This window comes from Delphinus delphis, chromosome 13 (genome assembly GCF_949987515.2).
Source record: "Delphinus delphis chromosome 13, mDelDel1.2, whole genome shotgun sequence".
NCBI lineage: Eukaryota > Metazoa > Chordata > Mammalia > Artiodactyla > Delphinidae > Delphinus > Delphinus delphis.
Genome location: NC_082695.1, coordinates 75,780,166 through 76,040,124, shown reverse-complemented (window position 1 = coordinate 76,040,124; position 259,959 = coordinate 75,780,166). Strand labels below are relative to the sequence as shown.

Here is a 259,959-nt window from a genome sequence, read left to right as displayed (position 1 = left end):
GTTCCAGAAGCATCAACCTGTCTTAGCTTTTAGCCCAGCAAGTGGTGTATCTTAGTGAATATTCCATGTGCACTTGGAAAAACTGTATTTCACTGTGGCTGGTGAAGTGTTTTATAAATGTCAATTAGGTTAAATTGGTTGAAATACCCATATTGATTTTCTGTCTACTTGTGAGAAAACTGGAAATTTCCAACAAAAACTGTGGATTTGTCTATTTTTCTTGATCTGTCAGTTTTCTTATTTCATGTTTTTGAAGCTCTGATTAGAGGCATAAACATTCGGGATTACTATGTCTTTTTGATGAATTGATCCTCTTATCATTATTACATGTTCTCCTTGATCGGTGGTTAAATTTTGGTTTCTGAAACCTTTGATACTGTATAGCCCTTCACCTTTCTTATGAATAGCATTTACATGGTATATCTAATTCTGTCATTTTACTTATCTATGTCTATTTAAAGTGACAGCATGTAATTGGGTCTTGCTTTTTCAATTTATCCAGTTTGACAATCTCTGTCTCTTGATTGGAGTGTTTAATGTGATTATAGATATGGTGAAGTTTAAGTCTTGCTATTTGTTTTGTTTGTTCCATCTTTGCTCCTTTTTTTCCTCTTTTCTTACCTTCTTTTGGATGATTTGAGTATTTTTAGGATTCTTTTTTCTCCATTGTTAGCTTATTTTATATACCTCTTGTTTTGTTCTTTTTAGTTCTAGGTTTACAATATGTATCTATGACATCACAGTCTACCTTCAGATAAAATTCTGCCACTTCAGGTATATTGTAAAAACCTTGTAATGACATACTTCCATTTCCCCCTCCCACCTTTGTGCTATTGTAATCATGCTAGTTACTTTACTTTGTAACTCCCTGCTGTGCAGCTTGATTGGTACACTGCCCAGTTACTTTTGTGCTTTTTGGAAAGCAGTCTGGTAGTGTTGATTAAAAAATAAAATAAAAGTGCAAATATCCTTTGACAAAGCAATTCCATACAATAGTAAAGGAAACAAGTTACAGAGTAATACCATCCCATGTTGTAAACAATAATCAGAAACATTTATTTACCTAAGCAGAGGAAGTTTCTGGAGAGACAATAATAGTAGCAAACACTAACAGCATCCTTACACTTACAAATTCATTGAATCCTCACAACAGCTTTGTAAAAAAATACTGTCATTAGTCCCATTCTACAGATGAGGAAACTGAGGCATAGAGGTTAATAACTTGCCCTAGGGTCACTTGCCGAAAAGTGAGAGAGCTGGGATTCAAGCCCCTGGCTATCTGGCTCTGGAGTGTGAGTTCTGCCTTACTAAGCACCAATTTATTTTTCAGGTTTTTAAAAATTGAACTGTAGTTGATTTACAATATTTTGTTAGTTTCAGGTGTACAACAAAGAGATTCAGTTATATATATATTCTTTTTCAGATTCTTTTCCATTATAGGTTATTATAAGATGTTGAATATAGTTCTCTGTGCTATACAGTAAATCCTTGTGGTTTATTTTATATACAGTGGTGTGTATCTGTCAATCTCATCCTCAAAATTTATCCCTCCTCCCCCTTTCCCCTTTGGTAACCATAAGTTTGTTTTCTATGTAAGTCTGTTTCTGTTTTGTAAATAAGTTCATTTGTATCATTTTTTTAGATTCCACATATAAGCAATATCATATTTGTCTTTGTCTGATTAACTTCAATTAGTATGATAATCTCTAGTTCCATCCATGTTGCTGCAAATGGCATTATTTCATTCTTTTTTATGGCTGGGTACTATTCCATTGTGTGTGTGTGTGTGTATATGTATCTATATACATACAATATATATATCACATCTTCTTTATCCATTCATCTGTTGATGGACACTTAGGTTAAAGCACCTAATTTTTAACATTAGGTGAGTTCCAAAAGGAAAAGGAGAAACTGATAATTTTAACTTTTGATGTTCCTAAGCTATTTACACTGAGGAAAAAGTACTTTTACATTTTAACTGACAGGTCTGTAAATTTGGTAAACAGATGTTAAAACTCCAGATGAAGTAAGTACAGGAATGGTAAAAAATACAGATTAAAAAATATTTATCTGGCCTACTGTTGTCTTGAATGTGGAGACAGGCTTTCTGGAAACAGTAGTGTGTGAGATTATGATTTTGATAAAAGGAACTGACTTGTGGGAGAGGGTACTTTCACTGTGGCACTTTATGAGAAATACCAAAGGTTACTCCTGGCACATTTCCAACATCAACCCTTTTTTTTTTCAGAGAAGTTTAGGGGACTTAAAACTTCTGCTTGGAAAGCCCCAGAGGTGAGTGTGCTGGTTTTGGAAGCACTCTGAACAACAGAATGCCCATGTTAACATATTAAATCTACTAAAACAAGTTTAATTGAAAAAAAATGAAAGTACTTTTAAACACTCTCTATATTTACAGAGCTATCACTCAGATAATTCAAATATTTTATAAAGATTAATGTAGAATACATTTGTCATCAACAAGATCCATTAAAATGAGCTTGAGGACATTATCTTTCCTATATGAATAGCATTATTATGAGAAACATGGAAGTAAGTTAAATCAAATACTATCTTCCTCTATTAAGTGAAGGATACATATACTATAGCTAAAGAGATTGCTCATCATTTACAGAAACTAAGTGTTATTTATGATTTTTATAAGCAGGCACATTTTTATAGGCACACGTACAATTAAATTTTGGTTATATGTAATAAATGTAAAATTCATTTTAAATAATAGATGTTTTAACATTTATTAAAGGTAAACATTTCCAATTTTTAAAAAGTAATCAGGTGACAGTGAATTGTTTTATTTGTACTGGGGAAAAATAAAACATTATACAAATACAGGCATCGTAGGTTTATTTGAAAATTATTTTACATGGATAATGCACACCTCACCCTGGAAATCCCCACTACTCCCCACTTCTGTAGGAGCTGTTTAGTTTTCAGAATCAAAAAGGTAAAATAAAAATATGGCTATCATTTTTGCTTCTAGTGGATGGTTTGTAAGTATTATAGCATTACATTTTAATGATCCTTATTTAGGCACACGAAAATAGACACTATCTTGTTAATGAAATGCTTATGAATGTCCGCAAGAATGAGAATTAATCAGCTTATGTAATTTTTTTCACGTGGTGATACAAAATAGTTACTGGGCAGAGCTAAAGCAAACACTTAAAAAGCAAAGTTATTAAGTAAACATAAGACTTCATGAATCTTTCAGTAAAAGCTTACTAGTAAATACAAATGTTTTTATTACCTACCCTGTTATGGTTTGCTCTTCCACTCATCTTGCCTATAAAACTTTTTAAACAAAAGTAAACCATTGATAAATCAGTGTTCACTCACAGATAAATCAAGGTGCAATACTGTCCCATAATGACACCTAAATATAATAGGAAATTTCATATCTATGTTCGTGAGAGAGATTGGCCTGTCATTCCCTTTCTGAATTGGATCTTGTCAAGTTTTGGTGTCAGGGTTTTGCTGGATAAGATTGAGGTATATGGAAGAACTTTGAAAGGGTGTATAAATGTTGTTATTTTTTTCCTTAAGTATTTGGTAGAATTCACCGATGAAGCCATTTGGGCATTGGGGTTTCTTTGTGGCATGGTTTTAAATTACAATTTCACTGTATTTAGTACATATAGAACACAGAGATTTTCTACTTCTTTTTGTGTTGATTTTGGTAAGTAGTTCGTGTGTGTGTTTGTCTTTAAATAGGAATATGTTCATTCCATCTAATCTTTTAACTTTGCTGGTATACAGTCATTCATAAAATCTCCTATTTTAGATGTAGTGTTTGTAGGGGTTTCTTCTTTTTAGTTTCTAATACTGGTAATTTATGCCTTCTCTTTTTCTTGGTTAGTCTTGCTGGGGTTTAATCAGAGTTCAATTAATTAGAATCAAATTTTTAGCTTTGTTCATCCTCCGTATTGTATTTTGAGTTTTCTATTGCAATAATTTCTTGTCTTTATTGATTCTTCCACTTTGCAGTTCTTTTCAAACTTCTTGAAATTGAGATAATTGACCTTAAGGCTTTCTTCTTTTCTAATCTATGTATCTAAAGCTTATGTACAGCTCCCTCTAAGCATGGCTTTAGTTTTGTCTCACAAGCTTGATATTTTTGAATTTTCATCATTTAATAAAAATGTTTTCTAACTTTCTTCCTTAACCTATGGTTTCTTTTGAAAGCACATTGCTTACATTTTCAACATTTGGCATTTTCTAGTTACCTTTTTGTTATTAATTTATAACTTAATTCCGCTGTGGTCAGAGAACATATTCTGTAGGATTTCAGTCCTTTGAAACTTGTTGAGAAGATTTGCTCTGTGACACAGCGTATCGTCATTTGTTAAATGCTCCATGTACACTTGAAAATAAATGTGTATTTTGCAACTACAAGTCTTTTGCAACAGACTTCTTCATAAGATGATCAGGTCAAACTTATAATTGTGTTGTTCAAATCTTTCATGTCCTTCCTGATTTTTAAACTGCTTGTTCTCTGTCAGCTTCTGAGAGGAGTGGGTTAAGAACATACAAAACTTCCACTATGATTATATGATGATTTTTCCTTTAGTTCTGTAATTGTTTACTTAATATATTTTGAAACCATTACATGCAAAAAAAAAAAAGATTTAAAAAAATCATTCTATTCTTCCTGTCTACAAGCTTGACATTCTTTTAATGGTTACTTAAACTAGAGATTATAACATGCATCCTTAACTTGTTAAAGTCTAATGCAAAATAGTACTTTTATTATTTCCTGGGCGATGCAGGAAACTTAGACTGCTTTAACATCAATCCCATCCCATCCCCACCTTGTGCTCTTTTTGTTGGGTGTGTATATTTTAAATCCTATAAGACATTTTAAAATTTGCCCACATATTTATCTTTTTTATTGCTCCATATTCCTTTTTGCATCTCTAAGATGCCACCTAGGACCACTTTCCTTTGGCCTGAATAACGTTTTCTGGTTTTTCTTTGGTGTGAGTCTGCTGATAAGAAATTTTGTTTTGGGGGCGTTTTTCTAGGGGGACAGTGTCTAAAAATATCTTAAATTGCCTTCATTTGAAGTTCTAGGGTGGCAGTTATTTTCTTTCAGCATTTGAAACATATAATTGCTTTGTTTTCTGTCGATAAGCCAACTATCAGTCTTGGAGTTGCTGCTTTTAAGACTTTCTCCTTGTATTTGCTTTCCAGCACGTTTACTATAACATATGTAGGCTTAGTTTTCTTTGAATCTATCCTGTTTGTAGTTCCTTGTCCTTCTTGATGTTTTTTGTTAGTTTGAGAAAATTTTTGGCCACTCCCTCTTCAAATAACATTTCTGCCCAATCTCTCTCATCTCCCCTTCTGCCCCATATGACGTTTACCCTCTTTTCTGTGTTTTGCATTAAAAAAAAAAATCTGGGCTGCTTCCTGTTTCCGGTTCCACATGTAGAGAGCTTGGAAGTTGCCACTCTGTCCCAATGAGTAAAAAGCTGAACAAACTGAAAAATCAATGAAGCTTCCTAAATCCATTTAAGAGAAGGGAGGTCACAGGGCACACCACTGCCCCCCACATTGGAGAGACTGACAGGCAAATACAGAGAATCACAAGTTACCAGAGCAGAAACTCACAAGCTGTAACCTCTGTGGGAACCAGGGTAGGGGTAGAAAAACCACAACTGTAATTGATCAATTGCTGGAGGCCCAGAGTGGACAAGCCTGAGAGTTAAAAACTCCAGGGGGACCCAGTCATAGAGGGGTCCCTACTCGTTTTTGAGTTTTACCTCCAGGAGCTTGACCAGGTTCTCACAGCAGATGTCAGAGAAAAATCTCCTGGGCTTCTGGCAGGGGGAGGGGAGAGGAAACAATTTTGAAATACACCAGAGTGCTCTGTTCTTCCTAACAAGGCCTGCCCTTAGAAAAACTAGTTAACCTCAGAGCCTAGGCTGCTGGGTATTATCAGAGCCTAACCCGGGGAAGGGAAATACCCAACTCCAGCCCACTATTGCCATTCTGTCCCATGTAAGAGGGGAGGAAAAAGCTGAGAAACACTTGCGAAGTTCGAAGTCCAGAGGCACAGGCTCACAAAGACCAAGACCTAATCACAGGACTCATTAGAATGTTTCTCTTCCCCTGTCACCTACCACTCCATTACTAAAGGCCTATTTACAACAGTTGCTCTTACCTAGTACCTCACGTCTGGTTATCAGGAAAAAAACACAAGGCATACTAAAGACAAAAAACACAGTTTGAAGAGTCAGAGCAAGCATCAGAACCAGACATGGCAGGTATGCTGCGATAATCAGACTAGGAATTAAAAAACAACTATGATAAATATGCTAAGGGCTCTAATGGATAAAGTAGACAGCATGCAAGAACAGATGGGCAATGTAAGCAGAGAGACAGAAATCCCAGGAAAGAATGAAAAAGAAATGCTAGAGATAAAAACCACTGTACAGAAATTAAGAATGCCTTTGATGAGCTTATTAATAGGCTGAACATGGCTGAGGAAAGAATCTCTGAACTTGAGGATATAGCAGTAGAAACCTCAAAATTGAAGAGCAAACAGAAAAAGACTGAAAAAAAAACCCAACTACAAAAGTTGTAACATATGTATAATGGAAATATCAGGAGAGAAGAAAGAGAGAAAGAAACAGAAGAAAAAATTGAACCAATAATGATGGAGGATTTTACCAAATTAATGTCAGATGCCCAACCACAGATCCAAGAAGCTCAGAGAACACCCATCAGGATAAATGCCAGAAAAACTACATACAGGCTTATCATTTTCAAACTATAGAAAATCAAAGATAAAGAAAAATATCCTGAAAGAAGCCAGAGGAAAAAAAAATCTTTGCTCTTTAGAGAAGCAGAGATAAGAACTATATCTGACTTCTCCTAAGAAATGGAGAGACATTTTTAAAAGGTTGAGAAATAACTCACTAACCTAGGATTGTGTAACCAGTGAAATTATCCTTCAAAAGTGAAGGAGAATTAAAGACTTTCTCAGGCAAACAAAAAGTGACGGTATTGTTGCCCGTAGGCCTGCCTTGCAAGAAGTGTTAAAAGAAGTTATTTAGAGAGAAGGAAAGTAACATAGGTCAGAAACTCAGATTGATATAAAGTAAGGCATTGAAGAAATAATAAGTGAAGGTAAAATAAAAACTTTTTTCTTATAATCTAACAGATAAAGATTTTTCAAAATAATATCGACGATGTTTGCTTATGTATACATCATATACATATGTGTGCTTATGTATATATTATAATATATTGCTTATGTATGCTTATATATAAGTGAAATGAATGACAGCAATGATGCAAGGGATGGGAGGAATTAGGATTATTTTGTTAACATAAGGGACCCACACTACCCGTGAAGCATTCTAGTGTTATGTGAAAGTGGACTTGGATTAGCTGTAAACATATACTGGAAACTCAGAAAACCACTAAAATAAGTTAAAAAAAAAAGAGGTAAAATTGATACGCTAAGAAAGGGAAGAAAATGAAATCATACAAAATGCTTAATCAAAACCACAAAAGGAAGAAAAAGAGTGGAAGACAAAAATATGAACAAAGCACAAGGACAACAAATAGAAAACAGTAACAAGTATGGCAGATATTAATCCAATTATATCAATAATCATTTTGTTTTTTTAAACATTTATTTATTTATTTATTTATTTTGGCTGCACCGGGTCTTAGCTGCAGCGTGCAGGATCTTTGTTGCGGTATGCAGGATCTTTAGTTGCAGCATGTGCGATCTTTTAGTTGCCGCCCGCAGACTCTTAGTTGTGGCACACGAACTCTTAGTTGTGGCATGCATACTCTTAGTTGCGGCATATGAACTATTACTTGCAGCATGCATGAGGGATCTAGTTCCCCGACCAGGGATCAAACCCAGGCCCCCTGCATTGGGAGCACGGAATCTTACTCACTGGACCACCATGGAAGTCCCTCAATAATCACTTTAAACATCAATGGTTTAAAGGTACCAATCAAAAGAGATTGTTGGAGTGGATCAAAAAACAAGACCTAACTATATGTTGTCTACAAGAAATCCATTTTAAATATAAAGACACATATGATTAAAAGTAAATGGATGGAGAAAGATATGCCATGTTAACACTAATAAAAAGAAAGTGAGAGTAGCTATATTAATTTCAGGCAGAGCAGATTTCAGACAAAGGAAACTTTGTCTGGGATAAAGAGGGGCATTACATAATGATAAAGAGTCAGTTCTCCAAGAAGATATAACAGTCCTTAAAGTGTATGTGCCTAATAACAAAGCATCAAAATACATGAGGCAAAAACTGATAGAACTGCTAGGAGAAATAGATTAATCCACTATTATAGTTGCACACTTCAACACACCTCCCTCAAAATGGACAGATTTAGGAGGCAGAAGAATCAATAAGAGCATGGTTGAACTCAACAACACCATCAATTAACTGGGTATAACTGACATCTGTAGGCTACTTCATTCAACAACAGCAGAAAACACATTTTTCTCAAGCTCACATGGAACATTCACCAATACAAACCATATTCTGGGACATAAAACATATCTTAACAAATTTTAAAGAAGTTAGATGTATCTCTTCTCAGACCACAATGGAATTAAACTAGAAATCAGTAAAAGAAAGATAACTGGAAAATCCCAAAATACGTGGAGACTAAACAACTTCTAAATAACATATGAGCCAAAGAAGAAACCTCAAGAGAAATTTTAAAATATTTTGAACTAAATGAAAATGAAAATAAAATTTATCAAAATTTGTGGGATGCAGCATTAAGCAGTGCTAAGTGGGAAACTTACAACCTTGAATCCATATATTAGAAAAGAAGATATAAAATCAGTCATCTAAGCTTCCACCTCAGGAAACTAGAAAAAGAAGTGCAGGGCTTCCCTGGTGGCGCAGTAGTTGAGAGTCCGCTTGCCATTGCAGGGGACACGGGTTCGTGCCCCGGTCCGGGAAGATCCCACATGCCACGGAGCGGCTGGGCACGTGAGCCATGGCCGGTGAGCCTGCGCATCCAGAGCCTGCGCTCTGCAACGGGAGAGGCCACAACAGTGAGAGGCCCACGTACCAAAAAAAAAAAAAAAAAGAAAAAAAGTGCAAATTCAATCCAAAGAAGTAGAAAAAAAGAAATTATAGGAGTTAGAGCTGAAATCATTGAAATTGAAAATAGGAAATCAATAGAGAAAAATCAACAAAACCAAAAGCTGATTCTTTGAAAAGATCAATGAAACCAATAATCCTCAAACCAGGAAAGAGAGAGAGAAAGAAAGAGAGAAGACACAAATTACTATTATCAGAAATGAAAGAGGGGACATCACTACAGATCCCATGGACATTAAAAAGATAATAAAGGAATACTGTGAACAACTCTATGCCCACAAATTTGATAACCTAGATGAAATAGATCAGTTCCTTGAAAGACACAATTTGCCAGAACTCATCCAAGATACAATCTGAATAGGCCTATATCCATTAAAGAAACTGAATCAATAGTTAATAACCTTTCAAAACAGAAAGTACTAGTCCCACATGGGTTCACTGGTGAATTCTTACCAAACATTTAGAGAAGATATTGTATCAATTCTCTGCCACCTCTTTCAGAAGATAGAAACAGAGAGAATACTTCCTAACTCATTCTATGAGGCCAATGTTACCCTAATACCAAAACTAAACAAACACATTACAAGAAAAGAAAACTACAGACCAATAACTCTCATGAACACAGACATAAAAATCCTCAACAAAATATTAGCAAATGGAATCCAACAATGTATAAAAAGAATTATGCACCACAACCAAGTGGGATTCATCTTAGGTATGAGAGGCTGACTCAACATTTGAAAATCAATTGTGTAAATCCATCACATTCACAGGCTAAAGAAGAAAAACCACACGATCATATCAATAAATGCAGAAGAACACACTTGACAAGATCCAACACCTACTTATGATAAAAACTCCGTAAACTAGGAATAGAAGAGGAACATCCTCAGCTTTATAAAGAATATCTACGAAAACCCTAGCTAGCATACTTCATGGTGAGTAACTTGAAGTTTTGCCACTATCAGGAACATTTTGACTTTCAGAGAGTACAGGTGCCCAATGGACCCATTTTCTCAGAGACTGTCAGTCTACTGCATTTCACAAACCCACTTACCTCACTCATCAGAAGCCCAAGCTTTTTCTGACCTGAGCTCTTACCCCTGAGCTACTCTGAACATTCCTTAAAGTTACTTAATCTCTAACCCTTCCCCACCACCCACTGGGCACATGGGAACTCATGGTGCCTTCAACTTTCTTATCTACCTCCTCAACCTCTTCTCTTGAAGAGTCTCTCGTTCATCTTATACTAACTGAAAGCTGACTACCCCTAAGACATCACCTTCCCTGCTATTCTTTAAAGTGGAGGCTTTTCAATTTTGTTCCCACAAACCTCTGTACTTTAAAGGCTGGAGGTAGAACAGGTATATTATTTGCTTTCCATTTCTACTCTCAAAGGAAGTATCTTTTCAGTTTACTTACATATTTACTTTACTGAGACCCATCCCTCAGATTATTTATTTCCCCCCTCATTCCAGTATCTCATTTTCCCCCTTTCCCAGTTTAGTCTATGGTCCATTACTGTAATCATTTCTTTGCAAGAGCTTTAATGTCCTTGCCTTTTCTCCTCCTCTTATGCATCTAGAAAAACCCAGACCTGGTTATACTTTATTTTGTGTATCTTCACATCTGCTCCTGAACAGTTAATATTGTCTGGAAGAAACAAAAAAACAAAAAACCCCACAATTGTGTTAACTGTCTTTCTTTAAATTCATAATTACTATTCTAAAATGGGCTTTCAAAATTGCTTGGCAATCCTACAATTCCCTCAATTCACTCTGCCATTCTTGGAGACAACCATTTCTACCTTCTTTCTCCTCAAACCTCCAATACTTTCCACATGACAGCCAAGCTAACATCTTTGCTTCATACTTCACTGAGAAGAAATTGAATGGAAACCCCCAAACCTTCCCACCACTAAATCTACCAAATTACCTCCAAGTGTATCTATTCTCTGCTTTCTCTCCAATTACAAAAGAGGCCAGGCTGCATTTGTGCTCTGAATCTCACCCCCTCTTGCCTTCTCAAGGATTTCACTCTTGTAGTTGTTGCCTGTTGTTGCTGTTGCATCATCACTATCTCTCAATTTACTGGCTTATTCTCACCAGCATATGAACAGGATCTAATTTCTTATGTTAAAAAACTTACCTACATGACCTCATGTTCCTTTCTAGCTACCAGTACTTCTGCTCCCCTTTATGGCAACATTTCTTGAAAGAGCTGTCATCTCTAGTCACTGTCTCTCTTTAGCCCACTCCAATCAGGCTTCTATTTCCACCAATCCACTGAAACTACTATTGAAGTCATCAGTGACTTTAATCTTCCACCAGATTTCAGATCCATCGTCATCCTGACTGCTGAGCAGGAATTGACCCTCCTTGGAACACTCTTCTCTTGGCTTCCAAGATGCCACACTTTCTTGGTTTCCCTCCTACCTCACTCCTCTTGAACCTCTTAGTAGTTCCTCTTGCTCTGCTGAATTTCCAAATATGGCAGTGTCCCAGACTTGGATACTCTTCTCCACGGTTACTCTCTCCCCAGGGCCATCTCATTTACTTCCATGGATTTAGTCAAATATTGTTGACTCCATAATCTATATTTTCAATCCTGACCTCTGTTGAGATCCAGACCTGTATAACTAACTTCTTGATATTTAGACAGGTAACTCTCAGACATCTCGAATTTGACACATCTAAAACAAAATTGTAGATTCGCTCCTAAAACTTGTTCTTTACCTTACTTCCTTACTATTGTTATCACTCATTATTTATTCAAATTATTCCAGACAGAAATCTCAGTGACATCTTGGTTTTTCTCTTTCCCTCACTCTTCATACCCAACCTGTCATGCCAATTCTACTTTCAAAATATATCTCAGGGACTTCGCTGGTGGCGCAGAGGTTAAGAATCCGCCTGCCAATGCAGGGAACATGGGCTCGAGCCCTGGTCCGGGAAGATCCCACATGCCGTGGAGCAACTAAGCCCTCAAGCCACAACTACTGAGCCTGTGCTCTAGAGCCCATGCTCCGCAACAAGAGAAACCACTGCAATGAGAAGCCCGCGCACCGCAATGAAGAGTAGCCCCCGCTCGCCGCAACTAAAGAAAGCCCGCGCGCAGCAACTAAGAACCAACACAGCCAAAAAAAAGAAAAAAAAAAAAGTATATATATATCTATCTATCTCAGATCTGCCTTTTTCCCTCCATTTCTGTCCAAGCTGCCATCATCTCTTGCTTAGATTGCTGCATTAGCTTGTCTGCAGCCTAGACTCATACCCTTTTCCAAAGCATTCTTACAACGCATATCTAATCGAAATGTAAATTGGATCAAGTCATTCTACTACTTCAAATATGCAAAGGCTTCCCTTTCTAACTTCTAACCATAGTGTTCAAGGCCTTCTGTGATCTGGCTATACCCCTCTCCAATTTCATCTTTTGATACTCCATCTCATTTCAAAATGCTCCAGCCACACTGGCCTTCTTTTTCCAGTTCCTTAAATACACCAAGGCTTATGCATATACTGCTCTTTCTTCTCTTCCTATTTCCAAATAGTTAAAGCCCATTCTTCCTAGTTTTCAGGTACAATGTCACCTTAGAGAGGCCTTCCAAAGTAATCACCCTAATTAAGGTAAGTCCTCCTCAGCCCTTCCCTCTCAACCTGTTTGTTTCCTTGCCTGGCTGCAAGCTCTGTTCTCTGTTGGTCTCGTTCATGGCATCCCATGCCTAGCACAACATAGGTACTCCATAAATAATACACAGGTTGAATGGTGAATGACTTTATAATCCTTAGAAAGGGGTCGTTTCCCTACATTTACAAATGGCTTAGGAAACATGGTAAGGTTTGTTGTTAAAGGCGCTGCCCAGGGAGCCAGAGATATGAATACAAGCTCTGAGAGCTTTTTAGGCCATATGCACATGGCACAGCTCTTAATCTGCACTTTTATTTACCCATATTTTCTACCTTGGAAATAAAGAAGGATATTAAGAGAAACAGTCACATACTTTGCTGAGCTCATGATGCACAAGACTACACAATTCTCCTGATCAAAATATAATGGCTCTATGAAAAGGACATTAGGTTAGTTCAGAATGTGGTCTCAGTAAACTCATACTGTTTTGGGGACTTCTGATTATCCTCATAATCACTCTTTTAATCTAATTAGAAAACTTGCATAGAATTGATATCAAGCTCAACAATTCATTAATTCATTCAATCAATATTTGTTGAGTACCTACCATATACCATTCTTCAAGTACTGGAGAGACACTGGTTGAAAAGGATAAGACAACATTTTCTCTTATGGAGCTGAGTCTAGTGAGAGAGATGGACAGTAAAAAATAAGAAAATGAGTGCTGGTAAGAATCATGAAAAAGATAAACCAGGCTGATTAGGGAATTACAACGGTTACTTTGTATTGGGTGGTCAGAAAGGGCCAACTTGAAGAGGCTTTATATAAATTGAGAACTAGATGGGAATCCACATTTATAAAATCTACTGGCTTCTCATTTTTAAAATCAGGACATTTGTTCATCTCTAGTCTTCTGTCACTTCTTCATAATTTCTTGAGGATGATTACAATATTAAGTGTTTCTGTAGTATGACAAAGAAAGCAAAATGGTCTCTAAATTTGATATGTAGCATTTACCTCCTTATGAAGACTTTTGTAGCTTCAGGAAGAAACCTGAATTGTTTTTTTTATTGGTCCATGGTTAACTGAAGGATTTCCTTCTCTTAGATAACAGTAGATTTATTTACAGCCAATTATTTTCAAGAAATGCCGGTTCTTATTTTGCTTTCCTCAGTATGAAAACTTTAGTTGCAAACAGCCTGGAATTTCAAACTACACGTCAAAGCTAGTTACTATAAGAATCAAATGTATACTAACAGACAACAGTGGGGATGCAGAGGGTAAAACTTTTTCAAAACCTAAACAACTTATGTAATGGAAAATGAATCTATCAAACTAATTTATTTGGGTCTTTGAAAAAATTTTAATTTAATCACAAGTTTTAGTAAATACAGAGCAAAAATAAATTTTTTTTGGCTTCACTGCACGGCACGTGGGAGCTTAATTCCTTGACCAGAGATTGAACTCGTGCCCCCTACAGTGGAAGCACAGAGTCTTAACCACTGGACTGCCAGGGAAGTCCCTAAAGAGCAAATTTACCTTACTAGTCTTCACTAGGTTGGAGACTCTGGGAGAGGTCAAAGTAGGCCAAAGTAACCATCAAAAGTAGTTTCTGCCTCTTCTACTGCAGTATTAGATAAATCATGCCTGGCATGGTAACCTGTGCACTTGCTAAAAAACAAAAGCATGAGGGAGGGGGTTATCCACACTTTAGTGATTCAGTAATTTAAAATTTAAAATTTCACTTTGACCTTTCATAAAACTTTAGAAGTGCTAAAACACTTTCAGGTTTACTATTATGTAATTTTCATAAAGTCTTCTGAGGAATAGAAAGCATATTGTTATTTTCATTCTCTTTGATGGTAAGACAAAAGAATTTGTTAGAAAGGTGACTATATTTATAAAATCCATATAAAAATAAATTAGGAAATGATTTACATTATTAAAGCATTCATTATAAGTTCGTTATTTGATACATGACGGACAGCTTACAAACAGAGAAAGCTAAAAATTTAAAGAACTGTCAAGTAATTGTCAGAAATAAAGATAAAGCATCTATGAAATCATGAAGTCAATGAGAAATTATTAGTACTATTCAACAATGCATATTTCATATAGAGATATTTATAATATTTCCAGCTTTTTTGAAAATCCGTATCTAAAAATATCCAAGGTTGCAAATGCCAACAGTTCAAGAGAGGGTTGCTTTTCCACCAAGATAGTAGTTTAAAATTTTAAAAAGCAGACTGCTATCAACAAATGACAACCCTAAATAACATTACTGACAAAGAATTTAATACCTATAATGACACAAAATGGTAGTTTACAGACAACATAAATATTGCTACATTAAAGTCCCTCAAGAAATCTATTCACGAAATGATCTAATTGAAATAAATATAATGGAGTAATCTTTAACGAAATAAAAGGAATTAAAATAGTAAAACAGGACTTCCCCGGTGGTGCAGTGGTTAAGAATCCACCTGCCAATTCAGGGGACACGGGTTCGAACCCGTGGTCCAGGAAAATCCCACGTGCCGCAGAGCAACTAAGCCCGTGTGCCACAACTACTGATGTCCGTACGCTCTAGAGCCTGCGAGCCACAACTACTGAAGCCTGCGCGCCTAGAGCCCGTGCTCTGCAACAAGAGAAGCCACTGCAATGAGAAGCCAGAGCACCTCAACGAAGAGTAGCCCCCACTCGCCGCAACTAGGAAAAGCCCGCGCGCAAACAGTCCTCTAATATAGACATGCTTTGAACAGAACTTTCCAGATATTACTGAAGACTCTTTGGAGAAAAGCAAATAATTTACATTCCTCACCACACTGAACTGAAGGAATTATTTATATGCTATCAAAAACACATAATAAACTTTTAAAATACTGTGGTAAGTTTATATTAACTATTGTGTACTTTATGATTGGTATGCTCTTACAGTGAATGGAAATTTTTATTTTAAGATTTTTTAAAATACACAAACAAAGTAAAACATAAAGAAAGCAATCAACACAAAGTTTCCTGTAGTTAGTCCTGAAGGAAAAATAGGAATGATGAGATGTGGCACTCTCAGTTTGTGATTAGAACACAGACTCCACAGATGAATGCATGCAGAGCATCCTTATGTAGTATAAAAATAGTCTAAAATCCAATTATTTTACCAATATGCAGATACATTTACTATTTTTGATTAGTAGCATATAGCTTTAACCTATTATTTTTAAATGTACAGAAATAAAATAGTAACAAACCAAGAACACTGCAACGTTACATTACAACTTTCAAACAAGTCTATTCATATGAAAGGCTAAATTTACTTCACAGTTTGCTTGTAAGAGAGTTAACAACCAAAATAAAGTTGGAATATTGTTACCTGGACAATCTGGAGAATTTTAGGAATTAGAGTAGCCAATTACAAAGCTCTTTAAATATACATTATTTACACAAAAAGTAGTTACGAAATTGGTAATCAGCACAAAATGTTAGCGGCAGTTGGCTATCACTGTTCAAAGATCAACAAGGGAGGTCTAGACAAAGTTATGTCCTTAAAGGTCAAATAATGGTCTAAAATAGTTTATGTTAAAAATCAGGGTCATGAAAAGACAATTCAGCCCACACTGATTTCACCTCCCTAAATTTTAGTTCAGAGACTATTTGAACCAATTTTTTTTTTTCTGTAAGAAAAGGAAGTTTGATAGCACCTTGAATTGATATCCCATTAAAATTGCTTAAATTACTCACAATTTCATTCAGGTTGTAAGTCAGTCTGATGTTTAGCAAAGTAATCTTTCAAAAGGTGCACTGATGGAAACAAATGAAGGTCAAGGATACCATGTATAGAGAGGTAGACAGTGCTACTACTCAAGCATCGCTCTTGGAATAATTCAGCAAAATTGTTAACTATGGCACTTCTGGATTTCTGAAAAATTTTAGTCTCTGGCTTGCTTTGGAGCATAATTTCAAATTAACTTTTCATTACTTTGCAAACTTAACTTTAATTTGTATCATTTTTACTTCTGTTTAAAAAGAGCGAGGATGGGAGTTTTACAGCTTGTTTTGGAAGAACACACGCAGTTTCAGTGATTAGTGACTGTCTTGTGTTTAAAGAATCCATATTTTACCACAAAAATCAATGTGAAAATAAATGGGAAGTCTTACTGACATTAATATATTTAACAGCATAATAAGGGGGACTCACTTGAGATATACTGTGTATCTTGCTAGCTGGTGCCTTTCCAAAAAAACCATTAGCATTTAGATAAATGGAGTCACAAATTAATAAAAATTATCACATTAAAAATATATTATTTATTCACCAGGTAATAAACATACTAATTCTACTACAGTTCAAAGCAAATAAGAATTTAAACATTTTTTCTTTAAATCACCTCGGAAATGTATTAATTTTATACAACAATCTTTTTTTAGTAAAAGTAAACTAAAATAGGTAATTTATATAGCTTATATTCTTAAAATAAAATATATTTTAATGAACATACACTTTCTCATTTCATTTTGCTTGGATGTAGGATATAGTGTTTCAAAATGAAAATAAACACACATAGTAAAAACCAAAACCAAAACAAGTATGCAAAAACATTTTATTTATAATAGATCAACATTTTTGACATGAAAGGTAGCCACTTTCAATTTCTCAGGAATGCCTAGAATCCAACAGTTTCCGTAAAGACTAGTTACTTAACAATTATTTCACTGTAGGTAAAAGAAATAATTTCAGAATAAATTTTTAAATGGCTTTGCCTATGGCAACTTATTTTATAAGCTTTAATATGTGGTAAGCTAGCTTTCCCAGGAAGTGAATATAAACCACCTATGTTCCAAGTGTATTAAACCAGTTTATACAACAAACATGACAATCACCCATTTGTATCAGCTGTGCTCAAAAGAGAATTCTCTTTACCAAAATATGCATTTTTCAAAAAGGCCTCACATTAACCCCTTAAACCAACCACCTCCCTTCTATGTCCAGGACCACTCTTTTCTACTTCAAGTTGCGTTACTTTAAAGACAACTGTCAAATTCCAGCGGAACAGTACACTGACTTAAGACTCTATGTAATATATATCAAACACAAGAATAGTCACTGACTTTAAGGGACAAGGTGATAACTAACCAGTAATAATTTAGCCAATGTCATTTTTAGTTTAGAGGGAAAAAAGCAGCCCCCAAATGTCCTGAACTTTTCTGTACTTCTCTGTAACACACAGAATGAAAAGATAATCTCTGAAATTAAAATCATTAGAAAACATCTTAATAAAATGTTTTATGTAAATAGGTGTTAAATATTAGATTCAAACCATTATTTTCTTCTGTATTTCGGTTTGGGAAAAAATGTCACAATTATTAGGTCTTCTTACTTAAATTTAGTTTTGAGAATTTAAATCTACTACACACCAGTATGTAAAATTCACCTTGGTTAACCACTCCCCATGCTTCTGTGCTGGGTTTCCTCAGGTAAGTCCGTTCATTATATGCATGTAAGTGATGGGGAGGTTTAAATAGCACTTAAAGAATATTCATGAGAGTGCTGAAATATTGAAAGTTTCATTATTATCTACTTACTGTAGGATTTGCAATTCAAATTCATTGCAGTATTATAAACACTGTGTGAATGGAATGCACACAATTCCTACAGACACACAAACTGAAGTCCAAAAGGCACAGAGTAATGCTGGTGGCTCTTTCTAGTCAGTTAAGAAACAATAAAAAGTCTGCATTATTCTTTCATAATTTAAATACTTAAGTAATCTCCACTTTTATTACTTTATAACAATGACTGCAAATTTACATTATTTTAAGTACCACTGTAATAGCTTAGTGTATCATACAGATATTTGCTAATATCCCATCCAAAAATTAAAAAAAAAACCATATATATATATATATATATGTATATATATATATATATAAAATTATTCTGAAAGACAAGAACATAGAGGAGGAACTTGGTACAGACTATCAACTCAATTTTTTATCACCACAGTTGTAACTCCAAAATTAACAGATATACAGCAATAATCAAAAGCAGTGCAAATATCTTTGGAGGTTAAGATAAAATTATAATGCAAGAACATAAAAAAGAAATAAAAAAAGGCAAGTACTTCAAGTACAAGGAACCAGTCTGCTTGAGGTCCATTTAGTGTTTACTGGGGGCTTCCTTCCTGCTTTTACTTCTTTCTCTGAAACACATTGGCCAACATGGCACCTGATGTTGTCAACTGGCCCATTTTGTTCAAAAACTTGGTCTTTGTATCTTCACTCACTAAGCTTGCAGCAATTGACATTGAGCTAGGAAAGAAATTTTGAAATTCGTGTAAAGCAATTAAAAAACTAAAATATCTATTTTTTCATTTCTTTAGTAGTATAACATTAATAAATGCATTCTGAACTGGTATCACAAAAGGGAAACTAGTATTTATGGAGTAGAGTTTTTTGGTACCATAATAGGTTAGCAGCTTTCATGTTCATTGTTTTTTTAAAGGAAGCAGTGTGGTATAGTGATTAGGAGAAAGTGTGGAATGAGACTGAATCTCGGTTCTGTCATTTACCAGCTGTGTGACTTTGGGCAAGTTATTTAGTCTCTGTTTCCTCATCTATAAAATGGAGATAATTCTAGTACCTACCTCACAGGGCTATTTAGAATTATACGAGTGTAAAGTGCTTATTAGCAGTGCCAGGCACGTAATACCATGCTCTAACTGTTAGTTATTCTTCTTATTATCAGCATTACTTCATTTAATTCTTACAGCAACCCTGGGAGATAGATATTACCCCTATTTTCACAGATGAGTAAAGGAAATCTCAGTGAGGTCTTTAAACAATCCTAGGACATATTACTTTTTTAGGGGGGCAGGGTTGGGGAGAAGAAACATGTCCTCAATTGCCAATTGCACTAGTTTTGATGGACAGTGTCAAATCTTTTCCTTTCTTTTTGACCAACCTTCTGTGTAGGAAGTAAGCACAATTTAAATGACTACTAAACACAGCTGGTTTATCATATTACTGAACAGAGTATTGATAAAGGACAATTTTTCAGTGATCCAACAATTGTGCTATAATGGATTCAGTAATCCAGCTTATTGGCCTTGTGGCTTTGGCCAAGATGCTTTAAATCACTGTGATTCAGTTTCCTCCTCTGTAAAATTTTGCAACTGTTACTGCAAAATATCTTGAGGACTAAGTAAGAGAATATGTTTGAACATGTCAAAGACAATGAGTGGCGAGCGAGGTAGAGGAGCTCAACAGACGTCTGTTAAATCTACACATGAAGTATGTGCTGCTACCTAAGACCTCTGGTTCTATGTGGTCTTTAAAGGTGTGTGCTGAGTTACTCAGTTAAATACCCGACCACGATGCCCATCCTGAAAGTCTCTTCTTCCCATTGCTCTCCTGCCAGTACATCAACCTGGTCTGACCCTACGTGCTCTGAATACCCCTCTCTTGCTGCTTTTCCTCTTCCCACAAAGTAATCCTCCATGAGGCTCAGCATTTGGCTCTAGTTCTTCAATTACAAAACTTACTCATTCTATAAGTTTTAAGTAACATCTCCATAGGATGACTCAAAAATATTTATTGAATCACAACATTTTTCCTGAGGGCCAGTCCCACATTACCACTGTTTGCTACATAAAGCCAATGTCTCAAGTTTTTCTTCATACCCTAACTTTAGAAATAACTCCCCACTTTTATTTCTGAGTACAAGTCTTTCACCTCCTTAGGCATTTATTCCTAGGTATGTCATGCTTTTTGTTGCGATGGTAAACGGGAGTGTTTCCTTAATTTCTTTCTGATTTTTCATTGTTGGTGTATAGGAATGCCAGAGATTTCTGTGCATTAATTTTGTATCCTGCAAATTTACCAAATTCATTGATTAGTTCTAGTAGTTTTCTGGTGGCATCTTTAGGATTTTCTATGTATAGTATCATGTCATCTGCAAACAATGACAGTTTTACTTCTTTTCCAATCTGTATTCCTTTTATTTCTTTTCCTTCCCTGATTGCTGTGGCTAGAGTGAACATCCTTGTCTTGTTCCTGATCTTAGTGGAAATGCTTTCAGTTTTTCACCGTTGAGTATGAGGCTTGCTGTGGGTTTGTCACATATGGCCCTTATTATGTTGAGGTAGGTTCCCTCTATGCACATTTTCTGGAGAGTTTTTATCACTCACTTTTATTTCTTTACTTGCCAGTGGTTGTATCCTTTTCCTCTATTCCCAACAGTGAATATAATGGCTCTCCATTTCAAACTATCATCAAATCTTGTGACTCTATTCTACAACATCTTCTCTATTGTTTACTTTTATTTCTAATGCCAATACTTTACAACTGAATTATTCCAAAAGTTTTAGATCTGGCATCCTTGCATTAGTCAGATTCACCTCTTAAATAATCACTTCTTTATATCACACCCCTTCTCAAAATCTTCAGTGGTCACTTACTACCTACAAGATAAAATATGCATGGCATTCAAGAAACATAGCAATCTAATTCTTATGTGTGTGTGTGTGTTTAACCAACCATCACTACTTAACTTCTAGACGCCCTTGAGTCAGGTCTGCCTAGTCTAATTGTTCAAACCATTCTCAACTTAAATATTTCTTCTTTTATCTCGTGTCTAGCCATCTTTTAATTCCCAGCTCAAGCCCTATCTTTTCCATGATGCCTTTCCTTAACATTCTAGGTTTATAGTACTGTTTTTTTTCTGTAGGAAACAGTGTTAAGTAAAAGATAAGTATGATTTTAGTTTGTATCTACAAAAACAGGATACATGGCTCAGATAATACTTGAGATACCATGAAGTCTTTTTTAAAAAAATATTTATTTATTTGGTTGCACTGGGTCTCAGTTGCGGCAGGTGGGCTCCTTAGTTGCGGCTCGCCAGCTCTTTAGCTGTGGCATGCAAACTCTTAGTTGTGGCATGCGTGTGGGATCCAGTTCCCTGACCAGGAATCGAACTCGGGCCCCCTGCATTGGGAGAATGCTTCCCTGGGAGTGTGCGCCACCAGGGAAGTCCCCCATCAAGTGTTAATGATATTCTAAGAAGAGTGCAACAATGATGCTAAGGAGTCTGGAAACCATAAGAGGTAAAAGTGAAAGGAATGAAGAATGTTTGGTTTGGAGAAGAGAAGATTTAGGAGACTTAAGATACCTCTCTGTGTTACTCATGAAAAATGAGATATATAATATATATCTGCACAGCTGTATATATCCATAGAGCTCTACTGATGCACATCACAATTACCTGGGGGAACTTTTTGAAATGTGGACACCTAGACGTAACCCCAGTGAGTCGGATTTTTTCCATCTGGGGTAGAGGACCCACGTATGTATTTTACAAAGCTTTCTAGTGAAGAACAATTACATTATGGCTTTTTTTTTTTTTTTTCTGAAGAAAGAGTTTACATTTTTATCAGTTAGACAAAAGGGTCTGACTCTGACCCCTCCGCCAAATGATGAAAACTTGGTATAGAGAGTAGATGTTATAGGAAGGGAGACTTTAACTCAGGATGAGAAAGGAATATTTTAAAAACAGAGTTGTTAAAAATGAAATGGGCTGCCTTGTAATGTCTTCTTACTGCAGGCTTTCAAGGGATTCTCAGATCTTTCCTTTGCAACTCATAGCCAACCAGCTGTCATTTCTTATTGATTCTGAATCTATAGAATCTCTTACTTCTGGCCTATCTTTAAAATTATTTATGTCCTAGAATAGTTCTCTCTCTCTCCACATCACTATATCTTGCAAATCAAAGATCACTATTCCTTCTCTTTGAAACCCCTATTTGATTTTTTGACACCACTCTGATTTGCCTCCTATTTCTCAGTTAAGCTTCTTGTAAATGCTGCACTTTCAAAAAAAAATTATTTATTTTATTTATTTATTTTTGGCTGCATTGGGTCTTCGTTGCTGCGTGTGGGCTTTCTCTAGTTGTGGCAAGCAGGGGCTACTCTTCGTTGCGGTGCGCGGGCTTCTCCTTACAGTGGCTTCTGTTGTTGTGGAGCATGGGCTCATGGGCTCTAGGTGTGCGGGCTTCAGTAGTTGTGGCTCTTGGGATCTAGAGCACAGGCTCAGTAGTTGTGGCGCACAGGCTTAGTTGCTCCCGGCATGTGGGATCTTCCCGGACCAGGGCTCGAACCCGTGTCCCCTGTATCGGCAGGTGGATTCTTAACCACTGCACCACCAGGGAAGTCCCTTAAACGCTGCATTTTAAATGTTGGTCTAATTCCAGGTCTGAGCTCCCTTTCCAAGTGATATCATCTATCCACCTCTAGTCCTTACCTAAGCCTTTAATTACCACCTATATCCTAATGGTTCCTAAATCTCAAAAACTGCTTATAGTGTTTTTCTTCCTGTACCTCAAATTTTAAATATTCCTCTTCAGAACAGTTCCATTTGGTTGTACGGTGCCATCATTCAATCTGGGAATTCTTATTAGATTCTAGTTCTCTCTTACTCTAACCTGTTGCCATGTTAAACTGAGTTCACATTTGAATATATCTTGAGTCCATCTTATTCTCATACTCACTGTTACATATAGGCAGTAAAACATGGTGGTTAAGACCATGGTCTCAAGAACCACAATGCCTGGGTTTGAATTCTGGTTCCTCCACTTAGTAGCTAGGTGGCCTTTGAGCAAGTTACCTAACCTCTGTGTCATCTGTAAAATGGGAATAGTAATAGTATCTACTTCATAGGGTTATTATGATAAATTATTAGCAAATATATGAAAAATGCTGAGAATGGTGTCTGGTTCATGAGTGTATCTTATTATTACCTGCCCATCCATGCCCACACCTGCCTTCATCATGGGTTACTACAGTAGCTTTCTGTTCCACCTGCTTCTCCGTTGCTTGTATTCACTAGAGCATGGCTTCCAAAGCAGTGGTTCTCAAAGTGTGGCTCCTGGACCCAGAGTATTAACATCACCTGGGAATTTGTTGCAATTCAAATTCTCAGGCTCCATCCCAGATCTTCTGAATCAAAAACTCTGGAGATGGCACCCAAAAATTTCCAGGTGATTCTGATGGACCCTAAGGCCTGAGAAGCAAAGTTACTAAGGGTTGGTAAACTAAGGGTCACAGGCCAAATCCAGTCTGCTGCCTGTTTTTGTAAATAAAGTTTTATTGGAATGCAGCCATAGCCATACATTTCCATATTGTCAATGGCTGCTTACTGCTACAATAGCAGAGTTCAATTGTGTACTTGTAACAGAGACCATATGAATCGCAAAGCTTAAAATATTTACTGTCTTTACAGAGAAAGTTTGTTGACTCCTGGCCACAGGATAAGTCCAAACCTCTCATGTAGCATACAAAGTTCTTTATTAATGGTGCCCGTCTACCTTTATAGACTTATCTCTATTGTTCTCCCGTACATACTCTGTGCTGTAGCTTTAATTACAGTTCCCAAATATGCTTTTCTGAAACTTTTGTCCTTTGCACAGTGCTGATATTTCTGCATGTAATCCCTTTTCTCTTTTCTTTTGCCTCCGGTTGGAGGGTGGATCAGTTCATTACTTTGGAAACTGGTACATAAAGAGAAAGAATTGAACATTTATCTTGTCTTTACTATATAAACGGTATAACTTGGTAAAAATAGTACATATGGGGGACGGTTTTCTTTCTGAAGAATTCTAGCTGACAAATGAAGAAGGAATGATAGAGTAATACATTTTGTAATTGCTAATGAATTAACGGATCTGGCATTCATCATTAATAGATGTTAACATCACCAAAAAAAGAGAGAAGCAGACATTACCTGCCTCACAATGAAAACACACCTCCTCCTATGTAGAAGTCTTGGCAAATAAAAAACATGCCCCAAACCTGATTACATCTCTAGATCTAGATCCAACTAGTAAATTTATGGGAAATACAGAGGAACATTTTGAACCACACAAGGGAAATGCAATTAGCAAGATTTGGACTGTGGGAACCTCTATAGGACAAATGACTCAGTTCCTTCAACAAGTAAATTGTATGGAGAAAAAAAGAGATACAAGGGGGAACCTCTGAATTAAAAGAGATTCAAGAAACATATTAACCACTTATAATATATGGAATGTTGGATCCTGACTCAAGGAAACAAACTGTAGGGAAAAAACGAACAACAAATCAATAATGACATTTATGAAACATTAGAAATTTGAACAAAGGCCAGATAATAAATGATATTAAGGAGTTGTTATGGTGTGATGATACTGTGTTTATGTTTAAAAAAATAGCACTTATCTTTTAGAGATGTATATCAGAATATGGGAGGGGAGAAGAGTTGGGTATAGATGAAATAAAATTGACTATGAGTTGATAATTGTTGAAGCTGAGTGATGAGTACATGGGAAATCATTATACCATGTTTATTTTTGTGTTAATTTGAAATTCTCTACAGTAAGAGTTTAAAAAAAAATGTTAATATAGAGGATTTGAATAACATTTACAATAGCCAGGACATGGAAGCAACCTAAGTGTCCATCGACAGATGAATGGATAAAGAAGATGTGGTACATATATACAATGGAGTATTATTCAGCCATAAAAAGGAATGAAATTGGGTCATTTGTAGAGATGTGGATGGATCTAGAGACTGTCCTACAGAGTGAAATAAGTCAGAAAGAAAAAAACAAATACCGTATATTAACACATATATGTGGAATCTAGAAAAATGGTACAGATGAACCGGTTTGCAGGGCAGAAATTGAGACACAGAGTAGAGAACAAATATATGGACACCAAGGGGGGAAAGCAGAGGCACGTGTGGGTGGTGGTGTGATGAATTGGGATATTGGGATTGACATGTATACACTGATATGTATAAAATGGATGACTAATAAGGACCTGCTGTATAAAAAAATAAATTTTAAAAGAAGTTAAAAAATAAATGATAATATAGAGGATTTGAATAACATGGGAAAATATGATTATAAATGTGAACTTTTTTTTTTCTTAAAAAGGAAGGTCATGTAACCAAAGCAATCTTAGAAAGTTACAAAGAGATTTCTTTCTTGTAAAATTCCTGCATGATAATTCATGAAATTTCATTTAGAATGTATTTCACATATAATTTTTCTCAGTTTTGGTCTAAAACCTTTTACATCTTAAACTAATAAGGCACCAAATAATTTTAATATTTAATGTACAACAAATGAACAGAATTATTTGCTTTAATGTTAACTTTATGGATTTTGTGTTCAGAATAGAAACCTATCAAAGTATGTCTATTGTTTTATAACTTTCCATGGCTAAAATGATAGAAGAGCTCCCACCATTCTAGGAGACTAAAGCAAGAGTTCTGACTCATAGTAAAAGGCAAAAGACTGTGTGTGTGTGTGTGTGTGTGTGTGTGTGTGTGTGTGTTGGGGTTGTGGGTGTGGAGGAGTGTGTTTCTGTGTACCTAGCCTGACAAGATGAAACACTTATTCCTGGTAGTCAGTTTTATAAAGGAAACACCGTTGAGCTTTTCATGCCTAACAGAGTCCATTTAAGATCAACTGGTCAAGGTTACTTCAGAAAGAGTTAGAGTACACACAGACTACTTGTAAATTACTTCCTGTCCTGAAATGCCCAACTTTATTCTTTCACATCTATGTTCATATTTTAATTTCACTGAATCTTTGAATTCTAATTAGTTTGGTTAGAAGCATGGGACTAGAACATTCACAAGTTGACAATCCTTTATGCAGTCAATCAAGTTAAATCTTACAACTCCTCTCATAAATTTCTACAAACTACGTTCACCAGTGATTCCCAAACCAGCTACCTATCAGAATCTGTTTGGAAGCTTGTATTTATTTTATTTTTATATTTTACTGAAGTATAACTGATATACAATCTTATATAAGTTACAGGTTTATAATATAATGATTCATAATTTTTAAAGGTTATACTCCATTTATAGTTATTATAAAATATTGGCTATATTCCCTGTGTTGTACAATATATCCTTGTAGTTTATTTTATACATAATACTTTGTACCTCTTAATCCTCTACTCCTATATTGCCCCTCCCTCCTTCCCTCTCCCCACTGGTAACCACTAGTTTGTTCTCTATGTCTATGAGTCTATTTCTTTTTTGTTATATTCACTAGTTTGTTGTATTTTTTAGATTCTTCATATAAGTGATATCATACAGCATTTGTCTTTCTCTGACTTATTTTGTTTAGCATAATACCCTCCAAGTCCATCCATGTTGTTGCATATCGCAAAATTTCATTCTTTTTTATGGCTGAGTAGTATTCTACTGTATGCATGTATGTGTGTGTGTGTGCGCATGTATATATATATACATATATATGTATATATATACATATATACATATATATGTGTATATATATATATATATATACACACATGCGCGCGCGCACGCACACACACACACACACACACCACGTCTTCTTTATCCATTCATCTGCTGATGGACACTTAGGTTGCTTCCATACCTTGGCAATTATAAATAATGCTGGCTGCTATGAACATTGGGGTGCATACATCTTTTCAAATTAGTGTTTTTGTTGGAAGCTTTTAAATATACAGATCCCTAGGCTGACTCAGAATGCTGAGGTCACAGAGAATGAGATAGAGATCTGAATTTTATATTTCCCAGATGGTTTATGGATTAGCATTAGAGAACTGCTGTTTTAAAGGATTTTCTTATCTTCCAAATTAATGACTACAAAATAACACAATATAAAACACTACACCCACCTAAAGAAAATTTATATAGAGAAATTAAGGTTAACTAAAGCCTTAAAAAAAGAATTAATGTCTTACCCTTGAGGCTCTTGGACGGTCTTGTTCTCTACTTTTTGTTCACATTCTTTTATCATGGAAGTTAAAATAACCTGATTTAAAAAAAAATGACTTTAGAGAAATACTGTTAACATAGTAAAATGCTACGGTTTAAAGTTTTTAATTGAATTTTTAATATTCCCATAAGCTAATATGTTAACTAAAAATTGAAAATTTTGGCAGTTACTTAGTTAAAGGAATTCACATTGGATTGCTAGACTAGGTACCGAAATAGCTTTAAAAGATCTCAATCGTATAACTTAATAATTCACTTTGATTTTCACTAACCTTCCTTCTGAGTCTGATTCCATTCTCCCTTAGCTTTCCCCACTATCTAATGTTAAAAGTAAAATTTACATACATTTAAAAAATACACATACCATGGTCAGACATATTTTCCCAGTAAAAGCTGTTCTGTCCCTTGTCCCTTGCTTTTTCCAGGTTGCTAAAAGCAAGATGCTCTATTTTAAAGTCTAGGGCAGAGACCAGATATAGGTCTGTGGTCACTAAAACTGGGGAGACAATGGGTGTCTAAGAGTTGCTATCACTCTTGCGGGGAGACTGAGTGAATAATGGAAAGGGTGGAGGGATGGAAGCTACTGCCCCAAGTGCTGGCACCCACACCAGAAACCAAATGGCCCTCCTGAATTTTCTTGGCCCATATTTGTGCATGGAGGTCACTAGACAACAAACTTATTGTCACCCTCTATGTGCTAGGTATGTTTTTAGACACAGAGGATGCAGCAAATAGACAACATTCCCTCCTTGTGGAGAGCTTATGTTCCTTTGTTATAGACAACAAACACAAAAAATAAGTAAATCATATAGTATATTACAAAGTGATAAGGGCTTTGGAAAGAACACTGAGTGAGATAAGGGGTATAGAAGGCCAAAGTGAAGAATATTACCATTTACATGGAGGTGTTCTAAGCAGGTTTCATGGAGAGGATGATATTTAAGCAAGAACCTGAGGGACATGAGGAGTAAGTGTGTGAGACTCTGGTTAGAGGCTGAGCAAAGACTCCAGGTGGGAGTATGTCTATTGTATTCTAAGCCTGGAAGCCAGAGTGGTGGGTGCAGAGTGAGCAAGGGGGAAGGCAGAAGGTGAGGCCCGGGAGGTCAGGAGGGAGGAGCTGGGTCCTCTAGTGCCTTGCAGATTATGGTAAAGACTTTTGATTTTGTAATGTTTTCCCGCTCTCTCATCTGTCACATTACAGATTTCGTTTGTTTGGCTCTTTTCTTTTGCATCAGTGTTTTTTTGGGAGAGTTTTTGTACTTTCTCTTCTGCTCCCTGTATTGTCCGTTCCCTCCAGCATCCTTTTTCTTGTGTGTATATTTTCATCTCTGTCTTTGATGTCAGAGGCTTTTTTCAAATGGTTGGTGATCTTGGGATATCCACTAAAGACTGAGGTACTAAAACGTTGATTAGAATCTCTTCATGCATGAGTAAATTCACTTTAAGGTGACTCTGGCACAAACTTTCTGCCAATCTTTTTTTCCCTGCAAATATAATTCTGGCTGCCACCCCATTCCTGGAGCTAAGAAGGAGAAAGGTAATGAGGTTTCTAGTGACTAACTATACCTTTGACTTAATTTCCCTCCTTTCATTATAGCACCTATTCCTGCTCTCAGCTAGGCCTGATATCTCAAGTCTAGGAAGGAAAGCTCCAGTCTTCCACCAAGGTTCAAAAGGGAATCTGGGAGTCTGATACTTTCAAAAACTTTTAACCCTCCCCCTATTTTCAGTCCCACCCTACACTAATGGAAGGTAGTGAAAATAAGGCTTCTTATTTGTTCTATTCTACAAGTAGTCTTCATTTTCGATGCAAAAATCCTGAACAGAATACTAGTAAACTGAATCTACCTTCATATAAAAGGAATTATATACCATAACCAAGTGGGATTTATTGCAGTAGTGCAAAGGTTGCTTTAACATGTAAAAATCCATTAATATAAAACATTGTAAGAGAATAAAAAACACAACCATGTAATCATCTCAACTGACACAGAAAAAAACATTTGACAATATTCAACACCCTTTCATGATAAAAATACTCAAGCAACTAGCAAAAAAAGTGAACTTCCTCAGGCTGATAAAGGGAATCTATAAAATATACAAAGCAAAAATTGAGAAAACTGAAAGGAGAAAGACGCAACTCACAATCATAATTTTAACATGTCTTTCAATAGCTGATAGAACAAGCAGAATACAAAAAACTAATACAAATATAAGAGAGCTGACTCATAAAATTAACTACCTTTACCTTATGAAAAAAAATCCATGGATCAATAAAAATATAATGGAAATGAGAATCTACTTTGAACTAAATGATAACAAAGCTACAATGCAGTAAAAGGGATGTGGCTAAAGGAGCGCTTAGAGCCTTAAATTTATGTATCGGAAAAGAAGAAAAGTTAACAAGTAAATAATCTAAGTCTCCTCCTTAAGGAGTTAGAAAAACAGAAAAAAAAATCAAATCTAAAGAAAGCAGAAGGAAATAAAGATGAAAATAGAAATCAATGAAACTAACACATAGAGAAAAGTCAACACAGCCAAAAGTTCAATATTTGAAAAGGTTAATAAAATTGATAAACCCCTATCAAAAGTATTTTAAAAAGAAAGCAAGAAACAAATTGATATCAGAAGTAAAAGAGGGGTAGCAATATAATAGATCCTACAGTAAGGAAAAGGGAAAAAAATAAAAGTATTACACAAGAATCTATTATTTACAGGTGACTTTTCTACACTTGAAACTTATAAAAAATCCAGTGACATTTTGTTATTAGAACTAATAATAAAGTTTCTCAGGTTGGTCAGACATAAGTTCAACATACAAAAGTTATATTATTTCTATACATCAGCAAGAAAGGGTTAAAAACCATATAATCCTAAAAAAGGTAGCATTGTAACATTATAGATATAAAGTGACAGTTTTTTCAAACAAAGTTATAAAACTTTATTAAAAGACATTAAAGGAGATCTAAATAAACATAAGATATAGTATATTCTGGATAGGAAGACTCAAAATCATGAAGTTGATGTCTCTCCCAATTAATTTATAGAATCAACTCAATTTCAATCAGAATCTCAATGAGATCTTTCTTGGAGTCTCATAAAATAATCCTAAAATTTACATAAAAATGCTAAGGGTCATGAACAGTTCTAAAAAAGGACAGGGTGCTGGACTTGCCCTATTAGATTTTAGGACTTTTTAACAAGGCAACCGTAATGAAGACAGGGTATCAATGTTACAATAATTGAGAAAGAGACCAGTGGAAAAGAATGTTCCCTAATAACAGACACATGCATACAAGGAAACATCATCTATGATAGAGGTGGCACTGCCAATCAGTATAGACATGATGTACTGTTCAATAAACAATAATGGGACAACTGGTTATCCATATAGAAAAAAATGTAACTTAAGCACTACCTCACATCATACGTAAAAACTAATTTTAGATGGATTAAGAATTTTATTGTGAAAATACAACTTTAAACATTTTAAGAAGAAAGTATAGGAGATCATGTCATGGAACTGATCAATCAATCTATTAAAAAATTAAAAATCAGTGTTCAAATGGGCCAAAAATTGGAAACAGATATTCATAAAACACAAAACTGACTGAATACTGATATTCCAATTATATAACAAACTTCAAGGAAATAATAGGAAAAAAGACAACCCAAAGTGGGAAAAATGGGCAAAAAACCTAAAAAGGCTTTGATGTTAGTGAACATACAAATAATTCTCAAGTTTGACAATAATCAGGGAAATGCAAATGAAAACCATAATGATATACCACTTTATATCTACTGAATTTAAAAAGTCTAAGAATACCAAGTGTTGACAAAGATATGGATGAAAAGGCTACATACTCCTGCATGCTCCTATCAGGTCTGAAAAGTGTCCTTTCGGTGCAGCACTTTGATCAGTAGTGATCGTAGAGACAGAAGATTTGTTGGATTACTGTGATGGTAATGAATACGACGTACCAACAGACAGTGTGAAAGTTGAGAGAGGGGGTGTAAACTGCTGGGAGGAAAAAGAGATATGAGGGAGGGATGAAGGGAAGATTTTGTTTTTGTTTTGATTTGTTTAGGAGAGAAGAGTCAAACACAATAATAGTTTAAAGAAAAGCTGCTAGAAAAACAGGCTGAAGATATAGAATAGGAAATAAATGACAAACAGGGTTTTGGAGAATACAGGAAGACAAATAGAATGAAAAGAGTTATGAGGAAATGGAGAGAGAAAATAGAAACTTTGCTTCTAAGAAAGTTAATGGTCAGAGATAATACTGTACAGCATTTTACAGATAAAAAGCATTTCACATACACTCTTACTAAATTCTAACTATATTCAGTGAAGGACAGTACGTTATTCCTACTTTAGAGAATTAAACAGAATCTCAAAGATGTTGAAGGAGTGTCTTAAGATCTCATAGCTAGTAAATAAATACATAAAATGATGCTGAACTAGACTTTAAAAAATTAGGCACAGCATATCATAATCACACCTCATATGGAGAAGAATCAAAGTCTATATAGGAGATATTAAAACACATGAACATGGCACTGATAATCACAGTGGCTTAATCATGATAGTAGCTTACCTCATGCTCTGGAGAAAGATGTTCCATGTCAATTCGTAAACATCTGAGACCAGGTAAGAAGTGATTAACCATTAAATCCTCTGAAATGACTTGAGATGAGGTAGTTAAGGAGATTAAAAAAAAACAAACTGGTATGTCCAACAGAACAACAGAAGAATATAGAAGAAGCAGATCTCTTAAATGCTGCCTATGGCATGCTGATCACTTAGAGCAAACAGGCTTCTGTCAAGCACGATCTGTATTTGTTGAGTTAGTCACTTGTCAAGAGGCAACTGTGTTTATTCCCACAAATCTCCTTATGTCAGTGGCATTGATTATTGTAACAGCGCGTAATTTAATTACATGGTATGTAAACGTTATGAAATAATAAGGGTGAAAATTAAATCATGAAATTTAATTGGATGTTTAAATGAGTATGAAAAGTAAAAAAATTAATGTTTCCATGACAACTAAGTTGAAAGTTTCAGAAAAAATTGATAAAGGCCAGTTGCTTAAAACACTGCTGCTTGGATACATATAGCTGATTCACTTTGTTAAACAGCAGAAACTAACACAACATTGTAAAGCAATTATACTCCAATAAAGATATTTTAAAAATTGCTGCTTAATTATATATATGACAACTGTAAATATATACATATTTAAATATAAAGAAAAATATAAAAATCTAGAAAAATTCAGTACCCAGTATCAGAAATGTTTCTGGATTCTCTTTAAAGAAACTTAAGCTAAAATTCATAGACAATTATATTACGAATGTGGTTCACCTAAGAAAGCTGATGTTTAATTCTAATCAGCAGACACACAAAAGAAATGCCTCAGTCCTACATCAAAAGCTTGGTAAAAGAAATGACATTTATGTGTTTAAGTTAAAAGAAGTTCTTTTAGGTATATACCATTTTCCTGATTTCTTATTCTAACCATTCTGTTAAACTGACCCACACTGGTCCTCACTGAATTGGGCAAGAGAGCTTTTGCTGTAATAAGTTTAGTACTACTTATATTTCCTAGCCATATGAGTTTTAGTTGATTATATGACATTGAAAGGAGTCAGGAAAGCAGATGCATTTCTCAAACAATTCACCTTGTTTATTCACATTGCTTCTGACACATTCTCACCTATTATAGTTGTGAGCCATCTAAAAATATTTCTTATTTAATATTATACCATATTAAAGTAAAAAATGCCAGTAAATGAGTTCCTTTATGAAGATGAGTTAGTCTTTCTGAAAAAAATAATAAATTATATTAAGTAAAAAAAAATCCATATAACTACTGCCTTAAAAATATAGTTATAAATAAACACTAGTTGTAAATAAAACTCCTATAATTGAGTGACTTATAAATAGGTAGTTATAAAAATATAGACATCATTTGGTTGAACCAAATCCCTATAGATATACAAAATTCTACAACCTAATGGCTATGTAGTTTTATTTTCTGGGTATAGGAAAAGTATCACCTAGATATATCTGTGAGTGAACTTTGGATTAGAGAAAGGTCTCTGATCTAGAGAAATCTGGGCATGGATTGAGAAACTGAAAATGGCCTTACTTGGTGGTAAGAGGGAAGACACTTTCCTTCTCCTCTCTCTCTACCCACTGTTTGGTCCTTTTCCCCCATGGAACCCCACAATCTTTCTTAGGGGATGGAAACTTAGAGATCATTTAGTCCTATCTGACGTTAGGAATCACCTCTACCTCATCTGTGAATGGTGGTCATAAAGCCTCTGACTGCTAACAATGACAGGACATTCAGTTTTGTAAGACAGATCTCTGCATTTTTAGAGAGCTCAATTTGAAAGTTTTTCTTATAAACACAATAGGCCTCTCCATGACCTCTGCTTGTTAGTGTTTGCTCTGCATTTTAGTTACACAAGCGTGCCTAACCTTTTTTCTATATAACAACCTTTAAAATAATTCTCAAATTATCTTTTCATCCCTAAACCATTTCTTTTCCAGGTTAAACATTTCTAAATTCCTTCAAATTTTTCTTAAACATGATTTCTTGACTTAATACCATGCCAAATGTTAAATTATATAGATTTCCTATGTCCCTATTGAAACACGATGTCGTGCTGAAAGGAATACTCTTGTGTTCTATCAGCTCGTAATTCAATAGAACAGCAGAACAGATATGGACAATGTGATTTTATTAGTGGCCATAACCACCCTGTTGACACAAGTACAAGTTCTGACTCACGGAGAACTAACGCTTTTAGTACTTGAACAGGGTCTATTGTTAAGATGGTTCTTCCCCTTACTGTGCTGTTATAAAGACTTTCTACTGTATTTTCTCTAGTAATATTCTGTACATACCTAAATACACAATAATATTCCTTCTATACAGACTTCTATGCTCTTCAGAAACCACTGCTTAGTCCATTTGAAAATTAGGTTAACAGAGCTAAAATTTTTAATCTTTTGACTTTCTCATTTTCCTTGAGGCATATTTCTTTAGAAACTCTGCTATATAAGATTACACACAACTCTTCACTTAAGTTTGTAAACATTTACTTTCGCAAAGTTTAGGGAATAGGTATAAGCGTATCAATGTTTTCTTTCTTTGACATGCCAAACTCTGACATGCCATTATTACTTTCTTGTAAGGGTTCTGTCACTTCTCCATTACTAAAGAGTCCTTTCTTGCTAATTCAGAATTATCACTTCCTCTTTTTGCTTCCTCTATCTTCTCTAAGTTGAAAATGCCAACAAGATAAATCAGGAATGATAGTAAGTTCTGCTTTTAGTGGAATTAAACTTATAGAAGGTATATGGTTAGTAGAGGCAAAATTATCAAAATATGGTATCTCTGCCCACTTTATGATCTATAGTATAAGAAAGTGGCTTATATCAGCCACATGAATAGGCAATTTGTAGCAGAGTCCCAAAATGAAATGCTCTCAACCACACATCGAACTTCAAGTTTTAACATTTCTAAAAGGACCAGTAGCTCCTTAACAGACAGCTCTGCATTTCTTTCTCTACCATCATTTTTTTTTCTGTCAAAATCATAATTCTCTGATTATGTTGTCTAGCACATATTTTTACGGTTATATTCAAGTGTTCAGTCGTTCACTCATTTTTCAATCTCTTATTTCCTCCTTTCTTGAAATATTCTGGCTTTTAATGGGAGAGCCTAAAAGCTAGAGTTTATTCTGCCCATATTTATCTTTACTTCCTTCTTACTTTTATTTTACTAGGCCAAGGATATTAAAGAGAACATTTAACAGGATAGCTAAAGTTCACCGTTCTAGTCACAGTTTTGCTTTTAATTATAAAAAACAGAAGTCACTAATGCCTTTAAGTTTTAGTTTAGTCATTTATAAAATGTAGTGGTTGACATGGGTTAGATGATCTCTGAGCTTTCCTCCAGTTCCACCATCACTGCAAATGATTAACCATGGTGTCCCTGTATTTTTTTCAATGAGTGATATCTCTCCAAGAGATATTCACAGGATCATAAAGACTGTTAAACATTCATTTAAAATGAATGCCAGGACACATACAAGGATTCCTTTTGATTAACAGAAGCCTCAGTTATAACTCATTGCTTGCTTAGTTATATAGCTGATTAACATACATACAATTTTAGTCAATGTTTTCAAAACTATGGAACATATAAACACAGAAGACTTAAAGTTATCTTTTAAAATTATGAGATGGCTAGAATAAGGAGCCATCTTATGGGGCAAGTCAACTCAAATTTTTAATCTTCTACTTAATTACTTCTTAGTTAAGTTGAAGAAAAAAATTCTACTTCTCAATCTTTAACAACTGAGGTTCACTGTAAGACTGATTATTAAATATAGAAATACATTAATAAAGCAAGGATACAACAACAGGAAAGTGCACTGTAGGCTTCAAAAAGATGGGTAGCAATATCCAGTCTTTTAGAATCCACGATTTGTAAGTTGTTCACCAAGGCTAACTTATGCAAATGTGGTATAACAACTGAAAAAAGAAAAAGAAATTATTAATTTTAATCTAAAACATGTTTATACATTAAAAAAATTTTTTTCATTTTATTTTATAAAATTTTATTTTAATTCTGGATGATTTCGAAAGATTACCCACATCCCATACTTGCTTTTTCGTCCTAGGGAAGAAAGCATGTTTTTCAGAATAATAGTGATCTAGAATTTGGGAGAAATAGATTATAGCATGCCATTATAACCTAATTATGATGATGTATACAGGTCATTTGGCTTCACTGCAATTCAGTTTCCCAATTTGAAAAATGAAAGCCAAATAAACAAATGTAAACAACCTACCTCTTGTGTTATTATCAGCTTTATAAATAAGTTTATATAAATCTTGTATTACTGTTGCTATTAAAAAGATAAATACAGTATACTGATTCATTTTCAATATCAAATTATTTCACTACTTCATGAAACTATTATTAGCTTTAGTTTCTCAAGTTCTTAGCAAAGACCAGTGTCAAATAGCACTGGTGGTTGAGTTTTCAAGTCACCTAATGGGCTCAATATCTTATATCTCAATGAATAGTGTAAAATTTCAAAAATACAGACAACACATTGCTAAAATTAAAGTGGTGGTCCAAGAAACAGTAACCATTTCAGTAGCACTGAGCACTCCTACTGCCTAAGATTGTGTTCTTTAAATACCATTTCCCACTAAAACCAGGGTCCCTTGCAGAAATGGCTTCAGGGTAAGTGATTATCAAATTGTTGATCACATGGTCCCATTCTAGTCCCTGCTTGGTTGGGGGACCCAAAGCATGGTTCATAAGCACATACTTCTGACCAACTGTAGTGACTTCATTCATGTCTACCTTAAGCTTGTATATGTTAAAGCCACAATCTCCTTCTAGAAAAATCTCCTGCTTCCTCAATAAACCACTACTATAATTACAACTTTTATGCACCTTAGTAAACGGTAAAAAACCCCACACAAACTTAGGATAACAATGGCCATCTTTAGGGGACTTTTTGACTTATCAAAATTAATAACAACATACTTCAGAGGTGCTCTAGAAAAAATAAGAAGACAAAAAACTCCAAATATTCATTGAATTCTCAATGAATTCACTGAAACTCCGATTCATTAACTGGCATGCTGAGGCCTCAACAAAATGGTGGCTCTGAGACAAAGATTCTCTATTTCATTTCTGCCCAAACATTTTGAAACTGACCTTCCTTGCACTACTTTATCTATAAACACGTGGCTTCTATTCATTCCGCTCATTCCCTGATTTCCTACACAAGCAATCCTTTCCTCAGTGTTTTTCTCAGAAACTCAACAACCACACTATACAAGATCCCTTAAAACTGCTTAACTAGAAAACAAACCTATACAAGTTACTTTAAACTGTAGTCTACAGACAGTTAAAGGCTACAATTAAGGATATTCCTAAATCTCAGAAGATAGAAGTTTACTAAAGAATTCAACATTTCATTATATATGTATTGTCCTGGGCTACCACATCTGTACCAATTAATTCATTTAATTGTTAACCCCTCAGATGGAGATAAATGGTTAAAAGATTTAATAACCTAGATGTGAGTAATTCTACAACTGACCTTCGGTGGGCAAGGAAAACAGGAAATACACAACATAAGGCCACTTCTGAAGCCTTTCACTTAAGGGCAGATTGGACAAAGATTCAAAAGTGCGAACAAAATAAAGATAAATCAATAGGAAACTTTATAAAAATAGATTTTTGTAAACTTTTAAAAAATATTCTGGGGTAGATCCAATAGCAAAAGTGAAGGGAATCTTGTCCTCTCTTTTTGTAAATGGGCTTAGATCTAAAATAAGGAACTTTGAAAAAAACTGATCTGAAATGTAAAGCTGCCATGTTAGAAAATCTCCAAGGTATGACTGAACATTTTCAGAGAGACTTATAAAGTTAAAAAAGTAGAAAACAAACAAACAAAACTGTATCATGTTCTGAATAAAACAAATGGCCCCTGAGATAAAATCAGGACCAAAAGGTCCTATAATAACTAAGAGTTGGGAGAGAAAAAGGGCCACTGGAAGAACCAGTGTCTTCTATTCTCTAGGAAAAAGAGGGAAAAATATCCAAAAATGCCACTCCAAGGAAGACATTACCACCCAGCAATTCTTTGTTCTTTCTCTAAATTCCTAACAGGAACTGTCTATAAATACAGATGGATAACAATATAGCATCCTTGTCAATATGGGTTCTACTTCATCTACCATTAATCTTATTAATATAGGACACTAAATTCCACAGGGTAAAGTTTTAAAGCAAAAGAGAAGCCAACTGACTGAGTAGTAAATACAGAAGAAAAAAAATTTTTTTGTCTTAAAAAAATATATGTCTTGTTGTGTCAGAATGTGAAGGAAGATTGTATAAGACAAACTTGTGGGTATACAGTAAGTTGTAGAAGGCTTCAGGAATAATGGTTTACTACACCTATTCAAGCAGTGGAAACTGCTATTCTCAATTTTTTCTCAAGCCAATCTTTAATTGCTATTTTGGGACCATTATGAAAAGAATATTTCTCTTTTCTATGTGATACATAAATCTTTCTTTTGAGTGTACACAAAAAGGTTAGATCATATTCTAGACAGTTATTAACTCAACAACACGGCACCCACCAAAGACGCATTGCCTATTCAGCCTATTCCTTGATCCAACAGCCAAGACTTATTCTCCTTGCTTCAGAGCAATTACAGACAGCCTCAAAAAAGTTAGTCAAAGCACCTGTAGAGGGTCACCTGTAAATCTGACGTTACTATGATGAGGAACTATCCCTAATGCTAACTAAAATACTAAACGTTTTTCTGTTAACTGATTGTGAAATACTGTTATTTTCTCCTCATGCTACCAACACTATTACCCATTGAAAAATAACCTTGTGGTTGTTTCTGTAGTTCAATATGTGTTCATGCCCTCAACAGACCTTTTGGACACTGCAGTCCAAATCCTGACAATATTTTTGTTGTTTATCTTAAAAATACCAGGTTAGATATGCAATAACTAGTCTATGGGAGAATCCAATTTTGTATGGAAACCAAACTGATATAAGAAGCCAAACTTGCGGACTTTCCAAGAGCATGTCAAATTGCTAAAAATAAAAGGACTAAGGTATAACAGTGATAACTGTCATGCTTTTGGAGTAATAATTACTGGATGCTTTGATGACACCCAAAGAAATTGTTGTCATAAAGTAAAAAGTGATACTATAGAAACCGGAGAAAATGCTTTAGCAGATCATCATGCAGGTTATTTAGCAGATCAACAAGCCATGATTTAAAACAAAATAGTGGAATGGCATGCTAAGTGGAAGAAATGTATCTTTCATAAGAACATGTCTAGAAACACATAAAAATTTCCTTAGAAATAAGAATTAAATAATAAGTTCTAAATATAATGAGCACAGTATTTTGAAATTAACAGTTAGGAAGAATTATTTTAAAAATAACTTGAAATTATTTATGAGTTACTTTTCATATGTCTACAGCAATCACTATATAGTATAAGAAGCCATTTAATAGCAGTTAATAGTAATACCAATCAATCCACAATAACAAACTTGTTTCACTTTCAGCTTTCAGTATGTGAAAGATAAGGTGTAGAAAGGTGTCATGTAACACATGACAAATCCTCAGTGAGGCTTATGGTCTCGCTCTTACATTACAATTCAGGAAAAATGGTAAAAAAAAATGCAACTTACACTCATCTCGGAACCTTGGTTCTGCATTAGGCCCAACTCTACCAAATGTTTTTATGATTTCTGTATGCAAAGAATACTGGTCTTGATATTGAGGATCTTCCAGGAAAGAAGCCAACTGCATTTTCACTCTTTCCAGCAACTTAAAATTGAATATTGTACAGTCAAATTGAGAGAAGGATACACACTAAACATGGCTTGCATCACTGGATTCAAATGACTTATATCAACATAATAGTAAAAATTTGGAATTAAATAAGTACTTATTTAGTCTTTTGCCTCAGAAAAGATCTTAAATTTTTGTTTATGCTTGTTAATTCATTTTTTGTTTTTTAAAAACACAAATATTCCCTGAAAAACTGTAGAAAAGACCCCACAATATTTAGGGATAAAGATAGAGTTTTGATGATTTTGTATCTAAACTATAATTCTTAAAACAAATCAGAGTGTAAGTTACCCACTTATTCACCTTCTGAAAGCAATGAGTCATTAATGACTTACATCTTACTCATATTTCCCTAAAAGACATTTTTATTTTGGGATTTAAGAACATGTTGAAATTCTGCCAAGACTGCAAGCTTTGCAGAACAATGTGTTTTTTTATTTTGCTCCACCGGTGAAATATGTAAGTGAAAAAACGGAAAACATTTTTTCCCACAACTAACACGGTTGTTTAATTTTTGTTATAAAAAAAATCTATATGACAAAAAAATTTTACGGAACAGTTTAATATATATATATATATATATATATATATAATTTTTTTGGTAAAATGTCTATGAGATGGAAAACCTTGTTTTCCATTTAAGTGGCTAAGTGATATGCCCACAAATAATTTACTTTCTAATGTATAGGGTTTTTCATTGTGTAAGGACATGTCCAATTTGATAATAAAGAATAAAATTCTGATAACTAATTTTGAGAAGTGTCTTAGAGTTAATGTTGCAGATAGAACCTAACAAACTGAAAATTAAATCACAAGTTTCTGAATCAAAATACATATTTAGGGAGGAAGACTTTGGTAATCTGCTGAAGCAGGCGTGACAGAGGGTTGTCACAGTGATGTGTGCTACAAAAAGATGATACCAGTCTACGACATGACTTGCAGCTTGATTATCAATGACAGTTACAAGAACATAGGTACCCTCTAGCCTCCGTTCGTGAAACTGAGAAAACCTGTCTTCAAATCTGTACAAACTGGCAATTGGGAATTTATGTAGACTATCCAGAAGTCTACTGGATAATAGAAGCCTTTGGAGCTAAATCTGCTTTGAAGGATTATTCAAAACTGCAATATCTAGATAGACTTAAAATAGAACATCTGAGAGTTGGCTTATACTTAATTTTTCTAGTTGAGAAGAAAGACTAGCGATTGCCTTCGCATATGAAAATATACTTTTGGTAGGCTATCATATTTTCAAATTCTGAGATCCTCTTCTGGCCCATAAGTAACTAAGAAATAAAATGAAGGGTATGATGCTACTGGGTACATGTATAGTAATGTGTTATCATTACCTCAACAGTACATAAATAAATTCCAGTCATTTCCTACCTCTCTTTGAATAACTGTTTCCATAATAGTGCCAAAGGCTGGAATTGTGGCAATCCTGACAGAGCTGTTAAAATTAAAAAAGAAAGAAACTGAAACTTTCTTTGAGATGAAAAACTGATTATTATTAAAATATATATCAAAGTAAGTACAAGGTAAATATACTGTATTAGTCTCTAGCAATGACAAATTAAATTTAAAAAAAAGCAGACCAAGAAGAATGCTCAAAAAGACAGACAGGATAACTTAAGGTCGCAGTCTGTGAAACTCACAATTCAGGATCACTGGACAAGGTAACAAGGGCCGGAGCAACCCGCTTGTCAACTAACGCTTCACTCATGCCTCGAAGAGTCAGCTGTAAACCAGTCAACATGCAATAAAAAATGGTTTGGTAAACTGGAATGAGAACTGGGTTAGCTGTGACTGAGGATGGGCAGGCAGACTCATTGGCCTTTCTTGGTTTAGTCACCCACACGAGACATTAAAATGTTAAGCCTCTGGTTCATGCCACTATACTTACTGGTAACAACATGTTAGTGAGATTAGAGAGCATCCCTTCTTGGCTTGGAAGAAATAGTCCATCAGCATGTTTTAAGTTTTGGAAACGTTTATTGAGGACTAATAAATACTACTAATATATTCTTTTCAATATATGGCCTTGTCATTAGGCTTACTGTGAAGGTTGACTTAAAAAAAATACATGAATAGTAGTATAAGTTTAGTATAAGTAAAGTTTAAAATCAAGTAAGCATAATCTAATATTATTATTTTAAAGAGCTAAATCTAGTCTTCAGTGAATTTAAAAGCTGATGGTTATTTCTTGACAGGCGCATTTTGAAAGGGATGCTGAATGTAAAAGGTAGGAACGACACTTACATTTCAGGGTCACTGGAGAGAGTTATGAGAGCAGGAACAACCCTCTGAGCTACCAGAGTTTCATTCACCCCCTTCACCAACAGCTGATTGATCAGCACAGGGGGTATTCACAGGTGATGCATGGAAAGAGCAAACACAATGCCACAGGAAGAAGAAAGGAACAACCAAGAGAAAGAGAGAAACACAAAAGCAAAACCAAAATTAGAAGCTAAGCAAATATTGCTACTAGAGTGCTTTATAAAGGCAGAGAATGCTTAGGAGAAAAATAAAGCTTACACAGCCTAGCAGTCCCTGAAAACTGTTTGTTACCAATTCAATGACAGTTTGTACTTTTGGTCAAATAGTCTATGCAATTTCCATGTTCAATTTAAAAGAAAGCGTTACCTTTTTTTTTTTTTCTTTTAAAGAAACTAAAAAGACATACTGGGTTCTATGGTTAAATTCTTTAAATAAATCTGATATAATTTTGTTATGACCAACAGGGTACAAACTGGACTGTTTTTAAACCAAACTCAAATGGCTAGCAGCCACCACTAAATTGCTTCTGATTGTTCTGATGCAAGTAAATTTAAAAATCACATACAAAAATTCCCAACCTTTTACATCATGTAGCTTTATTCCTTGAGGTACAGAGATATAATGTAGCCTAGTGGAAAGTACTTATTTCATGTGGGAATCAGACCTGGGTTCAGATTCTAGCTCTCCACTTATTGGTCATGTGGTCTTAGATATATTACATAATCCCTTGAAACTCAGTTTTCTCATCTGAAAATGGTGACACTACCATCTACCTTAAAGGATCACTGTGCTACTAACTACACATAATATACTTAAATATTGTGTCTGACAAAGACTAGGCATTCAAGAAATGCAAGCTGAATTACTGTGACTACTCCAAGGACATAAGATTTGTGATATATTTGGAAAAAAATTATTAACTAAAAAATGTTTTTGTCTCGTCCAAGTAGTTAATGTTTACAAATAGTCCTTTGTTTTGCATTTCTCTAAAAGTTCAAATAAAAAAAAAATACAATGAGCACAATTAGACCTATTGCTATAATCTCATCATAAAAACAATTCATTTAGCAACCAACCCTAAATCGCAGAACTAGAGGACAATATTGAGCTGTACGCATTGTTTTTATAAAAATTACGGAATTTTATGAGTTCAACAGAAAAGGGTAACATCCTAATCCTACGTTCTCTATTTCAGAATGTAAACACAAATGCTAATCAATCTCTTCACCTTGTAATGGAACTAGTCCTCATGGAAGATGGAAGATGCTGTGGAATTTTTAGTAACAAAAACGCAACACTGTGTTGGGTTAACTATTCCTCCTACACAGCACATCAGAGAGCAGAGCTCCCTTTATCAGAGGTTTTTAATTTTACACTAATCTGTTACCATTTAACAACTGATACACTTTATTTTATTTTATTTTTTGCTGTACGCAGGCCTCTCACTGTTGTGGCCTCTCCCGTTGCGGAGCACAGGCTCCGGACACACAGGCTCAGTGGCTATGGCTCACAGGCCTAGCCGCTCCGCGGCATGTGGGATCTTCCCAGACCGGGGCACGAACCCGTGGTCCCCTGCATCGGCAGGCAGACTCTCAACCACTGCGCCACCAGGGAAGCCCAACTGATACACTTTAGAATCTACTTCAGTATTCTGAAATAATTTTTATTTCAACAGAACCATGGATAATTTAGGCAGGAATAAAATGACAAAAGAACTTCTGTTACTACCTTAAACATTACAGATGTCAGGTAGAAAGAAATAGGGGGAAGAAGTTCAAATACATTATATACAACTTTCTTCTCTGTATCATTTTATAAATAAGGTAGCTTAGATTCGAATTAGTAAAGTGTATCTTGAAGTGTCTAACTTGTGCCAGCCAAAAGGCATTAAAAAAAAAAAAAGGGATAATCCGGGGGCAAGTTAATTTTTCATTGCACTGGAGTTTTTAGGTTTAATTTAATAAGCTGGAAAATCGGAAAGCAAAATTTAAGAGCTATTAATTATTACACATTTAGACACAGTTTATCATTTGATTTTTAAACATGATGAGGTAAGTACAATTATTATTAATGTTTTAACAGATGAAGAAACTGAGCCTGAGAGAAGTTAAATAACTTGCCCAGGGTTTTAGAGCCCAAAAGAGGTAGAGCTAGAAAATGGACTCAGTCACATTTGTCTTAAAAGCCCATGCCTTCTTTGAGTTGTGGTCTTAATGTTACCTGATTTATCTCCTTATGATTGATGTAAGAAATCATTATATGAAGTTCTTTTCTGCATCGTTTGGGAAATCCATTATGTCACACTGGAAGTCACATAATAAAGTCTCTTTTATAAATCAATTTCAATAATAATTTGTTACATCAAGAATATATTGTCTCTTATTTAACAATGAGAATAATATGACTGATTGGATTTCCCCTTTTTGCCCTGCTGTCTGAAAACTCAGAGCTAAATTTAGTGTTCAATTTCACTAAGTATCTCATATTATGTTCCTGGTATATCCATTTATTGCTTTCTTCTCAGTAGTTTCTGGTCTCACATTAAAAAAATTAAAAATTTTAAGTGACCTGTTTTTTATGTTTTTATTTTGAATTAACTCATCTTGGGGGTGGGGGAAGCAGGCATAACTGTAAATTATAAAGTATTAGTATCAAAAGAAATCTTATGAAATAATTATTCTTTTAATACAATATTATTCAAAATAAGCCTCACTGACAAAAAAGTAACTTTAATTTTTCCTACTAATGACTTTTATTGGCATGCTCAGTAAAAATTTTTTTATCATAAATGAACTTGAAAAATCATTAAAATAAGTCTCTCAGATTAGACTCAGAAACTCATCATCAACTGAGAGAACACTGAAAACTGCTTAAGCATAGGTATAGTTTCCAACCAGCACTGACAGCAGACATAGAAACCAAAACCAGACAAAAACCACATGTAAGAAATAAGGCAGAAAAAACCCCACAGAAACAAGTAAAAAGGGAGGACGCTTCATTTTCTTTATTTTCATTTATATTGTATGCTTCACCAGTATATACATACATTTTAGAAATAAATGGTTTAAGAGAAAGAAATAGCTGTTATGGTCTTAGAATAAAATCCTATTAAGTGAGTACATTAAAGAAATAGGATACTTTTTTCTTTTGGGGGGGAGAGGAGGCTAAAGAAAAACCTTTTTCTTTCATGGTAATAATTATTTTCAGCATATTGAATAATCAAAAATTATTTATACCCAGAAGGCACTTATGCTAGACATCTAACTGAATTTTTAATTTGGAATTTATCTTGACAAAGAACATGTGATTAGTTATTTTTTATCAAATATGTATAATTGTGGGAATAACATGTTCAGAGGATTTTCAACCTCCTCATAAGGATGGAATTTTCTTTAGATTCCACAAATCTATTTTAAATATTTAAGAGTTTTAGAAGGTATATATTTCAAATCTGTCAGTGCTCTATCCTTTAGATTGCAATTTATCTTAAATTATGTAAAAATTCTGAAATTCAGGAAAAATTGAATTGTCTAATTCTTATGAAAATAAGTGCTTTAAGATATTTTAAGAATCACATGTGTGTATTAAGGACAATTTTAGTTTGGATAAGTATACTTTTCCTAAACTATTATATTATTTTGTGAAGTAACAGCATAAAAAAACAGTAATCATAATGATAGTTAACATTTATTAAGCTCTTATTATTATGTGACAGACACTGTTTTAAGACCTTAGAAGTATTAATTCATTTAATATTAATAAAAATCCTTTGAGATGGATACTTATTATTATCATCTTCACTTACATTATAGATGAGAAAACTAAGGCACAGAGAAGTTTGAAACTGGCATTAAGTGGCAGAGACAGACACTGAACCCAGCCAGTATGGCTCTAAGAGAAGACTCAAGAACAGTAAATAACACTCTAAACCACTTTTAGTGCTCAAATTCAAGTTCTAGAAACATATATATATGTACACTAGGCTAACATATTTCCTCTATGATGGATAAAAAGATAGGTATTCCAATTTTCGTACTAAACTTGGGTAGGTGGCAATTTAAGAAAATCTAGTTAAATTATATGAAGTCTCTTCTGTCTTATAAGTCTACAGGCAGTTAATGTATAGAGATGTTCTTATTCCAGATATGAAAGGTGAGGGAATAATGAAGTAGGAATAATCAGTAAAATAAATATTTCCATAACTGCAAGTATGAATCCAACTATATTTTACTCATGAATCCAACTATATTTTACAACCTTAAAGATATCTTATATTGTTTTACTTTATTTTAATAGCTGTGTGCCTCAGTAAATAGAAAGTATAGCCAGGAAGATTTACATAGGATGGAAATTAAAATAAGATTTAAAAGAAATTCTGAGAAATGGAAATGATAATACAATAACATTCAAGGAACCAATAAGGCTAGAAAATAATCTGAAAAGTACCAAAGCTAAATTTCTGCCCCATCACACAGTACACAACTAGATACTCTTCAATGCCATAAAATATACATCAACATACCATAGTATGAAAAGCCTCTCTGCCTTTTTAAGAAATATTCCCTCTCCCTCTTCCAAAGAAAATCATTATGATCTGAACCAATAGAAGCGTTTGTTTACATACCTCAAACATTCTAGCAGCAGTACATCTCACAAGTGCTGAAGTATGGACAACACCATACCACAAAACAGTTAACAATAACTCATGGTAGGCTGGATTTGCACTGAAAGAAAAAAAATCAATGCTAAAAGTGAGAGCCACATAGTTCTGGTTTAAAACATAAAAAGGTATATTCTTTCATTAAAGTCTATTTTGCCTTACTGGTGTATTGAAAAATACTACATTTATGAGGAATATTAATGATAAAAATATTGGCAAAACATATAGAATTAGTTTGTATGGTTTAATAGGTTACATCTAAGATTCTTTAAAAAAGGAAGTCACCTTATAAAACTACAAACTTTTAGCATATTCAGGAGTTATACTTTTAGTTTCTCTAAGTACTTGCAATTATGACAGATATTTCAACTCTTTAATAGCATAAAAGTTAAAATTATAAAAAAATAAAGTAAAATAAAATTTTTACTTATGAGAAAGAAACACTGGCCTAAGAGCCAGATGGGTAAGTTATAACCTCTGTGGGTTTTAATTTCTGCATCTATAAAAATCTGGGACAATACTGCCCTATTTACATCATATGGTTGTGTAATCAATAAGGATCAATAAGGATAACTCAAATCACCTATATGGAAGGGTAAGTTGGCTGTGAAGACTATCCAAATGTGGGACAGTATTATTAATAAACACATAAGTAAAGAATGAGATAAAACTACTTAAGCAGCTAGATGATGTGCTTATGAGGGACTAGGCAAATCAAATGGAATGGAAAAAGGAGCCTAATGAGCTGGCTTTCACTTGGGGCTCCTTTTCCAGTTTTGGGATACTGAATTTTCTTCAAATCTGTACTTGACTTTATTTCTCCAGCTGCTTCAAAGAAGATATGTCTGTATCCTTTCCCTCATTCTTTTATTATAATGCATTGATTACAAAATATTAAGAATGTACAAATAAGAAAAACCAAAAACAAACAAAAAAATCTTAAGTCTCAAAACCAAGAGATTTGGTGTGTATGCCAATCTTTTTAGACTAAAAGTATGTACTCTATAAATCCAACTTTAAAACTTTATATAGCTTTTAAAAAACTATAAGCTATTATTTTTACCCCAGTTCCACAAAAGAAGCTTTCAGGCTATCAAGAGGAGCATGAGATAATGAAAGCAAGGTCATTACATCTTCTAAGAATCCAATTAACAGCTTTCGGTCTTCTTCCTACAGAGGAAAAAGACTGATAATGAATTTCCACCCAGTCAAGTAGAACTAAAACCATAATTTCCTAACTATAATTACAAAATTTTACCAAATAAGGGGCAAATATCCTAATTTGGGAGCATTTTAATTAAAGATATTTATTAAGCATATCTATGATCACAATGGTGTGAGGACAAAGACTATCTTGATTCACAGATTTAGACCCGTGGTGTCCAATATGGTAGCCACTCACCACATGTGGTTACTTATATTTAAACTAAAAATGAAGTAAAATAAAAGATTCAGTTCCTGAGTTGCACTAGTTACAATTTAAGTTGTTTAACAGCCACGTGTGGTTAGTGGTTACCTTACTGGACAGCTCAGATACAGATTACTTACATCATTGCACTGTTGATTAGATAGTTCTGGTTTAAAACATAACAAGGTATATTCTTTTATTAAAATCTATTTTACCAATTTTACTTCCCATTAACTTTGGCTCTAAATACTTAAATACAAACCACTAAAATATTTATCCTCCTAATAGTAGAAAATTGATATCTGAGAAATTATTAGTGGTGAGAAGCTTCACACTTGCTGAAATATAGACCACTGTGTTCTTAAAACAGTCACACCCTTGACTAAAAAATAATCTTTACTTTTAATCTTTCTTTTACAAACCATTATTTTAGTAATCTGAAAAAATATTTCTTTCTTTTTTCTTACACAGTACTGTATTAAGAAATATGTTAGAAAAAGCAGGTCTACTAAATAGGAAAGTTAAAAAAATAACTGTATGTTAAATTAACCTGAATCTGTAAGGGAGGGAATCTGACATTCTATCAGAAAGTAAATATATACAGAGTCAGGTATTTTGTCTTTAGGTCTTTATTAGCTCAACAATAAATGGCTTCTGTATATATCAATAGATCCATGAGGAAGACTAGATAACCACCTACCTTTTTTCTACATGGTCAGGTTAATTTAGAATGAGGTACAGATAAGTGATTGACAAAAGTAATGATCAGCATGAATAAAGGATGGACACAGCAGTTTTATAATACGCCAGTCTATTTAGGGAAGAACTTAGATACTGACAAACCAGCATCAGAGCTATGTTGGAATATAGATCTCACTCATTTATAGTCGCTTACTATATTAAACAGAGTATCCATAAATTTGGAAGATAAACTGTAAATCTGAAAAAACAAGTGTGAAATGAGACCTATGAAATATACTTCTAAATGAGCACGAATTCCTTTGATTTGAAAATTTACTATAATACTGTTTCTCAGCTTTGAAATTTAATACTGCTCATGTATTTGATTCAAAATAGGTTTTGTTTACCAAAGCAATCAGGGTGTGATTAACTCTAACAGAAAATTTGGTTTAGTAAGAAAAATATTAACAGCTGGTGTGGGCAATCTAGGACAGCCACCTCAATTCACATTTTGTAACCAGCAGGAAAGTTCTTATCTCTTTAGATATTTGGATTTCATATAGTGGCTCAAAAAGCATGTCTTTATTCATTTATTCAACAAACCTATACTGAGGGACTACCATGAGGCAAACCTTGTACTTCATTATGCCTTAAAATACCATTTATGGTGAAAATCAACATACTAACCAACTGCCAGAGCTTAAAAATGAGAGAGAAAAATATTGACATCACACTTGTTATTATGCGGAAGAGCTTCTAAAATTACAGAGGAAAATGGTATTCACGTTATTGTGCCTCGTAATATGTGCTAGGACTTAATCTCCATGAATTTAAGAATAACAATAAATACAATCTGTTAAGGTTACATGACTTAAAATATTCTAAACACAGGGATTCTCTGTGTATACATATTATGGAGTAGTCTTAGAAACTAGTGAAGAAAAGTTTAAAAAAATACTGTACTACTTTAACAGAGTTGGAGCTTCTGTTTCAAGGTATCATATGATGCTGTAGAACTATATTTTAATATTATAGGATGGTTCAAATCTATTTTGGAAGAAGAGTGCAATAAATATGAACTGCTTTACTCTGAATACAAAAGGCAAAAGAAATTAGGTATTAATCGGGTAAATTTGGGAAAAAAGATCTTCCTGTTTGCTTCTCACATTCTAATTCCTAAAAATGCTTTATCTTGAGTCCGTATCTTCGCCTCACAGGTGGAACTGCCTCACACTTAAAAATGACTGATGTGCCTTAATAAACATAATATGTTTACTTAAAACAATGTTAAGTAGAGTGAGGTGGTCTGTTACATTGGAGACCACCAATGAACCACATCTCCTGGTTCATGCTCTCATTTATTTCCCTCTTTTTGAATCTGGGCTGGGCCTGTGACTTGCTTTAAGCAACAGAATGCAGTAGTAGTGATGTGCTCATTCCAAGCCTAGGCTTTAGCCTAGCAGATTCTGATTTTGCAATTTTGGGAGCCCTGAGCCACCATGTAATGAGTCTGGCTCTGCTGTTCCACAGGCCCTGAGGACAGAGAGAGGCCCTAAGACTACATGGAGACTGAAGCTCAGCCATCCTTGCTGAACCCCCTACCAACCAACCAAGTGAATGCAGCAACACAAGCGACTACAAGAGAGAAGAGACGCAAGCAAGAAGAGACGCTTAGCTGAGCAAAGATCGTGAGCAAATAAAAGAGTTATAATAAGCCTTTACGTTTTGGGGTAATTTATTATGCAGTAACAATTAAGAAAAATAAAGTATTACTAAAACATACCTTACTAAAAATGATGATATAGTATGCTACAGCATTTTGTAGTTTGCTTCACCTAACACATGTGCTTTGTTGTTTATTAATGAAAAAATTATCAGGAAACACAAAGAAATTACTAAATAAGTGCAATCTAACACCTCTAACAAAATATCAAGAAGCACAGAATCTCTAAATTTATTTGTCCAACAGAGATTTTCCTCAGAGACTATTACTGAAATATGCTCACCACTGTAAATTATTTATTGAATGAAATGAATAAATAAATTTTGTTTTCACTTATGGGTAACATTTTCAATTATAAGCACATTAAAATACATAATATTAGCTATCTTTCTAAATAGAAAGTGCTTTACATTTTCCAGCAAAAGAATTTTTCCCTTACCTGAATATAACACGTAAGGACTCCTGTTGCATAAATGGGGACAGTAGCTTTAGTGAGGACCCCATTTCCTGCTGAGGAATCTAAAATCACAAAAACAATTTTAAAAATCTGAGTATGCTTTAAATGTAAAGCAAAAAGTCATAAGACAAATTATATTTAAAATTACAACTGGTTACAAAGCTTACAAATAAATATTATTACTTTAAAAAATATTTTGATTAAAACACATATCCACTGGTGGTTGTGAAAATATTATACAACTTAATACTTTTCAGAGCCATTAGCATAGACAGTTTTGATAGATGGGAAAAACTTTAATAACCAAAATGAGATGCTCTACTGTTATTTGCACAGTCAGAAATCAGAGCTTTCTTTAACACTCTCCCAAGTGCCCGTATAAGCAGGTCTTCATAAATTGTCAGGTTTTCAATTTGCAGTATTCAGTAAAATGTAAAGGCACTCAGCTGAAAGGAGGCAGCCAGATATACATTTTACCTGCTTCCAGATACGAGATACTATTTAGTTTCCAGTGCTAGCCTAGTTCCAGAGCTCCTCCTGCATCCTGTATAGGGATTTTCAGCCAGACAGAACCCTGATTGTTTTCATGGAGTAGGGAGGCTAAGTAAAGCATGGGGAGAGGGGAAAGCATCCAATCACAGGTGAGTGTCCTGTGACTACTGTAACATAAGAGATTTTCTTATGCAGCAAACGTAGATGATTTAAAAATAAAAATGTTCCAGAGGTGATATGACAGTTGCTATTTATAGTACCACAGCTCTTCACTTACTGATTTTTAGGCACTGTTTTAAGTGCTTTACATTTACTTTTATGTACTCAAACTTTTAAAAATTACTTTTTATCTATTTTTAATATGGTTTTAAATTCTTTTCAGAAAGTAGTACATAAAGAAATTGATTTGAAAAAATGTATTTAACTGTCCTGAAAGAAGTTTCAGCAAAAAAGAAAGTTCCATTTTCATATCAATTCGTATTTGAGGTTTGTTTATTCTCTTGGTAAGGGTAACTTTTTCTTTTGGGGAGTACTGATGTTGGTTGACTGTGACTATGGTAGCTGAGAGGTAAATCTGAGGCTAGGAACATAAGCTTAAGTTGAATTCACAGATACAGACTGTATATACAGTGATTATATACAATAATCACTTCCTATATGAACAGTTAAATATTCACAGCTAACTAATAATTCTAAAACCTACCAGTTTCCAAAAATATATAAATATTCTTCACCAATTTATCATCAGAATTAATAATTTACTAAAGAGATAATACCAACTATTAGGTATTCCAAGCATTAACCCTTTAGAAAGCTATTAAATATAAACTTTGGGAAGCATTTGTCAAAAAAAAAATCTCATCGACATTTTCAAACTTAAAGGGAATCATTTATTCATTCTCTAACTATCTCTGAGGACAGCCCCAAATGGAGTTTTTCAGATGACTCAATTCAAATCATTAAGGTAGGACTGAGATAAGAATTACCTATACATTCAAAATCAACCAAGTTTAAAAACAAAACAGGGGGGCTATACATTTTTGTTCCTAACATTTTTCACAATTCGTTCCTAAGAAATTAGAAAAATACACATGGACATAAGATCCACACATAAAGGAGTTCTTAGGCCAGTGGTGCTACAACTACACTTCTTATGATAGATAAGTGAAAACTATGAACAGAGGGGCTGGAGCTGCCCATTAAAGCCTATAGTTTCTTTAAAATCTCATGTTTCATTTAAAAAACATATATGTGTATCTTGTATTCTCTTCAATTACAATTTGTTTTAAGTTTGAAAAGTTTTAAGCAACTAATTATGAATTAGATGCTCTTTATTTTTTCCTTTTCAGTATCTTGAATATACTACTTCAACTCTCCAAGGGTACAAGTACTCAGCTTGAGAAGCTCAGCCTTAGGTCAGTTTGATTACGGTGAAGGTAGATATTTACAGTCAAATTGACAAAGATTAATCTTACTGCCACCCCATGGGAAGAATATTAGACATGGCAGAGTTGTAAAACCAAGAATTCCGTAGTATAAATCTTCCTTTTCAATTGTACTTGCTAGTTTATTTATACACTTCACATACAATGAATAAAGTATTTTGCTGGAGTAAAGAGATTCAATTGTTTTTAAAAGTAATAATGAACAAACTTACCAATATTTTCTTCAGACAGTCTTAAAATCTCCTGGAACTGAGGTTTTACCTAAGCAACCCAAAGAAAAGATCCAGAAAGTCTCAAGTTCAACGGACCAATCAATGGTTAAATAAATAAAATGTTTACTACCACTACTTATTTATTTATTTTGTTTTATAGACCGTTGATTCAAGTAGTCAAAAACATAACAATTCTTAAGAGCCATAGGAAAAAAGAAGAGTTAAGTTACTGAAAACAACACCTTTTAGAGATAAAATATTTAAAAGAATCAATTCAGGTCAGCAAGTTTTCTGAAGGGTCTTTAGTTTCCTTCACTGAATTAAAATAATTTCCAAGGTGATTTTAAGTGCTTGAAATTACTACCTCCTAAAACTGACCTTGATGTTAGAAAGGGTATTTAGGCAGATATTATATGATTAGAATTATTGAAAAAATTTGCTGTATATAAAAGGAATGAAAATGAAATTCCATTCATTTAGGGTATTCAATAAGTAACATATTCATCATGTGATATCCATTGGCTTAGGTTAGTCTTTAACTTCTTTAAAATTTAACTTTAAACATCAAGTACAGAATTTAACATTAAAATTTTAAGTTAAAGCAAATGCTTGTTTCAATTTTTTAACATTATTGGATTTCAGATTTCAGGCCACTGAAGTCAACCACTTACTGTTAAGTGCTAAAATGAACTCCTAATTGTTTTTGTAAAAAAAGTAAAATAAATAACAGCTACTTCTTTTGGAGATGTCAAACAAATTGTGCCAAGCGTGATTACCAGTAAAATCAAATCATATTTGTTTAATAATTACATGTTAGTGAAAAATGTAAAATGATTTTGTTTCTTCTACAATAACATCAAGCTCTGGTTTTTGTCCTCCTATTGACAGGTCAGGCATATTAATTTACAAATTCAATTTAAACTGAGATGTAGACCACTGTGAAAAGATTAATCTACAGAATCAGACTTAAATTAAATAGAATTAAATGACACTGAAGGAACTTCTTCATTTCGCACATGGAAAGATTAAGCACAGATACATTAAATGATTTATCACAGGATACAAACATAACAGGGTCATAACCCATTTTCCGAATTCCGTCCAGTCCACTATACCAAACTGTCATGCTCTAAATGTTTCAGTAACTACAGGTTTAATAGTAAAGAGCTACACAAAATTTTTACCTTTTAAATGTCTTGATTAACATTTGATTGTAGCAATGACATCTTTTTATGTTTTTATTAGAGCTCTAAAGAACTGACTTAACAATATGCTATGAAGACAAATGGATTAACAGGATTGAAGAAGAAAGTGGGACCTAAGGACATTCCAATTTAATATCTAAAACTACAGAATAGCCTAGATAGGCAAATGTGACAGTGACTGAAATATGTAGCATTTATCTCAAGTGTCCATTCTATTCCAAGAGCTTGTATCTTGTAGCAAGTATTCTATACAAGCTGCTTTGATTCTATAATCACCTAAAGTTTTGACCAAAGCATGCTGGGCAAATGGCTGCTTCCTGAATCTGTGGTAGATGGTGAAGTACCAGAAGTACATTCAAAGAATCACAGCTGAGTCCCCTAGCTGATACTTCCTATGCTAGAAAGCTTTGAGATATCCACATGAGTAGATCTTATAACCAAATCTGGATACAAACTAAGTTTTGGCTAAATCATCTTCTGAAAATCAATAAAGAGAAGAATATTACTGACTAGAATTTTCTTTTACTATCACAGTTTTCTAAGGTATTAAAAGATAATTTGAATAAAGGAAGGGCTCACGCTTTTATTTACTCTGCTATAGCATTAATTAACACATTACATTTCTATGTCTCTTGCATATAAGAAAACATGGAATACAAGTTTTTACCTTAGTGTTTGTAAAAATTTTGCCAAATGTCCGGCAAAGGCGCCAGAAAAATCTGGAGAATTCATGGACACAGGTAGTTGAAGTAACATTAATTTTGCCAACTATTTCTATAAGCTGTGGCAACCTGAATATGAAAGGAAAGAAAAATAGGCAGGGGTACAAATAAATTATTGTTTCCTTGCCAATTTCTGAAACAATGCAAATCTAACAATATCTTCTGTTCTGCTTTTCATAGCTGGTAAAATTGGAATGCAAAGGAGTTGTTTGGAACCCTTTGCAAAGTCTTCAGTTTATATTCTATAAATTTCTTAAAATAAATTTTAACTGATTGCCATAAAATATATGGAATCTTAATGGTAGGGTTCTAAGTATGGAGTTAATGAGACTCAAATCAATGGAGCTGATATTTCATACAAGAGCTTGGCTAACATGGCATCATCCACTTTAGCCTCAAAAATGAAAAGTCTGAATGTAGTTTAAAATCCATCACCACTTGTAGACAATAAGGCAGCAGATAGGTCTTCTGACATAATACAGCAGCACCATCTTCATAGATAAATAACTACGTATCCAGTAGTATAAATCTCCTCTCCTAAAGAAATTTACCATAGATGATGCCAAGTTATGTTTTGCTATTTTTTTTTAATATTTTGTTATATTTTGTCCCTCAGTGCCCAGGCTAAATATAGTGAGCTACCTTTCATTCAACTGATTGAGATGTACCAAATGAATATGGAGATGGTAACTTACAATTGATTGACAACCCATAGTAAACTTTCCCAGCCTGTTGTACCCTCGTGTTCCAGCTGGTAATCATAAAGTTGTAGCAGTACTGCCAATTGCTCACGACTTCCAATAATAGTAGACACATCTTGAAGAGGCGACATAGGCCGAGGGAACCTAGTCACTATAAAAATTAGAAGCAAAATAAATCACATAGAAAATGACAGTTTGGAAAGTTAGCTATTCTGTCAAAAGAAAAGTAAGGTTCTGCCTCCTAATATTTATTTAGCTTATTATAGACTTTAAATATAAAACTAAAATATATTAATTAAACCATTTTTAGAAAAAAATGAAATACAGTTGATCCCTGTACAATCAGGGGTTAATCTGCCTACAACTTACAGTCGGCCCTCTGTATCAGAGGTTCTTCCACATCCACAAATTCAACCGACCACAGACCATGTAGTACTATAGCATTAACCATTGAAAAGTATTCACATATAAGTGGACGTGTACAGTTCAAACTCCTGTTGTTTAAGGATCAACTGTAAATTTTTGTCATATGTGAACAAATTTAGCAAATCTCAAAAATTAGGATTTTATGAGACTAAATAACTAGTAAATGAATATTGTAATGAAAGAGCTTGCCAGTGAAGAGTAAAATTTCACTTAAATTAAAATTGGCCACAAAATAAGATCTCAGCTAAAATATGGATTTGAATCTGGTTTTAAAAAAATAGAAATACTTGTAATTCCACCAGACTGTTTATGTCAAAAACTAATAACTATGATAAAATATTTCCTTCAGGCAGCAAGAAACTAATAGGTTGACAGCAGGGAAAAACTGTTTAATACCAGAGAATAATGACCTAAAATACATTAAAACTTGAGCTGAACAGGCTTCTTAAGTATTTAATCTCCAATATTAAATGATTTATTTAAAAAATGTTCCATAGTTTGATAAACATTAAGTTACTATAAAGTGTTAAAACCAGTGACCAGTAAGATAAAGCAAAATTATCATTAAAAAATGTATTATAAATATTATAACCAGAGTCTCATGTATATACTTTAAAAGTTTTGGGGGAAAAACTGAAAAAATTACTTTTAAAATTATGTAAATAAAACATGAATATACACTAGTATAGTGTAAAATTTGAACACATCAATAAAATCTATGATTCTACAGATCATAATTAGATTCCAGGTTATTAAAGAACAGGTCTTAGATGGCTGTTAAGTGAGTAATGCTACCAACAGCTCATTAACTGTTGAACAGAAATTCCTAATGGCCTAGCAACTCCTGCATAGAGGTTAACACCCTAAAAAGACACAATTAAGGATGCAGCATTTTCTCAAAACATATTAATGGTGTAATGATAATTATTAAACTTAAGAAAACATGAAATAACTTTAAAAGTGCTCAAAGACAAAATTAAGATGGTATTGTCCTCCTATGCTGCCCAAGGCTTTTAACAATATCTTAAGTACAGATAAAGGTTATCCCTTGCTAGCTGAAGTCACCTATTTGATATCATAATACACACACAAACAAACAAATAAATGAATTTAGGTAACATGGTATCCCATACTATCTGAGGTTTCTGCTTGAGTTGTCATTATCTCAACCTAGGAATCAAATAGATTTGGATGGTGAGGGATATCTGTACTTCATACTTCTATATTGTTGAAGCATATCTGATAATTTCAAAAAGGATTATATCATATTGGTCACAATCTGCGTATATATTGATGGAATGTATCAATATATTATTCCTTCAAAAATACTGACAAATTATTGAAAAATAGTGGAACAGTTAAAAGTAAATCAGATAATGTCAAGATTTATTACAGGCAAAGTGAGGTCCAAAGATTTAAAGCTAGGTCCAACAGAAGCAAAACAATGTCAAGAAATAAGCAATTACTTGGATAACTCAGTTCTAACAGATAAGCAATCAGAATGGTTCAGGGATCTCAAAACATTATTCTATTTAAAAAGATTTTAAAAAATTTAAGCATCTAACTTGTAACCATACAGAAGAGTCCCCAGAATGCCATTTTAATAGGTATTTTATTGTCAAAAAATTACCACAATTATTCAAATCCAGCAAAATAACAACTGTTATGACTCTTCAATGTATTTCCCTCTCACTAGAATGTAAGCTCTTCATGGCAGAGATATTTGTCTGTTTTGTTTATGAGTGTATCCCAAGTGTTTAAAATAGTGCCTGACATAAATATTAGCTAGTGCTCTGGAATTTTCATAATGTAAAAGAAAACTATTAAATCTTCACTTGTAATTAACTGTATCCCAAATTATACAGATGTACATACAGATAGACACAGAGACATAGATATATAGATAGATCTATATATATATATATAGATATATAAGGATATAATATTTCCTCATTTATAATAAATGTATTATAACCTACATGTGAGAATAATAACATTAACATTTACAGTTACTATTAAAAGTCAGAGGGTCAAATTAAGTCAATAAGAACTTAAAAGATTATTTTTGGCATGATAAAGACATAATCACAAGGAAAGGTCACATAAACATCAGAAGGAATATGTTCAGGATGGTAAAGTAGTTTTGAAAATTTTCTATCTAATCTCTAACATGTGCTTGGCACGCAATAGGTGACATTTAAGAATTATTTGCTAAATGAATGAATGATAGCAAGTGCTGTGGGTTGAACTGTGTCTCCCTTAAAAATTTATATGTTGAAGTCCGAACCCCTAGAACCTCAGAATGTGACCTTATTTGGAAATATTGTTGTTGCAGATATAATTAGATAAGATGAAGTCATACTGGAATAGCGTGGACTTCTAATGCAATATAACTGATCTTATAAAAGGGAAATCTGGACCGAGACAAGTGCATGTGTGTGCACACACACACACGGAGAACGGAATGTGAAGGTGAAGGCAGAGACTGGGGTGATGTATCTACAAGCCAAAGAACACCAGAGATTGCCAGCAAACCACCAGAAGCGAGGAGAGAGGCATGAAACAGCTTTTCCCTCACAGCCTTCAGAAGGAACCAACCCTACTGACACCTTGATCTCAGACTTCGAGAGAGTTCACTTCAGAACTGTTAAACAATAAATATCTGCTGTTAAAGTACTAAGTTTATGGTACTTCGTTATGCTGGCCCCAGCAGAACAATACAGCAAGATAGAAAGAAAAAGAGAGGGAATTAGAAAGACAGGAAAGTCCCTAGGCAGATGAAGTGTCTTAATGAGTGAAGGGGTAGAACCTAAAGTAGCCAGCTGTGAGCGCTTTATGAAGATTTATCTTAAAAGTTTGAATTTTCATTCTCCTCAATATCATTAAAAAATATTAAACTAACTCTACCCCATCCATTCTCAATTTTCGAAGTAAAACTGGCATTCTAACAGTATACACCATTTTTATGCTGTGCTTTGTGTATTCTTGGACACACTGCTTCATATCCCAAAGATTATAGGTAGCCCTGTTTACTTTACATGAAAACTATAATTCTAAAAACACTGTGTGTAGATTTTCTCAATGTTATAATTCTTTTGTCTATCAGAAGCCCGTAAGAGACACGGCTAATTCACAAATCTGAAAAAGCTGCAAAGGAATCTCATACATAGTAATAACTTGTCTGTAGCCGTTTATCCTGGGGGTTAGGTGCAGGGGGGCTACCACGTACCATGGACCAAAGGTCACTTACTAGTTAGCTAGACTTTGAGCTAAGAAAATACTGGCTCTTGCTATCAATTTCATGTATTTCTGAAAATAAATCATATTCTTTTTTTGGAAAAAAAAGAAACTGTGCTGCATATGCTTATATTCCTATCAAGGACATAGCAGGAAAGAGTAATTACATTTACCTTCCCCTACTGAAAATAAGATGAAATAGCTGGGGAAGAAAAAATATAAAGAAAGTGGAAATGAAAAGCTTCATAAACTGGTCCTGGTAACTATTAATTCAGCTCTATTAATGAAAGAAAACGCTTATTTCTGTCTTATAACACTGAAAAAAAGGCTATAATAAAAGGCTCTAGATTAAGAATGGAAAGAAAGTACAAATATTATAAAATACTACCACGAGGCTTATCCATAAAAGATGAAGCCATATAGTTCACCCCAGATATCATACAATCTACGACCATGCAGTTCCACATGTATAATACATTTTAGTAATTATGCTGTCATATAAAGTGACTTTTACATTTTTAATCAGAAACGATTCTTTGGAAAGCTAAGCTGTTAATATTCTACATCTTCCTCCCATAATTTAAGTTCAGTACCTTCTATCTGTGGCACTTCACCATGAAGCTTGGCTTTGCTGGAGAAAGGTGCGTTCTGTAGCACTAATGCAAAGAGAGATGGGATCAAGGACTGCAAGGCAGACAGATACATGTGGAGCTTATGTTCATCCAGCCCGTGCTCTCCTTCCTGAAATATAAGGAGGTGAAAGCTAACTTTAGACTTCTGAGATTATGTATTTATGATGTTCTTCCTTTCTGTGGCAAACAATAAGACATTTAAGGACATGTATGTTAGACTCAAAGCATCACACCTAATGGAGATGACCATGAATCTTTTCTGAATTTCTCTGAGTATGAGAAAATGTGAAGTACTAAGGCATTGTGGAAGTAATAGAACCTTTTGTATGGAAAACTTTAGGGTGAACATCAGTCATTTCATTTGTATGGAACTTCTTTTAAAGGTCTTTTTCTTTTAAGAGGGTCTTATCTTTTGACATTTTATAAGTCAGGTTAAAGAAATTAAAGTGAGCCACAGGAATCATTTTAAACGCTCAACTGCTAAACGAGCAGGAGTACTTGCTATTCCTAACTTCTTTTATAGATTTGGTGACAACTGTATTTGCCAGCATTGGAAGCACTTTAAAATAATTCAATGTATAGATAAAATGTAGGAGAAGAAATGTCAAAAGAAAACAAAAGAAAGAGATAACAGAAAAAAAAAGAGTAAAAGGATCACTATGGTACACAGAAACCAAATATTAAAGTGAAAAACAGAATCATTAGAGAGGAAAGCATTTATTGCTGTTCAAATCCACTTGAGATGTCATTACTATATTATAAATAACAACTGTGTCAGAAATATCAGATATGTTAGTTTTTTACTATCAAGTTCTAAATTAGTTAATTTCTTCATGTAAGAATTACCTTGTGTGCTGAATACTGCAGCTATGTTTAGCAACAATGTGGAATTAGCTGTGTTATGAAATCGAACTAAAAAAAAAAAAACAGGTACAGGGCTTCCCTGGTGGTGCAGTGGTTAAGAATCTGCCTGCCAGTGCAGGAGAAGCGGGTTCGAGCCCTGGTTCGGGAAGATTCCCACATGCCGCGGAGCAACTAAGCCTGTGTGCCACAACTACAGAGCCTGTGCTCTAAAGCCCGCAAGGCACAACTACTGAGCCGGCGTGCTGCAACTACTAAAGCCCGCACGCCTAGAGCCTGTGCCCCGTAACGAGAGAAGCCACCACAATGAGAAGCCTGCGCACTGCACGAAGAGTAGCCCTGGCTCGCTGCAACTAGAGAAAAGCTCGCGCGCAGCAAGAAAGACCCAATGCAGCCAAAAATAAATAAATAAAATTTTATAAAACCCCAAAAAACAAAAAAACCAGGTACGGATAATTCTCAGATAGAAAGAATGCAAATATTAAAAAAAAAAATACTTAAAAAAATTCCCTAGGTTTCATAAAAAGGAGTACTTCAGTATAGTCTATTTATAGTTTTCTTAACACCCATTTTGAAATTTATAGAAAAAATAGCCCAATTTTTAAATTAAATGAATACACGTGTATACATATAAGACTATCTACAGAGTAGTTAAAATACATTATGTTAAGAGCCTTTAAAATCTGGGGGTAAAAAGGGCAAGAGTTTGGTTTTAGAGACTGATATCAGATCCTGGTTCTGTCATTTGACAGCTTTGGGACCCTGAGCAAATTACTTTAACACTCAGTTTCCACACAAAAAACAAAATATAATTCAAATGGTTATAAGAATGAAATAACATACTTTATAAAGTATCTACCTTAATGGTACATAATCAATACGCATTAAAGAAATGTTTTTCTTCTAGACTTTAAAAGAGACTTTTAATACAAAAATTAGAACAAGAAGTTTCTATTGTTTCTTCAACTTTTCTTCAATTCTTTTACTTGGGAAGAATGGAAAGTTCCCTTTAAAAAGTCAGGACGTGAACTACTGCAGTGAAAAAAAGGTAACGCATTTTGACACTGTATAAATAAGAAAACTTTAGAGACTCATATTTTAGTTATCTCTGCATTCTGGGAACTGATGCTGACACTTTATCTAAAATATTTAAGTCTTCAGAAGAGGCTAGGAAGAGGTAGCACTGTGAATAGTATACGAGTTAGTGCCACAAAGGTGCTATTTTAGCTAAAAAAAGGCAGACCATGCTCTTTCTCCTCTAGCTTCAGTCAAGCAAAACTTCCTCAAATCTCCCTTGGCTCCAGACCAACAGAGTCTTTAACAGGTAGTTAATTAGAATGTTCGCTAAGTGGTACTTTCTGTCTTTGTTCCCCCAACATTCTCTCAAGATGCCTTAGAACACACCTTTTAAATTTCTATTAACTATATAAATAAAGGAAGTATTTACCCTGAGAAGTTTTTCAATCTTGTTCAGCAATGTAGGTATAAGATGAGACTGTAAATTTCCAAGTTCTGTAGTCCAGGCAGCATAAGCTGGTAAAAATACTTGATGTGTTGCACTAACTACTCTTTCTGAGGGGTCACCCAAGGCTGACAGCAACAGTTCAAAACCCTGCCAAAAGGAAATAGGCAAAATGTAGATTAAAAAAAAAAAAACCTAAAAAACATAATAATATGTAATAAATATACACTGCAGTACATGTAGCAGACATTTTAAGCAAGAAAGAAAACCATTCATAATCCTATCCTTCCCAATTTCTTTAAAGAAAAATGTCATTTATCCGTTGATGGGAAAACCAAAGAGAAAGGGTGGTAACATGGCATGCTTGTTGCCAATTTACCGCCAGAAAGCTGTGTCAGATACTATAAATGAATCAAAGCATCTCCTCCTTGAAATAGCAGAACTGAAACCAGGCAGCCAACTTCAACTGGTTAAAGTTGACACGTCTGCCATCCCTACTATAGATTATAGGATATCTGAATCAGAGATCTGGAATATTATACTATTTGGAATTTTATAATGAAATAAATGGGATTCGTTCTGAAAAACATACCTGTTGATATTTGTCTGGATCATCAATGTATCCCATAATGATACCGAGGCTTTTGATCACAGCTTCTCTTACCAAATCTGCCTTATCTTCCATTAACATCTGTTGCAACATTGAAAGAACCAAGGAGCTACGGATTTCTTTCTGAAAATAAACAGGAACATGTTTTACTATTTATTTACACTAGCAGCAGAAAAGGATAGAAAATAATGAGATATCCATGTATTCAAAATCTAGATTAAATATATATTAACATGTTGCTATGTTTGCTTCAAGTCCTCATTTTTGAAAGACATAAGACATTAGAGATACAGCTGAAATATCACTCTTCTCCACCCTCTCCCCCTTCCTCCAACTCCCTCTCTAAAGATAACATCTACCCTGAACTTGGTATTAATCATCTCCCAGCATATTTTTGTATTTTTACTAAATATGTGTCAATCTCTCAAACCTTTACAGTGCCCTTTTGGCCAATCAACAGTCAACACTCTGCTATAAACAGACAATGACTCTTCTACCACTACCTGTACAACTCAGATAAGAGCACTGACAGTCATAACAATAGGAGGGATTACAAAAATCACTCTGGTAAGCAAAACATTTGCCTGGGGTAGGAGTGTGGAAACATAAAATCCTGGTGTTCTGTTTTCTGAAGAACTGAGAAAAAATATTAAAACAGGATGATGAGAGTAAACTTTAAAAGTGCTTAAAAAACTGTGTTGATATTTTCAGATGCTATTTAATATAATGTCAACCACTGTTGTGTCTTAATTTCACACAATTTTTTCCCCATGGTTTTAGCCTAATTAATGTCTGAGGTTAGAATAAAGTGTTATTGTTATACAAATTCTTGCCCTTCCTTCTCTTTTTTTGTACCATTATTGTAAGTTGACAAATTTATAAAATTCTTTAAACTTGTTTAAGTTACTTTTACATATAATAGTTAAAATAAAAGGATATGATCATTTTCATAAATTTACAGTGTGATCTGGTATGCAAAGCAAAGTCTTAAAAGACATTTTTAAATGATCTAGCTTTTGTTTTGACTTTTAGAGACAAAAATATATGTAAGTTTAGCAAATTTTGGTTACATTTAGGTTGGTGAATATGCCTTTTGGTACAGCCTTGTTTATTTATCCTTTAGGCTAAAATTGCTCCCCCCAATTTTTTTTAAAGTGTATTAAAAGGGCTTTTTGGTTAATATCAGCACAGGCAAAAGGACAGAGGTGAGTAAACTTCAGCTGGGTATTTGCTTTGCAATGATCTAGCCTGAGGTCAACTGTGGCAGTTAGTTTCAGTATGCTAAGGGAACCCACAGGACAAGTCAGGATGCTTTACTCCATTTAAGCCATGACCACACTGAGGTTTTACTGTTACCAGTTACAGTGGGGAACAAGAAAGTGGAGGTCCATGTAGGAAACATTAAGTCCATTATTAATACTGCTTAGCATTCTAGTACTAGGAGCAGTGTGGAACAGTTTCCTTCTTCTTTGATAGCATGTGATGTTCATCTCTGTCTTGGAACAATAAATAATAGGATGCTCAAACTCACTCATGTATCACAACAATAAGATAATTTTCTCTTAAAAGATAGGCAAACATTAAAAATAAAGTGATTATGCCCAGTTGAAGTATGGTAAGATAAGAACTCCAACGCACTGTTGACAGGAGTACAATCTGTGCTATCTTGGTTGGGGGCAATTTAACACTGTCAAAATTAAAAATGCAAATGTTAAAAGCAGCAAGAAACACAGGTATTAATGGTTTGTGAAATTTAAAAATGAAGATTCCCTTGTGTACATTTTTAAATTTCACATACTGTTAATATCTCTGTATTTTGCTTCTTTTAACACACAGAGTAATTAATTCTGGGTAAGAAAAATTTAAAGGATGTAAAAATGCAAGCTGGTAATATGCATAAATTTTTATTCTCTGTAAGTATTAATTAAAAATCATTACCCAAAGATGTAATCTTTGGGGATAATGACTAGGGTCAGGGAAGTCTTTGACTTTCATTTTATTCTTTTCTATACTGCATGAAAATTTATTTTTAACAAAATAAAAAAAATGTTACTGGGAGTGAGACTATGAATTATTCTTTATATTCTTCTGAATAAAAAACCAAAATTTTTATTTATTTATTTTTAAAATTTATTTTATTTATTATTTTTGGCTGTGTTGGGTCTTCGTTATGGTGCGTGGGCTTCTCATTGTGGTGGCTTCTCCTGTTGTGGGCCACAGGCTCTAGACATGTGGGCTTCAGTAGTTGCAGCACATGGGCTCAGTAGTTGTGGCTCGCGGGCTCCAGAGCACAGGCTCGGTAGTTGTGGCACATGGGCTTTGTTGCTCCGCGGCATGTGGGATCTTCCTGGACCAGGGATCGAACCCGTGTCCCCTGCATTGGCAGGTGGATTCTCAACCACTGGGCCACCAGGGAAGCCCCAAAATTTTACTTTTTAAAAAGACAATTGACTATTGGTTTCTCACTCTTCACCAAAGATTATGAGGTAACAGTAAATGCAACATAAACAGCTCCTGTATTATACAATTCCAATTTTTGTACCCCTTTAAAAGAACAATCTTACAGAAAGGACCCTTTAAGGCAGGGGTCAGCAAACTTTCTGTAATGGGCCAGATGGTATATACTCTTGGCTTTGGGGCCAAAAAGTCTCTGTTGCAGCTATTCAGCTCTGCTGTTGCAGTGTGATAGCGAACACAGACAATACACAACAAATGGGTGTGCTTGTGTACCAATAAAAGTTTATTTATAAAAACAGGCTGTGGACTAGATTTGGTTCCAGGCTGTATTTTGTCAAGCTCTGCTTTAAACTATCGTTGTTTAAATTAAAATAATTTTTGATGTCACCTCATTTCTCTACCCCTTCTAAGCCCTTGACCTATGGGAAGATACCTAAAAGGGGCACAACAGTGCAGTGGTCCTCAATCTTTTGGTGGCAGGATTCCTTTAGTCATTTAAAAATTAATGAGCACCTCAAACAGCTTTTGTTTGGGTGGGTAATATCTATTGACATTTATCATATCAGAAATAAAATAAGAGAAATTAAAAATGATTAATCATTAAAAACAATAAACTCATTAAAGGTTAACATGAATAATGAAATTATAATTTTAATGAAAATAATCAAAAAATTAGTGAGAAGAATGGTGTTGTTTTATATTTTGTGCAAATCTCATTGATGTCTGACTTAAAAGAAGATAGATCCTCTTAACTGCTCAGCATTCAACTGTGTTGTACTGTTTTGGTTGAAGTATTTGAGAAAATCTGGCCTCACACAGACATATAATTGAAAAAGGGAGAGGTATTTTCATAGCCTCTTCTGATGAGAATAGAAGCTGTCAAGCTCACAGTGGTGAATACAAGTTTTCCAAAATTCTTGTTCTCACTTATAAGTTCCAGTTTTATCACTGGCAATGAATGCTGTCTACTGGTTTTCCTTGAAATGACAGGTTCCATTTCATTCATTTTCATGAAAATGTCTGTCAAAATCCCAAGTTTGAATAACCACAGCTTTTTTTAGTGGTCTGTCAACTAAAACTGGTTTAGCTTACAACTCAAGTGCTTTTCCTGAAAAGCCATCATAGTTCAGAATGCAGCAAAAGGGCTTGATATGAGTATCTTCCATTTTATTACACAGAATATTAAAATGATGCATACTTAGGGTCAAAATTTAGTAGAATTAATAATTTTACTGATTCACTAAGCTTATTTTTAAGTGAAACTGACTTTTTCTGCGAGTGCATGGCAGTGAAGAATACAATCATTATCTGTCTATTTGGGTGTCACTGCCTTGATCAGTGCTAATGCACTGGCATTGTTGCCCATTACAGCTTTTGCACTAACAGTGTAAATGTCAACACAGAGAAAAAGTCAAAAAATGTTTCAATATTCTCATGAAAATAATTTTCATCTCATGGGACCCCCAGGGTCCTCAGACCACACTTTGAGAATTGCTGATGAGGTTTAATATATTTATACTCATGCAAAATCAATGGTTAATGTACCTATCTGTCTGCAGTGCCATATGGTGTCAATGTGAGCCTTCTCTTTTTGGCTCATCTTTTTCCTTTGTTAGGACAGAATTTGGATTCAACTGTATAATTAGACACCTGAAAAAAAGGTTTCTCTATTGTTACAAAAGGAAGAAAAAGGTTTTTAAGAAAAAATTACAATTCTTACAGGAAGGTAAGGTGCCAGTGCTCCACAAGATTCCGCCACAAGCAATCTTCTTTCTGGGTATTTGTGATTAATCTAGAGTAAAAAATAAATAAATCAAGCATAAACAACATACCCTCCCTTTCTCCAATAGAGAATTATTTTTCACCATAAATCCTGTTAGGAATGCAATAAAGCTTCTTTCTTTTCCACTTCGGGGATCCCTATACCTGGATCAGGATTAAGGGAATCAGGGAGAGCCTAAAAAATGAGGTCAGAGGGGTTACCTGTTAAAGAGAAAGAAGATAAAGCAAAGATGAAAATATGGCAAGGTGTCTAGAGATTGTGGGCTTGCCCAAGACTAAGCTTTCCTTAGGATGTCAGGAGCAACCTTCTCCTTCCCTAGCAGCATTAGTATATTTTTAAATTTGGAAAACCCAGCTTCTAGATATTTACTGATACAGTCTACAATATGTGCCAGGAATGATTCCTCAGTCCTCTTTTTTTACCTCAGGGATTAGGACGTAAATTAATCGATGATTTAACCAGAGCCCTTGACCGGTGTTATGATTTTGTTTTTAAAGTAAGCAGATGTCAATTCATTCCTGTTTGCATATGCAAGATGATGGGGTTTTGCTATATTGTAATGACTACACTGAACCATAACAAAAAATAACAAAAACAAAAAAATGACACATACTGGGTTTTGTTCCCATATGTCTTCTTCATAGAATATAAATCTTTCTTTGACTGGAAAAGAAGTGTATCTGTTCTCATATTCCCATATGAAAAGGTGACATAATTCATTAATGTATTGGATGCCTAAAATTAAGAAAAGAAATTATGTAGCAATCTATTGGGCAACAAACTGGAGGTAGGCGGCTAGATAGATCACCAATATCCATGTTTATTCAGGTTACAGAAGAGGTGGTGGTAGAGACGTTGGTAACTGACATCTCTGAATAAAATTTAATCCAGAAATAGTAACCTCAAAACAAAATGGTTTCAATGTCATAGTATGCAATATGTAAACTTCGATTTTACTTTCCTTTAGTCTAGCAAAATGAGTCTCAAAATTAAATGTACACACAACAATCAACTGTATTCCTATATATTGGCGATAAACAAAGAGAAAATTTAAAAAATTCTATTTACAATAGTATTAAAAAGAATAAAATACTCAGGAATAAATTTTAAAAGTGCATAAGTGATATTCTGAAAACTATAAAACATTACTGAAAGAAATTTTAAAAGACCTAAATAAACGGAAAGACATCCTAAAATTCATGGATTGAGAGGCTATTAGGATGGCAACATTCTCCAAATTGATCTACAGATTCAACACAATCCCTATAAAATTTCAGCTGGCTTCTTTGCAGAAACTGACAGGTTGATCTTAAAATTCATACAGAAATTCAAGGGACCCAGAATACCTAAAACAATCTTGAAGTACAAGAACCAATTCAAGGGGTTGGGGTTTCTTTGGGGGGTGATAAAATTCTTCTAAAATTGACTGTGGTGATGGTTGTGTAGCTCTGTGACTACAAAAACCACTGAATTGTACAGTTTAAATAGATGAATTGTATGCTCTCTGAATTACATCTCAATAAAAGTTAAAAGAAGAAAATGGAAAAAACTATTTTAAAATTGCATATACATATGTATAACTGTACGGAATTGTAAATTCAAAGTTGTATATGTTGTTTCCAAGTTAATTTGACTTTTCAGTGGTTACAGCCTAACCCTAAATTAGTATGCACTATAATCTCTAGATGACATATGGATTGTCAGAGATAATATGGATATATATAATGTTCCCTTTTAAATAATGAATCTAGATATGACTCCACTAAATTCTAAAGAAAAAAATGAATACTCAAAGAAAATGGGAACAGAATTCTAAAAGACCATAAACTTTAGCGATATTCCAGAGGCTAATAATTTTTCTTAAGAATAAGTGACAAAGCTAGTATAAATAAGGCCATGCAATTTGTCTTCATAAGTAAGAAATCCATCTTTTTAAGATGGAAGAATAAGTTACTTAATGACCTAAATATGGAATCTAGAAAGTCAAAGATTCTGAGTTCTAGCGAGGACTGGAATATTACAATTCAACATAAAACCAGAAGTATTGTTAGTAAATAGTGAGTTGAAATATAAATATATATAAACCTCCTACATCAAAGGTTTACACTTTATATTCTGTATATACTTGTAATATATACAAGTATACAATATATACAGATACGATTTCTATTATCTACCTACCTACCTACATATACACACAGCCTCTTGCTTTCCCTTGAACTCATTAGTTTGTATATTTTTCATATTTTGTATCTCACTTGATTCAGATCCTTGAACTCAGGAATTTTTGTATTTTGTCTCATTGGATTCAGATTCTTGTCTAAACATCCCTTTCTCAGAGATCCCTTCTCTGACCACCCTTTCTAAAACAGTACTCCCTATCACTCTCTAACCCTTAGCCTACCTTTTTTTTTCTTCATAGTTTATAAATTACAAGACATCATTTCATTTATTTGTTTACTCTTACCTCTCCACTAGGATGTCATTGTCTTTTATTCACCACTGTATCCCTAGTGACTACAACAGTACCTGGCAGTGGAAATAGTGTTAAGTATTTGTTGGAAGAACGAATAAAGCAAAGCATCCCAGAGCTTTCTTAAGGACTATTAAATCACTGTGCTGGGTTATAGAAACAGTAGCATAATTTATATCCCTCATATTTCCTAATAGCATTTTTAAAAGATAATATGAACATTTATAATAAATTAGAATACAATAGCTAGGGAAAACCCAGTACAGTTATTTACCTGTTCCCAACACTGTGGTAAAAGTTCAGCTTCTACACGTGTTGGGCCAACATGACGTGCAAATGCCACACAACCTGTCAGTATCATTTGCCTGAAAGATAATACAGATGAATAAAGATTCGTATTTGCATAGAAAGCACAACTAGGACAAAGGGTTAAAAAGAGTCAGCTCTAATTAACATGAAGTACAATATTTTTGTACAATTTGTACAATATTTTTGTACAAATTCAACTTTTCACAATGGACGGGCTGCCACCATCCAGCAGTGGCAAAACCATTTGTGAGAGATGTTGTGAAGGGATTCTCTACTGGTGTGAAGCTGAATCTCATAACCTCCTAAATTAACTTCCCACATATACATTCTGAGATTATAATATGTTTAAAGCTTCAGTTTCTAATGAATTTCAGTTTCTAGCTACTAAAACACAGTGATTATTTCCCCAGTATTTCTATAATTAAAAACTACGATGTCATATTAGTAAAATGATATTTCTTTTTTTATTTAAAAAAATTTAAAATTTTTATTGAAGTATAGCTGATTTAAACTTATTTATTTATTTATTTTTAGTTGCATTGGGTCTTTGTTGCTGCGCGTGGGCTTTCTCTAGTTGCGGCGAGTGGGGGCTGCTCTTCGTTGTGGCGCGCAGGCTTCTCACTGCGGTGGCTTCTCTTATTGCGGAGCACGGGCTCTAGGTGCAGGGCTTCAGTAGTCATGGCTCCTGCACTCTAGAGCACAGGCTCAGTACTTGCGGCGCACGGGTTTAGTTGCTCCGTGGCATGTGGGATCTTCCCGGACCAGGGCTCCGACCCGTGTCCCCTGCATTGGCAGGTGGGTTCTTAACCACTGAGCCACCAGGGAAGCCCAAAATTATATTTCTTAAATGAGAATTTTTGGTATTGCACCCAAGATAACTGTGGTAGGCAGCTTCTGACATGGCTCCTAATGAGGTCCATCTCCTGATATTCATGCCCTTGAGTAATCCCATCTCCTTGAGTGTAGACTGGACCCAATGATTTGCTTCTAATGAAAAGAATAATGGCCAAAGTGATGGTATGTCACTTAGGATATCAGATTACAAAAGCCTGTGATATCCATCTTGTTAGACACTCTCTTCTGCCTTCTCAGCTGGCAGGCTTTGATGAAGACACTGCCATGTTGGACAGTTTCATGTGGCTAGAAACTAAAGGCAACTTCTGGCCAAAAGCCAGTGAGGAACCGAGGCCCCCAGTCCAAAGATCCATAAGAAACTGAATCCTGTCAACGACAAAGCTTAGAAGCAAATCCTTCCCCCATGGACCTTGAAGTGGCTGTAGCCGCAGCCAACACCTTGACTACAGCTTTATAAGAGACCCTGAAGAAGAAGACCCAGATAAATTGACCCACATAAACTGTGTTATTTTAAACCACTTTCTTTTGGGGTAATTTGTTATGAAATAATATATAAATAACTAATGTGATAATTTCATTTGAATTGATAGATTTATAATTTAAATTTTTAAATAAGATTTTTCACTCTTCAGAATGAAGTTCCATTTAAAATGACTCTGAAAGGCAGAATTGCAAGTTTTTTTACTTTTGATTGACTATGACTTCAAAACAGTAAAACCTGATTAAAAAAAAAAAGTATGTTTTCCATAGATGTTTCAAAGTAGCCAACTTTAAGGAAAACCAAAATAGAATGTTTAATTCATACTAATTATAAAAGCCCAGGCATTACTCATTGCTATTTCTCAAAATACATCAATTTAACTTAAACTGAATAATGACCTTACATTTCTATTAGTTCAGCCAAGTTAGCTACAACTGTTCTCTCAGGCTGAGGAGAATAATAACAGACAAAAAGCATCTGGACAATGAGAAGAGAAATGTTGAGCCAATAGGTCTTCATTGTATATTGCAGCTTCTCCTCACCATAACCTTGTAATTTTTATCTATCTGATTTCCCTTTATATCATTGTCTTCTATGCCTGTTTCTCAACTTTTCTTTTGTTTTTCTATTTTCTCCTACTTTAGGAAGGCAAATAAAGTGAATAAAAGAAAAATAGAAAAAGAAATTCCTAAGCTTTAAGACAACATGTTAGCTGCCTGTTCCCACTGAAAATTTCCAAATGTCTGATCATTTTTACCCCCATAGTATATTAAAATAATGAGAAGTCATATACGTAGGTTCTAGAAAAATCTGATAATTATAGTAAATGAACTTTGGTGAAATTTAAGCATTTCAAACACACATAAGAAGTATATACTTATATAAGAGCTTCATGTAAAATGACTTTAAATAATGAGTCACCATCACTATACTAAAGATGTACAAACTTGTTCAAAAAATGTTAGTCCCCTCAAAACAAACTTCTTAGTCAGCAGAGTTAAGATTCAAAATTCTAAAAAACAGGACAGTTTTGAAATACATTTGAAAACAGAAAAGATCAGACGGTCTACAGATTATTAACAGCACTGGAAACAGGCTCCTGTGATAGTAAAAATAAACACTGTTCTTACTTGTAGAAAATCATAGGATAGGAATTATTTGACACAGGTAGAAATATGGTGTTAGTTATGGCTGTTAGCATAGAACTGCCAAAATGCACTACTATCACTCATAAAATTAAGTTTCTCTTAGGATGCAAGGAAGCTTGAGATTCATTAAGTAAAGTAACAACTGATTATATGTCAAACATATCATGCTAACTTAAAATTTTTGCTTTGTTAGTTATTCATATATATAGTTAGTAAATTGATTAGTTTATTTTAATAAATAACTTTGTTTCTGTAAGGTGAAAGATTTAAGTGTGGAAATGAGTGTTTAAATCCTGACATATCTTGACCTGAAGTAAGGCTATAGGTACTTTTGGCCACCAGGCGGCAGCTGTTAGCTCTACATGCAGAGTCTATGAAAACAGGCTATGTAGAACTAGAGGTTGCCTTGCAAATCTAAAAATGACAATGTAATAAGTGGTATTTAATTGTTAACTAAGTTACCAAGATAGGGAATAGTATTTTTCAAGGAGAAAATAAAATATTAATTTTCCTATATAGCACCATCGAATTGTCCTTAGAAAATTTTCAGTTTGCAATGAATGGAACTTGATTGAATTTCCCTTATTTCCATTTGACTAGCATGTAGATTAATCTTGACTGGATCCTGGAAAAACATGTTTCTCTGCTTGCTCAGGTATATTTTGGTAAGGGTAGGAAAGAGATATATGCTTATAGAGTTTTAAAGTCTACATGACTTTTTATTCTCATAGTGGAGAGATTCCTTGTGTTTAAAATTTTGAGCTTCATTTGTCTTATGGTTCACTTTTATGATTTTCCAACATTCTCAGAGAGGTAAAAACTGTAACAGTCAGTAAAACAAGTACTGAAATTATATAAAGTTACCTAATCATAATGTATAATTCTATTTTTTGCAAAAGTATAAGCAAAAATTATTTCTTTATTAAGATAGAAAATTACTATGTAGAAAAACATTTCAATAGCTCAATCTTATCCAACTGGTGCTTAGTCTACCTACCCATCCACCGAGATGTTTCGTTCACAGTCACACTTGCACAGCTTCACCTAGTATTTAAAGGTCTTACCTTCTGAGGCAGACCTCTATCACTGTTGCTTGATCAAAACCCATTCCCCTTTCTTCCAGAGAGTCTCTCGATGTGTGGCCCATCCCCCCACCACCATCAGGTATAACTCATTTCCCCATTTAGGCATCCTTGATTGTGGGTATTTGACTCAGGACTAACCAAAACACTGTATCCCTTTAGCCACACAGAAACTGCTTTACAGATAGCTCAGTGATGCAGACATTCATATATTAAATATTTTATTTCTTGTAAAGCATAACCATGAAGAGGCCATGCTGTATCTAGTTCATCTGCTGGGAAAAGCAGAAATATTTAGTTCCTGGAAATCAAATGTGAAATATAAAAGCAAAGAAATATCGGAATTAGAAATCCAAAGGCAACTAACACAAAAGTGTACAAATTCAACATGAGTAGTTGGAATGACAAGAATGAAAACACTGCAGGGCACTGTGAACAAGGTCAGTGTTTCCTCTGTTTATTAAAATAGATATTAGAAAGAAAAGATGGCATTTATATTAAAATGCTAATCATGATGCCAAATTAATAAGTCAACATTATATTTATTTACCAAAGAAGTGGTCATACCCACCTTTGCTCATCATCTGGTCTCTTGATCAAATTGAAAAGTATGTGGAGAAGCTGATCTCTCTCTTTAGGCTCGGGATGTAGGCAAGCTGTACACAATATGAGGGGGATCAACTCCTAAAGAAATATGAAGGTGGAAAAAGTCAAAGTAAAAATGCATTGCAGAATATTCTTTTTTTCCCCAATGTATTCTTAAATGGACATTTAAAATGAAATAAACCTCAGTGTATATAAGAGCAAATTTTAACTTTGTAAGGCTGATAATTCAAGAGAAAACACTGAAACATATATTTTTATGTTGGTTGTGCAGAAGATGCAGATCACAACGTAATAAAGTAACTTAAAATTCAAATAATCTTGTTTTCTTATCCAATACTTCCCAAGGGTCTATTAGTTTTTAAACTAAATAACATTCTATCTTACTATAAGCTGATATAGTAGTTTTAATTTTGTGGGGTTTTTTGGTTTTGTTTTTTTGTTTTTTTGCGGTACGCGGGCCTCTCACTGTTGTGGCCTCCCCCGTTGCGGAGCACAGGCTCCGGACACGCAGGCCCAGCGGCCATGGCTCACGGGCCCAGCTGCTCTGCGGCATGTGGGATCTTCCTGGACCGGAGCACGAACCCATGTCCCCTGCATCGGCAGGCGGACTCTCAACCACTGCACCACCAGGGAAGTCCAGTAGTTTTAATTTTGAAAGTGTTTTTAAACAAACACTTGCAGAAGTTAACTATACTTTAAAACTTAAAATGATAACAGAAAATAAAGACAACTCGTCCCACTTCCATAAGCACAATATAATCTTTCTTAAGATTAGATATAATTAATAATTTTGTAACCTTAGCACCTAACCTAGTGGCTAATTTTAAAGACCATTTCCACAGGTGTTGAATGCTCTCAGTACAACTACAAAATGTTAGTAGAAATGCTTTATGCTGAAATGAAAAATTTTAACAATATTTTGTTTGTTGCACTTTCAACATGCAGAGGTAAATTCAATATTTTCAAGGAAAGTAATAGACAAAAGTTTATTTCTCTCTTCCAAAGAAGTATTTGAAAATTAAAGTTGTCTCCCATTTTAATTAAATTAAGACTAAATTCTAAAATATATTCAAAGGATATTAATGTTTTTCATTTTTGGAATAGATTTTCAAATCTAATGAAATAAAAGTCCAAAAGTGATAAAATATTTTTGGAGAGAAATCCTCTAACTTACTTTGCAGATATTTTAAAGAAATCACTATGATGTAATAAAAAGGGTAGAATGATTACTCCCATTTCTTTTTCCCATCTGCCTCCCTACCCACCAAAAAGTACTAGCAGATTTAAAATAGGAATTGATCACTGCATACTAATACATGGTACCTTGAAGAAAAGTCTACACTGTAGGAGAAGTATCTTCCTATTTTGAAGATCCTCCCTTAGAAACAGATGATACGCTTTTTAGAGGAGTTGAGACTGAAACTTAAAGGCGTGAGTAGAAGTCCTTTCCATTATTTCTAACATCTTTATATATTACGCTAAAATTATAATTACTCGGTATAATTCTAAATTGAAAGTACAAAGATGTAGATAAGAAGAGCTAAGAATAAATCTGAGAAGCAAAAAGAAATTTAAAACATTTATTCTGCCATCTTTCTATTTAGGCACCTCTGTACTTTTTAGATTAGTGAATAACTGAAAAGCAAAAGAAATAAAAAATAATTAGGGAAAATAATTTTGCACTGGGAATGGAACAGTATGCGTATGGATCCTATATTGTTATATAATGTTTCCACAGATGCTTAATATGTTGCTTGATGGGTAAGTCTTGACTTTGGAGGAGAAAATAAACAACCTTTTATAAAATATTAGGGTAGAAGACCATTAATATCAAGGATCCTTAAGGATTCCATTGAGGCTGCTAAGAGCCAATGGTACTAATAAGAGGACTAAGACTGCACATCAGCATATCACACTGAGAGTAAAACTTTAAGGATGAAAAAGTAGTTATTCTAGAAGGCACTAACAAAAAGAGAAAATATTTTAATGCCTGAAAATCAAAAAGACCCTAAATATTTTATTTGTACTTTCCCCTCATGTCAGACCTTTCTCTCCCATGGGTTTTCTTGCTTCCTCATAACCCTTCTTCCTGCTTTCCAATCATCTCCAAATATACGCTCTTACATTATATTATTCCATTCTCTTCCTATTGTATTACTCTTTTAAAAAATAAAGTTATGAAATATAGGTAAGATATTTGCTATAATTGCAAATACATGCATATACACTCTGTTTAAAATATAGAATAGCTTCTTTATCTCCATAACAAGTATACCAAAATAGCTGTTGTTGTTTACTTTTTGTGCCTCACATTTTCTTTTCCTTTTCTCTTTATTTTAAAATCATGAGGCTTAGTGATTCTTAATCGAAGAGGAAGTTTATGTCATACATTAATATAAAGAATCTTTTAACTGGAATATGTCTATAGATGTGCTAAACCAAGAACCCTGAACTTGGAGGAGCTAGAAGAGCTCCTGCCTCAATACTTCTTAGTACCAAAGAACCTAATGAAAAACCACGAATTTCTCTGATTTTTAGTTTCCTCAAGTGAAATATATAGGAATTAATTAAGATTAGTGCAGAAATCAAAAATTCTTTATATATATCTTTACATATATTTCTGTATTTTTCTTATCTATGGCTAATGGGATTGTTAATTTTTCCTTCTGAGATCAAAGTTGGCCTCAAAAAGCCTTCTCAACACAGCAGCCATTACCAACCAATCCAAACTGACACATGGGAGCAAAACGATTTGTCAGTCCTTGTCTCCTTGAACTCTAAAATTATGCTCAGTCACAGTTAGTAATAATTTATATTGCCATCTGTTTTTATTTATTGCTGGCTAAATCAACAAATATGGGAAGTCATTGCGAATAAGTTTTGGTTGATAGCCTAGGGCAAGGAGAACTGGGTACAGCCCGGCACATTAATGGCTATGGCAGTTATAACCCAGTGTATAAAGTATGCCAGATGGTCTCTTCTTACAGCAACACTGAGCTGAGAAGAGGCCCAGAAAGTGATGGTAGAAAAAAGTGGAAAGTGTAGTCTGTTTGTGATAGAGCCATCAAGGATTTTAATTGCTAAGTTCTGACTAGCTCCAAATATCCTAATTTCCTCTTCCTCTATCATTCATTTACTTATTCACAACTTCTATTTGTACCATTCCTGAAATAGTGAATTCTGTGTTAAGTGTGTGTCTGCTGTGCTGTATATCACTTATTTATTGTGAATTCACCTTTTTCAAGCCTCTGAAGTACTAATTCATCCATTTAAGACCCTATTTACCATTTTCACACTACAAATGACCCTTGAACAACACGGTTTTGTACTGTGTGGGTCCACTTATGTGCAGACTTTTTCCCTTAAGTATGTATTACAGTAGTACACAATCTGTGGTTGGCTGAATGAAAAGTTATACTGGGATTTTGAACTGTGTGTGGGTCAGCACCCATAACCTCTGCATTGTTCAAGGAAGGGTCAACTGTATTTATAAATTTATAGATTTGAATCAATATTCTCCCTTTGGTATCATCTCTCCAACTGATGAAGCCTAGTGTTTAAAAAACTTTCCTTATAATTATAAATAAAACATTTAAAAAATGGTGGTTAAATTTTCTTCAGAAAACAATGTGATAGTGGTTTTGAAAATGTCTTTGAATAATAACCATGGTAAAATAATACTTATAGCTTTGGTAACATTATATCCAAAAAGAATCCCTTGCCCCGCCCATAAAAATGTTATTGTCTCCATATTTCAAGGCAACAGAAATTTTAAATATTTTCAAACATACTTTAGCACCTGATGGTACTCAATTAATGTGTATTGAAGTGAAATACAAAACTGATCCACTGACCATTAGAGAGGAAATCAGTGTAGTAATCCTATTGCAGAAGGTATTCCAGTACTTTATTACCACAATACTAGAAAACATATTTCCAAGGCCTATAGAATTCATTAACCTAAAGACTTAGTAATTTGCACTTTACTCAAGTAAATGACTTTTGCTTTAACTATTTTGATTTTTGCAATTTTAACAACAATGCTAGTTCTCTCTATATGAAAGCTCTCCCACTCTTCCTATGAAATTTTGTACAGAATTAAACAGGAAACGCTTCCAGGATTTTCCTTTCAGTTTTCTTTTTTTAAATATTTATTTATTTTATTTATTTATTTTCTTTTGGCTATGTTGGGTCTTAGTTAGAGCACGCGGGGTCTTCGTTGAAGCGTGCAGGATCTTTCGTTGCAGTTCAGGCTCTTCGTTGTGGTGTGCAGGTTCTTCTCTCTCTAGTTGTGGCGAACAGGCTCCAGAGCGTGTGGGCTCTGCAGTTTGCAGCACGTGGGCTCTCTGGTTGAGGCGCGCGAGCTCGGTAGTTGTGGCGCTTGGGCTTAGTTGCCCCGAGGCATGTGGGATCTTAGTTCCCCAACCAGGGATCGAACCCACGTCCCCTGCATTGGAAGGCGGATTCTTTACCACTGGACCACCAGGGAAGTCCCTTGTTTTCAGTTTTACAAGTAAAACAAAATAACTTCTAATAATAATAAAGAAATCACTTTCAAGTAAGATTAGTGTGTGTTCAGACTATAAAAACAGAAGGAAAAAGAAGTACCTAAACAGGATCTAAAACAATTGTGAGGGATCAGATGTTAAAGGGGAAAGAAATGAAGTAGGAAATGAGATCAGGCAAATTTTAAAAGTAAAAAAAAAAAAAAAGCATGGATATGTTGATAAGATAATGGCTCCAAAATCTGAAAGGAATCTAAACCATAAAAAGAAGTATTGCATTTAGATCAGATGCCAAGGAGGAAATGTTTGAGTACTTCAGGTCAAGAAGCAAAATCCTATAGTTCTAGAAAGGTGACGTTAGTCCAATTAATTATAGTTCACTGCTTGTCCTCACTGTTCCACTAAAATTATTTCCTATAACCCAAGCTTCGTTAAAAATTTTAGATAGGGGACGTCCCTGGTGGTGCAGTGGTTAAAAATCCACCTGCCAATTCAGGGGACACAGGTTGGAGCCCTGGTCCAGGAAGATCCCACACGCCGCAGCGCAACTAAGCCCGTGCGTCACAACTACTGAGCCTGCACTCTAGAGCCCGCGAAACACAACTACTGAAGCCCGTGTGCCACAACTACTGAAGCCCATGCACCTAGAGCCCATGCTCCATAACAACAGGAACCACCGCAATGTGAAGCCCGTGCACCACAACAAAGAGTAGCCCCTGCTTGCCGCAACTAGAGAAAGCCTGCGTGCAGCAACGAAGACCCAACATAGTCAAAAAATTAATTAATTAATTAAAAAAATTTAGATAACTGTTATTAAATTTTTTTACATCTAGTCTTTTGCCTAGGGATTAAGCAATAATGAATTACAATTTAAATTCAAGTACTGACGAGTGTACATCCTCTGACTTAGATTTTCAGTTGAAATTTGTCAGGATGTTGACAATAACATGTAAAGAAAAAACATAAAGAACAAACATTGCAAAGACTCACATAAGGAAAAGAAAAGATTACTCACCTCTGGAAAAGTTTTACACTTCAAGGGCTGCTAAAATATCTATTTGTAGAATTATTAATATCTATAATTCCTGGGGCTCAGCCTTTAGGAAGCCTAACTGAAATACTTAAGTGACTTTCAAACTCTGATACTGCTAAAGAGCATGTGATTTACTCCAAAACTTACAAGATACACACACACACACACACACACACACACACACACACACACACACACACACACACACACAGTCTACATGGGTAAAGAAGATGGACCAAGCTTATGTACTTTACTGTACTATCTACTTTACTTGTACTACTATATTACTCTCATACAGTTGTAATTATCTGGGGCTATTATTACATGTAAGCTAAAAATTTACCATGGAGTAACCACGAATGGCAATGTAAAAGAGCAAAGTTTAGTTTCTCAGAAGATGAGCAAGTCTTTAGAGGAACTAGCTACTTTTAAGTCTTTTAGGGAATTGGTGTTCTCCTTTATCTTTTTTCTTTTTATAGCTGTAATGATATATATTTTATTTATCATGAAACTCATCCATTTCAGGTGTATATTCAGTGGTTTTTTCCAGTATATTCAGAGTTGTGCAACCATCCCCAATCTAATTTTGGAACATCCTACAAAGAAAGCTTGGACTCATTTTCCATTTCACCTTGCTGCACCCCCATTCCAGGCCCAGGCTTCTCCTTTGCTTTTCTAATTTAGCTAGCTGATGACATATATTTCCTTGCCATAGAATAAAAATGAACATTAAATTTAGATGTATTATTTTTAAATGCTTTTAGAAGTAATTCTTTAAGAAATCTTATTTTAAATTACAGAATTTCCCTTTCAAATGCATTTAAAGCAGAAATTGTGAAAAATCAACTTCTTTAGCCTATTTTACTATATACATATATCAAATGACAAATATATTTACTTTGTAATTTGGTTTGAAAGATACAAGTTCCTCAACCAATCCATTAATGTGAACTACTATATAGAAAATCAGTTCATTATTTTATTTTTTTCTCCCAAAATGAACAGGCAAAAAAGTCTTTTAAAATACAAGCTGGTAAAAAGAGATTATCACGGGCTTTCCTAGTGGCGCAGTGGTTGAGAGTCCACCTGCCGATGCAGGGGACATGGGTTCGGGCCCGTGTCCGGGAGGATCCCACATGCCGCAGAGCGGCTGGGCCCGTGAGCCATGGCCGCTGAGCCTGCGCGTCTGGAGCCTGTGCTCCGCAACAGGAGAGGCCACAACAGTGAGAGGCCCACGTACCGCAAAAAAAAAAAAAAAAAAAAAAAAAAGAGCGATTATCACTACTTCGCAGAACATAGGAGAAAAATTTTTTTTCACTTTTTATCATCTCTGAAATTGGGATGCACCTTACAATGGACAGCTTCTCATAAATTAATTGGAATTCTTATTTCTTAAAGGTACATAATTGTTACACTCAGTGGTATCTTAAATTTGAAAATACGGTATGTTGAATTTGGAAAATGCTATAATTGTGCCCTGAAGGTTAAGTGAGGTTGCGATTTTTCTTTTAAAAAACAAAAAACACTAATATCTATAGTCACTGTACTTTCCACTCTTATACAACATAAAGTTTAATTTATTAGACAGTTTTAATTAACCTTTATGTCACTCCATTTAAAATAGTGGGTTATAAAGTCAACTGAGTGGGTCACAAAGAGCTTTTTTTTCTTTATTGTTTACTTAGGTATATTCTTTAGTGCTTTAAAATATTTATAAAATCCTGTTTGATACTATCTTCTAACTTTTTGTAATAAAGGCAAGACTTGATTTGTAACACTTTTCTTTTAATTACATGTGTAATTATATACTGGCACATGATGTAAAATATCTTCCTTACTGACAGTGTAGTCAATAAAGCTTGAAATACCTAATTTAAAACGTATTTAAAAGACTATAGAAGACTAGATATTATGCAGTCTTGAGAATGAGAAAGCTCTTTATCTACTGACATAGAAAGATACAAAAATATGTTACATGGAAAAAAACAAAGTGCAAAATAGTGCATAGAGTATGGTAGCATTTGCATAATTCATGGAGAGATCATATATTTGAGTTTGCTTATACATGCAGAAAATACCTCTGAAAGAATACAATACAGCTCCAATAATAGTTGGAGACTTCCATACCCCAGTTTCGATAATGGACAGAATATCTAGACGAAAGATCAGTAAGGAAATAGAGGACTTCAACAATGTAAAACAATTAGACCTAATAGACATATATAGACCACTATAGATGACAACAGCAGAATATATATTATTTTCAGGTGCACATGGAACATTCTCAAGGAGAGAACATATGTTAGGCTACAGACAATTCTCAGTAAGTTTTTAAAGATTAAAATCACACAAAGAACCTTCTCCAGCCACACTGGAAATTAAAAATCAATAAGTGAAGGGAAACTGGAATATTCAGTAATATGTTGATGTTAAACAACACATTCGTAAACAACAAATGGGTCAAAGAAATCACTAAGGAAATTAAAATACTTTGAGACAAATGAAAAAGAGAAACAACATACCAAAATGTATGAAATGTAGCATAAGCAGGACACAGGGAAATTTATAGTTGTAATTGCCTACATTAAAAAAGCAAGATCCCAAGTCAACAACCTTGCAACAAAGAGCAAACTAAACTATGGGCCGGCTGAAAGAAGAAAATAATAAAGATTCGAGCAGAGATAAATGAAATATACACAAGGAAAACAAGAGAATCAGAAGTTGGTTCTTTGAAAAGATCAACACAATTGACAATCCTTTAGCTAGACTGACTAAGAGAAAAAGAGAGAAGATGCAAATAACTAGAATCAGAAATAAAGGAGAGGACATTAGTAGCAACCTTACAAAAATTAAAAGGATTATAAGTGAATACCATAAATGATGCTTCACCAACAAACTAGATAATCAAGAAATGAACTAATTCCTAGAATCACATAAATTACCAAAACTGAGTCAAGAGAGATAGAAAATCACAATAGATCAATAACAAGCTAATAGATTGAACAAGTAATAAAAAACCCTCCCCCAAAGAACATTCTAGGATCAGAACTGATGAATTCTAAAACACATTTAAAGAATTATTAGGGGGACCGGGCCTGAGGAGCAGGGGTGGGAGCTTCGAGACTGGGGTGGCACGAGAGGACTCTGGGAGGGCTCACGCCAAGGAGTACTTCCCAGAACTTCTGCTGCCAGGGTCCTTGTCCCCACGGTGAGCCACAGCCACCCCCCATCTCTGCAGGAGACCCTCCAACACTAGCAGCTGTGTGGATGAAAGGCTCTTGGTGCTCCAGCCAGGTGTCAGGGTGTGCCTCTGAGGTGGGACAGCCAAGTTCAGGATACTGGTCCACAAGAGACGTCCCAGCTCCACCTAATAACAAATGGCGAAAATCTCCAAGAGATCGCCATCTCAATGCCAAGACCCGGCTTCACTCAACGACCAGCAAGCAACAGTGCTGGACATCCTATGCCAAACAACTAGCAAGACAGGAACACAACCACACCCATTAGCAGAGAGGCTGCCTAAAATCATAATAAGTCCACAGACACCCCAAAACACACCACCAGACGTGGACCTTCCCACCAGAAAGACAAGATCCAGCCTCATCCACCAGAACACAGGCACTACTCCCCTGCACCATGAAGCCTACACAACCCACTGAACCAACCTTAGCCACTAGGGGCAGACATCAAAAACAATGGGAACTACGAATCTGCAGCCTGCGAAAAGGAGACCCCAAACAGAGTAAGTTAAGCAAAATGAGAAGACAGAGAAACACACAGCAGATGCAAGAGCAAGGCAAAAACCCACCAGACCTAACAAATGAAGAGGAAACAGGCAGTCAACCTGAAAGAGAATTCAGAATAATGATAGTAAAGATGATCCAAAATCTTGGAAATAGAATGGAAAAATTCGAGGAACATTTAACAAGGACCTAGAAGAACTAAAGAGCAAACAAACAGTGAGGAACAACACAATAAATGAAATTAAAAATTCTTTAGAAGGGATCAATAGCAGAATAACTGAGGCAGAAGAATGGATAAGTGACATGGAAGATAAAGTAGTGGAAATAACTACTGCAGAGCAGAATAAAGAAAAAAGAATGAAAAGAATTGAGGACAGTGTCAGAGACCTCTGGGACAACATTAAACACACCAACATTCAAATCATAGGGGTCCCAGAAGAAGAAGAGAAAAAGAAAGGGACTGAGAAAATATTTGAAGAGATTATAGTTGAAAACTTCCCTAATATGGGAAAGGAAATAGTTAATCAAGTCCAGGAAACACAGAGAGTCCCATACAGGATAAATCCAAGGAGAAACCCACCAAGACACATATTAATCATACTACCAAAAATTAAATACAAAGAAAAAATATTAAAAGCAGCAAATATTAAAAACAACAAATAACACACAAGGGAATCCCCATAAGGTTAACTGCTGATCTTTAAGCAGAAACTCTGCAAGCCAGAAGGGACTGGCAGGACATATTTAAAGTGATGAAGGAGAAAAACCTACAACCAACATTACGCTACCCAGCAAGGATCTCATTCAGATTTGACAGAGAAATTAAAACCTTTACAGACAAGCATAAGCTAAGAGAATTCAGCACCACCAAACCAGCTTTACAACAAATGCTAAAGGAACTTCTCTGGGCAGGAAAAACAAGAGAAGGAAAAGACCTACAATAACAAACCCAAAACAATTAAGCAAATAGTATTAGGAACATACATATCAATAATTACCTTATATGTAAATGGATTAAATGCTTCAACCAAAATCCATAGACTGGCTGAAAGGATACAAAAACAAGACCCGTATATATGTTGTCTACAAGAGACCCACTTCAGACCTAGGGACACATTCAGACTGAAAGTGAGGGGATGGAAAAAGATATTCCATGCTAATGGAAATCAAAAGAAGCTTGAGTAACAATTCTCATATCAGACAAAATAGACTTTTAAAATAAAGACTATTACAAGAGACAAAGAAGGACAGTACATAATGATCAAGGGATCGACCCAAGAAGAAGACATAACAATTGTAAATATTTATGCACCCAACATAGGAGCACCTCAATACATAAGGCAAATACTAACAGCCATAAAAGGGGAAATTGACAGTAACACAATCATAGTAGGGGACTTTAACACCCCACTTTCACCAATGGACAGATCATCCAAAATGAAAATAAGGAAACATAAGCTTTAAATGATACATTAAACAAGATGGACTTAATTGATACATATAGGACATTCCACCCAAAAACAGAAGAATACACATTCTTCTCAAGTGCTCATGGAACATTCTCCAAGATAGATCATATCTTGGGTCACAAATCAATCCTTGGTAAATTTAAGAAAATTGAAATTGTATCAAGTATCTTTTGCGAGCACAACGCTATGAGACTAGATATCAATTACAGGAAAATAACTGTTAAAAAATACAAACACATGGAGGCTAAACAATACACTACTTAATAATCAACAGATCACTGAAGAAATCAAAGAGGAAATCAAAAAATACCTAGAAACAAATGACAATGAAAACACAGCGACCCAAAACCTATGGAATGCAGCAAAAGCAGTTCTAAGAGGGAAGTTTATAGCAATACAATCCTTCCTTAAAAACAAAAAACATCTCAAGTAAACAACCTAACCTTACACCTAAAGCAATTAGAGAAAGAAGAACGAAAAAACCACAAAGTTAGCAGAAGGAAAGAAATCATAAAGATCAGATCAGAAATAAATGAAAAAATAATGAAAGAAACCATAGCAAAGATCAATAAAACTAAAAGCTGGTTCTTTGGGAAGATAAACAAAATTCATAAACCATTAGTCAGACTCATCAAGAAAAAAAGGGAGACTACTCAAATCAATAGAATTAGAAATGAAAAAGGAGAAGGAACAACTGACACTGCAGAAATACAAAGGATCATGAGAGATAACTACAAGCAACTATATGCCAATAAAATGGACAACCTGGAAGAAAAGAACAAATTCTTAGAAATGTACAACCTTCCAAAACCGAACCAGGAAGACATAGAAAATATGAACAGACCAATCAGAAGCACTGAAATTGAAACTGTGATTAAAAATCTTCCAACAAACAAAAGCCCAGGACCAGATGGCTTCACAGGCGAATTCTATCAAACATTTAGAGAAGAGCTAACACCTATCCTTCTCAAACTCTTCCAAAATATAGCAGAGGGAGGAACACTCCCAAATTCATTCTACTAGGCCACCATCACCCTGATACCAACACCAGACAAAGATGTCCCAAAGAAAGAAAACTACAGGCCAATATTACTGATGAACACAGATGCAAAAATTCTCAACAAAATACTAGCAAACAGAATCCAACAGCACATTAAAAGGATCATACACCATGATCAAGTGGGGTTTATCCCAGCAATGCAAGGATTCTTCAATATATGCAAATCAATCAATGTGATACACCATATTAACAAATTGAAGGAGAAAAACCATATGATCATCTCAATAGATGCAGAAAAAGCTTTTGACAAAATTCAACACCGATTTATGATAAAAACTCTCCAGAAAGTAGGCACAGAGAGAACTTACCTGAACATAATAAAGGCCATATATGACAAACCCACAGCCAACATCATCCTCAATGGTGAAAAACTGAAACCCTTTCCACTAAGATCAGGAACAAGACAAGGTTGCCCACTCTCACCACTCTTATTCAACATAGTTTTGGAACTTTTAGCCACAGCAATCAGAGAAGAAAAGGAAATAAAAGGAATCCAAGTTGGAAGAAGTAAAGCTGTCACTGTTTGCAGATGACATGATACTATACATAGAGAATCCTAAAGATGCTACCAGAAAACTACTAGAACTAATCAATGAATTTGGTAAAGTAGCAGGATACAAAATTAATGCACAGAAATCTCTGGCATTCCCATACACTAATGACGAAAAATGTGAAAGTGAAATTAAGAAAACACTCCCATTTACCACTGCAGTAAAAAGAATAAAGTGTCTAGGAATAAACCTACCTAAGGAGACAAAAGACCGTATGCAGAAAATTATAAGACACTGATGAAAGAAATTAAAGATGATACAAATAGATGGAGACATATACCATGTTCTTGGATTGGAAGAATCAACATTGTGAAAATGACTCTAATACCCAAAGCAATCTACAGATTCAATGCAATCCCTATCAGACTACCAGTGGCATTTTTCACAGAACTAGAACAAAAAATTTCACAATTTGTACGGAAACACAAAGACCCCGAATAGCCAAAGCAACCTTGAGAAAGAAAAACGGAGCTGGAGGAATCAGGCTCCCTGACTTCAGACTATACTACAAAGCTACAGTAATCAAGAAAGTATGGTACTGGCACAAAAACAGAAATATAGATCAATGGAACAGGATAGAAAGCCCAGAGATAAACCCATGTACCTATGGTCACCTCATTTTTGATAAAGGAGGCAAGAATATATAGTGGAGAAAAGACAGCCTCTTCAATAAGTGGTGCTGGGAAAACTGGACAGGTACATGTAAAAGTATGAAATTAGAACACTCCCTAACACCATACACATAAATAAACTCAAAATGGATTAAAGACCTAAACATAATGCCAGACACTGTCAAACTCTTAGAGGAAAACATAGGCAGAACACTCAATGACATCAATCACAGAAAGATCCTTTTTGACTCACCTCCTAGAGAAATGGAAATAAAAACAAAAATAAACAAATGGGACCTAATGAAACTTAAAAGCTTTTGCACAGCAAAGGAAACCATAAACAAGATGAAAAGATAACCCTCAGAATGGGAGAAAATACCTGCAAATGAAGCAACTGACAAAGGATTAATCTCCAAAATTTACAAACAGCTCATGCAGCTCAACAGCAAAAAAACAAACAACCTAATCCAAAAATGGGCAGAAGATCTAAATAGACATTTCTGCAAAGAAGATATACAGATTGCCAACAAACACATGAAAGAATGCTCAACATCATTAATCATTAGACAAATGCAAATCAAAACTACAATGAGATATCATCTCACACCAGTCAGAATGGCCATCATCAAAAAATCTACAAACAATAAATGCTGGAGAGGGTGTGGAGAAAAGGGAACCCTCTTGCACTGTTGGTGGGAATGTAAATTGATACAGCCACTATGGAGAACAGTATGGAGGTTCCTTAAAAAACTAAAAATAGAACTACCATACAACCCAGCAATCCCACTACTGGGCATATACCCTGAGAGTACCATAATTCATAAAGAGTCATGTACCAAAATATTCATTGCAGCTCTATTTACAATAGCCCGGTGATGGAAACAACCTAAGTGTCCATCATTGGATGAATGGATAAAGAAGATGTGGCACATATATACAATGGAATATTACTCAGCCATAAAAAGAAACGAAACTGAGTTATTTGTAGTGAGGTGGATGGACCTAGAGTCTGTCATACAAAGTGAAGTAAGTCAGAAAGAGAAAAGCAAATACGGTATGCTAACACATATATATGGAATCTATGGAAAAAAAAAAAAAAGGTCATGAAGAACCTAGGGGCAAGGCAGGAATAAAGACACAGACCTACTAGAGAATGGACTTGAGGATATGGGGAGGGGGAAGGGTAAGCTGTGACAAAGTGAGAGAGTGGCATGGACATATATACACTACCAAACGTAAAATAGATAGCTAGTGGGAAGCAGCCACATAGCACAGGGAGATCAGCTCGGTACTTTGTGATCACCTAGAGGGGTGTGATAGGGAGGGTGGGAGGGAGGGAGGGAGAAGCAAGAAGGAAGAGATATGGGGACATATGTATATGTATAACTGGTTCACTTTGTTATAAAGCAGAAAGTGACACACCATTGTAAAGCAATTATACTCCAATAAAGATGTTAAAAAAAAAACTGTATTGGCAGTCCTAACCAAAGTAATTAAGTAAGAGGAAGAAATAAAAGCTATCCAAATTGGAACAAAAGAAGCAAAATATCTCTGTTTGCAGATAACATGATTCTATATAAATCTCATAGAATCCACAAAAAACTACTAGAGCTAATAAACAAATTCAGCAAAGTTTCAAGTTACAAGGTCAACATACAAATGTCAGTTCTGTTTCTATATATCAGCAATGAACAACCTGAAAGGAAATTAAGGAAACAATTTCATTTACAACAGCATCCATGAGAATAAAATACTGAGAAATAAATTTTAACATGGAAGTGAAAAACTACAAAACATTGCTGAAAGACATAAATAACTGTAAAGAATCTCAAGTTCATAAATGGCAAGACTTAATGTTGTTTGAATGTCAATATTCCCCAAAGTGATCTACAGATTCAGTGCAATCCCTTTCAAAATTCAAATGACCTTTATGGTAGAAATCAAAACTGAGCATCAAATTCATATGGAACTGAAAGGGGCCCTAAATGGCTAAACGATACTGAAAAAGAAAACAAAGCTGGAGGACTCATTCTTCCCAATTTCAAAACTTACTATAAAGCTACAGTAATCAAAATAGAGTGGAACGGGCATAAAGATAACACAAAGACCAATGGTACAGAACTGAAAGTATAGAAATGAATGCAAACATCGACATTGAACTGATATGGCAAAGGTGCCATGACCATTCATTAGGGAAACAACTTTCTGTTCAACAAATGGTGCTGGGATATCTGGATAACTAAATGAAAAGAATAAAGTTTTAGACTCCTGTCTCACTCCATATATTTAAAAAAAAAAAAACTCCAAATGGATCAATGACCTAAATATAAGAGTTAAAGGTATAACACTATTAGAAGAAAACACAGGAATAAATCTTTCTGACTTCAGATTTGGTAATGGATTCTTAGATTGATACCAAAAACTCAAGTAACAAAAGAAAAAAATAGATCAATTTCATAAAAATGAAAAATATTTGTTCATCTAAGGACATTATCAACAATGTGAAAAGAAAACCTATAGGATGGGAGAAAATATTTACAAATCATGTATGAGGTAAGGGTTTAATATCCAGAATTGTAAGAACTCTTACAATTTAAAGGCAAACAATCCACTTAAAAAATGGGCAAAGAACTTGAAAGAATACACTAGAAGCTAATAAAATTTATTGCATGTAGGATGGTGGCTCAGGGACAAGGGAAGACAAGTTTACATCTTTTTATATTTAAAAGATGTTAAACCATGTGAATGTATTATTTATTCAAACCTTAAAACCTGTTTTTAATGTTTTATTTTTTTAATTACCTAGGATATTGCTATGATCAATCAGTTTACTAAGGGACATTTAAATTGTATTTACATATCAATAAAAAGGTTTATACTGATAAGAGAACACATAAAATGAGAAATAAGAAAAAATAAAAATATTAATCCTTCAATCATGAGACCTTTTTAAAAATATAGATATAAGGAACTAGGGTAAAATATTAAATACATGTAATCCAATATCAAAGGATAAAATGAAATAAAAGTTTTGACCTTTTATGCCCTGGGATTAGTTTCAAAGAAAGGCAAGGTATACTTCATTATTTACCAATTTAGTTTTGAGGGAATACAACTTTGGTATATAATAAATGGTAAATCTTCTGGTAAAACAGAATAAAGTACAAATAATTAAGTAAACAAAGATAAATGATCAATTCTTCATGAAATTATAAGTATATAAATATTTTTAAATATAAAAACCTTAAAATCAGACAAAAAGTAAACATCATACCACAAATAAAATATATGTGTATATATAAATATGTTTACATATATATTTATATATATATAACTGATTACTGATGATGCAAATTTATAAATACTTCATGCAGTACAATCAGATTTTAGTGGTAGTTTTTTATGATTAAAAAAGGGAAAATTCAAATAAAAAAGCTTAAACTACATCTCATAACAATTAGGTTTCTGTGATATTTTAAAGATTATATTAAGGAAACATAGTAAAAGGGATGCAAACATTAATGCACTGCAATGGATTATGTTACAAGCTGAAAAAGGAAAAGAAGCTCAAACACCATTCTGCCAGGCAGAACTGCAAAACAATCTGAAATTGGACACTGATCCTTCAAGACATAGAAAAATTTCCATACTTACTAATGTCTCAGAGCTATTTTTAAATATTAGGTAAAATAAAACCGTCATGTTTATCTTTTTTAAATTAAAAATACCTATAGGTATAAAAAATTTTTAAGCTCTACACATACATTTTCTTGAGGATCAGTACAAATTTCTTGCGCTAAACAGATAATTAAGGATAAGCTCTACATGGGTTTTGCCAATGCATTGTGTACCTATCATACTGTAGGTCCCGTGAATTATGATTAAAACCGGTGGTAAATATTAAGAGGATAACGAAAGAAACTTTTATGACACATTCTAAAATATTCTTAACCCATTAAAAGAAAATTTCTGAACTGAAAATTGATTTCATAAATTGAATAATTCAAATAATTAAGCTTGTTGGCAAATAAATCATTCACTGTCATTTAAATGAGATTACAGATAACTTTTTATTAATCTTTTATTGGCTAAATATAACTCTAAAAATAACTTTCTACAGTATTTATGGCTTATAACATAGGCAATGTGTACTAAAATAAATTTGCTACTCTATTTTGGACATTTAAAGCATCTGTCAATAACAGGTGAGCTACAAGAAAAACAAAAAAGGTACTTTCAAAAGTTATTGTAGACAATATTATAACTATCCTATCATCCTAAGACAAGTGTAATTACTGCCAAACAAATACAATAAAACTAACATTAATAATAAGTAACTACGTTTAAGAAAAGTTACATTATTAGTCCCTGTGAATGTTCAATACAAAGCATGTCTATTTCTGAAGACAAATCACGCATATCATATCAAGAGCAGAGATAAAATAAATTAATTAACTGGTAATGTAAAAAACAGACAGTGTTCATGGCACATAAATGGACCTACAGTAATAGTTAGTGCTGCAAAAGCTAATGATGCTTTAAGCAAAATTGGAAAACATGAATACCATGCAGTTTTACTGAACTCACCTGACAGAGGTGTAAAACCATTCTCTAGGAGCAGAGATGCATGCACAAAAGTAAGAATATGATTGCAAGTAATAGACTTTAACAAAATAAAAATATAACACTAAACTTCAAAATGACAAAAAATGGACACATGATGAGATCTGGGGAATGAAAATACTTTTATGTGTCTCACCTCTCTCTTTGCCAACAGCACATTAGGAACAATGTGTGGCAGGCAGCGCCCCAGCATTAACATAACACTTTTCTCACTGTCTGCAATCCGAGACACCTAAAAAACCAAAGAATTAATAAATGATGACACTGGAGAACTTCTGTGCATGATGGTATTGTACTTAAAGTTTATGTTTTGGACCCTGTCACCTCTGTTCCAAACACACATCCAAAATTACAATTTATGATGATGATGATAAAAACAACAATAAGAACAACTGTAATCCCTAACGGGATAAACATTTTTATAGACCAGAAATGGATTTAAAACACTGTTAAGAAGCAAGGGTGAAGACAGGGAGGCTTACAAGGCTTCAGTTCTGGGAACAAACAGGGATAACACAGGACTGGGGCAGCTTCAATGGTTTTTAATTTTGTTCTTGGGGAAAAGGTGCCCACAAAGCTACAGGCTTTGCCTAAGGTGAGAGTAGTTTGTATAATGAAGCTGCATGCAAGGGAAGTCCAAGGGGGCTGACCCAGTCTTACAATGGGGATTGCCAGATTGCATCCAAACCATCCTCTAGCTCTTTCATATTCTTAATGACATTGTGGGACAGAAGCCCAAAAGAGGTGAAGTGGAATCAACCATAAAACAGCTAGAAAGGGAGGAGTGAGTATAAAGATAGGAGAAAAAAAGAAAAAAACCCTCTGAAGATAAGCCTGCAACAACAATTACAAAGGACTTGAGGAAAACAAATCTGAGAGCTAATAAACTCTGAAATCAAAGACAATCAATCCGAACCTAGGGGTAGGACAGAAATAAAGACACAGACGTAGAGAATGGACTTGAGGACACAGGGAGGGGGAAGGGTAAGCTGGGACGAAGTGGGAGAGTGGCACGGACATATATACACTATCAAATGTAAAATAGATAGCTAGTGGGAAGCAGCTGCATAGCACAGGGAGATCAGCTCCGTGCTTTGTGAACACCTAGAGGGGTGGGATAGGGAGGGTGGGAGGGAGACGCAAGGGGGAGGAGATATGGGGATATATATGTATAGCTGATTCACTTTGTTATAAAGCAGAAACTAACACACCATTGTAAAGCAATTATACTCCGATAAAGATGTTAAAAAAAAAAAGAAAATTACAGACAACCAAAAAAAAAAAAAAAAAATCCAGATGCCCAGCTTCTCTTGAAAAAGACTGTTATCAGCTATGCCTTGCACAGAGAATAAGCCTAAATGGTAAGTGGGGCTGACATCCAACAGGCACTCATCTGCCACGCCAGGTATTTATCCACCAAAAGTAAGGAGTATCATTTTAATTTGCACAAAGGTGATATATAGTCTAGCAATGGCACTATCCTTGGGCCCTCACACACACACAGAAGCAATCACCTGGAAGATTTAGGCAAAGGATGTAAGTTCGAATTTACTACAGTACCCACCACTCCTTATTATTACCCTCTTGCTTCATCATATTATGAGACCTGCCTGGTTTCTTTGTAGACATTTGAGTTTACAGCTTTTGGTCAGCATCAAAAGGAAATAATACTTTTGATTTATTCAACTAAATAACCTAAGTTTAGATTCACTTTGCAGAGGTAGGTTGTTCAGCTCCTGATACCAATGCAAATACTTAGCAATTAGGCTTTACAATCATATAGACCTGGGTAGCTGTCTAACACTGGGAAAGTTATGGGACTTGTCTAAAATTTCCTTATCTGGAAAATTAGACTAATATTACCTACTTTGTAAGTTTGCAAATTAAAATGCAGATTAAATGAGATGACATGTAACATAATGCTTAGTGTGTGTTAGGTATTTTTTAATGTAATTTCATGTTAACTGCTGAAATAATACCCTCACCCTGACCCTGAAGCAGGACCTTATCAGTTATTTCTGGAATCACAAATATTTGTTCAAACTTATTAGACTATAAAGCATAAAGCATGAAGATGGGGGGGGAAAAAGACAATCCAAATGAAATTAAAAGTAGAGTAATCTAAAAATAACTGAAATTATAAACAATATGTACACTTGATTTGGTTTTCTGAATTATACCACAGAGAGGCATATAACCATATGTCGGTAGACATAACAAATTAAAACTAGACTGTAAAAGGCCACTTTAATACTAAACAAAGCTTTAACCTAAAGACAAAAATAATCAACTACTTTCCTTAAAAGTTAAAATTTTAGGAACTATTTCTTAGAGCATTATTTTAAATACTAGATTTGTACTTGAAATAGAGTCTCATCACAATTATTTTTGGGTAAGATGCTAAAAAGAAAAACTGAATGTTTTAAGAAAGTTTGAAAGAATCTGGTATAATTTACCTCTGATCCTAAACGACTATCTGCTGACATTCGACAGAAAGAGAGTAGTGCTTGATGGAAAGCAGGAGACAACTTCCTAGAAGAAAATATTGAATGAAAATGGGACAATACCAAATAGTTACCACTGGCATTTAAGGAGAAAGTAAGTTGCAGGTTATAATTCCCATCCTTGCATGAACCCTAACCCACAAATGTTAACTGAATATCTCAGCCACAAAAGACTTAAAGGTCACTTCAGTGGAAAATTATACTGGGGAAAAGAAATCAGCAATAGATGCTGATCTTAAAAGAGCTTGATGTTATGGGAATGAATGACTTATAAATGTTAGTGGATTAAACCTGAAGTGGTATGGCAGGTCAATGACCACAGAAAGTGTTTGTAAAACCTGAAATGAGGATTTTTTTTTCTTCCCTAATTCTCTATGATCCCAGAAAGGTAAACAGTGGAGACAAAGGTTGACCTGGTATGTTGCTGAGAAGTTTTACAGATCTATATAATGATAATGATAATCCTTAATGTTAGAAACCCACGTAAAAGAATTAAAAATTAAAGATAAATGAAGGAGAGGCTTGTTCAACATTCATGATATATCTCAAAGGAAGTATTTTTGTAATTGAAAATATTAGCCTATTTATGTTTAATAAAAAAGGTTAAAACATTTATATTTTTAAAACAACACTGGTCTCTACATAATAGTATTCATAATATTGTAACTATGAGTTGTACTTTATGTGCTCTATCTACAAAGAAAAGGGCTAACACCAAAATTACATAATAGAGGTTATTTAGTATACACCACAAAGTGGCCCCCAGTAACATCTCATTGTGGAGTTACTGTGTCAAAGCTCAAGCCTATTTGCTTGTTATGTTTCCCCTCCCATATTCTTTCAGTGGAGAGAGCTAAAATGCATCCAATTGCCTATGCCAGAAAGCCTTTATCCTTCCCTTTCTTTTAATCTCCTAATCCAATCAATCTTTTACTTTCTAACTATCTTGTAAATCTATCCACTTCTTTCTAATACAGGAAATTCAATCATTTCTTACTTGGATTCTTCCAATAGATATCCTACTAGTCTCCTTTCTTCCAGTCTTGCTACCCTCCAATTACCTCTACCCTAGAGGACTCTTTCTAAAACTTAGATGCCATCACGTCCCAACTCTCTAAAATGAGTTAACATGACTTATATGACTTAGTCTTTGCTTAATTCTCCAACTTCATCCGTCATTCTTCTCACTTGCATTCTTTGCTTCAACCTTAATAAATTCTTCTTAGCTCGCAAAGTGCACAGTGTTCTCCCTGTACATGCTGTTCTCTCTTAGTGGGAAGACTTCGTCTTATTTCTTTGTCTTGTTAACTACTACTTGGTCATCAGGTCTAAAGTTAGATAATACTTCTTCCCTGAAATCTTTCCTGCTCTGATGCCTAGGTTAGGTGCCCTGATTGTGTGTTCCCAAAGCAAGGTGAACTTCTCTTATATTACTACTCTTCGTACTTATAATAATTATCTGTCGGCCTCTCTCATACTGTAAGGTTTGTAACTGAAGGGATGACCATATGTTTGGTTACCATTATACTCCTCGTTAAGACTGCCTGACATATAGTTAAGAGCTAAAAAAATTAGTTGAAGAAATTTAACAGTCATCTTTCTCCAGAGAGTGGCTTTGGTGTATCAAAGGAGATATATGGAAGTACTCCTAAACAGTAAGAACTATTACGAATGCCACTGTTATTGAATATCATTTTTATAACTGTATCTTAACCATATTTAATTAAATGCACTTTGAGGATTGGGCTGTGTCTATTTCAACCCCCATAATACCTAAAAATACACACATACACACACACACACTTAAGCAGGTACACAGAAAGTTGTGGCACATGAGTGGAAAGATTTGCTTGGGAAAAAAAAAAAATCAAATACTTCTCACTAATAATGAGTACCTTTAAGTCTAAAACAAATTAGTCATGCTTTCCTATTACATCCCAACACTTGGTATAATATTCCTCCACTTAATAGGAGGAGGAGGAAGCATGGCTTTGTGGCTCAGAACGCACCATAGGGTAATTTGTGAGGATTAACTAAGTTAGTATACGTAAAGCGTGTAGAACTGTGCCTGACATATAAAAAAGAACTCAGTAAATGTTCCTTTCTTAACATTTTCCACATTAAAATGTAAAATAATTTTAAACACATTTTGTCTCCTCTACTAGAAAACATAATCATGACGGGCAAGGGACCATGCTTTTGTCATCTGAGTTCAATCACTGCAATCCAATAAAAACTAAATGAATTAAGAGAATATTAATGATACAATATTAGTAATGGAAGCAGACACAGGAAAAAGGCCTAAGATTAATAGCTAATCCCCTCTTTAGTACAGGCAACTATTCAGTACCAAAACCTTCTCCTGAGTCTGATAATGACTGTAGAATACAGAAAAGGTAAAAAGCACTGGGTAAAATACAGCACATAAAACATACATATTACTTATGGGTTTAAGTACTCGGCTAAGATAGGACCTATCTCCTTTATGGTCTATTCCTTGTTAATACAATTTAACTTAGTAGTTACTTGTGATTTTATTTATTTATTTTTTGTGACATGGACTTTGCTATGTGTTAAGTTCATGCCAAACATAAAAATTCATACATCTGATCTGCAAAATAAGAACTGAAACTCTTCTATTTTGACAATGTTCTAAATAGCTGAAAGATGCATTTCAAAACACAGGATGCATACTAACCTATTGGGTTTATCAAAATGGACTGTGCTTTTATTTGATGGAGAAGATGGCATTCCTTCTCTTCCTCTCCTGGGGAAAGAACGTGGGAAATTCTCTTTAGGAATAGTGGAATCAATTTCATCTGATTTTGAAAGATGGATATCCTTGTTTTCTCCCATGTCTGAACTATTTATAACTGAATTTTGTCCACTGTCTTCAGAGTCCTTGTGGGGAGACTGATCCAAAGAAGGCTGAACAGAGTCACAAACTACAGGGCTGGCAAAGTGTTCATTTTTGAGGAAGTCCATTTCACTGTAGAAAGGAAGAGAAATTATCAGAGAATAACTGTATTTTTTAAAACTTTGGCAATAGCATAAACCTCATAATGGGTTTAATGGTTTAAAAGTGTAACATATTAATAGAAAGTGGTTTGGCAACTGATTAATCTCTTCTGCACCATATACACTGATGCTTCATATACCTAGAAGTGCAGCTACAAACACTTACAAAGCATAAAAATGGTTTTATAAACTATGCTTTGGATTAGCACTTAACATTCTTCATTTGCAAAATGGGGAAAATTCTACAGAATTAAGAATTAAATGAAATAATGAATGGGAAATATGTACAACACTAATGTGAAAAGCTATTTTATTACTACTGATACAACTTGGAGAAAATAAAAAATATCTTATTTCTTGGTTCCAAGACATATGCAATTACATGATTATTACCGGGACAACTTTTTTGGGTAAAAAGGACACTTTAAGTATATAAGCAACTATAAGACTTTTTTCCAGAAGTATTAGGATATGAAAAATTATGTTTTACAACTGAAATGTTATTTTATATATTTATATAATCTGTCAATTTCTTTAAAAACTTTAAGAGATTTTTTGGAAATAATGAGTAAGTACTAACCTTTCAAGTCTTCTGATTTGTTCCATCAAAGACCATTTCTCACTATTTAATAAACTAATTTTATCTTCTAATTTCTTTACTAGCAAGGAGTTCTAAAATCAAAATGGGAGAAAAACAGAAATTCAATATCTCACAGTATGCTTTTACACAGTTTAAACACTTGTTGTGGACTGGATTACTTAGTTAATACCTCTCACCTCTACAGCAGCAGGAGTTTCAAGGGTTGGAGGAAGGTTGCCTAAAATTGGTGTCAGGGCCTCTAATTCATCTTCTTCTACACCACTGGCCACATCCACAAGATCTTTCCCAGTCACTTGATGATTTCCAAAATCTCGGTAGAGTTGCAATAAGTCTGGAGGTTTTGGAATGTTTAATCCTACATCATCCCATAGTTCAAAATCCTAAAAGATAAAAAAATAATAATATAAAAAAATCTATGTGGCAGTTTTATCTTGCATTTTTGAAATTTATCTTTTTTTTAACAACTTTATTGGAGTATAATTGCTTTAAAATGGTGTGTCAGTTTCTGCTTTATAACAAAATGAATCAGTTATACCTATACATATGTCCCCATATCTCTTCCCTCTTGTGTCTCCCTCCCTCCCACCCTCCCTACCCCACCCCTCTAGGTGGTCACAAAGCACCGAGCTGATCTCCCTGTGCTATGCAGCTGCTTCCCACAAGCAATCTATTTTACATTTGGTAGTGTATATATGTCCATGCCACTCTCTTTGTCCCAGCTTACCCGACCCCCTCCGCGGATCCTCAAGTCCATGCTCTAGTAGGTCTGCGTCTTTATTCCTGCCTTGTCCCCGGATTCTTCATGACAATTTTTTTTTTTTTTTTTTTAGATTCCATATATATGTGTTAGCATACGGTATTTGTTTTTCTCTTTCTGACTTACCTCACTCTGTATGACAGACTCTAGGTCCATCCACCTCACTACAACTAACTCAATTTTGTTTCTTCTTATGGCTGAATAATATTCCACTGTATATATGTGCCACATTTTCTTTATCAATTCATCTGTTGATGGACACTTAGGTTGCCTCCCCTGGCTATTGTAAATAGAGCTGCAATGAACACTGTGGTACATGACTCTTTTTGAATTATGGTTTTCTCAGGGTATATGCCCAGTAGTGGGATTGCTGGGTTATATGGTAGTTCTATTTTTAGTTTCTTAAGGAACCTCCATACGGTTCTCCATAGTGGCTGTAGCAATTTACATTCCCACCAACAGTGCAAGAGGGTGCCCTTTTCTCCACACCCTCTCCAGCATTTATTGTTTGTAGATATTTTGATGATGGCCATTCTGACTGGTGTGAGATGATATCTCATTGTAGTTTTGATTTGCATTTCTCTAATGATTAATAATGTTGAGCATTCTTTCATGTTTTTGTTGGCAATCTGTATATCTCCTTTGGAGAAATGTCTATTTAGGTCTTCTGCACATTTTTGGATTGGGTTGTTTTTTTAATATTGAGCTCCATGAGCTGTTTATATTATTTGGAAATTAATCCTTTGTCCATTGATTCATTTGCAAATATTTTCTCCCATTCTAAGAGTTGTCTTTTCGTCTTGTTTGTAGTTTCCTTTGCTGTGCAAAAGCTTTGAAGTTTCATTAGGTCCCATTTGTTTATTTTTGTTTTTATTTCCATTACTCTAGGAGGTGGATCAAAAAAGATCTTACTGTGATTTATGTCAAAGACTGTTCTTCCTATGTTTTCCTCTAAGAGTTTTGTAGTGTCCGGTCTTACGTTAAGGTCTCTAATCCATTTTGAATTTATTTTTGTGTATGGTGTTAGGGAATGTTCTAATTTCATTCTTTTACATGTAGCTGTCCAGGTTTCCCAGCAGCACTAATTGAAGAGACTATCTTTTCTCCATTGTATACCCTTGCCTCCTTTGTCATAGATTAGTTGACCATAGATATGTGAGTTTATCTCTGGGCTTTCTATCCTGTTCCATTGATCTATATTTCTGTTTTTGTGGCAGTACCATATTGTCTTGATTACTGTAGCTTTGTAGTACAGTGTGAAGTCAGAGAGCCTGATTCCTCCCACTCCGTATTCTTCCCTAAAGACCGCTTTGGCTATTCGGGGTCTTTTGTGTCTCCAAACAAATTTTAAGATTTTTTGTTCTAGTTCCGTAAAAAATGCCATTGGTAATTTGATAGGGATTCCATTGAATTTGTAGATTGCTTTGGGTAGTATAGTCATTTTCACAATATTGATTCTTCCAATCCAAGAAGATGGTATATCTCTCCATCTGGGTGTATCACCTTTCATTTCTTTCATCAGTGTCTTATAATTTTCTGCATACAGATCTTCTGTCTCCTTAGGTAGGTTTATTCCTAGATATTTTATTCTTTTTGTTGCAATGGTAAAATGGGAGTGTTTTCTTAATTTCACTTTCACATTTTTCATCATTAGTGTATAGGAATGCAAGAGATTTCTGGGCATTAATTTTGTATCCTGCTACTTTACCAAATTCATTGATTAGCTCTAGTAGTTTTCTGGTAGCATCTTTAGGATTCTCTATGTATAGTATCATGTCATCTGCAAACAGTGACAGCTTTACTTCTTCTTTTCCAATTTGGATTCCATTTATTTCTTTTTCTTCTCTGATTGCTGTGGCTAAAAGTTCCAAAACTATGTTGAATAAGAGTGGTGAGAGTGAGCAACCTTGTCTTGTTCCTGATCTTAATGGAAAGGGTTTCAATTTTTCACCATTGAGGATGATGTTGGCTGTGTATTTGTCATATATGGCCTTTATTATGTTGAAGTAAGTTCTCTCTATGCCTACTTTCTGGAGGGTTTTTATCATACATGGTGTTGAATTTTGTCGAAAGCTTTTTCTGCATCTATTGAGATGATCATATGGTTTTTCTCCTTCAATTTGTTAATATGGCATATCACACTGATTAATTTGCGTATACTGAAGAATCCTTGCATATCTGGGATGAACCCCACTTGATCATGGTGTATGATCCTTTTAATGTGCTGCTGGATTCTGTTTGCTAGTATTTTGTTGAGAATTTTTGCATCTATGTTCATCAGTGATATTGGCCTGTAGTTTTCTTTCTTTGAGACACCTTTGTGTGGTTTTGGTATCACGGTGATGGTGACCTCGTAGAATGAGTTTGGGAGTGTACCTCCCTCTGCTCTATTTTGGAACAGTTTGAGAAGGATAGGTGTTAGCTCTTCTCTAAATGTTTGATAGATTCGCCTGTGAAGCCATCTGGTTCCGGGCTTTTGTTTGTTGGAAGATTTTTAATCACAGTTTCAATTTCAGTGCTTCTGATTGGTCTGTTCATATTTTCTATTTCTCCTGGTTCAGTCTCAGCACATTGTGCATTTCTAAGAATTTGTTCTTTTCTTCCAGGCTGTTCATTTGATTGACATATAGTTGCTTGTAGTAATCTCTCATGATTCTTTGTGTTTCTGCAGTCAGTTGTTCCTTCTCCTTTTTCATTTCTAATTCTATTGATTTGAGCCTTCTCCCTTTTTTTCTTGATGAGTCTGGCTAATGGCTTATGAATTTTGTTTATCTTCTCAAAGAACCAGCTTTTAGTTTTATTGATCTTTGCTATGGTTTCCTTCATTTCTTTTTCATTTATTTCTGATCTGATCTTTATGATTTCTTTCCTTCTGCTAACTTTGTGGGTTTTTTGTTCTTCTTTCTCTAATTGCTTTAGGTGTAAGGTAAGGTTGTTTACTTGAGTTGTTTCTTGTTTCTTGAGGTACAATTGTATTGGTATAAACTTCCCTCTTAAAACTGCTTTTGCTGCATCCCAAAGGTTTTGGGTTGCTGTGTTTTCACTGTCATTTGTTTCTAGGTATTTTTTGATTTCCTCCTTAATTTCTTCAGTGATCTCTTAGCTATTAAGTAGTGTATTGTTTAGCCTCCATGTGTTTGTATTTTTACAGATTTTTTCCTGTAATTGATACCTAGTCTCATAGCATTGTGGTCAGAAAAGATACTTGATACGATTTCAATTTCCTTACATTTACCAAGGCTTGATTTGTGACCCAAGATATGATCTATCCTGGAGAACGTTCCATGAGCACATAAAAAGAATGTGTATTCTGTTGCTTTTGGATGGAAAGTTCTATAAATATCAATTAAGTCCATCTTGTTTAATGTATCATTTAAAGCTTGTGTTTCCTTATTTATTTTCATTTTGGATGATCTGTCCATTGGTGGAAGTGGGGTGTTAAAGTCCCCTACTATGATTGTGTTACAGTCGATTTGCCCTTTTATGGCTGTTAGTATTTGCCTTATGAATTGCGCTGCTCCTGTGCTGGGTGCATAAATATTTACAGTTGTTATATCTTCTTCTTGGATTGATCCCTTGATCATTATGTACTGTCCTTCTTTGTCTCTTGTAATAGTCTTTGTTTTAAAGTTTATTTTGTCTGGTATGAGAATTGCTTCTCCAGCTTTCTTTTGATTTCCATTAGCATGGAATATCTTTTTCCATCCCCTCACTTTCAGTCTGTATGTGTCCCTAGGTCTGAAGTGGGTCTCTTGTAGACAGCATATATATGGATCTTGTTTTTTATGCATTCAGCCAGTCCATGTCTTTTGGCTGGAGCATTTAAACCATTCATATTTAAGGTAATCATTGGTATGTATGTTCCTATTACCATTTTCGTAATTGTTTTGGGTTTGTTATTGTAGGTCTTTTCCTTTTCTTGTGTTTCCTGCCTAGAGAAGTTCCTTTAGTATTTGTTGTAAATCTGGTTTGGTGGTGCTGAATTCTCTTAGCGTATGCTTGTCTGTAAAGCTTTTAATTTCTCCGTCAAATCTGAATGAGATCCTTGCTGGGTAGAGTAATGTTGGTTGTAGGTTTTTCTCCTTCATCACTTTAAATATGTCCTGCCACTCCCTTCTGGCTTGCAGAGTTTCTGCTTAAAGATCAGCAGTTAACCTTATGGGGATTCCCTTGTGTGTTATTTGTTGTTTTTGCCTTGCTGCTTTTACTATTTTACCTTTGTATTTAATTTTAATTTTTTTTTTTTTTTTTTTTTTTTTTTTTTTTTTGCGGCTTGCGGGCCTCTCACTGCTGTGACCTCTCCCGTTGCAGAGCACAGGCTCCAGACACACAGGCTCAGTGGCCATGGCTCATGGGCCCAGCCCCTCCGCGGCATGAGGGATCCTCCCAGACCGGGGCACGAACCCGTGTCCCCTGCATCGGCAGGCGGACTCTCAACCACTGCGCCACCAGAGAAGCCCTGATAGTTTGATTAATATGTGTCTTGGCATGGTTCTCCTTGGGTTATCCTGTATGGGACTCTCTGTGCTTCCTGGACTTGACTATTTCCTTTCCCATATTAGGGAAGTTTTCAACCATAATCTCTTCAAATATTTTCTCAGTCCCTTTCTTTCTCTCTTCTTCTCCTGGGACCCCTAAAATTTGAATGTTGGTGTGTTTAATGTTGTCCCAGAGGTCTCTGACACTGTCCTCAATTCTTTTCATTCTTTTTTCTTTATTCTGCTCTGCAGTACTTATTTCCACTATTTCATCTTCCAGGGTCACTTATCTGTTCTTCTGCTTCATTTATTTTGCTATTGATCCCTTCTAGAGAACTTTTAATTTCATTTATTGTGTTGTTCATCACTGTTTGTTTGCTCTTTAGTTCTTCTAGGTCCTTGTTAAACGTTTCTTGTATTTTCTCCATTCTATTTCCGAGACTTTGGATCATCTTTACTATCATTATTCTGAATTCTTTTTCAGGTAGACTGCCTATTTCCTCTTCATTTGTTATGTCTGGTGGGTTTTGCCTTGCTCCTTCATCTGCTGTTTGTTTCTCTGTCTTCTCATTTGGCTTCACTTACTGTGTTTGGGGTCTCCTTTTCACAGGCTGCAGGTTCGTAGTTCCCGTTGTTTCTGGTGCCTGTCCCCCGTGGCTAAGGTTGGTTCAGTGGGTTGTGTAGGCTTCCTGGTGGAGGGGACTAGTGCCTGTGTTCTGGTGGGTCAGCCTGGATCTTGTCTTTCTGGTGGGCAGGTCCACGTCTGGTGGTGTGTTTTGGGGTGTCTGTGGCCTTATTATAATTTTAGGCAGTGTCTCTGCTAATGGATGGGTTTGTGTTCCTGTGTTGCTAGTTGTTTGGCACAGGGTGTACAGCACTGTAGCTTGCTGGTCGTTGAGTGAAGCTGGGTCTTGGCATTAAGATGGAGATCTCTGTGAGATCTCTGAGCTGGGAGGTCTCTTGTAGACCAGTGTCCTGACTTTGGCTGTCCCACCTCCGACGCACAGCCCTGACGCCTGGCTGGAGCACCAAGAGCCTGTCATCCACACAGCTCAGAATAAACGGGAGAAAAAAAAGAAAGAAAGAAAGAAGATAAAATAAAATAAAGTAAAGTGAAATAAAATAATTATAATAAAAAATAATTATTAAGGAAAAATTTTTGAAATGTAATAAAAAAACAACAAAAAAACGGACAAACAGAACCCTAGGACAAATGGTAAAAGCAAAGCTATACAGACAAAATCACACAGAAGCATCCACATACACATTCACAAAAAGAGAAAAAGGGAAAAAAAAATGTATCATTGCCCCCAAAGTCCACCTCCTTAATTTGGGATGATTCATTGTCTATTCAGGCATTCCACAGATGCAGGTACATCAAGTTGATTGTGGAGATTTAATCTGCTGCTCCTGAGGCTGCTGGGAGAAATTTTCCTTTCTCTTCTTTTTTCGCACAGCTCCCGGGGTTCAGATTTGGATTTGGACCCGCCTCTGTGTGTAGGTTGCCTGAGGGCGTCTGTTCTTTGCTCAGACAGGATGGCGTTAAAGGAGCAGCTGATTCGGGGGCTCTGGCTCACTCAGGCCGGGGGGAGGGAGGGGTACGAATGTGGGGTGAGCCTGCAGTGACAGCGGACGATGTGACATTGCAGCAGTCTGAGGCGCGCCATGCGTTCTCCCGGGAAGTTGTCCCTGGATCACGGGACCCTGGCAGTGGCGGGCTGCACAGGCTCCCGGGAGGGGAGGTGTGGATAGTGACGCGTGGTTGCACACAGGCTTCTTGGTGGCGGCAGCAGCAGCCTTAGCGTCTCATGCCTGTCTCTGGGGTCTGCGCTGATAGCCGCGTCTCACGCCCGTCTCTGGAGCTCCTTTAAGTGGTGCTCTTAATCCCCTCTCCTCGTGCACCAGGAAACAAGAGGCAAGAAAATGTCTCTTGCCTCTTCGGCAGGTCCAGACTTTTTCCCGGACTCCCTCCTGGCTAGCTGTGTCGCACAATCCCCCTCAGGCTGTGTTCACGCAGCCAACCCCAGTCCTCTCCCTGCGCTCCGACCGAAGCCCGAGCCTCAGCTCCCAGCCCCGCCCGCCCCGGCGGGTGAGCAGACAAGCCTCTCGGGCTGGTGAGTGCCGGTCGGCACTGATCCTCTGTGCGGGAATCTTTCTGCTTTGCCCTCCGCACCCCAGTTGCTGTGCTCTCCTCCGTGGCTCCTGAAGCTTCCCCCCCTCTGCCACCCACAGTCTCTGCCTGTGAAGGGCCTTCCTAGTGTGTGGAAACCTTTCCTCCTTCACAGCTCCCTCCCACTGGTGCAGGTGCCTTCCCTATTCTTTTGTCTCTTTTTTCTTTTGCCCTACCCTGGTACGTGGGGAGTTTCTTGCCTTTTGGGAAGTCTGAGGTCTTGTGCCAGCATTCAGTAGGTGTTCTGTAGGGGTTGTTCCACATGTAGATATATTTCTGATGTATTTGTGGGGAGGAAGGTGGCCTCTGTGTCTTACTCTTCCGCCATCTTGAAGCTCCTCCCCTGAAATTTATCTTTTCCTTATTGCTAATATCCTTCTTTTTTTTTTTGGCTGCGTCAGGCCTTAGTGCGGCATGTGGGATCTTCCATTGTGGTACACGGGCTCTTCGTTTTGGTGCTTGGGCTTCTCTCTAGTTGTGGTGTGCAGTTTTTTTCTCTCTCTAGTTGTGGCGTGCGGTCTCCAGAGTGCATGGGCTCTGTAGTTTGTGGCATGCGGGCTCAGTAGTTGTGGTACGTGGGCTTAGTTGCCCCGCGGCATGTGGGATCTTAGTTCCCTGAGCAGGGATCAAACCCACGTCCCCTGCACTGGAAGGAGGATTCTTTACCACTAGACCACTGGGGAAGTCCCCTTATTGCTAATATCTTGAAAATTCAACATAATCATAATTTTATTGTAATGTCAAAGTGTATGTTCCAATTGAGAAAACATCCTGGGAGAAAACATCCTGGGAGAAAACATCCTGGTTCTAGAGTGTGAGAGGCACCACCATCTCGTACTTGGAAAATAGGGGTAACAGCGTCCTCAGTTAAGAGACAAGTGTTATTTAAAGCAAAAAGGATATTCTGAGAGAAGTTGAAAATACACAGAACGCTTATTTACCAAAAAAAAAAAATTTCACATAGCACAACAGAAAGAAAGGATAGAAAGTAAAAAATCATAAAAGAAAGAACTGGTAGGAGGGAAGCAAAGAACAGTAAGACAATGATTGCATGCAGATAAAAATATGAGAAACCTATCAATAAATATTTACGGAGTTTTACTATATTTGCAGATACAGAGATGAACAAGAGATTCTTTTAGCCTCAAGAAACTTATAGTCTAGTCAGGGAGACAAGAGATAATTGCAGGTAATGACAAGTGCCACTAAGAGGGTAAAATCGGGGTATATGATCAAAAATAAAACAGGGCAAAAAGTTTTACACTTTGTCTAGAGACTAAACATGAGAAGAGTGAGGGCTCTATATAGCTCTGCTTTTAGGTCATTTGAAATTAGCACTAAATGTTGTCTAATGGTTAAAGAACAGGTTATTGATGAGCATTTCCACTGCCTTTTATAAAAAACAGCTTTACTGAGGTATATAATTAATACACAATAAACTGCATGATTTAAATCCACGAGCTAATTTAAAATGTACAATTTGATAAGTTTTGACATCTGTGTGTACCCCTGAATAGATCACCACAATCAACAAGATGAACTTGTTCACTCCCAAAAGTTTTCTTGGCCCCTTTGTAATCCTTCCCTCTTATTCCTCACAGGTGCCCTGTTCCTAGGAAAATACTGACCTGTTTTCTGTCACTGTATAATAGTTTACATTTCTTAGAATTTTTTATAAATTCATACAGCAAGTACTATATTTGTCTGTTTTTTTTCACCCAAATTAATGATTAAGGATTTTCAGACTGATCTGTGTTGTTGTATCTGTCAGCAGTTCATTCCTTTTTGTTGCTGTGTAGTATTCTACTATAAGGATATATTAAAATGTTTTATTCAACCGCCTGCTCTTGTATATTTGGGTTGTTACCCTGATTTTAGCTACCATAAATAAAGCTGCTGTGAACATTGTGAAGGAGTCTTTGTATGAACATATGCTTTCATTTCTCTTGGATTTTAATATCCATGAATGGAATGACCAGGTCATATAGTTGGTGAAGGTTTTAACTTTTTAAAGAAACTGCCAAAAAGTGTTCCAAAGTGACTGTACCAGTTTGCATTCTCACTAGCAAAGATGAGATTTCTAGTTACTCCACATCTTTGCCAAGACTTGGTACAGTCTCAGACATTCTATTAAGTGTTATAGTATTCTCACTGTGACTTAATTTGCATTTCCCTAATGACTAAAGATGCTGAGCACCTTTTTCATGTGCTTATTTGCTATCCATATATGTTCTCTGTTGAAGTATCTGTTTAAATTTTTTTGTCCATGCTTTTAAAAATTGGGCTGTTTTCTTATTATTCAGTTTAGAGAGTTCTTTAAATATTCTGGATAAAGTCCTTTATCATATATGTTACTTGCAAATATTTCACCCAATCTATGGCTTACCTTTTCATTTGCTTAGAGTGGCTCTCAAAGAGAAGTTATTGATTTTGATGAGAACAATTTTGCTGAAGAACACCATACTTTTGGTGTCATATATAAGAAATCTTGGCCCACCTTCCAAGGTTGCAATGAATTTTTTCCATGTTTTCTTCTAGGAGCCTTATGGTTTTAGAAGTTAAAGCTATGATCCATTTGAATTAATTTTTGTAGATGGTGTAAGGTATGGTTTGAAATTCATTTTTGGAGGTCTACAGATGTCAAAATGTTCCAGTACCAATTATAAAAAAGACTGTCCTTTCTGAATGAAATTTACTTTGCATTCTGTCAGACATCAAAAGATCATCTATGCATAAATTAATCTCTTGACTCTCTATTATGTTCTATTGATCTATTTGTCTACCTTTATGCCAATAAGATACTGTCTAAACTACAATATCTTGAAGTCAGGTAGCTGAAGTCCCCCAATTTTGTTCTTCTTTATTAAAGTTGTTTTGGCTATACTATGTTATTTCCATATGAATTTTAGAATAAACTAACTCTACAAAAAACGCTGGTGAGATTTTGATTGGGATTGCACTGAAAATACAAATCAATTTGCTGAAACTGACACTCTGACAATATTGAATCTTCTGATTTATGAGCACAATGTATCTCTTCATTTATGTCTTCTTTACTTTCTCTCAGCACGTATAATAGTTTTTAGTGTATAATCCTTTATCAGATTTATCCCTAAGTATTTCCTATTTTTTGATACTTTTGTAAATGGTATCTTTAAAAGTTCAATGTTTATTTGTTGCTAGTATACAGAAATATGATTCACTTTTGTTTACTGATCTTGTATCTTACAACTTTGCTAACATCATGTATTAGCTATAGTATCTTTTTTTTTTGGCCCTGCCACATGGCATGCAGCATCTTAGTTCCCCGAGCAGGGATTGAACCCACACCCCCTGCAGTGGAAGCGTGGAGTCTTAACCACTGGACCGCCAGGAAGTCCCTATAGTATTTTTTTTTATGTCGTCCACAGGATTTTCTACATATACAATCATGTTACCAGTGAATTTAGAGTTTTATTTCTTCTTTTCCAAAATGTGTGCCTTTTATTTCTTTTTCTTGCCTTGTGTTGGCTAGAATCTTCAGTATGATGTTCAGTAGAAGTAGTGAGAACAGATATCCTTGTTTTATTCCTTATCTTTTATCATTAAGCATGATGTTAGTGATAGTTTTTCTGTAAATATCTTTTATGAGATTGAGGAAATTCTTCATAATTCCTAATTTCTTTAAAGTTTTTATGGGAAATGCATGTTATGTCAAATGCTTTCTTCTGAGATATGATTTTTTTCTCTTTTAAAAAGTTTCTTAAAATGGTGAATTACAGTGACTGATTTTTGGATTAAATCAACCTTGCATTCCTTGGATAAACCATTTGGTCATGATGTATTAGCATTTTTACATATTATTGGATTTGATATAGTAAAATATAGAATTATATAGAATTTCTGCATCCAATTCACAAGGAAAATGACCCTGTATTTTCTTTGTTTGCAATGTTTTTTATCTGACTTTGATATCAGAATTATTCTGGTCTCATAGAATGAGTTTGGAAGTATTCCCTTCTCTTCAGTTTCTAGAAGAGTTTGTGGAGAAGCGGTATTACTTCTTCCTTAAATGCCTGGTAGATTTTACAAGTGAAGTTATCTAGACCTAGAGTTTTCTTTGTCGGAAGGTTTTTAAGTACAAATTCAATTTCTTTAATAAATACAAAGTTCCTCAAATCTATTTCTTCTTGAATGAGCTTTGGCAATTATCTTCTTTCAAGAAAAGTTGCTCATAACATTCCCATTTTATCCTTTTAATATGAGTAAAATTTAGGGACTTCCCTGGTGGTCCAGTGGTTAAGTCTCTGCGCTCCCAATGCAGGGGTCCTGGGTTTGTTCCCTGGTTAGGGAACTAGATCCCGCATGCCGCAACTAAGAGCCTGCACACGACAATGAAGGTTCCGCCTGCTGCAACTAAAGACCCAGCGCAGACAAATAAGTAAATAAATACTTTAAAAAAGAAAAGAAATCCAGTGGTATATATTTAAAAAATATATAATAAGTAAAATTTATAGTGATATAACCTTGCTCATTCCAGATTTTGATAATTTGCTTCTTCTCTCTTTTTCCTAATGAGTCAGGCTAGAGGTTTTCCAATTTCATTAACCTCAAAAACTCAGTTTTTTATTTTATTAGCTTTTCTCTATTGTTTTCTGTTGCCTATATCATTGATTTACACTCTCATTTTTAATATTTCCTTTCTTCTGCTTACTTTGGGCTTTGTTTAGTTTTCTTTTTCTAGTTTCTTAAAGTAGAAGCTGATTTTCATCAATTTGAAATCTTCCTTCTTTCATATTATAAACATTTTGGTGTCATAAACTTTCCTGTAGCTTTAGCTACATCCTGCAGATTTTGATGGTTTTGTTTTCATCTTCATTCAGCTCAAAATACTTCATAATTTCCCTTTTGATTTCTTCTTTAACTTATGTGTTATTTGGAAATATTTAAAATCCTCTTAAATACTGACTTGCTTTATCACCTACATCTATTTAATAGATATAATATGATCTATTTTGATAAGTGACCCATACGTATTTGAAAACATGTATTCAGCTATTGAAAGATGAAGTTTTATAAATTCTACTTATGTAAAGTTAGTTGACAGCATAGCACAAGTGTTCTATATCCTAAATGATTCTCTATTACCTTATTCTATCAATTATTGAGAGAGCCAGCTTGAAATCTCCAGTAATTTCTGCCTTTTAATTGGAAGGATAGATCATTTATATTTAAAGTGAGTATTGATATGGCTGGGTTTTAAATCTGCCATCTTGCTATTGTTTTCTGTGTGTGCCATCTATTCTTTGTTCCCTTTTTCTTCTTTTTCTGCCTTCTTTTTGGCCTCTCAATGTTTCTCATATATTCAACATATTTCTTATTCATTGTTTAGTTGATCATTAACCTAAGTTTGTGATAAAACATGATTAACCTGAAATATAATCACAGTATATTATAACATTATTTATATTAGGTAAATATTAGTTTAATGTCTTTTATATAGTTGAGTAAAACTACCATTTAATAAAGAATAACTATATATTTTATTAAATTTAGTTTTTGCCAAATACATTACAATAACTGAGGGAGTAACTGTACTGCTATCTTCCTTAGAGAACTATTTTTGCTACTTTTATTTTTGCTAAATGATCCATAGGATAGTTTATGGACCAATGGGATATATCTGATTTAAAATGATAGCCTCCTGATTTCTATACAATACACTCCTTGGTATTTACTTTACTAAGGTACAAGATTCAAACTGACCTATTCGCACTAAGAAGTCAAAATATTCCAGAGTTACGAGATAACACTAAACAAAGCATCATTTCTTTTCCTATAAGATTTTATCAGTAAAATAATGAGGTTCTAAGATTGGCTCCTATTCAGAGACACAACTTATATTCTCTTATTCAAAATATTCTCTCTTAAATGCTGTTATCTATCATCTTAATTATTATAGTGTTACTGAAGAGGTTTTACTTAAACTGAATTTATAAGTACACATTAATCTGTACTACTAAGTAAATGTTTTAAAGTTTAAAAAAAGCACATTTTATAAATACATGGAAATATGAGTAGATTACATAGTTATAAGGGGAGTTGTAAAAAGCTCCCTGGAAAGAATGAGAAGTCTTTATGTAGAAAGAGGAAATCTATAAGCCAACAGAATACTAGACTGGGAAGCCTTATGGAATTTTACAATATGTATAACTTTTTGAAAAACTAAAGAAACTAGATAAAAGAGAAAATAAGTATATTATAAATTAAAAAGGAAGCAAATCGTCACTTATTAAAAAAAAAGAAAACCGAAAAGAAATTGTACCTGATCATCATTTTCATCTGAAAAGGTTATTGATGTCAGCTTGTAGTTATTCTTCAATAAAAATTCATTGACTAAGAAGTTTAGAGCTCTCTTTTCAAGAGGTTTGATTGGCTCCTAGAGATAAATAAAAGACAGATACAATACTGTAAGTCTTCTTCCTTCAATACTTGTGCTACCATTTCATATGGAAGATACTTTTAGATCTGTCATTCACCCACCTGAATTTCAGGACTTGATTTGTAATTTTTTCGTTCCTGTAAAGGAACTTCGTGTTCTGGTGGAAGAAAATATGAATAATATTTTACTATTTTACATTAGAAAATATCTCAGCTACTTCTACATTGTCAAAGTAGAAAAAGTCTCAAAAAAGTTTATGTACACCACCTGCAGCCTTTGTCAGGTTGGCTCGGAGGGCCTGAATGGTCTCCTTGGCTTTCCGTAGTTCAAACTCCAGGACTGGACAGGGATTTGGAATAAACACACACAGGCATCCAACCAAGAAAAGGGAAACAAAAATAAAAAAATAAAAAGCAAGGATGGGTATGAAAAAAAAATACAATTTGTATTGAAAACAGAAAGCATGCAATCTTTATGAAACTTGTGAACGCATGCAGCAGAGTTGATTTGCAAGCAAACTGGTGAATGTTTTCCATAGTTTTAGAATACAGGGGACTACTGATCAAATGTTCCAGCTGTCTGACAAGGAATAGCTCTATTTAAAAGTAAAATCTATGGCATACTCTCCTTTAGGTAAATAAAAATCTTAGTAATTTAGGTGGTTGTGTTTCACTCAGTCTAGGTAAGAAATGTAATGGAATGTTTTCAGGTGACATAATTTTAGGGGAAAAGACAAAAATTAGATGAAGTCCTAGCAAATACACTTAAAGAAAATCTTAGGATTAAAAAAAACGTATTTTAAAATGCATTATCTAGAATAATGTTATAAATCAACATACAGAAACATTAGTGAATATAGTCCTTCATTAAGATGTTGAAAGAACAGGGTTTAAATATTTAACAAATGTGGGACGCCTATCAATTTTTCTACAAACAAGTATGTCTTCTATAAACAAGCACAGATATGTTAAACACATATCTAAAGAAAAGTTCTGAGGGGGTTATTTTAGGTTTCATTTAAAGCCAAAGGATAGAAATAGTTTGTCTTTTAATTTACAATTAAGATCATTCTAAAGCAAATGATTGAGTACAATTCTACAAGTGTGGTAATCTAAGGATACTGAGTAAATTTAAGTAGAATTTCAATGTTTCTGACAACTCTTCAAATAGATATTTGTTCATAGTAAGAGGTACTAATGAAACTTAAAGATTTCTCCTATTACCACAGAGTCTGATTATAAGATAAACATGAATACTGAGGAGACATTTTAATGAGCTCTTTAAAATGTTTCATCATGAGCAAGATTTAACTATATGTGTCTTTGCTGGGAATTTTCTTTAAAATATATAAATACTGCTCTGAAGAAAAAGCAAGCTTAGATGTGGGGAAAAAAAGCCATTTGTGTGAAGTAAAGCTCTGAGAAAATTAAGTGATCTTTGTCACAATTGGATATTTAAAAAAATTATAATTTAAATAGTTCTGCATAAAAATTAGCAAATTTAACACTTTAAAGATGCATTTTTTCCTCATTGACTAATAAACAGAATAAAGAAGATGGCAAATGAAATGCTATCAGAGACAACAAGGCTATAAAAATATATGGAAAAAATAGAATTCACTCAGTTTGCATATTTTCATTAAAAACTTAAGATGTAACTGAATCACATCTGGTACATTAAAGCCAATTATTTTGATGCACAGAATTTCCCTGCAGCAACACGGAAGCACAACTAAAAATCAGATGACATGTATGTGACTATTTCTTTTTTGTTAGTCAGCAATGCTGATCTGCAAATATTTCTGTGCAACAAAGTTAAAACATTTCCTAAAACTTAACACTTCTGGAAACTCTTAGAGTTTGTGTTTAAAGTCAGACTACACACATTCAATGTGTTAGGTAAGTACAGAATAGGTTTACTTTTCTTTTTATTTCAAAACTTTAGGTAATTTATTTTGATTTAAAAGCACTTAACTATACCACAAGCAAAATGAGTATACATATTATGCTTCCAGAATCACTTACAATTTACTAACATATTACAGAACAATTGCAGATCAGAAATGCCCTGCACCAGAATGAAAGAAATATGAAAAAAATAAATTAAAAAAAAACTGGTTAAAACACAAACTGTGAAAAAAACTCAGATTCAACTGGTGAAAGTTTAGGTGACCAAGAGCAAAACACTAAATGATCAAGGCACAGAAAGCCAGAAAAACCCATGTCAGACGGCAAGAATTTATATTTTTATGCACATCTACACATACATTGCCAAATGTCATTAAAAGGTACCAATGCTCTGGAAAGATAGTGCTTATCAAAATGAATTCACTCTGCTGCATGTTTCTTAATATACAATATAGACTTTAAAAGACAAAGGCATATCTTTGAAGCCATAGCACGTCTCTATAAAGGCACAGTATGATCAAGTATTTGCAGTTATGTGAGAAAGTTTCACAAGAAAGGTCTGAACACCTATATTTACACATATATAAATTTGTCACTTCTTCATTAAAAAAATATTGGATTAAATCTCAAAATTTATTATCCTGTAAAGAGATACATTGTACCAAGCAACCTCCAAGTATTTTTCAAATATTATAATTCTTCATAAAAATGTTTGAAGAAGTACATGTTTTTAAAAAACACTGTAGGAACCAACTACCAGCCTGCTCACTCCACTATTCCAACCCTCCACTAGCCCAACCCTGCTGAATGCAATTTTATTGGAACTAAAGTAATCGCAGACATAGGTATATTCTAATACTGCATATTACAATCTTACCAAAATATTTAATGACTAAGTCAGTATAAGCAATTCTAGATTAGTTGAGATAGTTATTTCCTAAATAGGGTTGGATAATACTGGCATTATATCAGGGGTAGTTGAGAGCGTCAATATCAGGTGCTTGTGACTTGGGATATATACAATTGACCATGTCGAGACACCAAAGATGCAGTGTTAAATTTCAAAGCAGAAAGAAATATTGATTCTTTGTTGCCCCAACTAAATATATTACTAATATTATCTTGAAATATTTGTTAGTCTTAGTTCTTTTGGCACAAAACTCAAAATAATACATATTTTAGATCTTTCCTATAATACTGATCAGAATATTATAGTGGTAATAAAATACCACTTCCCCATCCTTAATACTTATTTTATTATCCCAGGAAAGGTTCTAGGAAAAGAGGAAAATTCTCATAAGAATATGAATTAGAATAAAAATATATTCCTAAAATAATACAAAAATCCCCAGGCAGTACCATCACCACTCCTTCTGGGTTTAGAGAATGCTCCCTGCCTATTACAGACCTAAGAAAGGTAGAGGACTGTTACGCATGACCTAGCAAATAGTGAGAAATAAATGAACGGAAGCAAGATGCAATCTCCGTAGTTTGTAGACATTTAGTTCTATATTCTTCTGAGGGGGAAAAAATTCCTCCTCCTTAAACTTTAAAAGAAGAAAATTCTTCCCATTATTCTTCCTCCTGCTCAGGTTCTGTTACAAATTCCTCTATCATTCATCTCAAAGTTGGTGTTTCCCAGAGTGTCCTCCCTGGTCCTTTTCTTACTCTACATACTGGGATGATAAACATTTCACTCTTACAGTTTTACTCTCACCAGTACTCTTAAGATTCAGAAATCTTTAAAATTTTTCCCCCAAGATAAACAGGGCTACCTGTTTATCAACTGGACATGCCCACTTGAATGTCTCATAAACTTTGAATTTGATCCTATCTAAATGAACTTCATCATCTTCCTCTCAAATCTGTCTTCCCTCCTCCTGCAGTATCTCTTCATTAAGGGCACCACTATCTACCCAGATGCCCAAATAAGAAACCTGGAGATTACTCTTCACTTACCTCTTGCCCTTACTCCCACATTAATTCAATGTCAAGCCATAATGATTCCAGCCCTTGAATCCTAAATAACCATTCATCTCAATTGTCTCTGCAATTGTCCTAGTTCAGACCTTTATGACTTATATAAATTTTAACAATTTACAACTCACATCAAAGGCTTGTTGCCCTTAAAAGCCTTGTTGGAGCATCTATCCTATTTTAAATCATACAAAACCATAAATAAGATTTAAGTAAAGTTGAAAATAAGAAAAACAAAAAGTACTGCAAACAGGAGGTAAAGATATTTGTACTAAGGAAAAATATATTATAATAAGACAGATAGGCTTGTTTAATCCTGATAAAGCTGGATATGTATGCTGCAGCCCAACAGCTAAGGAATGAGAGGGCTACTGATGATGCTTCTTACCCAGGGGGTAAGGCCAGGCTAACCCACAGGCAAAAATTTGAATTTCATTTTAGAATGTTTACTAGATTACGTAAGCTTAAAAAGGCTTCATATGTCTACTTTGTTGTTTATTGTTCCCAGAACAGTATAATACCTTGAATATAGAGGACTCAGCAAATGTTAGTTGTATGAATGGGCATTCCAGTACTTGATGCCATATCTAATAAATCTAAACATCAGTGATCTTACCAGCATTCAGTAGTGTCTTTCCCTGCAAATTGGAAAGAACAGTTTCTGCAGTTCTCTAGATCCCAATACAAAAATTAAGGTATGAACTAGAGAAGTAATACAGTAACAGGTAGAGGTATGAGAACAAATAAAATCAGAGACTCTGATGCTAAAAGATGGATCAGGTGAACCTGAGACAGGGATACAGATGGTTCTAAAATCAACAAGTTCCTTATCACTAGTTCCAAAGTACTGAACATTTATTTGTATTACAGATATAGACAGGTTTTAGTACAAATTCCTTGACGGCAGAAACTCTGTCTATTTCATGCGTCTGTATCTAGCGCCTAACATAATACCTAATACGTAGCAGATGCTCAAAATGTCTAATTAAAGAATGGCAATCCCAATATTTAGAACATAGATGTCCCTTGCTATCTTGAAGAAAACTTGAAAATTTAACAGCTACACTGTATGTACACTGTACAGCTTTGTTTAATAACATATAGAAAGGCTTTTACTAAAAAGTCAGTTAAATTAAGCTCATTTTGGTTTGGTGTCTACTAAATTCAGAAGTGGAAAATATTTGAAGTGAAATGCTTTTGAAATTTTACTTTTTTGGAAAGAAAATGACTATGTTGAAACAGTCTTGTATGGGAAAGATAAGATTCTGCTATCCACATGAATGTACCGATGAGTCAAAGCTCCAGCCTGATACTTAAAGATACATCGTGAGCCCTGGAATAAAAACCTATATGGTTCACATCCTGATTTTGCCCTTTAGTCATATGGAGGCTACTGCGAAAATTTTTCAATCTTGGTAAGCTTTTCAGTTTTCTGATTTATAAAATAAGGATATCATGACCTATCTTGAAGGATTGTTAACAAGGTTAAATAAGTATTTTATATAAAGCAACCGGAACAGTGCCTGGCAGAGCAGGTGCTCAATAAACATTTGCCCATTTAGAGATCTTTTCCTCTTTAAAGGAACACCTGTACAGACTTGAAAAAATAACCAGATATTTAAATTTAGGGAAAAGATGATAAGAATGATGCTGAACCCACATGTAGTAGTATATATATGTCTCATAGACAGCAACAGTTTATTAAAGGCTGGAGCAGACCCTACATTTGCATCGTGAGGCAGCGGACTCAATACCTGTATTATCTATAATCTCCTTCTGCCCAAGACTGGTATACGAAAATAAAAGAGATTTTTATTCTTTCTCAGTGAGGTTTACACGTGATCCAATGATAGATGGCAGGATAATTATCTTTTCTGGATTGTTCATTTTTCGATTAGGTTCTAAGTTACTAGCAATGGTTAGCAAAGAGCCAAAAATTTTTTTGTAAATGGGAATTGTGATTAATTGAAATTTTCATCCACGTATCACACATTTGGTTCAATAATAGGCGATGTCACAAGAGCATTAAAAGTCTAAATGCCATTCTCTTGGAATAACATACATTTCCTTCCCTTTTCCAGTGAAGATGGAAGACAGCATTCAGTCACTCATTTACACTGAAGTATAGTTGATTTACAATATTGTCTTGAGCTTCAGGGGTACAGCATAGTCATTCGATTTTTTTGTATATTATATTTCGTTACAGGTTATTACAAGGTATTAGGTATAATGCCCTGTGCTACAGAGGGCATTGTTTATCTATTGTTTGTGTATCTATTGTTGTTTATCTATTTTATGTAGAGTACTTTGTATCTGTTAATCCCATGCTCCTAATTTGTCCCATCCTCTCCTCCCTCTCCCCTTTGGGGAACCATAAGATTGTTTTCTAGTCTATAACTGTTTCTGTTTTACATTGATATATAGATTCATTGGTATTATTTTTTAGACTCCACATATAAGTGACACCACATAGTATTTCTTTCTCAAGATAGCATATATTTATACATTAGCATTATATAGTAAGCAAAAATTACTTTATCTCCCCAAACTTAGAGATAAGAGTATAATCTTTAGATTAAAAATATAAGGTCAAAACTACCAAATATTTAAAATATTCACTCTTATTTATGCTTAGTTATAACATATTGCTTAATTATAACATCTTGCTTCTATATCATTGTTCCCCCTAATTAGAAATACTAAAATACCTAAATACTGAGAATAATGATGAACCTCTTAAATTTTACTAAGTCTAAAATTTAGGTTTTCAAACAAAAATTAAAGGGAAGAAAATAATTATGTGGTCTATTTCTGGGTAGAAGTTATTTTCTGATACATAACCATCTGAACAACAATACAATATACAAAACTAAATATATTTGGTTAGTCTCTAATAAACCAAAATACCATGCATTTAATACTTAACATATAACAGAAAACACAGAATAGCTAACATTTACTATATAATTAAATATAACAATGCCACTTAACAAATGATATAATTAGTAGGATAAGTCTGTCCTAAAATTATTCAAATAATTCCCATTTGATTTGCTAATTTTCAGACAGTACTGATGTGATTTCTTTTTTGATACAGCTTTCAATTAATAATGCTTATGACTAAATCATGACTTGATATATGGAGCTGCATTAAACTCTTCCAATGACTTCTCCATTCAATTGATAATGCTATTGTTCTCACTGCTGAATCCTCTCTTAGCCTCTGTTGAACTAAAAACAATTACGTCATTTTTTTCCCCTAACTCAGGGAAGAGATTAGGGAAAGAGAGATTTTTTAAACATTCAATAGCTCTATTCTTGAGTTATAAATGAAAACCACATATTGGAATGTCATTTTAACCAGGTCAAACCTCATCCTTCATGCTAAGAGGTAGCATACAGTGCAGTCAGTTGTGGGCTCTGCTGCTGGGTTATCTGCGTTCAAGTCTTAGCTCTGCCACTAAAGTCTTAATAATCTCTGAGTGCCTCAGTTTCTTGGGGAGGGGAGGATGATGATAATTCTATAACTCAAAGAGTTAATATACATTTACAACAGTGTCCAGAATGGAGCAAGTGCTATATAAAAATTAGCACTCACTTTTATTCATAATGACTATGACAGGCAAACATTTGGTAGGTTTTAACAAACTTGTCCCAGTAAATGGAAGAAAAATATTTCCTTCACAGGCTCTCATCTGTCCCACGTGGCATCCTTCCTGTGCCAGGTGTGCCCACCATTCTGGTGGATTAAAATACCTAACTGATGTCTGTCTGCTTCCCATCTATCTCAGAGTCAACGTCCTAAGAAAACTACAATTCCAATAAGACATTCAAAAATTACTTCAATAACAGACAGCCACAGCCTTGAAGCACCAGAAAAGTACCAGTCACTTGACACCTGAGAAGCCAGAGCTGCTACACTGGTAAATCCCAGGGTGGACCCCCAGAAGAATCCAACTGGCCTCATTTGATGTGGGCAGAACACAGAGGGTACAAATTGGTTTTCTGAAGTCCCTACAGATCCAGTGGTGATGCCTAAAAGGCAGAAATGGTGGGAGGATGGAGAGGGGAAGGAGATTGGAATGAGAAACCAAGCAACTAATAAGGATGTTGGCCTTCTTTTTGGAATGGGCAAGGTCCTGGAGGCTCCTGATGGACCAAGCATTAACCCTTTATTTTCTGGATCACAGGCAAGTCAAGAGAAGTTTCTGGAGAGATGCAGTGATGGCCAGGGAGCATCCAGGGACCCAAGCAAAGTTTTATTCACCAACCAGCATAGAAGTATTTAAACCAATTTTAACAATCAGTAGAGCTGTATTGGTATATAACACATGAATATTACTCAGCCCTGGTTTGGAGGATAAAAGGAATGAGGAGGCCAATGACCAACTAACTTTGTACTAAACCATGGCTAACTTAAACCTCTTTTACACCAGTTGTATAACTACATGGTTGTAAACTACTGGCTACAAGCAGAACTCAGCAAACTGTAGGTGTGCATAACCAAAAATTCAGAGCACCACTGGAAAGAGCAGTTGGGGGTTGGCATGTTCCCTTCAGCCAATAAATTAGTAACATAACTTTGTATAATAACTATATCAATATATTCACATATCAAATTATAGAAAGAAGAGAATTCTTCAAGTCATTTTATTATTTCTGGAATGTCAAAAAATCCAAATCTGTCTTTACAATCTTACTCACCTGCCACTCTCTCATCCGTTTCCCTGTTACCATCATCTGAATATCTTGCAAAGTCTAAAGAATCAAGGGTACTGATGCTCCCAGCTCGATCTGTAATAAACCAAAAAAAAAATAGAATTAAACAGATTTTTATTTAACTGCCAAAATAAGGGACTGGAAATCAATTAGCTAAGATTTTTTTTCCAGTGAATAAACTGTGACTCTAAGATATAGGAATTCTATTAAAACAATAAGGTAAAAATGCTCATACCAATTAAGCTACTTTGAAGTAACTCATGTTTCCCTGCCCAGATCTCTAACTAACTCCTGAATAATGGACACACAGGATAAAATGCAAGCCCAGCTAAGGACAACAAAACTGTAAACAGTTTGAATTTTATTCCAAGTACAATGGAAAACAACAAAAACACATACATTTTTGGAAAATCATTTTGGCTGCTGTAAGGAAAGTGATTTGTAGAGAGACCAGTTAAGAGGCTACTATGTAAATCAATTACACTTTAATATAAAATAACAATTAAAAAAAAAGAGGCTATTAGAGTCATGTAGGTGAGAGATGATCACATTTGGCCTAGAATAGAGGCAGTAGAAATGTGAGAAGTGTTCAGGGTTATTTTTTGATGTAGAACCAACATGTCCTGGTAGTGAAATGGATGTGGGTTTAAGTAAAAGAAAGTAAACAAGATAATTCCTAAAGACTTCATTTATTGAATTTGTAATATGGGATGCAAAAGGCAAATGAAGGGGTTTCAAGAGTTCTGTGTTTTAAGTGCATGGTGGTAGTGGGGAGTGTCCCTAGCTTTTGCCAGATTTTTAAGTGTCCCTAAACAGAAAAACACGATGTAAACATTCTCACTAAAAGGAAGAAATCAATGCTGATACTCACTAAAGGAGATCTAGTTAGCTAATGCAAAGAAGGGACAAATGAGAGGCTAGGTCAACTCATTCTATTAAATCATGCTACTTACATAATGTCTACTGTTTATATATTGCTCTAAGGAATAGATTATCTGTGTTTAGAAAGCACAGTCTGGACAAATGAACGCAAGTTACAGAAATAAAGATTTGAACTCCACGTAGGGCTCCCTCACCTCCTTTTAAAACAATTAGTACATGCCAATAATTGAAATGGTTGACTCTTCAAATACAGCTATGTCATTATCAATGTACCACTTATCTTTAAATTCCTATTAAGTGAAATTCTATATATAGTACTCTTCTGAGAACACTGTTTCTATTCACAGAAGCATTTAATACCCCTGCAATTTAATTATATCTGATAAATAACAACTTGCTATTAAGTTTTAAGACAGCATAAATAACAGAAAATCAAGTATTACAGTACCATTCATTAGAGCATAATTTATTTTAAGCATAAACCAAGAAACACCAAATAACAATAGTAACTACAGAAATCTAGAAAGTTCATATTAAATATAGGCTGAACTCAGGAACATTACTCAGCAATTAAAAAAAAACTATTGAGATATATGCCACAACATGACTGAATCTCAATGCTTTATGCTGAATGATAGAAGCCTTACGCAGAGTATATAATGTATAATTTCATTTACATGAACTCTTAGAATAGGCAGTAGTAATTTATGGTAGAAAAAAATCATTATAGTGGTTCTTGGAGTGGGGGGCTGAAAGGGGTGGGGACTGACTGACCGGAAAGGAGCATGAGGGAACTTTCTGGGGTGACAGTAATGTTCTATATATTGACAGGAGTTTGGGTTATCATGAACTGTTAAGTATGATGTTGGTTGTTGATTCTGGATAAATATTTTTCTATTATGTTAAGTATCTATCTAATGTTAGTTTTCTAAGTGTTTTCTAGTATTTTCAATCACACATACAAGCCTAGGTTAGAGTATTTTCAATCACACATACAGGCCTAGGTTAGAGCCTATTTGATCACCATATATTATTCCTCCATTATACTGTTACTATTTCTCTAAAAGTTTCAAAGAAATCACCTATGCAATAGGAAGAGTTCTTGGGGAAAGCAAACACTGCTTAATTTTTGACTTGGTATTATTATGGCCATTGAAAAATATATTCTAATTATTTTTTTTAGTTCCAAGCCAACAATTTTATATTCTCCAAGAAAAAAAGTTCTAATGTCTTTTTAACTAACAATAACTATAGTATCATAAAAGTAAAAAAGAAATCTCCTAATTTATTAAAATTTATTCCATGTCAGAAAAAAATTATAGAAGGAAGTAATTTTAACTTTGATGGGGCTAACGTATAACAGATTTTGTACATAAAATGTACTTTGGAATTTAAGACTAATAGGTAAAGAGCATTGGTTAATTCAGTGAACATTTAGTGAACAACTATAATGTACCAGGTTACTGACAGGAAGCTACAATAAAATATTGAATAATAATTTTTAAAGGTTATAGATATAACTGACTCCAAGAAGTAGAGTTAAAATTTTTCAATACATACTCCTCTCTATACTGCTTGAATTTTTTTATTTGTGCTTTGGTATTTTTTCCCCAAACACAGTTAATACCTTTTATGATATGGGCATTTTATAATTAAAAAGTCACAAAAGTACCCAGTTCACAGTTAAAGAATAGGAAGAAAAATAATGTCAAGCAATTAGCTTTAAATTCCAATTTGTTTAGTAAAGATCGTTTACTGAACCATGCCTGTGTCATGATAAGTAACAAAGAAAGAAGTATATAGTATATAAATTTAATAAACAGAAAGATAACAAATTTACCTTAAAAGTAATTATATCTAAATCTGAGGTCATGCATAAACACTTTAATATGTATCCACTTAAATTAAAAATGGATCTTAGGAATCTGTCAATGGCAAAACATTTATATTTTCTGATCCTCAGTTCTTCTCTAACACTGGGACTCACTTCACTGACCCCTATGTTCAAAATATTTGAGAGCTAGAGGGAATCTTAGAGATAGTCCAACCCCTCCATCAACCCCAGTTTGATGAGAAAACTGAACCGTGTATTCATTCAATGCATATTTACTAACCCATGGTAGGGAGTAGAAAGATAAAATTCAATAAGACTTGGTTCTTGCCTTAATAAGTTTATAAACCACTGTAGTTTCGTGCTGTAAACAGATAACGATAATAAAGTTAGACTACTTTATGTTAAAGGTTAAGCAAATTAATCTGTGAGCAAGCTAGGGGTACAATGTAAGTCTCCCAGTTTGCAGTCCACTGTCTTTTCTGTCACAAGATCACACTGAGTTAAATGTCAAATCAAAAGACTTAAACTTAGGAAGAGGCTTGAACACTGAAATTTTATTGACAAACTATTCACTGAAATTAAAATTTCTATAATGCTGGATGATTTTACCATATGAACAGCTATCAGGTTAAAAGGAATATTATTATTAATAACAGCATTAGTTATTATATTGAAGATTTTCTGACCACTTATTCTGTGCCAGATATTTTTCATAGATAACCTTATTTAACCTTTGTGACAGTCCCCTGCAAGAGGAGTCATTACCTTCCATATTTTACAGTAAAGGAAACAGAGACTGTCCCAGAGATACGCAGCTAGGAAGTAGCAGAGTAAAAATATGAACTCAAGCTCTCTGATGCCAAAGCCTGAGCTCTAAACCATTAGTTCCCTTGAACAATATGTAAAAGCATGCAGGTTCAGATCTCCTAGATTCCAGCTAAGTTGGGCTTGATACCGTGAAAGGCCTCAGAAAGATCAGCCTGGACTCAACTTTCCTCAGGCTATACAGGGAAAAGCTAATTTCACACGGAATATTCCAAACTTACATATTTATAGGATCCCATTACCTAAAGATCATTTCTTTAACATAACATCAACATTTTTTCAAAGCCTTATTTGCCAGGCACAATATTACGCACTGGTGACAGAAAGATAAATAAAATATGGTCTCTTTTCTATACGCATGCTAAATAAACATTTATATATTGCCTACTTTAGGCATTTGTGCCAGGTGTGAAAGAAGTCAAAGATATATGAGACAGGAACTCCAACAAACATCTTAAAAAAAAATCCAGTCAGCTAAAACATTAACATATACAAAAATTTCAGTAACACTAACACAGTCACAAGTTTCCATATAATTAATCTCCATAAGTGAGACAGACAAAAAATACCACAAGTTCAGGGGATTTAGAGATCACTATGTGCTGGAGAAGCTTCAGGGAGAGGAAGGAACATAAACGGGACCTTCCCTTAAGGATATACAGAATCTGGAAAAAACAAAAGGAGGATGGAGGAAAAGAATTCCAAGAGAAGGAAAAATAATATGGCCAAAGGCACTGAGATAGGAATATATAAAACATGTTCAAGGGACATTGAGTAAACAATGTGAGTACACCAATGGTTGGTATATGACAACAGGGTTGAAAAGGTAGGAAGAAGCAAAATTACAGGGAGAACTTTATGATGCACACTTATAATAACATATTTCAAAGTCATTTTTATCATATACTATGCAAAAATGGGAAAAAATAAAATTCCTAAGAAGAATTAAATTCTTGTTTCTGCAATATATAATTTTGCTAATAAAAAAAGAGTTCAAAAAAGTTGCCTTGGACAGCAGAAAGCAATGTTAAAAGGTTTTAGCCGCAGCGACAGGAATGAATAGCTTTTAAAATCAATTAAGAATAAGGATGGAGGAAAAGTTTAAAGGCACAGGAACCAGTTATAAGGCTAAAACTGAGGGTCCAGATAGATGTAAGCTAAAGGCCTGAACTAAGGCAGCACACAAGCACAGGGCTGATGGATGGTTAGAAAGACCATAGACAATACGATGACACTACCTTGAGCGATCTAAGCCACCTAACCAGGACCAGCTGGTTTCAAAAACAAATGAACACCATTTCTTACTGCTGGGGAGTTTTGAAATAATAGGTGGGAATATCTGGAAGAAGGTTACACCCATGATGGCAACTGGGGTCTCCTCCTTGAGGCTTAGCCATGTTCCATGTCTAGACCAGAAACTTAGATGTAACCATGCAGCAAAGCTTCAAGACTGAAAAAGAGAGTACATGCTAATCCAACCTTGGCAGATTTCCTTAGAATTTCATTCAGCAGATTATTCACCTCTGTCTTGATGTGGTGCTATAGTTTATCGCTTTATTTTTTAAATGATCAATATTACACTACCTGACTTGCCTTCTGCATTAAAACGACTGGCTACTCTGAGTTAATAAGATATACTCTGAATGAGTTATTAAGATACTTTGCCTGACCATACACTAAAATGATTTAAGAATATTTGCTTAACTGTGCTTTAAAATTGACAAAACAGTAGTTGTGGTGTAATGGAAAGAATGCAGACTTGGAAGTTAGTGATCTGGTTTGGAATCCCAGCCTTGCCACTTAAGACATGATATGTGGTAAAATATAAAAGGGCATACAAAGAAAAGGTAAGCCCATCTCCCAACCACCAATCACCCTCTGTGACGACAATCATTGTTTAGCCTCTTCTGTATATATCCTTTTAGAAATATCCTAGGCATAGGCCAATTTCTCCCTTTTTGTATGTAAATGGAAAAACACAAATACCTGAATAAATTAGCCTGCATCCTAATTTATTCAATTTATCATATATCTTGGTGATCATTCCACATCGGCACATATAGATCGTTTTTTTTAATTAGCCAATCCCCTACTGTTGGACAGTCAGGTTGTTTTCAATCTTTGATACCTTTACTTGTAGAATATATGAAAAAAACCTAGGTTCAGTAGTAATGCAAACAAGCTTGTCTATAATAAATTATAGAAATGGAATTGGATATTAAGGAATATGTATTTTATTTTATTTTTTAGGAATATGTATTTTAAAAATATGATTGATATCACCAAATTATTCTCAAAAGAGTATCCAACCAACAGTACATAAGTATACATTTTACTTTCCGACCTTTGTGTCACACATATTTGATCAAAACTGCATTCAGAAGACAATACTGTTTATAGAAAAAAAATCTGTTAGGAAGACTTCAGTAAGACTGTAGATTCAAAAATCACCCATCAGTACAGGCTACCTATTTGATATGGACATCTTATTAGAAGGTTTAGGAGACAAAAATTCTTACTGCTGTAACTTATTAAAGGGTACAAAATGCAAATATTAAACATTAAGAACAATAATAAAATGTGACTAGAGATTTTGGTGATACATTCATAACTCTCATCATCCCACCTTATATTCTTTGGTCAATGCTCCTTACTCACATATCCATCCCTGAAGAAAAAAAGAAGGTTCCCATGATTGTAAAGAATGCCTACAATCAAGAGCTACTCTTACCTAGAAAAATTAGAAACTTTAAGGCTGTTGCTAGGTACTTTTCTAACAGTAATTCTATTTCCGTACAGATATACATCAACAGAATAGTTACAAAACTCCTCATACGATGCAATAAAAAGCTATTGGTACAGTTTTGTTCACTTGAAACATGTCAAATGTATCTTAAAAGAGATTTGTGTCAACATTATACTAAGAATTATTAACTGATTCTGAAGATTTCCCTTCCAGATAAAACTAATCCTCAAGGTTACAAATGGCAACAGGAGACTGAGAATAGAGAAACTGGTACATATGTACCACTAGTTTGTGAGCAAAGAATGATATTTTTTTGCTGTTATTTTGTGCAAATTTAATTAATAGATGACACAAGACAGATATTCAATATAAGGTAACAAAAAAGGTAGACATATACCAAATACATATGCAGAAATAACTTACTATGCAAAATTCATTCTCTGGGTTCATATACCAGAAAGAAGATGGTATTTCATGTCACTAAAAACACCAAACTCAATTTACACTGCACAGTTATAGGATTAGGTGCCAATTAAGGGTGGAATAGTGGAGTTATAACTCCCACTACAAATTTTTCTTGTTTTACCGGAATTTACTACATGCAAATTTTGACAAAAATACTTTAAAATGCTTTACTTTAAATTGCTTTAAAGAAAAGTACAACACCATATAACCACCACCTGATATGAACAACTGCTAACAGTTTGCAATTTAAAAAGAAATAATACCTTAAAGTTCATGTCCCTAATGTTTCCCTCCTCAAGGGCAATCACAGTAATGGATTTGGTGTGACTCTAGTTGATGCTTTTATATCTATAATACATATACAAGTACCCACAAATAATATACAGTATTGTTTTATGTGTTTGAAAATTTAAATAATGGTATAGAACTGTAATGCTCCACAACAGATCTGAGATCTGATTAAAGGCTGCTAAGATTCCCATTTCATGAATATACCATAACTAATGTTTCCATTATGTATGGCCAAGAGGACTGTTTCCAACCTTGTACACACCTCGTTACACACCCTCATAAGTTCCAAATACTTACACGTGGAAAAGCTGGGTTGAAGGGTGTGCACATCTTCAACTTTTCTAGATTTTATCAAAATATTCTTCAAAGTAGTTGTATCGACACTTCTACTGGTAGCACAAGAGTGCCTGCTTCCTCCATATCAGGAATACTAAGAGTTGTCAGACATCTTCATTTTTGCCAAAAGGCTGGGTATTGTGAAATGCATTTCCCTGATTACTAGTGAATTTGAGCAACTTTTTATTGGTTTGCTTCTTTTTGAATTACCTATTTTTATCCTTTGCCTATTTTTCATTAGGTTATTTTTCCTTCTCTTAATTTATAGGCATTCTATACAGATTCTAAATTTGAAATAATTTTTGACTGTTATATGTATATGGCAAATATGTACTCCTAGTCTGTGGCTTGTCTTTTACTTTATGTTAGCTTTTTACATACAGGAATTTTAATTTTGATACAAATATATCAATCTCTTACTTTAAAGTGTACAATTTTTATGTCTAAGAAATCCTCACCTCAAGGTCATAAATATGTTTTAATATTTTCTTCCAAAAGTTTTCAAGTTCCATTTCCCACATTTAGTATTTTAATTCATTTGGAGACTTTGTTTTCGTGTGTGTGTATGTGTATGGTAGGAGGTAAAGAAATAATTTCCCTCTAGAAGGAGAAAAATTTATTGAATAGCCTACCCTTCCCGCACTGATTTGACTCTTTCTCCTATACAAAAGACTCCTTGAGCTTGTTTCTGGTCTGTAATCTCTTTCTTACTTCACTCTGTCTACCTCTGCTCTTCTTTGCTTTTAAAGTACTTGTTCTGTAGATGGCAACATATATTGATTTTTTAAAACTATTATTAAGTTCCAAAACAAAAATAAATAAAGGGAAAAAAAACCTTTTCTGGCCATCCATTAGTTATAAAATTGAGTAAGTAATCACTGTCTAAGAAGAACACAAAAAGAAATTATACTTAAAAATAACTTACATGAATGTGATTAAACACATCTGTAAAAATGTAGGTACAATGCCTTTACAGACATAAAATACAATGCATTAACTGTACGGTAGTAGGTTTTAATGAACCATTACAAAATCCTAAATCCAATGTTTGCCTTTTCATAATTTATTTTACACTTATACAAACTTACTGCAAATGATAATAAATATTAATTCAGCTGACTCTCACAACAGCTCTATGAGGTAGGTACCATTATTCTCATTTTTAGATGAAGAGACTGAGGCATTGAGAGATTAAGTTATTTATTCAAAGTCACAAGGATAAAAAAGTAGCAGAAACAGGATCCAAGCCAGGTAGTCTGACTCCAAACTGTGCTCTTAACTCACTATGCTATACAGCTTTTTCCCTTAAAATGAGCAGACTTCTTTGATCTAATTTATGGTGGCTACTCAAAAAGAAATGCTATCGAACTTTCCTGTGAAATTCAAGTACAAATGTTCCCAGTATGTTTTTTAAACGATTATTTTAATTAGGATGCCATATACCCATTAGTCCCATTTAATCCTACAAATTAGTACTAGCAGATATCACCTATCTTTCTCAGTCTTTTATCATCAGCAAATCTGATCTGGTTTTCCCTCATCGCTTCATATATTTTTTCTTATAAAAGAAAGAACTATAAAATGAGTTTTTGAAGTCCTCTCACATATATACCCTCATGTAAACTTCATTAAAACCCTATAACTAGCAGTGGACAGAAATGATTACTATGCTTTACACAGAATAAGAAGGCTGTAGGGCTTCCCTGGTGGCGCAGTGGTTGAGAGTCCGCCTGCCGATGCAGGGGACACGGGTTCGTGCCCCGGTCTGGGAGGATCCCACATGCAGCGGAGCGGCTGGGCCCGTGAGCCATGGCCGCTGAGCCTGCGCGTCCGGAGCCTGTGCTCCGCAACGGGAGAGGCCGCAACAGTGAGAGGCCAGCATAAGAAGGCTCTAAAAGTAACGACCTGTAAGTGGCAGAGCAGAACTGAGGATCAGATATCAATACTACAAGTTGAGTGGTCTTCAAAAAATAGGCCAATGGCTTCCCTGGTGGCGCAGTGGTTGAGAGTCCGCCTGCCGATGCAGGGGACACGGGTTCGAGCCCTGGTCTGGGAAGATCCCACATGCTGCGGAGCAACTGGGCCCGTGAACCACAATTACTGAGCCTGCGCGTCTGGAGCGTGTGCTCCGCAACAAGAGAGGCTGCGATAGTGAGAGGCCCGCGCACCGCGATGAAGAGTGGCCCCCGCTTGTCACAACTAGAGAAAGCCCTCACACAGAAACGAAGATCCAACACAGCCATAAATAAATAAATAAAATTTTTTTTAAAAAATGGGCCAAGTTCAAAAGTATAGATGATATAGACTGGCACAGACCTACTGTTGTTTTTATTAGTTACGCATCTTTCCACGGCTACTCTTTTACCAAGCCCATATTTCTCTATTTTATTCATACCAGTGTGAGAGATCTGTCATGTAGCTTGCTATAATCCAAATATATCAGCTCTAGGACAGTCTTCTTGATCTTGTTATAGTTAAGTGTTATCGTTTGCTGAATCTTAGTAAATACCATTGCTGTATTCAATTATATCAGGTATTCATTTCTCAGAAATCTGAAGAATCTATTTTTAAAGTGAATTAGACAATTTACATTCAACTTGTTCAGATTTCCTGGGCAGATGTCCTTAGTTTGTAGAAAACATATGCATATGTGGAATTAGAGAGTTATCATGCTCCAGCGAAATGGGGGTCAGCAACCAGTTTAAAAATTAATTGGAGGGAGGGAGCCGCAAGAGGGAAGAGATATGGGGATATATGTATAACTGATTCACTTTGTTATAAAGCAGAAACTAACACACCATTGTAAAGCAATTATACTCCAATAAAGATGTTAAAAAAAATTAATTGCAGGTATACACAATGTTCACTGCAGCACTATTTATAATAGCCAGGACATGGAAGCAACCTAAGTGTCCATCAACAGATGAATGCATAAAGAAGATGTGGCACATATATACAATGGAATATTACTCGGCCATAAAAAGAAATGAAATTGAGCTATTTGTAGTGAGGTAGATAGACCTAGCGTCTGTCATACAGAGTGAAGTAAGTCAGAAAGAGAAAAACAAATACCCTATGCTAACACAAAGATATGGAATCTAAAAAAAAAAAAAAATTGGTTCTAATGAACCTAGGGGCAGGACAGGAATAAAGATGCAGACGTAGAGAATGGACTTGAGGACATGGGGAGGGGGAAGGGTAAGCTGTGATGAAGTGATAGAGTAGCATTGACATATATACACTACCAAATGTAAAACAGATAGCTAGTGGGAAGCAGCTGTATAGCACAGGGAGATTAGCTCGGTGCTTTGTGACCACCTAGAGGGGTGGGATAGGGAGGGTGGAAGGGAGGCACAAGAGAGAGGGGATATGGGGATATATGTATATGTATAGCTGATTCACTTTGTTATAGAGCAGAAACTAACACAACACTGTAAAGCAATTACACTCCAATAAAGATGTTAAAAAAAATTAATTGCAGGTACAAATTTCCAATTTTAAGATAAACAAGTCTTGGGGATGGAATGTACAGCATAGTGACCATAGTTAACAAGACTGTTTTGTGTATTTGAAAGTTGCTCAGAGAGTAGATCTTAGAAGTTCTCATACAGGAAAAAAAATTGTAACTTTGTGTGGTGATGGTTGCTAACTAAACTTACTGTGGTAATCATTTTACAATATAGACATATATCAAATCATTATGTTGGACACCTAAAACTAATAAAATGTCATATGACAATTAGATCTCAAAAAAACGTCAATTGTAATATTGAAACAAACACTCATACGATAAGCGAGTTGAAGTAGATCAATCCTAAACTAATGCAAAACCCCCAAAAATCAACCAAAGAGGAGCTGTGTTCAAATTATGGCCAAACAGCAAAACATAATTCACTTAAGCATCAACAAGTATGTTTTTAGTATAAATAATTTAGAAACCATATTTTATCATCAACTCTCACAGTACTTATAGGTAGAGGCCAATAAAAACAACTACCTGAAAGAAAAAAATAGGCTATTAATATTTAAGACCCATCTCAATCGATATTTGTAATTTAGATATAAGTAGACTGTATTTTTAGATCAAGGTAAGTGTTCTTTTTCAGTTAATCATCCTAAAACCATGGGAGTTAAGGGGGTGGGCACAATTAAAAGCCATCATATAAAAACAAATGAACCAAATTTAGTTTTTGACCTAAATATACTAAACAAAATGAAAATTACACTAATCCTGGAACGTTTTTTCCAACAAATGTTTTTAAAAAAACAAGCAAAGAAACAGATAAGCATACATTCTGAAGATCACCCCTAAAGTAGAAAGTGTAAGTTTAATTTTTGACAGAAATAAGGCCTGTTTCCCCTGATTAATGCCCCTATCTTGCTTCCTTTTAAACTATGTACCACAATGGCTTGAAACATCATACTGCATTTTAAAATCTCTTTATTAATTGGTGAGCCAGATAATGGTAAGCATGTTCCCAGACGATGTTTTAAACAAGGCAAAACATAAAATAAACATTATCTTCTCTTTACCCTCACTTTCTTGCCTCTCCATCAAGAACATAAACTCAACGACATACACTAAACTTCTCTTGGATTCCTACAATCCTTAGTTGATCACAGTTTAATAAATGTATTGATCAATGTAAAATATTGAATACCAACAATACTCTTCACTGTTCTAGGCAACGAAAATATCTGACTAATTTTCCACAAGAATTAATAAGTTTGAAGCTACTGAAATGCATAGGCAAAAAAATGACAGTCATGTAAGCGATAAATTTAGGAATCTATATGGTCCAGACAATAGTAGGAAGTCTCATTCAGCTAAAAGCAGTGAACCTAATAAATTTTAGAAATATACTCTTGATACTCTCCTGTTAGAAGCCAGAGGAAGCACTAAACCCAATTCCAACCTAACAGGGAGGAACTACTGTACTTTATAAAGCAGAAGAGATGGGAACTCTGGAAGACGGTAATCATACAGCACAGGTGACACTAAGAAAGGAACAGAGCACAGTGAGATATGTACTCTTTCAGAGTTTTGAGAAAAGATAGGCAAGGAAATGAAACAGAAAATTTTAAAAAGGAGAAAGATGACTCAAGAAGTCTGTAGGCTCACAAGTTAAATTATTAAATTCAATCATAAATGCCTCCTGATAAGCAGCCTTACAAAAATTTGAAAGGATGATAAATACAGAATAAAAGAAATCCATCATTGAAAGGCATAAGTTATTTGACCACCTACTGTCTCTACAAAGAACTGGCTCATCCTAAGCAATTACAGTCTAATTTTGATTAGAACTCTAAGGCTTAGAGTGGAACCAGCATTCCTCCGGATAAGATACTACAATCTGTTCAGTGCTAATCAATGGCATTGGCACAACTTTTATCTTGCAATCTAATTGGAAAGCAAAACAATTACCAAATTGGCTCAACTGGCAAAAATACAGGGGAAAATATATAATTAATGTGTGTGTATATTCAACCAAGTAAAACGAAATACAAAAGATCTAATTAGTTTAACAAATGGATCTAGTAGGAACATCACAATGATGCTGCAACAATTTATCAAACACTGAGACTTCATTAGAGCTCATTTTAAATTCTTCTACTGAAAACATCAAAATTATAAAGCTATAATTCTTTTAATTTTTGAATGTTTTATAAATACAGACTACTCTTCTAATCAAGAAAAAAGATTAAATATAGTATGAAGACTTCTTACAGTATTTTAAAACCACCACTATACTAGTATTAACCGAGGTCAACAGACTTTTGGGTAAATGATTTAGTAAATCTTACAAAATTACAAAATATACTAAAGTTTGTGCTATAAATATCTGCACATTTATAGGAGGAATATTTAAGAAATATTTCTTCTTTTTATGATGCCATTATAGGCCTAAATTTAAAAGCTAAAACTATAAAACTTCTAGAAGAAAATACACAAGAAAATTGTTGCAACCTTAGGATAGGCAAATATTTCTTATTTAGGACACAAAGAGCACAAATCATTAAGGAATAAACCCAATTAACTGGACTTGATAAAATTAAAAACCTTTGTTCATAAGACCCATTATTAAAAAATGAAAAGGCAACCATACTGGGAGAAAAAATTTGCAAAACACATACTTGATAAAGGACGTGGGTCCAGAATATATAAAGAACTATAACTCAATAACAAGCTGGGAAGAGACATTTCACAAAAGATACATTAATGGCAATACACACACACACACACACACACACACACACACCCCCAATGGCAAAAAGCTCAGAAGAAATAGCTCAGCATCACTAGCCCTCAATGAAATACCACAGCACTCTCACTAGAATGAGTTAAATAAAAAGCCTGAAAATACCAAGTGTTTGGGGGATGTATAGAAATTGAAACTCTCACACACTGGTGATGGAAATATTAAATGATACAACCATTTTGTAAAAACAGTTTGCCCGTTTCTTACAAATTTAAATATATACTAAGTATATGACCCAGGAATTCTATTCCTAGGTATTACCCAAAAGAAATGAAAACATATGTCCAGGCAAAACTTATACAAGAATGTTCATGGCAGCTTTATTCATACAGGCCAAAAATGGAAAAAACACAAATGGCTAACAGATGAATGGATAAACCAAAAAAGGAATGAACTATTAATACACATAAAAACATTATTTGGATAAATTTCAAAAACATTTTACTGAGCAAAGGAAGCCAGACAGAAAAGACTATATGCTCCGGAACTGCATTTATATGAAATTTTAAAATAGACAAAACTTAACTAAGGAAGTGGTTCTCAATTGGGGAAATTTTGCCCTCCCCTTCCTTGGACAGTGCTGGTGACATTTTTTGATTGTCACAACTTAGGGAATGGGGTCAGGGTGGTTGCTACTGGTATCTAGCAGACAGAGAGGCCAGCAATGCTGTTAAACATTCTAGAATGCAGAGGACACTAACACAACAAAGAATTATCAGGCCCAAAGTTTCGATAGTGCCTAGGCCAAGACTGGAAAATTGCGTTCTACAGTGGTCAGTGATGGTCTTCGGATATTGAATGCAAAGGAAAATGAAGGAGTTCTGGTGACAATAAAAATGTTTTGTATTTTATTTGTAGTAGTAATTTTTTTTCCAAAACTCATCACACTATACACTTGAAATGGGCACATTTTATTGTATGGAATTTTACCTCAAAGTTGATGGTAAAAATTACAGTGTCTGTCAACTAATATAAAGCTATATAAAACAGTTTAAAACAATTTTTGCTTTCTAAATTATATGGATAGAAAAGACAGAAAAGGCAAGTACCACTGGTTGGATTATGGATAATTTTGATATTTTTTTCCCTGTTGCTCATTTGTTTTGTACTAACTTGAAAATACATTATCTAAAATATTTAATTATATATTTTTGAGTTATACCCAAAACAGGTCCAATTAAATGAGGATAATAGAAAAGCACAACTGCAGATGAATATTTGATTGTAGTTAAATTTTGATTTTTGATCACAGGACTTAAGTTATTTCAAGAAACTATAAAAATGTATAATGCAAAGGCATTTAGAGTCAATTTTTACTCTAAAACACCTCTATAATATTTAGTCTAAATTATAAATATATTTGTATACGAAAGGTTTTTAAGAGACATTTTCACTATAAACAGTGATATCACGCCATAATAAGGTAGGGTGAACAGGATAATAAATTCTTTAAAATTAAATAGAATAAAGTTATGAAGTAAGTAATAACCCATTTCATTATATTTATATAGTAGAAAAACACAGCAGATGCAATTTAATTATGTTCAACAACAGGCCAGGAACTGCACAAACTGTGAGGAATATAAAGATGACCCTCAAGAATTGACTATCTAATGGAGAAAAATGATACTGTTAACAAATCAAATACAAAAAGTTAAAAGCAACGGTTGAGGTTTGAAAATAGTACAATGAAAGAACCAAACAACCAAGCCTGGAGAGTGTGGGAAACATTTACAAAGATGACATTTGAGCTGGGTCTTGAGGAAGTAGTAAGAGCTTATCAGGTGAAAATCATTATTAGATAGTTCAAAAATCTGAAACCAAACAAAGAAAGCCAACTACCTAACAATTTTGTTACACTGCTCTTTGTTACATTTTATGGTCTTAAAGGTCAGCAATGAGAAAATCGTTTCCAGAAACGGAATATTATCCTATAATATTGAGCAAGGAAGTTACACCTGCTGAGAAAGTTCCATATTCAAGAGAGAAATATGCTCAGTATTTACCCTGATGGAAAGTGCACTCTTTGCACTTTCACTACATCTAAGTTAGGAAATATAAGTCTCTGGCACCATTTAAAAGTATAGACAGGGCTTCCCTGGTGGCGCAGTGGTTGAGAGTCCGCCTGCCGATGCAGGGGACACGGGTTTTTGCCCCGGTCCGGGAAGATCCCACATGCCGCGGAGCGGCTGGGCCCGTGAGCCATGGCTGCTGAGCCTGCGCGTCCGGAGCCTGTGCTCCGCAACGGGAGAGGCCACAGCAGTGAGAAGCCCGCGTACCGCAAAAAAAAAAAAAAAGTATAGACAAAAAATAATCAATTGGGTTACACTTTTAAAACTGTATATTTAACATTTGTTAGTAAATTCCAGTTGGCCTCACATAACGCACAAAAACACCTCATACCATTAATAAGGGAAAAAATCTAAGATGCCTCTCAAAAGGGGTGGGTCCTAGGAATACAGTACACATCCTTGACAGCACGTTTTAAAGTCATAAGAAATGCTTATAAATATATGATGAATGAAGTAAACGACTACTCTATACTGCTAACAATGATTATAACAAGGTAAAAAAGTTAATTCCTAACTTAGGCAGAGAAAAAAGCCTGTGAGGTGGTGAGACCAGCAGATACACTGCAGGCAGAACTTGCCTAGCCAGCTCCTTAGACTTCCTGTAATTTTGGAAACCTACTGAAATTAAGGAACAGAAATGGAATTAAACTGAATTTAAACAGAACAAATTTTATGCAACAGAAAACCTAATTTTTGAGTGAGCAAGTCATCCCAAAGACAAAGGGTCTTCAAGTGGATCTGATTTCGTGGAGAGAAATTTCCTATTCTTTTCTCTCTTGACTTTGAGTCAAATAATTACTGCGAACAATTTAAGGAACACTGTTTCCAGGCAGTGGTGATTCAGGGGATTGGAGAAAACGGAAAAAGGATTAAAGCGATAAACCAAGGTTGCAAGGGAGTCTTCTGGGGTCACGTAATAGCCAGTGAACTAGAAACGCTGGCTATTTAGTAGATCCCGACACCAAGAGTGGAGCCAGGAGCAGGTGCAAGTCCAGCCAAGAGCTGGAGGCAGGCAGGCAGAGAACAGTCACTGCCAGATCCTTTTGCTTCCACCGCAGAAGATCACCCCCCGCCCCAACTCTCTAACTAAAATGTTCCTCATACTCAGTATCCGCCCGGAAGTACCCCTCCCCACAACTACCCCTTGCAATCCCAACAGTCCAGCCGGAGTGACAGGGCTGTTGTTCACTTACTGAGCTGTCCCCCACCCGACGTAGTACTCGGCTCCCGACCTCCTGCGCCTCCAACGCCGGCTGCTCCAGGGATCCCCGGCGCCCCTAACCCCGGCGGGGTCCCGCTCTGCCTCTCGAAGTTGCCGGGATTGGAGAAGTAGTCGCGCAGCCGAGGGAGCTCGCGGCCACTCTCTAACAGCTCGGTGTGCAGCTCCAGGGCGGTCAGCAAGTATTGATCGCGCAACAATTGAGCCGCGATCGCATCAATTGACAATCGGGCCGGGGTCTCGCCGGTGCCCCCCAGGGCCACCGCAGCCGCCGACGCCTCCCCAGGGAGCCCTGGTCGTGCACTGCTCCCTAAGGCCACGGGATCCTGAGGCGATAGCGAGTCCGCAGAGCCAGGATCTAGGCCGACCCCGGAACTTAGCCGAAGTCCTGCCCGCCGCTCGTCGGTCCCTGAAACCTCGTCGTCGTCCTCGTCCGAATCGCTGAGGAATGGATTCACGCCGCCGCCACCACCTCCAGGCGCCATCGCCGCCATCTTATACTGTCAGGAGCGTGGGCGCCTCCCTGTCTGGCTCTGACAGGCCGCAGCCTGAATCCCCACTAAGCCTCAGCGGGCACTGGGCACCTTCAGGGCCCCGGATTGGCCACGTCCCGCCTCCTCACTTGGAGACCAGGCCCAGGCTCGGAGGCAAACGGTCTGGAAGCAGCACCACCCTCTGCCTCAGCCGCAGCTGCAGCAGCAGCCTGGCTCTGCAGGCGTCTTCCTGGTCCCCAGTCTCGCGAGAAATGGCGCGTGCCGTGCCCCCTCTCCCCGCCCCAGCCCCGCCCCCGCCCCGCCCGTTCTCCCCACTAGTGAGCAAAGATAGAGGGCCCCGCTCCACGCTCAAAGACAAAATCCCGCCCCCACTCCGTTTTGATTGGCCAAATGAGGTAGGGGGCGGGGACTGGAGTTACGGAGGGCTGACCCAAGAACTATCGCGAGAGCAGCTTCTGGACAGGTAAGTGTCAGGGGTGTTCCGTGGTTGAGGAGCGGTTATGACGGTGGCTTAGGAACATTCATTCTCTTGGATGTCCTTTCGGGAACAGAGGGGAACTCTGACCTCGAGCTGTGTCCAGCCTTCGCGGTGAGGAGGCCCCATTCCTGAGATCAGGCCTGACATGTATAAGCCCAGGTAAAGTCCGGGACTAGTGGAGGAGAGGTGCGATGGCCCCGAAAGTGGCCTCACGCCCGCCGCCGAGCTGCTTCACTTTTCCTTAGCACGTTTCACTTTTTCTGCTGTGTGCCGCCAATTGATGGCATTTTCTCCGCATGTGTGGCAAGTGCCCAGGGCAGGGGCTGTAGTCAGAATGCGGCTTCCTTTCTCTTCCTTGCCTTCCCAGCCGTGTATCCGTTTGCCCTGGAGGCCTAGGAGAGCGCCTTCTCGCCACCGAGTTAGTAGTGATAGGGCAGGATGCCATAGGGTGGGGTGTGGGAGGTGGAGAGAGTAAATGGAAAATGGAACTCAGAGGTTTGGATTTGCGTGGATCAGAGAATACCCTGATAGCCTCGACTTCAGCAGCAAACTGTTAGAATCTCAGGATTTAATACACAGGGATGCTTCAAAATATCAAATGCAGTCCCTCAGTGGAGGGAAAAGTAAACGTCCTAGAGACGTTCAATGACCCGGATAAGTCAACTCCATCAATAAGTATTCAAAGAACTAAAGTCAGTTCTCTTATGTCCATAGCCATTCTTTCTCCGCTATGCCTTGCAACATTTCTGACTTGTACATTTAGGCTGGAGTCAAGGTACTGACTGTGGAACTGAGAAATTGTTTTCAAACTTGGCTGCTTTTGACAGTTTTGATATCCTTTATCAAATGTTAGCACAGTATACTAAGTTTGGACAGTATACAAAGTATACTTTGGACAGTATATATATATATTGGACAGTATACAAATATGTTAGCACAGTATACAAAGTTTGCCACTTATGCACTTTTAGATTTCCCTGTCTTTCTGCATAGGTTCTTCCTTTAAGCACCAAAATAGAGGTGGCAATAATTATGTTATCAGGTAAGTTATGTTACATTGAAGCAGTGAAGTATATCCTTTAGGTCTGTGGAAAAATAAAAATATAGCGTTCTTATATAGCCTTAGGTCAGGTTATTGGTTTACATGTAAGTGTATACCAACAGTTAAATGTCGGCTTTAATTTCAGTTTACCCAGGCTCAGTAAACTAAACTTTTCATTTGAATGAGGCTTTGGGTTTTTCGTTTTATTTTTGGTAGAAGTTGTTTTTGATGTTATTAATACTAAGAATTCAAAGTATTTTTTATAGAACATTAGCTCCTAATGTTTGAATTCTAAATTTTTTTGTGTGTGAGCCATAATATATTGAAGAAAAGCATGGAAAAAAAAGATCGTGGATCTTAGAAAACTAGTACCAAACTAGTCAATGCTGTTACATATTTCTTAGCTAAAAGGATTGCTGCTCCTTATTGAGTTTGCCAGAGAGACTGAAAATGGAACCAATTTCTGGAATGGAGGAATGGAAGGGATTAGGGACTGGCATGGAAAGGGCATGATTAGAAATGGGTTGTTTGTATAGTACAATATTTCCATCTCTGTAATGGGGAATTTTAGAAATCTTTTGTATTTAGGGTCCCTGCACTTAGGGTCTTCCCTTAGAGGATTGTGCTTATTAGGTTGAAGAGCCTAAAGTTCATATCCCAGTTCTGCCAACTATTTACTGTGAGACTTTTATGGGTTTTTTTGTTTTGTTTTTTTGCGGTACGTGGGCCTCTCACTGCGTGGCCTCTCCCGCCGTGGAGCACAGGCTCCAGACGCGCAGGCTCAGCGGCCATGGCCCACGGGCCCAGCCGCCCCGCGGCACGGGGGATCCTCCCAGACTGGGACACGAGCCCGCGCCCCCCGCATCGGCAGGCGGACTCCCAACCACTGCGCCACCAGGGAAGCCCACTGTGAGAATTTTAAATAGTTACTTGACTTCTCTCAGCCCTCATCTGTCGAGGGGATGCTGAAAGTATATAGAATTAGGAATGTGCTTGTCACCGTACCTGGTACCTAGTACACAATAAATGTTATAGTCAGTTCTCAATTAATGTTATACTAGTATATGGAGAACATTTGACAGACTTTTAAAAATAAAACAAAACAAACCCCTTGTCAATTGTTTAGTAGCTACAGCCAGAAAAAGCAATTAAGGTAGTAGGTCCCAAAGGGAATATCTTTAATTTAAGGTCTGATTTCTAAAATGAAAGTTGAAAATATCAATAGATTTAAAATATGTTTCCTCAGAGAGTTGTAAGGAGTTGGATGTAGAAGTCCTTCCATGATTGGCTTCCTATAACACGTCTGTAGTTTCCTGATTCTACTTCGTATCCTATAATCATGGACTTGTTTATGTGACCTTCCAAGCCTGTAACAAATCAACTGGCCAGTCTCCTCAGTAAGTACTTTTCTCTTCCGCAATACATAGAGGTTTACTTACCAATTTAAAATGTTTAAGAAATAGCACATACTAGAATATTAATAATTGCTGATCTCTGCTTTTAATAATTTGCTGTTAATATTGTTGAGAAATTTTCTTTCTACTTAGCAAGATCTGCATTAATTTGGTCTCTACAGCTAATGTTTCACTGAATAATATGGATAGTCATTGAAGTTTGTATCTTAGTGATGAAAATATAAAAGATCACCTTTTTCCAAGCACTTAAATCATTTTCATGTTTAAAAAATTATTTTTTGCTTTAGTAGTCTTAAAATAACCACAAGTAATATTTCAAATGCAAGTTTTTCATTGACTTAAAGTTTTATAAGTATCTAATTTTTTATACATTTTTATACATTCTAATTTTTTAACATTGTTTTTTAGCATGTGGTAAACATCCCACAGATATAAGCTAAATAACTTTTATTGATATATGGTTATGTGTATTTTAAAATTTTTAGTAATTACTCATTTATTTTGGTGGTTTCCAAATGATTCATCCATGACAAAGTTTTCTTTTTCACTAAATCTGAATAAAAAATGATTTTTTAAAAACAGAAATATTAAGTAATAATATTGCTTAATTACATGTGCTTAGCAATAATAAAATAAGTAGTGTGTGAAGAATGATATTTTGGAATCACCGAAATTTTATGTATAGTAAATGACTTAAACATAAAAGTTGTTGTGGTTGTTTTTAAGTATCCTGAATCTTCACAGTTCATGCGTATGTTCTGGAGGAGGAATAAATAGAGAAACAAGGCAGCCTCTAGTGGCTATCCTGCATATTACATTTACCTTTGAAATGATAATTGTAAGTCATTTATTAGTCCTTAGTAAGTGCCCAGGACTGTGAAGAGTGCTGGAGAAAGCCTGTCTTGCTGTCCTGGAATCAGCTTTAAATGATAGAGACAGACATTACTACAAATAGTCAGAGTCATAGCCATATAATTGTAAACTGAAGTAAAGGTTTTGGCTTCTGATTTGGACTGCATAGTCCCTGAGGAAGTGATGCTTGAGAGTGCAAGGTAGGGACTTGACTAGGATCCCACTGTCACTATATAACAGAGCTAGATTTTTATGTTGGCTGTTACAGCTTCAGGGTCAAAGTTCTCAAATACAATTTTTGTTTCACTACTTCAGTAAGGTTTTGGGTAGTGGAAAATTTGTATTATCCTTTGACACATAAACTTTGATACTTTATATAGAAGAGTTGTGTAATAACAATGGAGAAAAGAAAGAACATAAGTCCAGGGAGTTATTTGTAAATACAAATGAAAGTGAGAAGTGATATACATATTTCCTTATATATAAGCATGGAAAGGAGAGTACTCAGGTTTCCATGGTAAAGAGGAGTATTTAAATCAGTATGAGCCTCTGTACATCTAGATATATACAGTATGTACTTTAGTTGTAAATAGAGTTTAAGATCTAACTGAAATGAATTAAGTACTTGAAAAATGACTTACTTTGCATAACTAAATATGATACCTGATAGATGGGGTCCTGAGCTAGACGACAGAAAAAAGGATAAGTGAATAGAATATTATGGATAATTTTGGAATAATAAATTTGACAATTTGGGTGAAATGGACAAATGGACAAATTAAAAGATAAAACTACCAAAACTCACTCAACAAGTAGTAAATAATCATAACATCTCTCTGTATATGAAGAATTTATAGTTAAAAACCTTCCAACAAAGAAAACTCTGAGCCATTGGTTTCATTGGTGAATTCTGTTACACAAGAAAGGAAGAAATAATATAAATTCTACACAGCCTCTTCCAAAAAATAAAAGAGGTAACAGCACTTCCCAATGCATTGTCTGATACCAAAACCAGAGAAAAAAGAAAATTATAGTCTAATATCTCTAATAAATATTACTTTAAAATGCTAAATAGTATTTCAGGAAATAAAATCCAATAGTATATAGAAAGGATAATACTTAATGATCAAGTGGGGTTTATTCTGAGAGTGCAAGCTTGGTTTAACGTTTGAAATTCAATCAGCGTAATTCACCACATTGGGAGACTAAAAGAGAAAAACCGAATGATCATGATCATCTCAATAGATGCAACAAAAGCATTTGACAAAATCCAGCATTCATTCACAGTTTAAAACTCTTTGCATATTGAGAGTAAAAGGGAACTTCTTTAACTTAAGAAAGGGAATCTACAAAACCTGGAAAACTGACAACTTTCACCCTAAGACTGGAAACAAGGCAAGGATTTCTGTTGTTATTACACCTATTCAACATTATACTAGAGGTCCTAGAGAGTACAACAAGCGTGAGACATAAATAAAAAAGTATAGATTGCTAAGAAGTCCTTTTTTCACAGGTGACATAGTTCTCTCTTTAGAAAATCAAAAGGTACCTACATAAAAGTTACTGTAACTAATAATTTTTCAGTGTTGCAGGATACAAAGTGAATGTATAAAAATCAGTGGTAATTTAAGAACTAACAAGGGGAAATTGAAATAAAAAATATCATTTACAATAATATCAAAAAATGAAATATGTAGGGATGAATCCCAAAGGCATGAGGAAACTTTTGAGGGTTATGGGTATGTCCACTATCTTGACTGTGATTATTATACACTTTAAATATATACAGCTTATTATAGGCCAATTATGCCTCAATAAAGCTATAAAAATGCTATAAAGAATATTATTGGGACACTTCAAAAATTTGGAGTATAGATGGTAGATTAGATAAAAATACTGATGTTGAGTGTACTGAAGTTGATAACACTACTGTAGGTATATATGGGAGTATCATTATTCTCAGGAAATAAACACTGACGTATTTAGGGATAAAGGGCCATAGTGTATGTAACTTATCTTCACGTGATTCAGAAACAATATTATGCGACACACACACCCCCAAACCTCCCACCCGCACACATGGGAGGGGTAAGTTAAAGAGGTGAGGCAGGGACCAGAGAGGCAAGAGGGAGAAAATGATAAAGCAAGTGGGAAAAATGTTAACGTTAGATGTATATGGCTAAGGGGTGTATGGATGTTCATACCACTACTGCAATTTTTCTCTGAATTTGGAATTGTTTGAAAATAAAAATGTTAAAAATCTATACTAAAGTGTTGTCATTTACAAAAATTCCTTAGGTGGGACACAAAATACAATCACCAAAAGAAAATTAATTGAACTTAATCAGAATTTAAAAGTACTGCTATTTGAAAAACGCTGTTTAAAAAGTGAAAAGGGCAAAAAAAGAGGATTAAAAAAAGTTCATTAAATGCATGAGAAGTTGCTCAACGTTATTGGTCATCAGGGAAAGGTAAATTAAAACCACAATAGGTTACCACTACACTCCCACTAACTAACTGTAATTGAATATACTCAAGAGTGGGGGGAACATTATAACAATATATAAGAAATTATAAAGCACATTATACTTACTATAAAAGTAAATTCTAAAATGACATTTATAGCCAAATTATAGATTGTCAATAAAATAAAGTTTTAAAACACTTAAAGACATTGCTTGTAGGTGTGTTAAACAGTTTGGAAAAAGTTTGGTAGTTCTTTTTATACGTTTAAACATCTGCTTACCATTTAACCCAGCAATTCTAATTCTGCATATTTATTCAAGAGAAATGAAAGCATATATTCACAAAGTCATTTACTGTTCATAGAAGCTTTATTTATAATAGCCCAAAACTGGAAACAATTCACATATCCATCAAGAGGTAAATAGATAAACAATTTGTAGTATATCCATACAATGGATCCTTCTCGGTATTAAAAAGGAACAAACAACAGAATCACAGCCATGCATGAATCTCAAAAATGTAATACTGAATGAAAGCAGATACAGTTAAGTACATACTGCATGATTCCATCTCAATGACACTTCAGAATGCTAAAAATTAATCTTGCATCACAGAAGGCAGTGATTGCTTATGGTCAGAGCTGTGGGGACAGGGTTTGACTGCAGAGGAACATGGGGGAACTTCTTGGAATGATAAAAATATTCTATATCTTGATTCTGGTGGTTGGTTATATGAGTGTATATATTGGTCAAAACTTATAAAATGTAAAATGTCCATTTTTGTATATAAATTATACTTTAATAAAGTTGATTGAAGAATTAAAAAATAGATGCCATTCATTAGAGTGCGTCAGAAAAAATTTAGTAAGACTATTGACCTTAGAATAATTAACTCTAAATAAGTGGAATGTATTATAACAAGAACCCTTATACTCAAAAGAAAAACAATTGTATGAACTAGTGGTAATTTTTACTTAATAGGCATATATTTAAAAAATGGTTAAAAACATACATTAGTAGGTAACTTTTTGGATCTGAAAGAATTATCACAGGGCTCCTTGTTAGCATTGAAAAGTGGGCTACTAGATATTGTATTTTTGCATACATCTTTTGATTGCCTAATATCCCATATATCTTCAAAGACTTTCCTTGCTTTGGCTGGGTTCTTTGCCCCGTTCTTTGTGGTCCTACTAAAACATGTGGTCATGCGTATTCAACACGGACATGTGGTCCATGTCTATTCACTTTTCAAATTCTGTTGCTGAGCATAATACTTGCAAAATAGTAGGTTTTGAATAAATGTTGTTGAAGTAGGATTCATTTTACCCAAAATTACTTTGCCATTCATTTTAATAAGTTCCTGAAAAAACATTGATTGAGCACCTACTTTCTCAGTAGGTAGGACATAACAGTGGTGAACAAGATATCAAGCCTTATGGGGCTTATATCCTAGCGGAAGAGAATCACTAAGTAAATTTCAACAATAAATACAGAGTGTGTCATTGTTTAAATCAGGTAAAATGAAAGGGTCTTCTTTAGGGTGGTGTAGAAACCTTGAGGAGGCGACATTTGAGAAGATGGTGTGAAAAATAAGAAGGAGCCCGACATGGGAAGAGCCAGCTGAAGAGCCCAGAGATAGTTCACTTGGAACTGAGCTGTTTCCCTGGATGCAAGACTTCCAGTGCCCAAAGCCGGGGGGCGGTGTGTCCCAGACACAGCAGGGTGGTCCAGCTGCTCCACTGTGCTGTAGGCTCCAGCTCTTCTTGCTTTCACAAGGATTTTTAACTCCTGCAGTTACTCCACCTTTCTGTTGCAGCATTAATTTCTTTCTACATTTGAAATCATTCCTCAGCACACAGATCTAGTGTCTCCTAGCTGAGGAAAACCCTCTATTGGCCATACATCAATTTTCATTTAAGAAAAGAACTTTTCTTGAGACTTATCATTCTCCCAAAGAGCTGTACTCATCCCACTGTCTTTCCCTCCCTGACCTCCCATTTACTTTCGAGCAAGCACGTTCATGGGGCTTACCTCTCACTACTCTGCTGAAATTCCTCAGTAAGGTTAACAAGGACTTCAGTTTGCTGCCCTGCTCTTACTCCAGTCTTTAAGTGTATCTGATAAAGTTGATCACACCCTCCTCTCTTGAAACACTGATATTAATAATAATTTCCATATTTGAAATCTTGTCCTTTAGAATATTCTGCTTAATGTCTCCTTTTTAATTCATCAAATTTAGTTTGTTGTACTGTGTGTATTTGAAGGAGGGCTTGTGAGATAAGCAAGAGAAATATATATTGCAAGTGTTTAATTAACTTATCATTAGGAGAATCAGTATTCTGCTGAAACAATTATTTCCATATATAGCATATCAAAGGCCTTAAAGATGTTCATAGCCTTTGACTGAGTGACTGTACTTATAGGCAGTATCTTAAGCACATAATGTGAAATGTCTGAAAAATTAACATAAAAATTATATATAAATTTAGATTACTCACATCGATACTTTTAATAGTAAAAATCTGCTTAACAATATGGGGGTGATCAGGAAAATTAAAATGCACCCATAGAATAGAGTTATGGTAATGGTAAATGATGTGTAGGAAAAGGTGGGTTTTTTTTTTTTAAATAACAGAAATGTTAATGTATAATAAAGGAAAAAATCTATATAAAATTGTGAACCTCTATAAAAATGTAGATAGGATAAAAATTGTAAGAAACTGTGAACAGATTTTTCTTTAGGTAGTAGAACTGTAGGTAATTTTTCTATATTTCCAAACTTACCACAGTGATTTTATTTTTATAATCAGATTGCTATTATTAAGATGGGGGTTGCTATGTGGTCAAAGCTCATAAGGAAAATACATATTTATTCTGAGAGTGTTGCCTTAGATTGCAGAATAGCATCTACTCAGTAAGGGACTTTCATAATTTGTGGAGTATCTTTGATATTTAGTTGACTCTTGATTCTCCCAAGAAAAAAGTGGCCCATAATTTGACCATTTTCTCTATTTTATTTTATTATTTTATTATATGCTTGACTTCGATAAGGTTTTTTTCCCCAATGTTTCAGTTTTTTTGCAGGATATTTTGCCATCCTTTCCTTTCATAATGTACTTCTTCAGGCCAGGAAGAATAAGATGTATCTGTAATTAATTAACTCATGTTTAGTGTTTTTCAGCCAAGCGTCACTATGTGTAACTAATGCAGTTACATTACAAGGACAAGTTAGAGTACTTTGCTGTTATTTATAATCTGGGTAGAGATTCATCAACAAAAGCAAATTGTAGACTGGCTTGAAAAGCACTCCCCTGGACTCCCATTGATTTAGGCAGTTAATGGTATACTTTAAATGTGTTATTTAAATGTTACACATTGCTTAGTTTTCCTTCCCTAAGTATTTGTAAGCTCATCAGATTTGTGACTGTGTCACTTTGGTGGTCTCTGTAGTTCCCCAGCACACAATTATGCACTTAATACGTGCACAGAACATTTTTACTGAATGAATGAATGTAACCCTCTGCTTTTTTGTATTGGTTCAGGGAACTAAAATAAAGTGTTCCCTTAATGAGTGTAAATCTTCTGAAGCAAAGATGAAATTTAACTACTTTTTCCTTCCCCTACTAAATGGACAAAATGCATGTTGTCTGCTCAACTTGGTGATAGTCAAGAGAAGCTAAAACTGTCCTGAGCTGATAATCAAAAGTCAAAAAAAAAAAAAAAAAAGAAGCACAAATAGTTAAATAATGTTAAATTCTGAGAATATCAATGGTTGTCACATGGGTAACCAAGACCACCATGAGTTATATTTTCTATCTTATACAGGATTTGACTTGACTGAACCCTAACTCATTTTAGGACTCATTTAATTCTTTCTTTGTTTTTTGATCCTATGTTAGTTTTTATGACCTTAGTGTGCATTTAAGTTTATTATAAATAGTTTATTGGTGCTAATTACTTATGATACTTGAACTTTTTGCTTGAGTGTACTTTATCATATTTTATTTCTGTATTATCTCATTATTAAATAATGCTTGTTACCATCATAAATAAAGGTGAAGCTGTGTTATGTAATATTTTAAAATATACAATCTATATGTAGTCATCAAAATAAGTGCAAATATATGTAATTGCACTAAGGCTTACCCAAATTTAATTTTGTTCCCTCTTTTCAGTTTTTCTTGAAGATTAGTTACACAGGATATGCTGCTGTACACTATTTTGGGATTGCTTATACATTTGGTGTTCTTCGCCTCTATCTTTGACATTTATTTTACATCTCCTTTGGTTCATGGAATGACTCCTCAGTTTACACCATTGCCTCCCCCAGCGAAAAGATTAGTGCTGTTTGTTGCTGATGGCCTGCGAGCAGATAAACTTTATGAATTAGATGAAAATGGAAATACTAGGGCACCATTTATTAGGTAAGCGTGTCAACTGGTACAAAGACATCTCTGGAAAATGTCATGCTAATACTGTTTATCTCATGTTGGGTAGAGGAGTGATGATGAGAAAGAGAATAGGGCACATATACATTGGCCTTTGCCATAGAGATTAGCAAGTTTATTTCCTTCTAGGAGTTATTTCTCTTATTGTGGAAGTTGATATCAGGTGAATCGAAATGAATGACCTTAGCTGCTTGGCCTAACTTGTCCTAATTTCTGAAACCTGGCTTACAACTCACTATATTGTCCTTTTCTTATTAATGACAAGCATAATTATTAGTGAATTGCCAATTACAAACTAGAAAATATAGACTTCAACTCAAAATACATCTTCTATAAAATATATAAAGCCCTTCCAAGTCTATATCACTACATAATGTAATTTTTGGATTCTATTAAGTAGCTTTGAAAAGAAATGTTTAATTTTGGGGACTTAGGGGACTCCTGCAATCAACTGTTCTTTTTCTGATTCTATGGCAAGCCCCTCAAAAGCCCTTCCTAATGCTGTTGTAGAGAGATTAAAACTCAAATTCAAGTGGAAATTTATCTAAAATCGTCTATCTTTCTCCTGCCCCTGTCATGATTTCTTTCTATCTCTTTACCCTATTTCAATTTTCCTTATAGTACTACTTAGCATGTGCAACTTCCACTAAGGCTGGGACTTTGTTTTATATACCACTTTATCTCTAGTTCCTAGAACATACAGGCAATTAATAAATATTTGTTGACTGCTAGAAGAATGAATGAACCTGAATTCTATGTTGAATTTCCAGGAATAAATTTATGGTCCCTCAAAGAAATGCATAATATACTAAAGTATGCAAATAAATGAGCAACTCCGGGCAATAGGAAAATATGAGTAGGAAAATAAGATCAAGCCTGGGTTAAGTTCAGTACACAAAAATGTGTAACATAAATTTCTATGAATAGTTTAAAAATTGGGGTGATATATTTGGTTGAATTTCTTAGTTGTCGAAGAAAGGAGAGAAATATAGTTCATTGCAAAATTAATAAGATATAAAATATACTGGTTGTTAAGGCAAAGGCAAGGCTTTCTGGTACCACTTGCTTCTCCTTGGGGTGTTACATAGAGGGCAAAGGGCTCACAGTTGATGTTCCTTGTGTTGTATGCCATTCTAGCTTCTCCTAAACCTTTTTTTTTTGAAAGGTTTTACTTGTTCCTCACTGTTTTTTAAAAAATATGATCTGATCAAAATGTTTTCAACGGAAGTATCCACATTTCTTTATACCTTCCTCTCTCTGAGTTCAGTTTCCATTACATAACTGAAGAAGTTAAAAAATATTTCTCCCTCAGCAGGTGGTTCAATGGTTTTTTAAGCCTTTTACTTTTTATGTATATATTTGACTAAAGTTGGTTTTATTATGAGATGTCAATATTAAATGTATCTAAACTAGCACTTTTAGATACTTTTCTACAGAACATTTTGAGAGTTGAAAGTTTATCTTGAAAGTTGTTACCAATGAATTAGTGTTTTATAACTTGTTGCTCTGCTGGCCTTTTACCTGCAACAGCATTACTGATAGTTTTGAATTTTCCCCCAAATTCTGCAAATCACTGTTAGACAACTTAAAGAATGTTGATACATTTTAGCAAAAGAAATTTTGGCCTGTTTTAATCTCAAATTTAGGTAGATAATTTAACCACCATCACACCTAATAAAATTTAACATTGACAAAATAATATTGTGTATATCAGTGATTTCTTATGTAACATACCATTTCAATACTTTGTGGCTTTAAACAATAATGGTGTATTTTGTCTTGTGATCCTGTACAGTGGTTGAGTGGTTCTTTGTCTCACCTGGGCTTTCTTGTGCTACTGAATCCAGCTGGTGGGAGGGATAGGACTGGGTTCAAATGGGATCAGAAAGATTCCTTCTTAAATTTTGACTCACTCTTTTGACTGGATTCCTTCAGTAATAATCTTATTTTTCTAAAGCCTTAAAAGAGCATTTGATCATAGTCTGTGTTAACTATTCACCTGTAACATCTTTTAGGAATATCATAATGCATGAAGGCAGCTGGGGGATATCTCACACACGTGTGCCAACTGAATCTCGGCCAGGCCATGTAGCCCTGATAGCAGGGTTTTATGAAGACGTCAGTGCAGTTGCCAAAGGTATTGTCTATTTAGATAATTTTTATCACATGAAAAATTTATTGCAAAAATATTGCTTCTTTAACACTGAATCACGACACAAAGTGAAGTATGTTTTGAGATACTTTTTTTTTGGCCATGCTGCGTGGCATGTGGGATCTTAGTTCCCTGACCAGGGACCGAACCGATGTCCCCTGCAGTGGAAGCATGGAGTCTTAACCACTGGACCACCAGGGAAGTCCCTGTTTTGAGATACTTTTGACAAGTATTTTAGCATGCCTAACTCACATAAACACAAACTGGGATTGACTCAAGAATTAAGCTTTAGCTTTTTATCATCCTGTGCTATTGATAGAATATGATTGGATGGATTCATGGATTTCCTAGATCTTAACACTCGAAAGGTCAAAAGTGATTCTATATTTTAGTAAGAAGTAAATTATCTATTGTAAGCTTTTTTAAAAAAATTGTAATATAATACATGTAACAAAATCCGTTATTAGTTTTGCATTTGTTCTGCAATTAATCCTCATTGTCATTATTTGAAAAATACTTCTTTAGGGGATATACTGATATTTCATCATGTATATATTACTTTTGTCATTGTTTGCTTTTTTTTCTCAATTACCTGAAGGATGGAAGGAAAATCCTGTAGAATTTGATTCTCTTATTAATGAAACCAGGCACACATGGTGCTGGGGGAGCCCAGACATCTTGGCTATGTTTGCCAAAGGTAAAAGTCATTGATTATATTTCCTCAGCTACTAAATAGGCAATAAATCAATATGGTAATTTAAAATATATACTATATTTTATTGATTTTGAAATACATGGTTTTACATGTTTAACATCTCTGAAATCAGGGTGTATATTACAATAGATAGACATGTCAGTTTGATTTTTTTCCTTCTTAGTTGTACTTGAAATGTTGAATTATACAGTTTTTAATACCTTGGATTCGATGAAATGGTATATGTATGACTCTTAACATCTAACAGCTTTTTAATCTTGGGCAAGTTAGATAACTTCTTTGAAGTTCAGTTTTCTTTTCTGTAAAATGTGATGATGATAATAATTTCTATCTTCTAGGTTTGTTTTGGGGATTAAATAAGATAATTCATGTGAAGCATTTAGCAAAATGCTTATTATGACGATGGTAACTCCTCATTATGATGATGATGTAGATGTCTGGTTCATTTTACTTTGATAGATTATTACTAAGAAGTTAGTAGATAGTCACATAAAGATTTCAATGTTAATATTTATAACTTCTATTTGCATATATTCAGGATCATGCCATTTGGATTTGTTGTATGTGTTGTATTTCTGCATGAATCTGCAAGTATTTGAACATCTCTTGATTAGAGAATTCATTTACATTATTTTCTAAAATCAGTTGGATTCCATTTGAATTTTATGTCATTAAATGCTTTTTAGTGAGAGCATTATGATCATTTCACCTAATGAAAAGGTTTACACTTAGTCAAGAATATAATATAATAATTGTAATTACTAAAGATTATTATATGTCTCAAAAGCAAAACAGATATTCAGAATTTTCTGTATCATAGTCACAGAACATTATTATGTAGCGCAGGTCAAAAAACTCATACTGCTTGCCATTTATATACTCCCTTCTTTGGAAAGCAGTTAAGCTTTTTGGGGGACTGGTGGTAGTGAGAATGGATTAAGTTGCTATGGCTACCAAATTTACCTCCCTACTTCTGACTACAGTTGATAGGACAGGACGCCTGAATTGGAGATAATCGAATAAGAATGTTCCAATTCTTATGGCAACCCACAGACCAACTCAGATCTTTACTTAGAATGTGGGAAGTAGAATGGCTGAACAGTAGAATAGTATCATTAGAGCTAAGCTGATATTATAAGAGATTTGTCATTATTTTGTTATATCTCTTACTTATGAGCTGTAAGAGCCTAACTCAGAAATTCACTAAGTTGATTAGATTCTTAATAAAATCCTACAAATATGTAAGATTAATATATTTGTTGACCCTTTCAAACTATTTGGCAATAAGCAATATTTATTCCCTTATACTGAGAAAAATGCACATATTTTATGAATAAAAGAATTGAAATATTTGAATTTTCTTCTTGGTTAGGGAATTTTGTAAAACAAATGATTTCATCTGTTTTAGATTGTACCATCCTTAGATGCACAAATTCTTTGAATAGTTTAATCCTTACAGGGAGACAAACCTTGGTGTTTACTTTTGTGCTGTCGTGTTTCATTAGCACTGTGACTTTGGCAAGTTAATTAACTCATTTGTAGTGTATCTGTAAAATTGGAATATATTACTGTGAGAACTAAAACAACAGCATATGTTATAGTATAAACTATGGTCCATGGCAGATCATTAAAAATTTTTTTCTCCAAATTTCCTTTTCAGGTGCTAGTGGAAACCATGTTTTTGCACATAATTATGACGCTTACAGTGAGGATTTTGGTGCCCAGGATGCAACAAAACTGGATACCTGGGTTTTTGATAATGTGAAGGTACGTGCTATTGAGTGGCTAATCTACAGCACACGTATTTGTACCTAATGTACTAGAAACTGACTTGTTAGTAAATGCATCTTAGTTTTTTTTACTTGTATGAACTTGAAAGTTCTTTATTGTAGCATACTACTTTAAAAAGACTGGATTCTAGGAAATTACACATTCTACAATAACCAATTAATAGAAGTTTAAAAAAAATAATTTAAAAAAGTTAACTCTGGGCTTCCCTGGTGGCGCAGTGGTTGAGAATCCGCCTGCCAATGCAGGGGACACGGGTTCAATCCCTGGTCTGGGAGGATCCCACATGCTGCGGAGCAGCTAGGCCCGTGTGCCACAACTACTGAGCCTGTGCTCCGGAGCTTGCGAGCCACAACTGCTGAGCCTGCATGCCACAACTACTGAAGCCCACGCACCTAGAGCCCGTGCTCTGCAATGAGAGAGGCCACTGCAATGGGAAGCCCGTGCACCGCAACGAAGAGTAGCTCCCACAACTGGAGGAAGCCCGTGCGCAGCAACAAAGACCCAATGCAGTCAAAAATAAATAAATTAAATAAATAGATTTATTAAAAAAAAAGTTAACTCTTAAATTCCGTGTTTCTGACAGTAAAATGAGCCCTTGGTTGGATTTAGGAAACCTGCATTTCTTTCCTAGTTTACTGAATCATCCTAGGTAAACCTTCTTGATCTTTCTTTGACCACAGAACCAGTCTCTTACAAGTAGTGAGACCATGTGATTTGTTTGAAAGTCTTCTGAAAAATGCTGTTCAAATCTAATGCATTTATTGTAACATAAAGTAGATGTTTAAAAAAAAATTGTACTTTAAAGAAAAATTAGATAAGCAAAAACAAATTCACAAGTTAATCATAATAAAATATTTGAATTTCATTAAGATATCGAGTTTTTTGGACTATTTGTTAGTGACAGTCATCAGCTTCACCAGGAATCCAATAGAATTTATATTTTCAAAAACTGTGTAAAAATCTCAGCTGTGGATATTGGCTCACTCCTTTCTGTCAATCTATTCTTTCTCATCTCCAAATTATAACTCATAATTCATCTGTTATAAGAAGCATTCATTGATTGACCCTTAATGATTCTTCCTTTACCAGTAGTGTCTTTGGACTGACATTGCAGACTTCTCCATAATGTAGTCATTTTTATTGTTTGTTTGTAAACAGTCAGTATGTGTCTGCATTTTTCTTTGTATTTACTTATCAGGAATTAAGTGCTCAATGTGTTCTTTGATAAACCCTATTTCTTTTATCAGAATATTTTTCCTTGAAGCTTTCTTTTTTCATTTCACATATGCTTTTGTCAAAAGGGAAGACCTTCAAGTTAAATAAAATCTCTTCAAAAAAATAATTAGCAATTTATTTTGCTATCACTTCTTAATATAATTGACTTATATTAGTATCTGCTTAAAGGCCTTTGGCTTCTAATTTCATAAACATGCCAAAAATGTTCCAAAATCATGGATTTGATTCCTTGTGGATAGGCAGATATTGCTAATGACTGGCCTGATTTTATGCCTTTTTTACTTTACTTCAACACTGCTAGTTGGTGATATGATAGTGACCAGAAAAAAAATTTGCCTACAACTTCATAAGATATGATAGAGACATGTACATTAATCAATAACAAAAATATGAAATCATCAACAGTGATTAGTAGTGTGAAGGAAAAATGCAGGGACTAAGAATATATCTTTAGAAAATTCTGATCTAAACTAAACAGTTAGAGGAAGACTTTCCTGAGAGTTTTGAGATAGTCTCTGGAGAAGTATACGAGACAAAGAAATGGATGGATCTGGATTGCATATAGAGAAGAGTATTTCAGGCCAACAGCGTTATGTAAACTTGGGCCCTGAAAGGAGAGCCAGCATAATGGATTTGGGGAACTGAGAAAAGGGGAGGTTAGCATGGCAGGAACACTTACTAGAGCACAGTCTGAGATCAGGCTAGAGAGGGAGTCAGGGGTCCAACCTGGACTTTGTGCCCTGGCCAGAGACTCATGCTTAATTCTAGTCAAACGGTTTACAAATATATGCCAATTTCTACTCACTTTTTAAAAAACTGTGGTAAAATATCCATAACTATCTCCTCTATTAGGTCTTCCATGACTTCCCTTTGCTTTACCCCACTTCCAGTTTGACTTAGAGAACCCTCTTCTATATTCCCTTAATACCTCTGTCTTAGTACCTTATTATGCTATGCTGTAATTTTTGATACATTGGCAACAATTTCAATCCTATGGGAAAAGAATCTAAAAAAGAATGGAAAAAAAAAAAAGATGTGTGAGGACTAACTGTTCCAATACATCCCAGAGGATTAAAAGGAACTCTGCTTTTATTTAAGCTTACAACTGCCTATATTATAAGCCATTGGATCTAACAAGCATTTCTGTACTGTTTATGCAAAAAGGAGGGGATTTAAAAACAAAACAAAACAAACAAAAAAACCCAAACAATTTCAATGCTATATACATCTTATGGCAGAGATACTGTCTTTTTCACATTGTTAAATCTAAATTCCTATCATGTATTCTGGTACATAGATACATGATTAATTTAGATTAAATTCAACTCTGTAATAGAAAAAAAAATATTGCTTAGAAGTTCTATCTCAATAAGAGATAATGCCAGAAGTATGCAGCCCAAGATTGATGCAGTCCAAGATTGTCATAGTGGTTCCACAATGTCATTAAGACCCAGTCTCCTAAGTTTCTCTTCTATCCTCAGAGCATGGTTTTAGCTTCAGAGTTGTCTAACGACCCAAGAGATGCTGGAGTTCCAGCCATTATTTTAAATGTTTTAGGCCAACAGTACGAGGAATCGAAAAGGACCTTCTGTCCTACTAAATTAAATTTATTTCAAAAAACCTTAGGTCCACATAGTCCTTTGACCAAAATGTTTGACTTATATCTCATTGGCCATAACCAAAAAGGCACATGTAGCTGTGAGAGAGAATAGGAAATATGTAGGTTTTAAGTTTGGAGCACTGACATGTCCCATAAAATCAGAGGTTTTACTTGGAGAGAAAGGGAGACTGCATGCTGGGGTAGTCATCTAGCAGTCTCCCATGAGGTATAATAAATATTTGTTAAGTACAAAAATGAATGAGTGTCTTTGAGCTAAGAAAAGTGGGATTGGTGGGCATAATTATACTAAATATTGGGGGGAAAGAAGCTAGGAGTGTATTCTATCTCTTAGGTACAAAAGACCAACTTTTTAAAAGGCAGTGGGAATCTAATAGGCTGAGCTCTGTAAGATTAGTGTTTGATGGCTTCCCAGATCTTGTGTCCACATATGAATGAATAGCACTTTTTACAAAGCTGAATATTATCAGTCATGAAACAAATTGTAAATTTGACTCAAGTTCAATTGCTAAGTTTTTTTGTTTCTTGTCAGCTTTCAATTATATCTTCAGAATGTAATTCCGTTCTCTTGAAAAACTTGCCATTTCCATCTAGATTTAAAATTTCTTAGGGGCTAATTAGAATGTATTTGAAAGGGGCTAGGTAGAATATACATTTCATACATATATGAAAGTTAGGGGGCCATTTTATGTTTTTAAGGAGGATTGGTAGCATTATGTTTATGTTTTTAAAAAAAATTATTTCTATTCTTGACTAGATGGTTTCTCTAATGGTACCATTTATATTTTTAATGTTTGTAATAATGAAGAATTATCTGAAAAAATATTTCAGACTTTTGTTGGAAAGTTAAATACCTCTTATTCTTAAAATTAACATCTTCTATAGTTCATTTATGTGAACAATAATTATATATCTTGGCAGTCTGTTGACTTATTTAAAATAATTTAAAGATACTCTCCATAGGTACTTGCTTACATGTTCATGTGTATGTAAGCACAGGATGAATCCTTTTCTTAGAGGGCTTTATGAATCCAGTTTATCTTTATGAAATGAATCATTTTTGAACCGTATTTCCTTTCATTAAGTGGACATTTTTCTATCATACAATGTGAAGAACAGATTCTAGTCTTGGGACAAAGGAAATAGGAGGCTATTTGCAATGTTGCAAATGAGAGACTATGGTTGAACTAGGGTGGTAACATAGGACAACAGAAGTATGAAAACATTTTAAACTCATAAAGCGTTCCTAAACCGTTGCCACTAGTACCGTTTTACTTTTGACTCTTGTCAAAATAGTTCTTCAGTCTGCTATGTTTTATTCAATGTTATGAGAACTTCATGAAAACGAGATCCCCGTTCTATAAACTTTTTTTCAGCCTAATTATAACACAGAAAATAGCTCACTCGTTATTTGAACATAGATGTCTGAACTGACAAGTACTTTGTGTTGGTAGGTCCTGAGACAAATTTAAACAAAATAGGATAATTTAATTTTATAGTTATGTATAAATTTAATTAAATGTTTTCATTGGAATTACTTTTTAAATAAAATAAATGAACTAAAATTTTTTAACTGATTTGTTACATATAGGAATTCTTTCATGCTGCCAGAAACAACCAATCTTTGTTTTCTAAACTAAATGAAGACAAAATAGTTTTTTTCTTACATTTATTAGGAATAGATACAAATGGACATGCTCACCGACCATCGTCAAGGTAATTTTAATGCTGTGTTTAATTTCATGGTTTTGAGGGAAACGCCTGTTTGAACTTTTAAAATATTATTATAATGTTTTCTTTGTAATGATCACAACAGAACTTATATTTTAAATAACTCTAAAGTAGAATAAGTTCTCATTTATATGAGATGTAGTATGATATAGTGGCTAAAGTCACATGTGCTGTGACCACACTGCACATTAATATAAGTAAAATATATCCTGTATGTGTATTCCATATTCTTCATTTATCAGGTCAGAGAGAAAAAACTCATATTTTAGAAGTATTTTAGTAAATTTTGAAATAAAAAACATTTTTATGGTGTTAATATTTATATCACAAAAAGACGTAATTAGCTGTTCCTAATGTTCCATTTAATCAGTGCTGTATCTAGCAGATAATAGTATAAAGTTTTGTATGTGATGTTTCAGTAGTACTCCTTATATAAAACAGCAACTATTTTTCTCACTTCTGAAGACCGTAAGAAAGGAAGAATTCATGTTATACTTTTATTCTTCATTTTGAATTTGATTTAGATTAGTCTAACTAACTGCAAAGCCTATTGGCTAGCTGCCAGTAATGAATACCTCATGCTTCCCTTCTTTAACACAATGCATTGTCTTAAGTGATAGAACTTATACCAAACCATCCTTGTTCAACTGTATGGAAAGCTTAAATATAGTTTGTTCAAAATATATTATAGTGGTTTATATCACAAACACTCTAAGGGATGGAAATATTGTATAGTTGAAACAGTGATGCTTACCTGTTACTAATGTGGAAAGAGCAATATAGTTTACATTATGAGAGGCATGAACTTAAAAGTCATCATTGTTGCAATTGAGACTTAAAAAGCATTCCTTAAAATCTATTTGCTAATCAATATCTTTTTAAAAATCATTTTTGAAAATGATTCCAGATTTTTTTACTTCTTTAAGAGGAGAAGAAAATTACTTTTAACAATCTAAAGAGCTCTGATTTAAAAAAATATTGAAGATGAGATCTAAAAGTACTTCAAGTTATTGATTTTATAAGTTCATGTTGAATAAATTTGATTTTTCCAAATTAATGTAATTAATATAATTTAATTTTCTCTTCTCTTTCTTTTTAAACAGGGAATACTTGAACAATATTAAAATAGTTGATGAGGGATTGAAAGAAATTGTGTCTACTCTTAAAGATTTTTACGGAAATGATGGGAAAACAGCATTTATCTTTACTGCTGACCATGGAATGACAGACTGGGGTTAGTCTGTTTCTAAGTGATATATACTTTACGATTAAAGCAGTGGTAAATGTAGCTTGCAAATATCTTGTAATGTTGAAGAAGATTAGATATCTTAGTATATGCAAACTGTCTAGCACATAATAGCATGCATAAAATGTTAGTGTATAAAAGACTGATCTTATATAATCTTTCTTCTAACTATGAAGGGAATATACTCTCATTTAACATGAGAAATTAGAGAAAAGTGTGGTGAAGAAAACAAAACATACTGATTATTTATCCACCTAGAATTAACTGTATGTGATGGCAGAGGGGGTGAGTTTAAGGTGGTATTACTGAGGGTACTACTAGATGAGCCTATCCCCCCTGTGAGATTCCCAAGGCAAACACAGTGTGTGCACAGAGAAGAAAATAAGGCAAAGCTGAGGTTTGGGTCACCAAATCACAATGTAGAATTCTTGTGAGCCAGTTCCACTTTATAAAGGGCTTTTGGCTATACCAGCCAGAGTGGCCTGGAAGAAAAGCATATAGAGACTTTGCTATCCTCTTCAGAGCAGACCTGGCCTCAAACTTGGGTGGTTACTCCCCAAAGGAGCTTTCCCTGTTCTTTCTGCCTTTGGTGCTACTCTGGTGGCATCTCCTCCAAGTCTTATTGTTATTATTCTTATTCTTCTTTCAACCAGTCACTCAACGGATGTTCTGCTTTTTGTTTTTGCCTGTTTGTTGTTGATGCTCTGACTTTCTTTGGGAATATTTAAAAACTAATTGTTAAATAGAGATGCAAACATTTGGGAGTATGGTGGCTAGAATTAGCTATATAGAGATCAACTCTTTAAAACTAAGTATTAAAAAATATTTAGGTATAAGTTAATTCTTATATATTGATACTTGTCTTATTACTCTTTGTGTCTTATTTGTAGGTTCCCATGGAGCTGGTCATCCTTTAGAGACTTGTACTCCTTTTGTCACTTGGGGAGCTGGAATCAAGTATCCTCAAAAAGTGTTAGCTCAGAAATTTGATGATACATATTTGCAAGGTATGAACATTTATCTTTATTGTTTTTATAAATATGACATTTTAAAATAAAACCAAAGTTTAACTTAAAAAAATTACTTTTCAAGTTATAGCTTTCATTTTGATATTTGTGTCATTACTATTTCTATGTATTACTTTTGTATAGTTCATATTATTTGGTTTATAATATTCAGCTTGAAATATAATTGTTAGTTATTTGCCTTGTGAAAGTTCAAGTATAAGTTTTAATATTTTTTTTCACAAACCTTATTATTCCAGGACTTAGATTAAACCCTTGGCTTAGATCTTACCTGCAAAGACTATCAATTAGATAAATCACACATATGTCACAATTGATATTTCAAAACCGGACAGATTTTGCCCTGTCTCTAGTACTTTTGAAGGCTCTCTCTGTTGCCTAAGCCTCTGTTCCTTCTCAATCCATGGCGAAAAGGAATTCCTTTTTCTTGGAGCTCTGGTTATTTTGTAAGGTAAGGGTATTTTAGCGTTTCAAAGCTTTTACTAATTGGACAAAATAAATGCCTCTCAAATGCCTTTCTCTGGATTAGTTGTGTCAGACTCATTCAAAGCACTTGTTAAGAATACAGATTAAAAAAAAAAAGTTACAGGGCTTCCCTGGTGGTGCAGTGGTTGGGAGTCTGCCTGCCGATGCAGGGGACATGGGTTTGTGCCCCAGTCCGGGAGGATCCCACATGCCGTGGGGCAGCTGGGCCCGTGAGCCATGGCCACTGGGCCTGTGCGTCCGGAGCCTGTGCTCCGCAATGGGAGAGGCCACAGCAGTGGGAAACCTGCGTACCGCAAAAAAAAAAAAAAAGTTACAGATTTCCAGACCTTGTCTGTAGGTATTATGATTCCATGAGTCTGGGTAAGCCCTAGAAATGTTCCTTTTAAAACCTTCTCCAGGGATGTGGACTCCCAGCTGTATTAGGTATTTCTACCATAGAAGACTTTTTGGTTTGTATAATAAAATTTTCCTACACACTTACTTTCTTTTTTTTTTGTTTATTTTTTATTGAGATGTAATTCTCATACCATCAAATTCATGTTTTGAAAGTGTATGATTAAATTTTTTTAGTATATTCACAAGATTATGCCATCGCCTCTACTATCTAATTACAAAACATTTCATTGCCACCACCCGCCCCAAATCCCTTCCCATTAGCAGTCACTCCTTACTTCTCTCTCCATTGTATGTCTATGCCATATTTCATTGTCATCTTATGGACATTTAGGTCGTTTCCACATTTGGACTGTTATGACAATGACTCAATGAACATTTGTGTGAAAGGTTTTGAGTGCATATGTGTTTTCATTTCTCTTGGGCAGGTACCTAGGAGTAGAATTAACGGGTCATGTGTTCCTCTACGTTTTATTTTTTGCAAACTGCCAAACTGTTTTTCAAAGTAGCTGCACCATTTTATATTCTTATGCTCTGTGTTAAATGGATTAGATTGAATCTAAATAGAAGCTAGGTTAAATAGTATGTTTGTATTGAGTACTTAGGAGACAGAACCTTCTTTTGGCAGTTGATTTCTCAGTGACTTAACGTTTTAGAATCATATGACTTCAAGAATCATTACTGAAAGAATGTATTTTTTCTTATATGGGTATTTGGTATCATAAGTTACAGAGAAAGGGAATGTACGTGTTTTTCCTCATCAGGTGATTAGTCTGAATTTTTAGTAGCTGACTGGTAGAATTAGGATCATATTTTTAAACTTTTTTAGCTTATTAAAGGAAATTTCATCATAAAAATGCCTTAGAACCCTTTGGGTAATATATCTTAAAGTCAAAAACAAAGTCTTAAAATCAAGACATGGCCTCATAATCATTTGTTTTGATTACTGTTTATTGAAATTTCTGAATTTATATGTAGAAAGATAGGGGCATGAGGCAGTTTTAATAGTAACTCACTATACTACTTTCACATTTGGGATTAGTGACGGTAGGAGCATCAGAGCTAAAAAATTTCAAATATTTTACAAGCAACTCTCATTACAGAAAAAAGAAAAGCTTAGATTGACTAACGGGCTATTGGTTGCCTTAATAATTCCCTGGAACATGACTGTCATTAGTTGTAGTCATGCTGACAGTTGTTATCATTGTGCCTTTTACTACCATTTTTCCTTCCTTAGCCTTTGGATGTTTTGAAACAATTATCTCCAAATTACTTCCAAATTAATATACTATCATAGAAAATATCAAATATTTACTTTTCAGTTATTCTTTTAAAATTCTAGTTTAAAAAATTTATAGCTCTTCCTTCTTAAGCACGCTTTTTGTTCATACTTGGCTTAAAATGAAGTTTACCAATACTTTTGTTTCCACTGACCACTTATAATAATAAAATGATTTATCTTTTAAAAAAATTCTTAACAGCAGCTCTGGTGTTTATTTGTATATTTCAGAATGGAAATTGGAGAACTGGAAGAGACAAGATGTCAATCAGGTATTCATTAAATTTAATCATGTTCAGATTTAATTTCGTCTATAAGAAGTTTAGACCAAAAAAGTCTGGAAAAAAAGTATATTAATAATGATAAAAGATTTTTCTAAAACATTTCAGTTACCAAGGGAAATCCTGTTAAATGAGAATATCTTAACCCCAAGTAATCTTCCTTTTGGCAAAATAAAAAAAGCAGCTGCAAATAAAAGTGAAAAGAGAAGATGCCCTCCCTCCAAATAACACTGGCTAATTAAAGAATTATTATGCAAATTAAAATTTGCATGCCTGTTACATTTCTGTGATTTCTTGTCATGGTTGCCTTGCTTAGTTGCTTTAAGCACAGATCTAATAAAACCCCATTATGGGTTTCTCTCCTGTTAGTGTGTCAGTTACCACTTCTTTTTTATTAACACCCATTTTATCTTTAATTCTACCCAGAGTTTTTACAAATGCAATGGAGAAAAAGTGACAAGAGTATATAGATTACTCAGCTAGAAACCTTACATTATAGGAAAATGCGTGGCCAACCTAATCAAGTTAGACCAGTAATATTATCTGTAAATATGAAGCACAGATTTTTCTTGTTGAAGATATGCTGTGTAGACAGCCATCTTTACTATTTGTGGAAGGCATGGCATCGTTGGTATGTGGCCTCCAAAATGGTGGGAGTACCTTACTTCTCCAGGTCACCTCACAAGCTGACATTCCTTACTGTGGTGGATAAACCAAGGTCTAGGGTCTCATTTTCAGGCTTACGGTTATAGAAGCCTGTTCTTTCTCAGCATATTAAGAATGGTCTCTTCGCTCAGGATGGATGCTTATTATCCAAGTGACAATGTATACAATCAGATAGCAGTCTATTACTTTGCAATAAAAATCACTGTCAAAGGGATAGGAATAAGTTGAAGTCCATAAAACAAGAACGTGTTTTTTATATAGACTGGATCATAATCAAAAACTAAATATAGATTCAGCTATTGCTCTCTGAATACTGCTTCAGATCTACATTAGATGAGAATTCTTTATTCACTCCTTCTGCCAACACTGTTGTGTGTCTGCAGTATGTTTAAACATCGTGCAAACATTAACATTAACTTTAAAATATTGAAACATTAACACATTAACATTAAACTTTGTATAAGGGATATAATGGTGAATAAAAGCTGACACACTCCCTACCCTAGGAAGCTTATAGTTTAGGAATAAGATAAATTTTACTTTTATTTGTATTTATCATACAAACAAATGTAAAATTATAGTCGTGATAAGTACAACAAAAGAGGCCTGTGAAGCCATCAGAGTATAAAGCAGATATATCTCATAGGCTGTGTGGTCAGCAAAGGCTTCCCCAGAAATTGCGACTTGAGCTGCGATTGAAGAATGAGTAGCAGTTGCCAGGCCAAGGCAGGAGGAAGGGAGCTTTTCAGGCAAAGGAGCAGCATGTGCCCAGAGCTCTGGTAGAGGGTACGTGGCATTTTAAAGGATCTTGAAGAAATGGGTGTACAGAGTAACAGGCCGTGCTTTGATGTGAGGCAGAATAAGGTAGACACTGGACCACACAGGGCCTCATGGGCCCTATGGAGTTAATCCTAAAGCTTGAGGAAGGCTTTGAAATGTTCAAAGCCTGGGGAGTGACATGATCTGATTTTCTGTGAAAGGATTCCTCTGGCTGCAGCATGGAGACTAGATCAGAGGAGGCCAACGGTGGATTCTGGGGGAAGGAGAGGAAGCGATTAGGTGGCCAATGGGGTTTTCAGTGTTCTATGAGATGGTAAAGAGAGTCTAGATGGTAAAAAGTAAGACTGAGAGCCTGGGACCAAACTCCAGTTTTAAATAGGGGCTAGAGAAGGTATCTGGAAAGAAGCCACAGTGAGACTGGAGGCACTCAGTGGAGGGATGTTAAGGCCCAGGAGGGGGTGGTCCGCACAGCACTGCCAAGAGGTCACGTAATTATAATCATCACAACAGCATTTGTAGCCACCGGTTAGTGCAGGACTATTATGCGCCAGGTACTTTATAAATTTAGTCTCATTTGATCCTGCCATAACTCTGTAAGGGAGAAACTTTTATTTCTTTTTTAACTGATAAGGAAACTGAAGCATTGGAGAGGTTAAATAACCTGCCCAAGGTCTCAGAGATCACAAGCAAGTGTTTGAAACTGAGCATTCTGACAGCCAAGTATTTTACTCCCTGAAAAATTGTATGGACTAATATAAAAGCAATCGATTAGTTGTAGAAAAATGGAGATTATTAGCTCTTTAGGAAGAGCGGTCTACAGAATGATAAAGAGTCAAAACAAGTTAGAGTGGCCTGGGGAGTGATGGGGAGGTGAGGCCATGGAGACAGAAAGCATGAACAACTCTTCTGGGAAACTGGACTTGAAGGGAGCTCTCCAAAATGATATTTGAGGTCTTTTGTCCAAAGAGCCTCTTATCTGGTTCGTATCTTTTCTGGACTTCACTGGCTGGCAAACAAACCTTCTGATACATACTGTCTTTAATTTATATATATATATTTATATTTCTTTAGTTAAAATCTATTTTTGCTATTTATTTTCTAGTTAAAGCATCCTTCTCATAATACTCAAACACTGTTGCATAAAGTGGTCAAGTTTTTGGCATCTAGAATAAGTAACTTTTTATGTGTTTTACATTTGGGGCTTCTAGTGGTTTCTTGTCAAATTTAAGTTTTCATAAGTTCACATACCTCTAGCAAATGACATTTTTTAGAGATCAGTAGCTACTATGTATTAAATAAATGTTTGAGGGTAATGGATTATAATGAATATCAAGGTTATTTTTCAAACTACAGTGATATTAATTAGATTATTTACTTTCCTTGTTGATCTCTGTCAGCTTCTTAGATTTGAACTTCTTCTGTTTGTAGGCTGATGTTGCACCACTGATGGCTGCTCTTATTGGAGTTCCCTTCCCTCTTAATTCAGTGGTAAAGAATACAATTTTCTTATCAACTTTCAGAATTAAAAAAAATTATTGTACAGTAAAATTAACTTTTTGTGTGTTTCTGAATTATCTTTGATTACATTTAAAACTTTTTTCCTTTATATTTCTAAAGATGTAACACCTCATAATTATGTATGAAATACAACATGGAGCACAAGCCTAATAGCTTTTCTTAAAAATTTTTTATTTTCTAAAATGTAAATAGATTTATATCTTTGTATTTTAGTTACATGATGAAAATATATAAGTAATTTTTTATTGTAAGAAGCAGAAACTGAATCCATTTAAAGGAAATTTATTAAAAAGATATTGCTGGTTTGCTAAATCAAAGGGGTCCTCAAGGGCCAGACTGGGAAATGAACAGGAACCAAGAGTGCTCCAGAGACTCGGGAGAAAGAAGCTCACCGTGGTCCCATGGCAGGGCCAGTCTGCAAGGTCACTGACACTAGGGGAGAGTAGCATTACACCTGTTGTACTCTCTGTTCCTTGACTCTCAAGTGTCAAATTCCAGTGCTTACCATTTGAGTGGTCTGGCCTCAGTTATTTGTCTACCCTTCAGTGAGGGAAGGCTGGGGGGGCCTCATTGGAGACCTACTATGCTCTACCTGATATCTCAACATAGAATGGTAATGCTGTTAAAAATGGGAACTGGATGCTGAAAAGCTAAAAAACAAACAAAATCCATTCCCATCAGCCATTCTTTCTAGCCCTTCAAATCAAACTTAAAAAACATAATGTCATCTACCTCAGAACTCTGATATGACCCCTATAGTCATAAGTGTGTGTGTATGTCTGTCACTGAAACCAGCGTTTCACAAAACAATCCTTACCGTTACTATACATAGTAATATAGTCCTATTTTTCTTATTATTTCTTTTTTTTCTTTTTAAGTGAGCTGGCTGTGGCCCACCATAGTAATTTTGTGTGTGTGCAGAGCACCTTTAGTTCACTGCCTGCCACATAGTAATCTTTAAATAAATGTTAGGTTTTGTTGAACTTAATTCATCTCTTTTGCTTTATTTACTTTATTATATCTACTTTGTAAGAAAAAATAATAGAACATTTTTTAGTTATGGTTTTTAAAAAGATTTTTTGTTTAATTATTCCAAGAATTTGTCCATATGTCATCTCTATTGCTTCCTTTGTAAGTCTGTTTTGTTTTATAAGAATATTTTGAGCTTTGTTAGTACTAATATTAAATCAGTGTCTATTATTTACAGGGAACCCTTCCTGTGGATATACTTAACAGCACTGATCTCTTCAAAGCAGAGAGCATGTTTACAAATGCAGTACAGATTCTTGAACAGTTCAAGGTAAAACAAGACCACACACAAAAATGGACGCTACTACAATTTTAAAATTGCATATATTAAGTGAAAATATTTGATTTTGCATTTCAAGAAATGATTTTCTATAATTTATTATCTTTAAATCTTGTGTGTTTAACTAATGTCCTAAAGTTTCACATATCTGAGGTGCAGGTTCCATGAATCAGTTTAAGGGTGTAGAATTACCTTTGAGGAGTGTTCCTAATTGTTAGAGTACCACATATGCTCATAAAGACTACAAACCAAGTCTTTATCAATGAAATTTGCCTTGTAGAAGTAGGATTAGAGATTGCAACATTTCTTGTCATTCCATGTATATTATTATATGCATTAAGAGCTTAAAGAGGTGACCATTTAACTGAAACTTCCTGTTATTCTTTTTTGTTTTTGGCTGCGTTGGGTCTCCATTGCTGTGTGCGGGCTTTCTCCAGTTGCGGCGAGCAGGGGCTTTAGTAGTTGCAGCACATGGGCTCAGTAGTTGTGGCATGCTGGCCCTAGAACACGCGGGCTTCAGTAGTTGCGGTGCGTGGGCTCAGCAGTTGCGGCGTGTGGGCTCTAGGGTACACGGGCTTCAGTAGTTGTGGCTCGCGGGCTCCGGAGCGCAGGCTCACTAGTTGTGGTGCACGAGCTTAGTTGCTCCGCAGCATGTGGGATCCTCCTGGACCAGGAGTCGAACCCGTGTCCCCTGTACTGGCAGGTAGACTCTCAACTACTGCGCCACCAGGGAAGTCCCTTTCTGTTATTCTTAATAACAGAATATGTTAATGCAGCTTGGCTTATTTTGTTTCCTAAGAATTAAAGAAGTATAGTTTAATTACATTACAATATGTTATTTTGCAGGCTTGATATGCTTAATTCTCAGCTTATTGTAATGGTACAATAATATTAACATTTTCTTTAGATATTTATGAAATAATATAGCAACACAAAATTCCATTTATTTCTGTCCCTGAAGAACTATTTCAATGGATGTTTATATTTCAAAATGAAATTAATTTTTTTTCTCATTTATAATATAAAGTATTTTCATACTTGGTTCCCAGGTGAAAATGGCTCTGAAAAAAGAAGCTACTTTACCATTTTTGTTCACACCATTTAAGTAAGTCTCTTATATTTTTTTATTAACTTGTAGGAAATAATTTTTCACTGAGTTTGAAAGCTTGACAGGATAGATTAGGTACTTAGAAACATTGTCTTTTTTGGGTACGTTAGTGCAGTCTTCTAAATGAAAGCCTCTTCTCTTGTTTTATAAATAATGAACCAGACGCTATATACCTTTGAATGGCTGGTAGAGGAGATATAGGGGTGCAGAGAGATATAGGAAACATAAAGGAGATAAATTCAACAGGGCTTGACTGGGAAGGTGTGGGGCTCTTGGTTTGGTTGATTGGGAAGATGCTTGTGCCATTATGGCTTATAGAAAGAAAGAAGAGCTAGTATGAAAGGTAAGGATGAATTTACTGAGTTCAACTTACATTTGAAGATACCAGTTAATTAGTTAAAAATAAGGACTTGAATTTCAAGATAGAGATGAGAATTGGTTATTAAGATTTTGGAGCCAACAGCATAAAGATGGTGGTGGAAAGTGTTAAACATGTAGGAGGCTCTGGGGAGAATATAAAAAGTGACAAGAAAAGGCCAATGAGACAATTCTGGGAAACACTGACAACTACTTGGGAAAAGAGGAGAGTTGATTTTGGTGGGCAGCAGATTTTGTCCCACATCCAGAAAGACGTACTTTCCTTGAATTGAGAATGGGCAGATTTGAGTCATAAATGTGGCTCTGCACCACCGACTCGGGCGGGTTTTCTCAGCCTCCTTGGACTTTGTTTGCAGTTAGTAGGGATTCACATTTAATTAGGAAGGATTTTGTTCTTGACCAAAATAAATAAAAACTGTTTGAAATATGGGTGGTAAGGATCTGATTGAATGACTTCATTGGAGTTATTTTTACTTATATAGCACTAGTGTAGTATTCATAAACTAGAACCTATTGTCCTCTGAATCATGTAATCACATCATTCTCTATGGCAGCCTGCCTTTGTGTGTGTGTGTGTGTGTGTGTGTGTGTGTATAGGAGGGCAAAAACAAAGCAAAATTAAGATTTTGCAAGTTATGACATTAACAAGTTATGTTAATTAATTATGACATTAACAAGGTAGTTATGAATTTGCAAGTTATGAAATTAATTATATTACATATGTCAAAGGTAGAATTATTTTTGAGGAGTGTCCCTAATTGTAGCATTATCACATATACTTATAAAGACTATAAGCCAAGTCTTTATCAATTAGAATTTGCCCTATATTATATCATTTAGCTATCATATGCATCTGTTTATTTGTAATGTAGTGGTATAGTCAGACAGTAACAAAATAAACAAATAAATGAACAAGAAATATATTATCAATTTTTGATATGAAGAAAATACACAGGACATTGAAAGTAACTGAGAGTTACTTTAGATCAGCTACTTGAGAAAGACTGATCAGGGAAATGCTCTTCTGGAAGGGGTTCAGGTGCACATTGCCCACCTTCCTCCACTTGGCCCGGGAGCTGACCATGAACTTCCCCTGCTTTCATGCTCAACACCTGCCTGCGGAGCCACTGCTAGCTTTGTGTCACCAGGGGGCCCAACAGGATGGTTGATTCTCACCCACTGGCTCACCCACCCTGCCTGCAAACTTGTCTGGCTGAAAATCATCATTCGTTGAAAGCCTGCAGTATGACGAGAAAAGCCTTGGATAAAACAAAGAATTGACTCGTGAGGAAATAGATAACTGAAGGAATAGAAAAGAGCTTTAAAATATTAAAATCCTCAGAAATATCTGAGAAACTGTTGTATCCATAAATAAAAAAGCAGCACAAACTTTACAAAATGAGAAAAAGTATAGGATGCATTTTTTTAAAAATGCAAAATGCAACTAAAAACCTACAGAATGATAAATTGTACAAAAATGGTCCAAATGGGAGGCAAATCCTCCAAATTAGAACAGCAAGTAGAACTCAAAAGAAGTGAAATGAATTTTAAGTAATATATGCACGGAATGAGAAGCTGGAGGAAACACTGGAAGGTGTCGTTTCTTCACCCCCCATACACTGGAAACTTAGGGGAAAAGGAAACATTTTAAATTGTACAATAAAAGCAGGCTTCAAATCTGAAGAACCTAAGATGTGACATGATTTTGAGCAATTGTTGGGACTGTAAGAAAGATTTGAAGATTGGCATGTGGATCAAGACTTCAAAGAAATAGATGAGAAAATTTAATTATAGTATAAAACTTTGCTACTGAGTGAACAGCATTTAAGTAATCATAAATAATGTAAATATTGATTTTCAGCTTTTAGAGTCAAACCTTAGACAGAGCAAGGAAGACTTAATAATGATTACAGAATAGAATGCAAATGTTACCAACTTCGGCAATGTACAAGGCTACAGGTTGGAAGGCAGAAATATAAATGGAATAATAGTGGTGCTATTGTCCTCATAAAAAAGAATGTGGAGATGATTCCAGCTATAGTTGAGAGAATAAGGTAGAGGTTTGGGTATTAGATTATTAAAGTGACCAACGTAGCCACCAGGAGGTAAAAATAGTAATATAACCATATTGAGGTGGGAGGAGACAGCAGGAACAGAGTCAGCGGGGAGTCAACAGCAAGGGTCTCAGGTTATCAAGTCAAGAAATAGTAATGGGGCTTCCCTAGTGGTGCAGTAGTTAAGAATCCGCCCGCCAATGCCGGGGACACGGGTTCGAGCCCTGACCCAGGAAGATCCCACATGCCGCAGAGCAACTAAGCCCATGTGCCACAACTACTGAGCCAGCACTCTAGAGCCCGCGAGCCACATCTACTGAAGCCCTCGTGCCTAGAGCCCGTGCTCTGCAACAAGAGAAGCCACTGCAATGAGAAGCCCACGCACTGCAACGAAGAGTTGCTCCCACTCACCACAACTAGAGAAAGTCTGTGCACAGCAACGAAGACCCAATACAGCCAAAAATAAAAACAAATAAGTAAATAATTTTTTTAAAAAAGATATAGTAATAAAAGCATATTATTAAGAAAAATGAGGGTAACTACCAGAATAACAGACACGTGAAAGTTTTTATTTCTGGGTTGGGGAACTGAGAGCTGAGAAGGGTGGGGCAGGGACACATTGGTTGTCATTTTGCCCCTCTGTACTGTTTTTGATTTAAAAAAATTATATGTATATATTGCTTTGATAAAACATAATTTAAAAAGAAACAAAAAATAGGTAGTTCCCTGGTGGTCCAGTGGTTAGGACTTGGCACTTTCACTGACGTGGGCCTGGGCTCAATCTAAGATCCTGTAAGCTACACAGTGCGGCAAAAAAACCCCAAAAAACAAAAAAAAAACGGTATTCTAATCATTGGCATGAATCGAAATCATAAAAGTTATGGGCACAGATAAAAAAGAAATGTATTCTTCCATGTAAATTTGAGAATCATCAACTTGAATTACATAAAAAATTCTTTGGTTATTACACTGTATTTAGGAAGCAATTTGGAGAGAATTGATGTTTTTACACTATTGAACTTTATTTATTTATAGCTTCTGTTATGTCCCTAAGTAAAATTTTATCTTTTCCCATCCAATATACATTTCTCATTATTTTATTCCTGGATATTTTATTTCTATTATGAGTAGTATCCTGTTTTCCCTGTTACATATGTTCAGTATACCAGGAAAAACAGTTATCATCATTTATCATCTGAGTACAATGGGCTCTTTATTTTTCTCTAATCCAATGAGTTTTTTTCATTTCTACACCATCTCTTTCCTTCCAGTCACCTTTATATATACACCTAATATTAGCATTGTCCACTTAGAAACTATATCAAGTAATTATTGGAACATAAACATCATAAAAGATGAAAGAATGCTGTGGTCACACATCCTTTTTGTAAAACAGCTCAGGTTCTTATTACAAATAATTGTTCAATGAAGTCCTTCCTTCTTGAATAAGTACCATATTTCCTTTTTCTTGTTAGAAATATATTGTTCACTCATCAGTTCTTAAATGTAAGAAAACTTATCTAGGATATTGACAGCTATCTAGGATATTCAGTCTTGAGATTTTACTTGTGTGATTAATTTCACCAGCATCGCTAGATTTAGGTTTAATAATATCTCTCTACCATTCTTCCATTGTCTTATTTAGTCTTTCCTAGCATGAATAATTGGTGAATAATGTAATAGTTCCTAGGGTGATGAAATAGCAAATGTGTCAAGATAGAGGAAGAACAAGATTGCTAAGATCCTGTAACATATCTTAGACTTGTAAAAGGGTCCAATGGATCCCTATGGTAATCGCATATCCTATTTTATCCTATTATTTAAAAAATAAGTAAATTTTACCTTTGATATTTTAAAGACCTCTAAGAAAGAATAAAAATCATGACATATTCATTATGACAAATAGAACTGCTTAAAAAACCCTCAAAACTAAAATTGGGTCTAATGGACCCTGAGTCTATGCCAAGGAATGACCAGCAGGTGGAGCTACATGACTAGAAAAAGTATAGTTTGGCTACATTGAAAGTACCTTAAAAAGGAGGAAAAAACACTTTCTATTTGAAAAGTGTGTATAGAGACTAAAGTAAGATAAGAAAAACATTAAAAGAAAAAAATTCCATGAAATGAGAAAAGAACAAGAGAAGACTCTTAAGAGATATTTTAGAAAAAAATGAAAATGGGAAGGAGATATTGTACCTTGCCAATAGAAGCCAAAACATCTGTTATATTTTATTTAAAAATCACTATTTAAATTCAGGGAACTGAAATAAATTTTAACAGAATATTTTAATATTAATATTTTCTACTAAAATGACAAAAGATACTTTGATTCTTTTTAATATATTTATTTCTTTTAGTCTGATATGGATTAAAATTCCTCCCTTGGACCAAATTTTAAATATTTGTTTTAATGTGAATCTTTCTACCACTTCATCCATCTGATTTACTAATTATTTACTAAAAGTGTAATTTTCTGCCTCAAACCCGAAATTCTTCTTTTAAAAAAGTAACTTTGGGGACTTCCCTGGTAGTACAGTAGTTAAGAATCCTCCTACCAATGCAGGGGACACAGGTTTGAGCCCTGGTTCTGGAAGATCCTACATGCCACAACTACTGAGCCTGCACTCCAGAGCATGCGAGCCATAACTATGGAAGCTCGCGCACCTAGAGCCCATGCTCTGCAGCAAGAGAAGCCACCACAATGAGAAGCCCGCGCACCGTAATGAAGAGTAGCCCCTGCTCGCCGCAACTAGAGAAAGCCTGCGTGCATCAACAAAGACCTGACACAGCCAAAAATAAATAAATAAATATTTTTTTAAAAAGTAACTTTTATACATCACATACCTATATTGGAAAATATTCATTTACTTTATTATGACATGAAAGATAAGATTCTATGTCATTGGTCAGTCTAAAGGAGTACAAATTATTCTATAAATACTTTTTTTTCCTGCTTTCTCTTTGTCTTCTTGATATAGTTTTTCCTTTAAATAGATATTCTAAAAAGGAATGGAGTAGGTATCATTAGGTATCTCTAAAATATCATTTGTAAATGCAAATGATAAAAATCTGAGTAAAGAATATATAATACTTCTAAGGGTAGCATTTTAAGGAGGTTTCACCCTCCAAACACTAGTTCACCCTGAAAAAATGCTGAAAGTCTTGATAATTCTAAAACATGGTTTAGTTTCTTCTACAGTGTTCATATAACTATGGAAAAAAGATGAAACAATAGCAATCACAGCAAAGAAATGTGCACAATTAATATTTATTTCTCTTTTGCTTTTTAGTTAAGCTTAACATGTTGATAATAGATTCTTTTAAAACTTGATGTTTTCAATATAAAAGATTTTGTCAATAGAGGAAAAATTTTCATACAAATTACTGTGTAGAAATGTTGCATTGCTATTATCATAAATATTACTTCTGCCAAATTCTCTCTCTTCTCCCTCTTTGTGATTCCAATTATGTGTGTATATATATATATGTGTGTGTGTGTATATATACAGGAGAAATATATATATATATATATATATATATATATATATATATATATGTTCCTGTTAACAATGATGTGTATGGTTGATTTTTTAAATGGTCTTTTCTGTATTTTCTTTCTGCTCTTCAAGATTGAGGCAAGATATTTTCTATTGACCTATCTTCTGATATACCAAATCTCTCTTCTGCTTTGTCTAGTTTGTGGCTATCAGTTATCACTTGTTTTTCAGTTCTAGGACTTTTATTTCAATTTATGTAAAAAGTAGATTCCAGATATGTGTGCAATTTTCTGTCTTATTCTCCATTATTGAATATATTAACCACAATTATTTTAAAGTCTGTACTTGATAACACCAATAACCGTATTGTTTGTGAGTTTGTTACTGTTGTCCTTTGTCAGTTGGTCCTGTTGTTGAGTCTGGTAGTTTTTAAATGAACCCTTATCATTGTACATTAAAAGTTTTAGAAGCTCTGGATTATCTCATTCTCTGGAGAGGTCTTACCTTAACCTCTGACAGGCGCAGAGCAGTAGCTGACTCAAAGCTGTGTTGCAGTTTGTTCCTTTGTCTCTTCTTCCCACTGGTTTGTGTCTGCTCTTAGAGTGGAGCCACCCATGGATCTCAGCTGAAGCTTGTTGTGTTAGCTAGAGCCCTTCCTCTTAGGTGCCTCCTAAACATCAGATTTTCTCTCTCATATATCTTGAGATTACTGTCCTACTTTTCAGGTGCCTTCTCCCCAACTTCTTGTCCTCTTGTCCTAAACAGCTGAAGAATTCAGCTGAGTGTAAAGTTCACCTTCCCTCTTACCAGCACTTGGCCTCTGTTTCTTTATCTGAGTTCTCCATATATAAATTCTTGCTTATAAAAATTCCTTCTCTCATTTTTCTTAAGACTTCACTTCAGAATCTGTATTAAATTAGTTTAAGTAATTCCAGATAACCTTCTTTTCATGTCTTTTTTTTAAAAATCCAGAATGAAAATTGTATATTGTTCTCTTATTTTTATTCTCTTTTGGGTCCTCAAGTCCCGGCTTCATGGGATGCTGCAAACCTTAATTTTTATCTCTACAGTCTGATAAGATTGCCAAAGGCTTTGTTGGATTCTCTACATCCTGGCAGCAGCCATCTGCCCAAATTCTCAGCCTTTTTCCTTGTGTACGGATGCCCTAAGGGTTACACTTTTCTGTGTGATTTCTTTCTAGGGTCCAAACCCTTCAATTCTTGATGGTCTTAAGACCATCAAGGGTCTGCTAGCTCTCCAGTACCTTCAAATTTATTTTTAATTTTGTTTTATCAGGCTTTCTGGTTGTTCCTGGTGGGAACATTGGTATGCCAAAGCTTCTCCATCATAGCCAGAAACTATGGTTAAATTTTAATGTTTTAATTATTTTAAAAATCTGGTTAGTAAAATGTGAATGAAAAAGTAATACATCTTGGGGCTTCCCTGGTGGTGTAGTGGTTAAGAATCCGCCTGCCAATGCAGGGGACACGGGTTCAGTCCCTGGTCCAGGAAGATCCCACATGCCACGGAGCACCTAAGCCTGTGTGCCGCAATTACTGAGCCCGTGTGCTGCAACTACTGAAGCCTGCACACCGAGAGCCTGTGCGCCTCACCAAGAGACGCCACTGCAATGAGAAGCCTGCGCACCACAGCGAAGAGTAGCCCCCGCTCGCCACAACTAGAGAAAGACAGCGCGCAGCGACGAAGACCCAACACAGCCAAAAATAAATAAAACAAAATAAATGAATTAAGAAAAAAAAAAAGTAATACATCTTCACAATAAAAGTCACACAGATGATAATAAAAAGTTCCCGTGCCTGGTGTGTTCCAGTCTTTACAGTCTTTGTTCCTGGAGGTGTAGCTGCAGTTTCTTATGTATCTGTCTATATATATATCATGTGTACCTATGTATGTGTATGTATATATCCCTTTGGCTACATATTTTTGATTTTAATTATGAAATTATTCAAACACACTGAAAAGAATGAAGACTATAACAAAAATCCTTGTACCTACAATCCAGGTTTTAAAAATGTTAACATTTTACCATATTTCTTTAGATCCTCTTTTTTTCTTAAGAAGTAAAGTGGTGTAATATAATTGAATCCCTATTTTTAAAATCTACCAATTTTTTTTTTCTACAATTCTCTTTTTTTCCCTTCAGTATGATTTTCAAGATTTACCAGCATTGGCACGTGCAGCTCCCCGTTATTCATTTTAATTTGTATACATTACTCCTTTGATTACTCCCTTGCCAACCCCCCTTCTTTGGTTGTTATTTGTTTTGTCTTTTTTACATGGATGTTAAAATATTGTACCTTATATTCTGGACTTTTTATTTTTCACAAAACTTCTTTATGTTTAAAATATGTGATAGTAAGATGTATTTTGCAGTCGTTCTCAACTTATGGAAAACTAAAAAAATTGCATGGGGAACACGTTTATAAGAGTCTTTAATGTCATAATGCAACAGTGAGGTTTGTATAGAACATTTTGATGAATTCCAGACACATTCTGAACCTTTGGTATGTCCCTAAATTTATAGAGTCCATTTAGAAAAATATAAATTAGACTGACCATGGTTTCTAATACTCCATATATAATGTAATATTTCATATAAAATATGTATATAATGTAATGTAACAAGTATTTCTCTTTAAAAATATTTCTTATTTTTTTTTAAGACTTCACTTGAGAACATAAATTAGCTTAAGTAATTTATTTCCAGACAAGCTTTTTTTCCCTTTTTTTATTTAGTTTAGCAAATTGTTAGGTGCTTTAAGAATAGCAAGGTACATTCTTTTATTTTTCTTCCTTTTTTAGGTCTGCAATATTTTGATAGCATTTTCTTAAACATCTTTATTGGAGTATAATTGCTTTACAATGGTGTGTCAGTTTCTGCTTTATAACAAAGTGAATGAGTTATACATACACATATATCCCCATATCTCTTCCCTCCTGCATCTCCCTCTTTCCCACCCTCCCTATCCCACCATTCTACCTGGTCACAAAGCAGCGAGCTGATCTCCCTGTGCTATGCAACTGCTTTCCACTAGCTATCTATTTTACATTTGGTAGTGTATACCATATATACATTACCACTCTCTCACTTTGTCCCAGCTTACCCTTCCCCCTCCCCGTGTCCTCAAGTCCATTCTCTATTAGATCTATGTCTTTGTTCCCATCTTTCCCCTAGGTTCTTCATGACCTTTTTTTTTTTTTCTTTTTTTGGATTCCATATATATGTCTTAGCATACGGTATTTGTTTTTCTCTTTCTGACTTACTTCATTCTGTAAGACAGCCTCTAGGTCCATCCACCTCACTACAAATAACTCAATTTCGTTTCTTTTTATGGCTGAGTAATATTCCATTGTATATATGTGCCACATCTTCTTTATCCATTCATCTGTCCATGGACACGTAGGTTGCTTCCATGTCCTGGCTATTGTAAATAGAGCTGCAATGAACATTGTGGTACATGACTCTTTTTGAATTATGGTTTTCTCAGGGTATATGCCCAGTAGTGGGATTGCTGGGTCGTATGGTAGTTCTATGTTTAGTTTTTTAAGGAACCTCCATACTGTTCTCCATAGTGGCTGTATCAATTTACATTCCCACCAACAGTGCAAGAGGGTGCCCTTTTCTCCACACTCTCTCCAGCATTTATTGTTTGTAGATTTTTTGATGATGGCCATTCTGACTGGTGTGAGATGATATCTCATTGTAGTTTTGATTTGCATTTGTCTAATGATTAATGATGTTGAGCATTCTTTCATGTGTTTCTTGGCAATCTGTATATCTTCTTCGGAGAAATGTCGCTTAGGTCATCTGCCCAATTTTGGATTAGGTTTTTTTTTTTTTTTTTTTTTTTTGCAGTATGTGGGCCTCTCACTGTTGTTGTCTCTCCTGTTGCGGAGCACAGGCTCCGGACGCGCAGGCTCAGCGGCCATGGCTCACGGGCCCAGCCGCTCTGCGGCATGTGGGATCTTCCCGGACCAGGGCACGAACCCGTGTCCCCTGCATCGGCAGGCGGACTCTCAACTACTGCGCCACCAGGAAGCCCAGGTTGTTTGTTTTTTTAATATTGAGCTGCATGAGCTGCTTGTAAATTTTGGAGATTAATCCTTTGTCAGTTGCTTCATTTGCAAATATTTTCTCCCATTCTGAAGGTTGTCTTTTTGTCTCGTTTATGGTTTCCTTTGCTGTGCAAAAGCGTTGAAGTTTCATTAGGTCCCATTTGTTTATTTTTGTTTTCATTTCTCTAGGAGGTGGGTCAAAAAGGATCTTGCTCTGATTTATGTCATGGAGTGTTCTGCCTATGTTTTCCTCTAAGAGTTTAATAGTGTCTGGACTTACATTTAGGTCTTTAATCTATTTTGAGTTTATTTTTGTGTGTGGTGTTAGGAAGTGTTCTAACTTCATTCTTTTACATGTAACTGTACAGTTTTCCCAGCACCACTTATTGAAGAGGCTGTCTTTTCTCCACTGTATATTCTTGCCTCCTTTATCAAAGATAAGGTGACCATATGTGCATGGGTTTATCTCTGGGCTTTCTATCCTGTTCCATTAATCTATATTTCTGTTTTTGTGCCAGTACCATACTGTCTTGATTACTGTAGCTTTGTAGTATAGTCTGAAGTCAGGGAGCCTGATTCCTCCAGCTCTGTTTTTCTTTCTCAAGATTGCTTTGGCTATTCGGGGTCTTTTGTGTTTCCATACAAATTGTGAATTTTTTTGTTCTAGTTCTGTGAAAAATGCCACTGGTAGTCTGATAGGGATTGCATTGAATCTGTAGATTGCTTTGGGTATTAGAGTCATTTTCACAATGTTGATTCTTCCCATCCAAGAACATGGTATATCTCTCCATCTATTTCTATCATCTTTAATTTCTTTCATCAGTGTCTTATAGTTTTCTGCATACAGGTCTTTTGTCTCCTTAAGTAGGTTTATTCCTAGATATTTTATTCTTTTTGCTGCAGTGGTAAATGGGAGTGTTTCCTTAATTTCTCTTTCAGATATTTTGTCATTAGTGTATAGGAATGCCAGAGATTTCTGTGCATTAATTTTGTATCCTGCTACTTTACCAAATTCATTGATTAGCTCTAGTAGTTTTCCAGTGGCATTTTTAGGATTCTCTATGTATAGTATCATGTCATCTGCAAGCAGAGACAGTTTTACTTCTCCTTTTCCAATTTGTATTCCTTTAATTTCTTTTTCTTCTCTGATTGATGTGGCTAGGACTTCCAAAACTATGTTGAATAATAGTTGGCAGCCTGGTCTTGTTCCTGATCTTAGACAAAATGGTTTCAGTTTTTCACCATTGAGGACGATGTTGGCTGTGGGTTTGTCATATATGGCCTTTATTATGTTGAGGTAAGTTCTCTCTATACTTACTTTCTGGAGGGTTTTTGTCATAAATGGGTGTTGAATTTTGTCGAAAGCTTTCTCTGCATCTAGTGAGATAATCATGTGGGTTTTCTCCTTCAATTTGTTAACATGGTGTATCACATTGATTGATTTGCGTACATTGAAGAATCCTTGCATTCCTGGATAAACCCCACTTGATCATGGTGTGTGATCCTTTTAGTGTGCTGTTGGATTCTGTTTGCTAGTATTTTGTTGAGGATTTTTGCATCTATGTTCATCAGTGATATTGGCCTGTAGTTTTCTTTCTTTGGGACATCTTTTTCTGGTTTTGGTATCAGGGTGATGGTAGTCGTAGAATGAGTTTGGGAGTGTTCCTCCATCTGCTATATTTTGGAACAGTTTGAGAAGGATAGGTGTTACCTCTTCTCTAAATGTTTGATAGAATTCACCTGTGAAGCCATCTGGTCCTGGCCTTTTGTTTGTTGGAAGATTTTTAATCACGGTTTCAATTTCAGTGCTTCTGATTGGTCTGTTCATATTTTCTATTTCTTCCTGGTTCAGTCTCCACAGGTTATGCATTTCTAAGAATTTGTCCATTTCTTCCAGGTTGTCCATTTTATTGGCATATAGTTGCTTGTAGTAATCTCTTGTGATCCTTTGTATTTCTGCAGTGTCAGTTGTTACTTCTCCTTTTTCATTTCTAAATCTATTGATTTGAGTCTTCTCCCTTTTTTTCTTGATGAGTCTGACTAATGGTTTATGAATTTTGTTTATCTTCTCAAAGAACCAGCTTTTAGTTTTATTGATCTTTGCTATTGTTTCCTTCATTTCTTTTTCATTTATTTCTGATCTGATCTTTATGATTTCTTTCCTTCTGCTAACTTTGGGGGTTTTTTGTTCTTCTTTTTCTAATTGCTTTCGGTGTAAGGTTAGGTTGTTTATTTAAGATGTTTCTTGTTTCTTAAGGTAGGATTGTATTGCTATAAACTGCCCTCTTAGAACTGCTTTTGCTGCATCCCATAGGTTTTGGGTCATCGTGTTTGGGTCATCGTATGGGACTCTCTGTACTTCCTGGACTTGATCGACTATTTCCTTTCCCATATTAGGGAAGTTTTCCACTATAATCTCTTCAAATATTTTCTCAGTCCCTTTCTTTTTCTCTTCTTCTCCTGGGACCCCTATAATTCGAATGTTGGTGTGTTTAATGTTGTCCCAGAGGACTCTGACACTGTTCTCAATTCTTTTCATTCTTTCTCTTTATTCTGCTCTGCAGTATTTATTTCCACTATTTTATCTTCCAGGTCACTTATCCGTTCTTCTGCCTCAGTTATTCTACTATTGATGCCTTCTAGAGAATTTTTAGTTTCATTTATTGTGTTGTTCATCACCGTTTGTTTGCTCTTTGTTTCTTCTAGGTCCTTGTTAAACGTTTCTTGTATTTTCTCCATTCTATTTCCAAGATTTTGGATCATCTTTTCTTTCATTATTCTGAATTCTCTTTCAGGTAGACTGCCTATTTCCTCTTCATTTGTTAGGTCTGGTGGGTTTTTACCTTGCTCCTTCATCTGCTGTGTGGTTCTCTGTCTTCTCATTTTGCTTAACTTACTGTGTTTGGGGTCTCCTTTTCACAGGCTGGAGGTTCGTAGTTTCCCTTGTTTTTGGTGTCTGTCCCCAGTGGCTAAGGTTGGTTCAGTGGGTAGTGTAGGCTTCCTGGTGCAGGGGAGTAGTGCCTGTGTTCTGGTGGATGAGGCTGGATCTTGTCTTTTTGGTGGGCCGGTCCACGTCTGGTGGTGTGTTTTGGGGTGTCTTGGCCTTATTATGGTTTTAGGCAACTTCTCTGCTAATGGATGGGGTTGTGTTCTTGTGTTGCTAGTTGTTTGGCTTAGGGTGTCCCGCGCTGTAGCTTGCTGATCATTGAGTGGAGCTGGGTCTTGGCATTGAGATGTAGGTCTCTGGGAGATTTTCGCCATTTGATATCATGTGGAGCTGGGAGGTCTCTTGTGGACCAATGTTGTGAACTTGGCTCTTCCTTCTCAGAGGCACAGCCCTGACAGCTGGCTGGAGTACCAAGAGCCTGTCATCCACAAGGCTCAAGATAAAAGGGAGAAAATAAATAAAATAAAATAAAATAGTTATTAAAATAAAAAAAAATCATTAAAAAAAAGCTTTTTTTAAGTAATAAAAAAAAAAAGAGTAGAGCAACCAAACCAAAAACACAAATCCACCAATGATAAGAAGTGCTAACAAAAAAAAAAACGGACAGACGGAACCCTAGGACAAATGGTAAAAGCAAAATTATACAGACAAAATCACACACAGAAGCATACACATACACACTCACAAAAAGAGAAAAAGGGAAAAAAAAAAAATATATATCGTTGCTCCCAAAGTCCACCTCTTCAATTTGGGATGATTCGTTGTCTATTCAGGTATTCCACAGATGCAGGTACATCAAGTTGTTTGTGGAGATTTAATTCACTGCTCCTGAGGCTGCTGGGAAAAATTTCCCTTTCTCTTTGTTCGCACAGCTCCCAGGGTTCAGCTTTGGCATTGGCCCCGCCTCTGCGTGTAGGTCGCCTGAGGGCGTCTGTTCTTTGCTCAGACAGGACGGGGTTAAAGGAGCAGCTGATTCAGGGGCTCTGGCTCACCCCGGCCTGGGGGAAGGAGGGGTACAGAGTGTGGGGCAAGCCTGCTGTGGCAGACGGCGGCGTGATGTTGCACCAGCCTGAGGCATGCCGTGCGTTCTCCCGGGGAAGTTGTCCCTGGATCTCAGGACCCTGGTAGTGGCGGGCTGCACAGGCTCCGGGAGGGGAGGTGTGGAGAGTGACCTGTGCTCGCACACAGGCTTCTTGGTGGCGGCAGCAGCTGCCTTAGCATCTCATGCCAGTCTCTGGGGTCCGTGCTGATAGCCACGGCTCACGCCCGTCTCTAGAACTCCTTTAAGCAGCGCTCTTAATCCCCTCTCCTCCCGCACCAGGAAACAAAGAGGCAAGAAAAAGTCTCTTGTCTCTTCGGCAGGTCCAGACTTTTTCCGGGACTCCCTCCCGGCGAGCTGTGGCGCACTAGCCCCCTTCAGGCTGTGTTCACGCTGCCAACCCCAGTCCTCTCCTGGCGCTCCAACCGAAGCCCGAGCCTCAGCTCCCAGCCCCGCTCGCCCCGGCAGGTGAGCAGACAAGCCTCTCGGGCTGGTGCGTGCCGGTCGGCACCGATCCTCTCTGTGCGGGAGTCTCTCCGATTTGCCCTCCGCACCCCTGTTGCTGTGCTCTCCTCCGTGGCCCCGAAGCTCCCCACTCCGCCACCCGCAGTTCCCGCCCGTGAAGGGGCTCCTAGTGTGTGGAAACCTTTCCTCCTTCACAGCTCCCTCTCACTGGTGCAGGTCCCGTCCCTGTTCTTTTGTCTCTGTTTATTCTTTTTTCTTTTGCCCTACCCAGGTACGTGGGGAGTTTCTTGCCTTTTGGGAGGTCTGAGGTCTTCTGCCAGTGTTTAGTAGGTGTTCTGTAGGAGTTGTTCCACATGTAGATGTATTTCTGATGTATTTGTGGGGAGGAAGTTGATCTCCACGTCTTACTCTTCTGCCATCTTGAAGCTCCTCTCCTTATAGCATTTTAATCAATTAAGATTTATTGATTCATTTTATGTGATTTGCACTTTGCTGAGTAATATTGATATTAATGTAAATAATTAGTGGCCCTCATGAAGGTTAAAATTTAATTGAAGAGAAATAAATTGATGATGAGACCACACTAAAGTGCTAATGGTGTGAGGTGAGATTTGGAGTAGACCATAAAGGATGATAAGATTTGATTTTGGAAAGCAGAGACTGGAGGATCTTTATGAACAATAACTCAGACGTGAAGGCAAGATAGGTGAAGAATGAAGAGCTTAACCATTTTATAACTGAGAGTATATATTTGGGATAATGGGAAATTAAGTAGAATAGAAGGAGATGGTCATCAGTAGTCCAGGACGTTTAGAATTGATGAAGTAGACAATAATATACCCATATCAATTTCAAGTATATCAGAAGATGTAATCAGTGTTTTAGGAAGTGGAGTGGATTAGAGCAAGGGGAAGGAAGATCAACTTAGAAGGGTTTTATAGAACTTCGGAAAATTTATCTTAGGTGTAGCCTTCAAAGAATTCCTGTGCCCTTTGGCCCAGTAATTCCATTTCTAAGACTTCTAGGAAGATATTCCAAAATGTGTGGTGTCTGAAGGGCAGAGAACTGGATCATGGCAACAGTTTGAAGTAATTTGTTTTTCTTTCATGTATTCTTGCTTCCTGGTACCTTTTTCCTCCACATCCCATTGAGTCCAGGGGTGGGGGATTTTCCTACAATCTGACAAAGTGATTGGGTTCCCATGAGTTGCAAGATCTGGGATCCCTTGGTGTAGGCACATATTCTTAATCAAGCCTCTATAGAACTGTAGAGAGTTCATAGTTGAGTTCTGGGGTTCTTGAATTTTCTGAAATTATATGTAAGATTTTGGATTATTTATTTTTCTAGAGCAAGTTTCAGATTCTGAAAGATGTCTGTGACCCACCCAAACTAATAACATTGCTTAAAAGACGAACTTTCTGCAAAGTCTCCGTCTCATCTCTTTAGAAGCTGCTGAAACCAAGTAGAAAGAAGACAAGTGATTATTGAGCCATATGAACTTGTCAAAATTTAATTTAGTAGTTTTTGACATATAAAAACGTCAATTTCAAATGATCCAACCTAATATATCCTTAAATAACTTTTTTACACTTTTAAAATGTAAAGGTATTCACTTTAGGGATGTAGATGCTAGTTAAGCAGTATATATTCAATTTTGTGTTTAAATATACTTATTTAAAAATTACTTATGCAGTATTAGGAGTATTTCTCCTTTGTATTTAAGGTTTTTACTGTGGTAAAACAAGGACAGGGAAATGGTGGAAAGAGAAATGAAAGATAGGAAAACCAAAAAAGTATATGGTGTAATACAAAAATAGCAAATAGATTCAAATTATTCACTAACTTTAATTGTTGGTTAAGCTCTGCTCGGATCTCTTTGATAATGAAAATTGTCAGGCCCTGTCTGGCTCAAGGGTACAAAGCACTGTAGTGAATCTGCCCTGTCTGTTGTGTCTACCATGAGCATGAGAGAGCTGAGTGTTGTAACTCAGACCACTTGTTTGTTGTTCCATTAATTACATTGATTTAATCAGAATTTCTGTGTTAGCCAAAGCATTACATTTCTTCCAATGATGTATTGTATGACTGTCATAAGTGGAGTTTGGCAGTTGAAACTTTGAGTCAAGAAAACCAAATTTAATTTATAAGTTATTTCTTGGAAGAGTTCATATAACCAGCAGTGATACAATTTGGCTCAGAGTTTGTTTGTTTGTTTCTTTCTGTCTTTACTCAATTTTCACCATCTTTTTATTTTCAATTAAGCAAAGAACCAAGAAAAAATGTGATTAAAATGAAGAAACATTTTAAACCTAAAGCATTTTTTTTCTTTTGTAGCTCGCTTTCTGATTCTAAACAGATCAACATTTTAAGAAAAGCAAGATCTTATATAAAACAGAAAAAGTATGATGAAGCAGTAAGTATGCAGGCCTTGTATATATAAATAGCTGATCATTCCCGTATGGGGAGGGGCAAGTATGGTGACGGAGAGCAAAGTGGGCAGGCCAGGGAGCTTTCCTGAACCTTTAAGGAAGGGTTGAATTTCCTAAGTAGCTGCTTTAGCCACATGGACATACTTCTCTTATTTCAGGTAATGTTGTAGGTAAATTTTTTTAGGTTAACATTGGAAATGAACAGTTGCTGTTCTCTATAATGAGAAAGTATATTCCAGGCTTCTGTCGTCCAACTTATTTATGCATAATATTTTAGAACATGACATATCTGTACATTTAGAATTAGCTTCACACTATTGGAAATCTAATGGTTCATACTGAAGCTCTGACTTTTCCCAACTCCTGCCCTACTATGTTTTTCATTAATTTTCTCTGTTTTAAATGGTCATATAATTTTAAAGTAAGAAAGAATTCTATTTTTGGTTTCTAACATTGCCTGAGTAATATGATGGCATTTCTAATGCTTATTTTTGTTATAGTTTTACAGTGGCAAGCTATTCTTCTCCACTAAAATATTAAGCTATTTTAATAATGTTTTATAACTGATTTGGGTAATCTGATATGAGAAAGTCAAAACATGTAAATGTGGGCATCTCCTATCAGGGACCTATATTAGAGAACCATTTCTTTCATGTGTCATTTGAAGATAATTTCCACAAAATGAATCATTCAGAATCATTTAAAATCATTGTACATCTCATAGATAGTTTGCATTTTAAATGTCCTTTCTTATCAAGATTTAGAAATTTATTTTATTCAGGAATTTTTCTTATACTTTGCAAGAAGATCCTTGAACAATCAAAATCTGTTTTTGATCAATCATCTACGGTTACTTTAATAATTTTTCTTCCTTTGAAACTTAGATTTTCTTTGTCTTTGCATGTGGCGAGTTATATTTTTCTTTCTCCATAGGTTTCCCTTTGCAAGGAGCTGATTAATCTTGCATTGAAAGGATTGTCCTATTATCACACTTATGACAGATTCTTTTTGGCTTTCAATGTCGTTCTTGGTTTTGTGGGATGGACATCTTATGCTTCTTTGCTGATCATCAAGTCTCACTGCAACCTTACCAGAGGTGTTAGTAAAGAAGTCAAGGTATGTTCAGAAAGTATAATGAAGATTCAGATGATGGTGTAAAATCATAAGACTAAGGAAAGAAATTATATCACATTAACTGCAGTGAGTTCATATAATGTACATGCTGTACTAAGCTAACTCATTTGCTTTTGTTGTACTGGGTCTTTTTTTCTCAGTAATCTCTGTTTCTTCAGTTGGGAAAAGGGTGTATCAGTAATAATGGTCCTGTAACTTAAGAGGCTATAAAGATAGCTGTGTAATTTACATTTGTCTATGGCATTGTGTTGTTTTTCTGTTTATTTTTATAATTATTTAGCATGTTATAAGTATTCTGTATCTTTCTACAGTACAGGTGATCAGAAAACAGTTTCAAAGCAATATATTTAACTTTATCTGATATTAAGTTTAGGAGCTGGAAAGAAATAAAATCACTTATTCAAAATGTTCCTTTTAAAAGGAACATATTCCATTCTGGAATATACATTTTTCTTACCTTTTTCATCTTTCTAAAATTCTTAAATACAGATTTCCAGAACTTTCTATATATCCTCATTTTAAGAATTAGTCCCTAGTTTACTGTACTTTCAATGCCAAAAAAAACCCGTACTTTCAATGCCAAAAAAACCCCGCTCTTTAATAATACTTTATACAACTGAGAAAATATAATAGTACATATATGGTTTAACTATATTAAAACACTTTACTCTTTTAAAATATATTACTGTCATTTACCAGGGATAATATGCCTCTTCCATCTCCTTTACTTCATTCTCTAATGATTATTACCATGTCCAAATCATCTAAAAAGTAATATACCTGAATGGTGTATTGTTAATAATAATAGTCTGCAGATATTTCCAGTGATAACTTTTTTCAATTTTATACTTTATTTTTCTGTAATGGAAGGAAGAGCAGTAGTATTTATTCCATTTTTGTATAATGCTGTAATGCATCTTAAATAATTTACCCCAACTAATTTTCATTATTTGAGTGTATGTGAAATTGGCTAGAGTAGAAATCATTTCTTACGTGGTAGGAAAAGAGACAAAAACAAACGTGTTTTAGTGGAGGATATAACTAGGCATTCAGCTGGGTATTTGAAATTTATTTTGCCACTTTAAACGTAACAGTGCTGAAGTAGGCATTATAATTTTTCTGTATAAAACAGGAAACTGAAGCTATTTAAGTAATTTGCAAAAGGCCATTCAGCTAGGATGTGGAGGAACTGAGATTTGAGTCCAGAGTAGTCTAATGCCAAACACTGCCTTTTGGTATTTGTCTTGACATTTTGGGTTATTGAGAAGGGATATGATACTTTAGATTGTTGTGTCAGCAGATTTCACAGCTGATAGTTCTTTATTCGTTAATCTGATAATGCAGAGAATATTTGCGTATACAGCACAATGCGAGATGCTTCATAGGATACACCAAGAAATACAAAATTCAGATACAAAATTACAAGCTTCTCAAGGAGCTTGTAATTAAATAAAGTAGGTAAAAGATGTATACACATAGCCACCTTATCAGGTATAGGTCATATACTATGCTATATTACATAAGACAACAAATGTTTGACAACTTTAATATAAAATGTTAAGTGAACGTGATACAATGACTATCATATCTTAAATAAAGAAAATCTCACTTTAGCTAGGGTGATGATAACAGGAAAAAATAAGTCTTGGTGGAAATTTAACAGTCAGAATATAGGGAGAGGATAAGAATTAAAGCAAATTGAATAATATAAATAGAGGCAGAGTTGGGAAGATGTATTTTTATTCTGGGATAATAAGTAATATTTATTAAACTGCACTATTCCAGGACTGTCCTGGGTGTTGTACATGTGTTATTCAGTTAAGCTTAATACTACCCTAAATTTAATGGTATGATTCTCATAATATGGATGGGGGAATTTAGGCTCAGAGAAATAAATGTTTTCCTCCAGGACACACTCGTGTCCTTGAACTCTAATACTTAAATTCATGCTCTTTCTATACCATGCTGCCTTCAAAATAAATAGTTCAGTTTGGGGGGAATTTGGGAGGTTTATTCAAGGGCCTAATAAGAGATAATACTGATAATATAGATTAGGTGGAAGTAATCAAAGGCCTCAAATGCTAGACTATAGCGTTTAGACTTTATTTAGTGAAGAGCTGGTCTATCACTTAGAGTTAAACCAGAGAAATAGACCAGTAAGATCTCTGTATTAAGAAATTTAGTGTAAGAAATTGACTCATGTGACTGTGGGGCTAGTTAGGCAGGTCCTAAGTTCAGGCCATCAGGAAGAGCAGACTGGAAGTTGCAGGCAGGAGCGGAAGCTTCACTCCACAGGTACAGTTTCTTCTTCGGGGAACCCTCTGTTCTGCTCTTAGAGCCTTTTGTGAATCAGGCTCACCATGATTGTTCAGGATAATCTCCCTTAAAGTCAACTGATTATGGACTTTAATCACATCTACAAGATATTTGCACAGCCAACACCTAGATTAATGTGTGATTGAATAACTAACCAGGATCTGTAGCCTAGCCAAGTTGACACATAAAACTGACCTTTACAGTTGAGGTTATTAAAAGTATTTTGAACCCTTTAGTTCTGTTTTCAAAAACATTCTGATTCTTCTTCAGTGAGAGTTTATAATCTAGTGAAGTGACAGCATCTGGAGGAAGAATAAGTTGCCAGAAGTCTACAGCATTAACCAAAGGGAGGCTTGGAGAGCAATTGGGGGTGAGATAATTGCAGCTCTGCACTCATTAGAACATGATGCTTGCAGTTGGGGTGTAGGGAGCCTTCACTGAGGTAGTTGTTGCCAAAGTCAAATCTTAAACGGTGAGTCGGATAGCACAATAGAAAAAAGGAAAAAGGTGCAGGGAGAGCAGCATGTGCCAGATGAGGAGTGAGGTAGCATGGCTTCTTGGAAGGGCTGCAAGTCACTGATACGGCTAGACTATAGAGGGCCCAGGGGGAGTGAGAGGTGAGCTCGCAGCAAATTCTACCCTCCACGGCCAGATGAGGAAACAGAGCTTGAGACAAGCTAAATGGTTTAGTCAAATTGACAGCAAATAGAACAGCAGTGCTGGAATTAAATTTAGGTCTGACTCCAAAGCTTCTGTCACTTCTCCATGATAGTGTCCCCCAGATTTTACAGGTTTATCACTCTTACAGACAACTGTGCAGTGAACGTTCTCTTTAAAGGTAATTTGCCATAGCTCCTCCTAATTGAACTCTGCATTTAACTTCTATCTACTCTTCTCCTTTGCTTTTGCTAGTTCTGATGTCTTTTGCTTTAGAACTGAATATCCTTATTTTGCCACATGCTTCCCTTATTCTCTCACTACTTAGGGAAATCACAAAATGTTAACCCCTTAAACCAAGTCCCAGGATTCAGTCTCCACCTGTATGGTTTAAACCCTTCATAGGCCAGCACCTAGTACAGAGCATGGTGTAGACTGTGCGACTTGATCATTGTTAGTTGGATGGAGGAGTCATGACGGTGCACACAGCATGGTTCATTATCATCAGGTATTTTTTGGAGGGTCTGGGGAGGCAGAGAGTTAATGATGATGAGGTGGAAAATGTTCCCCATTCCTGTTATTTAAAATCCTTTCAATTTTTACTTTAGCTGAACTGAATTCTTTTTGATTTGGTTTCCTACAAGTAGATGTTTATTTGTAATGTCGATTATTTTATGTGTCAAAGGATTGGATAATTATATGATATTGTACTGACTCTAGAAAATCCCTCGAGTGTCTTTTTTAGGTACTCTTTAAACTTATTTTCTTATTATTTTACTATCCTCAGAGTGATGTGAAACCAGTCCCAATTCCTAAAGTGAATACCTGCCTCAGGCACCTTGAGCTTTAGAGACTCTACCTGTCCATATCTGGTTGAGACTTGCTCCTTCTTCTTCCACCCCCTTGCTATGGGACCTCCATTTCCAGTGCTAGTCACTGAGAGGTTTCTGTAGTGACTTTTGGGACTAATGCAGAGAGGTAGAGGAGGAGCGAAGAAAAATAAAGGTGATAATGGTAGCCATTATTTATTAAGCAGTAGTAATATTCTGGGCATTTTGTTAAGCTCTTTTCATAATCTCATTTAAGCATTACTAGCCTTGATAAATAGGTATGGAATTATTCTTTGCATTTTATAGATGGGGTAAAATTAAGTCTCAGAATCTGTTTTGTACTTTGCTCATGGTCATACAGTGAGCAAGTAACAGAGCCAGGATTTGAATTCTGATCTGTGCAGCGCCAAACTCTTAATCACAATGCTGTGTCTCATCTTCCTTTTTACAACTCTGCCCTAGTTTATTCTTGCTTCTTTACTTCCTTTCTGGTGACATTTTAGGCCAGAGGGAGGAATTATAAGGGGGAAAAAAACTCTTGCTTTTCCTCCCTAACCTCCCCTACTCCAGAAGGTAATTCTTAATTCTCACCTTATTGAGTTTGGGTAGCAAAACAAGGGGGAAACAGAGAGAGAGAAAACAAGGCACGGAGGCAAGAGAGTACCATGTGACCCCCTCCAGTCCTTTTTTTTTCTCCAGTGTGCTCTTAGCATCACAGCTTTCCATAAGTGTGTTCTTGTTCCAATCATTGGCATTTCTGTCCCTGACCGTCACATCATTACTCCTGGCCCAGAGCACCCACGGCCTGTGGAGGCCGTCACTGGTGATTTACATGGAGGAGCTCCTTTCTTGTTCGGCAGGTGTTTGGGAGAGAAGATATGACTGAATGAACCTACTGTGGTTGGGTGATGGAGAGAGAAGCGTGGGCAGCATGTCAAGTTGAAGTTTGAATAGATAGAATCATTGTTCCAAATGAAGATTAGGTCCCACAGTTTATTGTAGATTAAATGGGCTTTTGTGGGCTTGTCAGTGAACTTAATCAACATTTATAAAATTGTTACTAAGGAGAAATATGTTCAGAGTTCTGAAGAAGTTACTTGCAAACAAACTTTAGGAGCATAGTCATTTTAAATTGAGAATTACCTAATTGCAACAATTCCAGGCTATCCAGCTTTTTCTTCTATAATGTGCTTCTCCAATGACAGATTTTTTTTAATGCAGCTCTTAGATTAATCATCTAGTAGTAGAATCACTGAAAGAAAGTAATGTATTTTCTTCACTTTATAAAATCTCTTTTAAAAACCTATCAAGTAGCATGGATTTGGAGTGTTTTCAATGTTTTGTTTAACTTTCAGAAACCAAGCCATCTCCTGTCATGCAGTTTTATAGCTGTTGGCGTTTTACTAGCACTTTTCCTGCTGATTCAAGCCTGTCCCTGGACTTACTACATATATTGCTTGTTGCCACTGCCAGTATGGTATGCGGTTCTGAGAGAGTAAGTAACACATCTTGTGGTCTTGTTTTTCACTTCACTGACAGTTAAATCTGTATTTAAATGCATTAGATTTCTGTAGCATAAGTCATGAAAGATAATTATAATACCCTCAAATCTCCAAGCCCTTTCATTTCATTCATAACAGCATAAACGTTGCATATAAACAGGCTTTTTTTTTTGCTTAGCCGCACCTTGAGGCCTGCAGAATCTTAGTTCTCCAACCCAGGATTGAACCCGGGCCCTCGGCAGTGAAAGTGCAGTCCTAACCACTGTACCTCCAGGGAATTCCCTAAACATCCTTTTTACTTTTCCCTTTTAACTTCATCTTGATTGCCCTGAGGTAGCACTGGCCTCATTCCCTTCTTTGTGTTATCTTTTATAAGAAAAATCTGGAGTAAAAATTAAGTAATTAATATGGATTGTACTACGTCAGGAGTGACTTACGTTTTGAATTTGTCTCATCATCCCAGTTTCCAGTGTATCTTCATGTTTCACAAAGCAATTTGCATGCTTTTGTTCCATACATTTTTGCCCCTCCTTTCCCAGCTATCATGTAAACCTAGATGAATGAAAGTTCGCAATTAAATCCAATCTAGTAATGTATACCTACAGGGGTTAGGGAGATTATTCTTGTATGCTGTGGTTCTACCTTTAAGTGCTTGCTCACAAGGTGGACTTGAAATGGATTCTTATCATTGTAGGAAACATCAGAGGTAGAGCTCTCATGGAAGTTATAAACACTTTAAAAGAAAATCACTAAAATGTTGGGCTGGTTCATGTTCACAGGCAGCGAGGGTCATTTTACAGATCGTGTTGATTTCTATATTTGCACCAGTAATCTAAATTTAAACTTAGTCTTGGGCATCCTTTGAGCAAACCAGATGCTGAAAGCAGACCAGGGAATGACAGCCCAGAATAAGGGTGTTGTCAGGGCTGGCAAGCATGTTGCAATGACACAATGTGTTTTCTTTTCTAATTTTTGTTACCTCCAGCTTTGACCACCTCTTCTTAATATGAAAAATAAAAATTAATATTAAAATATTTTAAATGTTAACATTTTTAAAAACAAGGCAAAAAGACACTGACAAAAGAACAGACTGTTACTTCTCCATTTGAAAGGAATAGGGTTGCTGGATGTACATATTTAAATTGGATTTATTCCTAATGTCATTTGTTCTGGCTTAAAAATTTTTAGAATGAAAGGTGTTATCCAAAATTCCCTCCTGAATTATTAAATTTTCTATTTATGAAGAACACATATACATTAAAATTTTAAGGACAGAGTGATTTTGAAAATATGTTGTGTTCTATCTTTATCTTTTTGATAGATTATAAAGAAAATAAAACATGAAAATTCACTTTTCTTCTAGAAATAATCTAAATGATTTTACAAAATCATCACTGTTGGGAACAAAAGAAACATTCTCCTTTAGATTGGTGTTAGCTTTTCTTTCCTAACATGGCACCTTAATCGTTTTGATGACATTATGTAACCATTGTTTTCAATCAGAAAAAGGTTATAAACCAAGTGATACTGACTTTTTATAATTGCCTACTTAATAATACACTACCAATGCTAAAAAAATTTTTCCAGTGATGAAATGTAAAAAGGACTCAAGTATGTAATACATTTTTAATGGTTATGAATTCACATTTAATTACAATTAGTGTACAATTAGTGACATCTTAAATTGAGTTTGGAAAATGTTATTTCACCCAGTGAAAAAGTGCAATTAAGATTTTCTCTACCTAGACTAGGAAAACGACCTTTATTTTATTAAGACAGTTGAGATTTCAATATAAAATTAACTTCAGTGAATTTTAAAAATGTTCTTTATGTTTATTCATTTGGGTTTATTGTATTTTATTTCTGATGTTGTATCTGTAATTGTATGTGCCCATGTTTAAACATCCAATAAGACTCATTTATTGTCATTAATGTTTATAAAAAAGCCAAGCAAATTAATGTGATCATTATCAACTTAATTCAGAAGTTACATTTTTCCTAGAATACTAGATATCAAAAAAAGATTTAGGTAAGTAAAGCCATTGAAACAAATGTTGGAGGTTATCTTAGTTTTTGAAAAATCTATGAATTGAAAATTCCCTGATTTCTATGCACAAAATTTTTATTTTTAACTATATGAGAACTAATTTTTTTATATTCAATATAGGTTATAAATAATCTTTTTATAAATAATCTTGTTAAACAGATTTCCAGTTATTCAAGGCTTGGTCACATTACTGTTGACCTTCCCTCCAAGTCATTTTGTTGGATACCTGTTACTCTTTATCCTGGGAGTTGAAGTATTAGTAAGTAATTTACCACGTTACCACATTTTCAGGTCTCTTTCATGCACATGTAACTCCTTTGAAATGACCTCATTTTCCCTTTCTTCTTTGGATTGCATTACTAGGTTCTCAGTTTTTTCTACCGCTATATGCTTACAGCTGGACTCATTGCATTTGCAGGTTGGCCATTTATCACTCCACTGTGGACTCGAGCAAAGGTATAAGTACTCACTTTGAAATTAGGCAGATTCATAGCGGCTTTGTTTTGATATGCATTTAACTCAGGGAATTATTCATTTTTTTAAGAACAGGGTAGAATGTGACCTTACATAAAGATCCTGACCCTTTTGACAGGAGGACTGAAGTTGACTTTAAGGTTTCAGTGATTCATGCAGACTTTCATATCAAAGTGAACTGGTCTTGTGGTGATTGAAATACTCAAGAAGCAGAGCTGATTTGTCCTTCTCTGAAGCACTTCCTAGATTCCTTTAGGCTCAAATATCTAAATGCCACAGAGGAACTGCCCAGAGCAGTGCAGTGGCATGAGAGGCCACACTCTGGACTCAAGTCAGAGGAGTCACCTCCCTCCTGGTCTGGAGCCACCTCAGTTTTTCTCTGGAGAAGTATTTATTCATGATAGATTATTTTAAAGTATAATTACTCCTGATTTTCTGCCTTTAACTAGGTAGGTAATTACAGTGTGCTTCTACAAAGAATACTCTCATGTTTTCATTTTGATACTTTTTGGTGGAGGTAGCAGGAAGATAGAAATATCTTCTTTCTACTCTATGAGAACCTACAAAATTTTCCAGTTAATGGGACTATTGACAATTTTTTGTCTTAATCTAATTACAGAAGTATTTTTACTTATTTCCCTCCTGGGCACAATCATTTGATTATGATTGCAGGCCAGCTTTCTTAAAGATGTCATCAATATATGGTAGAACATAAACTGAATGAAGTGCTTGCTTTGAAACAGCAGACCTGAGTCTAAATCCTGGCTGCTTCATTTACTAGTAATAGATCTGGTGCTACTTACACTTTGACATCTCTGAGCTCAGTTTCCTCATCTGAAATACTGTGAATAATACAGCCTACCTATTGAGGTTATTGTGAGAATTAAATGAGATAATGCCTATATCATACCTAATATAGTGCCTACTGTATAACAGATCCTTCACAAATAGTAACTATATTACTTTTTAAAGTAAACAGATGTAAAGCTTTGAATTTTCCTTTTAGTTTCACAGCCATGCAGTCTGTGAAACACTGAAGACAGTTTTTGTACCATAATGTCTAAAGATAACTTTTTTCTTTATTTTAGAGCACCTCGCTGAGTTGGATTTTCTTCTGTTTGCTCCTGGCAGTGTTCCCACTTATGCCTGTTGTAGGACGAAAGCCAAATATCTTTCTAGTGTATGCACCATATTTTAACTTATTTTCTTTTTAATGCAATTGTTTTTCTCAATCAACACTATGAAATATGAACCAAGTCTTGGCCATGAGTTTAAAATCATGTGAACAAACTAGAAGTTAAAATACTAAATACTATCAAACCATTAGTCATAATTTTGGCTCAGGCTCTGAGAGGCATTAAAACTCCCTGAAGATGCTTCTGGACCTTTGTAAAAAATGAAATTGTGCCAGTGATAACTTAAAATGCCAAGAATTTTTTAAAGGTCTAGAAGCCTTTGTATGTTTTATATATTGGGAGATCAGTAAACGGTTTCACATGAAAAAATGTTCTGTTGCCAAAATTAAAAGGTCTAAAAGCCACTGATGATTGATGCAATCTCTCTTTTCCTTTGATCATGTCCACATTTTAAATGTATGAGAAAAATGAAATTCTCTTCTATTCTGAATGTAAAGATCTCCATGGGAGGAAACTCTCTGTACCTTGACAGCTTTCTCATGTTTAATCACTTAAGCTGTTAGAAAATTCTATATACCTTACCTGAATTCTCCATGCTGCTGTTATATTTATTTCTCCTCAGTATATCCCAAGCAAATCTTTAAAATAATTGGTTACATTTGTTTTTAACTTTAAAGTTATTCTCATGTAATCTGATGGCTGTGTGTGTGTGTGTGTGTGTGTGTGTGTGTGTGTGTGCAGGCGCTTGGCAAATTAAATGATCACTATTTCATTTAACATTTCCTTTCTTATTTTCTAATCATGTAATCATCTTTGTTACTTTCTTTTGAACTTTGTGTAACCAACTTTTTAGCGTTCTAACCCCATCTTTAATAGATGAGGGTATATCTTTTGAAGGAAAATTAACTCAATATTTTTTTAAAGTATGTGTTCATTTTAAAGTACCTATAAATTATATACATTTTATCTCATTTCTGTGAGAATAACAATATGGACTAGATCAGAAATTATTCCAGGAAGTCAATTTATTAGCAGAGCTCAAAAAATTGTATTGAATTCTAAGACTGTTTTATCTAAGCCATACTTTATTAGTTCTAAGTGAAAACATTTTGCAGCTGTCATAAACTGTAAACAGCATGTGCAAAGATGAAGTCAAACATTTTATTTTTTGCTTCCCACTACTCTGTGAGCTCTTCTCTTGTCTCTATAAAGCCGCTTTCCCTCCTTTCATTGGCCTCTACCCATCTGTCCTGCTCAAGCACTATTGACATATTTGAACAGGACTTATGCTAAAAGGAAAAGAAATTATATAAATGGTCTTCACAGAAAATTTTCACTTTACCTATTCCAGTAAAGATTAATTCAGGAAGTAAACTTGTTAAACCATGAGAAATCTAATTTGTATTTTTAAAAATTATGTTGTTTCCCCTCTTAACTTAAATTCCTCAGTGCTTCAAGTTTCCCAGTAGCTATATTTGCAACTTCTTCATTTTGCCTCCTGGTTTATGGAGAAATTGCTACTCTCCATTTGATCTCTCACCTCATCTCTCTTCTTTAGAAAATTACAAAGATAGATATGTGAAATATTTAAGGATAAATTAAAAGAAAGAGCAAAAATTTATATAACATAGCTATAATATTCTGAGGTAAAAACATATTTGCCAATTAATTGAAATACCAAATTATTTTTTTAAGAGGGTATGGGGGAGAAAAACAAAGAATCTTAATCATACACGGTTGTTTTTCATAAGATTTAATTAACTTTTCCCTCATGATTCTTAAAGAGAATATTAGAAGAATCAAAACAAAAGCAAAAACAAGCATTTTCCTGGGAGTTCCTGCTTCACGTTCTCTATAACCCTGCCTTTTGCTCCTTCTTATTTCTCTTAAACCAACTCCTTTTCACATAGTTCTATTATATTACTGGGTTCCAGATTCTATCCTCAATATAATTTCAGTCGTCCTGTGTTACTTGGATTTTTAGGAGGTGAGAAATAGAACTCAATAGTAATAGTACAGTATTTCCTTGACGTTAGTCTCCTTCGATTTCAGGAACCATACTGTATCTGGTGTTCTTGAAAAAGTGGAATTTGTTGTTTCGTTACTGTACCAATGCCTCACCCACATGCTACTTTTGTGGCCCCCTTCCATCCTTCCCTTAGCCAGAAACAGCTGTGAAAAGCACCAACGTCAGTGATAGAGAGGAACAATTTGTGGATTATAAATGTAGATTTTCCTTTGTGTATGAGTAGGTGCTCATAGTCAGAAAATGTGTGGTGTAGATACTGATATATTTGTATAGCTATCTTTTATATTGTTTTCTGTAAATTTGTCCAAGTCAAGCTGAGAATTATGGTATGCGTAAATGTTAAAAAAATCAAATTATGGAAATAAGATGAAGATACTTAAAAAATTGTGTGAAAAGTTACAAATAACACCATCCCCACAGGATCTTTATTCTAAGATTTTTATTCTTCTTACACCTGTGTATTCATTTTGTTACTTCATCTTGATTAAGCAAATGATTGAGAGGTTCTATATTAGAGTAAAATATCTAATATTTTCATGTGATATATATTCTATAAATGTCTTAAGAAAATTTGAAATTGTGAATTGTGTTTTAAAACAGAGTGGGTGCAGGCTTGCTGGTTCTTCTGCTATCCCTGTTTGTTGTAACATCTGTCTTAAAAAGAAAAGATAGTCTTGTAAGTGAAGAGCTGGTGTTACATCTATTACAGGTCAGTTACAGATTTTCAACACTATGTTATACAAATGATACACTAAAATGTATCTTACAGTTGTATTTAATTATATTGTTCTTAGGATGCCATCCTGGTTTTTTTAACCTCAATACCAGCTGAGAAGAGTTTTCTGTTTAAGATATTATATGGAAATATGTTCTCTAAAAGGTATGAAATAGCAAAAAGGTCAACAGAGGCCCCCCCCCGCCAAAATGCCTAGATAGCAGAGATTAAGGAGATATAAGAAGTATTGTCCAAAGAGTTGAACTGAAAAAGACTTCCTCTGGTCTGAGATTCTGTGGTGTCCTAGTTTGGGTCAGGAAAAAAGTAAGCTCTTTGAAGTGAAAGCAGCCGCTTAGTATGTTTACAAGAAAATTAGTCAGTTTAAGACTTCAGATGACATACTAGGAGAAAATAAACATCACCTTGGTTGGTGGTTTTGGAGTGGTGAAAAGAACTTTGAACTTGACATTTCAAAATTGAGTCAATTCCCAGTTATGCTTTGTACTAGATGTGTGATTTTCAGTAATAGAACTTGTCTGTTTGTTTTTAATCTGTAAAGATAATATCCAGTAGGATTGTAAGAGATTATATGATGTCATATTCTGTAAAATGATAGCTTTTTTGTAGATAAGAGTGGAAACCACTTTTTTTTTCCTTTTCAACAATAAACAATAAACCACATCTAGAACACTGAGAAAAAATCTTATTTAAGTCTCCTCAAAAAATTTACTCAGAACAAAGCTGGGATAATAGTATTTCCAAGAACACTCAAAAATTAAAATATACAACACTTAAAAGATGTTAACTCGTTCTCGGAGAACAACAGAGAACATATAAAAAGAGAAGTATTTTTGTCAAAGATCCTATCAAGCTATTGAAGAGCATCTTTCCGTTGCGGAGCACAGGCTCCGGAAGCGCAGGCTCAGCGGCCATGGCTCACGGGCCTAGCCACTCCGCAGCATGTGGGATCTTCCCGGACCAGGGCACAAACCCGTGTCCCTTGCATCGGCAGGTGGACTCTCAACCACTGCGCCACCAGGGAAGCCCTACTGAAGTGTATCTTTTCATTTTAAATGGTATACCGACTGATTTTACACTAAACCATAGTAGCTTTGAAAAAATTCACCTGTAATACTGAATACTTTGACGAAGTGAGTGTTTCTGAACCTTACTCTGTAGGAGCAAAGAATACCATGTTAAAATTCTTATGGACTTTGTGAGAAATACCCCTAAGTATAAAGTAATTCCTTCTTACCTTAACCTATTAATTTGCATTCATTCCTCTATTGTGTACCATATATATATTTTTATGATTCTAAGATTTGTCTTCTCACATTTTAATGTATCTAAAATGAGAATGTGTCTTACATTTGAAAGGATCCTAGAATTGTGTCATAGATTTATTGACAGCAATTCTTCCTTCTTCATTCACTGAAAATATGAGTAAATTAAATGTATCTCTAGGATTTGGTGATCAGGTTGCTAATCTGATCTTTAAGAGAGTTTACTTTGTTCATAGCCATAATTTAGTTCATTTCTTAAACTGGCTATTAATCCGCTAATTCAGGGGTCGGCAAACATTTTTCTGACATGCTAGATTGTACATATTTTAGGCTTGTGGGGCATATGGAGTCTGTTGTCACTTTTCAGCTTACCATTGTAGGGCAAAGAGAGCTGTAGACAACATGTGAGTGAATGAGAGTGACCACGTTCCAATAAAATAATATTTCTAAAAGCAATAGTTTACCAACTCTACACTAGTTTGTCTATATTCCCTAAAGAATATTGTACTCCTTGTATTCCCAGTACCAGTGAAAACTCAGGCCACAGATATGTATTGAATGAATAAATAGATATGACTGTTAGTGAGGGCCAGAGGTGGAAGACACTCAGCCATATATGCCAAGCTATATACATTTCACTCTCTGCACTTCCAGGATTTAAGAAAACTTCAAGATTAATAACAAATATTTCTAAGTAAAAACAGTGTGATAATGTATGCCAAAATACTCCTGAAAGTGTAAAACACCTCATTCATGCTTGTGAAGGAGGGCTTTTGCTTAGTACAAGAATTCTGACTGTTGGTCTTAGCCACAAGAAGGTGAGCTGGTCCAATTTCAATAACATTTTGGCCAGATTCCAGTTGTTCAAGCACTTTTCTAAGTATTCTTTCTAATATATAAATTAGTCACTCACCACCTTCTCTTTTATTTACGTCTTCTGTGTTTGTTGTTTTCAGATGCTAAGCACGGTGCTTTCCATTTGTGTTGTGTATGGCACTCATAATAGTCTACTCAAGAAACAAGGACTGCCTCTTATTAATCAGGTTGTTAGCTGGATAATATTAGGTAAGAGGTCAATCAAATCAAATGAGATAACTTTCCATCAAGTTACATCTTAAAATTATCCACTTACATCTGTATCATTGCTGTTGAAACAAATAATTTTGTTATGGGAAAATAATAATAACAAGCTATTATTTCTGTCTCTTGTTGGAAGTTGACAAAGAAAATTAGAACTTTTGTGAGCATTCATGTGTTATTAAGAATTACTTGATAGAATATTTATGACTTGATAATGAAGCTGTATATTTATTCGCACCTGATAGAAAGTGCTTCCAGAAGAGAAGAGGGTTTTGTGAAGAGATTCCTTTGCTGAAATTTCATGTCAATTCATAAATTCTCAGTTCTTACACAGGCACTAGGAAGCAGTTCAATTTTATCTGTATTTCCCTTGCTGAAAATAACATTGATTAGTCACCTCCCAACACATTACACATTTTATAAAGCTGATTATACATTTTTTTTTTTTTTTTTTGGTATTCGGGCCTCTCACTGTTGTGGCCTCTCCCGTTGCGGAGCACAGGCTCCGGACGCACAGTCTCAGCAGCCATGGCTCACGGGCCCAGCCGCTCCACAGCATGTGGGATCTTCCCAGACCGGGGCACGAACCCGTGTCCCCTGAATCGGCAGGCGGACTCTCAACCACTGCGCCACCAGGGAAGCCCCTGATTATACATTTTAAAACGTATTCCTCTATAGTTCTTTTAAGAATGTGCGTGTGGAGCAAACATGTCATTTAAGGACTTAGGCTTTTCCTTCCAACTGGAAAACAGGAGCAAACTTTAAGTCCATGTTTTTCATTAAAAAAAGGAAAAAGTGGGCTTCCCTGGTGGCGCAGTGGTTGAGAATCTGCCTGCCAATGCAGGGGACACGGGTTCGAGCCCTGGTCTGGGAAGATCCCACATGCCACGGAGCAACTAGGCCTGTGAGCCACAACTACTGAGCCTGTGCGTCTGGAGCTTGTGCTCCACAACAAGAGAGGCCACGACAGTGAGAGGCCCGCGCACTGCGATGAAGAGTGGCCGCCTCTTGCCACAACTAGAGAAAGCCCTTGCACAGAAACGAAGACCCAACACAGCCAAAATTAAATAGATTAATTAATTAATTAATTAATTAATTTAAAAGAAAAAAGAAGTAAAGCGAACCAAGTAAAATTCACTTAAAAAAAGTTTGTAATGCCTATGAATGATATGATGTGCAATTTAACATTTATTTATTTATAAATGATTTTTGTTCATTATTTAAAAAAGATCTTTGGATGGAACTTTATCTTAAAAAGACGATTAAGGGATAGGAGTATTTGTCCTTGGATTGCTCTTAAAATCCAAGCAGAGGCTTAAAACTACAGCAGGAAACAGACATGCATCTCCTAAAGTTTTGATTTGCTCATTTTCTAAACACCTTGGTCATTGTATAAGTGGAAGTTACTCTTGGACAATAACTGTTCTTGTATATATAACTTTATTTTCACTGTGTAAACTTCATTTCATTATGGGCATTATGTAGGCCTTCCCTTTTAAATTATCTTGATTACTAAAGTTACTATTTACATTCATTCTGCATGACAATAGCAGCGACTGCTCTTTCATTTAAAAAATAAATGTGTTTAGTTTGTACTATGTTCTGGCACTATTCTGTTCTCTGAGAATAATAAATATGGAACAAGTCCCTGCCCTCCTGGAGCTTATATTCTACAGGGCTGGGTGGTGGGGCTAGTAATCTAGCGGGGTATCTATATGTAATTGTCTCTCATATGACATGTTAGTTCTCAAATCCACAGAAAAATCAAAAATTATGAATGGCAACGATGACATTAAAGGGAAGTCTTTTTATTTTCCTGCATAACTCCAAAAATATGTGGTGTATATAACACACACCAGCATATAAACAATACATCACCTAGGGATAAACCACATGACAGAGAAGCAAAGAAAACAGAATTTGTGTTCATATTATTATATCTCATTTTTAAACATCTAAAACGTCTAAAAAGGTGAAAAAAAGAGAAATTTCCCAGAATTACAGAAAGTCATCCTCTACTTCATGTTCTTGTCCATCTGTGATTATGAGTATGTATGTATAAAATTTTTTAAACATCATATTCAATATTTTTATCTATTCTACCATCCTTATATTAATTTTTCAGTTGACTTAATAATATCCTTTATGGTATTTTCCCTTTGTTTGTCTTTTATGACATTGACATTTTTGAAGAATATAGCCAATTAACTCTGGGAAAACTTACATTTTACCCATGAGTTACGCTGAGACATTCTAACCAAGAACAAGGGATGTTCTTTCACTTGTTCAAGTCTACCTCTGTGCCTTTAAAAGCAGTCTTCATAGTTTTCTTCATATAGGCTGGGAATATTTCTTGTTAAATATATTCCTAAGTATTTTATCTTTTTTGTTGCTATTATAAATGAGCTTTTCTCATTCATTGTATCTTCTAATTTTTTTTTTGAGTATAAGATGCTATTGATTTTTGCATGTTAATTTTATATCCTACTTCTTTACTGAATTTTCCTTTCTTGAGTTAGGTTTATCATTGACTCTCTAGGTAGAATTTTCCAAGTATACCATCATGTAATTTACAAATACAGATATGTATTTCCGCCTTCCTGTTCTTATTCCTCTCTTTTCTTTCATTTACTCGCATTGGCTAATACCTACAGAACAATATTAAATAGTAGAGATAGTGAACCTCCTTGATTTTTTTCCTGATCTTAGTGGGAGTGTCTCTGGAGTCCCCCCATTTAAGACAAATGCTGGCTTTAGGACTGAGGTATATATATTTATCATGTTAAAGAAAGTACATGCTCTCCTGTTTTATTTAGGGTTTTTATTAAGAATGGATGTTGAATTTTGTCAAAGACATTTTCAACATCTATGGAGATAATAATATGTTTTTTTTTCCCTAGACCTGTTAATATGGTGAATAATACTAATAGATTTCCAGTATTGAGCCATTCTTGCATTTCTGATATAAACTCCTAAGACACATTTGATTATAATGTATTATTTTCTCAATGTAGCGTTGGAGTTCATTTGCTACTATTTTTCCATCAGTATTCATAAATGATATTGTTCTTTAATTTTCTTTGGTGTTCTAAATTTATCAGGCTTAGTTATCAATGTTATATTTGCTACATAAAAAGAATTGTTTCTCTTTAATTTCTATACTCTGAAACAATTTATGTAGCACTGGGACTATCTGTTCTGTAAAGTCCTGAAAGAATTCCCCTGTGAAACTATCTGAATTTAGTCCTTTTTTGTTGGGTAGTCCCCTGATAACTTTGTATTTCTCTATGAAATTGGTCTGTTTAAGCTTTTTATCTCTACTGCAGTTAGTTTGGAAAGCTATATTTGCTTAAGGAATTTTCTGTTTCTTCTAGATTTTCAAATTTATTCATATAGAGGGATGCAAAGTAATCTCTTATGATTTTTAAAAATTCCTTCTGTATCATTAGTCATTTCCCTCATAATTTATTTTGTATATTTGCACTTTCTTCCTTTTCTTTGATTAACTTAGCTAGTGGTTTGTCCTTTTTGTTTATTTTCTCAAAGAACATGGATTTTGATTTACTAATTTGATCTACTGTTCTTCTGTTCAATACCTCATTAATTTTTGCTTTATCTTTAATTTCTAGTTTTATTACATTGTGTCTGAGAGTATTTTTTGTATTATTTTTACCTTATAGGACCTACTGATATTTTCCTTGTGCACTAGTGTATATGATTAACATTAGCATCCCATAGGTTTTAGTATGTTGTGTTTCCATTTTCATTTGTTGAAATATCTTTTTATTTCCCTTTTAATTTCTTTTTTGATCCATTAGTTGTTCAGGAGTATGTTGTTTAATTTCCACATATTTGTAGATTTTTCAGCTTTCTCTTGTTGTGATTTCTAGTTTTATACCATTATAGTCAGTAAAGATACTTGAAATGATTTCAGTCTTATTAAATTTGCTAAGACTTGTTTTGTGATCTATTATATGATCTATCCTGGAGAATGTTCCATGCACAGAATGTGTTCTGCTGCTACTAGTTGGAATGTTATATAAATTTTTGTTAGATCCATTTGGTCTAATGTATGGTTCAAGTCTAATGTTTCCTTGTTGATTTTCTCTCTGGATGATCTATCCCTTTCTGAAAGTGGAATATTGAAGTCTCCTATTATTATTGTATTCTTGTCTATTTCTCCCTTCAGATCTATTAGTATTTGCTTAATATATTTAGGGGCTCTGATGTTGGGTGCATATATATTTACAGTTGTTATATCTACCTGATCAGTTGACCCCTTTATCATTATGTAATGACCTTATTTGTCTGTTGTTACCATTTTTTGGCTGAAAGTCTATTTTGTTTGATATAACTATAGCTACCCTTCACTTTCTTTTGGTTTCTACTTATATAGAATATCTTTTCCATTCCTTCACTTTGAGCCTATGTGTGTCCTTAAATCTGAAGTGAGTCTCTTATAGGCTGGACATATATTTTAAACAAGACTTTTCCTCCTTGGGATTAGGAAAGCATCGGTACTAGAGGATGCCTACCATATGGTGCAAGGCATGAAATAGTTGACTCATAGGTAGGTCAGCAGTATCTCCAGAGGTATCTTCCAGGCACTAATTCACTATAGTCTAGCTCCAGTGAACATTTTTTGCTAATGTGCTGGGATCCCTAAATGGGTTATATGTTATGCAACTGGTTCTAACTTATGTCACTCAGGATGGGGACTCTTATTTCCCTTTTAGCATCTTATCAATCCTTTACACAAAAGTCAAACAAATACAGAAAATACAGGTTGGTAAAACAGGTCTCATTTGAACTGGCTTTTTAAATAAATATTAAAATACTATTTCTTTCTGTTAAAATATATACCAGATGATGATAACGTTACTGGAACTACACATCTGAAAAAAAATCAGAAACAATTCCTTTAAGATTACTGTAAATATAACTTACATAATCTTAAATCTTGCAGTGACTGAACTTTGAATGAGATTGTCTTTACATTTAACTTATTAGTAGGTATTGACTAGTAGTAATAATAGCACCTAGCAGTTATTAAGCACGTACTCTATCTCAGGCACTATGCTCAAGGAGCATTTTATAGGTGAAATTGTATTTAAACCTCACAACAACTTTATTCATTTCTACTTAACAGATGGAAATACTGCTTAGACAGATTAACAAACTTGCCTCATGGTTAAAGAGTTATAAGTAATTCAGCAAGGATGCCCTCCCAAATTATCTGTCTTCATACTTTAGAGCATTTCATTCCACGCATATTGCCATCCTAGCCAGAAGGATTAGGAAATTATGCACATTTTCTTTCCAAAATAAAGATTGGGGAGTTTATGTTTTGCTACCCCCCAATTTATTTGCTCTTCTCCCACTGAAGTAGTTGCTTTCTAATATTGAGAAGAAAGATTACTTCACTTGTTTGGATTACTCTTATTACAACTGTCGTGTGTGGTGAAGTCCTTGTCTCCTGTCTCTAATTTTCTAACTGGCACACTACAACTCTCAATGCATACTTTGCAGTGGGAAAACTTGGAGGAGGGAGTGTTTAGGAAAAATCAATTTCTGGGGAGTAAGTTGTCTTTGAACTAAATGTTTAATTAGGAGAAAAGTTGCTGAATCTTGAATAATTTTTTTATTATTTACATTAGAAAATGACAAATTATTTAAGAGTTATTACACTGAGCAAGGCTGAATATAAATTGGGAAAATCTGAAAAAAATTGTGGTTAAAATGGTGAAATGTAATTTTAATTAAAAATGTGAAGTTTCAAATTTCTTACAAAAATGAGTAGGGCAAATGTGGCTTCATTTTAAATATCACACAAATAATAAATGCTATAAATGATAATAGAGTATTCAGTGCTTTAAACTCAACATACCCTGTGTCGCTTGTACTAACACTACCCACATGTGTTTTATTGCAGCCTCTTCCTTCGTCATGCCTCTACTGAGCCCTCTGATTCTCTTTGATCGGCTGTTTAGCATTCTTGTTTCCTCAATGTCGACCTACCTACTTCTAAGCACAGGGTATAAACTGTTTTTAAATTTTAACTTTTAGTAGCAAGTTTTAAATGACATATTGACATTTCTCTGAGTATTTAACCTCTGGAAATGAAAAATACGTGAATCTTGAGGAATAAATTAGTTTTCCTCTGTAAAAACTGTATGTGACTTGATCTGTAATCTTCAGTTTTCTTTTTCTTATCATTTTCACAGTATTGCCTGTAGTCTTTGTGTTTCTGTTTATTTCCTGAAGTTGCTTAAATATTGCTTACCTACAGTGTTAGAGAGTTTTGATAGATTGTGGAGGAATTTTAAGTCTCAAACAATGACTTATAAGAATTTTAGTCTTTGTTGCATTCCTTTCATGCACTTTAAATTATGTTTTGATTTGTTCATTCTTCTTTGAGTATAATATTTTATTTTTACTCCTACATATGTCATAGTCCAGATATTCCTTTTGATTCAGAAACCTTTTAGAATATTTTCCCAAAAGGTAAACTGTTAAAAAGTTAAACATTTTCATTGAAGATTAGAATTTTCTTGTAAAACAAAACCAAAAAAGAACAGCTTGATTTGGGTTGGATTCTGAAGCATTCTCTAGAAATCAGTGAGAACGATGACATACTCTCCCATCTACTTTGAAGAAAAGAGTTCTTCACTTGCTTTTGAATTTTATTTCATCTTTACTTAAATCTTCATGAGGGTGAGAAATATGCACTTTATAATAAACACTGAATAGAGCAGACAAATCGAATAACCACCACTTAGACAGTTTCAAAATTTGGTCCAAATATAGGATCTTTATCCCAATTAGAATAAACCTAGGGATTTACATTGTGCACATTTAAGCACATTTAAGTTAAGAAATCTAAAAAGTGAAAAATCACGCCTAAAATCAGAATAATAAGTATGACCTTATTAACGAATGTATTAAGAAATATATTACCCAACATCAGAAAGTATATTTACCTTTGCAAAAGAAATTAGACAGAGGTAGCCTGAAAAAGCAGTCTAATAATTTCAGTTAGTACATTTTTCAGTGTCAAATCAGTTTTGCAAAACATAGTCCACCTGTTATCATTCCACGTCACTATTTTTGGATGACCTGGAGGGTTCTCCATGTAAATAAGTGAATAGTCAGAATTATAGGATATTTAAAAGAAATGCAGTTTCATTACTTTACAGAAGTACAATAATAGCAATCCTACTTCTAACAATGCACCCTTGATTAAATGAATAAAGAAGATTTATTTTTAGTCAGCATTTAATTATTTTTATGCAGATGGAAGCTATTATAATACTTGAAAATAGTTCTCTTTAGTTGGTTATAAACATTTTCCTCCAAAATTTTGATTATATTATCCCTTTGCTTAACAAAGTATAATACAACCTAAATGTCTTTTCAGCCCTGTTCAATTTGCACAGAGACCAAACTAGCAGATCCTAATTTAGAAAGGTTTTATTATGTACACTCTGAGCCCGTGATGACATTTTATTGGTATTTCAGTTTATTAATTCAGATATACAGACTTTATATGAGATACTGGTTCTCTAAAGAAATAAAGTCCCATAAGAAGATTGTCTTTATCAGATTTATTCATCTACATTTTACAAAAATTTTATTTTATAGTTTTTGAAAAGAAGTAAATCTGTAGCACTATTTGTAGAACTATGGAATTTATGTTTTTACATATTAGGAAAGAATAATTTCATATATAAGTGCAAATATTTTAAAAATCATGGGGTTTTTTCTTTGTTTTTTGCTCAGAGAGTACACTTTCTTGATTCAATTAGCCAAGTTTTTTTTCACATTTCTAGTGTCCTGAACACTAGACAGACATACAGTTAGAACAATTAGTGTACCCCAGGTGTATAATAGAGTTGTAAGCTGCTATAAAATATGTACTCTATTTTACAATGTTAGGCAATTACAAAATGCAACAATTAAGTTATCGTAATTTAAGTTGTGAATTATGTGATATAAAGAATGACTAGAGACAGGGTTTGGGTAAGGGAGCTGAACTGGTGCCATCAAGGACTCATGTGGAAATTGAACTAAATTTTCAAGAATGGCTAGGATACAGGCATTCTAATTCTTTCTTTTTCAATTTTTTTTAATCATTGTAAACATAGTATAATCACATTTTGAAGAGTAGGAATAAGGAAGAAAAATCATCTATTAACCCTACCCCTCCTATTGATGTTCTGACATATTTCCTTCCAGTCTTAGCTCTGTATTTATCTTTTTAACACAGTATTAATCATAGTCCATGTACTATTTTATATCTTTATTTTCTACTTTGCTGTATCTTATTTTTAATGTTTTTAAATTTTTATTTTATTTTTGTTTATTTATAGTTGTGTTGGGTCTTTGCTGCTGCATGTGGACTTTCTCTAGTTGTATTGAACGGGGACTACTCTTCGTTGCGGTGCTCGGGCTTCTCATTGCGGTGGCTTTTCTTGTTGCAGACAGGCTCTAGGGGCATGGGCTTCAGTAGTTGTGGCATGCAGGCTTAGCTGCTCCCTGCATGTGGGATCTTCCCGAACCAGGGATCGAACCCGTGTCCCCTGCATTGGCAGGCAGATTCTTAACCAATGCGTCACCAGGGAAGTCCCTCTACTTTATTTTAGAAGCATTTTCCTAGTTGGCTTATAGGCTTCCTAACCATCATTTTTTTTTTTTTTTTTTTTTCTGCGGTACATGGGCCTCCCACTGTTGTGGCCTCTCCTGTTGCCAAGCACAGGCTCCGGACGCACAGGCTCAGCGGCCATGGCTCACGGGCCCAGCTGCCCCGCGGCATGTGGGATCTTCCCGGACCGGGGCACGAACCCGTGTCCCCTGCTTCGGCAGGTGGACTCTCAACCACTGTGCCACCAGGGAAGCCCCGAAACACTTATCTTAAACTAGAGCAGAAAAGGGTTAGGAAAAGCATCTGTCACTGCATTCTCTCATGAACGTTTCTCCTTTGTCCACATTTTAATGTCCACATTGTATGCCAGCCTAAAGATGTACCATACATTATTTAACTAAACTCCCCTGTGGATATTAAGCTGTTTTCTTGTTTTTCTCTTCTGTAAACAATATTGTAACAAACATCTTCAGATGGGAATCATAGTGTATATGTCTGATTATTTTCTCAGGGTGAATTCCTAGAAGTGACATTATTAGATTATACTATATGAATATTTTTTAGATTCTTGATGCATAGTATTAGATTGCCTTCCAGGAAGTGTTTATTCCTAAGTAGAGAGTATGAGAGTTCCTTTTTCATTATACTCTTGTTGACATTTTTTTAATATGGGTAAATATTATGTGACTATGGCATCTGTTTTATAATTTCTGTATCAGTTATCAATATGGTCAGACATTTTTATGGATTTATTGGCTCTTTTTTTGCTTTTTGAGAGGTTTATATTCCCGTATTGCACCCAGTTTTTAAAAAACTTGGGATGTTTGTCTTGCTCTTCTTCTCTGTATATTAATCATTTTAACTCAGGAATTGTCTTTTTACCTTTGTCTTATGCTTTCTTTCTTTTTTGTATATTTCTGTCATTTACCTCATGAATGAATTTTAAATATCTCTACTATTTTAAACATGTAATGATCTCAAGATCTGATAAATTTCAAAAGATGGTGTTAGAGTTGATATTTAAATTTACTTTCCTTTCCTATTTTCTTCTTCTGGAAAGCCTAAAAAATTTAAATTTTGTGATGTTGTAACTTAGAAGTATTATCAAGATTGTTTTAATTTTGAGAAAGACCTATTAGTATTATAAATTTGCATTTTTATTTGTTTAATGTTTTTTTCTTTTCTACCCTCCCACTTCCACCTCACACCCCCCACCCCTTAGGTATGAAGCTCTCTTCCCATTAGTGTTGTCATGTTTGATGTTTGTCTGGATACACATGGAACAAGAAACCCTGCCACAATCTGTTGTTTTCTGTAAACAGAAGGTAGCTTGTCAAAATCATTCTTGCATTTATTTAAGAATATTAGAATATTCTCTATCCTATAAGGAGGTTGCAATGTTATTTCATCAAAAATTCTACTTAAAAATTTACAGTACTTAAGGCATTAATAATTAAGTTAATAATTAAGTCAAACAGTTTGTAAGGAAATTTTCACTTACAACAAAAGAAAAGCATGATTTTATTGTTTCATAGGCATTATATGGGTTGGGCTTTTCTTAGAGATTATTTGAGAATCTCTGATGCAAAAAAACATTAATATAGGTGAAAGAATACTGGAGAAAGAATGTTCTTTATCTTGCTTGCCTTTGTTTTCACATCTAATTTTTCTTTCCTTCAGTTTATTTTCGTTGGAATAATATTTATGTTGTCACACTTCAGCTTATGAATTTGATCATAAAGTGACATTTGTGTTCCAGTGTTATTTTTCTCTTTCTAGTCATTCTAATCCAAAATGCTTATTCTGTCACCCTAGTGATCATGGCCTCAGTCCAAATCTTAGACTGTTTATTCAACATAATATACTTTGAATTGGCTAAAAGCCAACCAGATATTAAGGACACCTTTATCATGCTGAGCTAGAGAGTTAATTGATGTCTCTTGCCTTTATTTCAGAACTGAAGATAATTATAAGAAATTGGTGATAAAATATTTACAATTTTACTGAGGTCAGATAAAAGAAATATTGCAGGAAAATACCTTCATAATTGATCCATTGATTCATCCTTAACTGGTTCTAGTTGAGTTCACAAAGAGTACTTGATGTTTTAGAATAAACAATTTCAATAAAGAAGAAACTTTATTGAAGTATATTGAGTAATTACTGGTTTCTAACTTTCAGTCCTGGAATATTAAAACAATACATGAAAAGAAGTTTTGATCAGATTCAAGTAAATGGTCAGACTGTCCTTAGTATTAAATATTCAAAATTTTAATAATTAAATATTATTAAATTAAAAATGAGGTTTATTGTGTTATTTTTTAAATTCTTTTTTTTTTTTTTTTTTTGTGGTACATGGGCCTCTCACTGTTGTGGCCTCTCCCGTTGCGGAGCACAGGCTCCGGATGCGCAGGCTCAACGGCCATGGCTCACGGGCCCAGCCGCTCCGCGGCATGTGGGATCTTCCCAGACCGGGGCACGAACCCGTGTCCCCTGCATCGGCAGGCGGACCCTCAACCACTGCGCCACCAGGGAAGCCCTAAATTCTATATTTTAACTGAAAGGAGATATGTCTTTTTCTAGAAAAGAGGATTAAAGCATCCCAAGAACTTAACAGAAAATTACATGGGAAGTGGGAGATAGGGAAATTCTCCCTTTAAACTTATCCATGAGTTTTTCTTTTGTGGAAAAAGGGGGATTAAGCAAGAGTGCATCCATCATGTTGGAATTGAGAGGTTTTTATTTTACCAGGACAGAAATATATTGTTTTTTTATAGAGAGAAAATAATTTCTCTGGAAATGAGTTAACAGAAGAACAAAAAAACAGAAAAATATTTAATTTATCATGCTTTTTAATATCATACCATACTTGAGTTTGAGAAGATCGGGACACTGAGAAATCAGATGTCAGAAAAGGGAAAAATTATATAGGGATTTAAAAGTGAAGCATTTATACAGGATAATAAAAAGCCCAGTTCTCACTTTCATTACACATATGGCAGTACTACAACTCAGTTCCCTATATTATTAACAGTATATTTTACCTTTCGGCAGATGTTATTAAGGTGAAATTAAGCTATAGGAAAAGACTTATTTGTTTTTGTTTGTTTTCTTGTCAGTACAAGTTATCTTTCTAGCTATTGTAACTTTGACAGTAAGTTTGCTTTTGAGGGTAGAAGTAAGCAAACTGTTATTGTGCGTTTATAAATTTCTTCTTATTTCACAGGTCTCCAGTATCCAATTCACCTGTAATACTGATATAACCCAGTTTCGAGACCTCTATCTGGATGACATCCGTAGGGCCTTTTTCCTTGTATCCTTTTTATGGACTTCTGTTTTAAGGCACTGCAACCTCCCATTTAATGGAGTAAGAAGTGGGAGGGGTTTCTGCCTGTCATTTGGTAGTGGTATTACCTTGGAGGCCATTTAACCGCCCTCTCAACCATAAATTTCTCATATAGTTTACACTTCAAAAAATTTCTGAAACTATAGAAAAGCATAAAGAATGATATAACAAACAAATGTATATATGTGTATTCCTGCCATCCAAGATATCAACAACTAATATTTTGTCACATATGTCACACATTTTAAAAAATTAAAATATTACAGCTAAAGACAGTCTCCTTTCAACTTCCAACTCCAAACTAATTTCCCTCATCCAGAAGACACCACTATTATGAGTTAGGTTTGTATCTTTTTATGTGTATTTTATACTATACTCATGTTATATAACATCTGTCCCACAAGGTTTTTGGATCACATCAGAGGCAATACTGTGTGAAAGTTATTTGTATTAGAATTTTGTAAGACAGTGTGACAGAATAAAGTCTCATTTTGGGAAGGCTGGCTGACTGGGTTGAAAAAACTCATAGGGAGATATTTCCTTTGAACTTACCGTGGTGGAGTCTGGACCTTATAGGTCCAGAAAATAAATGTTCTTATTCTCTCCTCTACCTCTTGCCTTCACTCTCAATTTTGCTTTCTGTCTTTGCAGATTCCTTCCACTCAGCCTATACTAATAAAACACTTCTTCCTTTGAACCCTGCATCTCCCTAAATTATAATTTCATCTTGTCCTCTGTGTCTACTACCAAGCTCCTTGCTGCTACCATTTCCTCCCCATTTATGTACTATATCCTCAAGCCTTGACCAGTGCCTGGCACACAGTACTTCTTCAATATTTGTCAAATGTCTCTGCTGAAGTTGTCCTCTCGTGGTCTGCAGGGCCTTCCTGATTGCACAGTCTAATCTGTTCAGTTTTACTTGACCACTCTTACAACATTCAACTCAATTGACTTTTCTCTTTCTTTTCCCTTGACATCCAGAACATGATCCAGGTTCTCTTCTCAGCTGTTTACACCATCTCTATTCTCCTTCATGGAAACTTACTCTTCCTTTGCTCTTGAACCATGTATGTTTTTCTCCAAGCTCTATCATTAACCTTCTCCTCTAATTGTGCCTGGGTAATGTCATCCTCTCCTATAGCTTTGACTGACACCTCTGTACAAACAACTCTAAGATCTACTTCTCCAGCCCTGACCTCTCTGACCTTAAGAGTCAAATGTCCAACATCCTGCTGGGCATCACCAGATATATATCCACACTGACTAATGACTGCCCACCCCTCTCCAAAATCACTCTCTGCCAGGTTTCATCTCATTTAATGGCATCGCCATGCTCCCAGCTACCCAGGGCATCAAACTTGTCATATTTAACAACTCCCTGTCCAGTTTTAAAGTTCCATGGTCTCCCCTCCTTCTCCATTTCCACTCTAACCACACTGGTTCAGACTTTCCTTGTCCCCAACATAGATTACTGAGATAGCTTCCTAACTGAATTTCCTGCCTCTAATTATTTGTATCCCTGATCCAAATATCTCACTGTTATTGGTATTTCTTATTTATATTACTCACCTAAAATTCTTGCCAGCTCTTCATTGTCTCCACAATAAAGTTCAAGGTTTTTTATTAATATGCCACCCATCTACATTTCTTGCTTCATCTTTCACTGTACCCTTCAATAAACGCTCAGCTTCTATCACACCTGTTTACTGTTTCTTGACTACACCATTTTATTTATTTTTTTCTTTTGTCTGCACTGGGTGGCATGTGGGATCTTAGTTCCCTGACCAGGGATTGAACCCCGCACCCCCTGCGTTGGAAGCATGGAGTCTTAACCACTGGATCGCTAGGGAAGTCCTTGACTACATCATTTATTTCCCACTGTTTACCTTTAAATTCATCTTATATACTTCTACATATCATCATAATCTTAGTCACCATATGAGCACTTTAAACTATTTTATTTATATTTATATTCTTAGTGCCTAGCTCTGCCTCTGACATGTACTAGATGATAAATCTTGCTTGGTTAGTTGACTGGTTGAATGCATGGAACAATTAATATATTTAAGGCTCAAGTTACCAACGCAAATGCCGCTTTTTCACTGAAATTTGCCTTGATTCATACTTCCTTTTTAGTGTGTCTGTACCATTTTTGTGTATGTGTTTATGATAATAAAGTAACTAACATTTATCGAGCCCTTTCAGTGGGCCAGGCACTATTTTAAATACTTTACTAGCAGTAAGTTCTTAGACCCCAATATAATTAATACCTACTTTTTATTACTGCACTATTACAAATGTAAGTTTAAGAAATGTCAAAAAGATGTTTACTCTTTCTCATTCTCTATTGAATTATTTTAAAACATGATATCTTATTTCTTCCTAAGCCTTTCAAAGAACCTGGCACGTCTCACATGTAGTGGGCACACAGCGAGCATGTATGAAATGAAATCGTCGTATTTCAGCTGAAAATGTCTATCGCTTTTTTTTTTAATCATTAGCAGCCAACTACAAATAGCAGTAATCCAACTGTTTATGTTAGAGGCAAGGAAAATAGTAACCTTCCCAAGGTTACTAGTGACAAGGATGACCTCCCATGCCTCATTGTTCTTAGTACATTGCTTGTTCAGTCTGGTTCTTTCCAAATGCATTCACAAGGAGATACAATGGAACACTCATTTACGACAATTTATGATCAAATGTACAAGTAGAAAAGCAAATTACCCTCATGGTAGAATAGGTATATCTTTTCTCAATGAAAAAGAACTTTTATGAATTCTGACTTGTTTTGGCATTTCCTTAACTCTATTTAGGTTTTCTTCTTAATGACGGCCTTTTTTGGAACTGGGAATATAGCTTCTATTAACAGGTAATTTAAAATAAAAACAGCATATGTATAACCAGAAAATAATACAAATAGGGATTTTGTTCTGTACCTTACTTTTTACACTGAAGGATGTATTTTGAAAATTGGTATGTATGGGCACATACAAGTCTATCTCATTCGTTTTACTGATTTTATAATAGTTCTTGAGACAATGTATACTTGTGCTTTAGTAAGAGTAGGTTTCAGAAAATTAGGTTAAACATGCTTTTTAGAAGAACGTTCTTTTAAAGTTACAATGTGAATTCTAAACTCCGTTTTCTTTTTGTTGATTCCTTAGCTTTGATCTTGCCTCTGTCTATTGCTTTCTGACCGTGTTTAGTCCTTACATGATGGGAGCCCTGATGATGTGGAAGGTTGGTTTTCTTATTTTCTTAAGATATTGATTTATAAGATTATGAACTCATTGTGACAATTAAGATTATGTAACATGTGACATTAAGATTATAAAGTGACAGAGTTAAGTCGCATGGAAAGAAGATACCTTCTCAGACACTGTTGAATGGGAAGTCGGACACTTTAGCTTTTACTTCAAAATATAATCTTTTTACTTTACTCCTAAGCCCATTTAACTTCAAAGAAGTAGAGAGGCTGTTAGTCCCAGGAAGTCCTATCAAAGGTGATTAAAGCCTGTGGGGAGTGAAGGGTGGATCAAAACTGCCTTGCTCCTCAAGATCAAAGGCTCCCCGAACTGATGTTCCCCACCCCCAAGACTGCCAACGTGTTATCATTTTTTCTCATAATCCCTGTACTTAGAACTGATTTATTCATTCAATAAATATGTCATTGAAGGCTTATGAGCACCGGCTAGGTACTGAGGGTTCTAAGATAATGACAAATTATCAGCTTTCCAAGGGTTCAGACTCTCCAATAGAATGTAATTCATGCTCTTTCCCTTTTTCTCTAGGATCATTAAGCTTGTCTTATTCCCTCTACCATAGTGCCTGGCACATTTTATGTACTTCATATATATTTGTTTAAATAAAAGAACTAATATCTGCCTAAAATCTGATTGCCTTCTATTCAGATCACATAAGTAATAATTGTTAAAGTATGTGTTTATTAACGGATTAATATCCTTTTTTTTGTTACTGCACTAATACAAATGTAATTTTAAGAAATGTTAAAAAAGATGTTCAGGGACTTCCCTGGTGGTCCAGTGGCTGGGACTCCACACTCCCAATGCAGGGGGCTCTGGGTTCGATCCCTGGTCGGAGAGCTAGATCCCACATGCTGCAACTAAGAGTTCACATGCTGCAGCTAAGACCCGGCACAGCCAAATAAATACATAAATAAAAATATTAAATAAAAAAAAAAAATGTTCATTTTCTCATGTCCCATTCTCTACTGAATTCTTTTGAAATGTGTATTAACAGTTTCCTTAATCTTTATTTACATTTTTCTTAAAGGTAGTTGTTCTTTTCTCAGTCTGTTAAAGATCATGGGCCTTTAATTAAAAACAAGCAAAAAAAAAGAAAGAAAAATAGAAGTTTAAACTAAATGCTAGACTTATAATCTCTAGCTTAATTCAGTAAGCTTTACTGACCTAATATATTTGGTCACTTTCTTTGACTGATGTGGCTGGAAGTGAAAATTCTCCTGGACCTCTGTTTCAGTCATGTAGCCTTCACTACATGTAGCCTTCGCTTGAACAAGAGTCTTATGCAGTTTTGAACATCATTTCTTTTCCATATTTTCTCCCTCCCCTCTTTGTTTAAACATTGTGTGTGTGTATTTTTTTTTTTAATTGGTCACTGGAAAGCAGTATCTCAAAATATTAACAGTGTTACACCTGGATTATAGATTTTTCAACCAGTGTAAATTTTATTATACCTTTCTCCATTTTTTTTACAGAGTATGAATTTTATAATCAGAAATAAATTAGTATTAAAATAAAACAACAGCAAGCAATGGTAAAACAGCTAAATCATGTTAATAGAGTTGTAGTATCAAATAACCAGATGAGTTCAGGGATCTGTGAATCAAATCATCAGGCTCCATAGTTTATTTGATTTGGGTCATTAATTATTATACTGAGTTAAATAGAACAAAAATTTGGAATAGGCTTTATTTGAAATATTTGTTGTTATCTTTTATACTACAAATGCTGTTGATGTGGATTTTTAAATCTGTTTTCGTCACCATTCTATATGTCATTGGTATCACGGTTTTATTTCAGCATTGGCTTTTCACTAATACAGACAAACTTTGAGAAATTGAAATATTTCTTCAAATGCTACAGCTACCCATGGCATCATTTGTTGTTCTTTTAAACAGATTTTAATCCCCTTTGCTCTTGTGATGTGTGCTTTTGAAGCTGTTCAGTTAACTACCCAGTTATCATCAAAAAGGTAAGATGAATGTTTAAGAAACATTGAATTTGTTAGTTTTTAGGAAATGAGAGTTAACACTTGAGGGTATTTTGTGTGATTGCTATTAAGACACAGTAACATAGATTTATTATAAAAATGAGAAAAAAATGTTTCACCCTTTTAGTCAGAATTCAGTTGTCATGAGAGGAAATTAGTTGATTAGAGCCTGTAGCAGAATAATATGCTTTCTCAACAATAAAATGTTATTAGAATATTATTCAAGCTAGAGAGGAGCCCCCCTAGAAAACTATAAAATATAAACATTAAATTCTTGTAGTTAATAACTTGTTTATTGTAGATATAACTGTGCCTACAAACTCCAAGGGATATCATTCTGTTTTCTTTTGGATTATTTCTTAAATGTGTATTAGACAAATGTGTTAACATTATATCATTTTACATGGCTTGAATTTAACTTCTAGATGTCAATAATTTACATAGTTTCTTAGTCTTGATTTCTACACTTTTGGCAAATGGAATGGGAAGTATCCTTTCTGAGTTTGTAGGAATTTCTGGAGCAGTCAGTGTTAAGCAATCAAGAAGCTGTCAACTCAACTATTTGCTTTTTGGACGCAATGAAATTGTGTCATCAGCACAGGACTGATCAGCCTCTCTGAAAGACACGAGATAAATGTGTAGCTTCTTAGCAGTTTCGTTATTCTTGAATCAAACTGGAATATTCAATGCTGAAAGAAATAACTAATATTAGCATAAATTTGCATGTTCTTCTTGATGAATTTAAGCTAGAACCAAGTGTAGCGTATTATTATGTATTTGCCATAATAATAATAATAAAAAGGTTTTCTTGCACTATTTAAAAATAGTGGAAATCTCATTTCTAGACTAATTTAGTATATTTTTGCAGGATATTTACATGAATTTAACATTAAAAGCATTTATACCTTGTCAATACCACATAGAAGATACTTAGATGCAATTAAAAAAAAAAAACTAGTAAGTGACATGTACTTTCTCACATCTCTGTTAACAGATGCAAGTTTTTAGAAGGGCTTTTAATTAAAGTTTAAGAAGACCTGGGGATATGTGGGATGAGAGGTAGAAGGCTCATCAAAATGTGTGTGTAGGGCTTCCCTGGTGGCGCAGAAGTTGAGAGTCCGCCTGCCGATGCAGAGGACACGGGTTCGTGCCCCGGTCCGGGAGGATCCCACATGCCGCGGAGTGACTGGGCCCGTGAACGATGGCCGCTGAGCCTGCGCGTCCGGAGCCTGTGCTCCACAATGGGAGAGGCCACAACAGTGAGAGGCCCACATACCACAAAAAAAAAAAAAAAAAAAAAAGTGTGTGTATATGTGTGCGTGTATTTGTGTGTGTGTGTGTGTGTGTGTGTGTGTGTGTGTAGTAATTTTAACCTGAGACTAGTACGATGAAAAACTAAATACAAAGGGAGAGTTTTAGTTTTGTTCGTTTGGTATTTAGTTTGTTTAGTATTTAGTTTTTCTACAACGAAAAACTAAATACAAAGGGAGAGAACTGAGGCAAAGATGACAAAGTTGTGGCTTTATAAATGTCTTCTCTTTTGACCTTTAAACCTTTACAAGTCACTGACATTCCCCCCTAATATAACACTGACCCCTCAAACTTAACATGTCGTACATTGAACCCAGCAATTCCCTTTCTTCCTGTTGAACTCTGCTCATCCTGTTTTCTTTTTCTAATCCGTTGCACAAACCCAAATCCATCCATCCCTCATTGCCAAATCCACTCGCTACATGTCACTGTTATCGTCTCTTCTTTCTATTCACATTTTCAGTCACCTCCACGAACCCACTATCATCAGTCATCTTCAGGGGCCTCTTAGCTGATCTCCCTGCTTTTACTCCTGTCCTCCTACAGTTATTATCCATACAACAGACAGAGGAGCCTTTAAAACCTTCCAATGGCTTCTTGTCACAACTAGGAAAAATTCTAAAGTCCTAATTATGGCCTAAATGGCCCCATGTGATCTGGCCCCTGCATATCTATCTCTCCAACCTTATTTCCCACAACTCTTGTGCTAGCACACTCTGCTTAAAGCTGACCCTCTTGCTGTTCTTCAAATACACCATGCACGTTTTCACTTCATGCCCTTTGTACGTTCCACACTCTCTCTACCTGCAGTGCTCTTTACTCATATAGTTTCATGGTTCACTCTGTTCACACAGGTCTCTACTTTAATGTCTTCTCCTCATAGAGGTCTCCCCCGATCAATTGACTTTTCTTCCTGACATTTAACACCACCTGACATTTTATTGTTATTACAAACATTCTATTTATTATTTGTCTCCCTGAGTAGATGGTAGGCTCTGTTCACCAATGTTTTACCAGCAACAAGAACAGTGGCTGGCATACAATAGAAACTGAAAACCTATGTGCTAAATTAGTGGTAGAAGTTATCAGCACAAAATAAAACTGGAAATGGCTACTACTACACATTGTGACATTTCTTTTATACACAAGACTGACTTAAGAACGTCCCCCTTTTGGTTCCATAGAGCACTAAAATTTGACCCAGGAAAAATTAGACTTGGTAGAAACAACAACAAATAACACTGTAAAAAGGTAAAACCACCCAGAGTAAAATCTATAACTGACAAAATAATGATGAAGAAGCAAAAAATTAAAAATAGTGACATCACCAAATGCTGCGGAGGATGCAAAGAAATTGCTCTCAGACATTGCTGGTGGGAATGTAAAATAGTACAACTACTCTGAAAAGAGTTATCCAGTTTCACATGAAACTGCGCAAACAACATAATCCAGTAACTGCACTCGGCTCTTTTTCCTAGAGAAATGAAAACTTGTGTTTGCACAAAAACTGTACACAAATGTTTATAGCAGCTTATTTGTAATAGCCATAAACTGGAAACTACCCTGATGTCCTTTGGTGCTTGAATGGTTAAACAAACTGTGGTATAATGGCAATAAAAAGGAGCAAACTATTGATACACACAGAACCTTAGATGAATCTCAAGAGAATTGTGCTGAGTGAAAAAGGCAATCCCAAAATGTTATAAGTGAGTCAAATGATTCCACTTGTACAACACTCCAGAAATAACAAAATTATAGAAACAGAGAACAGATAAGTGGTTTCCAGGGACTTGGGATTAGACAGAGAGTAAGCAAGAGGAGGATAGATGTAGCTATAAAAGAGTATCATGAGGGATCCTTGTGATGATGGAAACATTCTGTATCTTGATAGAATCAATGTCAGTATCCTGGTTGTGATATTGTGCTATAGTTTTGTAAGATGTTACCAGTGGGGGAAACTGGGCAGAGGGTACATGGGTTCCCTCTATATCATTTCTTGCAGTTGCATGTGAATCCATAATTATCTAAAATAAAAACTTTAATTTAAAAAATCATAATTCATGTCCCTTTCTTTTTAAAATTTTATTTATTTATTTTCTTACACAGCAGGTTCTTATTAGTCATCAATTTTATACACATCAGTGTATACATGTCAATCCCAATCTCCCAGTTCATCACACCACCCCCACCCCGCCGCTGCTGGCCCCCCTTCGTGTCCATACGTTTGTTCTCTATCATGTCCCTTTCATACCATTGAAATAAATATTCAAAGTGTTAAATAACATTTTTGAAGTCTAGCCCATCACTGTGGGACAGTAGTCCATGATAATGTGAAAAGAGCCTTTGTCAAATGTAGTATTTTCAGAAGCAGAAATACTAATAACAGAATGTTAGATTATTTGATTATTTTCATTGATTTTAATGTGCTTTTAAAATGTGTCTGCAGTATTACATGTGTTTTTTCTTTATTTTTTTCCAGTCTTTTTCTCATGGTTATCAACATATCAGACATCATGGCTTTGGTAAGGCATTACTGGATATTCAATATAAATAAGATTGACAAGCTAAACAATGAGTTGATTTTTTTATATATATATATATATAAATTATTTTATTTATGTGCATTTGGCTGCATTGGGTCTTCGCTGCTGTGCGCAGGCTTTCTCTAGTTGCAGTGAGCGGGGGCTACTCTTTGTTGCAGTGCGCGGGCTTCTCATTGCGGTGGCTTCTTTTGTTGTGGAGCACGGGCTCTAGGTGTGCGAGCTTCAGTAGTTGTGGCACGCAGCCTCAGTAGTTGTGACTTGCGGGCTCTAGAGCTCAGGCTCAGTAGTTGTGGCGCACGGGCTTAGTTGCTCTGTGGCATGTGGGATCTTCCTGGACCAGGGCTCGAACCCGTGTCCCCTGCATTGGCAGGCAGATTCTCAACCACTGTGCCACCAGGGAAGTCCCCCAATGAGTTGATTTAATCAAGTGAAATATGAATGCATTTCTGTACGTGAACTCTTTACATACTGAGTTATAAGTGCTGACATAATTTACACATAAATTACTTTCTTCTTATATGACCTATAATGTGGTAAGAGTGCTGTTCTTAGAGTGTCAGAAATCTCCTTACTTGATTTATTAGAATCTGTCACTTTATACACAGTCTTCAGTGATACATTGTATTTGAAATGAAACTTCCATAGGAAGTTAACAGAAAAAGCTAACTTTAGGTTTAGGTAATATACCATTTTCCTACTTGAAATGCTGATTTTTAACCATTTTGTCAGATTGAAAAAGAAAGGAAAAAAGAGGGGAGGAGGAAGGGAAGGAAGGAAAGAGGGAACAGAGTGGGATGATGTTATCAAGATGCTAGCTCTAATAATGAGTTCTAGTGCGGAACAGGTAGGTGGGCCTCTAGCATGTAATGTATTAACAAAAAGAACACATTTTGCACCTGCACGTTCAGGAGGGTTCCCCAAACTACCCTAAGGTTTGATAATTCACTAGATGGACTCACAGAATTCACTGAAGACTGTTATATCCACAAGTGTGGCTTATTATAGGGAAAGGAGACAGATTAAAATCAGCCAAGGGAAGAAACGCAGAGGGCAGAGTCCAGAAGGGTTCCAGATGTGGAGGTCTGGCCGTACTCTCCCCGTGAAGCTGGGACAGCCGTGCTCTACCGGGAGCGATGTGTGACAGTGCACGTGGAGTACTGCCAGCCAGGCTCACCAGAACCTCGATGTCCAGGCTTTTTATTGGAGCCCAATCGGATATTGTTCCCGTGGCCAACCTTTAATCTCAGTCCTTCTAGAGGTAGAACTGATAACACACGGCCCAAAGCCCTGAACATAAATCACATTATTAAACTGTCCAGTGGCTGAGGTCCCCCAGGCAAAACACTCCTATCAGGCAGGACCTAGTAATCGCCTCCTAGTAGCTGAAGGTAAAGGCCAGACCTCTCTTTAGATAGGGTTAATTCTTCACTACACATCTTATGCTGGAAGTGCTGAGAGACGAATGTTAGGGTAACTTCCCAAATCAGATTCCTAGTCACTTGATTCAGATGAGAACATTTTTATGTTGTATTGAACTGGATATATTTCTGAAATTGACCACACATAATGTTAGAACAAATTAGCTTTCAGTTTTGCTCACAAAGTGGCAAATAGACAAAGACATGTTAACAGAAGAGAATTTAAATTCTCTGATTAATTTTATATGAAGAATCAGACTGCTGAGTTTAACTTAGAGAGCCATGTGTGGTCTAAGTTCTGCTTACCTGACTGGCCTTGTATCTCTCCTCTCCCTCCTTGTTTCCTCTACCCCAGCCTCACCTTGGACCTGCCAAGCTCTACCTGGACTCTTGATGTTTATAAGCGTTACTCCCTCTGTCAGAAACAAACTTCTCCCCGGATCTCTCCAACCTCCTCTTTCCTCTGACTCTTACTTGTCACTTAGATTTTTAGACTTTTTATTGGGACAACCTTCCCTTATTACCCCAGCTGGGGTGTGTGCCCCTTTCTTTGTGCTCCTGTACTTGCCTGTATTTCCAATCATAACGCTCATCACACACACACACACACACACACACACACACACACACACACACACATGCCTGATAAATTGACTGAATCAGTCACTAGATTATAAATCTCCTGAAAGAGAGTTTATCTCCAGGACCTAACACAATGATTAGCACATAGTAGGCGATCAGTAAATGTTTGCTGATGAATAGATGATACGGCTTCCTTTCACTGCAGTCTTTGGTATTATCGATACTTAGTGCCTTTTATGAAAGTTGGCTGGGTTTTCTTCTAGTTATTCAAGATGTCACTTTTGTGCTTCTATGATTGAATGGCAATGCTGTTTGTGGCTTTTAAGCTATTGCTCATTTTAGTACAAGCAAAAATTTCAATAAAGGGCGAATTCTTATTGATTCCAGTCAGATAGTGGTTCTGAGGGGTCAGAAATCTGAAGGACATAATCCTAAAACAAAGTTGCTTTTAGGCTGAATCTATATAGCCTTTGTTTTTAATGAAGCCATATTTTGTTTTATTTTACAGCATTTTTTCTTCTTGATCAAAGATTATGGCAGCTGGCTTGATATTGGAACAAGGTATAGTATATATTCACATAGAATTCTTCAGAGTGCAGTGAAAAATAGTAACTTGGTATCTTAGTACAGAAGATTTCAATTTGATTTTTGAAGTAAGCATAGCAAGTAGCAATTATTTTAAACCTCTGGAGGTGAGACACGTCCCTCCAGTTCTTGGCATTAACACATTATCAGGTGTTTCCTTGGGATGATGTGGGGACAGATGTTAAGTCTGAAAGAAATGCAGAACAGCAGGAAGGTACAAGGAAAACTGCTTGAATCTGGGGTAGATCACTCCAGTGTCTGTGTTCTCATAATCTCTCAATCTCTCTCAAGAGCAATGAAGCTATTCAAGTTGCAGTGTGAATTTTCTGTGGCAGTTTACATTTCATGTAATCATCATATGCCTCCTAGAATCTTCAATATGGGAACATGTTAACATGTGATACCTATAACATTGTGTTTTAAAGTATAATCTGAACAAAATGTCAGTTTCCTGTTTATTGTGATTTGAACGTCAATGATTGCCATAATCTGTTAAATTTCTTCTCTTTGAGGGGAAGAAAGCAAGGTTGATCCTTTTGCCTTTTTGTTTTCAAATGCATTCAGAGATAGAATACATTCTTATAGACTAATTTTATTTCCTTTAGTCAGTATTTGTTCAGCCAGGAATTGTGTAGGTTTGGGTGAGGTACTCGATTACAAGTCCTCTCCTCTGTTCCTACCTCTTAGGCAGCTCAGGCTTGTACCGCCTTGTTATTTATATAGAGGTCTGTCTCCCTTGATAGTCAGCTGATTTGACTCTCTTCCATTCCTTGTGTGCTAGGCACAGAGAGGGTACTCCACAAGTCGTTAATTTTGTTTTCATTAGTCTCTTAAGTTTGAAGCTTAGGGAAAGTTTTAATGTGTCCTTCTCACCAGCCCTCTGATCCCAAAGTGTCCAGGCAGGTCGTAGGTCATGGTATGGGCTTTAAGCCAGAGCTCCTGGGATTGATCTATTTCTGCCACTTTTTAGCTGTAAGACTGACAGCAAGTGACTTAACGTCTCTAATCTCTCTCTGTCTCTTGTCGTTTTGAATGAATTAATCCATCTAAAGTGTTTAGCACAGTGCCTGGCATCAAATAAGCTCCAATAAATGGAAACTATTATTATGTTTTTATCCTTCATAGTGTTCCTTGTATTTGAGATACCTCTCCTTATTATCTCCTTAATTTGATTAATTTATTTTCATTTTAAACATAGGTCAGAATTTTGTTTGGAAAATATTCTGACAAAATATAGCATTATTACATATGAGACTTTTTATTTTATTCTTAATTGTAGCAAAATATACATAATATAAAATTTACCATCTTAACCCTTTCCAAGTGTAGAATTCAGTGGCATTAAGGACATTCACATTGTTGTACAACTATCATTATCATTCCATCTCCATAATGGTTTTCATCTTGCAAAAAACTCCTCATTCCCCATCTCCACCAGCCCTGGCAACCAACATTTTAATTTCTGTTTCTATGTATTTGACTACTCTAGGATAGCTCACATAAATTAAATTGTACAGTATTTGCCCTTTTGTGACTGAATTATTTCACTTAGCATAATATATTCAAGGTTTATCCATGTTATAGCATGTGTCAGAATTTCCTTCCTTTTGAAGGCTGTATAATGTTCCATTGTGTACAGACCACATTTTGTTTACCCATTCATCCATCAGTGGACACTTGAGTTGTTTCCCCCTTTTGGCTATTGTGAATAATGCTGCTATAATATGGGTTTGAGACTTTTTGATGGGAGAAATTTATATTGGTTTTGGCTCTAAAGAGATGTGAAGGAATGAAGAGGATATAATTCTCACATGAAGATGTGCATCATTAATTTCTACCTAGCATCATTAATTTATATTACACAAATTAAGGATTTGATTTTCTCTGATTCGCTTGAGGTTTATCTTTACTTGGCAGATTTTTTTCTTCAAAGTACGAATTTCACTGTTATTACCAGTAATAACATGCATAAAACACAAAGCATTTTAAAATATCCATGATCTCAATTCAACAGGGCAAATATTTATTGGTCACCTGCTATGCACCAGGTGAATTTCTGGAGATGAAAAACACATTCTCAGGCTCTCAGGGAGCTTAAGGTTGGAGGAGGAAACAGACTCATGAGCAGACAATATGGTGCAGTGTGCGAATTTCTAGAATAGTCTCTTGGGTGCTGTGGGGACATTAGTCAGGGCACCTACCTCAGCCTTGCAGGGTAAGGGAAGGCTTGTCAGGAGAGGGACTGTTTAGACACTGCAAGAGTAGCATTTAGAAGAGTGCATTGGGTCGCAAGATCTAGGGAGAATGTGTAGCATAAATAAACGCAAAGATCTAATGGCACCTTAAGGAACCACTGATATTTACTGGTAGAGAACAGGAGGTGTGGCAATGAGGCTGAAAGAAGTGGCCAGAAAGGCAGGAGGAAACCAGGTGAGAGTAGTGTGGTGGAAATCAAAAGAACATTCAGGAAGGAGGGAGGTTATTGAGATGTTACAGAAAGAGTAAGTAGGAAAAGACATAAAGACATGCATTGGATTAAACAGTGGGTCATTGATGAGCTTGGCCAGGGACGGTTCAGGGGTAAGATTTAATATTAGACGTCTGCACTGAATCAAATCCATTGATTTCTGGGTGAGGACCACAGACCAAAGATAATCATTTTTCTCCTCTCTACCAAGTCTTCAATAAAATAAGAAACCCAGCAAAAGTGAAGAGAATAGAAAAATGACCATCAGCAAATGCAAGTTCAACAAATTCCTAGAAGATGGATAATCCAAGAGAGGAATCAGCAGCCCAGAATCTATCAGCGAGTGCTGCCAAAGGAACAGAAAAGCCCAGAGCCTCCAGACTCAGTTGGACAGTAATATGGAGCTCAGGAGTGAGGAAGGGGATTAACTGCATGTCTCTCAGTCCAGTGATGGTACCAGTGGGCTCTCCATGGCCTTTTCCTCCTTCCTTCATCCCCACGTAGGAAGTACTACTTTCTGCATTTTACTCCCAGGGAAAAACCTGGAAAGAGGCTGAGGAGATGTGAAGAATTTCACTGCTGTGACACATGTGCTTCTACCTCATAGAAAACCTGTCCTCCACTCTAGCATTCATAGCTTCCTTCCACCCCAGCCCAAAGGGCAGAGGCAGGCACCCCTCCTGCTAATCCTGAAACATGACATAGCAATTTTTATTACATACCCACAACTTACTGGCAACTATCCTATATGTGAGTTGGACCTAGAGGAAACCAAGACTTTCTTAAAAACTTAACACTACCCTCTGATTGCTATTCTGAATAGAATAGCAATTCTATTCCTAGATACCTACCCAAGAGAAGGAAAAAATATGTACTCAGAAGACTTGTACAGGAATTTTCATAGTAGCTTTATTAATAATAACCAAAATCTGGAAACAACCCAGATGTTTATCAGTACTTGAATGGATAAACAAATTATGCTATATACATAAATGGAATGGAAAACTACTTATTAGTAGTTGGATAAACAAATTATGCTATATACATAAATGGAATGGAAAACTACTTATTAATAAAAAAATGAACAACTGATGAACCCAACTACATGGAGGAATCTTAAAAATTTTTTAATGAGTAAAAGAAACCAGGTGCATTAAGAGTACATATTATATTATTACATTTATGTAAAATTCTAGAACAGACAGAATTAATCTATAGTCACAGAAAGCTGATCAATTGTTGTCTGGGCCTGGGAATTAGGGTAAGCGTGCCTATAAATGGGCATGTGGAAACTTTTGGAATGATGGAAGTGTTCTACATCTTGACTGTGATGATGGTTACATGGGTGAATCATTTGACAATACTCATTTAACCGGATACTTAAAATGGTTCCATTTTCTTATATATAAATTATACTTCAAAGTTGATTCATAAGGAAAAATAGAAGAACTAAAATAACTACCTAAAATTGACATGAGTAGGGTATAGTATAAGTCAGCCAAATCCTCCTCTTGCCTAGCAGAGACTTAATAAATGATGTTTAAATTGATGCATCAATAAACAGCAATGTAAAGATACTAATTCATGTCAAGGAGGTAACCACCAGAAGGTCTAAAAAGGGAAGCAGTTAGAGTGCTTGCTTGAGAAGTGGGTAAGAAAGAATGAGGGGTATTACTTTTCATTGTAAGCCTTTCTCCCTTATTTTGCTTTTTTAATGCTGTGTGTATGACTCAGATAAAAGTTAAAGGGAAGCCCTGAACCAAGATGGCAGAGTAGAAGGACATGCTATCACTCCCTCTGTGAGAGCACCAGAATCACAACTAGCTTCTGGACAATCATCGACAGGAAGACACTGGAACTCACCAAAAAAAGATACTCCACATCTAAAGACAAAGGAGAAGCGACAATGAGATGGTAGGAGGGGCGCAATCACAGTAAAATCAAATCCCATAACTGCTGGGCGGGTGACTCACAGACTGGAGAACACTTATACCACAGAAGTCAACCCACTGGAGTGAAGGTTCTGAGCCCCACATCAGGCTTCCTAACCTGGGGGTCCAGCAACAGGAGGAGGAATTCCTAGAGAATCAGACTTTGAAGGCTAGTGGGATTTGATTGCAGGACTTCGACAGGACTGGGGGAAACAGAGACTCCACTCTTGGAGGGCACACACAAAGTAGTGTGCGCGTCGGGACCCAGGGGAAGGACCCAGGGGAGACTGAACCAGCCTACCTGCTAGTGTTTGAGGGTCTCCTGCAGAGATGGGGGGTGGCTGTGGCTCACTGTGTGGACAAGGACACTGGCAGCAGAAGTTCTGGGAAGTGCTCCTTGGTGTGAGCCCTCCCAGAGTCTGTCATTAGCCCCACCAAAGAGCCCAGGTAGGCTCCAGTGTTGGGCTGCCTCAGGCCAAACAACCAACAGGGAAGGAACCCAGCCCCACCCATCAGCAGACAAGCAGATTAAAGTTTTACTGAGCTCTGCCCACCAGAGCAAAAGTCAGCGCTACCCACCACCAGTCCCTCCCATCAGGAAACTTGCACAAGCCTCTTAGATAGCCTTATACACCAGAGGGCAGACAGAAGAAGCAAGAAGAACTACATTCCTGCAGCCTGTGGAACAAAAACCACATTCACAGAAAGATAGACAAGATGAAAAGGCAGAGGGCTATGTACCAGATGAAGGAACAACATAAAACCCCAGAAAAACAACTAAATGAAGTGGAGATAGGCAACCTTCCAGAAAAAGAATTCAGAATAATGATAATGAAGATGATCCAGGACCTCGGAAAAAGAATGGAGGCAAAGGTTGAGAAGATGCAAGAAATGTTTAACAAAGACCTAGAAGAATTAAAGACAGAGATGAACAATACAGTAACTGAAATGAAAACTACACTAGAAGGAATCAATAGCACAATAACTGAGGCAGAAGAATGGATAAGTGACCTGGAAGACAGAATGGTGGAATTCACTGCTGAAAAACAGAATAAAGAAAAAAGAATGAAAAGAAATGACAGCCTAAGAGACCTCTGGGACAACATTAAACCCAACAGCATTCGTATTATAGGGGTCCCAGAAGGAGAAGAGAGAGAGAAAGGACCAGAGGAAATATTTGAAGAGATTATAGTCAAAAACTTCCCTATCATGGGAAAGGAAATAGCCACCCAAGTCCAGGAAGCACAGTGAGTCCCATACAGGATAAACCCAAGGAGAAACACGCGGAGACACATAGTAATCAAACTGGCAAAAATTAAAGACAAAGAAAAATTATTGAAAGCAGCAAGGGGAAAACGACAAATAACATACAAAAGAACTCCCATGAGGTTAACAGCTGATTTCTCAGCAGAAACTCTACAAGCCAGAAGGGAGTGGCATGATATACTTAAAGTGATGAAAGGGAAGAAGCTTCAACCAAGATTACTCTACCCAGCAAGGATCTCATTCAGATTCGATGGAGAAATTAAAACCTTTACAGACAAGCAGAAGCTAAGAGAATTCAGCACCACCAAACCAGCTCTACAACAAATGCTAAAGGAACTTCTCTAAGTGGGAGACACAAGAGAAGAAAAGAACCTACAAAAACAAACCCAAAACAATTAAGAAAGTGGTCATAGGAACATACATATCAATAATTACCTTAAACGTGAATGGATTAAATGCTCCAACCAAAAGACACAGGCTTGCTGAATGGATACAAAAACAAGACCCATACATATGCTGTCTACAAGAGACCCACTTCAGACCTATAGACACATACAGACTGAAAGTGAGGGGATGGAAAAAGATATTCCATGCAAATGGAAATCAAAAGAAAGCTGGAGTAGCAATACTCATATCAGATAAAATAGACTTTAAAATAAAGAATATTACAGGAGACAAGGAGAGACACTACATAATGATCAAGGGATCAATCCAAGAAGAAGATATAACAATTATAAATATATATGCATCCAACATAGGAGCACCTCAATACATAAAGCAACTGCTAACAGCTATAAAAGAGGAAATAGACAGTAACACAATAATAGTGGGGGACTTTAACACCTCACTTACACCAATGGACAGATCATCCAAAATGAAAATAAATAAGGAAACACAAGCTTTAAATGACACAATAAACCATATAGATTTAATTGATATTTATAGGACATTCCAACCAAAAACAGCAGATTACACTTTCTTCTCAAGTGTGCATGGAACATTCTCCAGGATACATCACATCTTGGGTCACAAATCAAGCCTTGGTAAATTTAAGAAAATTGAAATCATATCAAGCATCTTTTCTGACCACAATGCTATGAGATTAGAAATGAATTACAGGGGAAAATACGTAAAAAACACAAACACATGGAGGCTAAACAATATGTTACTAAATAACCAAGAGATCACTGAAGAAATCAAAGAGGAAATCAAAAAACACCTAGAGACAAATGACAATGAAAACATGACGATCCAAAACCAATGGGATGCAGCAAAAGCAGTTCTAAGAGGGAAGTTTATAGCTATACAAGCCTACCTCAAGAATCAAGAAAAATCTCAAATAAAGTCTAACCTTACACCTAAAGCAATTAGAGAAAGAAGAACAAAGAAAACCCAAAGTTAGCAGAAGGAAAGAAATCATAAAGATCAGATCAGAAATAAATAGAAACAAAGAAAACAGTAGCAAAGATCAATAAAACTAAAAGCTGGTTCTTTGAGAAGATAAACAAAATTGATAAACCATTAGCCAGACTCATCAAGAAAACAAGGGAGAGGACTCAAATCAATAAAATTAGAAATGAAAAAGGAGTAGTTACAACAGACATCACAGAAATACAAAGCATACTAAGAGACTACTACAGGCAACTCTATGACAATAAAATGCACAACCTGGAAGAAATGGACAAATCTTTAGAAAGGTATACCTTTCAAGACTGAACCAGGAAGAAATAGAAAATATGAACAGACCAATCACAAGTAATGAAATTGAAACTGTGATTAAAAATCTTTCAAAAACAAAAGTCCGGGACCAGATGGCTTCACAGGTGAATTCTATCAAACATTTAGAAAAGAGCTAACACCCATCCTTCTCAAACTCTTCCAAAAAATTGTGGAGGAAGGAATATTCCCAATCTCATTCTATGAGGCCACCATCACCCTGATACCAAAACCAGACAAAGGTACTACAAAAAACGAAAATTACAGACCAATATCACTGATGAATATAGATGCAGAAATCCTCAACAAAACACTAGCAAACAGAATCCAACAACACATTAAAAGGATCATACACCATGATCAAGTGGGATTAATCCCAGGGATGCAAGGATTCTTCAATATATGCAAATCAATCAATGTGATTCACCATATTAACAAATTGAAGAAGAAAAACCATATGATCATCTCAATAGATGCAGAAAAAGCTTTTGGCAAAATTCAACACCCATTTATGATTAAAAACTCTCCAGAAAGTGGGCATAGAGGGAACCTACCTCAACATAATAAAGGCCATATATGACAAACCCATAGCAAACATCACTCTCAGTGCTGAAAAACTGAAAGCATTTCTTCTAAGATCAGGAGCAAGACAAGGATGTCTACTCTCACCACTATTATTCAACATAGTTTTGGAAGTCCTAACCATGGCAATCAGAGAAGAAGAAGAAAATAAAGGAATACAAATTGGAAAAGAAGAAGTAAAAGTGTCACTGTTTGCAGATGACATGATACTATACATGGAGAATCCTAAAGATGCCACCAGAAAACTACTAGAGCTAATCAATGAATTTGGTAAAGTTGCAGGATACAAAATTAATGCACAGAAATCTCTTGCATTCCTATACACTAATGATGAAAAATGTGAAAGAGAAATTAAGGAAACATTCCCATTTACATTGCAATGAAAAGAATAAAATACCTAGGAATAAATCTACCTAGGGAGACAAAAGACCTGTATGCAGAAAACTATGACACTGATGAAAGAAATTAAAGATGATACCAACAGATGGAGAGATATACCATGTTCTTGGATGGGAAGAATCAACACTGTGAAAATGACTATACTACCCAAGGCAATCTACAGATTCAATGCAATCCCTATCAAATTACCAAAGGCAGTTTTTATGGAACTAGAACAAAATATCTTAAAATTTATATGGAAACACAAAAGACCCCGAATCACCAGAGCAGTCTTGAGGGAAAAAAAGGAGCTGGAGGAATCAGTCTTCCTGACTTCAGACTATACTACAGAGCTACAGTAATCAAGACAATATAGTACTGTCACAAAAACAGAAACATAGATCAATGGGACAAGATAGAAAGCCCAGAGATAAACCCACGCACCTATGGTCAACTAATCTATGACAAAGGAGGCAAGAATATACAATGGAGAATAGACAGCCTCTTCAATAAGTGGTGCTGGGAAAACCAGAGAGCTACATGTTTAAGAATGAAATTAGAATGCTCCCTAACACCATACACAAAAATAAACTCAAAATGGCTTAGAGACCTAAATGTAAGACCAGACACTATAAAACTCTTAGAGGGAAACATAGGAAGAACACTCTTTGATATAAATCACAGCAAGATCTTTTCTGACCCACCTCCTAGAGTAATGGAAATAAAAACAAAGATAAACAAATGGGACCTCATGAAACTTCAAAGCTTTTGCACAGCAAAGGAAACCATAAACAAGACGAAAAGACAACCCTCAGAATGGGAAAAAATATTTGCAAATGAATCAATGGACAAAGGATTAATCTCCAAAATATATAAACAGCTCATGCAGCTCAATATTAAAAAAACAAACAACCCAATCCAAAAATAAGCAGAAGACCTAAATAGACATTTCTCCAAAGAAGACATACAGACTGCCAACAAACACATGAAAGAATGCTCAACATCACTAATCATTAGACAAATGCAAATCAAACCTACAATGTGGTATCTCCTCACACCAGTTAGAAATGGCGTCATCAGAAAATCTACAAACAACAAATGCTGGAGAGGGTGTGGAGAAAAGGGAACCCTCTTGCACTGTTGGTGGGAATGTAAATTGATACAGCCACTATGGAGAACAGTATGGAATGGAGGTTCCTTAAAAACTAAAAATAGAATTACCATATGATCCAGCAATCCCACTACTGGGCATATACCCAGAGATAACCATAATTCAAAAAGACACATGCATCCCAATGTTCATTGCAGCTCTATTTACAATAGCCAGGTCATGGAAGCAACCTAAATTCCCATCGACAGACAAATAGATAAAGAAGATGTGGTACATATATACAATGGAATATTACTCAACCGTAAAAAGGAATGAAATTGGGTCATTTGTTGAGACGTGGATGGATCTAGAGACTGTCATACAGAGTGAAGTAAATCAGAAAGAGAAAAACAAATATCGTATATTAATGCGTATTTGTGGAACCTAGAAAAATAGGACAGATGAACCTGTTTGCAGGGCAGAAATTGAGACACAGATGTAGAGAACAAACTTATGGACACCAAGGGGGGAAAGTGGCGGGGGAGTGGCGGTGGTGGTGTGATGAACTGGGCGATTGGGATTGACATGTATACACTGATGTGTATAAAATTGATGACTATTAAAAAAATAAAAATAAAAATGAGGAAGAGGAAGAGAAACAGGGAATAAGTATATTGTTAATATACTGAAATAAGAACAACAAAAAAAGGTTCCAATTAAAAAAAAAATTAAAGGGAATGTCATAAATGAAATGGGAGGTCAGGAAGTAGAGTTTTAAGTCCAGACCACTCTTTCAAGCTTAATTGGAAAGGGAAGGAGAAATAGGGCAGTTATCACATGGGAATACCCTCACACCTCCTTTTGAGATTTTGTTATCATTTTGTTTCAGCCATGAGTGATGTGAGGAATGATATTATAGTTGGAAGGCATGAATGTCCCTAGATCTGGTTACCCTGTGTCAAAACTGGGGTCCAGCATCGGGGCTCAAATGTAGTAAGCCCATTCACAGAGTAGAGTAGTGACCCATCCCCGCAAGGTCAGAGCAAGGCGTTGCAACACAGAATCTCGTACCCAGCAGTTGTTTATTTGAGACATGGGCCCGGAGAGGCGTGATACAGGCAGTTCAGAGACCAGGGAATCCGTTTATATTTGGCAAAAGGCAAAACAAGACAGAAGCTCAAACTTGAGTTTGAGCTCAGGATGCCAAAGGCTTGCCCCGGTCACAGCTGTAGCACTAATAACCAACACTGGTATTGTGCCACCATGTTTACAGTATCTTCCAGCACATTATTTCATGTGATCTTTATCATAGCACTGTGAAGTACACATTATTTTCCACCACAGATATATTTACTGCCTCATTTTACAGTTGATGACCCCGTGGCCCTAAGGAGAGTGCGACTTGCTCATGCCACAGGGCCTGTAAATGGCTGAGCAGGTCAGGGAGGCAGCACTTGGGCACCAGAGCTGTGTATTCCCACTGCCCTTAAGTGCCTCTACTTAGAATTCCCCAGAGTCTTTGTTTTGTAATTGTAATAACCTCTTTTTGAAAAGTGGCTCTGTGTCTAATCCCATGTTTGTGATTGTTGCAAAGGAACCATTCACTGCAAAGTTTTGAATAATATAAATCTAGGATTTACAGGAGAAAGAAATATTGATTAGGAGGGAATGAGCCAAGAGTAAGGGCATCTTAGGTCAGAAAAGTCCTGTTTTGTGCCAGAGGCCTTTGTTGAGTGTACAGAGCGGAGTTGTGTCCTCAAAGAGAAAATACTGAGAAGCAGGGAATGAGGCCGGTGGCAGCTTTCTGCTAGGGGAAGGCCGTCACGGGGCGTGCAGGCTGCCGACAGGCACCACAGACCCAAGCGCACACTGCCAAACTGCACGGCTGGCAAAGTGGCATCTTATTTATGTCAGAAGATGGCAACAGATAGTCTCATACTGGTGGTTGAGAGAAAAACCTTGTGACATAAAGAAGACTCTTCCTAGGAGAGTTAAAAGATACGGTTAAAGAAACGCTGCAGTACTGTGATGCTTATGAAATTCTGAGGCTCTGTGTGTGCCCTAGAAGGACTTTTGCTAGGGCTACAGAGAGTCAAGGGCAAATTCAAGGACATAGTGATGAATCAAGATACCCATGAGCAAGGCCCTGATCAGAAATTTTCGTTAGCTGCATCACCTTTGCTGACCTTGGTTACCTTATACTCAGGACTCCAGTAGAGGAGATTTCTTTTCAGCATTGGATCCCAGAATTCAGGACCTTTTCCCCCACTTACTGACTTACTTAGTCTTTCATGCTTTCACTCAACAAGTACCTATTGAGCAACAACTCTAAGCCTGTCTTTCTCATTACATTGTGCCCTCTTGCTCACATCCATCTCTTGTCAGTTCTTCACGGATCCCATTCCATTCAGCACTGTTGGCCCTGTTCCCTTTCTGTCATCTTCAGTCTTTCATCGAAAACTTAATTAGCAGAACGTTCCCCTCAACACCAACCCCTCAAATTACCTTTTCTTTGCTTCCTCTCTAGTAATATACTCTTTCATCAAAAAGAAGAAAAAGAAGGAAGAAAAAGAGAAAGGGAGCCGTGGGGAGGAGGCAGGGGAAAAGAGAGGGAGGGAAAGAGAGAGAAAGAGAAAGAATACCCTTTTTAGCATTTCATTTTCCACCTTCTGGCATCAACATCAGCCCTTGATCCACTCCTGAAGCCCTGTATCCTTCTTTGTCCACAAATTATTTTCTCTCTTTCCCAGTCTTTCATGTTGCTTGTTTAAAGATAGTCACCGTTTTTCTCTGGAAAATTCTGCAATGTCTTTCTTTAGAAATGTTAAACTGTTTTAAGGAATTTAATGCAATCATGTTTATCTCTCCTCCTTTCTGGGATCGCTAGAAGTTTCCAGAAACCTTTTGGAGGATTGGATTGTTTTGCCACAGAAAAAAACTTATACCCAAATCTGGGGAAAAGCCAGATTAAATTAAGCAGCAAATGAGTAAAGTTAAGGATTATTGAGAAAGGTATTAAATTGATATAATAATTAGTATTAAAATGTCATTTATTGCACACAGTGTATTAGGAGTTTTACATAGGTTATTTCATTAGTTTTAATGACAATGATGTGAAGAAAATATAATTATTTCTACTTTACAGCAGAGGAAACTGGCTCTGAAAGACTTAATAACATGGAATACGTAGGTTTCAGGTTTTTGCATTGTATGTACATTTAATATATAGATCATTTCTTCAGGAAAAAGTATATAGTGAGCATTGACCATCCATGAAGCATGCCCAGGTGTTACCAAGGGCCCAAAGATGAATGGGCTTGCCTTCTCAAGACTTGGTGATGCCCCACTGCTAGAGATAGATAACTCCTGCATCAGAGTTTTTCGTGGGGAATTCACGAAAAGGGGGAAGTTCTACTGTATAACTTATAAGGAATATTCCAGCCCTGGAAGGATATGACTCTGACACATGGCCCCTGCATTCAGGGTTGTAAGACAGAATAACTGTAATACGAGGCAGCATGTGCTTAAGCGTTATGTGAATACCGAATGGAGGCCGCTTCAATTCCGACTTCAATGACTGAGAAAACATTGCTCAAGGTCAGCATTTGAGCTGGGCCTTGAATGAAGGGTATAATTTCAGTTAGGGGACTTAGAGTATTTTCGGCGGACAGAATGGATATGAGCAAAGCATAGAGGTGAAAAAGCCCAATGCCTACTCATCTGGAGTGTGATAAATAAGCTGAATTTCAGAAACCTTAGGTTTTGGATAAACAAATTTCCAGAAAATAGCCTTTGGGAACCTTAACTTGGAGAACCTTGAATACAAAACTACAGTGTGCATTCTGTTGGCATATAAGTGAGCAGCCATGTACTTTGGTTCTACTAGAGCTTTAATATTTTAGATGTTACTTCCACAAGTGAATTATTGCCTAGGAGTTAGGAATCTTGACTGCCTTTTTTATACAAGTTCATTCCATGGAGTGACAGGTGGGGTAGAATGTGCCTGGAAATGGAGGAACTAACTAAACCAGCACCATCAGGGTGATTAAGCATTATCCTTAAGTGCTCCTGGCATAACCTTAACGGTCAGGCTTCAATTCTCTTTTGATCCCTGAAGTTATTCTGTGCTTCCAGGCATAATTTTTTCCTGCTTCCTTCAAGGTCTGTCCCCCCAGACTTCGGTGATGTTACAGGGCCCGTTACCATGTCATAGTACTTTGCACTAAATCCAAATTGCCAACTTTGACAGTCTTTTTCCTTGATAATGTTTTTCTTTTCTTTAAAAAAATTATCGTAATATATACATTACAAAAAAACCACGTTAACCATTTTAAAGTGTACAGCTCAGTTTTATTAAATATATTCACATTGCTGTACAACTAATCTCTAGAACTTTTTCATCTTGCATAACTGAATCTCTATACCCATTAAACAGCAGCTCCCTATTTTCCCTTCCCCTCAGCCCCTGGAATCCACTTTTCTACTTCCTGTCTCTATGAGTTTGGCTACTCTAGGTACCTCGTATAGGTGGAATCACACAATATTTGTCCTTTCATATCTGGCTAATTTCACTTAGGGTAATGTCCTGAAGGTTCATCCATGTTGTAGCATGTATCAGAATTTCCTTCCTTTTGAAGGCTGAATAATATTCCATTGTATGTATATATCACGTTTTGTCTATCCATTCATCCATCAGTGGGCACATAGGTTGCTCCCACCTTTGGCTATTGTGAATAATGCTACTATAACATGGGTGTTCATTATCTATTCAAGTCCCTGCTGTCAGTTCTTTGAGATACACACCCAGAAATGAGATTGCTGGATCATATGGTAGTTCTGTTTTTAATCTTTTGAGGAATTGCCTTAATGTGTTTCATAGCAGTTGTGCCATTTTATTCCTACCAGTAGTGCAGAAGACGAATTTCTCCACATTCTCACCAATCCTTGTTTTCTTTTCTTTTTTTGATAGTAGCCACCCTGATGGGTGTGAAGTATATCTCATTGTAGTTTTGACTTGCATTTCCCTAATGGTTCGTGATGTTGAGCATTTTTCATGTGCTTGTTGGCTATTTGTATGTCTTCTTTGGCAAAATATCTGGTCAAGTCCTTTGCCCATTTTTCATTTGAGTTATTTGGTTTTTTATTGTTGAGTGTTGAGTCCTCATGGCTTTCCTTCATCTACCTGCCTATTGTTTAGTGTTGAGTCCTCATGGCTTTCCTTCATCTACCTGCCTCCTAACCTCCTTGCCTGGTCTTCCCATGGAACCAGGGTCAGATTGGGCTGTCCTGGACATTAACCCCTTATCAGATATATGATTTGCAAATATTTTCTCCCATTCTGTAGTTTGCTTTTTCACTCTGTTGATTATGTCCTTTGCACAGAAGTTTTAAATTTTGATATAGTCCAGTTTATCTATCTTTATTTTTGTTACTAAAAGAGGCTTTGACCCATTGCAAAACTTGAATTTAGTATCTAGTGTGATGTTCTTCTTGGCACGCGTGTGGTACCTCCAGGCCTCTTCCTTGCATTCCTTTACACAACCATCATGGGAAATAAAGTGTTCATCAGAGCACAAAATAATAGCAAAAAAGAGACTGCAGAGGCATAAAACAAACAATGAGCATCATTCAAACCAAGGGAAACAGAATGGTGCATTAGCACTTGTAGGCTGTGAATGCATTAACGACCCCTCCCTCAGCAGCACTAGCCATGAGAAAAGGACGTTAACCCCGTGGTTCAGTACTGTACTTCATTTATATTACGTATTAAAATAGTATATAATTAATTAATGCTATACAGGGGAAAAACTGTGCTGTAGAAATATTTTGTGGTAATAGTATTTTTTTATAAAGGGAGCTGCCCTACACATACAGGGATCATATGTCCAGGTTTACCTGGAGCAGTCCTGGTTTATGCCTTTTGTCCCGGTGTAATCTTCACATCCTCATCTATACAACATTAAAAATCCAAAGTGGATGGGAAGAGAATAAAGGCGTAGCCAGTTAATAAGTTATGTTAAACCTCAGTTTATCTCAGTCTTAATGCTTCATCATCACGAGTCTAACTCCCATAGGTAAAATGGGATGCTTGCTCTGAGAGACTTCAGATTTCAGAGCTCAGTTCTGTTCATCAGGCTGAGAACATTGAACTATCCTACATAAATTACCCACATCCTCTCCCGGTCATTCCTGCTGAAATATCTCTTTGCTCTGCTCTGTTTGTCTTCTTTGTCTTTTATTGTATTGTACAAAAGATGCCTACTTAAGAAAGGAAGATGATGGGGAGCGGGGAGGTGGAAGAGGTTGGGGTGCAGAGACAAAATGAAATCTGAGTTAGTGGAATTAAGCTTTCTAAGTGGAATTACCCCAGTTGATGCTGCAAGGTGAGGTTTTCGTTGCTGCTGCTGCTCTTGTTGGTGAGTTAGAATTCTAAAATCTTTCCTTTGCATCCTGTATAGCAGTGATGGCATATAGTACCGCAGTGAACCACGTGATACAGGTCTAATGCGCAGAAGTGGTTCATGCATCTTCATAAGCATCTGATTGATTGCCAGGAAAAGGCTTGGATAGTGGGGGAAAATACACTTCAAGATCCAAAGCTAAAGCACCATATAATAAGGTTCACCTATCGAAACTTCATTATTCTACTTTTTCCTGCATTTTATTTGTGAGAATGTTGCTTTTAAGTTTTGGCTTTCTAATTATTCCTATGTGGATATACATTTGAAAAGCTGAGCAGTTCCTTGTCATGTTGCAGATATTATTAAACTTACTGTCATAATTTCCTTAATGGGAACCTGGGTTATTTGAATTGTGCTCCTGCAGTGGCTTCCCTTTGTGACAAATTTTATTTCCATACTCCTTTGTATTAGTAATACAGTTAATAACTTCAGCCATTCCATGCCTATTATTCACAGGAATGGAATGTTGTCCTTTTGTCCTTTTTATTGCTTTATAAATTTTATTGCTTTATAAATACATAAATGGTGAGAACCTGTCCTAGAATTTGAGAGAGGACTAGGGGCTAATGACCCCCATGAATGCAGTCTGACATGTATCTGTAATGTCTGTAGTGCCGTCCTGGGGACTGCAGTGGATTTTCAAAATAGGTTGGAGAGATTCCTCAGCTATGAGTTTCAGGTTAATAAATAAGAGTGTCTTTAAAAATAAAGATTGCATTGCTAGGGCATAAGACAGGATATCTGTTTGTAAGTGTAGTCCAATATGTTCAAAATGCATCTTTGGAGCAGATTTTACCAGACTTTAATGGAAACTGTTAAAGGAATACACTCCAGTCAGTATGATCACCTGAAACCGTGGGTGTAATTTCAGTGGTTTTCTGGAGAACCTTGTGGCATCAGGTGTTTTTTCAACAGCCATGTGAAAAATATCCTACCCAGGCCATGAAACTGGGTTGGGCCGACAGAGCTATAATTTAGCATTTTCTTCTTTTGATCTTTTACACGGTTTCTTCATTTATAGCAGGCCATAAACTTTACAGAGTATTGCCTTTTATATTCCATACTGAGAGAAGTGCATTTTTTAAACTAGAGAAAAAATTCCTTTGAGGGAATTTTCATAACTATAAAAAAATTAGATTTAAATTTATGTTCTGAACGTATTTGATATGAGGTGAATAGTCATCATCATCAGTTTGAACTTTAGTTTGATAGTGGTATTCATTTGGACTTTGTTTCCTACATGCACTATTGTTATACATTATTAAAATATAAATGACAACTAAAGTATCACTTCTATCTTTAGATATAGTGAAAACTTAAAATTAAGTCCAGTAATATTTTAATATCCTCCTAAATGTAATTAATAAGTGCCATAAAATATCTTTACACTTGACAATGAATACTAAGCTTTATTAAAATCAGTGATTCTCAACCTGTTTCTTCCCCAGTACATCTGACAGATAGGACCTGCTTCTATTGCCCATTATCCTAATTGAGAAGTATAATCAACCTTTTATCACCCATTGTACACATTGAACAGGCCTGCCTGGTGATTCTGTATGCCCCTCCACACACAGACCCTGTCCCTCTACCATCTCATATGTATACCTTTAGAATTACTGATTTAAATGCTGTCAAAATAGTCAAGGGAAGAGAGTGGGAACAGCGAAACTCATTGCAAGTAGAAATTTGATGTTCCTTTAACTCTGCTATGCTATGATGACACCAAGACTTGATTGATGGAAAATATAACAACCTGAATGCCTTAGACTCAGTGGCACGAAGATGATGAGCTTCACAACTGTTCCCTGCCAACGATGTTAGCTTAAATGAGCCAAGAGTCCATGATTTCAGGCCACTTCAGGCCAAGGAGATAGGTGATCTGTGGAATACCTTTTATAAATAGACTGTCACTAAATTTGAGGATGGGTCACCTACTTTCTGGTTTTACAAAACTACTTTGTTAAGAGATCAAGTCATATTTAATATTTTAAAGTTTTAAAAAACACCTAGGGCTTCCCTGGTGGCACAGTGGTTGGGAGTCTGCCTGCCGATGCAGGAGACATGGGTTCGTGCCCCGGTCCGGGAAGATCCCACATGCCGCGGAGCGGCTGGGCCCGTGAGCCATGGCTGCTGAGCCTGCACATCCGGAGCCTGTGCTCCACAATGGGAGAGGCCACAACAGTGAGAGGCCCACGTACCGCAAAAAAAAAAGCAAAAAAAAAAAAAAACACCTAAAATTGATAGTAAAATTTAATGGAAAAAACATCTGCTAGAATATAATCTCTTCTTTTTTTTTACAGCTTTATTGAGGTATAATTTATATATCATAAAATTCATCCATTTTAAGGTTTTAAATGATTTAAATCACTTCAGTGATTTTTCAGCAGATTTATGGAGTTGTGCAACCATCACCACAATCTAGTTTTTGAATATTTCCATCACTCAAAAAATTCTCCCGTGCCTAATTCAGTTCTATGCAATTCCCATACCTGGTCCCAGGAAACCACTACTCTGCTTTCTGTCTCTACAGATTTGCCTATTCCCTGGACATTTCAATAAATGGAATCATACGATATGTAGTCTTTCACATCTGTCTTCTTCCAGTTAGTGTGATGTTTTTGGCATTCCTTTATGTTGTAGCATGGATCAGTACTTTGTTCCCTTTCATTGCTGAATAGTGTTCCATTGTATGGATAGGCCACATTCTGTGTATTCGTTTTATAGTGTAACCTTGTACAGTCCTCATGGCTTTCCTTCATCTACCTGCCTCCTAACCTCCTTGCCTGGTCTTCCCATGGAACCAGGGTCAGATTGGGCTGTCTTGGATTTGATCCTCGAGGCTGTAGACTGGGCAGTTTGCACTCCGTCCCTCATCTCACGTCTTACTCCGAACTCCAGTCCCTGGGTTGGGGAGTGAACCTTCTTATAACGTGAAGAATTGTGACCATTATATCCAGCTTATTGGTTTGAGAATTTTTATCTCAGGAACCATTGCAGATTTTGAAATGTCCTGTGAGGAACAGAAATGGGAGAGAGTTGAAGATTTCTGTGATAATTATGAGCTTGGCCAAGAGTTCTATGTCATAATTTGTAAACATCACATAAATAGAAACGTATCACAAGCTCATTGTAGAAAATACAGAAAGCATGTAGAAAAAGTAAGAAGAGACACATAATTCAATGTCTCAGAGTTAACCTCTGTCCAACAGGTTGATGTATCTCCTTTTAGACTTAATTTATATGCAAACATATACAGGTTTTTTTTTTTAAGTTGGCTTTCTATGATAACCATTTCCTGATGTCATTACTTTTGAAAACATGAAGGTTATTGTGACGAGAAAGGTGTGAGGAGAAACATGGTAGGGCGAGAGTTCAGAAAGACAGTTGATGTCACTTATGGCTTTGAAGGTCATTGTAAGGAATTAGGAATTTATTCCAAGTATAAGGCAAAGCATTAGACTCTTGAGCAGGGAAGTATTTGATACGCTTTACATTTGGAAACAACTCTTTGGCCAATACGGAGAACATACTCAGGGATCGAGAGAGGGAAGAGGAAGATTGGTTAATAGGCTCTTGCAGTATTCTAAACTAGAGATGATGACAGCTTCGACTAGGGCAGTGATTCAAAATGGTAACAAGAGGCTAGATTTACAAAGTATTCTGAAAGAGAGGTGAGTGGAAGTTGTTAATGGACTGGATGTGCTAGGAGAAGAAAAGGTGAGAATCAAGGGTGACTCCTAGGTTTTTTATCTTGAGTAACTAAGTGAATGAACAGTAAAGTCATTTCCCGAGATGGAGAAGCCCCTCAGAAAAGTGAGGTTGATGAAGGAAGATTTGGGAAATTAAGAGCTGGGTTTTACATATCAAATTTTAAATGCCTTAAATTAGGATGGTGCCAGAGGAAGCCATGGGATCTTGGGAGAGTTTTTCTTTTATTTTTAGGATGAGAGACATTACACATCTGCGTGGTGACAGCTTTGCTCGCTTTAGAGAAGGGGAAAATGTCGCTATGAGAGAAGGGGGGGATCATTGCAAAAGTAAAGTCCTATTGTAGGAGAGTTGAAACAGGATCCAAAATAGAAGTGGAGGGGTTTGTTTTAGACAGGATCAGGTGCAGGAGGAAATATAGACAGATATGGGTGTTTTAGTAGGTTTGGGGCAAGAAGAGAAGTTCTCTCTTAGCTCTTAGTAAAGTTTTCTCAAATAAGCAAAGTCATCTCCTGAGAGGGGAGGAAGGTGATAGAACTTTGAGGAGAGAAGAAAGGACATTAAATGGTTTGATTTGGAGACAGAAAAATAATTCACAAGTGTGCAGTCAGAATTGAGGCATTCATGAGAACCAAATCTCATCTGTGCCCATAAAATTAAAGTGAGCCTAGCCAGAACAGTCATGAGGTTTTTGTGATGGTTCCTTTATCTTTAGTGTACGGTGCTTTCTGTTCCCTTCCCTGGTTCTGATTATTGATTCTAATGCCAGAATTACACTTATCTTTATGTTTTAATATCTCCTAGGGCTAGTTTTACTTCATTTTGGGAGAGACTCTTTGTTTCTTTAAATATTTTGGGATTTTGTCTTTTATCATTTAATTTTGATTATATGTCTATGACTTTTATTTTAGGGGAGTCTGATTTCAGTCCAGGCTAAATCTGCCAGGGTATATAAAACAAAAGAAGATTTTCTGATTTCTTTTAGTTACAAATTACCATTTTTAATAATTTAACAAATATTGAAGGGCCCACAAGGCCTTGAATTGGACCTTAAAGATGAAATGGGGAGAGAAACAGGGACCATGGTCCCTGCCTCCAGGGACCTGACAGCCTAGGGCAGAGGTCAGCAATCTCTGACCCTTTAGCGCAAGCCAGCCCACCTGCTGTTTTTGTGGTGCCTGCAAGCTGCCAGTTGTTTTCAATTAAACATTTTGAGATAATTATGGGTTCACATGAGATTGTAAGAAATAATACAGAAATCCTGTACTCCCTTTACCCAGTTACCCCCAAGGGTAACTTCATGCAACAAAGCTATAGAACAACCAGGATATTGACGTTCATATTGTCAAGATACAGAACAGCTTCTATCAACACAGGATCCTTCGTGTTGCCCTTTTATTGGCAAAACCAGTTCCTTCCTGCTTCCATTCCTCCTTAACCCCTAGCAACCATTAATCTTTTTTTCATTTCTGTAGTTTTGTTATTTCATGAATGTGACATATGTGAATTATACAGTATGTAACATTATGGGATTAGCTTTCTTTGCTCAGCATAATTCTCCGGTGATTCATCCGGGTTGTTGTGTGTTTCAGTAGTTCATTCCTTCTTATTTCGGAGTAGTATTCTGCAGTACGGATGTACCACAGTTTGTTTAGTCATTCACCCATTGAAGAACTTCGAGGTTATTTCCAGTTTGGGGCTATATGAATTAAGCCTCTAAGCATTCTTGTGAACATCAGTTTTTATTTCTTTGGGATAAATGTCCAGAAGTACACTTGCTGGGTCATATAGTAGTTGCACGTTTAGTTTCATAAGAAACTACCGAACTGTTTTTTGACTGACTGGAGTAGAAATCCAGGTTCCCCATTCAGCCTCCATTGATGCCCAAAGGGGTCTCCTCGTTATTACAGGGCAGGGGAAGGAATTACAGTTCCCCACTGGGCCTCCCCTGGTATTTCCGTGGTTAGGAAGGGCTGGAAGTCCTTATTGCTCCCCTACATGACCTCCACTAACATCACAGTGGGGAGGGGAATGGCCTTGTTAACTCTGGGCGGAGGTGAATGACTCTCCACTGGGCCTCGTCTGATACTACCCCAGTGAAGGGGGCCCTCATTACTGCTGGACGGGGGTGCAAGTCGAGGCTTCTCGCGTGGTCTCCACTGACACTGTTGGGCAGTGGGAATTGCTTGTCACTGCCAGGTTTGGGTGAAAGTACCAGCTTCCCTACTCAGTGTTCTCTCATGCCATGGGGGTTCAGGGTCAGGGATGGATGGGGGTTGGAGTACCTCATCAAAGCCTGGTGAGGGTGGAAGTGTAGGCTCCCCACTCGGCCTTTGCTGGAGCAGGTAGGAGCCGAACCACCCTTTTTTCTGTGGTTTCTGGCTGAAGTGGAACAGTTACTGTCTAAAAGTTTTCCATCTTTTGGGCCTGCCCCACTCCTTGTCTGTCCTTTGGCTAGAGAGTAGGCTTTTGTTATCATGTTGGGTTGTTTTGAGGGGGTTTGGGCTATGTCCATTGGCATTTCTGGTTTGTTCCATTTTGTTCCAGCAAAAAGAAAATCCAGGGAACTACCCACTGTGTCATTCCTTGGGTCCCAAGATCCTTAACCTGTGTGTATTCTATCCACTGTTCAGTCTTCTTACGTTTCTTTTATATACAATGCCCAGAGTTTTTGTTGTACTTGGCAGGAAGAATAGGGGAAAGTACACCTACTCCATCTCCAGGAAAAGGAAGATTTTCTGATTTTTTTTTTTAAAGCTTCTAGTTTTCTAACACCTCTGTGCTGTGATAAACTTGAATTGCCCCACTTTGGAAGATGTTTAAAGTAAGATCAGTCAACCAGTTACCAACTTAAGTGTGATAAAATTTCAGCATAACTCACATAATTTTGGTAACATAATCTTGTCTATTTTGGCATGAGTTGTTCAAGAGCATTCTGTTAAAATAAATATCTAGATAGTTTTATTCCCAGAAGGGCTTTGTAGAATGATAAAAATGTCTTATCATTGTTTTCATTTTTAAATAAATAATTATCAGTGATTTATTTCCTCTGTAGCTACTAAAGTTGGAAAGTAGCTTTGTAAAATCTACATAATTAAGTGGTAGATAAGAGCTATATCATATTCATTCAGGGTTAAAAAAATATAGACAAACACACATACACACAAACACATACACACATAAATTTAAGTAGAAGAAAATTCCAGGTCCAATATTCTATTACATTATTTTTACAGTGAAAATAAACAAACATTTCAAAACTCTTAACGTAATGTTAATATTTGGCTAGCAGTTAAAGATCTAATTTTATTGTTTTCTTTTTAGGTCAGGAGCCTACCCTAGTCCAGAACCAGATTTCTAACATAACTAGTTCTCATTCTTATTTTTTAATTAGCCAACTCTTCTATATCAAATTTACTTTACAAGATGAACCAGTGAACCTAGAGAAAGATTCTAAATAGGAATCAGTGCCTTTCCAAAGGAAATCCTATCAAACCATAAAGCTTTACAATTGGAGGTTCTTACTTAAAAGCTTATAACAATACCATAAATAAATAAATAAATAAAAGCTGCATAGAGTAGAGGCCCTTCTTTCCTGGCCTTGAGGGGCCTTGCCTATGGAGCAGTTACCTGACAGCACAGTGAAGCTTTGCCTAGGTTGGCCTAGGGCCAGCAGTTTGACATTTTGGGGGGCTGCCCACCTACTGGACTGGAGTTATTGAGAAGGTGGGAGGGAGGCCTGCAGGCCGCTGTTCCCTTTCCCCTTAGTCTCCATGTCCCTCTCTGTGATCCGCCTGTTTTACATGCACCCAAAAGGCACCTTCCCAGATGCCCTAAGACAAGTTCCCTGGGGCTTGCCCTGGGGGCCATTCTTGGGAAGGGGCTTCTTTAACCCACACCAGGACTTCTGTTTGCTGGGGGTAGAGGAGAGGAAAGGGGAGAAAATATGACCTCCCTTCATCAAACCAGCTTGGTTACAGGCCTGCGGAACCTTCCCTTCACCTTTGTTGAAGGGTGTAAAATGTGTGAATCTCTTATGAAGTTAGACAGTTAAACACAACTCTGATAGGCATTGTGAATAAACTTGCCAATCTGCACTGAAGCTTAGCTTGGGCAATACTGTACTAGTACACTATAGGAAGCCTCTGCTTTGTTGCACATTTGTCAGATCTGTGTCCTAAATTTCTTTCCATATTTCCAAATTTATCATCAAGCCATGTACTATGTACTGTGTTTAAAAAGAAAAACTGAACATTTAATATTGCTGATAGATGGGAACTGGGATTGAGTAATTTTAAGCGTATTCTATCTTCTTCCAGAAGTCTTGGGGATAGTAGCTTTGACTCTGAGATTAATAGAGAGATGTGTCCCTTTTCTTTTGTTTAGATTCTTTGACTAAAACTTTCACTTCACTGAATTTGAGTTTGGGTAACATTTTTCTTTCTTTGTGGCTGGTACTTTTGTCAAAGTACTTCTAACTTATGTCAAAACATGGGATGGCATGGTCTAAAACATCAGAATACTTAACTTGGGGACATCATGGGGAGTCTGTGGATATTATTCAGAGTATATAAGAATTAGAGGGGGGAAATTATCTTTATTTTTCTAAAAGCTAAATTTTAAAATTCAGTTTCTAATGGTGACAAAGACACAGGCACTACTAATATCAATCAGACATTTTCATACCATTATAGTTGTTGGAGCTATCTCAAAATATTATGTTCATCACTATTTCTACAACAAATTTGTTCTTTTTAACATATTGATATCTATTTCAAAATCATTGGTATCCTCTGTAATTCTGTGTATTTTATATACACAGTTGACCCTTGAACAACATGGGTTTGAACTGCATGGATCCACTTATTTGTGGATTCTTTTCAATAGTAAATGCTGCAATACTACAAGATCCGTGGTTGGTTGAATGCGAGGCTGCCAAACCATAGATACTTAGGAACCCTGGATGCTGAGGGCCAACTATAAAGTTATAAGCTGATTTTCGACTTCTCAGAGGGTCAGCACCCCTAATCCCTGAGTTGTTCAAGGATCAACTGTACATTTAGAAACGTTAGTTAGAGGAATCTTATGCTTTTCCTCTTATGTGTTCTCTCTGCCTGTAACATGTTTCTTTTTCTCCTTCTGTAGCATCAGCCACTACGTGATTGTCATGTCCATGACCATCTTTCTGGTGTTTCTCAATGGCCTGGCACAGATGCTGACAACAAAGAAACTCAAACTGTGTGGCAGACCCAAAAGCCACCTCACGTGATGTTGCCAAAGCCATCATTCAGCATCCAGATCCTGGTTCTCATTCTCCTTGTCAACTAAAATCTTATCAAGGATTCATAAAGGAGATGGATATTAATGTATAACATACTCTGCTCATCTAAAGGAAATTATATGTGGAATTCTGAATTTATGGGTTATCTGGAATAAAGGAGCTTCCATTTTCTTTAGGTTTTGCATGAAGTCATGGTTACATCTGTGGAAAAGCAGAGTAAAGCATTCTACATTTTCATTTTTTCCTTTAGTTGGCAACTCCTCTCACTGATGTTTCAGAGCACCTGTAACAGTCTCTGGTCCCCAGCTGTACAGCTTCCTGTATTATATGCAGAGGAGAATGTGCTCCTGAGGGGGCAGTACTGATCACATCCAAAATCAATGCACTGGCTGAACATGAAGTAAATCACCAGGTGGCACCATAAATATTTATCAACTCTAAGCACTTGTTTTGCAAGTAGTTCTAACTACTAAACAACATTAGAAAGACAATCAGGATGTGTAGAAAAATGTTTGCAGGTGTTTTTCATTTTTCTTCAGTATTCAGCAATACTATTTTATGCTTTTTAGTGCTTTTTTAGTTTTCATAGTCAATCAGCTAGATGCAGGTTTTACCTTCACTTTTTTTTTTTTCCCATTTCTGGATTCTCATGGAATTTCTGGAGATAGAAAAACAGAAAAAGCTTGTTATTTGTGTCTTGTCCGTGGGGGAAAAGATTTAAGTGATTAGTTTTTTTTGGTTTTTAAAAATTTTATTTTATTTATTTATTTTTGGCTGCATTGGGTCTTTGTTGCTGTGCGCAGGCTTTCTCTTGTTGCAGAGCACGGGCTCTAGAGCGCAGGCTCAATAGTTTTGGAACACAGGCTCAGTAGTTGTGGCTCACAGGCTCTAGAGCGCAGGCTCAGTAGTTGTGGTGCATGGGCTTAGTTGCTCCGCAGCATGTGGGATCTTCCCAGACCAGGGCTCGAACCCATGTCCTCTGCATTGGCAGGCAGATTCTTAACCACTGCACCACCAGGGAAGCCCCTAAATGATTAGTTTTTAATTGTAGATTCAATAACTGTTACTTCCAAAGCTTTTATCATGCATTATTCCAACAGAATTCTTTAAATCAATAGTTAAACTTTCTGAAAATATCATAGGTCAGTGTTAAAATTGCTTTTCTTTCTGGTTGTGAGATTCTAGCTCAAAGGCCCAAAGTCCTCTCGTTAAAGTTTAATTTCTATTCATAAACTAATTTTAATGGACAAAATATTTTGAGAGTAATTTTTATTTGGATTCTTCATAAAGTGACCTTTAGATGTCACTGTGGAGTTGGCCTTTTGCCCATGGTGAGCCGGGAGAGTTTGGCTGATGCTAAGCTTTCTTGGTCTGAGTCCCATTTTTAAAAAGTAATTGATTTTGAATTAAGTTATAGCATCACTAATTCATTATTAATGATGAGGAAGCCCTCTACAAATTAGCACATTTTTCAAACTGGCAGGTGAGTGAACAGATACAATTTAGGAGATTCGAAAATCAGTTTGACAAAATGTACTTTCTTAATTCCTATTTATGATGAAGCATAGTTATAATTGACTTGTGATAGTACTTCATGGTATACCAGCGAAAGCGTTATAGTACAAAAAACAAGAGACGTATTGATGTCAATGTAAGACCTCATGCAGTCTGTAATATGAAATCTAGGTGGACAGCTAAGAAGCTGCTGAAACGGTATTGGCAGGTGGAGAACCCATGAACTTTCACGTTGCCTCAAAGGATTTTTGATCAGTCTTTTCACGAGTCAGAGAAAACTGACTTTATAAACACTTATTATTTTTCCTTTTATATCTAGTTTTGCCTTTCAACTTTCTCCAGATTTTCACACAGAGGAATTAATGAATATTTTATTACAACGCGGTAAAAGGTGCTCTGTGCTTTATCTTTATTTTGCTTTTCGAAGCACATCGTTTTAATATTGTTTCAAGTCAGTGTGAATTTACAAAACATGGATTGCCCCTACAGCCCAGGCCAGCCTTGCTCTACTATGACAGGGCCCCTCAGACTCACCTGGGAACAGTGCACTGGATGGGCCTTTTCTACTGCACAGCTTATCAGAATATCTTGAAGTGTTTTGAAATGCATATTTTTATATTGAAAAACAGAAAATATAAATAAGATTTAAGTAAAATATATTTCTGTTTAAGGCATTTACTTTTTCATTGTAACTATAAATATCAGGTTTTCAAGTCAAGACTTAAGACATTTGCTGATTAACATTTGTTTAAATTAAGAATTGCTGTAAGAATTAAAGTGGGCATATCAGGTTGAGAAAATACTGAACAACAAAAAAAACCATGCTATGTCACATGGACCATGAATAAATCTTGGAGGAAACCCTAAGGATTTAGGAAACTATCTGCAGCCTGTCTGTAATTTATGAATGCTTTAATTCTCTCTACTATTTTTTTTAATGTGCTGTATCTAGAACACAAAATGCGTTTTTATTTTTTCGGGAAATAATGTTATAAGCGGTAGTATATTTTCACAATAATCCCCTCAAACGATTTAACAATGATAGAGCTGAACTACTTACCTAGAAAACTACTTACTCATCACTTATGATACTGTTTCTCATGAAAAACTCATTCTGAATTTTAGTCAACTCAGATATTAGGAGCATATATGTCCCCCACCTCCAGCCCCACCCTTAAACACTTGTAGTGGACTGGGGACTTCTTTGGCCTTCACCTTTTGATACGTACCTGTGCCATCAAATATGTAATTTCTGATGGAGCAGGTCCAGAGGGCATGGGGCCAGGGCATTGCATGGGGATTGTCTCTAGATGCCCTCTGGTCGCGGACGGGAGCCAGGGGAACCCCCCTCCCCCCGCAGAGAATGAGCTAAACCAACTCAAATCATTTAGGGAGGATCCCCTTCAAGCAGTTCTGAGGACTACTTTAAGAGATCTGAGATAACTTGGTAATGTCTCACCTTTGCAGAGTTGTTCTTTTTATACTGACATTCTATCTGTAAAATGCTTGAGAGTGGGATTGTTAGGGTATGTGCTTTCAGCACTGTAGTAATATCTTGTAGCATTTTCCCATTTCTGCATCAGTGTGGTTTGTAAGAGTTGGGTGGGATTTCTGCTCTTAATACTCATTCTACAAAAAGAACATTTTAGGGCTTCCCTGGTGGCGCAGTGGTTGGGAGTCCGCCTGCTGATGCAGGGGACACGGGTTTGTGCCCTGGTCCGGGAGGATCCCACATGCCGCGGAGCAGCTGGGCCCGTGAGCCGTGGCCACTGGGCCTGCGCGTCCGGAGCCTGTGCTCCGCAGCGGGAGAGGCCACAACAGTGAGAGGCCCGCGTACCGCAAAAAAAAAAAAAAAAAAACATTTTAGAAGTAATGTATCACTTATTAATTTCCTTAGAGACACTAACACAGATCACAGTTGTTAACTCACCACCCTGAGTACTGCAGTATTTGCCACATAGCAGCATTTCTCAAAGTATGTCCCTTGGAACATGGGTTTTTTAGGATACAAATAGATGTCATAATAAAAAAGTTTCCCTGATCAAATATATTTGAGAAACACCTAGTCAAAGCTAAATAGGTGTATTTCTTATAGTACTGGGAATTTAATTTGGCATGTGCATTGTGAAGGGAGAAGATAGCAATATGCCCCAGATTTCCACTTGCTTGGCCACAGACCCGACCTTCAAGTCTCCCTTCCGCCTGGCACACATACTTCAGAAGTGTCCCCACATACTTTTGCACTTAAAAACCTCAGCTTATCATACTGTTTCAAAAAAGGGTGTCGGGGGGAGACCTTCAGGATGATGAAGGAGTAAGACATGGAGATCACCTTCCTCCCCACAAATACATCATAAATACATCTACATGTGGAACAGCTCCTACAGAACACCTACTGAATGCTGGCAGAAGACCTCAGACCTCCCAAAAGGCAAGAAACTCTCCATGTACGTGGGTTGGGCAAAAGAAAAAAGAAGAAGCAGAGACAAAAGAATAGGGTTGGGACCTGCACCACTGGGAGGGAGCTGTGAAGGAGGAAAGGTTTCCACACACTAGGAAGCCCCTTCGTGGGTAGACACGAGGGTGGCAGAGGGGGGAATCTTTGGAGCCATGGAGGAGATCACAGCAACAGGGGTGCGGAGGGCAAAGTGGAGAGATTCCCGCACAGAGGATCAGTGCTGACCAGCACTCACCAGCCCGAGAGGCCTGTCTGCTCACCCACCGGGACCAGTGAGGCTAGGAGCTGAGGTTCCGACTTCGGAGGTCGGATCCCAGGGAGAGGACTGGGGTTGAACACAGCCTGAAGCGGGCTAGTGAGCCACAGCTAGCTGGGAGGGAGTCCGGGAAAAGGTCTGGAGCTGCCAAAGAGGCAAGAGACTTTTTCTTGCCTCCCTGTTTCGTGGTGGGCGAGGAGAGGGGATTAGGAGAGCCACGTGAATGAGCTCTAGAGATGGGGGCGGGCCGCAGCTATCAGCACGGACCCCAGAGACGGGCATGAGACACTAAGGCTGCTGCTGCCGCCACCAAGAAGCCTGTGTGCGAGCACAGGTCACTATCCACACCTCCCTTCCAAGGAGCCTGTGCAGCCCACCACTGCCAGGGTCCCGTGATCCAGGGACAACTTCCCCTGGAGAATGCACGGCGCGCCTCAGGCTGGTGCAACGTCACGCTGCCCTCTGCTGCCACAGGCCCGCCCCGCATGCCGTGCCCTCCCCCCCCCACCCCCCACCCCCCGCCCCCCGCCTGAGTGAGCCAGAGCCCGTGAATCAGCGGCTACTTTAACCCTGTCCTGTCTGGGTGGGGAACAGATGCCCTCAGGCAACCTACATGCAGAGGCAGGGCCAAATCCAAAGTTGAACCCCGGGAGCTGTGCAAACAAAGAAGAGAAAGGGAAATCTCTCCCAGCAGCCTCAGGAGCAGTGGATTAAATCTCCACAGTCAACTTGATGTACCCTGCATCTGTGGAATACCTGAATAGACAACAAATCATCCCAAAATTGAAGCGGTGGAATTTGGGAGCAACTGTAGACTTGGGGTTTGCTTCCTGCATCTAATTTGTTTCTGGTTTTATGTTTATATTACTTTAGTATTTAGAGTTTATTATCATTGGTAGATTTGTTTATTGATTTGGTTGCTCTCTTCCTTTTTTAATATATATAGATATATATTTTTTTCCTTTTTCTCTTTTTGTGAGTGTGTATGTGTATGCTTCTTTGTGTGATTTTTGTCTGTATAGCTTTGCTTTTACCATTTGTCCTAGGGTTCTGTCTGTCCAGTTTTGTTTTGTTTTGTTTTGTTTTGTACAGTGTTTAGTGCTTGTTATCATTGGTGGATTTGTTAGTCGGTTTGGTTGCTCTCTTCTTTCTTTCTTTTTTTATTACTCTTAAATTTTTTAAAATAATTTTTTAAAATAACTTTCTCTTCTTCCCTCCCTCCCTCCCTCCCTCCCTCCCTCTCTCTCCCTCTCTCCCTTTCTTTCTTTCTTTCTTTCTTTCTTTCTTTCTTTCTTTCTTTCCTTTTTCTCCCTTTTCTTCTGAGCCATGTGGCTGACAGAGTCTTTGTGCTCCGGCCAGGTGTCAGGCCTGAGCCTCTGAGGTGGAAGAGCAGACTTCAGGACATTGGCCCACCAGAGACCTCCTGGCTCCATGTAATATAAAATGGCAAAAGCTCTCCCAGAAATCTCCATCTCAATGCTAAGACCCAGCTCCACTCAGTGACCAGCAAGCTACAGTGCAGGACACCCTCTGCCAAACAACTAGCAAGACAGGAACACAACATCACCCATTAGCAGAGAGGCTGCCTAATATCATAATAAGGTCACAGAAACCCCAAAACATACCACCAGACATGGTCCTGCCTACTGGAAAGACAAGATCCAGCCTCATCCACCAGAACACAGGCACCAGTCCCCTCCACCAGGAAGCCTACACAACCCACTGAACCAACCTTAGCCACTGGGGGCAGACACCAAAAACAATGGGAACTATGAAACTACAGCCTGCGAAAAGGAGACCCCAAACACAGTAAGTGAAGCCAAATGAGAAGACAGAGAAATACACAGCAGATGAAGGAGCAAGGTGAAAACCCACCAGACCAAACAAATGAAGAGGAAATAGTCAGTCTACCTGAAAAAGAATTCAGAGTAATGATAGTAAAGATGATCCAAAATCTTGGAAATAGAATGCAGAAAATACAAGAAACTTTTAACAAGGACCTAGAAGAACTAAAGAGCAAACAAACAGTGATGAACAACAAAATAAATGAAATTAAAAATTCTCCAGAAGGAATCAATAGCAGAATAACTGAGGAAGAAGAACAGATAAGTGACCTGGAAGATAAAATAGTGGAAATAACTACCACAGAGCAGAATAAAGGAAAAAGAATGAAGGACAGTCTCAGAGACCTCTGGGACAATATTAAATGCACCAACATTCGAATTATAGGGGTCCCAGAAGAAGAAGAGAAAAAGAAAGGGACTGAGAAAATATTTGAAGAGATTATAGTGGAAAACTTCCCTAATATGGGAAAGGAAATAGTCGATCAAGTCCAGGAAGTACAGAGAGTCCCATACAAAATAAATCCAAGGAGAAACACACAAAGACACGTATTAATCAAACTATCAAAAACTAAACACAAAGAAAAAATATTAAAAGCAGCAAGGGGAAAACAACAAATAACATACAAGGGAATCCCCATATGGTTAACAGCTGATCTTTCAGCAGAAACTCTGCAAGCAGAAGGGAGTGGCAGGACATATTTAAAGTGATGGAGGGGAAAAACCTACCACCAAGATTACTCTACCCAGCAGGGATCTCATTCAGATTTGATGGAAAAATTAAAACCTTTAAAGACAAGCAAAAGCTAAGAGAATTCAGCACCACCAAACCAGCTTTACAACAAATGCTAAAGGAACTTCTCTAGGAAAAAAACACAAGAGAAGGAAAAGACCTACAATAACAAACCCAAAACAATTAAGAAAATGGTAATAGGAACACACATATCGATAACTACCTTAAATGTAAATGGATTAAATGCTCCAATGAAAAGACATAGATTTGCTGAATGGATAAAAAAGTAAGACCCATATATATGCTGTCTAAAAGAGACCCACTTCAGACCTAGGGACACATACAGACTGAAAGTGAGGGGATGGAAAAAGATATTGCATGCTAATGGAAATCAAAAGAAAGCTGGAGTAGCAATTCTCATATCAGACAAAATAGACTTTAAAGACTATCACAAGAGACAAAGAAGGATGCTACATAATGATCAAAGGATCAATCCAAGAAGGAGATATAACAACTGTAAATATTTATGCACCCAACATAGGAGCACCTCAATACATAAGGCAAATGCTAACAGCCATAAAAGGGGAAATCGACAGTAACACAATCATAGTAGGGGACTTTAACACCCCACCTTCACCAATGGACAGATCATCCAAAATGAAAATAAATAAGGAAACACAAGCTTTAAATGATACATTAATCAAGATGGACTTAATTGATATTTATAGGACATTCCCTCCAAAAACAACAGAATACTCTCTCTTTTCAAGTGCTCATTCTCCAGGGTAGATCGTATCTTGGCTCACAAATCAAGCCTTGGTAAATTTAAGAAAATTGAAATCATATCATGTAACTTTTCTGACCACAAGGCTATGAGACTACATATAAATTACATGAAAAAATCTGTAAAAATTACAAACATATGGAGGCTAAACAATACACTACTAAGTAACCAAGAGATCACTGAAGAAATCAAAGAGGAAATCAAAAAATACCTAGAAACAAATGACAATGAAAACACGATGACCCAAAACCTATGGGATGCAGCAACAGCAGTTCTAAGAGGGAATTTTATTACAACACAATCCTACCTCAAGAAACAAGAAACATCTCAAATAAAAACCTAATCTTACATCTAAAGCAATTAGAGAAAGAAGAACAAAAAAACCCCAAAGTTAGCAGAAGGAAAGAAATCATAAAGATCAGATCAGAAATAAATGAAAAAGAAATGAAGGAAACAGTAGCAAAGATCAATAAAACTAAAAGCAGGTTTTTTTAAGAAGATACACAAAATTGATAAACTATTAGCCAGACTCATAAAGGGAGAAGAATCAAATCAATAGAATTAGAAATGAAAAAGCAGAAGTAACAACTGACACTGCAGAAATACAAAGGATCATGAGAGATTACTACAGGCAACTGTATGCCAATAAAATGGACAACCTAGAAGAAAAGGGCAAATTCTTAGAAATGCACAATCTGCCAAGACTGAACCAGGAAGAAATAGAAAATATGAACAGACCAATCAAAAGCACTGAAATTGAAACTGTGATTAAAAACCTTCCAACAAACAAAAACCCAGGACCAGATGGCTTCACAGGTGAATTCTATCAAACATTTAGAGAAGAACTAACACTTATCCTTCTCAAATTCTTCCAAAATATAGCAGAGGGAGGAACACTTGCAAACTCACTCTACGAGGCCACCAGCACCCTGATACCAAAACCAGACAAAAATGTCCCAAAGAAAGAAAACTACATGCCAATATCACTGATGAACATAGATGCAAAAATTCTCAACAAAATATTAACAAACACAATTCAATAGCACATAAAAGGATCATACACCACGATCAAGTGGGGTTTAATCCCAGGAATGCAAGGATTCTTCAGTATACTCAAATCAATCGATGTGATACACCATATTACAAATTGAAGGAGAAAAACCATATGATCATCTCAATAGATGCAGAAAAAGCTTTTGACAAAATTCAACACCCATTTGTGATAAAAACCCTCCAGAAAGTAGGCATAGAGGGAAATTACCTCAACATAATAAAGGCCATATATGAAAACCCTACAGCCAACATCATTCTCAATGGTGAAAAACTGAAACCATTTCCTCTAAGGTCAGGGACAAGACAAGGTTGTCCACTCTCACCACTGTTATTCAGCATAGTTTTGGAAGTTTTAGCCACAGCAGTCAGAGAAGAAAAAGAAATAAAAGGAATCCAAATTGGAAAAGAAGAAGTAAAACTGTCACTGTTTGCAGATGACATGATACTATACATAGAGAATCCTAAAGATGCTACCAGACAACTACTAGAGCTAATCAATGAATTTGGTAAAGTAGCAGGGTACAAAATTAATGCACAGAAATCTCTTGCATTCCTATACACTAATGACAAAATATCTGAAAGAGAAATTAAGGAAACACTCCCATTTACCACTGCAGCAAAAAGAATAAAATACCTAGGAATAAACCTACATAAGAAGACAAAAGACCTGTATGCAGAAAACTATGACACTGATGAAAGAAAGTAAAGATGATTCAAACAGATGGAGAGATATACCATCTTCTTGGATTGGAAGAATCAATACTGTGAAAATGACTATACTACCCAAAGCAATCTACAGATTCAATGCAATCCCTATCAAACTACCAGTGACATTTTTCACAGAACTATAACAAAAAATTTCACAATATGTATGGAAACACAAAAGACCCTGAATAGCCAAAACAATCTTGAGAAAGAAAAATTGAGCTGGAGGAATCAGGCTCCTGGACTTCAGACTATACACAAAGCTACAGTAATCAAGACAGTATGGTACTGGCACAAAAACAGAAATATAGATCAATGGAACAGGATAGAAAGCCCAGAGATAAGCCCACACACATATGGTCACCTTATTTTTGATAAAGGAGGCAAGAATATACAGTGGAGAAAAGACAGCCTCTTCAATAAGTGGTGCTGGGAAAACTGGACAGGTACATGTAAAAGTATGAGGTTAGAACACTCCCTAACACAATACACAAAAATAAACTCAAAATCGATTAGAGACTTAAATGTAAGTCCAGACACGATAAAACTCTTAGAGGAAAACATAGGCAGAACGCTCTATGACATAAATCACAGAAAGATCCTTTCTGACCCAGCTCCTAGAGAAATATAAATAAAAACAAAAATAAACAAATGGGACCTAATGAAACTTCAAAGCTTTTGCACAGAAAAGGAAACCATAAACAAGACGAAAAGACAACCCTCAGAATTGGAGAAAATATTTGCAAATGAAGCAACTGACAAAGGATTAATCTCCAAAATTTACAAGCAGCTCATGCAGCTCAATATCAAAAAAACAATGCAATCCAAAAATGGGCAGAAGACCTAAACAGACATTTCTGCAAAGAAGATATACAGATTGCCAAGAAACACATGAAAGAATGCTCAACATCATTAATCATTAGAGAAATGCAAATCAAAACTACAATGAGATATCATCTCACACCGTTCAGAATGGCCATCATCAAAAAATCTAGAAACAATAAATGCTGGAGAGGGTGTGGAGAAAAGGGCTCCCTCTTGCACTATTGGTGGGAATGTAAATTGATACAGCCACTATGGAGAACAGTATGGAGCTTCCTTAAAAAACTAAAAATAGAACTACCATTCAACCCAGCAATGCCACTACTGGGCATATACCCTGAGAAAACCATAATTCAAAAAGAGTCACGTACCACCACAATGTTCACTGTAGCTCTATTTACAATAGCCAGGACATGGAAGCAACCTAAGTGTCCACCAACAGATGAATGGATAAAGAAGATGTGGCACATATATGCAATGGAATATAAGCCATAAAAAAAAAGATACTGAGTTATTTGTAGTGAGGTGGATGGACCTAGAGACTGCATAAAGAGTGAAGTAAGTCAGAAAGAGAAAAAAAATACCGTATACTAACACATATGTATGGAGTCTACAAAAAAAAAAAAAAAAAGGTTCTGAAGAACCTAGGAGCAGGACAGGAATAAAGACGCAGACGTAGAGAATGGACCTGAGAACACAGGGAGTGGGAAGGGTAAGCTGGGACGAAGTGAGAGAGTGGCATGGACATATATACACTACCAAACGTAAAATCGATAGCTAGTGGGAAGCAGCCGCATAGCACAGGGAGATCAGCTCAGTGCTTTGTGACCACCTAGAGGGGTGAGATACGGAGGGTGGGAGGGAGACACAAGAGGGAGAAGATATGGGGATATAGGTATATGTATAGCTGATTCACTTTATTATAAAGCAGAAACTAACACATCATTGTAAAGCAATTATACTCCAATAAAGATGTTAAATAAAAAAAAGAGCAATAAAATCATAGGGCATAGTTCAGTGTAACAACAACAAAAAAAAGGGTGTCTTATACATAACTGAATGTTTTGTTTTCCTGAGAGCTTGAAAACCATTTTCATTTTAACTTTTATAGTGGGAAAACGTTAAAATGTACTAGCCATT

The 259,959-nt window shown here is 35.7% G+C and overlaps 2 protein-coding genes across 9 annotated transcripts; one reads left to right on the top strand and one right to left on the bottom strand.

The window, feature by feature from the left end:
- Positions 1-17,040: 17,040 nt before the first annotated feature.
- Positions 17,041-138,191, bottom strand: RELCH (RAB11 binding and LisH domain, coiled-coil and HEAT repeat containing). Of its 5 annotated transcripts, none has more exons than XM_060029172.1 (29): positions 137,448-138,191; positions 120,529-120,618; positions 112,208-112,279; positions 112,042-112,097; positions 111,824-111,937; positions 98,291-98,494; positions 98,094-98,185; positions 97,194-97,484; positions 94,448-94,523; positions 92,128-92,223; positions 74,362-74,474; positions 70,190-70,280; positions 67,380-67,451; positions 63,185-63,325; positions 62,578-62,742; positions 60,231-60,378; positions 55,969-56,125; positions 55,219-55,342; positions 53,347-53,395; positions 51,180-51,259; positions 47,992-48,098; positions 46,893-46,992; positions 42,251-42,333; positions 41,378-41,441; positions 39,829-39,967; positions 35,996-36,112; positions 32,160-32,248; positions 27,528-27,598; positions 17,041-19,055 (listed from the first exon to the last, which is right to left on the bottom strand). In XM_060029172.1, the coding sequence occupies exons 1-29, from the start codon at positions 137,965-137,967 to the stop codon at positions 18,935-18,937; spliced, it is 3,642 nt and encodes a 1,213-aa protein (XP_059885155.1). In that variant the 5' UTR covers positions 137,968-138,191; the 3' UTR covers positions 17,041-18,934. The 5 variants fall into 5 exon arrangements, with proteins under 5 accessions (XP_059885155.1, XP_059885156.1, XP_059885153.1 ...); XM_060029173.1 differs by lacking the exon at positions 42,251-42,333 and adding an exon at positions 41,647-41,729; XM_060029170.1 differs by lacking the exon at positions 17,041-19,055 and adding an exon at positions 23,830-24,286.
- Positions 138,192-138,454: 263 nt separating this feature from the next.
- PIGN (phosphatidylinositol glycan anchor biosynthesis class N) lies at positions 138,455-248,823 on the top strand. Of its 4 annotated transcripts, XR_009521783.1 has the most exons (31): positions 138,455-138,604; positions 140,734-140,884; positions 148,395-148,643; positions 150,683-150,804; positions 151,418-151,516; positions 153,195-153,301; positions 157,771-157,895; positions 159,014-159,144; positions 160,047-160,163; positions 162,571-162,611; positions 165,495-165,554; positions 166,792-166,884; positions 167,943-167,998; positions 184,793-184,871; positions 185,821-186,003; positions 191,180-191,319; positions 193,533-193,632; positions 193,737-193,829; positions 194,936-195,027; positions 197,613-197,721; positions 199,967-200,075; positions 206,023-206,125; positions 209,954-210,056; positions 211,958-212,044; positions 214,891-214,946; positions 215,242-215,317; positions 217,239-217,312; positions 218,419-218,589; positions 221,121-221,163; positions 223,693-223,745; positions 248,517-248,526. XR_009521783.1 is itself a non-coding variant. In XM_060029167.1 (30 exons), exons 3-30 carry the CDS (start codon positions 148,423-148,425, stop codon positions 248,638-248,640), a joined length of 2,796 nt encoding a protein of 931 aa, XP_059885150.1. In that variant the 5' UTR covers positions 138,455-138,556; positions 140,734-140,884; positions 148,395-148,422; the 3' UTR covers positions 248,641-248,823. The 4 variants fall into 4 exon arrangements, 3 of the variants coding, with proteins under 3 accessions (XP_059885150.1, XP_059885149.1, XP_059885152.1); XM_060029167.1 differs by lacking the exon at positions 218,419-218,589 and having other exon boundaries at positions 138,455-138,556; positions 248,517-248,823; XM_060029166.1 differs by lacking the exon at positions 218,419-218,589 and having other exon boundaries at positions 248,517-248,823.
- Positions 248,824-259,959: the final 11,136 nt, after the last annotated feature.

Excerpts from the sequence above, each read along its gene's own strand:
- RELCH (XM_060029170.1), bottom strand. The coding sequence starts at position 137,967 with ATGGCGGCGATGGCGCCTGGAGGTGGTGGCGGCGGCGTGAATCCATTC. Across the intron at positions 92,224-94,447 it reads ATAGTCGTTTAGGATCAGAG|GTGTCTCGGATTGCAGACAG; the intron begins GTAAATTATACC and ends TTGGTTTTTTAG. Across the intron at positions 70,281-74,361 it reads AGACCAGATGATGAGCAAAG|GCAAATGATACTGACAGGTT; the intron begins GTGGGTATGACC and ends ATTATCTTTCAG.
- PIGN (XM_060029167.1), top strand. The coding sequence starts at position 148,423 with ATGCTGCTGTACACTATTTTGGGATTGCTTATACATTTGGTGTTCTTC. Across the intron at positions 200,076-206,022 it reads TGTTAGCTGGATAATATTAG|CCTCTTCCTTCGTCATGCCT; the intron begins GTAAGAGGTCAA and ends GTTTTATTGCAG. Across the intron at positions 223,746-248,516 it reads TGGCTTGATATTGGAACAAG|CATCAGCCACTACGTGATTG; the intron begins GTATAGTATATA and ends CTCCTTCTGTAG.